Genomic DNA, 230,216 nt, shown 5'->3' with positions numbered 1-230,216 from the left:
GAACGTAAGAGTCGTTGTGTTTCATTTTCGGCTCTAGAGAGAGTGCTTTTTGCATTTTTACGTTACCTGAAAGCCACCGTAGTTCTCCGGCATGCTTGTGAAACTGCACCAACGTCAGCCGCAGAGTGCAAAGCCGTGGTACCGCCAGCCGCCGTCTGACTTCCGCTGCTCCTGAAGTAAAGTTATTATGGTATAGATAGCCTTTGAGCGAGGTGAACAGCGTTACCACGGTTTTGCACTCGGCGGCTCACGTTACCGCAGTCTTGGAAAGGGAGGAGTGAGCGGAGGGGTACTCAGTTGGTTGTAATCTGCAACCACACCACTAGATACCTCCAAATCCTACACACTGCTCCTTTAATTATAACCTTGTTTGTGAATATAGGAATATGCACCACTAAACCACAGTGTGCAGCATTTAGGAGGACAGAAGTCATAGTCAAGTCAGCACACTGACACACTGACAGCTGTTGTTGCCTGTTGGGCTGCAGTTTGCCATGTTATGATTTGAGCATATTGTTTTATGCTAAATGCAGTACCTGTGAGGGTTTCTGGATCAATATCTGTCATTGTTTTGTGTTGTTAATTGATTTCCAATAATAAATATATACATACATTTGTATAAAGCAGCATATTTGTCCACTTCCATGTTGATAAGAGTATTAAATACTTGACAAATCTCCCTTTAAGGTACATTTTGAACAGATACAAATTATTTTGCAATTAACTATGGACAATCATGAGATTAATCGTGATTAAATATTTTATTCAATTGACAGCCCTAGTGAAAGAAATGCTCAGTAAATGCATCTGAAGTTGTGATTAGTGCATGATTGACTCTGCAGTCTTAGATCAAACTTCTAACATAAAGAACATTTCAAAAGCTCTCTGAAACTAAACCAAAACATGTGAGGATGCCTCTCGTCCGTAACCTCCGTTTCAAAGTGTCTGAACCAATTAAAAACGACATATCAACACAATGAATCATAAATCCGTGTTAATGATTGAACAGAGCTGAGACAAAACTGACATAGTGATGAGATTGATCTCAGATCACAGATTAGATAAACACAGACTGCACAGCGCTGCTCAGGAAAGCAACGGGCAAAGGTTTATTCTCTCCAGAACCTTTCACACATTATACTGTACTGGGATTCCTCAAGACACCCCCGGAGGTGTCAGGATGGTGACTTTGAGGAGACAATATGCGGTGGCCAGACCTGTGTACTCTGAGGACAGCTTTGATGAAGACTATGAGAAAACCCCCAGGGTGCGCAAAACCATCCTGGACCATGTGAAAGAGTATCTGACGTAAGTGAACCCGGGTCTTTAGACATTTCTTTAAATCTTCTGCAAAATAAGTCTGAGGGGTTTTGATGAAATTCAAACTTTCAAGTGCAAAAAGCTTTTTTTATTTCTGTTAAATCCAGCTGTGATTCGAAACGTGCCAAGAACGCCGTTCTCTCTCTTCTGCCCATCATCGGCTGGATAAGGATCTACAGAGTCAGAGAGTGGCTGCTGGGAGATGTGGTGTCTGGGATCAGCACTGGAATGGTGGCCATTATGCAAGGTGAGGAGCAGGATGAGATCAAACTTTATTGATCCCACACGGGGGGGGAAATGAAAGAGTCGCAGTAGCTAAAGGAAGTACAAGAACAGATATAGATAAGTAAGCTTAAAGGGACTGTTTGTAACTTTTTAAGCGTATAAATGTCTCTCTCCACCTCTAGACGAGCGTGCGCGCACACTCCACACTGCAGAAGAGTTAGTTTAGCTCTGAGAATATCTAGTGAATGCAGAGTGGACGTTTGTGCAGAAATAACTGCTGCAGCTCCTCCAGACCAACAGAGGTTTCCCGTGTCTTGTGAAGCGACGGGGCTCCGCAGTGAGAAACGTTATCGTCTCTGACCCGGTGCCGGTGTCTATCACTGACGACTTTGGTCAACTTTTGTTGTTTTTAAATGTGCTTTATAAATAAATTTGGATTGGAAAATAAAATAGTGAAAAAGTATTGGTTTATTGGTTAAATTAACAAACAAGTATTAGCTAACTTAATCACTGATTTTTGCTTCTTTTACTAATTTTGCAGACATTTTCTAAAACTTGTTCTCCTAATAGGCCTATATGTACAATTTATGTGGCAGAACAAATAAGCTTTTTGTTTGTTTCATTCGTTTTTTCCAGAGATATTTGACGTGCAAAATGTCTGTTATTATTGAAATCTTCATTCTGTGTTTGTTGTTTTTGCTGCTGTGGTGTCACTCAGGACTGGCCTTCTCTCTGCTGGCCTCGCTGCCTCCGAGCTACGGCCTCTACACGGCTTTCTTCCCCATGCTGACGTACTTCTTCTTCGGTACTTCAAGGCATATATCTGTAGGTATGTCATGCAATGCTGAGTCACTATCGAATATCTTATTTTTTCTCTATAACAAGTAAAAAACATATAGCACTTTGGGACAAACCTCTTTAATTATCACCATTTCATCAAGCATAAACAGATCACTTAAAAAGGCCTGTTTGGAAAAGTTATGGATCTTATCATCTGAGGAGAGGAGAGGAGATAAGATTGGTTGTGATACGGCTTGTCTCCGCACCCCTCGACACCCACCTTTATGCAGGTTCCTTCCCGGTCCTTAGCCTGATGATTGGAGCTGTGGTGACCCGTCTGGTGCCTGACGTCGGACCTCCGGCCAACATAACCGGCTTTGAAGGCCTGAGCATGGACCAGCAGAGAGTCCTGGTGGCCTCTTCTATGACCTTTCTCATGGGGATTTTCCAGGTAGATTTCACTTCATACCATACCATCGGCCTACCATACCATACCATACCGTACCGTACCATACCATACCGTACCGTACCGTACCGTACCGTACCGTACCGTACCGTACCGTACCGTACCGTACCATACCATACCATACCATACTGCATGTGCTAAAGAACTTTCAAACCGAGTTTCCCATGGCTTTTTCCCCATGCAGCTGGCTATGGGTGTCCTGCAGGTGGGCTTCATCGTCATGTACCTGTCCGACACTCTGGTATCCGGCTTCACCACAGCGGCTGCCCTCCACATCGTGGTGTCCCAGCTGAAGTTTGTGTTGGGGTTGAACGTTCCGGGCATCAGCGGTCCACTCTCTATCATATATGTAAGTCCAGGATCTATCCGACAGTTATGTTATTATGGTGTATGCAATTATATATTTGGAACGAGCGGAGATTGCAATTGAACTGTGAAAGTTCAATGAAGAAATGATTGAATGATTGATCTCCAGTAGTTTTAATCTTTAAAAAAGTGCATAATGTTTTTTGTATTTACTGCCAATCTGCTCTCATCTGATGTATCAAAGTACACCGTCGCACACCGTCGACTGAATGAGTTCTGGCTCAAAACCAGTGTCCAAATTACACTTATATGGCCTTTTTATGATTTCTGTATCGTCAAAATTCCAAGACAAGACACACTTGTCTTGGAATTTTACCTTCCTGAGCTGTGATGTAAAACTAAATAATACATTACAGAGTAAAGTGTGTTTGCTTCTTTTGTGCAGACTTTGGAGAAGGTCTTCGTCCAGATCACCTCCACCAACATCTGTGACCTGGTGATGTCCATCGCGATCATGGTGTTGGTGTACATTGTGAAGGAGCTGAACGACAAATACAAAGCCAAGCTGCCTGTTCCCATCCCCATAGAGGTCATCGTGGTGAGGGATGATGCTCCTCTTGCACACAAGTCATGTATACTTTACATTATTACCATTTTCCCCAGGTATAACAGTTTATTTGTTAATTAACACCATCATTGTAACTGGTCGGTGCATTCAAGGAAGCTCTGATACGTGGGATTTGAGAGTTGTTTGTCTCTCCGGTGTCTTCACAGACTATCATAGCTTGTGGGATATCCTACGGCTTCAACTTCGAGACGAGATTTGATGTTGGGGTTGTTGGCAAAATGGTTAGTGGGTAAGTTTCAAGTTCTACACTTCTACTCCTTTAGTTTAAACTTTAGAGGGCCAGTGTGAAGCATTTAGGAGGTCAGAAATGGAATATGATATTAATAAGCATGTTTTCTTTAGTGTATAATCACCTGATAATAAGAATCGTTGCGTTTTTGTTACCTTAGAATGAGCCGTTTATAAGCTCTTCATAAGCTATATATTATATATATATAATATTTCTATCTGTAGTCGAACTTGAAATGCAATAAGCTACTTTTTACTGCTGTTCAGATTCTATAAATGTTCAATTAAACACATTTATCTTTCAGGTACGAGGCTCCCATTGCGCCCAATATAGAAATCTTCCAGGAGGGCGCCGTGGAGGCCTTTCCCATCGCCATAGTAGGGTTTGCTGTCGCCTTCTCTGTGGCCAAAGTCTATTCCATCAAACACGATTACACCATTGATGGGAACCAGGTGAGTTACATTAAACCCCCGTCTATCCTCGTCTGGCTCTGGCAGAAGAAACAGAGTTAATTGGTTACTGATACTAAACGAGTACGGGAATAAGACTCCTCGTAATTTTGGTCATGAAGCTATAAAATCACGGTGAATATTGCTTTTATCTCAAGGATGTGTTTGAGCTTTCATGTGTTGCACGTAAAAAAACAAACAAGGTCAAACAGACTCGTTCTTTCATTGCGAGAGTGGTAACTTTTTTGTTGTTTTTTATAATATTTTTATTCAAGAAAAAGAATATTATTCACAGATATTTAACACAGAGCATTTTCACTTTCTCACACCCCCCAATGCCAAATAAATAAAAAAAATAATAATGTAAATAACCAAGAGCAAAATAAAAAATAAAAAATAAAACAAAAATAAATAAAATAAATAAAATAAATAAAATAAATAAAATAAATAAAATAAATAAAAAATAGAAAAGCCAACAAACACATAATTATCAAAATAAGACATAGATACAGATTAATGAATTTAACATTTTGCATAGGAAAAGATACATGTGCTTTGAAATATAAACACATTTTAGGATGTTCAAGTATTTATAGGCTTATTGTAGTAACTTAACTTTTCAATGCTCCATCCCAGGAGCTCATTGCATTTGGGGTGAGCAACATATTCGGTGCGACCTTCAAGTCGTTTGCAGCCAGCACGGCGCTCTCCAGGACGGCGGTGCAGGAGAGCTCAGGAGGCAAAACGCAGGTCAGGAAGGAAGCCAATCTCACTTGTTTTACTGGGTCATGATGGTTTATTGTAATTTTACAATCTTGGTTTATATGACGTTCTTTTTTCCTCATTGGCATGTTAAAATGAAACATTAACTTTTTTTTTTTTTACAAATGCAGGTTGCTGGGCTGATCTCTGCCATGATGGCGATGATTGTAACCGTGGCACTCGGCTTCCTGCTGGAGCCGCTTCCCAGGGTGAGACTCACCATGCCCCCAAACTGCATGTGATTATCATAAAGTGGGCATGTCTGTAAAGGGGAGACTCGTGGGTACCCATAGAACCCATTTACATTCACTGATCTGGAGGTCAGAGGTCAAGGGACCCCTTTGGACATGGACATGAGAGTTTTTACTTGACATTTTTAGCGTAATTTTGGAGCGTTATTTAACCTTCTTCATGACAAGCTAGCATGAGGTAGTATGAGTAGGGTTGATACCAATAGATTTATCAGGTTTTCTAGTTTCATATGATACTAGTATCTTCAGTCTAGCTTTAAATTTGAGCCCGCTACAACCTCTGAAAGATGGATTGCGTTAATGCGTTTTATGCTCCTTATATGGAGAGATAATTTTAAATTTTTCTGGAGTAAGCTCAGTTGTGATTGTACATCTATAAGTCTAAAAGTTTTTCCTCTAACGTTTGACCTCGCTCCAGTCCGTCCTTGGTGCCTTGGTCATCGTCAACCTGAAGGGCATGCTGATGCAGTTCAGAGAGATCCCGTACCTGTGGAGGAGGGACAAACCAGAATGTGTAGGTGTTTCAAAATGTCTCATAGATCACATCACTGCCAGAACTAAGCTGTACAGTATTTACATGGTCATTTCCTTGTTACTGACCTCCAGGTGTTTGTGTGCAGGTGGTGTGGGTGGGAACGTGTCTGGGTGCCACCCTGCTGGGACTGGATCTCGGTCTGGCGGTGGGCTTGGGGGTGGAGCTGCTCACTGTCGTCTTCAGGACTCAATTGTAATGTCATAAGTTATTTGGTATAAGTTTTGTATTATGGAAACTGACAGTGTGTAGCATTTAGGGCAGGGGTGCCCAAACCTTTTCCCTTGGATAGCAAAAACTGGAGCTCAGTGGAAGGCCACGGGCCAAAAGTCAAAACCTTCTGTATTGTATTGTTAAGATGCAAAATGGTAGTAGGATCCCAAGTTCTGTATTTATTTTATGTCTTTCTAGCCCCCGCTGTTCCGTCTTGGCCAACATCCCGGGGACCGACCTCTACAAAGATCGCAAAGATTACCAGCATGTAAGTATGTTAAACTCGAAGGGCACTCGGAGAGATCAGACCGATTCCAGAGGCCGATTCTATAAGAGAAAAATAATGCATGTATCGACCCCGTGATTCGGATCCGCTTCAAAATGTAACGGGTTCGTCCATCGCACATGCTACACCCTTCCACCAAGTTACATGAAAATCTGGCCTGTCGTTTTTCCGTAATCCTGCTGACAAACAGACAAACAAACCAACAATGATATCCTTCTGAATTTCCTTTGTTTCATCGTGATGCTTCCCTTCTCAGATAGTCGAACCAAGCGGAGTAAAAATCTTCCGGATACCCTCGCCTATCTTCTTCGCCAACGTTGAGTTCTTCAAGGACAAGCTTGTAGAAGCTGTATGTACAACACATCTCCATCTTCTGCTTCAGTTTGTTTTTATCAGATAAATAATGTATGTATGACCATAACGCCAACACGTTGGTCGTTCCAGGTTGGGTTCAACCCTCTGAGGGTTCTGAGGAAGAGGAACAAGGCTCTCGAGAAAATCAAGAAACTGTGGCAGAAAAAGGACGATGACGTTACAAATGTGAGACCTGAATATAGTAGACCTATACTAGAACTTCAATGTGTTCTTCCAACAAGCTTTAAGCCCTCTTTCCTACGTCTGTCAAACAGAAAGCATCAATGGGTTTATACCGCCAGACGACCGATGAGTCTCGCATGAACGCGGAGGAGCTGGATCAGCCCTCCGACCACAGGGGCCTTCCTTTCCAGGTGAACTGGAATGCCGAGCTTCCCGCTGACATCAGCGTTCCAAGAGTGGACCTCCACAGCCTGATCCTGGACTTCTCTGCTGTCTCCTTCCTGGACATCTCCGCTCTGAAGGGACTCAAAACGGTACCAAGTCATTCATGGAGCTCCCACATGGAGAGACGAGGACCATCCACTTCCGGTGGACCACCATGGGACCTTATTTTGGAAAAAATATGTGCGGTAGTCAACGGCAAGAGAGAAATGTATTTTTGATCCCGTTTGAATTACGCACATGATGTTTGTCAATTTAAAAGATAATTTTGCAGGTCAAGAAAGTTGCATTTGCAGTTGTCGTAGTATTATTTAGTTTTGTGTGAAACTGCTCAGTGATTTCTCGTCTCGCACAACATACGTCACCAACACTGGCTAGCTTGTTAACTTAGCTATGGGTCTACCCTCGGGGCCTCTTACCAGTTAGACGTGCCCGGAAAACCTCCAAGCGGAGGCATCCAGGAGGCATCCTGATCAGATTTTATTGACTTGCAAAATTATGTTTTAAATTGACAACATCATGTGTGTGAATCATGGCGCAAATCAAAAAGGATCAAAGAAATATTTGTCTCTCTACGTTGACTACCGTTCATATTTTTTCAGAAATAAGGTCCCATGATGGTCCACTGTAAGAGGCGGAGCTTCTCCTCCCTATATGGAGCCCAATAGATGCTATAGGGAGGCTGAGGAAGTGGACATTCACCGTAAAAGGTGTCACCTCCATCTTTTCATCCAACCAGTCCCCACCGTGGCTGCATCTTTCACCTCTCCGCGTTATTTAAAACTGATTTGCTAAAATAAAACCCTGATGTCCACATGTTGCTGTGTAGACCAAGAAGTAGGCAGTCTCATTGGTATCCTCAAAGTTTAGGGCTGCAACTAATGATTATTACCAATTAATCTACAGTTTATGTTCTCAATGAATCGTTTGGTCTATAAAATGCTCATCATGTTTTTCCAAAAGCCCAAAGATGATGAATCACTCATCAGCTGCATATGTAATTCTATACTTTATATACTAACAGTTTCTCACATAAAACTACTCTCTGTATTCTCCTCAGACACTCAAAGAGTTCATCCGTATTGATGTGGATGTTTACATTGTTTCCTGTGATGGTGAGTTGTAGACTCTTCACATTGTGACGACACATGTACACTGAGCACGAGGTGAATAATACTGCGATACTGTGAAAACCCATAACATGCTCCCCACGTGTTGACAGTGTACATCCTGGAGAAACTACACGGCTGCATGTTCTTCGACAACGAGATTCTGACCTCCATGTTCTTCCCGACCATTCATGACGCCATGCTGCACGTGTTCGAAAAACACAAGGAGGATAAAAGTAGAGGCTGGGTGGTAAGGGAAGCTGTTTATGCTATAAATACTATTCATATCATTGTTTCTGTCCTGGGCATGGATACTTTATATAAATCACTTCTATTGGCCATATAAATGTTCATTATAACCCACAGTACAGAAGTGTTGGACATAGAGAGCGTACTAATGTTTCTTTTCTTTTAGAGCTAAAGACATCAGGGCGGCACTAGAGGAGAGGTCACGGGGTCATTATAATAGAAAGTTTAATTCCCTTGATATAATTAGAAGAGAAGTATAGAGGATTTTAATATGCCTAAATTAAAAGAAATCAATGAAATGAAGTGAAACACAATTCATAATGTAATCTGTGTTTCCCTTTTTATGCATGGAATAACATTGACATTAAAGGCGCAGTGCGTAGGACTAGTAGTGTGGTTCTTTAATGACGTTCATGACGTGTTTTCCGTAGTTGTTTTCAAACGGATTTTACTTACACTCACCAGCCACTTTATTAGGCACACCTGTTCAATTGCTTGTTAACACAAATAGCTAATCAGCCAATCACATGGCAGCAACTCAATGCATTACGTCATCTAGACGTGGTGAAGAGGACTTGCTGAAGTTCAAACCGAGCATCAGAATGGGGAAGAAAGGGGATTTAAGTGACTTTGACAGGGCATGGTTGTTGGTGCCAGACGGGCTGGTCTGAGTATTTTAAAAACTGATCTACTGGGATTTTCAAGCACAACCATCTCTAGGGTTTACAGATAATGGTCCGAGAACATATCCAGCGAGCGGCAGTTGTGTGGACGGAAATGCCTTGTTGATGTCAGAGGTCAGAGGAGAATGGGCAGAGTGGTTGGAGATGATAGAAAGGCAACAGTAACTCAAATAACCACTCGTTACAACCAAGGTATGCAGAATACCATCTCTGAACGCACAACACGTCGAACCTTGAAGCAGATGGACTACAGCAGCAGAAGACCACCCGGTACTAGCAAGGTCTACCTAATAAAGTGGCCGGTGAGTGTAGTTTACATACTTATTTTAAGCCCAACCATTATGGTTTTCTTGCCTAAAGCTAAATGCAGAAGTTTGCGTGGCGTACAAATGACACGCGGAATATCCGTGTAATATCGTGGTATTTATACACCTTCCAGCACCCTTACATGTAGCAGGTAGAGTGTTAAAATTGGTTGTGTTATAGCCAACACAGAGGTCAGAAGGTCAGCGGTTCGATTCCCGGCTCCTCCGGTCACATGTCAAAGTGTCCTTGAGCAAGATACTACATATCAAACATATGTCTTGTACGGTTATAACCTTATTAATATTTAATTAGGATGCTGATCAGAATGTAATAGAAGCAGGAAAAAAACACCTTGGAAACTTCTTGAAACTACATATCTAAGACGGGTGTATGGGGACCAATTATGTCTTCAACCAAAACGTTATGCAACACCAGACTTTTAATGGAGTAGATAAAAGTCTGTGTGAGTCATCCTGTGTATTATAGCCGTTATAATGCTTACTTCAAAAGTTTTACAACCCTGACACGCTGTTTTCTTTTTTCTACAGTTAACAGAAGCCCATCTCTAGAAGAGCAACCGTCTCCACGAACATCTTTCCAAAAAAGACCACATATAATTGCTTTTAATTATACCGTACCATACTGCACTCTCCATACTACAACACAATTAAAAAAAAATGTTTTGCATATTTAGTGACTTTTATTTTGAAATGCTGTGTAGCTATTGAAGTTCATCATGTGATTTTTTATAGGAGATCCAGTGTCTGTTGTCACATGACTTGTTACTACTGTAGTGACCTTTTATATACTGTTCTTTCGATAAATGCAATACATTTTCAAGATTAAACAAAGAATTTGGTGTTAAATGTGTTCATCAAATACATCTTAAATACTCCACAAATGTGACATCTCACTCAGAATATCTGCAAGATTTTTTAAACACAAGCTAAATTTATAGAATAAGATAAACAAAGGCATCCCTGCACTTCACATATTGACATACAGAGCGAGGTTTGAAACCTTTTTCTAAACAAACACTGAAAGTTTGTAAGCGATAAAAGGACTCGAAGAAGACCAACAACTGCCAAAGTATGAGTTCATCCCTGATAAACAGGGAGCGCAAAGTCCTGTCGTGTTAACTACACCAGACAGAATGAAAACATCGCTTTTCTTCAGTAGCCTACTACCCATGTTGTGTGTTAAAGAGGACCTATTATGCTTATTTTCAGATGCGTACTCGTATTTTGGGTTTCTACTAGAACATGTTTACATGCTTTAATGTTCAAAAACACGCTTCAAAAACAAACTAGCTTTGTTTGAGGATGTGCCAAACAAGCTGCTAGGCAGAATGTGTTACTTGGTGACATCACCACGTTACAGAAGAAAAGGCGGGACTTCAAGCGAGTCGTTTCAGGCAGTTCAGGAGCAGTGTTTCTCTGGGGGAGAGGAACTCCCTTTGGTGTGGACTTTGTAATTTTGCAGACCTTTTACAGGCATGAAAAAAAACTATCACACACTAAAGGAAAGAGAAAAAAAATCATAAAAGCATAATAGGTCCTCTTTAAAGCAGCAGTGGGTAGAATTGTAGTTATTTTTATAAAACGGTCACTATATCCTGACAGTAGTGCATGAGCATGTTCCTCCGGTGTCCTCCGGTGTCCTCCGGTGTCCTCCGGTGTTCCTAACGGCATCTACAAGAGTTCACAGACCGGAGGAAAACAACCAATCAGAGCCGAACTCCGATCAAACGGTCAAACTAGGCAGCGCTGATCAACTATGAATCAATATTCTGTTACTGTAATGCCTATTTCTCTCCTCAAATGTTTTCAGAATCATCTTGTAGTGTACTGTTAACCGGTAAAAATTAGAAAGTTTGTGAGCCTTTCTCTCAAAACACTTGAATTACAATATGCTGAAAGGTTTATTATGGATTCTTCTCTGCCCAACGATGCCAAAAACATTCTGCCTACTGCTGCTTTAATTGGACTTTGATTGAAAAGCAAACTGATAAAGACATATGAGAAGAAGAAGTACTACTTCAACCTGGGGGGACATAAGCTTTGACAGAATAACACATTAGGGTTTCTTCCAAAGGGTCTTCTTTCATAAAGCCTGCTTCAATCACCAAAATGTCTTCTGAGAAAGCTTCAAATAAATAACCTCCAAAGCAGTCGAACCAGCAGGTGATCCTTCATCAGTCATCATACCAAACAAAGATGAGATGCACATCTGCCGTTAAAAATTTATTGAGACATAGTTAGCGTCTTTCGATGTACAGTACATATGCGTGAAATCAGCTGACATATATACAGAAATATTTACCATACGCTATTATTAAAAAAAAAAAAAGGGGGCATTGGTGCTCTTCTGCAAGTCTATTGTATGTTCAGTACACTTAACTAAAAGGTGCAGCACATCTGCTTCGGGGCAAATGTCTTATCAAAATGAAAGTCCTAGAACCCTGAGGTCTACTATCACATTATTCAGACAAAGTGGTATGGAACAGAATGACACTGTTGGCAGTTTACTGATAATAAGGCCGGTAGCGGCCCTGGTCTGGGTGGTGCTGTCCAGGCATCGGCGCCTGGGGGAGAGGAGGACCCTGCATTCGTGGAGGTGGGGGTCCTCTCGGAGCGGGCCACATCCCAGGACTGAGCCCTCCTGGCTGGCTGAACGGGGGACTGAGGGTGCCCTGGTCTTCGGGGAACTGCTGCATGGAGTTGGGGTTGTAGTGATGGGGTGGGGGTGCGTTGACAGGCGGGCCACTGTGTTGTGGTGGTGGTCCCGGGGGCGGGTGGTTCATATAGGGGGGCATCTGGTTCATGATGTGCCCCGGTGGAGGAGTGATCGGTGGGGGAGCTGAGGACATGGGAGGAGGAGGGGCCTGGTTGTACACCATGTGTGGCGTACCGGAGGCCTGGGGAGGATGCTGCATGGGGTGGTTGATGGGAGGAGGCGGGGGAGGTGGGGGGCCGAAGTGCTGCTGCGGTGGCGCCATCATGTGGTGAGAGTGGGACACGACAGGTGGCTGACCAGGATAGTCCCCGGGGTGGTGGTGGGGGGGTTGAGCGGGGCCTGGCCCGCCAGAGAGCGGGTCCCGAGAGGAAGAGTCATCTTGGATGGGCACGGTGATGAGGTTGCTGTGCTTACGGGTCGTTACCGTAGCGATGCGGAATGTCTCGGGGCCGACGGCGGGCGGGGGCGGGGCGTCGTGACCTGTGGGCGGCGGCGGCTGACTGTAGGGGTCGTGGCTGCCGTGCTGGAGCGGGTTGGGGAGGTGAACGTGGTTCTTCGGTAAGTGGGGCGGAGGCAGGCGGAAGCGGTCGGGGACATCGGACGACGGGGGCATGTGCACGGAATCCTGTCGGCCGGCGGAGGACTTGGCCGCCCTCATGTGGCGGTGGTTGACGTGGGCCTGCAGGTCGCGCTGGGACAGGTAGGTGCGCTTGCATCCCGGCACAACGCTGCACATGTAGAGGGAACCACGCAGGCTCTGCTCGATGCGCTGCACTGGGTCTGTACAGTTGTACATGGTGAGGCTGGACACAGGGACACAAGTTCAGTGACACAAAGCAGTTAAGTAAATACTTTTGAAACAACTGAGATTCACCACTAAGAATCTCGCACTTATAATTTATGATGTTAAAACTCGGGAGGAGCTGCAATATTCACCACAACTCATTTAAATGGTTCAAATGTCTCACCCGGGGCACATCTTGTCTCCTTTCTTCTCATGAAGCAAAGCACAGTCGTAACAGAAAACATGTTTGCAGGGGATCTGAGGAGTCAGAGGACGGGAGTTACACATGAACATGTTTCTGTGACTGCCTGCAGAGAAAAGGTCAGTTCAACACAATACATACCATTCGTCCATAAAGCTGGATAGGAAGACCACATTTATCACAAAAGTGAATTGGTACGTCATCCCTTTCTCCAATCAAATTTAACTGTAGGTGAAAAAAAGAGGGGAATAAACACAAGTGACTACCATTAAAACACACTCATTTACATTATGAACTGAGTGCAAGACATTAGTAATCAAGTCTTTGTCATATCCGTGTAATATGATTTCTTTGCGTTGTACAGGTGATGTACCTTATAGTCCCAAAACAGTGCCTGGGGGAATCTCCTCTGTGTCGCAAACACATCGCCAGATTTAGCTCCACAATCAAACCTCTCCTCTTGCTTGAAGCCAAAGTTACCTGGAACACACAAGAGACAAATATTAATGATGTGATGCAGAAAAACAGAAGAAAGCCAAGTCTAATTCAATCGTCTCCGAAGTAGTGGCCAAGGGCCTAGATAGGGCTGTGACCAGATGTCAATGTATATCTCTAGAATATCAACGACTAAAATTAAAAGTTATTTCTCTGAGATCACATATCATATACATAACTTGATGTTTTGACATGATCACCTTTAAACAAGGGAGTCTTACTAGGACATACTTCTCCTCTCCAAAGGGAAATTCTGCACCTTTTATGTGGATGTCCAATCAGTGTTGATGGTAAATTTAGTCGATTGAAGCAATAAATTCCTCAGTGCTGCTATATTGACCCAGAAAGATGAGTTTGCAGCTGCAAAATCTGTTGTCCTTCCTGTATCCAGCGGCGTCAGAAGCGTGCGCACAATGAATCCAGGTACATGTAGGCACTGCTGACACGGCTGCACGAGAACTCAACTTTCTGGGTCAATTTAGCACACATTGATGAATTTATTAGGCAACGTGGCAAATATTCCCTTTAGTCTGTAGCACACAACATCAATGTTCAAGTAATACTGCATTTGATGTAACATTTGAGGAGACTATTGCATTGTGTAAGATCTCTGTAGATTATTTGGGTGGCAGTCTTTGGTTTATTATGGTAACGATGGGTGATTCACTGGCACCCTCTGGTGGTGCAAAGGTAAACTGCATAATGTCTATGTACAGTATATACAGTATGCACTCAATGATTTCCTCACAGCTCAGTTACTGTATTACCTCATGTTCACAGGCAAGTTCAGTGACTAAACCGCTTGAGAGGTTATACAATTTTGCAATAAAAAAGGCCAATAAGATCCCACCACCATCCAGGAAAACCTGAACCTGCTATGTTTTGACAACTACATTGCACTTGCAAACGCCAATCTGATCTGCAATTGTTTACATGGCCAGGCTCCTCCAGGCTATCTGCGACACGGTTTGCCTCCTTTGGCCAGACGTCCTTTTCTATAAAAAGCGAGCTAATATATGAAATGCACTGACTATTGGATGCAAAAAAGACCAAAATTGTCAACATTTTAAAATTAAACTGACGGAATTATTAAAAGCCAGTCAATCATGTGGTCAAAGCCAATATGTGTCTGTATGTGTATATACTAGGGCTGTCAATCGACCAAAATATTTTATCGCAATTAATCGCAAATGAATTACATATTTTTTATCTGTTCAAAATGTACCGTAAAGGGAAATTTGTCAAGTATTTAATACTCTTATTGTGGGAGTGGGCAAATATGCTGCTTTATGCAAATGTATGTAAATATGTATTATTGGAAATCAATTAACAACAAAGAACAATGACAGATATTGATCCAGAAACCCTCACAGGTACTGCATTTAGCATAAAACAATATGCTCTAATCATAACATGGCAAACTGCAGCCCAACAGGCAACAACAGCTGTCAGTGTGTCAGTGTGCTGACTTGACTATGACTTGCCCCAAACTGCATGTGATTATCATAAAGTGGGCATGTCTGTAAAGGGGAGACTCGTGGGTACCCATAGAACCCATTCACATTCACTGATCTGGAGGTCAGAGGTCAAGGGACCACTTTGAAAATGGCCATGACAGTTTTTCCTCGCCAAAATGTAGCCTAAGTTTGGAGCGTTATTTAACCCCCTTCACGACAAGCTATTATGACATGGTTGGTACCGATGTATTCTTTAGGTCTTCTAGTTTCATATGATGCCAGTATCTTCACTCTAAAACTGAGCCCGGCTCATTCCTGGCCGATGCCGACATGTAATTTCAAAGCTTTTATAATACCGATGACGTGCAGATATCATCGTCCATCCCTAACACTAACCATACTATCTTAGCTACTGCAGAATAGTGCACTGCAGAATGTGCCTACCGTCTTCTCCAGCCTCGGTTTTAGATGGCCTGCTGCTGGGTCTCTGGGCGCGGGGCGGAGGTTTGCTCCTTAAGGGCTGCTTGGATATCAGTTTGATGGGGATTCGTCTGCGAACATCTGGGCCACCCAAACTCCCAGAACCATCGCTTCCTTGAAGATCGTTGTCTGCTGGGGGAAAAGGTAACATTAGTATACAAAAAAAAAACGCTTTTGAGTCTTACAGTTAAATGATTTCAAATACCAAACAAAATTATACTACATGGGCTCAAAGGACATGCCAACATTTAAAAGGTCCCATATTTTAAAAAGTGACATTTTCTTGGCTTTTATATTATAAAGCAGGTTTAAAATCTATAGAAATACTGTGAAAGTATCGAAACGCTTAATCCACAGAGAAATACACGCAGCCCATACTCAGAAACTGAGCTTTTGAAACAAGCCCGTCAGGATTTCTGTCCATTTGTGATGTCACAAATATACAATATTTAGACCATTTCAAAGTTTTAAACGTAAACATTCCAAATGGGTCCCAGTTTATTTCCTGTTGCAGTGGATGTGAATGACATCAGCTGACGGGAAGTAAACATGGACCCAAGCTGTTTCTGGGCAACGCAATTCCGTTACAATTCCATTGAAATGCACTAAAACGGAGCGTTTCAGACAGAGGTTAAATACAGGTATATTCAAGCAGACAGGATGAGGAAAATAAAGTTTTTTTTAAACATTAAAGCATGTAAACATGTTCTAGTTTAAACCCAAAATACAAGTAAGAACCTGAAAATAAGCATGATATGGGACCTTTAAGTCAGAGGTGCACCTGTTTGATATGATTTTTGTAAAAGATATATATAAAATAAATGAATTTAGAGGCTTTAGAGGGGAAAGATACTGGAAGTCAGGATGTGCAATATGCACTGTGTGATAGAAGCCCACGTCTGTGTCCACAAGGCTTAAAATGACATTATAGATTAGCAATCCCTTATTTTGATTGGGAATGTTATTGTTTGTTATCATTATTATGTAGTCATATTATTTCTTTATATTAATCTTGTCTCTAGGTGGAGGTTTTTTGCCTCTTCTTGCACTGTCTATTATTCATTTATTGTTTTTGTTATGTTATGTAGTCTTAAATTGTGCAAAACAAATAAACAAAATAAACATCTGATAATATATTGTAACTTTCAGGTAACCAGCTAACATTAGACTAATGTTATGAAATCACAATTCATTTATTATTACTATTATATCACTAATAAACTAAGAGGAAAGACTCCTAAACGTCAGTAAACACTGAAAACATGACATTAGTGAGCTCAGCTCTTAGCTAGCTTAGTTAGCATCATGCTAACGTTAGTGATGTAGCATTCTGCAGCTAGCCTGTTACAGCTGCTAATAACAGCATGTAAACACATAGTTTATCATTCAATATAATAGTAGTTAACTGAGTAGACTCGGTTACAGCATTACATGTGAACTTACAGATTCATTTAGAAACTTAAAGTTAACTTTTAGCATGCTAATGTTAGCATGATTATCATGCTAACATTAGCCTGGTTAGCAGGCTTTATCTAGCTGCTCTGGAGGAGAACGTGACGTCGCAGCCAACCCGTCATTACAGAGGATGGTGTGTTGTTATCTGAGGAGTTGATTCCACATCGTTTACAGCGTGTTATAGTGAATAACAGACCCTATAATAAGAGTTTATCTGCCCTCCGCCCTGCTGAGTGATTAGCTTACCGCTCTGGTCCATGATCCAACGAGACAACGCAATGCATTGTGGGAGGGAGGAGGCGAGGAGAAGAGGTGAAGGAAAGAGGAAACTCACACTCTGCTTTTATTTACTCCTCTACTTCATGGTTTTGTTTTGTTTTTGTAAGTTGTAATATTACGAAAATAAAGTCATAACTTTATGAGAAAAAAGTCGCAAATAATACGACTTTATTCTCATAATACTACGACTTTTTTTCTTTTAAACTTGTGACTTTATTATCATAATATTAAGATTTTTTTCTGGTAAACCTATAACTTTACTCTCGTAATTTTATGACTTTATTCTTATAATATTATAACTTTATTCCCGTGATATTATGACTTTATTCTCGTAATATTATGACTTTATTCTCGTAATATTATGACTTTATTCTTGTAATATTATGACTTCATTCTCATAATATTATGACTTTATTCTCGTGATATTATGACTTTATTCTTATAATATTATAACTTTATTCTCGTAATATTATGACTTTATTCCCGTGATATTATGACTTTATTCTTGTAATATTATGACTTTATTCTCGTAATATTATGACTTTATTCCCGTAATATTATGACTTTATTCTCGTAATATTATGACTTTATTCTTGTAATATTATGACTTCATTCTCGTAATATTATGACTTTATTCCCGTGATATTATGACTTTATTCTTGTAATATTATGACTTTATTCTCGTAATATTCTAACTTTATTCTCGTAATATTATGACTTTATTCTTGTAATATTATGACTTTATTCTCGTAATATTATGACTTTATTCCCGTGATATTATGACTTTATTCTTGTAATATTATGACTTTATTCTCATAATATTATGACTTTATTCCCGTGATATTATGACTTTATTCTTGTAATATTATGACTTTATTCTTGTAATATTATGACTTTATTCTCGTAATATTCTAACTTTATTCTCGTAATATTATGACTTTATTCTTGTAATATTATGACTTTATTCTCGTAATATTATGACTTTATTCCCGTGATATTATGACTTTATTCTTGTAATATTATGACTTTATTCTCGTAATATTATGACTTTATTCCCGTGATATTATGACTTTATTCTTGTAATATTATGACTTTATTCTCGTAATATTATAACTTTATTCTCGTAATATTATGACTTTATTCTTGTAATATTATGACTTTATTCTCGTAATATTATGACTTTATTCCCGTGATATTATGACTTTATTCTTGTAATATTATGACTTTATTCTCGTAATATTCTAACTTTATTCTCGTAATATTATGACTTTATTCTTGTAATATTATGACTTTATTCTCGTAATATTATGACTTTATTCCCGTGATATTATGACTTTATTCTTGTAATATTATGACTTTATTCTCGTAATATTATGACTTTATTCCCGTGATATTATGACTTTATTCTTGTAATATTATGACTTTATTCTCGTAATATTATAACTTTATTCTCGTAATATTATGACTTTATTCTTGTAATATTATGACTTTATTCTCGTAATATTATGACTTTATTCCCGTGATATTATGACTTTATTCTTGTAATATTATGACTTTATTCTCGTAATATTATGACTTTATTCCCGTAATATTATGACTTTATTCCCGTAATATTATGATTTTATTCCCGTGATATTATGACTTTATTCTCGTAATATTATGACTTTATTCTTGTAATATTATGACTTTATTCCCGTGATATTATGACTTTATTCTTGTAATATTATGACTTTATTCTCGTAATATTCTAACTTTATTCTCGTAATATTATGACTTTATTCTTGTAATATTATGACTTTATTCTCGTAATATTATGACTTTATTCCCGTGATATTATGACTTTATTCTTGTAATATTATGACTTTATTCTCGTAATATTATGACTTTATTCCCGTGATATTATGACTTTATTCTTGTAATATTATGACTTTATTCTCGTAATATTCTAACTTTATTCTCGTAATATTATGACTTTATTCTTGTAATATTATGACTTTATTCTCGTAATATTATGACTTTATTCCCGTGATATTATGACTTTATTCTTGTAATATTATGACTTTATTCTCGTAATATTATGACTTTATTCCCGTGATATTATGACTTTATTCTTGTAATATTATGACTTTATTCTCGTAATATTCTAACTTTATTCTCGTAATATTATGACTTTATTCTTGTTATATTATGACTTTATTCTCGTAATATTATGACTTTATTCCCGTGATATTATGACTTTATTCTTGTAATATTATGACTTTATTCTCGTAATATTATGACTTTATTCCCGTGATATTATGACTTTATTCTTGTAATATTATGACTTTATTCTCGTAATATTATAACTTTATTCTCGTAATATCATGACTTTATTCTTGTAATATTATGACTTTATTCTCGTAATATTATGACTTTATTCCCGTGATATTATGACTTTATTCTTGTAATATTATGACTTTATTCTCGTAATATTATGACTTTATTCCCGTAATATTATGATTTTATTCCCGTGATATTATGACTTTATTCTCGTAATATTATGACTTTATTCTTGTAATATTATGACTTTATTCCCGTGATATTATGACTTTATTCTTGTAATATTATGACTTTATTCTCGTAATATTCTAACTTTATTCTCGTAATATTATGACTTTATTCTTGTAATATTATGACTTTATTCTCGTAATATTATGACTTTATTCCCGTGATATTATGACTTTATTCTTGTAATATTATGACTTTATTCTCGTAATATTATGACTTTATTCCCGTGATATTATGACTTTATTCTTGTAATATTATGACTTTATTCTCGTAATATTATAACTTTATTCTCGTAATATTATGACTTTATTCTTGTAATATTATGACTTTATTCTCGTAATATTCTAACTTTATTCTCGTAATATTATGACTTTATTCTCATAATATTATGACTTTATTCTCGTAATATTATGACTTTATTCCCGTGATATTATGACTTTATTCTCGTAATATAATGACTTTATTCTTGTAATATTATGACTTTATTCTCGTAATATTATGACTTTATTCTTGTAATATTATGACTTTATTCTCGTAATATTATGACTTTATTCCCGTGATATTATGACTTTATTCTCGTAATATTATGACTTTATTCTTGTAATATTATGACTTTATTCTCGTAATATTATGACTTTATTCTTGTAATATTATGACTTTATTCTTGTAATATTATGACTTTATTCTTGTAATATTATGACTTTATTCTCGTAATATTATGACTTTATTCCCGTGATATTATGACTTTATTCTTGTAATATTATGACTTTATTCTCGTAATATTATGACTTTATTCCCGTAATATTATGACTTTATTCCCGTAATATTATGATTTTATTCCCGTGATATTATGACTTTATTCTCGTAATATTATGACTTTATTCTTGTAATATTATGACTTTATTCCCGTGATATTATGACTTTATTCTTGTAATATTATGACTTTATTCTCGTAATATTCTAACTTTATTCTCGTAATATTATGACTTTATTCTTGTAATATTATGACTTTATTCTCGTAATATTATGACTTTATTCTTGTAATATTATGACTTTATTCCCGTGATATTATGACTTTATTCTTGTAATATTATGACTTTATTCTCGTAATATTATAACTTTATTCTCGTAATATTATGACTTTATTCTTGTAATATTATGACTTTATTCTCGTAATATTATGACTTTATTCCCGTGATATTATGACTTTATTCTTGTAATATTATGACTTTATTCTTGTAATATTATGACTTTATTCTCGTAATATTATGACTTTATTCCCGTGATATTATGACTTTATTCTTGTAATATTATGACTTTATTCTCGTAATATTCTAACTTTATTCTCGTAATATTATGACTTTATTCTTGTAATATTATGATTTTATTCTCGTAATATTATGACTTTATTCCCGTGATATTATGACTTTATTCTTGTAATATTATGACTTTATTCTCGTAATATTATGACTTTATTCCCGTGATATTATGACTTTATTCTTGTAATATTATGACTTTATTCTCGTAATATTCTAACTTTATTCTCGTAATATTATGACTTTATTCTTGTAATATTATGACTTTATTCTCGTGATATTATGACTTTATTCCCGTGATATTATGACTTTATTCTTGTAATATTATGACTTTATTCTCGTAATATTATGACTTTATTCCCGTGATATTATGACTTTATTCTCGTAATATTATGACTTTATTCTTGTAATATTATGACTTTATTCTCGTAATATTATGACTTTATTCCCGTGATATTATGACTTTATTCTTGTAATATTATGACTTTATTCTCGTAATATTATGACTTTATTCCCGTAATATTATGACTTTATTCCCGTAATATTATGATTTTATTCCCGTGATATTATGACTTTATTCTCGTAATATTATGACTTTATTCTTGTAATATTATGACTTTATTCCCGTGATATTATGACTTTATTCTTGTAATATTATGACTTTATTCTCGTAATATTCTAACTTTATTCTCGTAATATTATGACTTTATTCTTGTAATATTATGACTTTATTCTCGTAATATTATGACTTTATTCCCGTGATATTATGACTTTATTCTTGTAATATTATGACTTTATTCTCGTAATATTATGACTTTATTCCCGTGATATTATGACTTTATTCTTGTAATATTATGACTTTATTCTCGTAATATTCTAACTTTATTCTCGTAATATTATGACTTTATTCTTGTAATATTATGACTTTATTCTCGTAATATTATGACTTTATTCCCGTGATATTATGACTTTATTCTTGTAATATTATGACTTTATTCTCGTAATATTATGACTTTATTCCCGTGATATTATGACTTTATTCTTGTAATATTATGACTTTATTCTCGTAATATTCTAACTTTATTCTCGTAATATTATGACTTTATTCTTGTTATATTATGACTTTATTCTCGTAATATTATGACTTTATTCCCGTGATATTATGACTTTATTCTTGTAATATTATGACTTTATTCTCGTAATATTATGACTTTATTCCCGTGATATTATGACTTTATTCTTGTAATATTATGACTTTATTCTCGTAATATTATAACTTTATTCTCGTAATATTATGACTTTATTCTTGTAATATTATGACTTTATTCTCGTAATATTATGACTTTATTCCCGTGATATTATGACTTTATTCTTGTAATATTATGACTTTATTCTCGTAATATTATGACTTTATTCCCGTAATATTATGATTTTATTCCCGTGATATTATGACTTTATTCTCGTAATATTATGACTTTATTCTTGTAATATTATGACTTTATTCCCGTGATATTATGACTTTATTCTTGTAATATTATGACTTTATTCTCGTAATATTCTAACTTTATTCTCGTAATATTATGACTTTATTCTTGTAATATTATGACTTTATTCTCGTAATATTATGACTTTATTCCCGTGATATTATGACTTTATTCTTGTAATATTATGACTTTATTCTCGTAATATTATGACTTTATTCCCGTGATATTATGACTTTATTCTTGTAATATTATGACTTTATTCTCGTAATATTATAACTTTATTCTCGTAATATTATGACTTTATTCTTGTAATATTATGACTTTATTCTCGTAATATTATGACTTTATTCCCGTGATATTATGACTTTATTCTTGTAATATTATGACTTTATTCTCGTAATATTCTAACTTTATTCTCGTAATATTATGACTTTATTCTCATAATATTATGACTTTATTCTCGTAATATTATGACTTTATTCCCGTGATATTATGACTTTATTCTCGTAATATAATGACTTTATTCTTGTAATATTATGACTTTATTCTCGTAATATTATGACTTTATTCTTGTAATATTATGACTTTATTCTCGTAATATTATGACTTTATTCCCGTGATATTATGACTTTATTCTCGTAATATTATGACTTTATTCTTGTAATATTATGACTTTATTCTCGTAATATTATGACTTTATTCTTGTAATATTATGACTTTATTCTTGTAATATTATGACTTTATTCTCGTAATATTATGACTTTATTCCCGTGATATTATGACTTTATTCTTGTAATATTATGACTTTATTCTCGTAATATTCTAACTTTATTCTCGTAATATTATGACTTTATTCTCATAATATTATGACTTTATTCTCGTAATATTATGACTTTATTCCCGTGATATTATGACTTTATTCTCGTAATATTATGACTTTATTCTTGTAATATTATGACTTTATTCTCGTAATATTATGACTTTATTCCCGTAATATTATGACTTTATTCCCGTAATATTATGACTTTATTCCCGTGATATTATGACTTTATTCTCGTAATATTATGACTTTATTCTTGTAATATTATGACTTTATTCTCGTAATATTCTAACTTTATTCTCGTAATATTATGACTTTATTCTTGTAATATTATGACTTTATTCTCGTAATATTATGACTTTATTCCCGTGATATTATGACTTTATTCTTGTAATATTATGACTTTATTCTCGTAATATTATGACTTTATTCCCGTGATATTATGACTTTATTCTTGTAATATTATGACTTTATTCTCGTAATATTATAACTTTATTCTCGTAATATTATGACTTTATTCTTGTAATATTATGACTTTATTCTCGTAATATTATGACTTTATTCCCGTGATATTATGACTTTATTCTTGTAATATTATGACTTTATTCTCGTAATATTATGACTTTATTCCCGTAATATTATGACTTTATTCCCGTAATATTATGATTTTATTCCCGTGATATTATGACTTTATTCTCGTAATATTATGACTTTATTCTCGTAATATTCTAACTTTATTCTCGTAATATTATGACTTTATTCTTGTAATATTATGACTTTATTCTCGTAATATTATGACTTTATTCTTGTAATATTATGACTTTATTCCCGTGATATTATGACTTTATTCTTGTAATATTATGACTTTATTCTCGTAATATTATGACTTTATTCCCGTGATATTATGACTTTATTCTTGTAATATTATGACTTTATTCTCGTAATATTCTAACTTTATTCTCGTAATATTATGACTTTATTCTTGTAATATTATGACTTTATTCTCGTAATATTATGACTTTATTCCCGTGATATTATGACTTTATTCTTGTAATATTATGACTTTATTCTCGTAATATTATGACTTTATTCCCGTGATATTATGACTTTATTCTCGTAATATTATGACTTTATTCTTGTAATATTATGACTTTATTCTCGTAATATTATGACTTTATTCTTGTAATATTATGACTTTATTCTCGTAATATTATGACTTTATTCCCGTGATATTATGACTTTATTCTCGTAATATTATGACTTTATTCTTGTAATATTATGACTTTATTCTCGTAATATTCTAACTTTATCCTCGTAATATTATGACTTTATTCTTGTAATATTATGACTTTATTCTCGTAATATTATGACTTTATTCCCGTGATATTATGACTTTATTCTTGTAATATTATGACTTTATTCTCGTAATATTATGACTTTATTCCCGTGATATTATGACTTTATTCTTGTAATATTATGACTTTATTCTCGTAATATTCTAACTTTATTCTCGTAATATTATGACTTTATTCTTGTAATATTATGATTTTATTCTCGTAATATTATGACTTTATTCCCGTGATATTATGACTTTATTCTTGTAATATTATGACTTTATTCTTGTAATATTATGACTTTATTCTCGTAATATTCTAACTTTATTCTCGTAATATTATGACTTTATTCTTGTAATATTATGACTTTATTCTCGTAATATTATGACTTTATTCCCGTGATATTATGACTTTATTCTTGTAATATTATGACTTTATTCTTGTAATATTATGACTTTATTCTCGTAATATTCTAACTTTATTCTCGTAATATTATGACTTTATTCTTGTAATATTATGACTTTATTCCCGTGATATTATGACTTTATTCTTGTAATATTATGACTTTATTCTCGTAATATTCTAACTTTATTCTCGTAATATTATGACTTTATTCCCGTGATATTATGACTTTATTCTTGTAATATTATGACTTTATTCTTGTAATATTATGACTTTATTCCCGTGATATTATGACTTTATTCTTGTAATATTATGACTTTATTCTCGTAATATTATAACTTTATTCTCGTAATATTATGACTTTATTCTTGTAATATTATGACTTTATTCTCGTAATATTATGACTTTATTCCCGTGATATTATGACTTTATTCTTGTAATATTATGACTTTATTCTCGTAATATTATGACTTTATTCCCGTAATATTATGACTTTATTCCCGTAATATTCAGATTTTATTCCCGTGATATTATGACTTTATTCTCGTAATATTATGACTTTATTCTTGTAATATTATGACTTTATTCCCGTGATATTATGACTTTATTCTTGTAATATTATGACTTTATTCTCGTAATATTCTAACTTTATTCTCGTAATATTATGACTTTATTCTTGTAATATTATGACTTTATTCTCGTAATATTATGACTTTATTCCCGTGATATTATGACTTTATTCTTGTAATATTATGACTTTATTCTCGTAATATTATAACTTTATTCTCGTAATATTATGACTTTATTCTTGTAATATTATGACTTTATTCTCGTAATATTATGACTTTATTCCCGTGATATTATGACTTTATTCTTGTAATATTATGACTTTATTCTCGTAATATTCTAACTTTATTCTCGTAATATTATGACTTTATTCTCGTAATATTATGACTTTATTCTTGTAATATTATGACTTTATTCCCGTAATATTATGACTCTATTCTCGTAATATTATGACTTTATTCTCGTAATATTATGACTTTATTCCCGTAATATTATGACTTTATTCCCGTAATATTATGACTTTATTCCCGTAATATTATTACTCTATTCTCGTAATATTATGACTTTATTCTCGTAATATTATGACTTTATTCTCGTAATATTATGACTTTATTCTCGTAATATTATGACTTTATTCTCGTAATATTATGACTTCATTCTTATAATATTATGACTTTATTCTCATAATATTATGACTTTATTCTCATTATATTATAACTTTATTCTCGTAATATTATAACTTTATTCTCGTAATATTATGACTTTATTCTCGTAATATTATGACTTTATTCTCATAATATTACGACTTTATTCTCATAATATTATGACTTTATTCTCATAATATTACGACTTTATTCTCATAATATTATGACTTTATTCTCATAATATTATGACTTTATTTTCGAAATCCCAGATTTATTCATGGAGGGTTTTTCTTTCTTTAACGGAAGGGTACCAACAATTTTGTCCACGTCTGTATATCTGTCATATATATATATTGTTATAAATATGTCATATATATGTCATATATATGTCATATATATTGTTATATATATATATGACAATATATATATGTCATATATATGTTATATATTGTTATATATATGACAATATATATGATATATATATGACATATATATAACAATATAAATGACATATATTGCTATATATGTCATATATATTGTCATATATATTGTTATATATATGACATATATATTGCTATATATATGACATATATATAACAATATGTATGACAATATATATGACATATATGTATGTCATATATATGTCATATATATGTCATATATAGCAATATATATGACATATATATAACAATATGTATGACAATATATATGACAATATATATGACATATATATTGTCATACATATTGTTATATATATGTCATATATATTGCCATATATGACATATATATGACATACATATATGTCATATATATTGTTATATTTATGTCATAAATATTGTTATATATATTGTCATATATATTGTTATATATATGACATATATATTGCTATATATATGACATATATAACATATATATGACATACATATATGTCATATATATTGTTATATTTATGTCATAAATATTGTTATATATATTGTCATATATATTGTTATATTTATGTCATAAATATTGTTATATATATTGTCATATATATTGTTATATATAGGACATATATATTGTTATATATGTCATATATTGTTATATATATGACAATATATAGACATATATATGATTTTAATTTGATATATAACAACAAAAACAGTGTTGCACTGTGGCATCCTTCAGTCCTCCACATTATCTATATATATTATTATTATATATTATCTATATCAGTATCTATTATGTTTAACTAAATGCATTATTTTATATTATTCATTTTCTGTTAAAGCCCTTATAATTTGATATAGAACAACAATAACAGTGTCTATACAGTGTGTCCTCCTCCAGTCCTCCAGCATGCTCTCTCTCTCTCTCTCTCTCTCTCTCTCTCTCTCTCTCTCTCTCTCTCTCTCTCTCTCTCTCTCTCTCTCTCTCTCTCTCTCTCTCTCTCTCTCTCTCTCTCTCTCTCTGCTGATCTGAGTCTGGAGTCAATGCGCGCTCCCGCTGTAGCTCTGCTGCGCGCTCCCGCTCCCATCTCGCCATTTTGAGTCTAAATAACACTTGGTGAGTTTCTTCTTCTTCTTCTCGAGTTAAACTTTAACACCGCGGTCCACTCTTCCTCTGCGGGAGCACCAACACAGCAACAGCGGGGTACTCTCTATCAACACCGAGTAGTCATGAATACCGAGGAACTGTTTGTTTAACAGACTTTATAAAGACACTAACGTTAGTTCAAGCTAAGCTAAGCTAAGCTAAGCTAAGCTAAGCTAACAGCTAGCCGTCGCAGTCTTCACAACAAATCACTCTGATGCTAAGCTAACCAGGCTAGCTAGCAGGTAGCTCAGTGACTTCAGTGTCTGGACGAAGACTTCACCTAACTGTCTGTAAACACAGACTGGAGGAGGAGCAGTGCAAGGTGAGTGTTTAGAGGTAAACAGCGAGCAGCTAGCTGGCGGGGAACTCTGCTGAAGTTGAGTTGAGGAGTTGTTGGCTAACAGTTAACACGTTAACGAGCTAATGCTGCTAACAGGAGAGGAAAGGAGGAACTACACGTTGAGTTAGAGCACTTTATGTTAACTGAGTGGCTTTAAATACACATTTAGGGTTGATTAAATGAACTAATGTTGGCTCCTGTGTGTTAAGCTTGTTTGATTACATAATAGTTAACATAGTGCATAAGTTTAACAGCTGTAATGTGAGTTGAGTGGACATTAACTTATTTCACAACAGATATAATCCTTCACTTCTTTACATATGTATTATTGTTTTGTTAGAAGTTAGTTAGCTAAGTTGTGTTGTTTAATGCAGCCATTGGGTGCACACATAAAGTTGATTTATACAGTTATTTAAAGATGGATTAAATAGTAAAAAACAAGATATGAACCATTTAAATAGTATTAAATAGGAGCAGTATATATAGTATTGACAATAAACACTATTAACAAAAGTGCACAAGTGGAAAATTATATTGCACAGTGAGAAAAAAATAGCTGTTTGATTACCTAATAGTTAACATAGTCTATAAGTTTAACAGCTGTAATGTGAGTTTAGTGGACATTAACTTATTTCCCCACTGATATAATCCTTCACTTCTTTACATATGTATTATTGTTTTGTAACTGAAGAGTTAGAAGTTAGTTAGCTAAGTTGTGTTGTTTAATGCAGCCATTGGGTGCACACATTAGGTTGATTTATACAGTTAGTTAAGGATGGATTAAAGAGTAAAAAACTAAATATGAACCATTTAAATAGAAGGAAGTATAAAAATAGGAGCAGTACATACAGTATTGACAATAAACAGACTATTAACAAAAGTGCACAAGTGGAAAATGATATTGCACAGTGAGAAAAAATAGCTGTTTGATTATGTAATAGTTAACATAGTCTATAAGTTTAACAGCTGTAATGTGAGTTTAGTGGACATTAACTTATTTCACAACAGACACATTTTTATATATGCATTATTGTTTTGTAACTAGACGAACTAGAAGTTAGTTAGCTAAGTTGTGTTGTTCAGTGCAGCCTTTCTGAGGAGGCCAACAGCAGCTGAGTTTCTGAAAGTGACATTAACACATTAAAACACACCACTTAAGTTCCTTTGTACAGTTACTTATGGATGGATAAAAAGAAAAGGGGACCTGTTTATTTTGTTTATTTGTTTTGCACAATTTAATACTATACAAAATAACAAAAAATAAATATTAGACAGTGCAGGAAGAGGCAAAAAAAACATCGACATTAACTCATTTCTGATATGTTCCTTCCCATCTTTAAATATGTATTATTGTTTTGTAACTGAAGTTAGTTAGCTAAGTTGTGTTGTTCAGTGCAGCCATTCTGAGGAGGCCAACAGCAGCTGAGTTTCTGAAATCAAGTAACATTAACACATTAGATTCATTTATACAGTTAGTTATGGATTAAAAAGCAAAAAACAAGATGCATCAAAAGTGCTAAACAACCAGAGAGGAACTACACGTTGAGTTAGATCACTTGTTTGTTAACTGAGTGCCTTAAAATGAACATTTAGTGTAGATTAAAGAAACTAATGTTGGCTCCTATATGTTTAGCTGTTTGATTACTTAATAGTTCAAGAGTTTTAAGTTTCAAGAGTTTTATTTGCCATTTGCACCCATAAGTACAACTGCTGAGGTCATAATAAATGAATTGTGATGTCACAACATTAGTCTATTGTTAGCTGGTTACCTGAAAGTTACAAGATATTCATCAGATGTTTATGCTTGTTTATTTGTTTTGCACAATTTAAGACTATACAACATAACAAAAAAATAAATGAATAACATACAGTGCAGGAAGAGGCAAAAAAAAAACACTGGGCTTATCTGAAGCCTCCACCTAGACAAGATAATATAAATAAATAATATGACTAGTGATAACAAACAATTAGGACAAGATATATATAATAACAATAAGTGTTAGCTAACTTGTTTGTTAACTGAGTGCCTTAAAATTAACATTTAGTGTTGATTAAAGAAACTAATGTTGGCTCCTATATGTTTAGCTGTTTGATTACTTAATAGTTAACACAGTCCATAAGTTTAACAGCTGTAATGTTAGTTGAGTGGACATTAACTTATTTCCCCACTGATATGTTCCTTCAGATCTGTAGATATTTAGTGACTGTTTTGTCATTTATACAGTTAGCTATGGATGGATTAAAAAGCAAAAAACAAGATGCATCAGCTAACACAGGAGCTAAACAAAGGGTAACAAAATATGAACTATTTAAATAGAAGGAAGTATAAAAATAAGAGCAGTATATACAGTATTGACAATAAACAGACTATTAACAAACTACAAAACACCCTATAGTCAAAGTACCTCCTCATAATCAGTACTCCACCGGTATCTATTATGTTTAACTAAATGAGACCCAGCAAAGAAATAAAGCAAAAATGGAACTTTAACTTCTTACATTTACACAAAAAATACATGTTATGGTTATAATTTAATGCAAATTGAATTGTGCGATTGTTTATTTTGAATAAATTGTTGTGACACAAATTTCTGTATAAGATAAGATCAGATCAGATATTCCTTTATTAGTCCTGCAGTGGGGAAATTTGCAGTGTACAGCAGCAAAGGGGATAGTGCAAAAAACAAGATGCATCAGCTAACACAATAAAAAAAAGAGCTAAACAAAGTGAAACAAAATATGAACCATTTAAACAGAAGGAAGTATACAAATAGGAGCAGTATATATAGTATTGACAATAAACAGACTATTAACAAAATTGCACAAGTACAAAAATGATATTGCACAGTGAGAAAAAATAGCTGTTTGATTACTTAATAGTTAACATAGTCCATAAGTTTAACAACTGTAGTTGAGTGGCATTGACATTAACTTATTTCTGATATGTTCCTGCAGATCTTTGGCAATCGTAACCATACAACATTGTGAGTGGAAAAAAAACAAAAACAGATACATGGACAACATGGGGAAAAGCAATTACAAGACAGCAATTAAATGACCCTTTAAGCGACTTTTGAAACATTTGACAGATGAACAGTTTATTATTGATAGATGTGAAAAGCTACTCCATAATTTGGTTCCCCTAAATCTTATCGAAATCTGACCTCTACTAGTGAGGAATTTAGGAGGATGAAGATCTAGAGATTGACGTGTTGAGTTAGAATGGACCTTAGAATTTGTTTTAAATTGGGTCTTGAGACCTGTGATTAAACGACAACTGTGACGAATTAATCGTGAGGTATGCAATACTGTAAATTAAATCTACGTTGCTTTCTTTTTTTGTTATATCTTGTATTCTTTGATAGTGGTGCCTCCACTGGAGTTGAAGTAAACAGAAATCTGAGCTCCCACCGCAGGTCAGTTGATGTGCACTTCATGCCAAAGCTACTGCAACTCACTTTACATTTCTTTAGCCACACACCAGTGTGTCTCTAATTGTTGTTATATAGTCTTAAAAATGTGTAGGGGACCCCCTTACCTACCAAAATATAATAAAGGATTAATGCAGACTGGATGATTATGTTCACATTACAGAAAAATGTGCCTTAAAGACTGTAAGAATTATAATCTTTAATGGCAGCACCATTGCAGATAGTTTGATCATTTGGTAGCACATGTCAGTAACTATCTAGTACAATATGATAATCACCACCAGTTGCACCTTTAAATTTACATTCAGCAAGTATAGGAGAGTTCACGTAAAAGTGTAGGTGGAATTTCCTTTTGCTTGATTTCACTGTTTTTTAACTTGCCTAATTACAGACTATTGTTGGCTCACAAACATCCACACGTATGCCCTTTATGTGTGCCATTGTTCCTCTTTTCAACGTCTGTAAATGTGCCAGTAGACTGTTTTTGTTGAGGTCGCCTCTGGTGGGTTCTATTTTGGATGTAAAGTCAAGCATTTGCTTTCCTGCTCAGTGTCCACAGGGAGCGTTCAGCGGGTTATTATTGCACTTGTGTACTCTGTAAATGTATGCCAGATGGACGCTGCCGCCGCTGCTGCTGCATGTGCAGGGAAGGGTCCTCCTCAGGAAAAAAAGGAAAAGAAAAAGGAGGAAGCACTTTGTTTTCCCCTTCAGTTTTACTTCCATGATCAACAGTTGATAGCATGTTGCTCAGATATAATTGTTTTTTGTAACCGTGTTAGGTTGTCTAGATTAGCCGCCACGGTAACCACACGAGGAAACTAAACATGCTTGCGTAGTCACAATACCATCAAATAGTTGTTCTCCGTCATTTAAGATGCATTTTCCACTTAACCATCATCTGACTGGGCATTTAAAAGCTTCCGCTGATGAGACACGAGAAGTACATTTTGACCAAGTCTTGATGTAACATAGTCTAATGTTTTGAAGGTAAACTTTCTGATAACATCTGTGTACGCTTGACAGTAAAATGCGATACGGGCCTATAGGCTGTAGCCTCATAACATAGAAGAAGTTCATAAAATAGGTCGTATAAAACCTTTCCTTGTCAGTTTGTCCTGTAGGGAATCTTCATCATTAAAGCCTTCTTACTTGCTAGTGAATATTCCCATTGTGTTGAGTTAATACTTCATTGATGCAGGCATAATCACAGCTGAAGCTTTGAGCTCTTTTGGGTGGTTTGTCAACAGATTTGTCTTTGATATGTTTGCAGTGGTGAAAAAATCTTACTACCACAGTTACTAACAACAGGTAAATCCACATTTTACCATGCATGAGATTACTTATTGTCCCAGCCAGTTAGTTTTGAGATATTAAAACAAAAACAAGAGTGCAGACATGTGAATGAGAGCAAAGTTGACTTTATGTCAAAGAGGAACAAACTCTCCACGTGCTCATTCACATACAGTATTTATCTATCGTCATATCTTGTTGCACTAGTCGATGTAATAACCTCCGCTGTTTTTCGTGTCTTGCAGGTTATGGTGAGCCTCTCAGCGTCTCATCTCCTAAAGAGGCCTGCGTTTTAAGAGGAGACCCATGCTGATAAATGCCAGGCCTCGCCACACTCTCTGTCGTCTGCACAAACACAAATGCCTGCCTGCCCGTGGGGGAGGTCTGATTAAAGATATCCACATTTCATCCACTGGTACGTGTGAGCATTTTTACTTTGTGTCTTTTTTGTAATTGTACAGTCCATACAGACTACATTTACCTGGACAACAATAATGCAGCTGTTGTCCTTATTATTGTGAATAATAGTATTATTCTGATTTAAACTCAATAGATCTATTCAGGTGCTAATATAGGCTTAAATTCTATAGAGCAACAGCTTGATCAGTGACTGAAGATGTCATCTCCACATTACATCACAGCATCACCTTCCCGCGGGCATCAACTTTTAGCAAAATAAGAATGTTGCAGTCCCTGTAAAACTGTGATATAATAGGACCTACTGCAAGTGATAGTGCTGTCTTGTTGTTCCAGCTATTATTGGTTTAATCCTTTAAGGGTGGGCGATTTGGCCAAAATCTTCGATCACAGTATATGCAATTTTATATCATGGTAACTGTAAATTCAATTAGGAAATGGTTTAAAATAACAATACCGTACTTCATCTCATTTGATTATCTTCTTTTTTTTGGGAACAGACAAAAACATCTGCCTCACATGAGACAGACACTTGAGTTAAAAACCAAATACTCAAAACAGTAAAAGTAAAAATTCTTTCTAAATAGAAACTTTTAAGGTTCCTGAGAACAAGAATTTCAAGTGTTACAGGTTTTAAGGTCAACAGGTGCAAATACATACCAGCCTGACTTCAGTCAGTGATATATAAATCACACTAATTTGACTTTCTTTACACGTTTAGTATACCAAAAGAATCCTGCAGGATTTGCTCATCTATCATTTCAAAAAGCTGACATAACAAAATAAACTACTGTGTGCAAAAGTCTGGTAATCATGTACCCAGAGTTCTTCCTCATCTTGGGTTGGCTGGGATGCCTCCTTCTGTTCCTCCTTGCGAGGCAGCTGGATCCGCGATATTGCGAGATCAAGCAAGAATTGCTACAGTGGTGGAAACTGTTTTACCAAATCTCTACCGGTGGATACATTTCTACCGTCGTGTGGTATATACCATCATATCGCCCAACCCTAGCTTACATCTTTGTTTACTTTTCTCTCCCCTGTTTCCCTCCCCACCTACTCCTCCACTCTTCACCCCTTTCTTTTATTGTTCTGGCCACTGCTGGGCCTCTCTGTATTCCCCTCATCCTCCTCTCCCTCTGTGGTGTCGTCCTTAAACCTTCCCTCCCTCCTCGCTCTGCTTTCCTACGGCCCAGGGCTGTGTCCCCCGTCCCAGCGGCCACCATGTTTTGGAAGTTCGACCTGCACACCACCTCCCACATCGACCAGCTGCTGGACAGGGAGGACGTGACGCTGAGAGAGCTGATGGAGGAGGACGACGTCCTGCAGGAGTGCAAAGCCCAGAACCGCCGGCTGCTACTCTTCCTCTCCCAGGACCAGTGCATGCAGGAGCTGGTCAGCCTCATCACCACGGAGCCGCCCGCCGACCTGGAGGAGAGGAGCCGGTTTAAGTGAGTCACCAAAGGCACCAAAGATGATTTCCAATAATAAATATATAAATACATTTGCATAAAGCAGCATATTCATCCACTCCCATACTGATAAGAGAATTAAATACTCGACAAATGTCCCTTTAAGATACATTTTGAACAGATAAAAAAATGTGATTAATTGTGATTAACTATGGAGAATCATAGATCCGATTGACAGCCCTAGTTTAAACACTTTTCAGCTTTTATTTTCATTAACTGGAGTCATGAGGGCAGTATATGCTCAACTCAGTTCTTGTTCTTAGTTCTTATTTAGCTGTTGGCGCAGATAACCAAAACAACTATTGTGGTTGTATTAATTTATTTAATGTCCTTATCATTGTTTCTCTCATTTAAAAAAAAAAAAAAAAGCAATCATACCATACCAAACAGCTCAGATGATCAGAAAACAATCAAGAAATCAATTGCACTGACGACTTCTCATTGTCGTTCCATATTTTTTGTTGTAAGGTTTCCCAACATTGCTTGTGAGCTGCTGACATCAGATGTGTCCATTATAAACGATAAGCTGGGCGCGGACGACTCTCTCCTCGAGGTGCTCTATCACTTCCTGGAGCAAGACCCACCCCTCAACCCGCTACTGGCCAGCTTCTTCAGCAAAACCATCGGCAATCTCATTGCCAGGAAAACCGAACAGGTATAGTGAAAAAGATCGTAGCTTGAGCGAAAAAGGTTTGAGCGTGTAAGTAAGCAATCCAAAACACTGTTAATCTGTTGTACTTTGTTTTATTTTCCAGGTGATTACCTTTCTAAAGAAAAAGGAAGGCTTCATCGGTCTGGTGCTGAAACATATTGACGCCTCTGCCATGATGGACCTGCTGCTTCGCCTCATCAGTTGTGTGGAGCCTGCCCCCTTGAGGCAGGAGGTCCTCCATGTAAGCTCTCTAAATATTTCTTCATGTCCTTCCCATAATTAAAGCCCCCCTCCACTCAGTGTTACTTCCTGTTCTTTCTCAAACAGAGAATGGTGGTGTGGTTAATAGTCGGACGTAATTCATTACCACGGCAACCAGATTGCATCGTTTTTCAACCCAGTTTAGATGAATTTACTGTTTATTGGACCACAAATGAGACGAGAATTAGTGCAACACACTGACTCTCTCTCACTTGCTCTTCTTCTTCAACGTCACCTCCTGGCGAAGCGGCCGTCTGTTCTGCTGCTGCACCGAGGAGCCGCACCGCCGCACGCCGGCCACAGCGCACCGCAGAACAGATAGACATGTTGCCGAGGTCCTCCGTTTGAAATGCAGTTTCGGGACACGGCACTGTGATTCATTTGTTTCTCTAACAGGACTTTTCTTTTGTTCTCTTGAGCTGAAAGTTGTGTGCTCCGATCATCCGGACCTGTTAGAGGCCTTAAAATTAGGTCATTGCGGCTTTCGCGTCCCACTGTGCGCTGTGCTTTTCATGTCAACACGGACGCCTTCGAGGGAAGACTGGCCGAGCAGGTTGGCCTGCACAGACGTCTCTACAACTGTTCATTGAGAGGCCACAGGGACAGTCACATAACATTAAATTCTTGGAAAGAAACATGCAACACACTGGGGAAAGAAGCTGCTTTTTTGCCGCAGGCTGTGGAAGAATATGAGAGATCGCTTTGTAAAAGCTGAAAAAAGGTTTCATGGAATATGGAATATTAAAATTCCCCTGCAAGGAAAAAAGTTATATATATATATATACACATCAGGCTTCAGGTACCAGACTTCCCGAAGACTAAAGCTGCTCTTTTGTACATTATTAATTTACGTAACGTTGCTTATCCACAGAATATTTTGTTTTTACGCCCCCCCTGGCGTTTTGGAGCATACTGCAACGAATAACATGCTGAGCATAAACGCCTCTGTGCATGCTCGTCTACAGAGGCCCGTGCCACGGTGTTGCGCGCTAGTTTTAACAAAGCTTAAAGAAGAGGGCGAGTGAGATAGACAGTCAGTGTGTTGTGTTAATTCTGCTGGTGGGATTTCATGTAATCCACCGCGTTGATTGCACCCGTTCTCAGCACACACAAATGCCATCATGAAAATATACCCACTAAACTAAGGTGGAGGAAACTAGAAATATAATGAAACCCCTCAGTTAACTAATGCAACAAGTTGGGCTAGCTAACTACACCTAACTAGAAAGACAAACTGACAGACAGAGTTATCAAAGTGTCTAACACCATTTATGTTTTTTCTCCCCCTTAGTGGCTGAATGAGGAGAAGTTGGTACAAAGACTCACAGAGCTCATCCATACTGGTAAAGATGAAGAGGTGAGTGTTGTGATGACGCTCTGTGATTGAAGCTATGATTCTGTACAAGCATTATTAACATCATTTAAAAGGAGTTAATCTGTTCATTAGGGTCTTTCAATTCAATGATTTACGTTTCAGAGACAATCAAATGCATCCCAAACGCTTTGCGACATCATCCGCCTTAGTCGAGACCAGGCCAATCAGATGCAGGAGAACATGGAGGCCGACCCACTATTGGCTGTGCTAGAGTCGTAAGTGTGCAATGCCTTTTGGTTAAGAGTTCTAGGAGGAAACATGTGCAGTTTGCTTGTGGTATTTAGAGCAAGTGTGTATTGAAAACATGGCATTTCTGTGGCTGCAGTACACAGAAACAAAATGGCATCGGATTGGCTTTGTTTGATGACTAAGCTAGTCTAACCTTCCGCTCTGCGGTTGGTTAATGGTGTCACATAATTGATAGGTTCTTTTCACGTGTGTGTTTTTTTTTGTGTCTTCTTGGAATCAGTTTGACGGTAGACTTGGTGCGATGTGGAGCTCCTACATGTCCACACAAGCAGGGATTGTAAACACACTGAAACACTCCTATGTCCTTGTTGACTTCAGATTTGAAAAATTTCCAAATCTGGAGCAGAGAGCTTTTCAACAGGTTGTTGTGTGGACAAGGATTTGCCGGCAGAGCTCGTTTGACGACAGTTTTGATTTATGTGGAATTTTGTGTCATTCATAACGCCTCCTCGGTGTACAACATGTCACCCACACCTCAGTATTTACAATAGTAAAGAAATAATGAGCTGGCTTTAAGAGGAGAAAACCTCATTAGCGTGTCAACATCGTCTAGTTTGGGTCTTAAACATTTGCTTAAACCTTTTGTTTCTCAGGCAGGACAGTGTAGCGGGGCTCGTCAAGAACATGTTCGAGGGGGAGAGGAGTGAGGCCTCCATTGTTAACGGAACTCAAGTGCTACTTACCTTACTGGAGACCAGGAGGTCTGGGTGAGTGAACGTGTTTCCTGTCAAGTTTTTTTTATTGTAAATTTTGGGAGCTTAGTCTTCCAGGGTATTTTGAGTAGAGGAAATGCTTCTCTCTTGCTTACATTTACAAATAACACTGACTCAGTTTAGTAGCATTTTCCATAATTTCAAGCCTAGTATCCTCATGTTTTTGTTTTGTTTGTGTCTCCCAGGTTGGAAGGGCTGATGGATCTGTATTCTCAGGGTTATGAAAGGTCTTACACTGTCAACAGCAGTATTTTAAATGCCATTGAGCCCCATTTAAAGGACTTCCAGCAGCTTCTTCTGGATCCCCCCAAGGTAAAGCCACAGAGCAGCGCCATGTCATGAAGCAAAAATACATTCACAGTTTTAGTATTTCATTTCATAGAAGAGATGATCCCACATTCTTAATAGTATTTTTTTCAAGTTGACAGGTTTCACATTTTAGCCTTACTTTTAAGTAGGGATGCACCGATACCGATACCAGTATCGGGTATTAGGTCGGATACTGTGCTCATGTACTCGTACTCGCAAAACGGCTCCGGTACAACGGCACCGATACCACTTTACGGCAGCGTGACGTTAACCTTTTGTCACCATCTTTCGGGTCCTCACGCTCCACCTCCCCGACGGGCCCGGGATCCCACCTCAGCTGGCGCGCGCCGGCCCTCACTTTCATTGCGCCACAGGGTTTTGCTCGCACGTGCGTTAGACTCCTTGGTCCGTGTTTCAAGACGGGCCGGTGGGTTGCCGAAATCGGCGCAGACCCCTGGCGCCTTTTACGTGGGCCGCAGCACGACACGGTTGGGGTGCACTGAGGACAGTTCGCCCCGGTCGACAGTCACACCATCCCTCCCCGGCAAGGAGAGAGGGTGCAGCGAGCCTTTTGTCCACGGTTTGGCGAGGTACGGGCAGGGAGCGCTGTAAGGCTGCGGCCGCTAGCCACCTTCACCCGAGGCTTTCCAAGCCGACCTAGAGCCAGTCACGGCGCACCGCCTCGTATGCGGGACTCCCCAGCCTGCCGTGTGTCGCTCACACCCTCCAGCTGGCTGTTAACGAGGGTCTTTTGGCACAGAGAAGTACTCGTATCAGTACTCGGTATCGGTGGGTACCCAAATGTAAGTACTTGTACTCGGTCTGAATAAAAGTGGTATCGGTGCATCCCTTCTTTTAAGAATACTGCAGTAGCTGATGGTGAATTGGCAGTACACATTTTCATTGTCATGTACAGTTATGGCATTGAAACTCTGGCTTGTTGTTGTATTGCTTTCAAAACAATTATTGTGCTTTTCTCATTCCTTCTACAGAAAAGTGCAATATTGACGACCGTTGGCATTCTAGAGCAGCCACTGGGGAACGCCCGCCTTCACGTGGCCCGGCTGGTGGCCGCCCTGCTGCAGACCAGTGCCCCCAGTATCTGCCAGGAGCTCTGCAATCTCGCCACCATGGACCTACTACTGGTAGGCTTGACTCTGAACACTGAAACTCTGTTAGCTCCTCTCTGTCATTGCACACGTAGCGAGCAAGATGTGTGTTTGAGCCCTCAGGATGCTTTTGTTTGTGAAAGAGTTGCATCAGATTTGCTCAAGGTTGGTCGTGAGGCAGAGGAGCGCTGATTACCTTATCACACCACCTGACCAAAGGGCAATGGGTGGTGCTTATTTGGAGCAGGCTCATATAAGAACATCAAGTTCTGTGTACAGTTCAGCAAACTTCAGGGATTCAAACACTCCACTGTTGCCCTGGTTAACCTTTTCCACTCCCCTCCTCTTTTTCATCGACCCCTTTTTGTCTTTTTTGGGGGGTACAGGGGGTCTTTAGGGGGAGATAGCAGGTCAACAGTAGAGGTCACATAGAAGTGGTGTACATCATCTGAAAGCTGGGAAGGTGTGTCAAGTTGTTCTAGTCATAAATCTGAAATAATAACTTGATTACTGATTACTTAATTGAATAAATTGTGATAGTGTATAAGGGCTTAGAACATTATGATAGAAGTAAATGATGGCCATCCCCATGCTCTATTATGTCTCATAAGTTGTTGCAGCAGTTTTTGGGGTTGATACCATTTGTTACACAGATTTGGTGCTAAATTTAACCATTTTTTATCACTCAAGAATTGATAAAAATGATTAATAATCCTTCCAAAATCCCACATTAAGACACCAAGACCTTGAGGAACACCATAGAAAAAGTCATGCTGTGATTTGGGATCAGAAACTTTTTTGACATTTGGAGATTTCTGCAAGAATTTACATTTTTTGGCGATTGGATGGCGAGCCCTTCTGTTGTGTAAACTGCAGAGCCATGTGGTGTTGCAGTAATTTGCTTAAAAACTGACATGCACTATTGGTACATATTGACTACTGTATGCTGTTAAGGGAGGTGTCCACTCACTGCTTACAGTTCTGTCTTGAATGCACTCTTTTTGCAGCATGTCACTGACTTTGCTTTCCACCTCTCCCTCCCTCTCTCTCTCTGAATAGGATCTGTTCTTCAAATACTCCTGGAATAACTTTTTGCACTTCCAAGTGGAGCTGTGCGTGGCGGCTATCCTAAACCACCCTTCCTCGGATGAGCGGCCCAGCCCCGTCCTCCTGAACCACGACGGGGGGCCTGCAGCGTCCAACCCTGAGTCGCAGGGGGAGGCAGTGGAGACAGGCAGGACCAGCGACCCACAGACCTCCATCCACAATGCCCTCGTAGCACATGTAGGTGGCTCCTGATTCCCGATCAAACAGAGTGCGTTTTTCAGCAACAAAAAGGCAGTGCGGTGCGCCTCGTTTTCGATCAGGACTATGAGCAGCTTCATGTCCTGAACTTGCCAAACAACACCCACAACATTCTCTGCTGTTTTGTTTGCAAGGTCTTTGGTGCTCTTCCTCATTTATCTCCACGCTCCTCTTCATTCTGTGTTTCTGTTGAACCCTCAGCTCTTCCAGAAGTGTTACCTGGTACAGAGGATCCTTGACGCCTGGGAGGAGAACGATAAAATACAGTAAGGATCTCTTTTGCATCCGTTGGCATGGCAATGTGCACACAGAATATATATTACATTTATATAACCACAATAACAAGGGTAATGATGTCATAAAATATGATGACAGACAATGGTAATCACAAGTGTGTACTTGTGAATCTCAGGGGTGAGGGCGGCACCAGGAGAGGCAACATGGGTCATCTGACCAGAATTGCCAACATGGTGGTTCAGAACCTGGAGAAAGGACCAGTACAGGTCCAGATCACTGACCTCATCAAAGGTAACCGTATACTGCAGTAAGCCCGAAACCAGACGAGTCGCCGTTTTAACTGAAAAGTCAGTGAAAATGAATACCCCTCTGCTTTTTTGCAGAGCTGCCAGAAGACTGCAGAGGTCGCTGGGAGAGCTTCGTGGACGAGACCCTGAGAGAGACTAACAGGAGGAACACGGTAGAGCTGGTAAAGATGTCATTCAGTAGCACCTCAGGGTCCTTCTGCGTGGAAAGCTTTACTTTTATCTTCTCCTCTTCTCTCCCAGTTTTAACCGCACCGTGTTCACAGCAGCCAGTTATTCAGGACAGGAACCGAGCAGCCCGGCACAGTGTCAGAGCAGACGTTACCAGCTCCTCTGCAAATTTGTCATTTAATAAATCGAAGAATATCAACAATAAAAGTCGGAAGTGTTGTTTTAATTGATTAAAGGGACTGTTTGTAAGAATTAGAAATTGCTTGTTAACAGCGACACCTGTGGCCGTTAAGTCAACGAAAGTCAGCGTCCTGTTGCTGGCGCTTGTGCTCGCTCTACATAGACATGAATGAGCATCGCTCAAAACAGTGAGGAGACACACGTCAGCTAAAAGCACAATATCACTCTATATTTCAGCTGCTTGGCAGTAATGTTAGATGACCAGACGAAGGTCTCTCCATGAATCAATGCTGATCCTAGTGTTGGCTTTTCCTGCCTCAGCCTCCCGACCGCGGCCGGAGGGAACGGGGGAGACGCCGGAGTTTTGGTCGGAGACGATAACGTTTCTCTCTGCGGAGAGTTTCTCTCTCACTTCACAAGACACGGGAAACCTCTGTTGGTCTGGAGGAGCTGCAGCAGTTATTTCTGCACAAACATCCACTGATCATTCACTAGATATTCTCAGAGCTAAACTAACTCTTCTGCAGTGTGCAGTGAGCAGCATGCACGTGAGAGTGGAGCGAAAGAGCGAGAACGAGCGCGGTGTGTGAGTGAAGGCAGGCAGAGGAGCAGAGTACAGCAGAGACTCCGGCCCTAGAGACCAAAGCTACCGTCTCCCACGCGTGGAATATACATTAGTGAAATCTTATACTTACAGTTAAATTGAAGCGTTACTGACATTACAGAGCTGCCCGTCAACGTCTGTCGTGAACGTTTTTGTCACTACAGCATTGCGTTGTTGGATATTTATGCTGCCGTAATGTCCGGCAGGGCGTACTGTAATATTTCACCGGAAATAGTATGCAATTCACGTACTATTTGTTTCCTACTAAGGTTTCGGGAATGCTAAAATATCTCACATACTGTTTTAGCGTACTAAATAGCGTGTTAGCCCCTTTAGGTAAGGCCCAGTGGTGTACTGTAGGATGACAAAAATCTGAGTTTTATGTTACTGCACTATTTCTTGTATTTGTTTTCTACGTTTTCACAAGTTTTTTTTAAAGTCATTATAAAAACTTAATTTACTGTTGGACACTGTAAAAAGTTGACCAAACCCTCTCCACTGTGTCCCGCAGGTAAGCACCCACAACATGCACTCGTCCAGTGAAGACGACGACATGGAGAGCCCCTTCCCCAACGACCTGTCTCTCCAGCAGGTACGCCACTGTTACTTGTAATAATAATAAGGAAATACCCACATCCATCTCTAGTAAGCTCCTCTGTCCATAATGATGAGTGCCCTTTGACATTCCCAGGCCTTCTCTGACTATCAGATCCAACAGATGACCGCCAACTTTGTGGATCAGTTTGGCTTCAATGACGAGGAGTTCAGCGAGCATGATGAGAACATCAAGTAAGCAGTAAAAGTCTTACACAGCTTGTTGCCCTTTTAAAGGGACAGTTCACCCCAAAATCAGACTTACCTGTTTTATCAATCTAAATCTGATTCAGCAATCACCCTAACATACATACAGGATGTTGGCTAATATCTTCATACTCTCCTTTGTTCTCTTTCCTCAGCGCCACATTTGACAGAATTGCCGAAATAAACTTCAATCTAGATGCTGATGATAATAGTGTAAGTGTTTTGCTGGTGTTTGTGTCGTACTCCGTTAATTAAACTGTCAAACTCAATCTGCTTTTACTGTCAGTGATATTAATATTACAGCTACTACAACAACTGTTGGTATTGTTGTCGCAACAAAACGACTGCCTTCATTAAAATGTGTGTTTGTGCTCATGCAGGCCAATGCGGCTGCTTTTGAAGCCTGCTGTAAAGAGAGGATACGCCAGTTTGATGATGCTGAAGAAGAGGAGGACATTTGGGAGGAGAAGGAGATGAACTATGCAACACAAGCTAAATCCAGAACAAGGTAAACCTGATTATATCTTCTACTTTTTGGCTCCCTCGCTCCAGTATGTAGTAAGTACACCATACACCCTGTTAACCCTTTCATCTCTCCTCTTCTATCCATCGTCACCCTCTGCCAGGTTCGGGGTCTCCCAAACCTCGGAGGAAAGCTCCAGGAGCAGCATGGAGAACGGAGGCAGGGAGCGGGACCACGGATCTGAATCTGATGAGGAGGAGGACTCTGAGCAGAACATATCAGATAATGGTACATCAGAGGACAGCAACTACCAACAGAACACATCAGATAATGGTAGATCAGAGGACAGCAGCTACCAACAGAACACATCAGATAATGGTAAATTACAGGACAGCAGCTACCAACAGAACACACAAAATTCATAGGTTTAAATGACATTTGGCTGTGTTCTCTCTTTGAAAGAGTCTTGTTTGTTGTTGTCTTGTTTCCAGGTCCAGGCCCAGGCTGGACAGCAAATTTCAGGGAATCTGGAGGGACTGCAGCATCCCAGACCCCAGCAGCGTGGGACAGCTCATCGAGGAGTGGAGCAGGGGAGACGCAGGGAAGTGGCTGGGCCAACTTCACTGAGTTCCAGCCTTTCTCCGGGTGAGAGAGCAAACCTGTTGAGACAAAATTAGCAAGTCTGCTAGGATGGTCTTCTAAGAAATAACGGAACTTAGTTTTACTAGGTTATAGGTTTGATTGATTGATGCAACAGGTGTCACTGTTAGGAACTCTCCCAGGGGACCAAGACGTTTTTGAGGAGCTCCCGAACTAAAACAGCGTTTCGACTGGAGGAAACGGGGACTACATTTAGTTGTATTATAGTTCAAAAAAGTCCCTACTCTGGGCGTAGTGTTTGCAAAGGTTCAGGAACATTAGAGGGGAAGCTTTAAGTCGCTGATTGAACACATACACGCAGCTGCTTCAGCTCGTGTACTGCTTCATTCACAAATATAATATAATATCGTATCGCTATTTGGATGAGGGTTAGACCGTTTTCATTGTTAATTAACTTTAAGAGTAGGCTTTGTTGTCGTCATCTCGTCTTGTTTTAAAAAAAGAGTGAGAGAAAGTGACATGAGGGAGTTAGAGTGAATGAAGGAGAGGGAGCGGGGATGAGAGAACAAAGCGGGTGAAGGAGAGAAATATGCGAATAAGAAACGCAGCTTACCTGCTGCAGAAACAGACTCACCTTTTGGAGAAACGCAGCCCGACGTCATGCTGCGGTAGTCAATCATGTAAAAAACAAAACACAAACACTTAACTGCGAGGTGTTTGTGTAACAGCTGACTACATGGTTGCTCGTTGGAGCAACTCTGCAGGGAATCTGGTAACGTGCTTCCTGCAACAAGCTACAGAAGGCTCAGTCCCTCCTTCTTTTCTTGTGTAGCTGCTGTGAAATGAATGAAGCTGCCTTCAAGTGCGATTGAAAATGCAAAGTAAATACTAGGGTTGAAAAAAAAAAGGGAAAATGTCTTTTATTCTATGGTTTTTGGGTTGCTGGAAAAAATATAATAAATAATTCCTGACAATGAAACTGATATATTTGACTTCAGGACATCTCTGACTTCATACATGCTGAAAATCAAACATTTTACTGGATTCATTTAGAGATTTTCCGAAGTAAAAATCCCTAGAAGTGTATGATTCAACTTTTCCCCCATGGTCTAGTGTTAAAAAAGTTAAATAAAATTGCAATAAATTCAAATATCGAATCGCAATACATATCGAATCAGCACCCGAGTATCGTGATAGTATTGAATCGGGAGATAGGCGTATATCGTCCTAGTAAATACAAAGAACAACAGGATGACATCAGCTATGGCTGAAGGACTTCAGCTTCAATACAGGGAGGAAAACAACAAGCTTGAAAAAAAGTAAAGTTTGATGATGTTTAGTGATGATGATGATCCATTGACCGGCTTTGAGTAGCCCATGTCATTTCACACAGTGTAACGTTGTTCATCTATAGACCGATGTGTGCCATCTAACAGCTGCATTGCCTTTTTACCATTTGACGTATTGAACACAGACCAGACAGTCACAGAAATGGGAGATTCTGTAGAAAGTGTTTACACCTTGTTAACACGTGTTTCTTCTTGATCTTCTCCAGTACAGAGACTGAGCCCAGGAGCAGCTCTCCTGTGGACTCGGCCGGCAGTGATGCAGATAAACAAGCCAAACAAAACCACGACAAGGGTGGTGAGTGTTTCCCTTCATCCTTCAGACCTCAGCTGACAACAACCTCCGTCTTAATTGATTTGAAAAACTAATTTTCTCTCTCTCTCTTTTAAGCAGACGTCAGTGCCTCCTCTGATGCTTGGCCGGTGGGAGAAGGGAGGAAGGCTCCCATCGTGGCCTCGGACAGCAGCTCCTCCGGGGGATCCGACAGCGAGGAGGACGACAAAAATGCCGCCGCCGCCGCCGCCGCTGCTGCTGCTCCTCCCGCCGCAGCAGTCGTCGCCGCCTCGGAAACAGCCGGTGCCCCCGGCAACAAGACAGCTGACCTCAAAAGGTTTGCATCTTTTTAGCTGGAAGCTCTGCCGTCACGACGCTGGAGTGGTAGAATCCTCCTCCGTTGACCGGTCCACTCTGCAGCCACACACGAGAAGCTGCTCCGTGTGTCTGTAGAAACGTCTATATTTGAAACATAATTACCACATAGAGGTAATTATAGACTGGATTGGGATTTGAAATTACTGGATTCATTCAGTTTTGCCTTTCTAAGTAAAGTACATCCTGGGAGCTTCTCTGCTACTCCACACAAACTTAAGCTTAAACTGAGATTTGCAAGTTCAGAAGTAAAAGAAGTTTTTAACTCCACAGCTGGCTAGTTACTGGGTAGGAACGGCAGTGTTATTACTTTAACAAATATTGTGAAAAAAATTCAGTTATAGCAATAAAGTGACTTATAAATATACTGTAGGTCAATTTTATTTTTTGGATTAGTCACAATATGTCCCACTTCCATTTTTATCCTCTCAGTTTATAAACACAACATTCATAGTCAGCACTGTCACTCAACTTGTCCATACACTTATGCCCGGTTCAGACTACACGATATCAGCCCGATTATAGCCCGACGCGGCCGTCGTAGGGTGTTGACTCGGATCGGGAACGATAAATGAGTGTCGTGTGCGACAATCGATGGTTTTATCTCGTGTAGTGTGTCATAGTACACGACATCCGACACCGCGTCTGGGACGCCTCACGACGTCCCGACAGAAAGTCTAGCATGTTTTTTTTTTCTTTTTCTTTTTGCTTTCAACGACGTGCTCGATCAGCACAGACGCACACAGCTGTAAACAGAAGCACATGGTTACTTATTATACAGAATGATGTCATCGGACCTTCCCAAGAGCAGCAGGATATTCAATTTAAGTTGTGTCGGAGTAAAAAAACACCGCTGCAGTTGCGTCTTTGCGCATGGAGCATCCCGATGTGCGCCCGCTTTTGTTTCTCCCTGTGCTTCATATTTGTATTGTTTTCCCCCGGAGCCTCGTGGGCCCCTTTACATGGTCGGGCCCGGGGGCTTAGCGCATATTAAGACGCCGGTGCCGGGAGAGTGTGTGTTGTCGGAACAGGGGACCGACGTGTAGTCTGTCACGTGTCGCGGCCGAGTCACAACAAGAATTTATGACTCTCAATCGTCTAATCTGACATAGTGACCATCGTAACCGTCAAAAATATTGTGTAGTCTGATCCTGGCATAAAAAAAGCGAAATTAAGTGCTTCGTTTATTGAGCCCAAAAAATAGAAAATGCTGTTTTCTTTTGCCCTTGCAGTGGGGTCAAAGGTCAGCTATAGAACAAAGAGTGAAGAAATGGTTCAAAGACACTGACTTGAACCTGAAAGTGTGTTGGAGTGGACTAATCGGTAACTGTCTGTTTGTCTGTCTGTCTGTGTCCTGCAGCGAGGAGTGTCCAGTGTCTCTGGAGAAACTCTCTCTGTCAGATCCTCCTAAAGCGTCGGAGCAGCAGCCTGCTGAGGAATCACCCGTAACCACACAGACCGACAGGAAGTACGAGTCTTTGATTACTAATTCTGGAGAAATGTAATGGATGCTGATTTTCTTTGATAGTAAAATTAAAATTTCTTTTAGACTAAAGCTTTTTGCTCACATCACCTAGAAACTTGTGATAAGCATTTATTTTTTGCTATTATCCAGGGCTGTCAAAGTTAACGCAATAAAATTTGTTATAACGCCACTAATTTCTTTAACACATTAACGCAAATTGCAATTTTTTAGGTTGTAGCAGGCTCATATGAAACTAGAAAACCTAACAAATCCATCGGTACCAACCATGTCTTACTAGCTTGTCGCAAAGGAGGTTAAATAACGCTTCAAACTTACGCTCAATTTTGGCGAGGAAAAACTGGCATGTCCATTTCAAAGGGGTCCCTTGACCTCTGACCTCCAAATATGTGAATGTAAATGGGTTCTCTGGGTACCCACGAGTCTCCCCTTTACAGACATGCCCGCTTCATGATAATCACATGTAGTTTGGGGCAAGTCATAGTCAAGTCAGCACACTGACACACTGACAGCTGTTGTTGCCTGTTGGGCTGCAGTTTGACATGTTATGATTGGAGCATATTGTTTTATGCTAAATGCAGTACCTGTGAGGGTTTCTGGATCAATATCTGTCATTGTTCTGTGTTGTTAATTGATTTACAATAATAAATATATACATACATTTACATAAAGCAGCATATTTACCCACTCCCATGTTGATAAGTTGTTGAAAAAAATATCATTGTATAGTATGTCAAAAAAAAAAAAAAAAGTCATAGTATAGTATGTCAAAAAAGTCGAAGTATAGTATGTCAAAAAATATCATTGTATAGTATGTCAAAAAAAAAAAAAAGTCATGGTATAGTATTTCAAAAAAAAAAAAAAGTCATAGTATAGTATTTCAAAAAAAAAAAAAAGTCATAGTATAGTATGTCAAAAAAAAAAAGTCAAAGTATAGTATGTCGGAAAAAAAAAAAAAGTCAAAGTATAGTATGTCGAAATTTTAAAAAAAAAGTCATAGAATAGCATATAAAAGAAAATGTCATAGTGTGTCGAAAAAAAAGTCAGTATAATATGTCTGAAAATAAAAAGTCTTAAAAAAAATCTTATATATGTTGAAAAAAAGTCATAGTATATGTAAAAAAATTCATGGTACAATATGTTGAAAAAAGTCGTAAAAAAATAATTATATAGTTTGTAAAGAAAAGTCATAGTATGTAAAAGTTTATGATAAAAAAGTCATGTCGAAAAAATAAAAAAGTCATAGTATAGTATGTCGAAAAACAAATCTCCCTTTTAAGGCACATTTTGAGCAGCTAAAAAATGTGCGATTAATTTACGATTAATCGTGATTAACTCTGGACAATCATGGATTGGCAGCCCTATATATTATATTTTCTGATGTGATATAGATCAAAAAATGAATCCATTTACAGAAAGGAATCTGTAGGTTAATAGTTGGTTGACTCAAAGAACTGCACCGGAAGTGTAATTGACAGTTTTATTCTGTCAAGAACATGTTTGTCTTTGTGTCACTTAACTCTGCTGACATTGTCTGAGGGCTGAAGCTGGCTCCAGATGGCATTGTGTATCTAATTCAAGCAACTGTCTGTGGTTTTCTCTTTTTAGAAAACTTATTTTGTCTTCCATCAGGGAGAGATGAATGCTCAGGTTGAAGGCGTTGTATAGTTAGTCCTCATTACTGTGTGTTTTCTTCCAGCTAAACCCACATCCAGTCCACGCTCATCCTCTTCAGGCTCTGTGTGTTTATGTGACCGTGTGTTCCTCTGTCCTCTCCAACAGAGAGGAAACGCCACCGCCCCAGCAGGAAGTGTCGGTCAACGGGCCGGTCTGAGCGGCCGAGCGGTTCTGCTAAATCCATCAGCGACGGGCCGGCTTCTCCGCGGACTGTCAAGCCTCCTCCAGAGTGGACTTCCCCTTAAATAACCTCACTGCAACTACAGTGTTTTTTCTTTTTTTTACTGAATCACTCGGCCACGTTATTGGACCCTGGACACTGCCAATCGACACCAATAATGAGGCGGCGGCGGAACATGTAAAAAAAAAAAAAAAAAAGAAAGAAAAAAAAGAAATAAGAAAAACCAACAGACAGAAGAGTGTAAGAGGAATCATCTTCAAAGCCTTTTTTCTGATGTTGCACATAATTAACGTGCGGTTTTAATGTAGCAGCGATCTTTGAAAAACGACAGAATCCGAAGGGGTAAAACATCGTCATCGTTATTTTTTTATGTCCTGAAAAGATTTCTCTCCTACTTGCTGTTGGAATCCCATTGTTAGGGATTTTACATCGTCACCCCTGAATGGATAGCACAGGCTAACTTTTAATGATGCCTCAACAATAAATACCTTCTTTTTTTTTTTGAGAAAACATTTTTTTTTTTTTCTTCAAGCTTAAGAAAAAGCACTTATGCAGCCATTTTACTGTACATTATAGCACAATGTAAGTGTTCTACCCTCATCTCTGCTGGCTGTCTTATCTGTCCTCGCACCCAGATCAAGGTTTTTATCCGTTGTTTCCGTTTTTTTTTGTTTTTTTTCTCTCTTTTTGGTAGCTGTTGATGAAAACATCTCTTGTTGTCGTACATCACCAGGTTTCTGAATGTTCTGAAGTGCTTCAGGAGGGTCGAGGAGGAGGAGGAGGAGGTGGAGGGGCAGGTTGATGAACAGAGCTCTAATAGTATTACTGTCTTTTGCTCATGTGCAATAATGTCAATTAGCCATTTTATTTAAAAAAAAATGAAATTCAACATTTTTTTTTGTCTTTTTAAAAAGAATCTGTAGCGTTGGAGACTCATTTGGTGTAGTTTTGGGGGCAGATAAATTTGGATATAATCTCAACTTGATCGATTTTTTAAAAATTCTTTTTTTTCTCTTTTTAGTGCATGTATTGTTCTCTGTTGACCTAGCTAGTGAGCTAAGACCTTCTGATTGTATTGACCTTTAAGTTCTTATTGCTATCCCCCCTTAAAAATCAACCAAACTTTATCTACCTATATACAAATATTATCTACATTTAAAAAGTAATTTTACAAGCAATCTTGAGATTACTATTGTTGTCTGTTCCTTTTTTCTCGCTCTCTATCTCTCTCTCTCTCTTTCTCTCTCTCCACCAAGCACTTACTCACAGGGCGAGAGTGGCATCTGGTAAGAGTGACGCTGTATGTGTTCTTTTTTTTTTTTTTTTTTTTTTTTTTTTTTTAAAGTTTAATTTTATTTGTCTCTGAGCAGCAGGATTGGAAAGAGGGCAGGTCTGGGTTCTGCAGAGCTCCAGGCCTCTTTGGTGTACTTACTTAAATCATTTGACAGCGATCAGGTTCTACGATCATTGTTAAAAAAAAACAAATTTGAAATTAAAAGTGTCTGGTTGACCACATTAATACCAAAAAGCTTTGCTTTGCCCGTCTGGTTGTTGTCTTTCCACCTCTGCAAAGATCCAGCTGCCTGTACAAGGCGGAATTTGTCCCGCCGCCCCCCAACAGGTGCAACAAATCTGTCAGTAGACGAGGTCTCAGGATCCGCTACAGAGCAGCAGCCCAGGAGCTGGTAGGCAACCACTAAACATACCACTGTGTGTGAGCTGTTTTATGATGAACCGATGCTGTAATGGAAGTTACAGAGGTGCTGTATGTGGTTAGACCAGGGGTCAGCAACCTTTACTAGCAAAAGACATTTTAGGCACAAAAAAAAATCTGTCTGGAGCCGCAAAACATGTGATCATTGTGATGAAGGTAACTCAGTTTATAGTCCAAGTATATAGTATATAAGTCTAATGCAGTGAGGGCCAAAGAGACAATGTAATACGGAGTATCAGGGCCACATTGAGGGAAAAAATACCTGAGATTTACAGAATAAAGTAATATTACGAGAATAAAGTCATAATTTAACGAGAAAAAAAGTTGTAATGTGAGAATAAAGTCATAATTTAACGAGATTAAAAGTTGCAATATGAGAATAAAGTCATAACTTTACGAGAAAAAAACTTATAATATTACGAAAATAAAGTTATAACTTTACGAGAAAAAAGTCATAACTTTAGGAGAAAAAGTCATTACGAGAATAAAGTAATTTAACGAGAAAAAAAGTCGCAATATTATGAGAATTAAGTCGTAACTTACCGAGAAAAAAGTTGAAATATTACGAAAATAAAATCATAACTTTGCAAGAAACAAAGTCGAATATTACGAGAAAATAACATGTAAAATTACTACTTTATAATACTATTACTTTATTCTCATATTACGACTTTTTTTCGTAAATATCAGATTTATTTTTTTCCCTCAATGTGGCCTTAATACTCCGTCGTATCATAGACCTACAACAATGATAAATAAAAATGAAAAAGTAAACAAAAAACAGTTATTAATTTCCATTATTAAAAATCCCCAGGGAGCCACAGGAGAGGAGCTGAAGAGACGCAGGTTGCTGACCTCCTGAGTTAAAGGGATAGTTTGGAGAAAAAGACAGGAGTACCAGCACGGGAGCAAAGCAGCGTACTGCTGTGGACGGCTTCAGTATTTTCAACTAAAAAAGCCACCTAAAAAAATCAGTATCCGTTTAAGTGTACTCTATATTTAGAATATTTTCACTGCAGATCCTCACAGCAAAAAAAAAATGTAGCTTTGACCAAATAAATCTCAAAAGTCAGCCGGTGTTAACAGTGGTGGATCACCTGTTCTTAAAGCGGCTCTTTATCACTATTTTTATATCATCAATGCATGAAATTAATTTGTGTACGTGAAAGGTGGTAAACCCACAGAGAATTATCACCTCGCTGCAGTTTCCCTCAACTCTATGGACTGTTTAAGCATTTTTTATCTCATTTATCTCATACTATGACTTTTTATCTCATATTATACTATGACCTTTTTTTTATCACATATTGTACTATGACTTTTTTTGACATACTATACTATGACTTTTTTTTCACGAAATTTACGACATACTATGACTACGACAAACTGACTTTTTCATGAAATTTTCGACATGCTTTATTATAACTTTTTCATGAAATTTTCGACATCAATTTTTTTCATGAAAATTTTCGACATACTATATGACTTTTTTTCATGAAATTTTCGACATGCTATATTATGACTTTTTCATTAAGTATTCGACATCAATTTTTTTCACGAAAATTTTCGACCTGCTATAAAATGACTCATGAAATTTTCGACATACTATATTCTGACTTTTTCATGAAATTTTGCAACATTAATTTTTTTCATGAAAATTTTCGACCAATTTTTTTCATGACAATTTTCGACATGCTATAAAATGACTCATGATATTTTCGACATACTATATTCTGACTTTTTTTCATGAAATTTTGCGACATCAATTTTTTTCATGAAAATTTTCGACATGCTATATTCTGACTTTTTTCATGAAATTTTCGACATAAATTTTTTTCATGAAAATTTCCGACATGCTATAAAATGACTCATGAAATTTTCGACATACTATATTTTGACTTTTTTTCATGAAATTTTCGACAAGACTTTTTTTCACGAAATTTACGACATACTATGACTTTTTCATGAAATTTTCGACATACTATAAAATGACTTTTTTCATGAAATTTGCGACGTCAATTTTTTTCATGAAAATCTTCAACATGACTTTTTTTTCATGAAATTTACGACATGCTATGACTTTCATGAAATTTTCGACATACTATATTCTGAATTTTTTTCATGAAAATTTTCGACATCAATTTTTTTCATGAAAATTTTGCGACCAATTTTTTTCATGAAAATCTTCAACATGACTTTTTTTTCACGAAATTTACGACATGCTATGACTTTCATGAAATTTTCGACATACTATATTCTGACTTTTTTTCATGAAATTTTGCGACATCAATTTTTTTCATGAAAATTTTGCGACCAATTTTTTTCATGAAAATTTTCGACCAATTTTTTTCATGACAATTTTCGACATGCTATAAAATGACTCATGATATTTTCGACATACTATATTCTGACTTTTTTTCATGAAATTTTGCGACATAAATTTTTTTCATGAAAATTTTCGACATGCTATATTCTGACTTTTTTCATGAAATTTTCGACATCAATTTTTTTCATGAAAATTTCCGACATGCTATAAAATGACTTTCATGAAATTTTCGACATACTATATTCTGACTTTTTTTCATGAAATTTTCGACAAGACTTTTTTTCACGAAATTTACGACATACTATGACTTTTTCATGAAATTTTCGACATACTATAAAATGACTTTTTTCATGAAATTTGCGACGTAAATTTTTTTCATGAAAATCTTCAACATGACTTTTTTCACGAAATTTACGACATACTATATTCTGAATTTTTTTCATGAAAATTTTCGACGTCTTTTTTTCATGAAATTTACGACATGACTTTTTTTTAATGAAATTTTCGACATAAATTTTTTTCATGAACATTTTCGACATACTATACTATGACTTTTTTTTCATGAAATTTGCGACATTACTTTTTTTTCATGAAATTTGCGACATCAATTTTTTTCATGAACATTTTCGACATACTATACTATGACTTTTTTTTCATGAAATTTTCGACATGCTATATTATGACTTTTTTTCATGGAATTTTCGACGTCTTTTTTTCATGAAATTTGCGACATCAATTTTTTTCAGGAACATTTTCGACATACTATACTATGACTTTTTTTTCATGAAATTTTCGACATGCTATATTATGACTTTTTTTCATGAAAATTTTCGACGTCTTTTTTTCATGAAATTTACGACATGACTTTTTTAATGAAATTTTCGACATATATGACTTTTTTTTCATGAAATTTGCGACATATGACTTTTTTTTCATGAAATTTGCAACATCAATTTTTTTCATGAACATTTTCGACATATGACTTTTTTTCATGAAATTTGCGACATATGACTTTTTTTTCATGAAATTTGCGACACCAATTTTTTTCATGAACATTTTCGACACTGACTTTTTTTTCATGAAATTTTCGACATGCTATATTATGACTTTTTTTCATGGAATTTTCGACGTCTTTTTTTCATGAAATTTACGACATGACTTTTTTTTAATGAAATTTTCGACATATATGACTTTTTTTTCATGAAATTTGCGACATATGACTTTTTTTTCATGAAATTTGCGACATCAATTTTTTTCATGAAATTTTCGACATGCTATATTATGACTTTTTTTCATGGAATTTTCGACGTCTTTTTTTCATGAAATTTACGACATGACTTTTTTTTAATGAAATTTTCGACATATATGACTTTTTTCATGAAATTTGCGACATCAATTTTTTTCATGAACATTTTCGACATACTATACTATGACTTTTTTTCATGGAATTTTCGACGTCTTTTTTTCATGAAATTTACGACATGACTTTTTTTTAATGAAATTTTCGACATGACTTTTTTTTCATGAAATTTGCGACATACGACTTTTTTTTCATGAAATTTGCGACATCAATTTTTTCCATGAACATTTTCAACATACTATACTATGACTTTTTTTTCATGAAATTTTCGACATGCTATATTATGACTTTTTTTCATGAAAATTTTCGACGTCTTTTTTTCATGAAATTTACGACATGACTTTTTTAATGAAATTTTCGACATATATGACTTTTTTTTCATGAAATTTGCGACATCAATTTTTTTCATGAACATTTTCGACACTATGACTTTTTTTTCATGAAATTTTCGACATGCTATATTATGACTTTTTTTCATGGAATTTTCGACGTCTTTTTTTCATGAAATTTACGACATGACTTTTTTTTAATGAAATTTTCGACATATATGACTTTTTTCATGAAATTTGCGACATCAATTTTTTTCATGAACATTTTCGACATACTATACTATGACTTTTTTTCATGGAATTTTCGACGTCTTTTTTTCATGAAATTTACGACATGACTTTTTTTTAATGAAATTTTCGACATGACTTTTTTTTCATGAAATTTGCGACATACGACTTTTTTTTCATGAAATTTGCGACATCAATTTTTTCCATGAACATTTTCAACATACTATACTATGACTTTTTTTTCATGAAATTTTCGACATGCTATATTATGACTTTTTTTCATGAAAATTTTCGACGTCTTTTTTTCATGAAATTTACGACATGACTTTTTTAATGAAATTTTCGACATATATGACTTTTTTTTCATGAAATTTGCGACATCAATTTTTTTCATGAACATTTTCGACACTGACTTTTTTTTCATGAAATTTTCGACATGCTATATTATGACTTTTTTTCATGGAATTTTCGACGTCTTTTTTTCATGAAATTTACGACATGACTTTTTTTTAATGAAATTTTCGACATATATGACTTTTTTCATGAAATTTGCGACATCAATTTTTTTCATGAACATTTTCGACATACTATACTATGACTTTTTTTCATGGAATTTTCGACGTCTTTTTTTCATGAAATTTACGACATGACTTTTTTTTAATGAAATTTTCGACATGACTTTTTTTTCATGAAATTTGCGACATACGACTTTTTTTTCATGAAATTTGCGACATCAATTTTTTCCATGAACATTTTCAACATACTATACTATGACTTTTTTTTCATGAAATTTTCGACATGCTATATTATGACTTTTTTTCATGAAAATTTTCGACGTCTTTTTTTCATGAAATTTACGACATGACTTTTTTAATGAAATTTTCGACATATATGACTTTTTTTTCATGAAATTTGCGACATCAATTTTTTTCATGAACATTTTCGACACTATGACTTTTTTTTCATGAAATTTTCGACATGCTATATTATGACTTTTTTTCATGGAATTTTCGACGTCTTTTTTTCATGAAATTTACGACATGACTTTTTTTTAATGAAATTTTCGACATATATGACTTTTTTCATGAAATTTGCGACATCAATTTTTTTCATGAACATTTTCGACATACTATACTATGACTTTTTTTCATGGAATTTTCGACGTCTTTTTTTCATGAAATTTACGACATGACTTTTTTTTAATGAAATTTTCGACATGACTTTTTTTTCATGAAATTTGCGACATACGACTTTTTTTTCATGAAATTTGCGACATCAATTTTTTCCATGAACATTTTCAACATACTATACTATGACTTTTTTTTCATGAAATTTTCGACATGCTATATTATGACTTTTTTTCATGAAAATTTTCGACGTCTTTTTTTCATGAAATTTACGACATGACTTTTTTAATGAAATTTTCGACATATATGACTTTTTTTTCATGAAATTTGCGACATCAATTTTTTTCATGAACATTTTCGACACTATGACTTTTTTTTCATGAAATTTTCGACATGCTATATTATGACTTTTTTTCATGGAATTTTCGACGTCTTTTTTTCATGAAATTTACGACATGACTTTTTTTTAATGAAATTTTCGACATATATGACTTTTTTTTCATGAAATTTGCGACATCAATTTTTTTCATGAAATTTTCGACATGCTATATTATGACTTTTTTTCATGGAATTTTCGACGTCTTTTTTTCATGAAATTTACGACATGACTTTTTTTTAATGAAATTTTCTACATGACTTTTTTCATGAAATTTGCGACATACGACTTTTTTTTCATGAAATTTGCGACATCAATTTTTTCCATGAACATTTTCAACATACTATACTATGACTTTTTTTTCATGAAATTTTCGACATGCTATATTCTGACTTTTTTTCATGAAAATTTTCGACGTCTTTTTTTCATGAAATTTACGACATGACTTTTTTAATGAAATTTTCGACATATATGACTTTTTTTTCATGAAATTTGCGACATCAATTTTTTTCATGAACATTTTCGACACTGACTTTTTTTTCATGAAATTTTCGACATGCTATATTATGACTTTTTTTCATGGAATTTTCGACGTCTTTTTTTCATGAAATTTACGACATGACTTTTTTTTAATGAAATTTTCGACATATATGACTTTTTTTTCATGAAATTTGCGACATGACTTTTTTTTCATGAAATTTGCGACATCAATTTTTTTCATGAAATTTTCGACATGCTATATTATGACTTTTTTTCATGGAATTTTCGACGTCTTTTTTTCATGAAATTTACGACATGACTTTTTTAATGAAATTTTTCGACATACTACTATGACTTTTTTTCATAACATTTTCGACATGCTATATTATGACTTTTTTTCATGGAATTTTCGACATACCATCAATTTTTTTCATGAAATTTTCGACATGCTATAAAATGACTTTTTTCATGAATTTTTCAACATATGACTTTTTTTTCATGAAATTTTCGCCATCAATTTTTTTCATGAAAATTTTCAACATGCTAGACAATGACTTTTTTTAATTAAATTTTCGACATACTATACTATGACTTTTTACAAGTTTCTACTATACTATGATTTTTTTGACATTCTATGAGTTTTTACAACTTTTTATGATATACTGTACTATGATTATTTTGACATAAGATCGCACACCAAAAGAAATGGGCACAAATGGCTGTCTGAAAGGTATAATAAAATTAACCTAAAGTTACTTTAACAATGCTCAGCTGTAATGTGGAGTATTCATAATGTAAGTTGTCACATGCAAAAAATGTTTGGTAAACAGGTATGGTCCTTTTAAAACCAGCTGACAGGAGCTACAAGCTGCTGAACAAGGAGTGAGAATTCAACCCAAGGAACATATAATAACTGGACTCAAAATATACCAGCATGAAGAACATTCCTACTCTAAAATAGCTGATATTTTAGGATGTTCTGTTATTCGAGGTGCCACCTGGTGAAATTAGTCGATATACACACACAACACAGATGAACATTTAAACCCACAGTTTTTATTTGAATTCTAAAAACTATATTGACATGATTGACAACATAACCCGGCTCAGAAAGTCATCTCTAATAAAAAAAAAAGAAGAAAAATAAATAAAAAGTATTATGTCATGTTGTTGTGGTTAATATTAGCTGCTGTAGAGCGTTACCACAGAGAGAGATGAGTGAACTAGAGAGTGTAAAGATGAGCTGAGTCTAACTGGATGCAGACTGCAGTCAGAACACGAGGACACACCGAGTCCTCCCACAGGTCGGGTTCTGGCTGCTGCAGCAACTCCTGCTGTCACTCCGGTCCATCTGTCTCTCAGAGGAAGAATTATTTTAAGATCCACAAGGTCAAATGAAACTTAACGATGTTTGGTCGTGATGTTGGCTGTGTACGTTAGTTTGGATCAGGCAGCTACTGTCAGGGAACGGGGTACCATTAAATATTTAGTGACAAGATGGCAACCAGTCCTACGACAGTGTGTCAGGCCGGGCGGAGTGGGGTGATATTCTGAGAAAAAACTCAGAATTTCTGAGATTAAAGTCATAAATTTATGCGAATTAATTTGAAAAACTCTATATTTTTGGTCGTGTTGTATGCCTGCAGTTGATGACTTAATGAAATTATACTTCACAAAATCACAAACATCCAGTCTTTGAAGAGACATTGCTGTGAATTGGGCCTATTCAGAAGAAAATAACAGTTTTGAGGTTTTTGTCCCGTAAATTAGTTTTTTTTTTTCATGTAAATTTACCTCTTAAATCTCCGAGAATATCAACGTTTTTTCTCGTTTAATTTACCATTTAATTCTCAGTGAATATCAAAGTTTTTTCGTGTAAAATTACCATTTAAATCTCAGAGTTACTGATAATGTGTAACAGGTTGATTGAAACTTTCAACCAGAGTGCACTGAACAACGTTTGTGAACCCACCATATTCCCAAAAACTTACTAAACATAATAAATACATATAGTATGTTTGAAATATGTGATTAATATAAAACTATTTTTGCCTACACCGTGCATTTTAAATGAACTTACCGATATTCTTCAGTTAATTATGGAGGCTGACATACAGCACATTTAGGCTGCCACATCTCGTCGCTGACTATTTAATGGAACACTAAAGGAGGTCCGTTAAGCGAGCAGCAGAACCCGGCACCAGGAGAACTTCATGTGTGGACATTTATTGTGACTGTAACCTCCATCCAGAACATCCCATCGCTGTGGGTGAGCAACACCGTCAAATCCAATCCTCTCCCACTAACACACCGTTTCCACTCTCGCATTAATGGTTGGTATTACGTAAGACAACCGTGTTTACAAAAAAAAAAAAGATTTACTTGTACATTTTTCCAAAAAAAAAAAAAAAAAAGCATTAGTCACATTAATACAGAAATAAACAAATGGCACATTGAATTCCTAATTTAAAAATAAAGTGGTGCTTCAGGAACTTTCTTACTGAGGAGACAAGTTAAATAAATTACTACCATAAACGTTACATACAAATCTGGAGTAGTATATACAAAAAGGAGTTATTAGACACAAAAAAAATCTACAATTTTTAAATTTTTAAGTTCAACAAAGACAGCAGTAGAACCGTATTTTACATAGCAGGGTTAAGAAGTGTGGGTCTGAGTGGTTGTGTGTGTGGAGGTCATGGGGTCGGGGGGGGGCTGATAAACCATTGACATAAAAAAAGTGACTTGATGTTTGAAACCTTCCAGCTAAACGTACTGTTCCTCTAGAACTCTAACGGGTGGAGACTCGTCTATGTACAAGCTTCAACGAGTGACGCTGACGCATCTGAAACAGGAAGAGGGAGTCTGAGCAGCTCCACACGTTTCCATGTTGCAGCATCCGTGAAGGAAAGATTCTGCTATTATTCAACCTGAGTCTTATTTCCATAGTTGTGGCCATTTTCCTCCCATACATATTAAGCTAAATAAAACATTTAAAAATACATTGTACGCAATAAAAATGCACAAAAGTGAAAACAAGGTTATTTTTCTTAGCTCATGGGGTGAGCAGTGTGTGAGCCTCCTGAAGCTTTCCAAATCAACTTGAATTTAATCACACACTCGTCTAAGAGTCCAGACCAAAGTAAACAGGAAGTAGCCTCCTGGATTAGCTTTTGTAGCTAGATAGTTTAGGGATCTACTTCCAGGGCGACCTGCCGGCTGCCTGTTCATTAACCATAACCATACATTAACCATACAGCTGGTTGTATGGAGGACGCAACCTGCCAAAATAAAAAATAAATCAATACATGACTCAATAAACATCATTAAATATAGCAAAAATAATATTAAATATAAATCTAGCCATTAATTAATTGATAAAATGTGACATATTGATATTTCTGTTTTTAATTTGATTCTTTATTTATTTGTATTAATTCCCTTATTTATTTGCTCTTGTTTATTTTCTCTTTTATTTATTTATTTTATTTAAAATTTATTTATTTATTTTTGCATTAATTTTTTAATTATTTAATATAATTTTTTTAATGATATGTATTTATTTATGCATAATTTCCCTTTGCAATTTCCCCCTATATTAATTTCCCCAAACTTATTTATTTCTGTATTCTTCCCTTATGCACATCTTTACACATTTCTTTTAAAATTTATTTATGCATTTGCATAATGAGGCAGAAATGTATAAAGTAAAGAATACATAAATAAATAGGGGAAATAAATAAGAGGTGAAATGCGAAGGGAAAATCATGCATTCATTCATAAATAAATAAATTTAAAAATTAATAAAAAATATAGATGAAATATGTAATATAAAGAAAAATTAAGCAGATGAGTAAATAAATAAGGGAATTAATACAAAGATGGCTACATTAATTTTTAATATTACTTTTGCTACATTTAATGACATGTTTATATATTTATCGAGTAATTTATTTAATTATTTATTCATTTTTGCAGTTCCGTCCTCCATACGGTTGCCCCTGCTTTACCAAATTGGCTTGCAGTTAGCTACGATAGCTAATCTAGTGCGTTTGAAATTATTTCTGTATTTAAAATGACACTGGATATACAGTTTATTACTTCATTGTTTGCTGGAGACAGAAAACGCAACTCCGGCAAATAAGAGACACATGTAGCATGTCCTATAATGGACACAATCATGAGAATAAGACCTGGGCTGAAAAATACCTGAAGTGTCCTTTAACAAACATCCAGTTTCCGCCACTCAGTCGAACGTCCATCTCTAAAAATCTCCCCAAAGCATCCCATAATATCACTCTGTTCATTAGTATCCCTCTTCTTAATCTCCTACCTTCCAGATCTCCTTCTATAGATTGTTTTTTTGTTTTTTTGAAAGATATCACTACAAAATAAATCCCTCCTTTTTCCTTCAGCATCCCTTAATAAATCTGAATGTTAATAGTGGTTGTACTGATGATTAGAAACACACACTCAGGTGGAGAGCAGAGTTTAGCTTAGTGAGTGAGGGGAGGGGGGGGGGTCGTCTACTTTGTAAACACTCTCAGTGAAAAAGTTCACCGACACTCAATATACCTGACGGACTCCGACCGGCTCTCCTGGTTTTTGATCTCCGCGACTGATTCATGGCTTTCACAGTAATATCTCCGTCTCCTGCTGAGGACCGGTGATGATCTCTTTCTGGTACAAATTTGAAGATTTTGGAAAAAAGAAAGAAAAGGAAATCCTTCATGAACCGTTGAGGAGCTCCTTCCTCCTCGCCGTGCAGCTGCCGCAGCGTCACGCTCAACTTCCTGTGAAGCTCCTTCTGGATGTTCCTGCGACGTCAGGCAGTGAGAGCTGTGAGGACTGAGAAGGAAGAGCGTCTCGGCTGTCAGCGTGTCGATCTTTTAGATCCTGTTTCCGGAGCAGTCTGACGGGTCCTGTACGTGCGCGGCTGCAGCTCCTCCGTCATTCCTCCCCCGGGGTGTGTTAAAGGGCGAGCAGGGTTAGTACAGGTGGGTTTACAGGTGGAGGGTCTGGAAACATCTTCATGCTGGTCCGAGCTGCAGGACGCCTTTAAAATCCAGACATCCAGCGCACATAGTGGTCAGACTGTCGGGGGGGTGGGGGAGCTGCAGCTGCTCGCTGAGACGACAGCAAAGTGGTTCTTTTTTTTTTTTGTCTTTTTCCGATTTTTTTTTTATAACAAAAACACTGAAACGTTGTGACGCGAGGTTATTAGTTCAACACTAGCGAACAGAACAGAGCTTTAAGTGGTGAAAGGCCCCTCCCCCCCCCTCCTCCCTCCAGGCGGAGGTGTGTCTGTCCCGTCAGGTGCCGCGACGCCGCCGCCGCTCATTCGTCCTTGGGTTGCATCGCTCCCTAAAAGAGTCCCGCCTCCTCCTCTCTAGGCGTCTGACAGGCAGTTCTGGACGCTGTCCATCCACAGCTGAGCGTTCTGGCTGTCCTGGGCACAGAAGTTGTACACTCGTTTGGTCGTCTTGAGCTGAAAGAAGACGGGAGAGAAATTAACTCCAGATATCTGAACACATCAATACAATCATCACATAAAATAAGGTAAAGAAGCAAACTTTTGCCTTTCTGTATCGTATATAGGGATGCATCGATACCGATACCAGTCGGGTATCGGGTCTGATACTGTGCTCATGTACTCGTACTCGCAAAACGGCTCCGATACAACGCCACCGATACCACTTTACGGTGGTGCGCCCGACCTACTATTAAGTAGGGTCAGATTTCACAATTTGCGTGTTACCTTCTAGACACAACTGTCAACAAACCGGAGACAAGATGTCTTCAAAGCCACCATCGCTGGCAGTTGCATTTAGATAAAATCCGTTATTGACACCGATACATTCGGTTGATTAAAAAAGGACGACGCTTAGCTGCTACATGTACCACAACAATTTAGGTTTCACTTCTATTTATCTGCTGTTGTGACTCCAACGTGCAACGTGACGGGTAACCATCATGGAATGATGTGTGAATAAAGGGAGGTCTCTCCGTTCCTCTCATGCTGATTAGACAAAGTGAAGTGAAGGTGAACTCACATCAAAAAAGGCTTTCTCCTCGATGTTCTTCGGCGCTCCCATGGTAGGCGTTCCTGGAATGATGGACTCCACCTCGCCCAGCTCGATCATCCCTTTGCACTCCTTGTCCTGCCGGGTCTCGTAGTATCTCAGCTGGAGACGGGGATGGATTGTTAAAAACACTAAGAAGGTGAATCCTTTTGAATTTTCAAAGAATGTATGGGCTTTAACATTGAATCCAGTCGGCTCTCCGTCTCACCTGATGTTTGGTCTTGTCCAGCACAAACCACCGTGGTCTCCATGGTTTCAACAACGCCCCTTTCTTATACAGGATGCCTTCAAAACTCCTGATGGGAGAAGGTCAAAACAAACATGAACAGATGTTTGACAAAGCGAAGCCAGTTCAACATACCCTCCTTATCCATACCTGTCTTCTCGTTATCTGGCTTAACTAACCCTAAACACCGAGATCACGCTAAACCGTCCTACGACGCTGGTCATCAACTCAAGTAAAGTAAATCACCGCCAGGGTTTCCCAGTCTGGCTACGAGCGAGTTCACATAAAACGGGAGGTGTTTGCAGTTTATGACCAATCACAAACATGGACAAGTCTACCGTCAGCTCAGCAGAGCAGCAGATTATACAAACTATGTATGTGTGTGTACAGACCTGTTCTCGCTCTCCGTGCTCTGGAACTGGCTGTAGAGCGTGCTGGTGCTGGGCCGACCGGCGACGGGGGTGGAGGTGGCGCTGGCCTCGCAGTCCATAGCCAGGTTGATGGAGGATCCCACGCCGGTCTCCTGCAGGTAGACGCCCTGAGAGCGCCGCTGGTGGCTCAGGTTGGACGACATCAGCAAGGAGCTGGAGAACGACTGCTATGGAGGAAGGAGAGGCGGGGAACGGGTCAGGTGATAAGTCTACTACAGCAGACCCAAGGTCTACATGTGATCATCTCAAGTTGATTTACATATTGAAAACAAATCAACGGCTTGCTGGGAAGTAGGAAGTAGAAAACCTTCAGTATAATTTAAAATGGTCCGTGGTGCTAAAACATGCAAACACCACCGTGTGGTCCTTTAAGTTCTCAACTGCATTCTGCTTTTTCACCACAAGATGTCAGTGGAAAACATCTCCCACCATTCATCTTCAACAAATGTGACATGATTTGATTAATGTGTTTTTAGCTTATATTAACTAGAGTGAATAATACTGGAAACTAAAAAAACCTAATGAATCCATCAGTACCAATTCATTATTAACTGTGCAGTTTATCAGCTATAAAAAATACAAAGAGATCCAAAAAATGAAACCGTTGGTCTCACCTTGCTTTCCAGTTTGGCCTCGGTTCTCTGCACGGTCTTGATTTTGTCCCAAGTGTCCTTCCACTTCTCCGACGTCTGGCCCAGCTCCGCCTCCAGACTCTGCAGGTCCTGCAGCAGCTTGGTGATGGCGTCGGGCACCGCCTTGCTCAGGCTGTCGTAGCACGGCCACACGATGCGCCGCTGAGACTTGGGGCCGCTGTCGGGTTTGTCCAGCGTCTCCTCCGCCACGCGCTCCTGCCGGCCTCTCAGCTCCCAGTCGTAGGACGGACCCTCCGACAGGGTCTCCTCCATGTAGAAGTCCCACACCTTCAGGTTGGAGTTGAAGGTGTACGGCCGCAGAACCTGGAACACACACACAATACTCACTTTAGCTAACTTTATTTCAATGCTTCTTTGAATAACTGAGTTGTATTAAATATTTAGGAGCTTCTTGTCGGGTGCAGCGGTCTCACCTCCTCGTCTTCAGGAGAGAACATGTAGTTGTAGAAGACGGGTGTTTTCTTGTTCAGTCTGTCGATGTAGTCCCACACAGACTTAAACACCTGAGGGCTTTTCCTCTCTCCTTTCTCCTCGTACAGCACTCCTGCAAACACACACACACAAACACACTCTCTATCAGACTCTCTATCTACGACTGAAGACGGAGCAGCGATACAGTTACTCAAAATAAATGACAGAATGTCAGAGAAATGTTCTTACCCAGCTCGATGCGTTCGTAGTCGGAGTCGAGCAGGAAGGTTCGGAAGCGGTTGGACACGTAGTGGTAGGCCAAGAACTTCAGGTAGTACTGACTGAACTCAAACTCCATGGGGAACTGGAGGTGGATCTGAGGGTGGGGAGGAAACACAGGTCAGGGCAGCAGAATATTTACAAGTGTCACAGACAGCGGGGTCACGACTCGGGGGCCACTGAAGCTAAATGAAACCACACTTCCTGCGCGTGATAAGAGGGCAGAACCCACGTCACGGATCGGCAAAACAGGAAATAAAGTCAGACGTACAGGTAAACACACAGAGCATTAGAATTATATATAGTAAGAGGAAAACACATATATATCATTATACACTGCTTCTGGACTCTAACCCAGAGGTCAGCAACATGCGTCTCTTCAGCTCCTCTCCAGCATCTCTGCTGTGAATAAAGGCAGAAACCTCAGTTTTAGCGCTGCTGCAGACTCACCTGGTGGACGCAGTCGAGGAACTGCAGGAAGACGGGGGTGAAGCCGCTGCTCTGGCTGCCCAGCGTCTGCGCTCCGCGGTGGCTGAATCGGTGGCCGAACGACAGCCACTCCTTCTCCACCAGCAGCCGGAAGCCGTCGAAGGTTCGGTAGTACGGATCAGACAGCAGCTGCACCAGGGACACCACCTGCACACACACACACACACACAGCAGCATCGTGTCACACTGAGCCTCGCGCTGAGAATCAGGAGTTAACGTTTCTGGGTGTCGGTCAGACCTGCGTGGTGACGTCCCAGCCGTCCTCCAGGCTGACCATGACTGATGAGCCCGTATCCAGGAGCTCCACCACCAGCACGGACACCTGCAGCACCCTGTGGAGCTGCACACACACACACACACACACACAGGGTCAGTAAGAACAACACTCAGGGGTCGCAGTAAATGTGCTACAGCAGCGAGCACTAACCAGAGCCATCCACTCAGAGTCCTCCAGGCAGCGCAGGAAGCTCATGTTGGGGTCCGTGGTGGAGGTGCTCGGCACGCAGGCCTTCATCAGCTTCTTGAAGCTGTTCTTCACCTGCCGCACGTCGCACACCTCGATGGGAACCACCTCCCACTGCTGGAACGAGTCCTGCTTCCCTCCCTGGACGCAACAACACCGTCTAAGTTAACACTGGGAACTCCCAACCAGGCATACGTACTGGCATACGTACAAAGTGCTTTGTGGAAACGAGGCGTTGACTGTGGTTACCTTGAGCTGGGCCTTGTCTCCGATGATGTAGAGGTAGGCCTTCTGCTGGCGGAGAAACAGCGCCTCGCTCGGCCCCCCATTGGACTGCGGAGAGTCTTTCGCCAGGCGCGTCCCCACATCTGGGTTGTAGGCACTTAGACGCCCGCTGCCCCGGATACTGCCCCATTTACCTGCCACAAACACACACAAAGTAGAGTCTTCAAAGGAACCCCGACATGAGAACACAATCATCAAGGTTCATGTGGCGGTCATTCCCATGTTAGAAAGAGACATTAAAAGATCGGAGTGATCCTTTAAAACACACTGATGTGTGTGTGTGTGTGTGTGTGTGTGTGTGTGTGTGTGTGTGTGTGTGTGTGTGTGTGTGTGTGTGTGTGTGTGCGATGTCCACAGCGACTGACAGCCATGCTGGTAAACAAGGCAGAAAGGATTGAGAGAAGTACCCAGCCCGGTCACATCTAGCTCTGTGACCGCTACGTTAGGCCGAAACAGAGTCGACTCAGATTGCTGCTGACATTCAACAGAGGGAAGAATCAAACAGGAAACAACAGACAGGACGTCAGACAGCAGAGCTGCAGCGGCAGCATGCACTAACAACACACCGTTAGTCCTCAGAGACGGGAGGAACCGCGGCAGACACACGGACGCTACGGTTAAACAGATGGGATTGGTTAGACAGGAGGGGAGGGGGGGCGTGGCCTACTGTACCTCTAGGGGTGTTCCTGGCCTTGCCAGACACTTTGGGCTGAGAGAGGGAGATGACTTTCGCCCTTTGACCCAGAGCTGAGGTCAAACGACAGAGGAGGCCAGTTAACCAACAACGCCACACAATGGAGGATGGTTTCACTCACATACATACACGCACGCACACACACACTAAACATGCATTCATCATCCTCCTCGTCCAGTCCCAGTTTCAGTAACAAATTTAACACTTGAAACACAGGTCACACATTTTGTTTTGAAACCAGGAACTGCAACAGACTGAAACTAACAGAGAAACTACGGGAGGACACTACGGGAGGACACACGGAGGCGTCTCACCTCCTCTGCTGAAGGTTCCAGGAACGTCCTCCTTGGTGCCCATCACCTGCTTCATCAGAGCGCCGATCTTGGGCTGCCTCAACTTGTCTGAGGAGTCTGTTGACGCCACGGTCCCAGAGACAGTAAGACATAGCGTTCCAACAAATCTACCAACAGTCTTCTTGGTAGATTTTTTACACCAAAAGATGCTGTGGCGATTTTACACTACAAAAAATTTAACCGATAACCGACCCTCGTAAACTGATTATTAACCGTTAACCGACAAGATAAGTGCGTCTCACGTTAGCAGCTGTAGTGCTGCTGGAGGCTGCGTGCTCCCCGTAGCCACACACATATGGTGAGACTGTTAGCGCGGTGAAACTTTAGCGAGTTTCCGACAGACCGGTTGTGTATGTGGCGGCGGTGAGTGTGGGGTTTGTCGGTGGCGTTCTAGCTGTGGACGTAGCTGTAGCAGACGGTGTGTGTACAGTTTATTTGTCGGTAAATAAATGCTGCAACTCCTCCGCTCAAGCGAGCTCAAGACCGGAGCCAAATTCGACATCTCCGTAGTTTGTATAAGCACGTTACCGCTGCACTGAATCAAAGATGACTGAGCCAATCAGATTTAAGCAAAAACAGCCCAGTCTGACAGGCAGCGTTCAGCCAAAGTGCCGTCATCGACAATTGCCTAGTTCGCCTATATGGACGCGCCGGCCCCGGCTGTGACGTACAGGCGTAGAGGCAGCTCTGCGTAGGAGTGTGCGTTCAGTCGTACGTCTAGCCTTGCTGTCGACGACATTAAGCTCGTTCTGGCCTCTCACACAGAGAGGCAAACATTTTGGCTGCTCCAAACATCATGAAAAACACTCAGCTCAATTTGTTTTTTTATAAAATCTGAATTTTCCTATTTAGAAAACAAAATCGGGGAAACAGTCTGGAAACAGAAATGTTTTTTTCACACTGTTTTCTTTTTTCCATACTTATCCACACCTGGACATTACTAGTGACATGTCAGTGTGTGTGTGTGTGTGTGTGTTGGTCCACCCACCGGAGGTGCTCATATGCGTGGAGGTGAAGCCGCTGAGTGTGTTCCTGCCGCTGCTCTCGCTGTAAGAAGGCATGGAGCTGATGATGGCCTGCAGGTACTTCTCCTGCTCCAGACTGGTGGAGTCGGCCTGGGAGGGCACTGCACAGGAAAAGGAAACACATGAATGAACCTTTAATGTTTCAGGTACATCTCTCTCTCTCTCTGCAACAACTTATGAGACATTATAGAGCATGGGGATGGACATCATATCTAAGACCATATACAAAATGCAAAGAGGAATGAACTCTTTTTACCTGAAGCCGGGGCGTTGGGGGACTTGAAGAAGCCCACCACCCCCTTCGCGTGGAGGCCTGCAGATCGCAGCAGGACGGCCTTGGTTCGTGAATTCCTCCAGCAAACCACGGGGAAGCGATTCTGCCGGTAGCAGCGGCAGATTCTCTGGATAGTCGTGTCCGGGATGCTCTGAGGTACAATCAGCAGGCCGGGGTAGCTGTGACACACACACACACTGATTAAGCACTGATGAAGAGATGGCCCCTCGTCTCTCTGCGTGTCGTCTTCCAGCGGGGGCTCTCACCTCCTGCAGACGGTGTACATGCGGTTGACGGTGGAAATCCTGAACGGCTCGTTTTTAGAGCGCGTCAGGCTGTTGCTGAGCGTGCCCAGGCCCAGGCGCTGGTAGTCGCGGCAACAGGCGCGCTCCACGACGTTGCTCATGGTCTGTCTGTCGGATGAGCGCATGGTGGAGGAGAGGGTGAGGGAACTCTGTTCTACTTCCTCTGAAACTGTGGAGGCACACAGGACAAAGACATTGAAGACATTTCACCACCTAACATGGTTCTCTACAGGCGAGCTAAATGAAATGTCCTTACCTGAGATTTCATCCTCATCCAGCTCCGACTGGAAGCTGCTCCGGTTCTCCCAGGTGGGAGGGGAATACTTCTTCCTGGTCACGTACTGCCGGCCGATAGTCCTCTTGGCAGTCTTCACCAGGTTTTTGGAAAGTGTCCTGACAAAGACGAGGAGGGAGAGAGTTTTAAAAATACTATCACTGTGCTGATTCTATCCCATTCAAACTCGGCATCCACTTCCTGTTGGGTCTTTTAGCAGCCGACAATGAGCTGATTTGACTCGATGTCCTTCTCTGTGCATAATGGACGGCCATGAATTCAGTGGTGTGTCGCTGGTTTAGCATGCCGCACCGCCACACTCTGGATTCATGTGTCTGAATGGAGGTTTTTTAGCACACACAGACACAAAACAGAGCAGAGATGGAAACAACAGGGCCGATAAAACGGCTGCCACATTTTCCACTGATGAATTATTCAGAGGCTTTTCCCATGCTCCTTTCACTCTACGGAGAAGGACGTGTGTGTGTGTGTGTGTGTGTGTGTGTGTGTGTGTGTGTGTGTGTGTGTGTGTGTGTGTGTGTGTGGTCGGGGGGGTTGGGAGAGGACTGAGAGTTGGTTGCTGAGACTTTGAATAAAGAGGAAACTAAAAGGTACGAGATAAAAACATAAAGTCACATCGTGGCTCGGCCACGGTTTTCATCAATATATTATTTTCATCAAGAAACTCACATTTGAGGCTTCATAACGTCACTAGAAGATTACTCTTAACGCACCTAAACCATAAAGTAATGTGTACATACATATTATAACAGATAGTAAGTGTAAATTGAAAAACCAAGTAGTCAAAAAAACACAGTAGAAAAAATGGTAATAATACAAATAATAAAAAGATATTAAATACAAAGATTTCAAAAAAATAAAAATATATACATATATAATACATAAATAATATTATAATAATAAAGAAATATAAATAAATTAAAATAAAATAAAGTAATATGTACATATAATTACAGACAGTAAGTGTAAATTGAAAAACAAAGTATTCAAAAAAGTGAGGAGAAAAATGGTTATAATAGAAATAATAAAAATATAATATTAAATAAAAAAATAATAATAAAATATATACATATATAATATAATTTAAAATAAATAAATACTACTACTAATAATAATAATAATAATAATAATAATAAAAAAGAAATATAAATAAATAAAACTAAAATAAAGTAATATGTGAATATAATAACTGTTAATTGAAAAACAAAGTATTCAAAAAAAGGGAGGAGAAAAAACGGTAATACAAATATTGATAAATTCTACGTGGACGGTTCCTTACTTGAGCGACTGGTTCTTGTCCTTGGTCTTGTGCTCCACCACCATCTTCCCACACTGACCCACGGTGAAGGCGAAGGTGCCCTGGACGTGCTGAGGATAGCGCAGCTTGTGCATGTGCTTCCTGAAGACCTCGGCCAGGTCTGACGCCACCTCCTCGTCGAACGCAATCTTCATCAGCTACAGACAGAGAGAGAGAAAGAGAGAGAGAGAAGCGGTGAAATCACAGAACAGTCAGCAAAAGGAAAGAGTACTGTAAGAGGGACTGGATGGTTGTGATAGGAGCTGAGAATGTGAGAGTACCTGGAAGGTGCAGGAGCGTAGCTGGAGCCCCTCCTGGACAAACTGGTCCATGGGTATAGTAACTGAGATCCTCTTCTCCTTGGTCAGAGAGGCGATGGGGAACGAGCGAGTCACCACCTGCTCACCCACTGCAGGAGGAAGACAAAGAGCAGGGTTTAGAGGACCCACAGACCTTCTCATGGAAGCTTTCACAGTTGAGTGTGTATCCTCTCTCACCCAGCGGGTCGTTTGGCGTGCCCTTGAAGATGAGCCGGTAGGTGGTGAGGAAGATGGCGCCCTCGGCGGGGAGCAGAGGCGGACCTCCCATCAGCCCCGTGGCCTCCTCGCGGCCGTCGGGGATCAGGTGGACCCGCATGCCGTCCATCACCAGCTCCTCACCGGGCAGCAGCGTCGGCCTCAGCAGCTTGGGCTGCACAGAGACAGGAGGAGAGGTTAATGATGACATTTTAATATTCATGAAGATGTTTTTTAGTCAAATATTTATATGCATTTATTTTATTTTTTATTTATTTATTTTTTATTTATTTATTTTTGCACTTATTTTATTATTTTTGTTTGTTTGCATTTTTGAGTGACTTTAGTGAATCCGAATTAACCCTTTAAAAAAAACAAAGTCACACAATAACACAAACAAACAAAAATAAAAAAATAAATGCAATAATAAATAAATATTTAATAAATAAATAAATAAAAAATAAGTGCACAAGTTAATAAATGCATAAATAAAATAAATGCATATAAACTAAACCGATCGATGCAGCGGTAGACCAGCTAATCCTGTGTTCTGAGAGGTAAAATTACTGTTTTTGTCAATGGAGTCTGGTGGCTTTGAAGACAGTTATATACCAGCTTCAGTTCCCCGTCAGAAAGGGCTGTCTGACAGCGAGGTAAAGCTGTGAAAATATTCTAAATATAGCGTACACTTAAACTGATATTGACTCTTTTAGGTGTCTAAAATCCGTTTAGCTGCTGCCTACGTCCACAGCAGTACATTGCTTTGCTCCTCTCTGTTTCTCCAAACTCCATCTACTGTACACTGACTATGGAGAAGTAAAATAATCCAAAGTATCCCTTTAAGGGGTCACAAGCTGCTCTAAACTGCATGGTGTTCCAGTGGGAAACCCTGTTTAGTTATCTGGGCTCAGCAGGATAACACGACTGCACGATGCTGATACTCGTTACCATTATTCATTCATGAAACGGCAACATGCTGCACTAATTAAACGTGGCACCTGCTGCAACTGTTATATACAATAGTCCTACAGTATACATACACTGTATATTTCATGACCAAACAGCAACCACTCCACTCATCAAAATCTCATGCGTTCAACACAACCATGCTGAGGTTACTGGCTCGATGACCTGAACTGTTTGGGAGGTTTTGGAGCAGAAAATGACAGAGAGGCTGACTGACACAACATGATGTGGATAGCTGGGATCTTGGCAGGGAGGATGTTACAAACAATAAAAGATAAATACACAGAAAGAATAAAATAATAAGGACTGTTTTGAGGATCCAGATCTTTATTACAGGACTCATTTTTAGATTAAGAGGCCTCCGTAGTAGAAGCTGTTGAGCTTTTTCTGAATACCAACAGTATGAAATATGCAGCTGGCTTTGTCCTCTGGACCTTTACATCACTTCCTGTCCCCCCAGTGAGGCCCGGAGAGCTTCCTAAGGAACTCCACCTCTTGATAGGAAATGAATTACAACTTTGTGAACCTGTTTCCTAATCTGTTACGCAACACCTAATGCCACACATGTCACGCTCTCCAGCTGCAATCCCACAGCAGAGAAAGGGCAGTTTCCTTTGCAGGCATTTAAACTGCTGAGAGCTCTTTAGCTGAAAGTAGCAACACAAATGCTTTGTGTGTTTCTGCTCAGCCTACAATCTCATATCCACTCGCTGAACTGATGCCGCCTGCTCACGACATGAGCTTGCATGTTAGAAAAGAACCGGGTGACAGGACATTGTGAGAGCAGGGAAGCAGGGAGGAAAGACACGTTCCACTCAAGTGTTTAGTGAAATGACAAAACATGTCACGTTAAGCTCAGTGCAGCCGCCGTCCCTCTCCGACACACTGCACGCAGGACTACTGCCGTGTTCAGACCGAGAGCGATGCAAATTTTCACCTCGCTTTACTGCCCGGCGTCATTTGTGTTCATACGCTTTAGACGCGCCAGAGAGGAGAAGGAGCTTGTCTCCATAGATACAACACCTTTTTAACCTCTGTTGCTGCTTTGTACATGTTGTTGAAGTCCCACATATGTCAGAAAACCAAAACACCGTCATGTCGAGCTGTATTCACATACAGCGCCGTTGCACTGACTGTATCTAGCAAGTCACACGTCGCTACTGCAGTATGAACTACATAAAAATGCCGATTTGTAAAAAGTCTGAGTTCATGTTTTGTGAGGTCTATGCGCAAGACAACAAGCAAACAACTTTTAAAATGCTTGTTTTCTGAATGGAGTTTGGACCAATCAGTGACTAGGCTATACTAACATTGTAGCTGCTCCATCAACACTCAACGTAACGTCATCATCTAGGCATAAATACGGCAGAGACGTTGTTGAAAACGGATCAAAAGGATGCCGAAATAACTACATCATGATGCCGAATAGTAAAAAGTCGGAATTCATGCTTTGTCAGGTCTGTCCGCAAGATGACAATCAAGCAACTTTTAAATTGCTAGTTTTCTGAATGGAGTTTGGATCGACAGACAGCTACAATATCTTTTTTCCTCCCTTCCTGATTCAACAACGTCAGTGACAACAGGAGGATAATCTCAACGCTGATAGGCATTAACGACACAACGTCGCCCGGTGCGAATTCGCCTCTTTGCATTGACTTTGTATGAAATCGCGCCGCACGAAAAACTTGCTTCGCTCTTGGTCTGAACACAGCATAACAACAGCACCCTTCAGACTGAAGGCACTCAGCTGTGCAGGGCCTCGGGGAGCTGCAGCAGCCAGGCTGAGCTCCACCGAGCCTCACAGAGACCACAACAAAGGAGAGCAATCACCCAGCATGCACTGCTCAAGGCGTGCTGTGAGTCACACGGTTCTGTCTCTGTGCGGACAGACGTACCTGCTGTGACACTGTGAGTCTGAGCTGTAGGGATTGGTGGAGAGGGGAGTGGGCGGAGCTGGCTGGGGTTCTGCGTGGCCTTTGTCCAGGGGGACGTAAAAATAGGAATTGGTTACCTTTTGGATCGGAGGCAGTCTCTTACTCTCCCTGTGGACTGCGTCTAACGTCTCGATGTGCATCTGAACGATATCTGCGCAGAAGGACAAAGATGGAGGATGAAGTGACAGATTTTTGTGGTAACAAAGAGAGATCAGCGATGGTCGTCTTGGTCGCCTCCGTACCTGGTATCATGGTGTGGAGAGCCTTCAGGTGCTCGTTGGTGACGCCGCTCTCGTTACACACTTTGTCTACGAAGCGGTTGATGAAGCGCACCACGGAGTTCGCCACGTCGGAGCTCTCTGCGTCTTCGAAGCCGCTCTCTGTGTCGTAGCTCTCCGCCATGCTGCCTGCAATACTACGAGACAAAGAACAACGGCTGTGAACATTTACGTTTCTATATCTACACAACCAGCTTTAGAGAAGCGCCACAGCAGAAAACAAAGATCCTTGATTCCTTTGTGCGTACCTGTTAGTGACGTACCTGTTAGTGACGTAGCTGTTGCTGACGCTCTCCACGTCTCCGAGGCCGGAGCTCCTCAGCAGACGGTTCTTGCTGGTGTCCAGCGGCAGCAGCAGGTAGCTCATCCTGTTGGCGTAGTGGATTGCCTGGCTGAACACCGTGCTCTCCTCCTTCTGCACGCGCTCCGTCTGCGACTCCTTGCTGAGCGTCGGCCACAGCCGGCTCTGCTCAGACGCCAGCTCCAGGGCGCTGATCTCCCTCCCGTCGCCTGCCCCGTCGTGCTGCTCCTGAGAACCAATCAGGAGGAGGAGATCGTTAGTGATTAATCATCTCAAACGGCTCAGCAGGCTGGGACACTGACTCATTAGACTACTAGCTGTGGTGGCAGATGCACCGAGGACCATCATTCATCATGTTCACTCTGAGTGTGACGGAGATGCTCACATAGTTGTTGTGCTGCTCCCCCTCCTCCGTCTCCAGGTACAGAGCTCTGATGTGGTTCTGAACGTCGCTGTAGAACATGGCCTCCCAGAACTGCATGGTGGTCCACACCATGTGCTCCTGTACGCAGCTGTAGGCAAACTGAGTGATGCCTGCGCCCATTTTCTGTCAGACAAAACAGATGTTTATGAGGGAGACAAGAACTGGAGCACTCATGTTCAGACAAAGACACACCACCAACCCCAAAATCCCCTCACCACGACGAGGGAACACTGGGTTTTTAATGGCTTAATGAGTTCTTTGCTGTGGTTAAGGCTGAATTTGGGAAATGTGGGATGACTTTGGTGATGCTGGATATGAACTTACTCTGCAGAAGGCCGTGACCAGTGGAAGGAGGGCAGCTGCAATACCGTGTTCATCTATATGCGAGCAGTCCTGAACAGAAACAGAGAAGCAATGAATGATGTGACACCTAAAACACAACTACATTTAACATACTGTATATCTTCGGAGGCTAATTATTGGATTATTCGTAACACAGGTAGATCTCGTATGTTAGACCTTCTAAACTACTTCTCCTTCAGCAGCATTAGAGTCCAGCTGAAATTACAGATGTGATTTGTTTTGGCAGTAAAAACTCAAGTCAAAGTTAGTTTTTTTAATTGTCATTTTGTTTTAGCCATGCTAGGATGAATAGTGATGACTTAAGTCATGGGCGGATTATGGGACGGACAGCAAAACGCCCCACCACCTCTCCTACATGCTGTAGGAGCAAGACTCACAGATACTTTATAGTAGTTTCGCCTCTTTTTGTTGTTGCTTTGTGTCTCTTTGTGGTCATTTTGTGTCTGTTTGTAGTTGTTTTGAGTCTCTTTGTAGTTGCTTTGAGTCTTTTTGTAGTTGCTTTGTGTCGATTTGTAGTCATTTTAGTCTATCTGTAGTTGCTTTGTGTCTCTTTGTAGTTGCTTTGTGTCGATTTGTAGTCATTTTAGTCTATCTGTAGTTGCTTTGTGTCTCTTTGTAGTTGCTTTGTGTCTGTTTGTAGTTGTTTTGAGCCTCTTTGTAGTCACTTTGAGTCTCTTTGTAGTTGCTTTGTGTCTCTTTGTGGTCATTTTAAGTGTGTTCCTGGCTGGTACATGACTTTGACATTTTGTAGGGCCCCTGGGCCTGTGACTTTTCCTCTAGCACCACCCTCACTTCAAAACTGCAATTTGTACTTAAATAATACTTTACTACTTAGTAATACTTTGGCTTATAAACCAAATACCTGCAAAACTGACATGACATTCCCATCAGCCTCAGCTATCTTAGCTATCTTATTTATCTTATTTATCTCGATGTTTTCCTGCCATGTTTCACAACAGTTTAGGACAGTTTAGAGCATTTAATTCTAAGTTTCTTTTATACCATACCATGATTCTAATGGTATTCTAGTATTTGCAGGCTCACCTGTAAGGTGCAGTTCATCATTCGGACAATGTAGTCAAACTGCTGGTCATCCAGCACCGCTCGGTTCTGTAGGACGTGCTGATTGAGCTCCTGGGTCAAACAAATCCGGGCTGCCCGACCCTTCAACGCCCGCAGTACAGCCGGCATTAACTGGACAGGAGAGGAGGAGAACAAGCACGACAGCTCAATCACACACAAAAGCAACTGTTTTGTTTCTGCTAAGTAGGTATGCAGCGTGTTTGTGATAGAGTTCACCAAACGTTCTGTAGGGAACTCTCCTCAGTCAGTCTGGTCATGCATCAGGAATGCGTCACTCTTACCTTCTTGGCCTCCAGCATCTTGTTCTCAAAGATGTATGTGATGCAGTTCCTGACCACCTCCAGCCTGCGGGCGCTGTTGGCCATCACGTGGCCGTTCCTGTCCACGGTGTCTCCTGCGGAGACGTGGGGAGAAGTTGATCAGACACTCATTCATCACTGCGGCACAGAACTCAACCCCATTAAACCCACACTGTGAGACAGACTGTCGGGGTGAGGAGTTCGCACAGGAAGTTTGAGGGTGAAAGTGGAGGTATTAAAGTTGGTGTTAACCCAACACCCGCTGCATTTCAACAAACTTTTGTCAAGTGTTTACCACCTTCTGTCTAACCGATGCCATTTTCACACTTTAAAACTGCACGTCTTCTTATTTCAAATGATCCAACACAGTCCCAGTCCTCTCCCCCCCAGCTCACCCAGTGGGGGCCCAGATGGCACCATGCCCTTGACCTCCGCCTTGACCACGGGAGGTGCCGTCTTGAGCTTGGCGGCAGCGTGGTCGATGAAGAGCTGCACCGCCACGTCGTCCAGCGAGGGGAACGGCGTCTGATTCTGTGCACTGTTCTGGCTGTTCTCCGACGGCCGCTGGACTTTGTGCATCGCCACGGCGGGGTAAGGATTCTCCTGCAGGGAGGAGAAAGAATAAAGAAGAGGAAAACTGGTGAGATAAGGAAAACAAAGAAGCGAACTGAACAAAAAAAAGAGCTCTAGGGGACAAGGATATGTCTCATGCTGTTAGTTATTAGAGACAGGGAGGGAAGAGAAACGTTAAGAAAGATACTGGGCCAAAACAGTGAGAGAGTAGAGTCTCTAAAGTGGACTAACAGGAAAACAGCAGAATTAAAGATAAGTAATAAGTATTCAATTTCATTAGAGCACATACGTTTTTGAAGAGCTGCTCAGCCAGCTCCTTGACGTGGTTCATGACTTTGTGTGGACAGGTCTCCTCTTGTCGTATCCGCTCCCCGTGATTGGCCACCAGCTGTGGAAACAGGACAGGCCTTTTCATACCTGAGCCACGTTATGTTCTATATACTACAGTCAAACAGTGACAGACAGCCGTGCACTATGTGCTGCTTTAACGCGGACTCACGTCATCAAACAGGTCGGTGGCTCTGTAAGGAGGCCCTCTCTCTGACACGAAGCCTGCGAACGCCATGCCGTCCAACACCTTCATGAGGAAGTCTTCCTCCGTCAGCGACCTCTGACCGAGGAAGGCAGCCTGTGGAAAACACACGTTACTATTACTGATGTCTTTCTCGTTTCACAGCTAAACAGTTCACTACAAGATGATTCTGAAAACATTGTAGAAGATAAACAGGCATTACAGTAACAGAATATTGATTCATATTTGATCAGCGCTGCCTAGTTTGACCATTTGATCGGAGTTTGTAAGTGATTGACAGCTGCCTCCGTTGAATAAACACCCAATGGGAACGCTCTCTCTCTCTCTGAGACGACCTGTGATTGTCCAAAGTCTCCTGTTTTGGACTTTTTGTAGTCCTACTTCAGCCTCTTAGTGGCTTTTTAACTGATAGTAGTCGCTACAAGTCTAGTTTTCTCTATATCTTTACAATATGCTGAAAGGTTATTATAGAATTTGATGCCTAAAAGATATACCGCCTACTGCCGCAGTCACTCTTTCTCTTAAGAACATACAGATGTTATCATATGCAGTATTGTTTACAGACCTTGTGGAAGCGGATCACTGGTTCTGGGTGAATGCGGATGATGTGTAAACACCAGCGATAGCCATAGAAGAGCCGAGCGAACAGCCACAGGAAGATTCCCCGGATCTCCTTATCCTGAAACACACACATACACACACACACACACAGTCACACACCAAAACTGATGAATAACGGAGTAAGGAACTGAACAGTACACAGAGTCTGAAGAACTTCATGGATCCTGGACCTGCAGATTTCATCCAGTTACATTTTTTGTTTTGCTAGTTAGACATCAGACCTCTAAGAGCAGCAAGAGTGTTCAGACGTTTGACTAAATCTGCCCCCTTTAGACAACAGTTTTAGTCTGGCTGTAACAATAGTTTACTCTGGAGACGTCTCAGATTGCAGTAATTCATCATGCTGTCTATTATAAAGTGTTGCCTCTTGAAGTTAATGCCCAGAATGTGTCATTGTGACTTTACTTCTCACAAGAAAGATAACATAGAGACATAATTAAAAAGTGTCTTACCTGGATCTTGAGTGCGGCGGGTTGGGTGGAGAGCGGGGGAAAGGCCCGATCAGCCATCTCCAGCTCTGGATCCAAAACCTACAACAACAACACATGAAGCCACCATCAGTCACTATCTACAGTACTACACTTATCTCTACTGTAGCTTGTTCCTAGCTGCTGCATCAGTGGAATTCTGGGTAACGGAGTCGACCCTGAGAGAAATCTGGTGACTTCTAGTAGCAGAAACTTACCAGGTACGTCTATCAGATCAGATCTTGACTATGACTTGCCCCCAAACTGCATGTGATTATCATAAAGTGGGCATATCTGTAAAGGGGAGACTCGTGGGTACCCATTGAACCCATTTACATTCACACATCTGGAGGTCAGAGGTCAAGGGACCCGTTTGAATATGGCCAACATATCCAGAAACCATCAACAAATATTGAATAGCCTTCGGTGTCAGGCCATTACATGAAATTCAATCCGGCTGATGTGTAAGGAGAGCTCAGCAGCTAAGCCCTGATTCACGGTTGCTGCCCAACAATCTACAGCATCATCGTTCCCGTAGCCTTCATCCAAACCAGCTGCTGCATTTCCAGGGGAACGTTTTCTACACAATGCAACTGATTAAAGACCCGCTACCCAAACCCCACGATCAGTCATCCAGCTTTGCAGTTATCCTGTCTCTCTCTCTAGTGTCTCTTTCAGGGAGGGAGGTCAGTCATGATTCTCAATACCAAATTCGATACCACGGTAAAAAGTTTAAATTCACTGACATGGTGACATTTCACTGGGTAAAGGCTACCAGAGGTGGGACCAAGTCATTGTTTTGCAAGTCACAAGTAAGTCTCAAGTCTGTGACTCAAGTCCCAACTCAGGTCTCGAGTCCTAAACAGGACATATGCGCTCTTCATCAAATGTAACGTCATTTTAACAGCAGAGTAACTGGATCCAACTGGTGCTTAGTAACATAACGTTAGAGGATGCTGTTGGATTGGTTCTAACTGAGTGGATCTGGGGAGTTACGTGTAAGATAATCAAATACAAGTCCCAGTAACATTCACCGGAAATAAAGAGACCAGAGTTCAATAGATTTAGCAATAAGCAACAAAAGATAGAAATTCAGTTTGTTCAGTTCAGTTTTTCCCCCACGAGTGAATCCTCTTATCGAACACAGAGGATCTCTGCATCTCTGCATCTCGCTGCTGCATGGCGCTGTTGTGTGTGTCTGTGTGTCAAACTCCGACAGAGAGCAGAGGACAGAAGCAACCGCATTTGGCGCTTGGCGGGTGTTAATTTCGAACCTTGTAGGCATCGTATCGTACTCCGGTACTGTAGAAAACGAGTACCGTCACGTTTTTAGAATTTTGGCATCGACTTGGTACCGAAGTGTCGGTTCTCGTGACATCCCTAGTCCGTACACACAGCCCTGCTGGCTGAGGACAAAGTCCCATAACCCAGTGAACTTGTTCCCAGCTCTCATTCCATCAATGCAGAGCAAGGACCACAACACACAAGAGTCTCCAGGTTAGAAGCCATAAAGCACACGGAGCAACCAGTGACACAAACAGCCCAGAACACAAAAACATGTGGGATGATCTCTAAGTTTCACAAGAAAACTATTTTTTTATTAGATCCGATGTATTTTGAGTCATCTCAGGAATTCTCAGTCTCAGCGGCGGCCCCGGTCAGTGTGTCGAGGTTCAGCGTCCGCCTGAGGACACTTTGACACACAGCTGACGGTGGGAGAAAATATGCTGATGTTGGGATTGTACACAATATTTTAGTGGTACAACAGTTCTTAAACTGGGATTACAGATCCCGTCTGCAGACAGAGAGGCTGCATCTTCAGCTTCTATTTTCTTAAAGTAACAAAAACAGGACATTTCTTACGGCGCAAATATTTCAAATACGAGCGAGAGTGCGTGGGAAGAACGTGATCGATTCCCAAACTTTTGGCTCCTCAACAGCATCCAAATACACACTGGAGCAGAGACAGACACAGCAGTGGATGCCAGCTCCAAATAAACACATGCTACCCTCTGCCTCGGTGACATCATCACATCTCCAAGAACTCCAACGCTGTGCAACCAGCACAGAGGGGGAAACTGTTCTCTGGTTTGTGCCAAACTTTTACCAGAAACTCATCAGTTATATTTCATACAGAGAGATAATAATCCTAATAAAGTGAGTCATCATGTTGAAAAACGTGACTGCAATCACAACAGCTGCAAACAAACTGGACTATCAGGAAGGGATGACTCGGCATCATAACACACGTGAGGAGGATTTTCCCGCAACTGACGAGAAGCAATCCACTTCTTATAAACATGGATTGTTTTTGGTTTTTAACTTTAATGGTTTCATGTTTACTGTTTTACAATATTGAGTTTCTGTGAATTAAAATGCAAACACTTCTACAAATGTCTCTGAATATAAAAAGATAAAATGAACTTGCGGTTGTAGAGTACGCCTTCGCCAACCAGTCAAGTGTCAGTTTGCATCCATGTCTGTCCAAAATATCATCACCTCGTCATTTTATCCTGTCAGATATTTGTGGTTAATTGTAATAATTAGCATATGAATTCTTGAGTTATGGCCAAAAATGTTTATTAGAGTCTCAGTAGACAGGTGGTATCAACTTTGCACAATATGGACACTGCAATTTTTCTTCATTTCGACAAAAAGCCAAAGGGATTGTTTCATTGGGTTTTGAATTATTGCAGAAAATAAGCTCTATAGCAAACACACGTTTATGATACTTACACGTTTTGTTCAGCAAGATAATCTCCACTAATGAACACCACTTTTATGATTTTTGAAGTGTGAATGCAATCGCCAGAAGTCAAAAGCTAACGTTAGGCTACAAACAAACTACACCACGGTTGCATGAGCGCAAGTCGGCGTGATGACGTTTCGTCGTCTCATTTAGCCACTTGTTAGCAACCGCCTTATTTAAGACACATAAAGGCTTCACAATTCACCAGTGGGGTATTTACTGACGTATTTTATATCGTAGAACAAAACGTTAAAATCTCTTCATCTTCTTAATTTTTCTTTCATTTCAGGCATCTAACTAAAAACCCATCGACTTCCAGACGAGGGAACCGGTCTGAAGTGCTAAAATGCTAACTCATCTCCAGGTTTTAGGACTCATTCCTGCAGCTCTCTATTGAGACAGTAAGAGAACAACAAATGTCCAGGACATTGACGTGTGGCTTTGGCTTCACGTTTGGGGTTGTTGTCTTGCTGGAAAATAAATGTTCTCTTTATTTTTCTTTTCATTTGTGGAGATTTGTTCTCAATTTGACATTAAAGAGTAGTTTATAGCCATGCTGGTGTAGCAGCATGTCTCTAGGGATGGAAAGGTCAGTCAGTCGGTCGGTCCACTTTGGTCTAGACTGACATATCTCTACTGGATGTTAGCGTACTGATGTGGCTGTGGACTCTCTCGGTCTTCTGGCAATCGGTGTCATAAAATCCTGATCACATAACACTGTTAATTCAATGCAGTAAAAGAATAAAACATGAAGAAGTTAAGGGGAGCGAATACTTTTTATGAGCGCTGTATAATTCTGTAAACAAACAGTGTCATCATCACTAGACCGTTTACGTGTCTGCAGCACGTGCAGATCAGCATGACAGCGAGATCATAGCGCTGCTAGTGATGCTCATTGTCAACATGATGGCACCCTAAAACCTGTCAGGAGTCTATCTGAGACCAGACCCATTATTCCTTATTATGTTCTACACGCAATCAAAACCAGTTTATCCAGTAAATTGATCATAAACTTGAGGGCGACTTCCTGCAGCAGCTCCATTGTGATCCACATACCTGATACAACACGTACCACTGTTTTACAGTATCATCCCACGTTTGTTATCAAAAGGGAAGCAGGATATCATGTAGATATCAATACGATAACGAGGAAGCTGTTTACACACTTCAGAAAGCGTTTCTCAGAATGGGCTGGCACTGGGATACTGGGATACTGGAAGGGGCTGCAGGATGCAGTAAAGTGGTTGATACGAGCTGGTGTTATCTGAAGTGTTTGATATGAACACAATTAGTGCCGTGCAGGAATAGTACCTAGGACATTCTTTACTATGTGTGTGTGTGTGTGTGTGTGTGTGTGTGTGTGTGTGTGTGTGTGAGGGTGATCTAACCACTTAAAATTAAACTAAATCCCAAAATAAAAACACACAAGACTTAACTGAAACTTAAACAATTCAGAGCCCTTTACTTCACTTTTTGCACACTTTATTGAGATGCAATTTTTAAGCGCGGGATAAACTTCTCAAATTCAGGTGTGCAAAGCTTGTAGACACTTACCTAAGAAGACTCAAAGCTGTAACTGCTACCAAAGGGGCTTCTAAAAAGTACTGAATACGTTTTTGAATTTTAATAAATTTGCAAAAATGTCTAAAAACATGTTTTCACTTTGTCGTTATGCGTTATTCAGTGCAAATTGATGGGCAAAAATGGCAATTTTATCCATTTAAAATTAAATCTGCAACACGATAAAATGTGCAAAAAAGTAAAGAATACTCTCTGAAACCACTGAACATGTTTTACTGTATGTGATTTCTAATTTCATTTAGAGAGACGGAGAAGATTTGTAATGTTTTTTATACAGTTTTTCTTTTTTGAATCTTTTACAAACGTCCAAAAGTTGCACTAAACTTAATTAACAAAAAAAAATTTAATAAAACAATTAAAAAACAAATAAATAAACTTAACCTCAACCAACAAAACAAATGTAAAAATTTTTTAAAAAATAAATAAAATAAATAAAATAAATAAAATAAATAAAATAAATAAAATAAAAACTTAACCTGAAAAAGTAATGCAAAGAAAAAAGAATGTAATAAAACAAATAAAAACAATTAAAAAAATAAATAAACTTAACCTCAACCAACAAAAAAAATGTAAAAAATGTAAAAAATGTAAAAAATGTAAAAAATAAATAAAATAAATAAAATAAATAAAATAAATAAAATCAACCTAAAAAAGTAATGCAAAGAAAAAGGAGGAAAACAATCCTTCAAGAGCTTCCTGGCATCTCCACCCATAAAGCACCGCTGGGGAATTTACTGCTTGGTAGAAACCACCCACTGGATGTTAATGAGACTTCCCAGTGCTCACTAGTAGTAGTGTGTGTAATTATTATGGGATGTGTTCAGACAGAGTTTAGGCTGCAGCTCTTACCATGGAGAGCGCGGTCTGGATCTGCTGGAGGAGCGGCTCAGGCAGCAGGGAGATGTGGACACACTCGGGGATGGTCACCGTGCCGCCGTCCAGGTCAGCGATGATCACGTCCAACTGAAAACACACATAAACACACTTTTCATCTCCCGAGACTGTTGATAAAAGCACAGCAGCGTGTAACTGAAAGACAAAACGCAGAGACGAACAAAGTCGTCTCTGTCGACAGCTGCTCATTACAGGACGCTTCGCCATCAAACAACCAAACAGAGTCCCATTTCACTGCAGACGGCGGGAAAGGCTGCCCAAAGGATAACCTCTGACCCCTGACCCTGACGGCTGCTCCTACATTTATAACGGGCATGTTGACTACTGTACAAAACACAGTGTCTCCTTGTGATGCGAGACAATGAATCCATCAGGGCAGCCCGCGGTCGGACGGTTCATTACACTCTCATCAAGCTTTAATAACAGATTATTTCATCCTGAGATCTGGACAGTAATTATTGTCATGTATATGTTGGTATCATTTATCTTGGCAAGGTCTGTAAAGAGTCTCCAGAGATAGGCAGGTTTATTAAAAAAGACAGATGAACCATTGCTTAATGGGTCAGTGAGAGTTTATATGAAACCTTCTCTCCATTGTAATCAAAACTCAGATCATGTCCGAGTAGCTAAGGCGGGTATATGTTAGTATATTACAGGGTTCCTTCATCAAGTTTATTAAACTATGGAACAACACATTCAACTTTGCTTTTATTAAATCACGTTTCTGTCCCACAGCTGAGCAGAGGTGCCGTTGTTGAGACAACACACTCCCTACGTCTCTTTATCTGTATGTGTGAACATGTGATTGTCTCTGTGTGATGCATTTTTCACTCACAACCAATAAAGTTCACTTCATCTTATCCAAACTTACAGCAGCAGAACTTACCAATTCTTGCGTCTCCGAACGAAAGAATGAATTGACGCCGATGATGAAGGGGGTGGGGGTGCTCAGGACCTCTAGGAGTTTCCCCGGCAGGATGGGAACGTAGGTGAAGCTGAAAAGGGGACACAAACAGGAAGAGGTTTAGCACATCTGCAGTCAGCTAAACCCATCCTGCTCTACTCTGCTTTACCTATTAGATATTAGACCAGACGTGACCTGAAATAAAGCAGGAACATCCAGAGAGAGAACTGAAGACCGAGGAGTGGAAACCCACCTGTATTTGAGGGGGAACATGATGGCCAGTAATCCCCGGCAGGCGTCCGTTAGTCTCTGGTAGCTGCTGGACAGGAACAGGATCTTGTGTTCCGTCAGGGCGGCGCAGAACAGATACAACACGTTGACTATACCTGAGGGAGAGGAGAGCACAGACGAGGCATCACAGAGAGAAACCTAATCCATAATCAGATGTTCTACCAGAAGACGTGTTAAACTAATGATGTTAATAAAAGTGTGCTGGGACTCATCACTGAAACAACATTTAGACGTTTTAATTCCTCTATTACTGATCGGCATTGTCTGAAATTAACTTTTTTCACTTCTTGCCACTGTGGCAGGCAAGTATTTGTTTTATCTGCCACTTCTGAAATCTCTGCGCTAAACGAACATTTTAGATCTGATGTTTGATATATTTTACAAATAAACATTATATGCATGGTAAATTCCAGTGTTTCCAGTGAACTACAGTACTGTACTGTACTTATTATGTATCTGCTATTGTCATCTATAGTGGTTATTTGCATAAAAAACTATTCAAATGATTAGGTTTGATTAGGATTATTGTATTTTTTTTATATATATTTGCTTTGATTAAAAACAATCTTGTCATCAGTAGGTTTAATGATGTATTATAAGCTGCTTAGAGCTATTTTATTTTTCTCTCTAATATCTATTTTATATTACTGTGAAATGATCTCCTTTAAAAAACTGGAAAAAAATATTTTACTAGATTACATTTGAACACATCACGATAAAGTTAGAATTCATCTTCGCCCCAATACTCATTTTCATCACCCACTGAGCAGAGCTTGAACACACCATACTGTAACTCAATGGCACCTCCGTTAATGTTAGTAGCTTCGTTATTTAACCAAGCTTTAACCTGCTAACAGCTAACGTTACTAACTCTCCTGCTGCTGATTTCAACACAGATTTGTTGTTTATTATCAGGGAATAATAGGGTGCGTCCCCTCAGGTTTAGTAGCGCCACGCTTTTGAGCGTTTTCTTTTCTCTTAACCAAGACTTCGGTTCTCTATTCCAATCCCTAGCATTTTCCCTGCCTGCCAAAGTGGCCTGACGATTTTACCCGCCACTGCCAGCAATTTGCAGTTCTGGAAATTCTGTAAGATAATACAAAATGTATTCGATAATTTCCAGGTTTGTTTGGGTTTTTTTAACAGCAGAAGTTGGGAAAGGTACTAAACTTCAGGACTAGGCAGTCAGTAAAATATAACACATTTTACACGGTCATAGAAACCCTTCTATCATTACTAAATCTGATTGAAATCATCAGGGTAGAAATCTTCAGCTATAGAATGAGTTTGACTAACTCTGACACCAGGATTCATTCATTGCATTTATCATAATCAACGTTTAACAAAAACATGAGTTAGATTCATCTGGAAAAAATACTATTTGGAAATGTTGCAGGTGTGGAATTAATCCCATATTATAGTCATGAACCATACCGAGCTGTCTGAAGAGCTGGGCCACGGTGCTGCCGCTGACGGGGAGCGCGTCATCGATGGGAGTCTGGATAACTTGCCGGTCGCCAGCACCTAACGTTATAGTCCTCTATAGATTAAGAGAGACAAAAGAGAGGAGAGAAAAGAAGGATTGAGAAAACCAAAGAACGTATGGTGTTTTCTCAGAAAAATCAGGGGGGCTTTTGACAGCGTGGTTTAATCACAGTTGTGCTTGTCCAGTGAGCAGCGTGAGTCAGCGACAGAGAAGAGATGGAGAGATCCCAGAAGCTTAGCAGGTACATCACATATATATAACACAAAGCCATTCAAGCCAATCGGGACATGAATGGAGCCGGGCGGGACTCCATGCCAACGACCTTACTGCAAAAAAAACAACGGCACCACCGTATCAATGAGCCTTTATGGGAGGGAGAAGTCCCAGCGACATGGCAGGTTATCATGCGCAGGCGATTTTCCACAGCAGTCTAATGCGAGTGCAAGTGGAAAGTAGATTGATCAGGGTGGAATCTGTATGGATGATTCATTTAGAGCCGTGAAGCGTGTCCTGGGATAAAAATGAACATCTCCAACATCTCCAACACTTCGTCTGATCTGACTCACAACAAAGTGTCTCTCTTACTGCCTCCTATAAAGTTCCATTACAGATAACCAAATTGACTTTGTAAAAACTGGAAATCTATTGTGCTCCTGACAGAAGTCAAAGCCAATAAATATCGACTTGTGTGTGGGTTTGGATAACAAGCGTATCCGGGAGTGGGAATGGGGATGATTTAGACTGCGAAAATATAAATCAATACAGCACGAGCACGAGTACAACTAAGCAGCACAACATATGAGGTAGTTTGAGGCAAGATCACATGACTACTGGACACAGTGTACCTTGGGGGACATGATTTCTATATATATACATGAAACATTTCATTTGACTTAATGTGTACAAATCAAATTTCAAATTTCCTTATGTCAGCCTGGGCTGCACAATATGGACAAAATAAAAATCCAGATATTTTTCTCAGATAGTCACAATTGCTACGGAAGCCCTGAGATGCAAGTGAGAAAAAAAAAAAATATGGTGATCCATTTCACAAAAAGTTTGATTGGTTTCTGAAAAAGAGCTGAAGTGGTTCAAATGAACCCAGTCGGTACGGCTGTGTGTAGCTGGGAGGGAAACGTGAAGCTTTATTTCATGCTCTCTACAGCAGCAGCAGCAGCAGCAGCAGCAATAGCGTCAGTAACCACAAGGCGAGCTGTTAGCGACTCAAAACTGTGATCCAACATCTGATCATCGGGTGTGTTCAATTCAATGTTTGGCTTTTGAGATTTGATAATAAGGGGCCAAAGGAAGGCTACAGGCTTTGTTACTAAGCTATGGCCTCTAACTCTTAAACTAACTGAAGGTGTTAACCTAAGTCCTCATTTTCAAGCAGTATATAAATATGTAAACCTGTAAGCCTGTGGGCACCGAGGAGCGGAGGCTGCTGTATGAACAGATAGTTAATCACTATGTATTAAATCACAGTTTTATGTCTTCATAGGAGAACTTTGCTGACAAATACTGTACATTAATACACATTAAAATGGCCTTACAGCTGCATACAACTACTACAATTATAGTGTGATACAAGACATTTATTAAATGTTTATCTACTGCTAAATAGAGGGACATAACGTTAGGACACACTTACATAAGCTGTGTTCAGACCGAGAGCTGAAATATTTCAACCTCAAAATTCGCGTGTCACTAAAGCCTGTCAGCGTTGAGACTCCTCCTGTTGTCACTGATGACTGACGTAGCTGTAGCTGTCTGTGGTCACCCAGAGCTACGATAGTACATCATATCTGTACAGAGACCGGACCAAACTCTGTGTATAAATGTATATGTATAAACCACAGACTGTTTATGGTAGAAACAACAACGTCGCTGCCGTATTTATGCCTAGATGACTTTATGTTGGGTGTTGATGGAGCAGCTGCATAGCCTGGCACTGATCCATCCAAACTCCATTCAGAAAACAAGCATTTTAAAAGTTGTTTGCTTGTCGTGTTGTAAACAGACCTCACAAAGCATGAATTCAGACAAATCGACATCATAATGTAGTTATTTCGGCGTTTATTGCCAGCACAATCTGTTTATTTTGGGTTCATACCGCAGTGGTGGTTTGCTAGACACAGCACTGTATATGAATACAGCTCGCCGCCGGGTGACGTTATGAACCCAGACACGACAGCGTTTGGTTTTTCTGACACATCTGGGACTTCCACAACGTGTACAAAGCAGCAACAGTGGTTATTTCTTCCATGGTTGATGGAGGAAAGAGAGTGTTGGTATCTCCTCTCTGGCGCGTCTAGCGTGAATGAACACAAATGATACGAGCAGTACAACTCCAAATGTCGCTTCGCTTTTGGTCTGAACGCAGCATTATACATTTATTTTATCTCATCTCTATCCAGATTATATGAGGAAGAGTTGAGAGGCTTGTACCAGATGTAATATGAAATGAATGATCAGTTGTCGGTCACATATTGAGTCCGTATCAAAGCATTTTGATTGGCTCTCCTGGCTGCAGGAGGTGTGCATGGATTGGCTGATGGGGGAATGGGTGGAGAAAAAGGAAGCTGGGGAAAGGAAGCTCAGAGCTGATTGGTAGCGGAGGGGAGAATGAAGTCAGGCCGGCGTACCAAACTCTCCTCTCTCTCCTCCTGGCCCGGCTACGCAAGCACCCAGCAGACACCCACGCACGCACGCACGCACACACACACACACACACACACACACACACACCCGCAGGATAAGACACAGGTTAGAAACATCAGGAGTGAGGGCACCGAATGCCCAAACTTAACAACAACATGGCAGTAATGTCTCAGCATGGCAACACAAGTAAGCTGCACAAACAATAACGTCGTAAACATGAACAGCAGGATGTAAAAAAAATATGATGAGTAACATTTAGACATGAGAGAAACGCCGTGCAAAACAATGTGTAGCCATCGTTTAGCATTCGGCAGCACAATAACAGCAACGGATGATTCATCATGTCAATCTGCTCTTAACTCAAAATAAACAACAGTACAAATACCTGTCATACTGTATATAGCAGTAATAGAGAGGTCACTAGTGTCTCACACACACACTATGAAGGTACAAAGGAGGACGATTTTCTAAAGCAGAGAATATCTGTTTGGCTTTTCCAACACCATCTGGGTGTTTTTGGTTTAACCCTCTGAGACCCACAACAGACTCGTTTTTGTCTTTTTTAGGGGGGAACAGGAGGTCTTTAGAGGGGGATAGCAGGTCAACAGTAGATGTCACATAGAAGTGGTGTACATCATCTTAAAGCTGGGAACCTGAAGATTAATTTGAGAAACACAGCTCAGCACTTAAAAGTTCCAACGCGTTGTTCCTAAATCAAATCCCGTCAGTCTCCGACCGCCACTTGGCTGTGTGACGGGCAGCATCCAGAGACATGGACTGGAATTCCCTCTGAGACAGATTCACACATATTCCTGTAACAACTCAATCACTGATGGACGGTAAGACAAGCAATTGTCTTTCTTCCATTCTAAATACAAGTCAGCCCACACATATCACTCATATCACTCATATCACAAACACACAAAGGTCAAAGGTCAGGGTCGTGTGCTGTACAAACGGATGGGATTCACCGTGTTGTTCCAGGAAGGATGCATTAGAACAGAACTCGGTGGTTTTTGTCTCTTCTGTGTTAAGGATGCTCTTCCTAACCACAAGGCTACAATGGTGTAATTCACCATTTCTGACATCAGGCCAACAGCCTGAAGTTCACTTCACATCAGGGTTGTGTAAACATACTCAGATAAAAGACCGCAGTGTTGTAACATCCTGCTGATCAACCTGTCTAAGTCGTGCACTTATTTCACAAGCTGCACAGCCGTGCAGCCCTGAACTTCTTTCACCAACACATTATTCACAAATACATAAAATACGAGGCCCACGTAGGCTTTGCAGAAGGTTAGAGGACTGTCTGTCAAAAGCTGTCTGGTGTGCGACAGTGTTGCCATGACGACCTGTCTAATGGCAGAGATGATTTCAGTGTCACGTTGCTGGAGTTATTCTGTTGTGTGTGTTTGGGAGAGTTTGACGTGAACAGACAGACTCTGTGGTAATGACAGACATTTAGTAGCGCTGATAGAGAAGTCCTGTGTGATTAAACAGTGACAGGAATGTGTGTAAGTGTGTGTTACTCTTGTCGTCCTCTTGAGTCGGAGGAACAGGACTGTTTGTGCCGGGATGAATGGAAGCAGTGCAAACTTATATATATGGGTGTTTGTTGGAGTGAGACACGCTGGGAGACCGCCTGTGCACCGATGAGTGTTTGTGTTTTCAGATGTGTGTTAGTGTGTGTGAGGCAAGCCAAGTATTAGCCTCTGCTGTTTGGGTCTGTGTGTGTGTGTGTGTGTGTGTGTGTGTGTGTGTGTGTCAATACTGATTAGATCTGATTCTCTCATTCAGACGCCGTGCTGCCCGGTAGGAAGCCATCTGCCGTCCCATATGGTCACCCAGCAACTGATCTACGACCTGCACAGCGCACGGCTTTGTGTTTCAGAGGGTGAGGAAACAACTTGAAAATAATCTGTGTTCTTAAATTGCTTATTGAAAAAAGGTTTATGACAAATAAGAGAGATGAAAAAAAAGGAATGAAATGATTAACATGATCCCATTTGATCACAAAATCACACAAAACAAGCAGGTCAACAAAATAGCCGAAGCGCCATCAATCACGCATGATTTGAAATGAAGTGCAAGATAAAAAAAAAGAGCACATTCCTTAAAGAAAAAGAACCGACCGGGGTCTGTTTGATCAACAGAATCAATAACACAGAGCTGGTTGTTGATTGGTGAAGCTTGCCGAACGGGAACGTTACCTGGAGACAGGCCAGCAGCCAGTCACAGGCCAGGGCCTGAGGAACCTTGTCTAAACTACAAACTGGGGACTCATCTGTCTGTAACACAGAGGAACCAGTGTACAGTAGGGTGCACACAAAATGACACACATGGGTTAGAAACATCTGGAAGCCACAGTGGGAGGGTTCAACCCATGTGTGTTTGAGGAAAACAGACACTTCCTACTGAATGTGCACCACGGGCATGAACTCGTGTAATGGAGATGTTTAGTTTACTTGCACAAAAAAAAAACTTTTTTCCGGAAGAAAAAAAAAAAAAAAAACATGATTCTTACAAAATAAAAAAAGGGGTGGGAGAAATTATTAGAAAAATGACAAAAAGAAAAGTTATAGAGATGTTCAATACCATTTTTTCCTTCCCGATACGATTCCGATACCTGAATCAGCCAATACAGAGCACCGATCTAATATCAGTGAGTTAAAAACAAAACTAATGTATATACATATATACACCGATCAGCCATAACATCAGGTCAGCGCGGGCACCGTGACCGGTCTGCGGCTACGCAGCCCCGTACGCAACAAACTGCTCCTCACTGTGTGTTCTGACACCTTTCTATCAGAACCAGCATTAACTCTTTCAGCAGTTTGAGCTCCAGTAGCTCTTCTATTGGATCAGACAACACGGGCCAGCCTTCGCTCCACACGTGCATCAATGAGCCTCGGCTCTGACCCTGTCGCCGGTTCACCGGTTCTCCTTTCTTGGACCACTTTTGGTAGGTCCTGACCACTGCAGACCGGGAACATCCCACAAGAGCTGCAGTTCTGGAGATGCTCTGACCCGGTCGTCTAGCCAGCACTATCTGGCCCTTGTCAAAGTTGCTCACATCCTTACGCTGGACCATTTCTTCTGCTTCCAACACAAAGTTCAAAATTCAAAATGTTCACTTGCTGTCTAATATATCCCCCCCACTGCCAGGTGTAACAAGATAATCCATGTTATTCACTTCACCTCTCAGTGGTCTAAATGTTATGACTGATCAGTGTATATATGTATATTAGGTAATTAGTTAATACGTTACAGAAAAATTTGTTTTAACCGCACTTATTTCTTGAGTGAAGATACCGGCATCATATGAAACTAGAAAACCTAAAGAATCCATCGGTAACCATGTCATACTAGCTTGTCGCAAAGGAGGTTAAATAAAGGGTTCTAAGGGGTACCCACAAGTCTCCCCTTTTTATGCCCACTTTATGATAATCACATGCAGTTTGGGGGACGAGTCATAGTCAAGTCAGCACACTGACATTTTGCCAGCTCTGTCTAACGTTACACTCTCTGCTAGCATCTGTGACACGTGTTGTTGCTCCTGTGTAGCGTAAATGAGCTGATAAAGGAAATGATAACATGATATTTTAACGGTGCATAAACTCGCGTGCTCGCCAAATCCCAATCCAGCATTTGAGGCTGTCTATCAGAGGCATTTCAAATATTGGTATCGGTACCGGAAAAACTCTACTGAGGTATTTCACATATCCACTAAGTTTAGTATTGCGTTGGTATCTCAGATATGATAACAAAGAAAACGCAAACATGTTTGTTTTGTTTATCTGATAGTAAATGGAAGGATTGTTGTTTTCTTCCCCGGCCAACACTGCTTGACTAAATGTGATGAATCGGTCTATATCTGTTCAGTGGCATTAATCATCCACAGAAGAGGTTAAGTGTTTCCCAAAGCTTGGAAATGAACGTCTCCCAGTAAGCCCATAACAATGAAAATGAACAGGAATAATAATGATAAACTTAACTCTAAAGTGTGTTTACAGGACGGCTAACTGAGCTGTACAGTATATAATACACTGTCTAACAGGGATGTGCAGTAAAACCAGTCCTATGAAGAAGATTAGTGTCATTTTGAACCGCATGACTCTCTGTAGATAGCAATACATACATCTTTCAATTATGCATGCACAAAGAAATGTACATGTGTATATTCATAGCCCATAGCATACATATACACATGAAGGACCAACCACAGCTAGGCTTCTGTGCTACCGAGCTAACACAGATGCAAGCTTAGCGAAGCCGGCGGTCTGTAGGAGCTGCACTAGCAGGCCGAGCCAAGCTCTGCTTCTCTACACGGCTTACTGCCTGAAGGAGCTGCACCGCTGAGCAAGGCATGTGTAACGTAAGGAGTGTCTACCACCCAGCAGAGACAATGAGAGACTGAAGAACGCTGTCATCATCATCATCCTGGGTCAGCTTCGACGTTTTGCCTCTGTAGTGTACTGTAGTTTGTGTGTGTGAGAGAGATAGAGGTGAATGGTCAGCCGTTACCTGGGAGCCTCCAGCGATGGGGATGACACATGTGAGGAGATTTCCGACCACCGTTTCCAAGGGGACGGTCAGGCCGTCTACATGGACGGTGTAGATCAGACCCAGACAGTTCTGTTCAATCAAGGACACAGAGGTCAAAGGTCAACAAAGGCATGCCACAGAGCCAGGCCCATTTACAGTATTTATATTCATAGTGAAGGATGGTGAGGCTGTAAATGTTATCAAATATAATAAAACTAAATCGTGAAAAATTGATATCCTATTTTTATTAAAGTAAAACTAGAATTATAATACAATTTGTTCATTTTGTATTTGTTTTTTATTTATTCATTTATTTTTGCATTTATTTTGGTACTTATTTTTTACTAACTATATATTTATTTTAAATTGTATGTATTTATTTATGTATTTATTAAAAATACATAAAAAGAAATGTATAAAGAAAAGAATACAGAAATAAATAAGTTCGGGGAAATAAATAAGGGGTAAAATGCAAAGGGACAATTGTGCAGAAGTTAATAAATGCATAAATCCATACATATATTTTAAAAATAAATATAAAATAATTGATCAAATGAATTAAAAGAAATAAATACAGATAAAAAGAAATTCATAAATTAAAAAAATTATAAAAATAAATACATAAATAAGTGAAAGGGAAAATTAAATATGAGAGTGAATAAATAAGGGAATTAATACAAAGATAAATAAATAAAGAAACAAATTAAAACAGAAATATCAATTTATGTCACATTTTATTAATTCAACAATGCTGCATCTATTTTTAATATTATTTTAGCTAAATTTAATGACATATTTATTTACTTAATCGAGTGATTTATTTATTTATTTTGGCGGATTCCGTCCTCCATATCTATGCCTCTGTAAGCGGGCAGAGAGAGATACAGCAGGGAAAAACAGCCTGTAGAGCCGGCATATTTTTCACATTTATCTCGATGAATTACGGGTTCATTTTGACCAAACCAGATTTGGTGATTGTTGGAATAGTGGAAAGGTTAATTAAGAGGGTTTTGGTAGTGTACAATGCACACAAACCCAAACCACATGTTGGTGTCATTTATTTCCCACAACAGATGCAGAAAGAGGAGAGTATTTGGGGCTGTTTGTGCGTGTCGTACCCTGAACACCTCGGTGTAGTCCAGTCGGGACACCAGCACCAGGCTCTTGGGGGCGAAGACCTGAGCTGGTTGGACGAGGGCGAGATCCTCATCCGCCTCGTCCACCTCGCTGGCCTCAGCCTTCTGCAGCTGAACACAGAGAAGCACAGGTGGAACAGCAGTCACGTCAGAGTTACACGCAGGATTTACAATTGACACAATATGGAGGTGTGCAAGTGGTGTAGCGGCAAAGACCACGATGGAGAACCAGGTTCAGTCCCCAGTAGGTGCGTCCTGGTTTTGCATCTAATATTACAAATTGCACTAATTAAACTGAGTGTGTCTCACATGTGGGTTGTCCAGGCCCTCCCAGAAGGTGAAGCAGGCACAGTAGTGACGCTCCGAGTTGATGTCAGTCAAAACCGCTACGAAGAAGGAGGCAGGTTGCCGCTCAGGAACCAGCTGCCAACCACTGGGTTGACAGAACTGAGGAGGAAGAAGAGGAGGAGGTTAGAGAGGTGAAAAGGTGACAGCAGCAGCATTGAGACCAGAGGGGATATTGGGGCAGGGGTTGGAATCAGATGGTGATGGCAATAAACAAAATATGAGTGTACATAATCTGGGTGACATATCAGACAGTCACATGTTGTTACAGCACCTCAGGGTGATTCATCAGGGCAAGGCTGGCATTAACGCAACTAAACAGGTTCTGAAAACTTTCCGTCTACTTTAATAACATGATGAAGCTCCGACTGAACCAAGTGAATAGACGTGAAAGTACAGTTTGCTCTCATTTTTTAATCACAATGGAGTCGGTTTAAAGAATTTATAGTATGTCATTTTCAAATATTTACTCGTACAACATTAAATGTCAGTGGAGCAATCATCAGTCATTGCTGACGGAGGTGAGCAAACAACAAAAAGTCAATATTAGCAGTTTTCTTTGTTAAGATATGACATTTATCATGTTGTGGTTGCCTCACTGTTGGCCTATAACTCTGGCATGTGATAACATGTCACACATTCACCATTCTCTGGGTGCTTTTATCTAAAGTCAAGCCACACTGAAACTGTTTATTAAGCAATTTTTAGTTGCCCGTTTCACGTCTGATTCACAGAGCAGATAAGCTGGTAACCAGCCGACCTTTTTAAGGATAGTTTGGATGTTTTGAAGTGTGGTTGTAAGAGGTATTTCTCCTTGATATTTTTAGATGTCTAAAATCTTTTGCTGTAAAAGCATATCCTGTATATCCCGTATAATAAGTAAATTCTGTAAAACCTGTAATACTTGCAGTGAGTGTCGTGCTCCAGGGAATTGAACCCCTAACCCTGACAGGGTTGCGTGCCTTGTTCTACCCAACTGAGCTACACTGGAGCATGTCCACAAGTGTTGACTTACCAGCTCTATGCCTTGTGGGAACGGGCTGTCCTCCCAGTCTTTCTCAGGAAACCGCTGGAGAATGCGACCTTGACCTTCACCCTCCACTGCAGAGAGACACACACAGAGAGGGACACATACAGAGGTCAGTCCATGTTATTCACATTGTTTGTTGTCTTGTTTGTTTCTTTAAATAAGCTGCTTTGAGTTGTTGTTTTTTTAAACCAGCACACTGACTGCACTTTTCTCTTCTTTTCCTGTTTTATCATTTGTATGTTGGCTCATAAATAAACTATGAATTCATGTTAAAAGAATCTGGATGTTTCGCCACAGAGATTGGACAGAGACTGGACGTGATGCGTGCACTCGCTGGGCCATCTGTTGTTAGTCAGTAAATAGTTAACGTGCACATTAACTACTCATTCAACAAGGAAAAAACACAGCTTCGGATCTGAATGGACCTTTGACAAAGGTACTGTAGTGGTTTCCCCGTGCTTTCAGTCTTCATGGCTTGCTTTTAGTACCAAAGTTACAACTATGAATGTCATTAAACAATAGTACACTATGTCGGAGGCAATAAATAAATCCAGATTGAGTCTGAGAAACATCTATTAGTTAAGTTTAAATGAGTCCATATCTGCCCGTTGAACAGTAGTGTGATGTGTTAAAATGCTGCTGGTTAATGAGGCCATTTCCACTGTTGGCCGGGGCCCGGCCCACCACAGCGGCACAATGACACGACAAAGGGGCGACTTATGTAACCACCACAAGCCCGTCTTTCAGCTTAGTTCCATCTGAAGCCCTGCAGGCTGCTTAATGGCAGCATTCATCCGCACAGAGAATACGCTCATCCTCCCAATACAAAGGATGGAAACGTAGCAGAGAACTGCACAAAATATAAATAATAAATAAAAGGAGAGGTTTCCACCAGCAGTTAGACCAAACCTCGACAGGTTGGTTCTGCCTCAGAGAAAACACCAGAGACGGTCGGGTCTTTACCCGGCTAGGGAACTAGAACAGAAGCGCCGCAGACACACGGAGACAATACACAAACAGAAAGTAGGCCAGCTCCCCAAACACACAGGGAAACGCCGAAGTCATCCTCTCTCCCTTGCGAACCAGGGATATGTGGCCGCTTGTGGGAGAGGCGCTTTGGGATCAAGTCATCAAAGACAAGAGGTTCATTTCCTTTTTGTTCTCAGATCAATGGCCCTCCTCTCTGAGCTGATCTTAACCAACAAAAAGCACTGGAACAAGAATGACACAGATTCGATATGTATTGCAATTCGATATTCCGATTTCTTTTGTTAACTTTTTCAACACTAGCCCATGAGGGGAAAAAGTTGAATCATACACTTCTAGGGACTTTTACTTTGGAAAATATCTAAGTTAATACAGTAAGAATGTTTGATTGTCAGCATGTATGCAGTCAGAGATGTCCTGAAGTTAAATATATCAGTCATCGACAGGATTTATTTATTATATTTTTTATCCGGCAACCCAAAAATCAAAGAATAAAAACATTTCCCTCACAGATTAGTGGTATTTTCTTATTAATTAATAAGGGACATGTAATGTTTTATACTTCTGGTGAATATAATCCAATCAATCTTATTTCCATAGATGTATTTTGTATATACAGTTCCCTTTGTTAACACCTTATTTTGAAAACTAGTCACACGTGTCTACTTCCTCTAACTTCTCCAAGGTGGTCTCTAGCTCTCCCGTCAGCTCCGTTCTCTTTATCCATCCATGGTCAGCTCCATCGGGGCCGTTTCAATGCATTTAACATAAATGTCAGTATAACGGTGCTCTAAAGTTGTAGTGTCGGCCCATTTGACCACGGAGATGAGAGCGACAGCCGGCTCGACCGCACGTTACCGCGATACGATAACGTTTCCTGTCCGTGACAGAGTTAGCATGCAGCTTTAGCCGTGATGTCTAGCTCTGCTTTTCCCGTCAAGTGTTTCCATCCTTTACTGGATGTGTAGTGTTTACCACGCTGGATTTAACATGTGAGGGTGCAGGTCGTATCCACGCGGGCCCTCCACGACGTTTTCTACTTTCTCGTTTCGTCCGGCTGCGGTTTGTTTTGGTTGATACCTAGGTGAATAGATTTTTTCCCCACACTTGTAGACAAACAATATGGATTCAAGATGGACCTGCAACCTCACGATGAAGTCTGTGAGACTATGCACATACCACAACTGTGTGGTGTGTTTGTGGTTGCACAGTGTGTACAATCACAGATTTTCATTCATCAGTGATGTCTAATTTTAATAAAAAGGTGTACATAAACATAAACTATATTTAGAGAGCTGCAAAGTGCTTAATAGACACTTATTAATAAAAATAAATAAATCACAGTCTGCTTGTATAAAGGGACTGATGGACTTTGTTATGACACTTAAAAACATGTGACTCAGCTGGTGAAGAGCACGCTGGTCACCTCCTTAGAGACAGTGCATGTGTCGCCTGGTACGACCTTATGTTATGTTCTGTAACAATATGTTGTCAATGGATGACGAGCTGTAGGTGTGTCTAGAACACACACAGAGAGAGAGAGAGCGAGAGAGAGAGAGAGAGAGAGCGAGAGAGCGAGAGAGCGAGAGAGAGCGAGAGAGAGCGAGAGAGAGAGAGAGAGAGAGAGAGCGAGAGAGCGAGAGAGAGAGAGAGACTGGTGCAGATACACTATATCAGCCAATAGTCAGACAGGGTGGGGATAGTTCAGCCAGTTAAAGCAGGACATCCTGCAGCCGAGGGAGGAGTGTATGAATGAGCCAGAACGAGTCTGCTGGGAGTGACACGCAGCCCGGCCGACCACATACACAGACTAAACACAGCCCTCTCCTTGCACCGGGTATGCTAGATATGAGAAGAGTGTCTCCTCGTCACAAGAGGCTAATTTACACTCTAATCCTGTTATGTCAAGAATAAGCTCATGTATACATAAGGAATCTGTGGAATGTAAACACGACTTAAAGGCTTCCAATTGACTTCACAAAACCAGCAATTACTGGAGAGGAATGAGAAGGCACCGAGCGAGATGGTGACTGTGACATGAGCTAATTATAACCACATCTACTACATCACTTTCAAAACTAAAGACAAAGTTGTTTTCCATTCGTACTTTATGTAACTAAAATCACCAACGTATATTTTTATGACAGTACCAAGCTGCTCAACATGCTCTCTTTAGTGACGGTGTCACAGATTCAGTCTTTTTAACACTTCAGCTGTAACACTTTCTACAGAGAGCTGCAGCCAGGGTGTGAAATTAGCACCCACCACCCGCAAAATGCTGCAAATGCGGTCTAGTGATGGGAATAAAGATGTCACGGTACCAGTAATCTAGTAGTCGATACCAATACCAGAGAATTTCCACGATTCTCGATACCAAATTCGATACCACGGTAAAAACAAAACAACAATAAATCCCATGTAATTCAACACGTACTCTTTTATTAAAAACATTTGAACATTACAAAAAACAGAGGCATGTAGCCTTTAAGTTATAAACAAAAAGAATTGACCCATTTTGTTCATTTTGGCGTATCAGCAGCATGCTATCAATCGATAGTCAGACGACGGACACTACATACTGACCATGAACGCATCTGGTCTGTCAGCTCAGAGTAGCAGGAGGCAGAGGATTTATTGTCGAAGTGAAAAGCAACCGTAGTAATTATGACAACGCCCCTATTTGGCAATATTTCATGTTTAATCTCAATGCTATAAGGGAACCATAACGGTAATGAGGTAGTCGCTAAATAACGGAGCTACTAACGTTAACGGAGGTTCCACTGAGTTACATTATGATGCCTTCAAGCTCTATTCGGTGGGGGAAAAAAATGAGTATTGGGAAAATTATAACGTTATCATGATGTGTTCAAATATAATCTCATAAAATGTAGTATTTGGCGAGAAACTTGAATAAATCCAGTTGTTTGAAAGAGATGTTTTCACAGCAATATAAAATAGATAAGAGAGAATTATGTAAGGGATAATGTAAAGCGAGAGGGGTCTCATCTTCTTTCACAACAATGACCCGCTAGCTATACATTATCCTGCTTATTACACTTCTACTTACTGAAAAAAATCTATATTTTGACACAAAAACAGTCCGCCAGAGTCAGATATCAGAATTGTGCCCATAGCAACGGTCTGTTATACATAGCAACGGTCTGTTATACATAGCAACGGTCTGTTATACATAGCAATGGTCTGTTATACATAGCAACGGTCTGTTATACATAGCACAGCTGTTATAAAGAAATTACAGATCGCAGAACGCTGTGATTGACCAATCACAACCAGACCTGTTTAACTTCCTAACTCTTAGCAGCTTATAATACATAAGTAACTACTAATGCCATGATCTTTATTTAATCAAAGCAAATATTCAAATAAAAATATAATATCTTATTTCAGAATTATTTGAGTGTGTGTCTTTAAGCAAATAACCACTATAGATGACAATAACAAAAGTACAGTACCCTCCCAACCCCGAAAAATAAGGCTTCCCCTGGAAGCTACGGTGTAATTCGAACACTGGAATTATATAATGCTCATCAGATCTAAAATGTTATTCCTTCATTTAGCTTCTGCCAAAAGTGGCAGACAAAAAAAAAAAAAAAAAGTTAATTTCAGACCCTGCCTGCAGCAGCAGGAGAACAAACAGCAGGGAGCTGCAGTAATACCTCCATATCAGCTGCTAGCATCACGACTGGAACCACTCCTGGCATCACGCCGATGTGATCCGGTGTGATGCAAAACTCAGTGATGAGGACACCCTTCTATGCAACCGTGATGCAAATGTTTGCTTTAAACAGAAACCCTTTAACGGGCCGAGTATTTATTCTGGAGGAGTGTTTGTACAGCAGCTACAGAAGCTCCAGCTCAAACAGATGATTTCTACTGAAACACCAGCTTGCATAACGTCTCGTATCTGTTTGGCAAGACATTTAGATGATTGGGTCACACAAGTCAGGTATTCACACAAAGATATAACTAATGGCATATTTAAAAATAGAGGCACTATCTGAAGAACAAACAAGCTGTAGGACATCAAAATCTCAATTTCAAAATGTTACTTGTGACAAAAGCTTCACAGACTTCACAGTGCCGATCCAACACACTGACTGTGAAATGAAACTAAGCAGGTAACTGCGAGCACAGCGGTCATCTCAGCGCTTCTAACTGAGTGTAAAGGATGTTTGTGGTTTTTAAAAAATGTACTTCTCTCTTCAGCTCTTAAAGGAACAAAATATAGGTTGTAACACAGAGTCTCCTATCATCTTCTCTAAAAGCCAAAGCTGCATTTACACCGTCACCACGCACAAATCAGATGCAATTAGGGATGGGTACCTAAACCTGGTATTAAAAGGGCACTGATGCTAAATTATTAAATACCGGAGTATTGATAAGCTCCGACATTGGCGGTTTCTTTTATCAGTACTTTAACGTGTAGGTGTTATTCATCATCAATAGGGATGCACCGATACCGATACCAGTATCGGGTCCGATGCTGTGCTCATGTACTCGTACTCTCAAAACGGCTCCGATACAACGGCACCGATGCCACTTTACGGTGGAGCACCCGACCCCGCGGGGCCGGGATCTCACCTCAGCCGGCGCGCACCGGCCCTCACTAGCCCTCACTTTCATTGCGCCACAGGGTTTTGCTGCACAGACTCCTTGGTCCGTGTTTCAAGACGGGTCAGGTGGGTTGCCGACATCGCCGCAGACCCCTGGCGCCTTTTAAGTGGGCCGAGTCCCACTCTGTCCGGGCGGGGAGCGCTGTAAAGCTGCGGCCGCGAGTCACCTTCGCCCCGAGCCTTTCCAAGCGAACCTAGAGCCGGTCGCGGCGCACCGCCTCGTATGTGGGACTCCCCAGCCTGCCGTGTGTTGCTCACACCCTCCAGCTGGCTGTTAACGAGGGTCTTTTGGCACAGAGACGTACTGGTGTCGGTACTTGGTATCGGCGAGTACCCAAATGTAAGTACTTGTACTCGGTCTGAAAAAAAGTTGTATCGGTGCATCCTTAGTTCTTTTAAAAGTGTTGGTGTAATTCATTATCAATTATAAAAGCTGTGATGAAAATGTTTACTTTAAACAAATACTAGTTAGTTGTTTGTAGATGATTTTGCAACGACTCACTGAAAGATTTCACAGCTAAATTATTAAATAATGAATGCTCATCAGCATTGATAAGCTCCGACATTATCGGTTCTTTTTAACGTGTTGCTGTAATTCATTATCAATTATAAAAGCTGTGATGTAAATGTTTACTTTAAACAAACACTAATTGTTAATTGTTTGTAGATGATTTTGTAACGACTCACTGAAAGAGATAAGCTGCATTCCACAGCGGTACGGTGCAATAGGCCTACCTGCACAATGGCACAATTTCTCAACACTATGCTCAGAAGTGAAGGTCACAGGTCAGCAGATTGAAGTGGACGCTGATGGGAAATCACTGATATCTCTATCAGAAAGTGATACTGTATCTCACAATGTGACAAAACAAAATGTGTTTACATTACACTATCGCTCATGACAGTCTGATAGGATGCAAATGAGCCGCCACATGCAGCAGTGATGCACACACGTATCACATCCTTTCATACTATATGATAATGATTTCAGTTTCAGTGTTTCCTGCAGGTTGGCATTTAGAAGTTGTGACATTTTTTACTCATGTTTTATTCAACAAACGCGGCATCTCATCTTTAATTAAAGCACTTACTTCTCTCACTGTGGTACAGGCTTAAGAGGTCACACAGAATTCATCATCAAACATAATGTTAATAATTAACCGTTTACGCTATCTGTTAAAACGGTTAAAAGAAATGTTAATAATGAATTATAAAGCTGAGAATAACTCGTCACTTTTGGGAAAGAAAGCTGGTCCACCTTAACAGAGTCTGAGCCGACAGGAAGTTGACTCCCGTCTGTAGCTCGCTTGAGCGGAGCGGAGCTGAGGAGTTGTAGCCTCGTAGCATTGATTCACCGACAAACTGTACATACACTGTCTGCTACAGCTACGTTCACGGCTCTAACGCCACCGACAAAACCCACATTCACAAGTTTGTCGGAAACTTGCCAGCAGCGCTACAGCTGCTAACGTAGCACAAACACAGCGGGAGAAAACCGGGTCAACTGTCCAGGATGTAGACGAGGATATTAACTTGATTATTGCGACTATGAGCGCAGGCATTGACGCTTGTGGTTATGAAAGAATCAGTCATAATGTTAGATGAATCTGTGGTTTAACTCCCTGTTTAGTTTACCGTGTCTCGGAACCTGTCTGGTAAGATGCACGGCAGGCCTGAGGAGTTACCGATACAAAACCTCCTCATTTCACTACAGAAACATAAATAAGGTGGCAGCTGGCTGGGATAAGATCGCTAGATTTCAACCTACTCGCTGTTACGCAGGAAAATAGCAAGTACTGCTGACCCGTCTTTGAAGTGGAGTCTTTGGAGCACACAGCTGATACATGGTTTGTTTACATGACGTAACAAAAGTGCATATTTAACGTATCCAGTGTGGACAGATAGCGTCCAATGCTACCCGATAGTCAGACGCTCGCATCCAGTTAGGACACGGTGTTAGACCACCCGCTGCTGTTAACACAGTCATGAGGATATTCAATGCCAAAAGTGCAGGAAGAATTTGTGTTCCTCTTAACCATCAAAGCTAACCACACTTACAGTAATTTCCTTGTAACCACAATCATACGCAGCCCAGGGTAAATGCACAAATGGATTTGGCAAACGTCCACACTGGGTGTGTTTGAGCAGCAGGTGAAACAAAGTCAAACTGCCGTTGAGGCGGTAGTGAGCAGCAGTCTGCAGGCCTGACTGCACAACAGATGTAAGACAACGGTTCACTATCAGTCTGCCGTGTGAGAGGAATGTGAACCCAGTGGAGTGGCCTTGCTGGGATGTGATATCAGCCAGACCTGTTGTTGTTGTTATGCGGCGTTATTGACTGGAAGGATATCAGTTTCATTTTGAGGCGGGCGGGATCATTATCTCTACCACTATGCCATCGCATCTTCTACAACATAACAGTCCTAGATTCTGGACAATGTCTTTTTGGCACCAGTTTGTCTGCGTCTCCTCTTTCTGATTTAGATCATTTCCTCCTTCAGCTCACAACTCAAACTCAGGATATGGCCGTGAACTCTACATGTAGGTTTCGAACAAGTCCGTCTTGCATTTATTTTCTCCTGGACAGCCTATCTATGCATTAGGGATGCACCGGTTGCAGAATTATGGACTGATACCGATGTTTTGTTGTTTAATTTATTGTTATTTATTCCCCCTTTAGTGCAAGGGAAACAAAGACAACTGTCTTCACTCTTAAAGTCATTCAGCCCTTCATTCATATCTTGATTGAGCGCAAATTAAATCGTACAAATTTATGAAAGAGCTTTAATATCACCTATGTTCACATGAAAAAGACTGTTAACAACTACCTACTGAATGAGAGGACTTTATATTTTAGTACTTACAAAGCCCAACAAAAACATTTTGTGAAACATAAATTAAATGACGTTAAATCAGCAGCTAACAACACAACATTTAGTCGGCATAAAATGAATGCATCACAACACAAAAATCGGACACTGCCATCGGTGAATGTCGTCCTATTTGCCGATAGGCCGTTTGCAGTCAACGAAGCAAAAATCGTCCGATACTGATGTTTGGCCGATAAATCGGTGCATCCCGGCGATGCATTTCTTTCGGTCTTTGCACACCAAGTATGTTTTTTTGTACAAAATTGTCTCATATACAACCTCACGGTGTGTCAATCACATTTACACACTGACTCCACATCTATCAAACGGCAAAAGTCATATATTTTCATCATTCAAGTTTTGTTTAGTTATAATATCGTATCGTGAGCCGAGTGAATCGTCACACCCCTAGTAGGCAGGTCTGAAGAAGATGAAAGGTGGGGGGCAGGGGGAAGAAATGTGGGTCACACATAGTGGCTGTGTGTGTCTTCATGTGTGTGTCAGAGCTGGCGATGACTCCTCACACAGATGACTACTAGCAGTGATACTCTGTGACACAGGATGGAAGGAGGCCGCCTGGTCATGTGATCGCTGAATGATGGCAGTCAGAGTTGAAATGTGTGTGTAGCTCAGTGTGTAGCTCAGTGTGTGTTTGTGTGTGTGTGTGTGTGTGTGTGTGTGTGTGTGTGTGTGTGTGTGTGTGTGTGTGTGTGTCATGCTCTTGGTGCTGGACCAGACCACAGCCTCTCACTCGCAGCCTTGCAAACCACAGTGACACGACATCAGGCGGTTTCCACGGCGACTGCAGCAGTCGGGACAAAAGAGCTTCGGGCCTTGTGTGTTTTTCATGCGTCGTCGTCGTGCGCACACATACGTGCAGTAATGTGTGTGTGCACATTTGCAACCAAGTACCAAACAAGGAATGCAATTTGGTCTAAAAGCAAGCTCACTCCTGCATACAGTTCTGAGAGAAAACATTTACTTATAACTAATGAAACAATATCTTACTGATGCAATGTTTTACACTTATCAACATGGGACTGGACAAATATGCTGCTTTTTGCAAATGTATGTATATATTTATTATTGGAAATCAATTAACAACACAAAACAATGACAGATATTGATCCATAAACCCTCACAGGTACTGCATTTAGCATAAAACAATATGCTCAAATCATAACATGGCAAACTGCAGCCCAACAGGCAACAACAGCTGTCAGTGTGTCAGTGTGCTGACTTGACTATGACTTGCCCCAAACTGCATGTGATTATCATAAAGTGGGCATGTCTGTAAAGGGGAGACTCGTGGGTACCCAGAGAACCCATTTACATTCACTGATCTGGAGGTCAGAGGTCAAGGGACCCCTTCGAAAATGGGGTGAATGGCCCTTTTGTCCCATTTACATCTTCAAACTTCATTCTGATCTCAGTTACACATCTGTAAAGTTTTGTGACTGCATCTTACACGAACGCGATACTATCGTGGTGACAAATCTGTCCACAGACGGACAGACAGACAGACAGACAGACATACTGTATAAACACCTGGCCAAGTACTCAAACAAACTGCTTACGTGGTACTTCCTGCTACAGTAGCTGTCTCCAGGACCACATTTTGCCATGATGACTCACACACAGACTCACAAGGTGAAAACAATCCCAGCACCGCTGTCAAGGCTGGTAATAATACTAATGTCCGTGTATCATTTGTTTTAATCTCACGAACAGCTTGCAGCAACATAAGCCCATCACAAGTTAAGTGGGGATCAACGTGCATCGCTGCATTACTGTTCACAGTATTAAGATAACATCTCCAGAAACATTCACGGAGGGTGAAAACACACTAAACCATGACATCATTATATTCAGGCTCTATACCACACCCTCTGACAGCGCTCTGTCCACCCAGTTTGTACTCACTTTCTGCCACACACACATGCAGGACAGTGCTGCTGAGTAATATGAAGTGAGTGTGAGTCACTCTCTGATTAAAAGCAGCACTACGGACTCACGGGCTCAGAGGCAACACACGGATCAGCACATCAGTAAGAAACACTTGACATTTAGAGCCGTCTGAATGTGGTGTCAGATGGCGGTAAAGATGATAATGCTGCATAAATAGATGAGCCGGTACCGTGTTTACAAGCCAACTGTCTGAGTGACGCTGCCATTTAGGAACCAAATGGAAACCGCCGTCGCCTTGGAGACAATGTGGGACATTTTCTTTGTGCAAAAAGCTCTTCAGCAAACTCACATCCTTCCTGCAAAACTCCATCAGCCGAACCCCCAAAAACAAAAACCCAAAGGCTTTCCAGGAGGGGAAATGGCCTCAGAGAGGGACACAGCAGCTACAGTGACTAAACAGTTTTAGGTAGTAGGTCGTTCAAACTGTCACAGACTGATGATTGATAGCATGACTTTTTATTCCTTCTCACTTCTCTCTTTTCGCCTCCGCAGCTACAGGTGGCTGTCTGGAAGTGTGCTCTGCTCTAGTCTGAGCGGGGAAGCCTGCCAAATGCTCACAGAACACCAGGCCATCTACTTTCCAGTCACTCTGGGCAGCGTTTCAGACTAAAGTACATCCAGGATTCAACTTCCACTAAACACAAACAGACCTCGGCTTGTGTAGTCATTCATATCCTGGTCCTAATTATCAGTACTCCAGTAATTCACCGAAGGAGTCACATCTCTTAAAGTTATTAAAATCAAGCTTTTTTTATCTGAAGAAAGTGTTGTCTAGAGACACATCTAAGAAGTTAACAAGACTCTGTCATAACCGAGTACATGGCTGGACCGTATATGGTCAGTATGTGAAGTTGTGGCTAATTGGTCAGTGGTCATGTCTATTGTTTTGTGAACAGTTTTGTTCCACTTATATCTTAATGTTTGATTGAAAGACAACTTATAATGAAGCAAATGACATTCAGTAATAGTAAATGGTAACATTTACTAGTCAGTATATTATACATTTTATACAAGGTGTAACGAAATTAGCATGGCATACAGTATGCAAGGTTAAAAGTATTTCAGTTTTTTATTAAAGCATGTGTATCAAAAGCATTCATCATAAAGTGGTGTGTAACAACATACTTTAACATACAAAGTTTATGTCATCACTGATGTTGTTGCTGCCGTATTTATTCCTAGATGGAGTGTTATTGGAGCAGCTGCATAGCCTGGCAGTGATCCATCCAAACTCCATTCAGAAAACAAGCATTTTAAAACTTGTTTGCTTGTCGTGTTGCGGACAGACCTGACAAAGCTCAAATTCTGACTTTTTACAAATCAACATCATAATGTCGTTGTTTCGGCATAATTTTGATCCGTTTATTGCAATTAAATCACAGCATAGTCTGTTTAATTTGGGTTCATACTGCAGTAGGGACGTGTGGCGTGCTAGATACAGATACAGTATGTGAATACAGCTCGCCGCTGGGTGACGTTATGAACCCAAACACAACGGTGTTTGGTTTTCTGACATATCTGGGACTTCCACAACATGTACAAAGCAGCAACAGTGGTTATTTCTTCCATGGTTGATGGAGGAAATGGAGGAAAGCGTGGCGAAAATTTGCTTCGCGCTTGGTGTGAATGTACGGTAACACGATACGAAGCGCAACATAACGTAACTTAAACGAACATAAACATTAGCACATGTACAACAACAGCACTATGTAATGAGACATTGAACCGCTGACACGCTCCCTAGAAAACGTAAGCACAGAACTTTCTCCGCCTTTTCATTTTGAAAGAGCAACGGCCAATGAGGAAACTCCAACAGTCGGCCGACCAATCCTGCACCTTCATCACTCAGTCAGTGACAGAATTTTGTGTTTGTAGGGACCCTCTGCGGTCCAGCCAAAAAAAAAGAGGTCAGAAAAACGTTGCAGGTCATCTTATGTGAGGTATGCACATTTGCCAGTATGCAAAGAGTGTCCAGCGGCCAAAATGTAACACTGAGGCCGTTGTGATGTCCAAGAGTGACAGGACAAGAGTGACATACATCAGGGGCCGTATCTAGGACTCATCAGTGGATGACCATCACATGATGAGGAAGGCACATGGCCTGCATGCTGACATGATGCTGTCACGGATCAAGTTCAGTCTTGTGGGTCTAAAGGAGCTTTATGTGGACGCGGAGGATGAGGAGGATGGCAGCACGGTAATTAGGTAAATTAAATAATTCACTGTGCACTTCAATATGTCAGAAATACATCATTCAGTCATCTGTAGTTGTGACACACACCCAGCATTTGTGAGCGTTGCATAAAAGGCAAGAGCAGGGGAGGATACAGAGGACGGTACCAGATAACCAGAGCTTTATGGTTGTCTTAATAAACCTGGGAATTCACCCCAGATACACAATGGCATACAGGAAATGTGGTTTTAATGCAAGCAGCTCCTCAAAGAACAAGATGCAAACAAGACTTCCGTGTGTTCCCCCAGAATACTGCCACAGGAAACACGATAGCTGTGGGCTAATGCACTCAATCACAACTTATCTCCTGCCACCCAGACCTCCGTCTCTACCCAGCGATACATTACATCCCCTCTAATCACTTCAACCCAACACTCTTCTTCCTTCCTCTATCACTGCTACCATATTCTAGTAGCACTATGCAGTTGCAAATTAACCCCCGAAACTCTTTCTCATACCGCAGCACCCACGCACATGGCCCGGAAATTACATCTTGTTGCCCGGGCAACCAATAGCTAAGAAACAGACGTGTGCGTGATGTCTCATAACCAGACAGGAACCAGACCGAGTGACGATGAAACAATACAAGTAGACAGCTACTGTAGGTTTGGGCTGAATCTGAAGCTGACTGACTTTATCTGACCTTTTTGAATTCCCAAAATAAATGCTTTAATATTTCCTTTCAACACTGAAGGTGCCAAACGTGAGACATAAAAATAGCCCCTAAAAACACATTACAATCTGTGTTTGCTGCTGGAAATATACTGGCTTCATTCTTCATGCTGCACAGTGTGCCTGCAGTGTCTTACACAGCTTATAGGAACGACTGTAGGTTTTCAAGAGACAACACTTAGGTCTTCTGTTCCCCTTTAAGACTTTTAATCTTAATTTTTAAAGACTTAATAAGTTTTGTAGACATGTGACTTGTGCCCTTTTCAGACAGATCTCTTTAACTGACACATTCAGACAGGTGTCCAATATGTAAATAATGTCCACAGCCTCCGTCCTTTCCATGCTTCCCATTCATTGTCAAGCAGCCATGCAATGCATTCTGATAACGTGGCGACAGATTTGAGAGCCGGAGACGTCCTCATTTGCATAAAGTTCAGTTCTAGGCTACTTTATGCAAATCAGGGGGCGTCCAGCAGTGCGACTTGCCGCCTCTGGAAACACCCTAGAAACTTTTAAACTAAGCATCGTTGATGCTAAATGAAGACAGATTTAGCATGCTCGTATAAAATGTTTTCAGAGACACATTTCGGAGAGCGATTTTCAATATACGAGAGAAGAAAGTTTCCAAAACGAGCCGCCATGCTGGTTCGGGTTAGAAAGCTGGAGCAGCAGCCCACGGAGGGAAAGCGTTCGTCCAATCAGGTGCCGAGTGCCTTGTGTCTAGTGGCAGCCCATCAAGCGTCCAACGCTGGGAAGCGAGGCGATCCCTGTGGACATGTACTGTTACAGTTTTGGTGACAAATTTTAAACTTTAATGTTAATGATTTACCGTTTAACCGTTAACTGACAATAAGAATTTGGACCGATTAATGTTATCAGTTAAATGGTTAAAAGAAATATTCAAAATGAAATAAAAAGCTGAGTAAAACTCAGAGAAGCGGCGAGGAGAAGTGAGCCTGGGCTGAAGTTGTCGCTAGCTGCAGGGCGACCCCCCTTTCGCTGGCAAGCAAGACACGGGAGGTTGGCTCAGATCTTGAGCAGTTGTAGCATTCATTCACCAACAAATAAACTGTACACACACTGCTACTGCTACGTTCACAGCTATTACGTTACTGATAACTTGCATACTAACAACAAGGTGGCTTGTTAACCTTACAGCACCCCTGAATGCAACGCGCTTGTCAGTTAATGATCGGTTAATGAGTGTTGACTATCGGTCAGAAGTAAATTGAAAATCCAGCATCCCTATCCTTAACTAATGACGATCGTGTGCACGAGAGATGCTCGCAACGTTTCTCACATTTCATCAGTTAGTACACCAGTTTGCCACAGACCCAAAATAGCCCACTTTGACGGAGGATTCTGCTACCAGTCAGTCCGCCAGTATAAGATAACTCTCACTTAATTCCTATGTGTTCACACGCTGTATGAAAAGTGTTTTGCTGGATGTACATTTATTATTTTTAAAAACGGATGTGACATGAGAAGAATCTCCTCAACATCACCTCACCCACAGCGGTTTTATTAAACTCATTTCCTGAGTGAATGAAATAAAATAAATAATATTCCTGTGGTCTTAATAAGGCAGAACACAATGTACATTTAATCTCTCTGTGCATAGTTCACCTTGTGCAGCAGCAGCAGCCTTTACATTAGCAGCACGTTCGGACTTGTTCGAAGGTTTACAGATATGCAACCGGCAAGATTGTAATCGTGACATTTACATTCTGCACAACTGACTCAGAGGCTATTTCAGACATGAGACTGACGTGTAAAAAGGGCTATAATGCAGCATGTGGAGTATTTTTTGATGATGTGACGACATTAAAACGGTACACTGTCTGCCTTTTCAAGTACTGTTCGTACTATTTTTGTGAAAGCTTAATATGTTCATCATAAAAGAAAAGCTCAATGGATGATGTAATATTTCTGTCATATCTCTCTCATGAGTAACCGGGAGTGTCCACAATAATCTGAGTAACCTTTAAACAACTCAGGCCTCTTTCAGGGGGGGAGGGGAGGACAGCCAAGACGTGCCGTAAATACAGTACAGTGATAACATCAGACCAGGTCTGGAGGACCCATAACGATCCTTTAATCTGCAGATTCAAACCAATCCCAGGCTACACATGAGATTAGAGCACAGTGGGTGTCTGGGAGGCAGATTTCCTTTTTTTCTGAACGACAGATTTGACCCGGAGGCATTAAGATGAGACTTAAGCTTCTACTGCTTGTCACTCACCCGGTGTTTCTGCTGTATTTATTTAGCCACCGCAGAGAAAATTTAAGCACTTAAAATCCCATTAACATTAGTAACTAAGCCAATAACTTGATTAAAGAGCAATAACATTGCATATGCTAGTGTTCATCCCATGCGTACACATTAAGAGGGTGTTGCAGTGATACCTCAGCCTCACACAGCCAACTCTACTAATCCTAACAACCCCCTATCTTCAAATCAGAAGTGCTCCGGACACGCTGGAATCACCCCGCGGGGATCTGAACGATTGCTTCCCGGAGCACCGACACGCTGACTGAGAGAAACACTGACTCAGCCTTTTGTCCTGAGAGGGGACAGAGACATTCTCTGAATTCCAGGGAAACCATCAAAGCACCAAGGAGCAGGGCATCCCTAACACCCTCACACACACCCTCACACCCTCACACACACACACACACACTTACAACTACAGGAATCACCATGTTTAGATGAATATTTTGGTCTTGTCCTTTATCTAATTTCAACATGGGGTGGGCGATATGACCTAAAATGTATATCACGGTATCTCTTTTGTTTTTTGCGGTGACGATATTACAAAATTAAAAGGGATACCCCACTCAAAACATGATTCTACCTCTTCTCTTTCTATTGGCAATGTAAGGCCACATATCTTAAGAAAGAATACAAATATTTTTTAAAAACATACATGTTTATTGGCTCCAAATAAGATTGGGCGGCTCATCTAGAGATTCGCCCTGTGTCGTCACACACCGTCGTCACACACCGTCGTCGAACACCGGCGTCACACACACACGCTCTGTCTCTCGACCGGACACTCGCTAACGTTACGCCGTGCTCACAAGAGTACGCCAGGCAGACAAACAGCTGACAGCCTCGCAGCTAAACTAAAATGATGTGGTGGAGACTTACTGGGACAATACATGCAGTGTCATAGCTGCTACAGTAACTCTCCCAGACGGGTGAACCAGATGACTCAGTTGTCTGTTGTGCTCAAACACTGCAGCTGGTGATAAATGATGGATTTAACCTGTTTGTGCATCGGCTTATCAATGCAGCTGGACGGCTTGTTAGGCACTAAAACCACAGCACCGCTGCATGAGACGCACTAATCCTGTCGGTTATCGGTTAAAAAAATAAATATATCTAAATAAGCATCCCTGATCGGGTGTTGTATCTCCTTAATCTGTGTGCGCTAAACCAAAATGTGTGTGTTTATCACGGTAATGACAGTATTGCAAAATCCATGTCTTGGCCGCACGTGACGATGACACCGGTATACCGCCCACCCCTACTTCAACTAGGGATGCACTGATACCGATACCAGTATCGGGTCCGATACTGTGCTCATGTACTCATACTTGTACTTGCAAAACGGCACCGATACCACTTACGGCAGCGTGACGTTAACCTCTCGTCACCATCTTTCGGGTCCTCACGCTCCGCCTCCCAGGCGCTGCGGGCGAGACGGGCCGGTGGTGCAGGGTCGAGATCCCATCTCAGCCGGCGCACGCCAACCCTCACTTTCATTGCTCCATGGGGTTTTGCTTGCACCCTCTGACTTGCGCGTGCGTTAGACTCCTTGGTCCGTGTTTCAAGACAGGTCGGGTGGGTTGCAGACATTGCTGCAGACTCCTGGCGCCTTTTACGTGACCGAGCCCCGCCCTGGGGGCACGATGCGGTTGGCCCGGTGACACTTTGGCCACGGCCCCGGCAAGTACCTTCGCCCCGAGCCTTCCCAGGCCGACCTAGAGCCGGTCGCGGCGCACCCCCTCGTATGCGTGACTCCCCAGCCTGCCGTGTGTCGCTCACATCCTCCACCTGGCTGTTACCGAGGGTCTTTTGGCACAGAGAAGTACTAGTATCGGTAATCGGTATCGACGAATACCCAAATGTAAGTGCTTGTACTCGGTCTGAGAAAAAGTGGTACCGGTGCATCCCTAACTTCAACAATAAAAAAAGTGTCCTAAAATGCTTATATAGACAATGTGTTGAAAATGTGTCTCTACATTAAAGTGGATCCGTGTTCCCTTCGTTGAAGACCACCTTAAGAACAGGAAATATGATTCTAATTGCAATGAATCTTTTAAATGTGCACGCTACCTACTTGAACTGTGTATCTCTCAACCTACATCTAGGGCAAAAGACCAAGCCCCCCCCATCCCCGGCGGTGCAGATCACATTTACTTAGCAACAGACACACACACGTAAAGTTGTCCTACACAGCCTCGGATTACGTTTTGATTCTACAGAGTATGACAGAAGAATACGTGTCTGCCGACAGAAGTGGTCCACGGGTCGTGGGTGAGTGAAGAAGCATGTGTGTGAGTGTGTGTGTGTATCTGCATCCCAACCCCCAGCACACACACACTCTCTCCTCTGTATCTGTGTAGTAGGAATGAGGGAATGAGGGAATGAGGGCAGCGTTGGGGCCCTGGGGCCACCGTCTCCCTCATGAATAACAAGTATTCAGCACAGCAGACAGACTTTTGTAATACAGCCACACACAAACACACACACACACACACACACACAAGGACGAGGGCAACATCCCAACAGTGATTTGTTGGAGGTTCTCCCTGACTACAGCATGATAACAGCTGTCTGTAAAGGCTGCAAACGGGGTTTCCTGTTCTTTGAATTGCATAATTATGATTTATAAAAACAGTTTGTAGTTTTTACTGCCATAATAAAGCTGACATATACATATATGCATACACCTGAATTTGGTGCCAGATAGTCGAAAGTTTGGCTGCTCAACTACTCAAATTTAAAACGACCGCAAATCAGCACCTTCACCCCAAAAGAGTCACGAACTGGTCAATATGCGCAAGCGTTAACCGCACAGGGGGAGGCAAACGTTGCCATGGTAACGCAGCAAACACACAGAGACAGCCACAAACATCCAGGCAGCCATCTGAATGGCAGACGGGAGAGGAGCCCACGCCAACACACACACACACACAAGCGTCAGTGCACCACAGCAGCAGCAGCGACCCAGCGTCACTCTGTCCCCCCTATGAAAGGCAGATTGTGAGGGCTATTTCTGGAGGGCCTGAAAGGCTGCAGCCCTGCTCTGGAGCGATGGAGGAAGTGGCTGCCCACAGGCAGGCACTGCTGGCAGCATCACACACACTCCTCTCTCCTCCACTCACTCACTCCGTCTTGCTTTCAACCGGAGAGGTTTCTATTTCCCCTCCTCGTGTAGGCCTTAGCTTGCATTCACACTCTACTGAACGCACCTGTGAGCACGACATGAATTAGACACAGTTTTGTCACGATAACGGAAATCCTGACTAAGAACATCTTGATGGCCGAGGGGTTTAAAGCACCGACCATGAATCACTACGTGATTTGCTGTCGCATGCATAATGCATAGAGTTGTTCTGCTACTGGTATCAGTATGCATCCAATACTACCCAAAATTCGGGATCGGGTTTCGGCGAGTACGCCAGTCTATGCACCGATCCAATACCATCATTTATTAACCTACAAAAAAATCAACTTGTTTAACAGGAAATCAATCAAATCTTTGCCGCTCCAAAACAGCAGCCTTCACTGTGCTGTCGCCCTGGATGTATCAGGGCTGCCACTGGCAACTACTGTTTTAGAGCAGCGAAGAAGAACTGACTGCAGGTAGTTTGTCACGCAACGATAACAAACAACAACAGTGCGGTGCAAGTGGAGAGTGTAATGCAGTGGAGAGTGCATGTCATTCCCTATCTCTCACTTAATTTTCTGTAATTTCTCTACTGTCGACCAATGACATCAAGTATCCTAAAAAAAAAGAAGTCTGTGCGGGTCACATGGTTAACAAGGCAGAAACGTGCTGCCTTCATCATCTGTGCCATCCTGTCTGCTGAAAAAAGACGCGCTGGCGTATATGGACTCGCAGGTGGCGCTGAAGACATGGACAGTATGGCTTGTCCTTTTTGCAGAGAGAATTGGAGGTAAGCTAGCTCCGTTTTGCTATATCTGTTGTGCATTGTTATCTTGATAGCTACGCTCTGATTACTTTAAAAAGAGGAGAAAAATGGCACTGAGGTTTGGGAATCGGCTCGTGGCTCTGCTTCAACTGTGCGAGAGCCTGTGGACGGCCGACCAAAATTTCTGACATGTCAGAAATTCATCCAACTGTCTGACGGCCAGTCAGGAGGAATTAATCAGTCCTCAGCTCAAAATCAAGGCCAGAAACGAGCTAAAATCATACAGTGTATACCAGCTTAACTCAAATCTCAGTCAAACTGATCAATCTGGTGATAAAAAATTTGCTTAACACCCAACTGACAGACAACAATCACTGCTACTGAACGGTTCCAGCCAAGAGTTACAGCACACTGCTTGATGGCTTCTTGTTTTATTTACTGTGGTATCATAGCACCCTTAAACCTTATTCATTGTTAGCAATGTCACAATTCTACAATCATGAGTCATGACAACACTGTACGGCAGCAACAGAGACAACCTGAGATTTTGTAAACACAAACAGCCAGCATGCACGCTCAGTCCGCCCTGGCTGCACCTCTTTGTGTCCTCACTTGCCTCTAATGTTGTGAATTGACTGCAAGCTGTCGGGGTGTGTGTGTGTGTTGTGTGTATGTAGAAGAGGCTGGGCTTCAGTGGAGGATTTGTGTGGCAGAGCTGTCACTCCAGCCTGAAAAACAACCATTCTGCGATGACCAACACTCTCAAAATGCACCGCCAGAGGCACACAGATGGAGCTACAATAGAGCCTGTATGTTTAGCATGTGTGTGTGAATGCAAGCGTCTCCTCACTGTCTTGAATGAGACCGCCTCACACACACACACACACACGCCCCTTTCCTGGTTTTCAGACACACAGGGGGAGACAATCTGGCTTCTCGCTCTAAACACAAGTCTCCCTCAGGTCCTCTCCCAAGCTTCCTGTTTGGGCCTCGGGCTGCAAATCCACTTGGTTGCTGGGCACTCGGCGCAGCAGAGGAATCGCTGTCAAAACACAGCGACATGCTGTGGAGTTTCTCAAGAGACCCCTCGCTAGGAGGACCACACCCCGGCGGCGGCAACTATAAACTCTTCCCGACCCGCGATCAGCCATCTTGGCTCGAAGTAAGATACACTGATAGAACTTAGCATCTAGGTTGAGCACAATGTGAGCAACCTGACACCTTAGAGACAAATGTAGAGGGTGAATGGAAGATTCACGGCTCTGCCCTCCAGGTTAGCATCTGTTAAACGAGCCAAACTGCCAACAACAAGGAACAAGAGCATCTAAAAATCATAGAAAAGTAGGTAAGAAAACAGTTCTGCCTGCAGGATGTTCTGTTAGTAAACACCCACAAGGTTTCTGCTGGTGACGGCGCTCTGAGAGGGGAGGGGGATGAGCGGCGCTGATGTCAGCCCTGAAAACCTGTCAGGGCCCACGCTTGCAAAACATTCCACTGACTGAGTGACAACCGGCAACCACTCACACACACACGTAGACAGGATGTATGAAATATTTAAACACGAGGAAACGCCACTGTGCTTCAGAATTCCTGGTATTCTTATGATCGAGGATTCTTGATTCGTAGCCAAGTGTTTTCTTTAAAGTCATTTAGCAGAACGGCTGGAGAAACATTAAAACACAAAACTAACATCAAAAACTGTCGTACACATGCACAAGAATTTAGAAATCTGTCTTCTACTGCATGTTTTCAAGAGGAACATGCACACATATACTATATCAAAATTGCTCTCCATCTCTTTTTGGAGCTTTGCAATGATGCAATGATGTGTGAGGAATCAGACAAAACTAGAAGAGCATACATCAGACCGGCACATATGCAAAAAGTCAAGGCCGCGCCCCCTTTTGGGGGGAAAGAAAACCAAAGGTCCTATAGACTTCAATGCAATTAGACGCATGTTTGGTAGAAGTTAGGAGATGCGTTTCAACTTCTTCTGGTTACTCTGTAACCGTTTATGAGGGACACAGCATTGTTTTCCGGGTATTGCCGGTCTGATGTATAAGACAGTATCAGAGGTAAAGATTGTGCAGAGGCATATTGATCTAACTGCAGAGGATGAACTTAGGACAGTAATGATGGCACTGATGATAACGATGGGAATAATCTCATTGAAGCTCTTGGAGATGTTTAACACAAGGTAACGTTGCAGTAAACAGTGAGGCGGCAGTAGTGGGGCAACGCCAGTAATCATCATCAGCCCCCTTAAGTGTTTGGTTTTACGAGGCAAAGGGAGCCTTGATCCATTAGAGCCACTGTGGCTTTTAATGTCTGGTTCCCAGATGCTTTTTACAGGCTTGTTCTGCTCTACGTTGCATTCAGAGGCAGGGTAGAACAGGAAGGAGACTTTCTGCAGAGTGTGCAGTGTCCACGTTATAACATCCTGTAGTCAACCCCCTCTGAAAAAAAAAATATATATACAAGGTGCAATAAGTGCATTGAGAAAAGTGACGTGAGTTACTCCAGCATCATCAAGATAAAAGCCTGTTCCATGCCTGCTTTTAGCCACAGAGGGCCTGTCATGTTACAATTTGCCTCTTCTGAATAAATCATAGGCAAAAAAAAATCCACTCTGTAGAAAAGACTACCACGTTACAAGCTGCATGCTTCCATTGGAGAGGCGGTAGGGTTGTCACAAGAACCGATACGACAGTACTCGTTTTCTTCGGTACCGAAGGTAGAGAACCATGCCTGTAATGGTCATTTGGTACTGGAGCGGAGGTACTGGAGATGCGATTCTTACGGATCTAATGGGGGCAGTTTACGCTTACAAGTGTTCTCATCTGCCGTGAAATGAAGGAAGAAGAAGAACGCTGTAACAGCACGCAAAAAAACAACAACACGAGATGTGAAAGATGGCAGCTGCTGCAGCGCTACCTCCGCCTCAAACTCGTAGAGAAAACAAATAGCAAGAGTCGGGTATGGAAGTACTTTGCGTTCGTGGCGGATTTACAAGGAGTAATAATAGATTTGCAAAAAACAGTATGTGGTGCAGTGACGGTGCCGTCGTACTTTTCTTTCCAAAGGAGGAAATACATCGAATTTAGCTAAACACCTCAAAGACAGACATCCAGACAATATTGTTTGTTTTAAATACCTGAAGGCTACATGCCACTGTTCTGTTTTGCAATGTTAATAGACGTTTCTTTTTATTTATTACTTAAAAGGGACTGTTTGTAAGAATAAACACGTTTCTCTCTGCGGAGCCCCGTCACTTCACAAGACACGGGAAACCTCTGTTGGTCTGGAGGAGCTGCAGCAGTTATTTCTGCACAAACGTCCACTGTACATTCACTAGATATTCTCAGAGCTACGAAGTCTTCTGCAGTGTGGAGTGTGCGCGCATGCACGTGAGATGTGGAGCGAGCTGAGTGAAGGGAAGCAGGCAGAGGAGCAGAGTAAAGCAGAGACTCCGGCCCTGGAGACCAAAGCCACGGTCTCCACCGCCAACTTCGACCGCGGCCAACACTGTTTAACAGACGGGCTTCACTAGATACACCCAAGAGGTTTTGGTGCTTCACTGTAGTTTGTGTTGGAGTCTGAGTCTGAACAGCGTAGAAACACGCGAGCGCGTATGGGACACCGACCCGCAATGATTTATACGTGTCAGAAGTTACAAACAGTCCCTTTAAAGGCTACATGCCTCTGTTTTTTGTAATGTTCAAATGTTTTAATAAAGGAGTGCGTGTTGAATTACATGCCTCTTTTTTGTGTTTTTTTTTACAGTGGTATCGAATTGGTATCGAGAATCGCGTAAATTCACTGATATTGGTATCGACCACTAGATTTCTGGTACCGTGACATCCCTACTGTCATGTTACAATTTGCCTCTTCTGAATAAATCATAGGCAAAAAAAATCCACTCTGTAGAAAAAGACTACCACGTTACATGCTTCCATTGGATAGGCGGGTTGAATATTTCATGATTAAACGGGCCATTATACTGCACAGATCTAGGCCAAGGCTCTGGCTGAAGGGAGGAGGGGGGGCTCAGATAACGGTCCAAACCCTCCGTCCCAACAACACAAGAGAACAGGGCTCCGGTCCGAGGGGGCTCAGGGAGGGGCAAAGCCTTCTGGGTTAATCCACACAAAACACAGACAAAGAAAAACAATCAGCAAAGGACAAGCATTGATTTACAGTTTAACAAATAAAGTGTAAGCTGAAATCAGCAGGATTTTAGTGTCCCAAGTTAACTGCACCAGGACCCTGCAGCCACAGCACACTGCTGTCCAGCTCCTGCAGGCGCTGTGTCTCAAGTTTTGCTTTTAAAAATACCACTTTTAAATGGTTACACTAGTAAGATTTTTAAATGACAGAAAACTGGAGAAGATGCAGCTGAATATGTGAATAAATCCAACCAGGAAGGGGCAAAGCCATCTGGGTTAATCCACACAAAACACAGACAAAGAAAAACAATCAGCAAACTCCACTGAGGACAACAAGCATTGGTTTCCAGTTTAAAAAATAAAGTGTAAGCAGAAATCAGCAGGATTTTAGTGTCCCAAGTTAACTGCACCAGGACCCTGCAGCCACAACACACTGCTGTCCAGCTCCAGCAGACTCTGTGTGTCAAGTTTTGCTTTTAAAAGAGCTAGCTAGGACAACAAGCATCGATTTCCAGTTTAAAATAAAGTGAAATCAGCAGGATTTTAGTGTCCCAAGTTAACATGTCCAGGACCAGGACCCTGCAGCCACAACACACTGCTGGTCCAGCTCCTGCAGACTATGTGTGTCAACAAAACACCACTTTTAAATGGTTGCATTAATAACATTTGTAAATGACAGACAACTGGAGGAGATGCAGCCGAAACTGTGAGTCTTAGGTTCTCAGGATTTAAGTGTCCCAAGTTAACTGCACCAGGAACCTGCAGTCACAACACTGCTGTCCAGCTCCAGCAGATTCTGTGTCTCAACTTTTGCATTTAAAAAATACCACTTTTAAATGATTGCACTAGTAACATTTGTGCATGACAGACAACTGGAGAAGATGCAGCTGAAACTGTGAGTCTTAGGTCACCGCCGACGAAGCAGCCAGCAGCCCCCCATCAGAGCTAGCTAGGACAACAAGCATCGATTTCCAGTTTAAAAAATAAAGTATAAGCAGAAATCAGCAGGATTTTAGTGTCCCAAGTTAACTGCACCAGGACCAGGACCCTGCAGCCACTAACCCAGGACCCTGCAGCCACAACACACTGCTGTCCAACTCCAGCTGATCCTGTGTGTCAACAAAATACCAATTTTAAATGGTTGCATTAATAACATTTGCGCATGAGAGACAACTGGAGAAGATGCAGCCCTCCTTCAGAGCCAGCTAGGACAACAAGCATTGATTTCCAGTTTAAAAAATAAAGTGTAAACAGAAATCAGCAGGATTTTAGTGTCCCAAGTTAACAGCTCCAGGACCAGGACCAGGACCAGAACCCTGCAGCCACAAAACACTGCTGTCCAGCTCCAGCAGATCCTGTGTGTCAAGTTTTTTTTTTTTTAAAACACCACTTTTAAATGATTGCACTAGTAACATTTATAAATGACAGACAAGCATTGATTTCCAGTTTAAAAAATAAAGTGTAAGAGTAAATCAGCAGGATTTTAGTGTCCAAAGTTAACTGCACCAGGACCAGGACCCTGCAGCCACAACACTGCTGCTGTCCAGCTCCTGCAGATCCTGTGTGTCAACTTTTGCTTTTAAAAACACCACTTTTAAAAAGGTCATGCATTGATTTCCAATTTAAAAAATAAAGTGTAAGCAGAAATCAGCAGGATTTTAGTGTCCCAAGTTAACTAACCCAGGACCAGGAGCCTGCAGACCAGGACCCTGCAGCCACAACACACTGCTGTCCAGCTCCAGCAGCCTCTGTGTGTCAAGTTTTGCTTTTATAAATACCACTTTTAAATGGTTGCACTAGTAACATTTGTACATGACAGACAACTGGAGAAGCTGCAGCTGAAACTGTGAGTCTTCTTAGGATTTTAGTGTCCCAAGTTAACTGCACCAGGACCAGGACCCTGCAGCCACAACACACTGCTGGTCCAGCTCCAGCAGATCCTGTGTGTCAACAAAACACCACTTTTAAATGCATCAATAACATTTTTAAATGACAGACAACTGGAGAAGATGCATGTGAAACTGTGAATCACAGCCCACCAAGCAGCCTGCAGCCTGCAGCCCCCCTTCAGAGCTAGAAATCAGCAGGATTTTAGTGTCCCAAGTTAACATGTCCAGAACCAGGACCCTGCAGAAACAACACTGCTGTCCAGCTTCAGCAGATCCTGTGTGTCAACAAAATACCACTTTTAAATGGTTGCATTAATAACATTTGTGCATGAGAGACAACTGGAGAAGATGCAGCTGAAACTGTGAGTCTTAGGTTCTCAGGATGTTAGTGTCCCAAGTTAACATGACCAGGACCCTGCAGGACCAGGACCCTGCAGCCACAACACTGCTGCTGTCCAACTACTGCAGACTCTGTGTGTCAACAAAACACCTCTTTTAAATGGTTGCACTAGTAACATTTGTAAATGACAAACAACTGCAGAACATGCAGCTGAAACTGTGAATAAATCAGTCTCTTACCAAGCAGCCTGCAGCCCCCCTTCAGAGCTAGCATCTAGCAAGTTTTGCTTTTTAATACACCACTTTTAAATAGTTGCACTAATAACATTTGTGCATGAGATAGAACTGCAGAAGATGCAGCTGAAACTGTGAATCCCAGCAGCCTGCAGCCCCTTCAGAGCTAGCATCTAGCCAGGCTAACATTAGCATGTAGCTAATAAAGTTAGCTTTAACTTTGCTGTCAACAGATTAAAAACTTTCTTTTTACTAAATACCATAAAACACACCCTGTAGGCTCAGCTAATGAGGTTGTGCATTCAACATGTCCCCTAACAGAGTCATAAAAGCTGCACACTAGTTGTCATGTTAGCTTATTTAAGTCCCACTAATCCCCAGTGAGGCCTGCTCATCCTCGGCCTAGAGTGGAATGCTAACGCCCGGCTGACTGCGCCTAGCCTCGGTCAGTAGTGCTAGCAGCCTGTTAGCTCGGAGGCTAACTGGACCCACCTCGCTTGTCGATGTCGTATCCGACCACCAGGTAGTAGTCCGCGAGCCGGGCCATGCTGAGCTCACGGTGCGGAGTCTGGCTCAGTAAATCCTCTGCTAGTGGTCCGGTTACGTGCTGCCGGTGGTAGACTCATGACGGGAGACTGAAGCATCCTTCCAGCTGCACCCCGCCGCCATACTGTCACAGTCCTCCCGGTGCTCCGGTGCTCCGGTTCTCTGGTCCTCTGGTGCTGCTGACAGCAGAGAGTCTGCGCACTGAGAGGAGCTGCAGGGAGGGGCCGCGGCTCAGAGACGGAGCTGCAGGGAGGGGCTCTCTGAGAGGAGAGGAGAGGAATGCATCAGGGCCACATACAGGGGAAAATATAAATCTGAGATATAGAGAATAGAGTCGTAATATTATAAGAATAAAGTCAAATTTAAAATGAGAATAAAGTCGTTATATCATGAGAATAAAGTCATAAGTTTAAGAGAATAAAGTTAAATATTTACGAGAAAAAAGTCATAATTTTATGAGAATAAAGTCATAATATTACGACTTTATTCTCATAATATTACGACTTTTATTAGAAAAAAGTTGTAATATTATGAGAATAAAGTCAAATTTAAAATGAGAATAAAGTCGTTATATCATGAGAATAAAGTCATAATATTACGACTTTATTCTCATAATATTACGACTTTTATTAGAAAAAAGTTGTAATATTATGAGAATAAAGTCATAATATTATGAGAATAAAGTCATAAGTTTTAGAGAAAAAAGTCGTAATATTATGAAAACAAAGTCAAATTTAAAATGAGAATAAAGTCATGAAATAATGAGAATAAAGTCATAAGTTTAAGAGAAATAAAGTCATAATATTACGACTTTATTCTCATTGTATTACAATTTATATGAGAATAAAGTCTTAATATTACGAGATTAAAGTCAAATATTTACCAGAAAAAAAAATCGAAATAATATGACTTTATTCTCATAATATTACGAATTTTATGCGGAAACAGTCATAACATTATGAGAATAAAGTAAAATGTTTACAAGAAAAAAGTCGTAATTTTACGAGACTAAAGTCATATGTTTACGGAAAAAAAAGTCATAATATTATGACTTTATTCTCATAATATTATGAATTTTATGAGAAAAAAAGTCGTAATATTATGAGAATAAAGTCGTAATATTATGAGAATAAAGTCAAATGTTTACCAGAAAAGAAAATCGTAATATTATAAGAATAAAGTCATAGGTTTACGAGAATAAAGTCATAATATTATGAGAATAAAGTCATAAGTTTAAGAGAATAAAGTTAAATATTTACGAGAAAAAAGTCATAATTTTATGAGAATAAAGTCATAATATTACGACTTTATTCTCATAATATTACGACTTTTATTAGAAAAAAGTTGTAATATTATGAGAATAAAGTCAAATGTTTACCAGAAAAGAAAATCGTAATATTATAAGAATAAAGTCATAGGTTTATGAGAAAAAAGTCATAATATTATGACTTTATTCTCATAATATTACGAATTTTATGAGAAAAAAGTCTTAATATTATGAGAATAAAGTAAAATATTTACGAGAAAAAAGTCATAATATTATGAGAAGAAAGTCATAATATTATAAAGTAGTAATTTTTTAGTAAACACATAAACTTATTTTTTGGTAAGGGTGACCTGGTCATGAACTGATTTATTTGGCCAGGATGAGATGTTTTTGGGTGTAAGTCTGTACAAGCTCAACTGTAATCTATTGTATTGTGTGTCGTAGCCAGGATTTTAACGTAAGATCCATCTCTAATGTGGATCATGTAGCTCCCGCTCAAGTTTATCTTGGGAATTAGTAGACTAAGTGATGTGTCGGAAACATGTAGTCATTTAAAGGCAGACTTCAGGCCAAAACACAGCCATTAACTGAGTACTCGACTTAGCCACGGTGCCAAACCACTGTTGTTAATGGAACATCTTTTTACAGCTTCCAGAAACATAAAATGTCAAAGAGATAGATCTCACCAAACTGCTTGGGGCAGCATTAATCCAAGTTTCTGTCGCTAAACAATTTCCCAAACTCCAATATCCATCTCAGATATTTCCCCGACTGACAATCCGTTCCATTCTGGTTGCAACCTTTAGTAGCAAGCAGAGTATCCTCTGTGAGGAAGATATAAAAATGCAAAGTAAGGCGAGAGAGAAAAGCTTGGCACGATGCTGTGGTGTCACTTTGGATGGACAGATAACGTGTCAGTGGGATGTGAGGAAGACCTGATGGTCCACATCCGTGTGGCCTGTCCTTGGCTGTCAGCGCCGTCGCAGCCCTTCCTGCACTGTGACCTTTGACCTAAAGTGCTTATCACTCCCTGGTTGAAAACAATCCCGAGCATGGGATGTCACATTTTTTCTTTAAGAGCTTTGTTTTCCCAACACTCGGTAACAACTCGTCTTCCCTCTTTTCTCACACGAGTTATCTGAGTAGGCGGAGGACACTCCGACAACCAGAGCTACAGTATGTTATAACAGGACATAACATGCACCGGTTTGTGAGTACTATTTTCAGGGAGTCGTGCTGAGGTCACCGCTGTGGTTTTGATTCTTACAGTTGACGCTAACTGTATCTCAACCTTGGCTTGAATCACACTTGACACGTTGCCAGAGAGACAGACAGCAGGTGAGAAAGAGAGATAGACGTAGAGAAGAGCAGGACAAGGACACATGCAGTAATGAAGTTGTCTTTGCTAGACAAACTCTGCAAATGTCCATCTCATTAGTTACCACTGAAGTTGCCTTTGACTTAACGAAACATGTTGTGCTTTTAGGTGGAAACCTGTACTCTAGTTGTTCCTCTTTTATCAGCAAAGAGGATGACGGAGATATTTCGCATTTCTGTGTTATATTAAGTCAGAGATACTGGAGAAATACACAGTAGACGCTCTGAATGAGAGTACATTTTGTGCAACTGCGGATGTTTTACCAATCTGTGGTCGCCAGCGTCCTTTTCTACGCTGTGGTGTGCTGGGGGGGGCGGGGCAGCACAACTAAGAGGGACACCTCGAGGCTGGACAAGCTGACCAGGCGGGCCGGCTCTGTTGTCGACATGGAGCTCGACTCTATGGTGACGGTGGCAGAGAAAAGAACACTCAACAGACTGCTGGCCATCCTCTGCACGCCGTCATCACCAAACAGAGGAGCTCGTTCAGCGGCAGGCTGCTGCTCTTCAAGTGCTCCACAGACAGACTCAGGAAATCCTTTGTCCCCCGAGATAACAAACTGTACAACACCTCTCTGGGGAAGAGGACGGTCTGCAGGACAGTTAATGCACACAGTGCACTTTAATAGACTGAGCTACTAACTCTCTACCTCAGTTCTCATTATTTTCCATATTTGACATTTCTTAATATCTATATCTCCTATTTTTTATTATCCAGCACTATATCACTTTGTGCACTATATTCACAATTTTAATAGTCCTATATCTCAGTTGTTACCCTGCACTATATTCATTTTTAACAGTTTCTTCATCTCCTGTTATTTTCACATCTGGTATATGTTTTTATACTCTGTATTACTTACTTGTGTCTTTTTACTTTTTTGTGATGCTGGAAACTTGAATATCCCTCGGAATCAATAGTTAGTATCTATCTATCTATCTATCTATCTATCTATCTATCTATCTATCTATCTATCTATCTAAAGCAAAACCAAGACCAGTGGTGGAAAGTTACTGTTACATTAGTACAGAACTCAAGTCAAACTGTCAATGGAAGATAACGTTGTCAGTACGGAGCTAGTAGAGAGACGTTCATAGTAAATGTGAATGCATGTAAGAGCTTTGCTATTTCAGTATTCTGTCATCATCTCATTATCACCTTTATTTCTAGGAATGAAGAAGAAGAAGAAGCAGAAGAAGCAGACAGCAGGCGACTGCGGGTGAGGTCACTGATTCTGTGTTATTTACGCATGCAGCCCAATCAGAGCAGAAACACAGCCACTCTCTGCAGGATGCAGCAGCCATGTGACTTCCTGCAGACTTAACCAACACACAGGAAGTGGCTTGAAGGCCTCTTGCACTGCTGCACATCACCGTTCTTCACGGGGGCTATTCCAGCTGTCGGCTTCCCTTCAGCTCAGGTGAAGCAGAGCAGATGAAAACGCTTCTTCATTAATCAGACCTTACAACAAGTATAGTTTAATTCCCCAGAGCTGAGGCGGTGTTTTCATTTGATGCTGACCTACTCTCAGCATGAATGATAAACCAGATACAAACAAACAGACTCCCCTGTGTGTTTGTATCTCACTGCTGTAACTAGAGCTCCTCTATTTCTGCTAAGTGGTGACAGACTGTGTGTACAGTAAACTGCCGTCAATCCTGATTTGTAACTAACGTGTTTTTACCCATAACACCCGAGGAAGATGAACACAGATAAGGAAATATGACAGTGTCAAACTACAAAAAAGCGATCTTTACCGAGATTTCAAGTCACATATAATGATGCAATGAGAATATTACTAAAAAGGCCGAGATGTTTGTGTCTGCAGGCATTAATACTTTTCAAACGGTCTTAAAAAAATGTCATGTACAAATTTAAATGCCGGCTAAATCACTCTGAAAATAACATTATCTTGCGGTTGTCTAACATAAAATTTAGCACTACACGGTACCGATCACAGCTGTGGAGGCATTGGTATAGTTCTTTGTATGTAAGGCATTAATATATGTATATATTTACATTTATAATCTCTTTTGCTTATGACTTTTTATGGTGCTTCTTGTATTGTAATTTATTATATGTAATGTCTTGTTTTTTTATCTGGACCTTCAGTCTGCATTCAAGTTTTAATTGAATAGAACTGTTGACTCAGTTGTTTGTTAATCTTTTTTTTTTTTATAGTATTTTTATTTAAGAAAAAGAACATTATTCACAGATATTTAACATAGAGCATTTTCAGTTTCTCCCACCCCCACACTGCCTAGACAAAAATAACATTTAATGAAATATCTTCACAGGGAATGATGGTTCAAAATTGAGTAGTAAAATTAAAAAAAAAAAAATGTAAAAAACAGAAAAAAGAAATAAAGAAATAAATACTGGATTTTTTTCTTTGTTTTGTCAGAGCATTTAATTTATTGATTGCTGTCAGAATGTACAGATATTTTCAACAAATATAACATATAAAATGTTCAGTCTATAGGGACATTGGGCAGTGAGGCCGGTGTGATGTTTTAACCACAATACTAAGAAAGTCATTCATTTCTATACGATCTATCCGAGGGCCACGAGGCAGTACAGAGTACACAGAGACAGGAAAGATGGTAGTGGGGGCGTTTCACGTCAACCTGAAAGTTATTCTGGTATAACTGCTGACACAAAGCATGAGTAAGGTTGACACATACACTGTGATCAACACATTATCATTAGGGCCGTCAATTAATTAAAAATATTTAATTGCATTAATCACTTAGTTAATCACAATTAATCGCAAATCACATTTTTTATCTGTTCAAAATGAACCTTAAAGGGAGATTTGTTTAAGTATTTAATCAGAGGTCAAGGGACCCCTTTTAAAAAATGGCCTTGACAGTTTTTCCTCTCCAAAATTTAGCGTAACTTCAAGGATCAATTGTGTTAATGCGTTAAAGAAATTAGTGGCGTTAAAACAAATTTGCGTTAACATGTTATTATCGCGTTAACTTTGACAGCCCTAAATATCATCAGTTGTATCTTTGTTATGCATTCAGGGGATGTTATACTACAGTATTAACCCTGAATCCCACTGTATTGCCAAAAGTATGTCGACACCCATACAATACACCCATATGTGATTGTTGAACATTTGACTCCAACACCACGTGCATTAATGTGCTGCTATAACACCAGATTTAGGAACCGGGCCAAAGAGCAAATGTACTACGGAGTATTAGGGCCACATTGAGGGAAAAAACATCTGAGATTTACAGAATAAAGTCATAATATTACAAGAAAAAAATAAATAGCCCGTAAAATACTATTTTATAATATTATGACTTTATTCTCATAATATTACAAAAAATGTTCTCGTAAACTTCTAACTTTATTCTCAGAATATTACGACTTTTTTTTCTCGTAAACCTATGACTTTATACTTGAAATCTCAGATTAATTTTTTTCTCCTCAATGTGGCCCTAATACTCCGTCGTACCGTCGTACCGTCGTACCGTAGACCTACAACAATGATAAATAAAAATGAATATGTAAACAAAAGAACAGTTATTTATTTTCACTAATTTTTTTAATAAATCCCCAGGGAGCCACTGGAGAGGAGCTGAAGAGACGCAGGTTGCTGACCCCTGGTCTAGTTCATCTCAAAGGTGTTGGATGAGTTGAGGTCAGGGCCAAACCAAACCGGTGAAACTCATGTCTTTATGCAGCTGGCTTTGTCAGCCTTTTTTTCCCACAAACTATTTCCACAGCTCAGTTTTCTTGATTAGGCACTGTGATTTCTGTTATCAGCCACTTCTGTCCTTCGCCGTCATCTTTCCCACACTGAAATCCAATCCCTCATTTGTCCACAAGAACACTGTCCTCGTCAGCTCCCTCCTCCGAGGTCCTCCCTCCTCCTCCCACACACACAGAGAGCAGCCATGCCAAACAAACTTGACTGAGAGGGTTCGGACAGAGACAACAAGCCTTTCAAACAAACCCGGTTGTACACCATCTCAACCAAAGCAGTGTAAATAAAGTTTAGTGAAGCAGCCAAGAGGATGCTAACAGCACGCCGGTGGGAAAATGTCTCCAACTTGATTCTTCATAGGGACTTAACAGTGGCTTGCGCAACAATTACTGATACAGCGGCCTGATATAATGTTTGTTTTTGTTTGTCTTTATGCTGATAAATGATATTTGTTTTGTTTCTGGGAGGTTAAGTCAGGCTGCTCCTCTTGGGAAGCATCATGTGTATTCTGCTGATGTAACATGAGGTTTCACTAGGGGGCAGCAATCATTAGACTACCACACTGTTGCTCCTCCTGATACAAACCTGACCCAGTGAGATTCAGTCCAAAATACCCTCAACAGAGAGCACAACACAGATATTAACATTTAGAAAAGCTGCTATTTATGTGCATTAGCTGTGTCTGTGTCTTATTTGTGCAAGGAGGGAGGAAGAAGTGGAAAGTGTGCTCATAAGGCGTGTTCTATTTTGCGGGAATCACAACTAAATAAACAATTATAATAAGAAAATCTTGCTGAAATGTGAGAATGATTGAAAATGTGGTTTTCAATAATCAGCAGGGAGTACGAAACAGTACAGGACAGAATGATCTGTTAAGATGCAGGGGATGTGATGTCACTGGTTACATGCTGCTTAAGTGAAGACCTGAGGAAACATTGAGTTTTAAGCCTGACAGGTGCTGCGAGGAAGGAACACATGCACTTAGGATAAAGTGTGAGATACATGAGCTGGTAGTTTCCTCAAAGAACATGATCCGCTCTCCCAATGGAGCCACGAGTTCTTTTCAGACCTGCAGGTGTTTTGTGTTTGTATATGAAGCCTCTTCAGCTCAGCCTCTTCAGATCACATTGCCTCCATTTGTTTTGTGTTATAAGTTCACAGCCAGGACAGTCGTATCTTGCCATGCAGATCTGCCTCCAGCCAAATAGACTGGAGGTGAAGAGAATTTAATTTGTGGTGCTCACAACAGAAAAATTACATTTATTATTTACTTATTTAATTCTTATTTATACCATTCTGGCATTTATATTTAACACACTTAAAGGGACTGTATGTAAGTTTCTACACATTTTTTAATAGTTTTTTTTTGCCAATGTGTGAACAGGTTGTAACCTAACTTAAAAAATGAGACCTTCCGCAACTTTCTGGGTTTCCTCTATCAGCCCTATAGACCGCTTTAAATGGGAAAAATGTGGTCTGTTTTTTCCGGGAAAATCTAACGGATGTCACATCACGCGCCAAGATGGTTACGGTCAACAATAAAGATGGTGACGGCCAACAACCAAGATGGCGAAGGCCAAAAAACCAAGATGACGAAGGCCAAAAATCAAGATAGCACCGGCCAAAAACCAAGACGGTGGTGGCCGAAAACCAAGACGGTGACGGCCAACAACCAAGACGGCGACGGCCAAAAACCAAGATGGCAACAGCTGAAAAACCAAGAGGGTGGCGGCCAAAAACCAAGATGGCGATGGCCAAAAAAACAAGATGGCAACGGCCAGCAACAAGGCACAAGCAACATACTTTTTGCCTTTAAGTGAACTTGCATGTGAGAGTTCACTTCAATGTGTCTCGCCCATTCAAAGATTCACATTAAACAAAGACAAGGCAGAGAACGCCACACAATCAAGTCCATCTGCTCTTTGATCACTTGACTACGTCCCTCCAACTTTTCCTTTTTCGGACCAGCTTCAAAAGCCACAGATGGAGGCTGCGCCGCGCTGGCCGGCTCCACAGAGTACGCTCGCTAATTGCCGCCCAAAACAAAAGTGAAACCAGCGGACGATTGAGAGATCAAACCCGGCGGGGACGCCTCTGTTCAGAGCCCAGCGGGTACTGATTCACTGGTTCTCTGTGCCAGAGAGCTCTTATATAAACGGGTCAGAATCAGTGAAGAAGTGACCTGCTTCCATAGCCAAGTCTGAGTGATAAATGAGTTACTATCCGCTGGCCGTGTTGGGAAATATATCATGAATCATTGTGTCATCACAGCTGTGTAGGCTGTAGGTTAAGGTCAATACGCAATATTCAATATGGCCAAAACACATCATGATGTTTCATTGGTATGAAAACAAACACGAAGGCCATGAATTGGTAACATGACCTAAATTGGCCTGTGAAAATAAAAAGGATTCTTTCCTCCCGACCTGGATTAGCGTGGCAGTAACTCTGATGGTATTATAACTACATGAGACGATCAAAGGAAGGCCTGAGCCGAGCCGAGCTGTGAGACGATAGCGGCGGGGGTGAGAAGTTGGCAACTATCACTGACGAATCTGTCTGAGCGAATATCACTCACACGGCGCTTCACGTTACACGCAAGGCAAGGAATCACGTACACATTAGGGCTGAAATCCTGGTGTTTTCAACAATTATACAGCACCAAAACACAGAATTGTGAGGATCTATGGTGTTTAATGCTTTAAAGGAGTTGAATGACTTCTTTTGCTTTGTCTGTTATCAGATTTAGCGCCACAGTTTGGACCTACAATGTGTTATTATTGCATTCAAGTCAAGAGGCTGAGCATCCAATTTTCTAAAAAACAAAACCAAAAACCCAAATCATACTGCTGTTCTGAAGATATTTTCAGAATCCTCAAAGACTTTAGGGCTGTTAAAGTTAACGCGATAATAACGCGTTAACACAAATTTTGTTTTAAGACCACTAATTTCTTTAACGCATTAACGCATTTGATCTTTCGGAGGTTGTCGCAGACTCAGTTTTAAAGCTAGAGTGAAGTAACCGGTATCCAATGAAACTAGAAAACCTACGGAATCCATTGGTACCAATTGGTAACCCAATGACGCTCCAAACTTGCGCTAACTTTTGGCGAGGAAAAACTGCCATGGCCATTTTCTAAAGGGTCTTTTGACCTCTGACCTCAAGATATGTGAATAAAAATGGGTTCCCTCGAGGCTTGAGTTTGCGGGTTATCCCCTAAAACTCAACTAAACGCAGGGCTAAAAGTTGCCAGTGTGAGACGGGGCGTCATTCTATAATGTAAACATTAGTCCCTGGGACATTTAACCCAGGGCTAGTAGAAGTGCAGTGTCAATATTTTTCTATCTAGATGGTTGTCTGTCTGTTCTACATTGAAAAACATGCCTTTACTGTATGTCTACTGCAGTTTTCTGTGTTTATTTAGACGAGGGATGATTTTTGCATCAGCGAGAAGACAAATAACAAACATCCCATCCTTACATTCCTCACAGAGTCTCTGTCGTTGTTTCTCTGGCACATGGATGAGCAGCTTCTTTCCAGAACCCGAAACTCAACCGGCTCCATGTGCTTTCATTGGAAATGAATGTTGCTTAACCACGCTGGAGGCATGATGTGTATGTATGTGGGTGAGTGTGATCAGTCAATACAAGTAGAGAGGAATGAGGGAGTTTGGATGCAGCACAAAAATCCTCCTTAATGAGATGAAATACGCTGAATAGGATTCTTCTGAGTCATTAACCCGAGGTGGGAGGTACGTGTTCAGACCTGTGACATATCCGTTGTAACTCATTTCAAGATACAACTGACAGCATGCAAATTAATTTTTATTAAGACAACTGCTCGGTTTACAGCTACCTGATGAAACATGTATAAATAGTAATACAGTCTGTTTCCTACCAGGAACAGAAAGTCAGTGGTGTGAATGAAGCTGATCGTATCAATGAAGCGTTGCATCATGATGCAACTGTAGGTGTGACCTGATGAAACGTTCTGGGGACTCTCTGAGGATTCCTGGACTTCCTTCTATCTCTGTCACACACTCGGCTGAGACCGGTGATAAGAGATAGGAGGGGGGGGGTCTGGTCGGGAAGACAAACGGCTCAAGAAATTCGTGCAAATTGGGGCTATTTTCCTGAGAATGTGCATGTGTGATTATGATAACGTAAAATACTATATAATTTATAATTATAGTTGTCATCCTGAGCTATCAGCCACACACAGCCTGTAAGAACTTATAGTGTTCCTGTGGTGCTCGATTGTGACTTTCCACTGAGCTTTCATGTATTTTATGGCATTTTACAACTCATATTGCGTCTTTACAATATAGCGTAACGTTGCTAATGGGACATAGAGTGTTGTGCTGCTTAACACAGCAGCTCAGCACTATTTGACATACTTTATAGTCCATATAAGCAGGGACGGCATAAGGCATAGGCCATATATGTGGTCGCCTAGGGCACTTCTGGGGGGCGCTGGTCACCCTCTTAAAATAAATAAATAAATAAATAAAAATAAAAATAAAAATAAAAATAAAAATAAAAATAAATAAATAAATAAAAATAAATAAATAAATAAAGTAAAATATAAATTTTCTGCATTGAGGTAAAACATGGCCGGCTTAAGGCATAGGCCATATAGGCGGTCGCCTAGGGCGCCACCTTCTGGGGGGCACCAGTCGCCCTCTAAAAAAAAAAAAAAAAAAATGACAGTGGCAAGTGAGGTAACAAATTAATGAATAAATAAATAAATACAGAAATAAATAAATACACTTTTCACCCCTGTAACTGACTCAACACTTTTAAGACAACAATATCAGGCACCGATTGTTTATGTATATTATAATAAATATAGTTATTTATACAAATAATAATCTTAATTTTTTTGCTTAAAACCATTGTGATGTCTGATGCGTGTTGCGGTTTACAGGTCTAGGGTTCGGGTTCGGGTTCGGGTTCTGGGGGGGTCCAAAGTTCGCCGTCCCTGTTTGCCCGGCTATGATGCCACTACAATATCTATATAAATATTCCTGACACTGTGAAGTGAGTTTGTTGCTGCTCAGCACTATTTCACAGTAAACTTGACATACTTTATACTTTAAATTACTTTTTTATCATGAAACTTGTAGTTTTTCTGTGATATAATTTGTTAATAAAATCTCTCCAAAGTTTATGAAAGATATTTTTTCAAGTGTTTATGTAGAGCCTTAATTGCCATTAAGTGTTTCCAGTGTTTATCTATGGCCCGGCTGATAATCAGCACCTTTCCCTCTGCACTTTCAGGCAGTGAACTCCTCCCACTCAGTATTTAAACCCACAATGTCACCAGGAGCTCAGCTTCACACTGGAGAACTTGATCTTGACCAACACGTTTAGATTCATGGGAAAAAAAACTCACAATTAAAGCTTCAATCTGATCTACAACTACCAGAAAGGTAAGACTTTACTCTTTACTTATATTATGAGTAGGTTTTATTAGAAGTGTTTGCATAATAGATTGCATTTTTGGACATTTTCAGAAGAATGTAAAATCTTTATTTAATGCATAAGTTTAAAGGGTGTTAAGAAACACATTTTTTTTAGTGCTTTTTAAAAGCTTCTTATTAAGTTGAATGAATGTAATGAGTCATGAGCTGCAGGTTCATTCAACATTTACTACTTTTTCTCCTCAGGTTTGCCAAACTTTGGATTTTCTGAATTCATCTTTTGGGAACATTTTTCTTTCTTTTCTTTTTTTTGGCCTTATTTTTATTTTTTATTCCCACGCCTGGGATTAAACTTCCACCCAGTCAGTGTGGTCTCCTCCTCCTCCCCCAGAGAGAGAGGGTGTAGAGTTGGCCCAGAGATGAAGTCTCTTTTCCCGCTTGCTGTGTGTTGCATCAGCCTGGTTTCCCTCCAGCAGCTGCTGGCTCTGCCTGCGGAGGAGCGTCCCAACAGGAACAGGTATGACCCGGTTTACTGGGGTTACTACTTTACTACGCATCACATACCGGCTTCTCATTGGCTCAATAGGACTCTTTAATATAAACACAACTGGAGCCGCATTACTGTTACATATTCATGCATATTCACTTTGACCTGCTTCAATGGGGGTTAAATCACATTCATTATTAAATAAATTAGCTATAATGGCGCTATTATGTAACACCGCCATTATAACTAATATATTTAATAAAATAGGCATGTTCAACATGGTCATTTAGTTAAATGACGGGTCGGTGTCCTATGCGCGCTCGCGTGTGTCTACGCTGTTCAGACTCAGACTCCAACACAAACTACACGGAAGCACCAAAACCTCTTGGTTGTATCTAGTGAAGCTGTTAAACAGTGTTGGCCGCGGTCGGAGGACGCAGAGAGACCGTAGCTTTGGTCTCCAGGACCGGAGTCTCTGCTGTGCTCTGCTCCTCGGCTCCTCTGCCTGCCTTCACTCACACACCGCGCTCTTTCGCACTCTCTCGCTCCACCTCTCACGTGCATGCTGCTCACTCCACACTGCAGAAGAGTTAGTTTAGCTCTGAGAATATCTAGTGAATGTTCAGTGGACGTTTGTGCAGAAATAACTGCTGCAGCTCCTCCAGACCAACAGAGGTTTCCCGTGTCTTGTGAAGTGACGGGGCTCCGCAGAGAGAAACATTATCGTCTCCGACCAAAACTCCGGCGTCTCCCCCGTTCCCTCCGGCCGCGGTCGGGAGGCTGAGGCAGGACAAGCCAACACTAGGATCAGCATTGATTCATGGAGAGACCTTGGTCTGGTCAGCTAACATTACTGCCAAGCAGCTGAAATATAGAGTGATATTGTGCTTTCAGCTGACGTGTGTCTCCTCACTGTGTTGAGCGATGCTCATTCATGTCTATGTAGAGCGAGCACAAGCGCTCACTTTTACTCTAACTTATTGTTTTAGTTTAATTTTTTGTTCACTTTATCCTGTTGCGTCAAACAGCTACTGAATTGAGCCTCTAGCCGGTGTGATAAATCACATCTAGTGTGTGTAAAAGTGAAAGTGCTGTGCTGTTGTGTCGGGCAGATAGAGGATAACGTGGACTGCAAGGTCGAAGGCACTCCCATGATATAATAAAACACTTTCTCTCTCTCTCTCCTTGAGATAAACTCTGTTGGATTAGATCAGCTGTGGAATACGTGACAGACGATTATTTGCTATTTCATTATTCAAATAAACTATTATTAACTATTCAAAACATTAAAAAAGATCCAAATTGTTCTCATTCTGTAGTTTAACTGTGTTTGTAACAGTAGTAGTCTTGTTATAGGCTTTCACTCTTCCTATTAGTAAAGAACAAAGTAGGTTAAAGTTTAAAGTAACTTGAGGTCATGCAGGTTATGACGTGAGAGGAAATCTACGTTTTACGGCAGATCTACAGTAAATGTGACCCGTATGAATATGCCAAGTCAGTTTATTGGCATCATTGGTGCAGTTAATCTGCGTTCCCTGAACAATTCATTTTCTTCTTCTTCTTCTTCCACGTCTCGATCCCAAGCCGTCACATGAGTAACTGTTCACAGATGTTTTGTTTGGTTTAATCTCCCTGCGTGATTCTGTTTGGGAAAACTCTTATTTATAAACCAGTTTGTTTCACAACCCAGAAATACCAGTACGGACGTTTGTAAAGGATCCTGTTATATAGCGGCACTGGTACTTTTCCACCCTGTAAGTGACAGTCTACCTGTTTTAATGTGTGAGGGAGGCGATCCGCCCGTTGAGTTGGATTGTTGAGGAGCCGAGAGAGGAATGTGGATGAGCTGGTGTGTGAACGCCCCCTTCTGGTGGATGTTGGCTCCACAGCTGCACGGCTCAATGGGAGGGAGGGAGAGTCAGTGATGTGATGTGGGGGCCCGACAAAGACAAGCATGGGGCCCCTGAAGGTCTACTATACCCAGACCATTTTCTATAATCCATCTTGTCTATGAATCACCTTCAAGTTGTGACTTATTTAGCATTTTTCCTTTATTTAATTAGGCACTATAATCCTCCATCATTGCCTCCTTTGTTTGTCATTACCAGCATGGGTATGATATGATGCAGCAGTGAAAGTAGAATATATTCGGCTTATAATTATGCCTCATATCTCACCAGAACATTCACTAATGTCCAGTTTTGTCTGTGGATCCAACATTCATATCGTTTTAATTACGGTTGCACCCTCTTAGCTGACTAATTGGTCGTTTTGATCTTAGATTAGAAATAAGATTTCTTAAGTCGTTTAGTCATTTTTTAATGCTTTTCCATGCTGGATGAAAAACGCAGCCTCATGTTTTCCACCTGCAAAACACGCTCTGTCTGATCAGGGCCTTTGCACTCAAACACGCTGCAAAGACTACAGGCGCCAGCCAACTACTGTGCACGTACGCTCTGTGCCTGCGTGAGAGGAAATAACTCTCCACACCAGCAGGCGGCGGTAGTCCGTATTTGTCATTCAAAAAGGGAAACAGAAAGAGCGAGGACGGTGGATATACAAGCCATTGTTATGTGATACGTACATGAAACAAAGCGGCGTCTGTCGACCATTTTCACACCACTCTCACTCACCACTTAGCTTCATTCCAGATGGCCACGTGGTAGTGAAAATATCTGTGTATTGGAACGATCAGATGAGATGAAGATGATCTGTGTGTGTTCTCTTGACTCTTGATTCGTTTAAGCTGAACAGCCAATCAGAGTGATTTCTCCGCCGCCGATTCAACATAACCTCCAACACGGGCAGACAATAGTCGACGATGCGGGACACACCGTAAAAACTAGGCTGACAGACGCTCACCAACGGCCGACCGTCAGAATGGTGTGGCAGCGTCATTACACATGGACTCAGGCCAGCCTCACCAGGGGGGGTATAATCTCAGTTAAACCCTGACCAACCAGCAGAAATCACTAATACAGCAGTAAGATAACAGTCCTTCACTGCGCCCGTCCTTGTTAAAAGCAACATAGTTGGGGGTTTGAACCCTGACCTTTGTGGTAACGGGCAAATACTTCTTCTACCTCCTTTAGATCAGACTTCTTAAAGTCTGATAAATCATAAATAAATCCCACGACTTCAAATCATGTGCCTGAGGCTGATTGCTGATCACAGAGTTGTTGAGCATGTACACTGACTCAGGGCCTGTGGTTGGGCAGTGTCATCTTTAAGCCCTTTAGCACTGTAACTGATCACAGTCTATACAAATATATTTCACTCTGACAACTCAGTGAGAGATCTCCCTCCCCCCGTCACAAGCCTCCACATTTCTCACTTTGCATATCTCTCATAAATGCCCTGTCTGGTTTTTACTAGGAAAATAAATTCTCCCTCTTGTCTTGCCTCCATAGAGGACGTCCTGTTCTGTTACCATCGCATGCTGACAGCATGATTAAAACAGACATGGCTACATTTTCTTCTGATACTGTTTCTAAGCTCAGATTTCTGTCATTCCTTCGCTGTTCTGTCTTTGTGTACATGTTGTCCCTATATGTCCCGGTGAGGACACGACAAAAACCCACTAAGCCGCTGAAACAATGCCTGACAGGCACTTTTCCAAACAAGGAGAAATTGCATGTTCCTTGGGAACGCATGCGACGCATACCCTTCATTGTCGTCTAGAGTTTTTTTTTGTAAAGGAAAATAGCCGGGTCCGCAGCCAAACAACAAGTTAAATATGGCTTTAGCAGCGAAGCGGCTTTACAATACAGATTCCAGAAGTGGAAAGCGGGTCATTCGCGTCGAGACGCAGGACATGTAAAGCTGATTTGCGGTCGAGCTTGTGTTACAAAGACCCGCTCTGCCTCTGCTCCGTCTGGACCTGGGTACGATATCACAAGGCAGTCTGTGTGTATGTGTTGTGGCGACAAGTTTATTCGAACTTTGTCAAGGCCAAATAAAGTCATGTTTTTCCCCCCAAACGATTTGCTAAATCATTAACCCATTCTTGAGCAGCGTGGGGTCCAACGTAGATACTCTTAACATAATATTTACCTGAGAAATTCACCTCACACAGGGCGGCTTCCTGCTCTGTCGATGTTTGTCGAGTCCCTCTGCACATGCAGTTGGCTTTGGGTCCATCCTCTTGATTTGCTATCTATATTCTGACATGTTTACGCCTTATCAAGGAACAACAAGAACATTACTCTCACTTTATCGTGTATACATTCTCAGAAAACCACTTTTATGCTTGCGGAATGATTGAAACCAGGTTTCCCTCTGCTGTAAATCATCTCAAAAGAGGCCTCTTCTCGTATGTCTTGTAAACAGGAATTTTGGCTCGGACTGCGGAGGTATATGTACGGTATAAACAGTCGTATATAGCTCCGTCGGGGTCTATCTGACTACCCTGGCTGAAACTGCGGAGGGTGAAAGCTGCGACCAAGCAAGAATTCCACTGTGGATTAATAGCTAAGACCTAAATTCCACCCTCCACATCCTTAGAGAGCAGGTTTCTGCTCCACGCAGAAAGCCACACCGCTGTGGAGGCATGAATGTGCATGTATACTATGTATACAGTATATATAAGAGGAGTAGCTTATAGTGGGAGTGTGGATCAAAAGGCTTAAGAAACAAAGGCGGCTTCTGATGGGAGAGGAAACCTGCTGTTGTTTGACGTCATAGCGAGTGTTTTGTCTACATTACAATGACGTGGTTTCAGACCACATGTCTAGTTTTTTAACTTGGCATCCTGTCTATCTGTGTATGCTCAATGTCCACTATTGCTTGCATGAAGTAAATCACATCCCACTGAGGAGGTTATGAAAGCAGAACAAGAACAAGTAAGACCAGTGTTTCGTATGAAATAAATCACCTTTCCTTTATTTTTATCCTGCGTCTTGCTAACAACAATCCCCCCACTGTTACCCATTGGGAGATTACAGATGAATGTGCCATGTTTACTTACTGCTGATTAAATCTGCCATTGGTAAGCTTCTAGACGTCACGACGCCCGCTCCTCATTTGCATAAAGTTGAGGGCTCGTCTACTTTATGCAAATCACGGGTGTCCGACGCGACTCGCCGCCTCTCGAAACTCCCGAGAATCTTTTAAAATAAACGTTGTCGATCCAAAATAAAGACAGATTCAGCAACTGCGTGGCTTATTTCGTGAAATAAGAGAAGAAAGTTTCCAAACGAGCCTCCATACTGGTTCCGGTTTGAAAGCTGGGCGCAGCATTCAACGGCGGGAAAGCGTTCGTCCAATCAGGTTGGGACAGCCTGTGTCTAGCGGCAGCAATGCCGTGAGGTTAATACAGAAGGAAAACCAAACAAGGCAGCACAAAGGGATTGGCTTTGGCCTTTTATCAAAGAATTAGAAATCATCTTCAGTCAAAAGGAATTTTTGTTTAAAGCCCTTAAGCTGCGAGAATGCAAGGCATCGAGAAGCACGGCGGGCTGAACAATTAAAGGCAAAGTAGCTTGAACATCTTTGATCGTCTGCCAATCAACGCTACTAATAGCCAAATTATGAGATCTTGTGAGTCTTATTATGAGTTCTCTCTGTTTAACCTTACGCTCCCAGAAAGTATTCTCTGTGATTGTTGTTGTGCCAGCCACTTCAGATGTCCTTACGAGCCAACTGGTTTTCGGCGATTTGGAGTTGTATGACTGGCAGACCTGTCCTATCTTGTGTAAAGGGTTCGTGTTAGATTTTTGTAGAAAAGTTGTTAAGGAGAGCATCATCTCCAGCCGAAGATCGAAACGTAAACCTTGTTCCCGGTCACTTATTAGTCGGAAGATGTTCAGATAAGACAATTAGCTAAGTGCTCCACATTCACTTGGTACTCTAGAGGTCAAAGCATCGATGTCGTTGATAACAAAGGGACGGCTTTTCTCACGTTACAGTCCGTTCTCTGCAGGGTTTTCAACTTAATCCCGTCCATGGTTATAAACAAAGCTGGATTACCAACCGGACAAAGTGGGCAACTGCACCAGAGTTCCAGTAGTTCTGCTAAAAACTGTTGACAGTGAGGTCTGTGGATTGTCCAGAGCAACTAGGATATTGTTTCCAGAAAGATAAGGCGCTTTTCAGTGCTTGGGCACTTTTAATACCGAGGCCTCCGAGTGGATCAATCCGGTCCTGTTTCTACCTAAGACCGGATGACTTTCTTTTTCTCTTACTGTAATCTTTGAATGCAAAATACATAAAAAGAAGATTACAGTTCTGTCTCGTACAGAAGAATAAAGTCAGAACAGGAATTTGGTGCAGTGCCACCACTGCTGTGAATAGCTTTCCTGTGCAGTCAAATGTGACTCGGCAGACTAGGTGGGTGTAACTTGGTGATGTGGCACCACGGCACACCAGCCTCGTCCTGGAAATAGTGCTTGCCTCCGTCTGCGGCCTGGCGTTGCACAACTATTTATTCAGCCTCTGCTGCTACTGTTGCACAGAAGCAGGTCACCTCCAGACTACCAGAGCTGCCAGCAGAGAGCCAGAGAAGCTTCACGTTTCACAGAGGTATCCCAAACCCACCACACCACCGGTTGTAGCTGGGATGACTCACATCTAAAGCTCTCACCATGAGAAAAAAAGCTGAGTGTACAAGTCAGCATTTCACAAGTGGAACCCACGTTATAATTAGATCAACTGTGGCTTCTGCCTCTCTGAACATGGGAAAATACTGCCAAACCTGATGCAGTGGAAGATTTTTTTTCCCTTGGTCTCAGAAAAGCAAACGGCAGATATATTTGACCCGATGCTGTATTTAAACCTCATTACAAAAAGCTAACATTTAACATTTTCATCCTATTCATCCACCGGCTGGCAGGTACAAGAAGCACTTTTCCTATTTACTCGTCCCCGACCTTCAGCAGCCGTGATGCATGGGCTAACACTCAGGGACTTGAGTCACACTGTGCTGTACAAACACAGCGGTGACAGTCCAGCGAGGATCAGGTCAAGTAGCGAGAAGCGACTGTCTTTGTCAAACAGTGAACAGATGGCGAGTAGGTCGGCGCTGTGTTTGCTGAACGGCCAGTACCCGCTGGTCCACTGCACTGCAGAACCTGTTTTTTTGTAAAGGGTCTGTGCACAAAAAAATCCCCCCCGCCCACACAACATTTTTTCCATTTAACTCTAGTTAAGTAAGGAGACTAAGGAGGAGGAAGGAACTACTTTCTACTGACAAAAATAGTCCCTATGTAAACTGCTTTTAGTTTTTCAAATGTAATTTTTCAAAGCTTTGAGCAACTCAAGTCAAATTCCATTAAGTTCCATTTTATTAGGGAGGTCGTAGAAGTGCCAAAAGCAGTCCCGATACTGATACCGATACCTGGGCTTTGGGTATCGGCCAATACCGTGTACCGAACCGATACCAGTGTTTAATTAATAAGGAAGTGACTGGGATCATTCTTTTACGTGTGAGGCAACATCAGGCTTGACTTAAACATAATTTTCTTAAATTTGTAAAACAAAATTTAACAAATACATATTTTATTTAATTTAATTTATATAAACATAGTTTTTATTTATTATTAAAATAATAAATTGCACACCAGAAACGATGAAAAATCTTATAAATTAACAGAATTTTTATTTATTATTAAAAAAATAATAAATCGTATACCAGAAACTTTATAAATTTTTTTTCTAAATTAACAGAATTTGTATTAATTATTAAAATAATAAATCGTACACCACAAACTTGATCAAAAATCTTCTAAATTAACAGAATTTGTATTTATTATTATTAAGATAATAAATCGTACACTAGAAACTTTATAAAAAAACTTTAAAATTAACAGGAATTACAATTCAAGTGTAATTTTTTTTTAATGCAGCAACACATTGGACAAAATTTAAACAGGAATTAAAATGTCAGTATATAATTTATATAGTATATAAACATAGAATAGAATTGAATAGATCGGCTCTAGTGTCACCGATGCGTTGATACGATCAAGTGAGAAAATATATCATTATGTAATTTGGATGAACTGCCCCTTTAAAGAGTGAAAATATGTCTCTATATGACAAGAGATGTCTCCAGTTTCACTTCACGTATAATGCATAGAAACAAGGCAGAGCAAGGGTTATAAGATCCTGAAACAAATGAATTTGCATCAGATGTGAAACTTGATTCCATCTCTCCACCGAGATTTTATTGTTCTCATCTGGAGCCGATCAGCACCACTGAGACGTCATGGCCGGCCAGGCTAAATCTCCCATAGTTACCGTTTGCTAAAACCCAGCTGGGCATTAAAATGCAGTGAGGTGCAGGTTTTCGATGGTATAATGTGATAAGCGAGGCAGACTCCGAAGCACCTGTTCTTTTAGGTAACATGTGAAAACAAAGCCATTAACTTTTATTGTTGTGCATTAAGAGATGGGCATGGTGTCCACGTGGATGGGTGGGTGGCTGTGCGGAGGCCGGTCACGCTGTGTTCAGACAGCGGGCAGAAATGATTTGTTTATCAAAGCTGCTTTGAGCGGCTAATCGGATTTCTGCAGAATTACCTGCAACATTAGTTGTTATAGTAACAGCGCTGGCAGGTGCATGCATGACTAAAGGTTAATTTAAAAACCTTTTCCATCCTCATTCTGTCCCTGTTCTTTACATAGCTGCAGCAATAATCTAGACATAGAGGTTCATTTGTATTTTTATTAACCACTAGGAATGGCAACGTTGGTCGGTTGACATTTGAGCTCAAAGCACTGCTGTGTCTAACGGCTGGTCCAAACTAAAAGATGCTTCAAATCTTAACAGATGATGAAGATCTTAGAGAGCTCACACATAACGACATAATATGTTAAATTTAACAGTTTTGTTCCTGTTCCAGGACTAACAGATTCATTCAAGGACTACTAGAGTCCTGACTAAAACAATGGAAATCTCGCAAAATCTCTCGCGATCAAACGTGACTTTAGTGTAAACAAACTTTGCGGACGACAGGCAGGAAGAATTAGCAATGTTAGTTTTTACTTTGTACTGAAAATTCACGAAGGATGGATGGATGAAGTCATGGAGACGCGTTATATAAACACTTGCGTTGTTGCCACAAATCAGCACGTTGGTCCTCCATTTCTGAGCTCCATCTCACTACGACTTTATGCTTCTCGTTTAGCATTAGCTCATGCAGTCGCCATGACGACGGTGGTTGTCCTTCAGTCAGCTTGGTTCTCTATTGGCTATCGTTCTTTCCCCGCGTCATCGGCTGTCCTCTGGGTTCCCCACACACAACAGTACATCCGATCGATTTGAAATCGGTGCGGCCAGGATGGGCTTCCGAGCCGTTCGGGGGATGTAAAAAACACTCTTAACATACCTCACACCACAGGAACATCTGGCAAGATAATCTTTAGAACCATCAAACAGTCAGGGCTTGTCTGACTGTCTGTCTGATTTCTGTGTCCTCCTCAGGTCGGACCTCTTCGACAAGCTCATTGACCGGACAGAGGATGAACCCTCAGCGTCAGGAAGCCAGACTCACGACGCCGTCGCCGTCGCCGTCACCGTCCCCTCTCCGGCACCCAGCCGATCCCCGAAATGGCTGCCCCCCTTCCTTAGACACCAACCAGCTTCAGGAGCGACGAGAAAAGCCTCGCCGAGCCTGGCGTCAGCAAGACCCGCTGAGGCTTCAGGAGCGACGAGAAAAGCCTCGCCAAGCCTGGCGTGGGCACGACCCGCTGAGGCTTCGGAGCGGAGGGCGGCGAGAACTCGTCGCCATGCCCACTCGGGATCGCGAGGCGGTCACCACTACAACAACCACCACGCCAAGCTGATGAGAGTGGGTTGCGTCCTGGGAACCTGCCAAGTGCAAAACCTCAGCCACCGGCTCTACCAGCTCATTGGCCAGAGCGGCAGAGAAGACTCGTCGCCCATCAACCCCAGGAGCCCACATAGTTTTGGATGAGTTAGTTGACCCCCAAACACCCCCACAGCAAGTCTATCTATATCCCCATTTATCTCTTAATGTATTACTGGTAGTCGCTGCATTAGAGTTTGATGTAGTTTGTTTATCTATCTTCCCGTAAATGACTGTTGTGCCTCTCTACTTTTTGTGCGGATTGATGGATTTGAAGATTCAAATTCAAGATCATGACTGACTTGAAATCCTCAAATTTCTCCCACCACCCTGAGGACCTTTTGAAGGACGTTCAAGTCTCGTCAAAGTCTTACTGGTTCTCCCTTTTGAACGCTCAAAAGAAGGCCTCCGCTTGACGTCTTAATCCTGTTGATATGCGAATGAAGGCTTGTCCTCGACACCATCCAGCGGCCCGGTCCTGTCTGCCAGCTGACCTCTCCGAGATCTCATTGATCAAACACTTAAGCCCTTAATGTGGATTTCAACCTGCACTGAGCTCTGTCCAAACCGATATATTCCCAAAGACCCCGATGAACCCTTTTACCTCTTTTTTTTTGCCCCGCCTTTGTGTCAACTCCCAAGTCGTTTCACAACTGCATACAATCACGATATGATGATATATCCCAAGAATCTTCCACAAGCTTTCAGTCGAACTGGGAATTCGTCACTCAGCAGGACTTTTGTGTTTCAGGGACCGCAGTTTACGTTTGAAACCAGCCACAGCACCGCTCGGGTTACACTCGAGTTTCAGAGAGTCTGAGGACTAAACCACATAAACTCCACGCGGAAAATGAAAAAGAAAGTCAGCATCCAGAGCCTTGGAAGGAATCTACACAGAAATTCAGGATCAGTTTCAATGTTGCATTACAGTAGCCTGTTCGCCAACGCAGTAGGTAGCAAAGTGAGCCTTGGAGCCACACGGATAAGAGCTCCGTCGCACCCCCGCTGACATTTTCCCCCCGCCGGAGGCCAAGTCTGAAATCTTAGCCTTTTCACGTGATTCATAAGTTGCCCTTAGCGAGTCAGGACTTTGGGTTGACAGCTGTTTAATAAAACTGACCTAATCACTTCAAGCATATGTACCACCACAGCAGGAGAGGAGCGAAGCATGTGGCTTCTACACATATGCACGGCCTTGAAGATATTAAAGGGTCGGTTCACCAAAAAAATAAATCCCCTTAGAAATGTTGCTGAATTATTTTAATGCCATTTTTTAGTGCACAGACAAAATTACATTCACCACCTGTGTATTGCTGTGGAGGTACAAATCTCTAAAAGTTGTCTAACAGTAATGTTGCAGAAGAATTTAGAAACAAAGGTCAACTCTTCCTATAGACCCTTTTTCTGTTAGCAAACATGATGACGTATTTTTGCGGGGCGGATCTCCATCTATTGAACTCTTCGCCGATATTTTAGCTCGCTATAGAGCCTCACAGAGTCACAGTTTGTCATCTCAAATGTATGCAGTATTGATTCTGGCATCCTACAACACAGCAAGAAGACAATTTCCATGTGTAACTTTAGCCTAAACTCTGAGGTGATTCGTGTTCGCCTCCAGTCTTTCCTTTGCCTCCAGATAACACCGTGACGTAATCATGACGTCGACACTAAAAGGGTCTATAGGCAACACTTAACACATCGTAGTATATAGGCCAACATCATTCTTTTGGCAGGATGTAGTATGTTTTGAAAGTAGTCCTGAGACGACTGTTACATTGCGGGTTTTCTTGTGCGAAACCAGAGCGACCAAAATGTTATGTGTGCCCCCAATTTCAAACACAAAATAGCGTATAGCGCCATCATAAAAACCACACAACGCCCTGACATGTCCTTGTGTGAGGAATGTCCGTCTCTGAGATGGTGTGGCGATGGACTGAGAATAACTGAGGTCAAGCTCGACTCATCAAGCATACTCAAATTTGACAGGCCTTAAACCATATGTATAAAAACCCCACATTTATGGCGAGAAATATAATTATACCACATATTATATACATACTTCTAAACTTCTATTCCAAGACTGTACTATATGGTAGCCTGATTCTAACCTGCAGAGAGTGGTTGAGTGTTTCATAGTAGGAATTAGAGCGGTGCAGGGATGACGTGTTTTTGTAGGACAACCAGGAAGTTAGCGTCGCCCTGGTTCCCTCCACAAAAAGCCAATAAGATTGTTCCATTGGGTTTTGGATTAGTGCAGAAAATAAACTCAACGTTTATGATACTTACACGTTTTGTTCTGTAAAATAACCTCCACAAATTAACACCACTTTTATGATTTTTGAGGCGTAACATCTAATTAAAAACCCATTCAAAAAACCTTGTGCTAAAAGTGCTAAAAACTCATTCCTGCACTGCTCTATACAGACCAAGCTGTCGGTCATTTAGATATATCACATTTCATATTTTACCCCTTGTTATTTTGCATATAATTTCACAAACATGAACGTTTTGGTATTCCTTAGTTTGAACTCACCAAATACCTGGCAATACTTGACAAATCGAATGACTTTTACATGTGATCTGCATCATATAATAATGTATTCTTTTATATCTTAATCTGTGTCTTCTGATTTTACTTTCATTTGCCTATTTTTTATATATATATTTATATTTATATATATATATTTAGTCTCTCAGCCCCATCTCGGCTCTCTTTTCTCTTCTGTCTATAATCGTGGAGGTCACAGGGTAATAATAATAATCAGTGGTTCCTTATAGTCTTAAATCTAATCTCTTCAAAGGCTTGCTGAGGTCAAACATGCCATTCTCTCTCTGCTGTAATGGAGCTAATCAATGTCTCGTGACGGATCATTAAAAGGCTTTTCAAACGCTGAAAAAAATCCTGGTGGATCTCTCTGCTTTTTGAAACACACATGAGGTGTTTGTGTGTGTGTGTGTTGAGCTGCTGTACGTAGCCTATCGGGACACTTATCTGCTGTGTTTGATCTGCGCTCCGGACCATTGTGCGCACCAGTCTGTTTTTTAGTTTTTTTGACGCAACGTGTGTTTTTTGTGACGTCAGGAGTTGCGTCACGTCGAGTTGTGTGAGCACGACCGCGAATACCTCCCCCGTAGAAACACCTTTCATGGCTCTTTCTCTGTTGCAAAAGAAGAATGAGTGTAAAATGTCTCTGTTGGTTTTGTTAGATAGCGTGCAGTAGATCCAGGTCGATCTCAGTAAGGGTTTCTTTTTTAGCAGATTTTACTCCTTTAGGGGGGTCACAGGAACGCACTTTAATGCAAACACACGTGTGTCGATAGTTTCTCTGATTCTCACTCATTGTAATGAACTCGTGAAAGTCGGACAAGGCTCGTCTCTTGTAAATGTTGCATTTGAGATTGTGTTTGAAGACGTCAGTGCACTCCGTGTGGCGTCAGGATGACTGTGAACGTCGTGTGCACCTGTGAATATATAGATACATATATGTATATTCAGCCAAACTATTTAAAGAAAGTTATGTATTTAAGTTATCTTTGTATGTTAAATATTTGTATGTCACCAAAGACTATTTATCTCCCCCTTTTTTTCCCCCCACTGCTCCTTAAACATGATCTTATGGTAGTGAAACAAAGTCTTAACTGTAGTTGAAATGTTACTGTTTGTCAATGTCCTTTACTCTGTAAATAAAGAGCTATACTGTAATAATGTAATGGAGTATTTAGAGTGTGTGTGTGTGTGTGTGCATTCCTAAAATATGGAGGACCACAAGAGTCACATGAATATTAATAAAGCATTTAATTGATTAGTAACCAATTGTACAATAAAAATAGCCATTATTAAATTTGTTTACTAATGTATTTATTTATCTATAAATAAATGGACTAAATTCTTTTTTGGTTTATTATTTATTATTGTTAAGTAATTAATTATTTGACATTTTAATGGGCAATTAAAGGAAGAATTATAAGAGGAATTTACAAATATTAATCCATCAATAAATACTTCAAATGGGATTTACAAAAACACACTAAAACAGTCAATAGGTGCATTATTAATTAATTCATTACAATAGGTATGTTAATAAATTCATAAATAAATAATGTAATTAAAAAAATTATTTGAAAATGCAGTTTTAAAAAAAGAAATAAATAACTGGATTCACAAATTGAATTAGACACACATTTATTAATATAAAAGAATAGTTATTAATAAATTAAATGCTTTATTATTATTTCCGTGACTCTTGTGGTCTTCCAAACTAAAAGACAAACATGAAAGAATCACACGAGGCTTTGAAAAACTCTAAATGCATCACAATATTCACAAAAAATGCAAAAATATGTGATTCGAGCATTTAATTGATTAGTAACCAATTGTACAATAAAAATAACCATTATTAAATTTGTTTACAAATGTTTTTATTTATCTATGAATAAATGAACTAAATTACATTTATTATTATTATTATAATTATTATATTTATTATTATTGTTATTATTATTATTATTAGTAATTAGTAATTAATTATTTGACATTTAATTAATTAATGAGCATTTTAAAGAAGAATTATAAGAATAATTTACAAATGAAATATTAAACCATCAATAAATACTTCAAATTAAAATAAAAACTCTAAATGCATCAAAATATTCACAAAAATATGTGATTCAGTATATTTTTTTAAATCATCCCCAGCCTCTTCCGTGTTACTGTGCCCTTGACCTAAACCGTTCTGACCCAAATCATTACAAGTCACTGCATGACAAAACCAACAAATGTAAATGGCGTGGGACAATAGTGAATGAATCATTGAGAAACACATGATCGTGGGCATCAGCAGCCACGTTGGCGGTAAAGGTCGTATGACGGGACGGAGTTAATGAGTGACGGGAGGTTTGGTCAACAGCAGACAAGCTATTGGTTCGTGTGGGGATTAATGTTGAGCCACTTTTATATTTTCAACATAAACACTCTAAAAACTATAAGTACACTATCTATACTTGCTCAGCACCAAACCACACAGTTACAGTTAGACACTAGCTGCAGCATTTAGCAGCTAAAGAGCCAGATATCTCCCTATAGGATATGGTAGGGACCAAGAACTCTTATGAGTCCCACCGACTTTATGGAAGTGTAATTCTAAATCATGGGAGTACCGAGGTTTTAGGCCCTTCTGTGGTTTTTAAAACTAGAACTACACATTCCAAAAAAAGTCAACCAGCATAAATTATGTAGCTGATGTATGTTCAGCCAGCAGAATCTGTGTCACATACCAGCGGACAACCTCTACTTACATCTACAGTTTAGGCTCGTAGTCTGAGACGGAAGTACTCGTGTCAATCTTTAGACCAGCTAAAAAACAGTTACATCCTCCAAGTGGTAAAAAAACAAAGCAGATAAATCACGTTGAGAGGTGAAAGCACAGTTTGTGCCGACACTATCCACTAACGGAAGCGCTGGTCGGGCCAAGTGACTGGAGATAGGTGACTTATTGCAGTGATTTAGTGGAAACTCACAGATATGGTTCATGTTGCCTAATGGAAAAAACTACCCAACAACATTTTACACATGACAGATCTGCACAAACGTGGGAGCAGCGCATTGCTCCACAGCATTCAGAGGAATGCAATCCTGCAGACACTCAGTGTAAATCTGACACTAACTAACTAAGAGGAGGTAGAAGAGATAGAGAGAGAAAGTAGATACAAGCTCTGACTGCTTGTTCGGGAACACCTCGCTACTTCAAGCTGGGAGTTCTTTATCTTTCTGAAAAGAGGAGGAAAAGAGATGTGTGCTGTCCTAAGTCCAGGGCCGCGTTAAGGCATATAGGCTGTCGCCGAGGGTGCCACCTTTTGGGGGGGCTGGAAAAATAATTAAATTAAATTAAATTAAATTAAGAAATAAATAAAATAAATAAAATAAAATAAAGTAAGATTAGATAAAATAAAATAAAATTTAATTAAATAAGATAAAATAAAATAAAATAAAATAAAATAAAATAAAATGCCAGTGGGCGCCCTTCCTCATTTTCTGCACTCACTGAGGTAACAAATGAACAAAAGAAAGAAAGAAAGAAAGAAACATTTCACCCCAGTAACTCTTAAATATATTTGCTTTATGCAAATATATGTATATATTTATTATTGGAAATCAATTAACAACACAAAACAAAGCCAGAAACCCTCATAGGTACTGCATTGAGCATGAAAAATATGCTCCAATCATAAAATGGCATGTGATGAACATAAAGTGGGCATAGATAGATAGATAGATAGTAACTTTATTGAAAATTTAAGCTCCGAACAGGCACGCCCCCCCCCCGACAACAGCGGTACCGGGAGACGAGCGATCGGCTGTGCTACTGCTGGAAAAGAGGGTTGATAAGGTTGATCTGCAAACAAGAGAGTATAAAAAAGCTCTTGCAGAGCTTCAGAGTCGGCTGATAATTCTCCGTGGCTCCATCAAGGTGCTTCGGGGAAACCAGATGATGTCAGTCTGTTTCTATGAATTTCTTCCATTGTGGTTCATTCATCCTCTTTCCTAAAAAGGCCAAACAGCCATCAATAGCTATTTATCTATTAATGGAAAGGACGACCACACTATAGTATATTCACACACTGTCCAGTCATGTGGGTTTGATAAACAGACAGAAGGCAGACACAGTCCTCACCTCACGCACCTGTCCAAAGAGGCCTCTGGATCCACACTGACCCGCTTTCTCTGTCATAACATTTACATTCCAACACACAACACGACTCAGGGCCAACCTTTATGCAACTAGCACTGATATACTTTACCTCCAACACACGGCCAGGCACATACTTCAGACTGAAACACCTGTTAATGTCGGATGTATGTTGTTGGAATGCAGCTGATTGAGAGTGACTCAGGAGAAGTGAAACTGCAAATTGCTTCATCAGACTTTCACCCAGACCACTGTGTCCCTCGCGATTCAAATATATAATCGCATGATTGTCCATAGTTAATCGCAATTAATTGCAAATTAATTGTAAGTTTTTTATCTGTTCAAAATGTACCTTGAAGGGAGATTTGTCAAGTATTTAATACTCTTATCAACATGGGAGTGGACAAATATGCTGCTTTATGCAAATGTATGTATATATTTATTATTGTTTATTATTTTCCTTGTTTAAGGTTAATACTTGTAGAGAGGTCCGAGTATAATTTAATATAATATAATATAATATAATATATTGAACGATGAAATGTCTTTCTCCGTTTTACAGCATTAACTATTATTTAATAAATAATTAGTATAATAATATTAGTTATGATCTGAATTTATTGAAATAATGGTGATGATACAGCAATTGTAAAAAACAAAAATATTCGAATTGTTAACCAAGACATGCCGTCAGTTTTATTGTTTGCAATACAAGACACATATGGTTTTTAATAAATATTGTACTTTTCATGTTTTATACACGGTATCATGTTAGATATGAACATCAATAAGATAACATTAGATAACAATAACGAACGTTAGCTAGCTCTTATCCGAAGTTATGGAGGCAAACGTTTTGTAAAGACGTAACGTGAACTTGAACAGTTGATAATGTGACAGATGCTTAAAGGAAAACATGATATGATAGTACTAGTTTTAATAATAATTGGGCCCACCATATTGAAGGACAGACCGCTGATCCGTGATAAGGAAGCAGAGACGTTAACGTATTTAAAAGTTTCTCACCAAAATCTTCGGGAAAAGAAAAAATCGTAACGTTAACATAACACATTTTTTATCTGTTCAAAATGTACCTTACCAAACCTTTAAAAATGGGTAACAAATATATAGTTTCATTTTGTTAGTCAGTTTTGACACGGATAAACAAGAAAGCAAATTATTTAGCTCAGCATCAGTGTTAATTTTTGCGTAAAAGATATTGGTGGCGTTAAAATGTATTTGTGTTAACGCGTTATCGCATTAACTTTGACAGCCCTAGTTCAAGCAAAATCATGTTTTGTTTTTTTAACTAAACCAAGTAGTTTTGTTTTTGTTTCAATTTACGTTACAATTACGTTTTTAAAAATGTTTAAAAAACTTTTTTACCGTAAAATCACACCCAGAATTCGGACATTCAAATAAAATATAAGTAGTAAATTCAGATTCAGATTCAGACAATTTTATTGATCCCAAGAAGGGCAATTCAATTCACAGCTTACACTGTCACAAACACACAGACAACATCCAGACAAACATCCAAAATGTTACATGTCAATCACAGATCAGTAAAAATGACAAACAGAGGTCGGTGAAGGACAGCAGATAAGTTAATACAAATATATAATATATTATTAATATGTATAATATATCATATTATTATTAAATATATTATATATAAACTAAGACATGTCAAGACAAAAACAATTAAGGTAATTTTTAAAATAATTGTTCATTTATTTTTTGTTCAGCTCCTCACGAGCTGTTTATCTGTTGAATTTGTTGTTGTGGGAGGAAACCAGAGAACCTGGAGTAAACCCACAACAGAGAGGTGAAATTCACAATTCACACTCGGCTGTGAACCGATCCAGTGAGTACTGGAGGTCACAGACCGATGATGCCAACAGGACCACATAATCTGCAAAAAGCCTTCTCCAAGTCCACAAAACACATGTAGACTGGATAGGCGTACTCCCAGGCCCCCTCCGGGATCCTTGCGAGAGTGAAGAGCTGGTCCGTTGTTCCACGGCCGGGACGGAATCCGCATTGTTCCTCTTCGATCCGAGGTTTGACTATCGGTCGAACCCTCCTTTCCAGCACCTTGGAGTAGACTTTACCAGGGAGGCTGAGTAGTGTGATACCCCTGTAATGGCACACACTCTCTGGTCCCCCTTTTTGAACAGGGGAATCACCACCCCGGTCTGCCGCTCCTTAGGCACAGTCACCGACTTCCACGCAATGTTGAAGAGACGTGTCATCCAAGACAGCCCCTCCTTTGCCTCCGTCACGGCAGTGGCTGCTGCTCTTCGGGCCTGTCGGTACCTTGCAACTGCCTCCGGAGTCCTGCGAGATAACACATCCCGGAAGGCCTCCTTCTTCAGTCGGACGGCTTCCCTGACCACCGGTGTCCACCACGGTGTTCGAGGGTATGACACAACTGTCATATTTCAGCTTTTTTTGTGAGAGGTAACCGGAGCACCGGGAGTAAATCCACAACAAAGAGGTGCGATGAGGTGAGAAATCATTTCATCCACATCAATACACCGTTATGGAGAGCACAAAAATGCTGAAACAAAAACATGACAGCACTGTCATGTTTTTGTTTCAGCATTTTTGTGGAAGGAAACCGGAGCCCCCGGAGTAAACCCACAACACAGCTCCTCACATGCTGTTCAGCAGCTGGATTTGTTGTTGTAGGATGTCACGCTCTCGGCTGATGTTCTCTTTCTCCGCGTTCGTCGCTTTGCACTGATCTTGTAAAGTTTCTTGTCTTCTCAACTTTTTATGGAGCATCCGGCTCTCTTGTCGAAGTGAATCATTTTGCTGTCTCATGGCATTTTTTTGCACCTTCAGCAAATGATGTGTGGCCTCCAATACTTTCTCACTTTGGAGTCTGCTGTAGAGCGCCTGGATCTCGTAGTCAACTAAGAGGTTTTGATCACGCACTAATTCATTTTCTTCTGCAAGGATAGCATTCCTGTCTTTCAAAGCGTCTTCCTTTGCAATCGTTTTGTGCAGCTCCTGAAGTTCTTTATGCAGGTTGCCATTTTGGTGAGTTCGAACCTTTTTCTCTGCTTTCATTGATTTATATTTTGCTTGCAAAGCAGTTTTGTTTATGACCTCCTCGTTGAGCTCCTGGATTTCTTCTTGGAGATTCTGATTGAACTCTCTCAAGGCTTCTATCTCGTCTGCCACAGTTTGGCAATCGTCTTCAGGGTCGCCGATACATAGAAGCTTTGAGTAGAGCTTTCCACGTATTTTGAGAAGCTCTGTATTTCTGGTCGAGACGACTTTTTCTTCTGATTTAATGTGCCTGTTTTTCTTCTCCAAGTTTTCTTTGTTCTGGACCTTTCTTGTAATCGCCTGAACTTGTTGTTCGATGTTATCATTTTGTCTGCTCAATAAGTCCATGCTGCTCTTCCTCTCCTTCCACATGACTTCCCGAACTTTCAGTCCGTCATACTTTTTGGTTTGCTCCGTGAGTTGTTGTTTCAGTGCGTCACTTTGTTTTCTGAGGACCACATATGATGCTGTCACCGTGTTATCCATTTCCTGCAAAGACTTTTCATTACGGATGTCTTTGCGCACGTCCTGAATACGTTGTTGGAGTTCGTCGTTTTCCTGGCTAATCGCCTCTTCCTCTGCCCGATGTGCAGCGAAGACTTCATCCAAAGCTTTCATAGTTTGACGATTCTTCTCGAGCTCCTCGAACTCCTCTCTCATTGTGTCATTTTGGAGCCTCATGGCTTCAATTGTGTCCCTCTTTGCATCACACCTTTCCTCCGAAGACAGCCTTTTGTGGAGCTCCTCAATCTCTTGCTGCAGAGCCTCATTTGCTCTCAGGTGCTCTGCTTTGTACAGCGTCAGCGTATTCTTTAGCTCCTGAATTTCTTGTCTCAAGTCTTTCTCAATGGCCTCTTTGGCCAAATTCAGAGCATTGCACTTTGCAATCAAACTTCTTTGAGTTTGGACATTTTCACGGAGCTCCATTAGTTCTTTTTCCTGACTCTCACGGTGTTGCAGGTCATCAGGTGGTTGGTCAACTGCTCCTCCTACTGCATTGTCTTGGTCAGTAGGATCTGTCTGCTCTTGTTGGTCGACTGCTCCTCCTACTGCATTGTCTTGGTCAGTAGGATCAGTCTGCTCTTGTTGGTCAACTGCTCCTCCTACTGCATGGTCTTGGTCAGTAGGATCTGTCTGCTCTTGTTGGTCAACTGCTCCTCCTACTGCATTGTCTTGGTCAGTAGGATCAGTCTGCTCTTGTTGGTCAACTGCTCCTCCTACTGCATGGTCTTGGTCGGTAGGATCTGTCTGCTCTTGTTGGTCAACTGCTCCTCCTACTGCATTGTCTTGGTCAGTAGGATCTGTCTGCTCTTGTTGGTCAACTGCTCCTCCTACTGCATTGTCTTGGTCAGTAGGATCAGTCTGCTCTTGTTGGTCAACTGCTCCTCCTACTGCATTGTCTTGGTCAGTAGGATCTGTCTGCTCTTGTTGGTCAACTGCTCCTCCTACTGCATTGTCTTGGTCAGTAGGATCAGTCTGCTCTTGTTGGTCAACTGCTCCTCCTACTGCATGGTCTTGGTCAGTAGGATCTGTCTGCTCTTGTTGGTCAACTGCTCCTCCTACTGCATTGTCTTGGTCAGTAGGATCTGTCTGCTCTTGTTGGTCGACTGCTCCTCCTACTGCATGGTCTTGGTCAGTAGGATCTGTCTGCTCTTGTTGGTCAACTGCTCCTCCTACTGCATGGTCTTGGTCAGTAGGATCAGTCTGCTCTTGTTGGTCAACTGCTCCTCCTACTGCATGGTCTTGGTCAGTAGGATCTGTCTGCTCTTGTTGATCAACTGCTCCTCCTACTACATTGTCTTGGTCAGTAGTATCTGTCTGCTCTTGGCTTGAAGCCATGCTCTCAATCTCTGTAGATACCGTGGAACCCATTTTCTGCTCTCTTAGAGTGCTGAAAGTACAGTTTTCTTAAGAGTGCTGAAAAAACAGTTTTAAAGTGTGTCCAATATTTGACCTACAGCTGCATTCACGGCTTCACAGCTTCCTTTGAAGCTGATGATGTCTTAAAGTTGTCCTTTAAGACATCATCAACAGTCTGATGATGTCATAAAGTACAGCTTTGACCAATAGTAAGCAATGTTGCCCTAGCAACAGCTTTAGACCATTATACAGTTTTGAACGTAAACATTCTAAATGTGTCTCGGTTGAGTTCCAGTCGCAGTGTATGTGAATGACATCAGCTGACAGGAAGCAAACATGGACCAAAGCTGTTGCCTAGCAACGCTATTTCGCTGAAATGCGCTAAAACGAAGCGTTCCAGGGAGTCCTCTGCAGCTAAAAGTTGAATCATTTACTTTCACTATTACAACTACTACTACTACAACATTAAAATGCATACTCCTAATAATGTCTATACATCACAATAGTAAATCAATTTTGATATTTACATTAATTCAAATGTAAAATAGGTATGCTTTACCAGAGACTTGCTGACCAGGAGATGGGGGAAGGTGGTAATGTCCCTCAGCAGGCAGGCTCGCTGGTGTGTTGGTGGTGGCAGGCAGCCGGGGACCATGGGAGGCACAAGAGGCTGAGGGACCGGCGTTGGAAAGGCCGGAGCTGGTGGCTGGAGCAGCCCCGAGGGGCACTGTTTTTCTGCGGCTGGGGCGGGAGGTGGTGAGGAGCCTGAAATACTCCTCGATGGCCCCCCTCTTGGCACAGGATGCCCTCCCACGGTCAATGATGTCTGGGGTCCGGGCTGTAAGGCGATGGTGGTGCCGCTCCCTAAAGTTTATCCACCACGTCTGGCCAAGCGCGGTCTTAAGTGCGTCCTGGTGGCGGAGGTTGTATATGGCCAGAGCGTGGGCCAGGACCTGAGGCTTCGTCAGTGGAAACCCGTGACTGGCAGAATACAAACAGTATTCTACCAGGGAATATTCAACTGCAGGGGTGAGGAGAGTCCTCTGACCTTGGACGCAGTCAAAGGCCACCCTTCCACTGACTCGGTCACTCAGGCTGGACTTTGGGACCCCAAACATGTGGGCTGCCTGCCGTATACTCCGCCTGCCTGCTTCCACCTCCTGACGGGCCTGTTCCATGGCCTCCTAGGTCCACTTCCTCGTCTTCCTCTCCCTCTTCTGGATCTGCCGGATGTTGGGCATCTGCAAATGCACATTCTTTTTTTGCACAGTCAGATATAAAGGTTTAAAGGCACATTTCATGTCTTGAATAAGGTTGATAAATTCTATAAACTCTCACATTACCACATATAGACATGCATATTTACCACAGGCATAGACGAATATATTTACCTTAGCCACAGCATCATTACAATTTCTACATCCATCTTTTCTTTTTGACATCTTGATGCTCCTGTAAAGGAAATTAAAAACTCTCTCCCACACAGACACACATGTTACCTACCTTCACTTACGTTAGCTGTTTCTTTTTCTCTGTTCTGCTTTTCACTGTCTCTTTCCTGCTTCTTGCTTTTCCTTCTTCTTGCCCTCTTCCTTCTCTCTCTCTGTTCTCTATCTTTTTAGCCAGGAACATAAACCATACGAGAGAAAGTTGAGAGGCAAAAACATTACTTTTTGGTTAATATATATATATATATATACATATATATATATAGAGTATATTTATATATAAATATATATATATTTATATATATATAAATATATATATTTATATATATATATGAAGCGTGCATGGTATTTCAACTTGTGTACATTTCGATTGTTTTTTTTGTTTTTTTGAAGTGATATAAATATATATATGAATATACATACATATATAGATATATATGTATATTTATATATATAAATATATATATTGGAGGTTAATCTATAACTAATATTTCCAATCATAAGCTTTCAACACATGTACAGAGACAGTCAGTCAGTCACTCTCTCTCACACACACAAACATTATTTGCATTATTTATTGGATCATTATGCATACATATACTTCATGTAGCCTGGCTTATGAACAAGAAAAAGCATTTAATTTTTTTATTTTAATTTTATTTATGTCTGCATCATGTTTCAGAGCTAAACACACAAACAAAACAGCCGCTGCCTTCACTAACGCTACGGGATCCTTTGTTCGTCTTTTCCCGCTTTTTTTTCAGACATCCAACATTTCTGCCACTCTTCACTTGACAACAGATGATGTCACACATGATCCTCTATCTTCATTGGCTAGACAAAGCAGGGTAAAGCCAGCTACGAACTGCACTCATAAGCTATCTCATATTAGCAGTACAGTGAAAACACAGACACACTTTTCAGGGGGACAGATCGCCGCCCGAGCGCAACTTAAGTGTTCTTACTGCTTTATCTCATCAAAGTCACTTTCCTGTAGGAATTCAACATGTAAAAGTCCATACATATAGATTAAATTTGACACATAGATACTTGGATATGTATAAGTGATTCTACTTACATTTCAGTTGGGATCTCCGAAGGAAAAGACCGCGAAAAAAACGGAAAATGCGTCACACCGGATAAGTCCGGTTTAGGACAATAGCGGCGAGCGACGTCCGGTTTAGGAAACGGTGACGCTACTTGATGACCTGCAACACCGTGAGAGTCAGGATCAGGAAAAAGAACTAATGGAGCTCCGTGAAAATGTCCAAACTCAAAGAGGTTTGGATGCAAAGTGTAATGATCTGAATTTGCCCAAAGAGGCAATTGAGCAAGACGATGAGACTTTGAGATAAGAAAATCAGGAGCTAAAGAACACGCTGACGCTGTAAAAAGCAGAGCACCTTGCCGTGAGCCAGCAAAATGAGGCTCTGCAGCAAGAGAATGAGGAGCTCTACGAAAGGCTGCCTTTGGAGGAAAGGTGTGATGCAAAGAGGGACACAATTGAAGCCATGAGGCTTCAAAATGACATATTGAGAGAGACGCTCAAGGAGCTCGCGGAGTTCGAGAAGAATCGTTAAACTTCAAAAGCTTTGGTTGAAGTCTTCGATGCACTGACGGCAGAGAAAGAGGCGATTACCCAGAAAACCCCCGATCTCAAACAAAGTATTCAGGACATGTGCAAAGACCTCCCGAACGAAAAGGCTTGGCAGGAAATTAATAACAAGGTGACGGCATCAAAAAAACAACTCGTGGAGATCTTCAAAAAATCGAGCGTAGCGTTAGTTCATGCAGGCCATGATGTCAAGCTCTGCTCATAGCTGATAACAGCTGATCTTAAGCCAGCCCAATCAGCTGATGCATCAGCTGACAGATCAGCTGATTCCTCTCTATGCATTCATTGGTCAATTTCATACAGGGCACCTTATTTAAGCTGCTTCAGCCGGCCTACCGTTGCTGCTTCCTCTACAAGCCGCTCGCAACATGAGAACAACCAGATTTTCCACGTACAAGCTTCAACTTACCCTGCTGCTCGTCATGTCGATTCCGTCCATGATGACTGAGCTATGGAGTCACAACAACAGCATCCGAGGCAGAGGAAGCCATCGGCAAAGAGAGCCCGTTCCCTATCCGCCGGAGCTCGCATCTGATAAGTAGACATTCAAGTTCTGCTCCCAGCATTTCCTAATGGCCAGTGTCCAGGCTCCTACAAGTCCTGGTTGAAAACCACATCACGGCTCCAGTCGGGTCTTCTAATGAAGAGCTTTTGTAATGTTTTGGAAAGCGTCCATGGCAAAACTCCACCAGCAGATCTTCTCAAAACCTGCGCTCCCAAGAAAGCCGCCGAGAAAAGGAAAGAAGTGCCCGAAACTCCGCTGCAGTCCCAGCTACGGCCGCTGAGCCGCCTTCCAAAAGAGCACGAGATCCAGCGGTCCAAGCCCCGGTCCGAGGCCCGGTCCAAGCCCAGCAGTCCGAGCTCCAGCGGCCCGAGCTACAGCCCCGGCAGCCGGCTCCCTGGAGCAGGAGGACAACCCTGTCATGACAGCTCTATCCAGCATCCAGTCGTCACTCGCCAGTATGACTCCAGATCCAAGCTTTGAGTCCATGTCGGCATCTCCAGCAAGCCGGGTTCTTCCAAAACACGGAAGGGCCGTCACCTCTACGCGCGCCGCAGATCGATTACGTCACTCCATCGAGCTTTGATGACGTCACAGTCCCGCGGAGATTTCTGGGAATTGCAGTCCAAATCTCCACCAGGGTCCATTATTCCACCTGCTGCTGCAATTTCGCACAATCTGAGAAGCCAAATCCTTGCAGCCATCCTTCATAAAGGGTGCAAGACTGATGGAGATAGGAAGGAACATCTGTTTTAATCTGAGTCTAATCCCGTCTTCAATGATCCACTATCTGAGATGCCGACCTCAAGCCAGCCAATGAGAGTCATTCTTTGTCACAGATGAGGGGAAGCCCATGTCCCAAGCTTGGTTTGCCTCACACCTTCGCCTCCTCTGCCAATCATGCGAACTGCCACCAGAACGCTGCACTGCGCATTCTCTCCGCATAGGAGACAACAACAGCAGCATTAACAGCTCTTGTCTCCACACTCGAGGCTTGGGGCCGATGGTCATCAACCGCTTATGAGCGTTACCTCCGGCCGGAGGCTCAAGACATCCTCGAAGCTCAAAAGCTATGAGTGCTCAGTAACTTGCTGGCTATATATAGTAAATGTTACGGCATATCTGCTTGACTCTCTCATTTGACTTCTAGCCATATGCCTCAGCTTGCAACCTGTGAAGAATCAAAAGGCTTCACTGTATATGTTTTAGTCTAATTAGCTTTTCATTAAGTTTATGCTGATGCTGCTCTACGCTGCTGTTGCTCTACGCTGCTGTTGCTCCAAGTTGCTACTCTATGCTTCAACCTGCTGCTGCTCCACGCTGCTGCAGCTCACACTACTGCTACTCCACGCTGCTGCAGCTCCACACTACTGCTGCTGCTGCTCCACATTGCTGATGCTGCTCCACACTGCTGCTGCTCCACACTACTGCAGCTCCACGATACTGCTGCTGCTGCAGCTCCACACTACTGCTGCTGCTGCTCCACATTGCTGCTGCTGCTCCACGCTGCTGCAGCTCCACACTACTACTGCTGCTGCTGCTCCACGCTGCTGCTGCTCAACGCTGCTGCTTCACACTGCTGCTGCTCCACACTACTGCAGCTCCACACTACTGCTGCTGCTGCTCCACATTGCTGATGCTGCTCCACGCTGCTGCTGCTCCACGATACTGCTGCTGCTGCTGCTCCACACTGCTGCAGCGCCACACTACTGCTGCTGCTGCTCCACATTGCTGCTGCTGCTCCACGCTGCTGCTGCTCCACGCTGCTGCAGCTCCACACTACTGCTGCTGCTGCTCCACGCTGCTGCTGCTCAACGCTGCTGCTGCTGCTTCACGCTGCTGCTGCTCCACATTGCTGCTGCTGCTCCACGCTGCTGTTGCTCCACATTGCTGCTGCTGCTGCTACTGCTGCTAATGCTGCTCCATGCTGCTGCTCCAAGCTGCTGCTTCACACTGTTGCTGCTGCTGCTTCATGTTGCTTCTGCTGCTGCAGCTCAATGCTGCTGCTCCACGCTGCTGCTGCTGTTTCATGTTGCTGCTGCTGCTTCATGTTGCTTCTGCTGCTGCTGCGGATCCATGATGCTGCCGCAGCTCCATGCTGCTGCTCCACGCCGCTGCTGCTTCATGTTGCTGCTGCTTATGCTGCAGCTCCATGCTGCTGCTTCATGTTGCTGCTGTTTCTGCAGCTCCTGCTCCACGCTGACAGAGGAAACTCAAGAAGAAGAAGGATGCAGGAAGCTGGAAGATGTTGGGAGCTGCATCAGACTCGGGTTCAGTTTCCATGACGGAGGGAATTCTTCAACCGTGTAAAAGATTATAAACAGCTCTGCTGACTCGTATGTTCAGAGAGGAACACATCGGTCTGTAGATGATCACGTTTTCCATGTTACAGCCTTAAATTAACCCTGCAGATCTGTCAGTACTACCAGTTCTGCAAAGAACATTTACTCAAGTACTATACTTAAGTTCAGTTTTGAGGTACTTCCATGTAGGCGCTGGGAAGGCCAGGGAGGTTTTCTTGGAGTGGTCATTTTTTGGGGCTCCCTGCGCTCCCTGCTTTTAGCTTTCCATGTATGCACATGGAAGGGCAAGGAGGTTGCTCTCCTTGCCTCATGTTTTCCACGTATGCGCGTGGAACCACGTATGCACATGGAAGGTTGCAACCTGTGTAGATGCAGGCGAACTGAAGCTTCATGAAGCATCAAAGCTTTCCAGCATATTGGTTCGGAAAAGGGTTAATATCTGGATGCATCATGTGCACGAAACCACCTGGTGGTCAAAGATTATAAAACAGGCAGATATGATCTTAACCATGTGATATACCGTATTTTGCGCCAGTAAAGGCTGTTCAGAATGATTATACATTACAAGGTAATCCATTTATATCCATGTAATATAATGTCCATTTTCTAGTAAGTATATTTTGAGTTAATAACATACATGTATATTAAACTGTAATTGTTTTATGCATCTTATGTGTGTAAACCAAATCTTGGTCAATAATTGTATTGTAGTGTGGCAGGAGGGGTAATATTAGTGTTCTGTGTCACTTCTGGAAAGTGGCATTGGTTTAACCAGTGTACGAGTTTTCACTGGGTGCTCAGCTAGCTCCTCCTGTGGCTCTTCCATGTAAGCGCATGGAAGGCCAGGGAGGTTTGCCTGGTGTGGTAATATTTGGGGTCTCACTGCTGCGCTCCTGCCTTTAGCTTTCCATGTGTGCACATGGAAGAGCAAGGAGGAGTGCTCTCCTTGCCTTATGCTTTCCACGTATGCGCGTGGATGGGCGTAACCTGTGTAGATGCAGATGGCATCACTGTATGTCGTTTGAATCTGCACGGGTTTCACTGGGTGCTCAGCTAGCTCCTCCTGTGGCTCTTCCATGTAAGCGCATGGAAGGCCAGGGAGGATTGCCTGGTATGGTTGTTTTGGGGGTCTTTGCTGCTGCTCTCCCTGCCTTTGGCTTTCCATGTGTGCACATGGAAGGGCAAGGAGGAGTGCTCTCCTTGCCTCATGCTACCACGTAGGCTCGTGGATCCACGTATGCGCGTGGATGGGCAGGGAGGTCCCAGAGCAGAGCCATACCGCCAAATATAATGTATATATATTACTGCAATGTAATAGTGTCTTTGACTAAAGTGGTCCTGACTGAAGTACAACGATCTGAAAGTTCGGAAAGACTTTAGTCGATCAGGCAGAAGACTGAAAACCACTTCCCATCGACATAATAATATGAAATAAAATGCCTCTTTAATAATAATAATGAACAAATGCCTCTTCGTTAATGAACAAATGGTAACAGTAGACGCGGTTTAACGTAACGCAGAGGTAAGCAACCTATACTATCAAAAGAGCCATTTTAGGTCAAATACAATAAAACTAAAAAAAGAATCTGTTTGGAGCCGCAAAACATTTGAGCATTGTATTGAAGGTAACACGGCCTATTGAGTCTAATGCAGTGAGGACCCAGGTGCAAATGAGTGGCAGGACACGGAAGAAACATCTCATGCTGGCTTTTAAGGAAATCCAGTGTGCTTGTTCTGGAAATGTCTTTCAATGACTTTTTTTGTTGTCGAATCTGTCCATGCACGATTAAATTCCTCTATTTTCCTCCTAGACTTTTCTTTTTGGGGATTTAGAATCCATAGCTGGCCTGTTGAGCTACTGAGGTTGAGCAAAATTAAAGGATAAAGGATGACGCATATTTTGGTTGACTGAAATTATTTAAAAAAAATTAATCAGTGTATTTAGGCTACAGATTGTTTCAACTGCAGAATGTAAGAATCACCATAAACCTACAAGAATGATAAATAAAAATGTTAAAAATAACCATTTTTCATTTTTTGGGGGGTTTTTGCCTAAAATGGCTCTTCTGATAGTAAAGGTTGCTGACCCCTGGTCTATATAAAAAGTGCCATGATTGCTTTGATTTGGCTAGATAAATAAAGCTGACTTTAATAATTTAATAATAATAATAATTGATTGAATCCCACCATATTGAAGGACAGACCGCTGATCCGTGATAAGGAAGCAGAGACGTTAACGTATTTAACAGTTTCTCACCAAAATCTTTGGGAAAAGAAAAAATCGTAACGTTAACATAACACATTTTTTATCTGTTCAAAATGTACCTTACCAAACCTTTAAAAATGGGTAACAAATATATAGTTTCATTTTGTTAGTCAGTTTTGACACTGATAAACAAGAAAGCAAATTATTTAGCTCAGCATCAGTGTTAATTTTTGCGTAAAAGATATTGGTGGCGTTAAAATGTATTTGTGTTAACGCGTTATCGCATTAACTTTGACAGCCCTAGTTCAAGCAAAATCATGTTTTGTTTTTTTAACTAAACCAAGTAGTTTTGTTTTTGTTTCAATTTACGTTACAATTACGTTTTTAAAAATGTTTAAAAAACTTTTTTACCGTAAAATCACACCCAGAATTCGGACATTCAAATAAAATATAAGTAGTAAATTCAGATTCAGATTCAGACAATTTTATTGATCCCAAGAAGGGCAATTCAATTCACAGCTTACACTGTCACAAACACACAGACAACATCCAGACAAACATCCAAAATGTTACATGTCAATCACAGATCAGTAAAAATGACAAACAGAGGTCGGTGAAGGACAGCAGATAAGTTAATACAAATATATAATATATTATTAATATGTATAATATATCATATTATTATTAAATATATTATATATAAACTAAGACATGTCAAGACAAAAACAATTAAGGTAATTTTTAAAATAATTGTTCATTTATTTTTTGTTCAGCTCCTCACGAGCTGTTTATCTGTTGAATTTGTTGTTGTGGGAGGAAACCAGAGAACCTGGAGTAAACCCACAACAGAGAGGTGAAATTCACAATTCACACTCGGCTGTGAACCGATCCAGTGAGTGCTGGAGGTCACAGACCGATGATGCCAACAGGACCACATAATCTGCAAAAAGCCTTCTCCAAGTCCACAAAACACATGTAGACTGGATAGGCGTACTCCCAGGCCCCCTCCGGGATCCTTGCGAGAGTGAAGAGCTGGTCCGTTGTTCCACGGCCGGGACGGAATCCGCATTGTTCCTCTTCGATCCGAGGTTCGACTATCGGTCGAACCCTCCTTTCCAGCACCTTGGAGTAGACTTTACCAGGGAGGCTGAGTAGTGTGATACCCCTGTAATGGCACACACTCTCTGGTCCCCCTTTTTGACCAGGGGAATCACCACCCCGGTCTGCCGCTCCTTAGGCACAGTCACCGACTTCCACGCAATGTTGAAGAGACGTGTCATCCAAGACAGCCCCTCCTTTGCCTCCGTCACGGCAGTGGCTGCTGCTCTTCGGGCCTGTCGGTACCTTGCAACTGCCTCCGGAGTCCTGCGAGATAACACATCCCGGAAGGCCTCCTTCTTCAGTCGGACGGCTTCCCTGACCACCGGTGTCCACCACGGTGTTCGAGGGTATGACACAACTGTCATATTTCAGCTTTTTTTGTGAGAGGTAACCGGAGCACCGGGAGTAAATCCACAACAAAGAGGTGCGATGAGGTGAGAAATCATTTCATCCACATCAATACACCGTTATGGAGAGCACAAAAATGCTGAAACAAAAACATGACAGCACTGTCATGTTTTTGTTTCAGCATTTTTGTGGAAGGAAACCGGAGCCCCCGGAGTAAACCCACAACACAGCTCCTCACATGCTGTTCAGCAGCTGGATTTGTTGTTGTAGGATGTCACGCTCTCGGCTGATGTTCTCTTTCTCCGCGTTCGTCGCTTTGCACTGATCTTGTAAAGTTTCTTGTCTTCTCAACTTTTTATGGAGCATCCGGCTCTCTTGTCGAAGTGAATCATTTTGCTGTCTCATGGCATTTTTTTGCACCTTCAGCAAATGATGTGTGGCCTCCAATACTTTCTCACTTTGGAGTCTGCTGTAGAGCGCCTGGATCTCGTAGTCAACTAAGAGGTTTTGATCACGCACTAATTCATTTTCTTCTGCAAGGATAGCATTCCTGTCTTTCAAAGCGTCTTCCTTTGCAATCGTTTTGTGCAGCTCCTGAAGTTCTTTATGCAGGTTGCCATTTTGGTGAGTTCGAACCTTTTTCTCTGCTTTCATTGATTTATATTTTGCTTGCAAAGCAGTTTTGTTTATGACCTCCTCGTTGAGCTCCTGGATTTCTTCTTGGAGATTCTGATTGAACTCTCTCAAGGCTTCTATCTCGTCTGCCACAGTTTGGCAATCGTCTTCAGGGTCGCCGATACATAGAAGCTTTGAGTAGAGCTTTCCACGTATTTTGAGAAGCTCTGTATTTCTGGTCGAGACGACTTTTTCTTCTGATTTAATGTGCCTGTTTTTCTTCTCCAAGTTTTCTTTGTTCTGGACCTTTCTTGTAATCGCCTGAACTTGTTGTTCGATGTTATCATTTTGTCTGCTCAATAAGTCCATGCTGCTCTTCCTCTCCTTCCACATGACTTCCCGAACTTTCAGTCCGTCATACTTTTTGGTTTGCTCCGTGAGTTGTTGTTTCAGTGCGTCACTTTGTTTTCTGAGGACCACATATGATGCTGTCACCGTGTTATCCATTTCCTGCAAAGACTTTTCATTACGGATGTCTTTGCGCACGTCCTGAATACGTTGTTGGAGTTCGTCGTTTACCTGGCTAATCGCCTCTTCCTCTGCCCGATGTGCAGCGAAGACTTCATCCAAAGCTTTCATAGTTTGACGATTCTTCTCGAGCTCCTCGAACTCCTCTCTCATTGTGTCATTTTGGAGCCTCATGGCTTCAATTGTGTCCCTCTTTGCATCACACCTTTCCTCCGAAGACAGCCTTTTGTGGAGCTCCTCAATCTCTTGCTGCAGAGCCTCATTTGCTCTCAGGTGCTCTGCTTTGTACAGCGTCAGCGTATTCTTTAGCTCCTGAATTTCTTGTCTCAAGTCTTTCTCAATGGCCTCTTTGGCCAAATTCAGAGCATTGCACTTTGCAATCAAACCTCTTTGAGTTTGGACATTTTCACGGAGCTCCATTAGTTCTTTTTCCTGACTCTCACGGTGTTGCAGGTCATCAGGTGGTTGGTCAACTGCTCCTCCTACTGCATTGTCTTGGTCAGTAGGATCTGTCTGCTCTTGTTGGTCGACTGCTCCTCCTACTGCATTGTCTTGGTCAGTAGGATCAGTCTGCTCTTGTTGGTCAACTGCTCCTCCTACTGCATTGTCTTGGTCAGTAGGATCAGTCTGCTCTTGTTGGTCAACTGCTCCTCCTACTGCATGGTCTTGGTCAGTAGGATCAGTCTGCTCTTGTTGGTCAACTGCTCCTCCTACTGCATGGTCTTGGTCAGTAGGATCTGTCTGCTCTTGTTGGTCAACTGCTCCTCCTACTGCATTGTCTTGGTCAGTAGGATCTGTCTGCTCTTGTTGGTCGACTGCTCCTCCTACTGCATTGTCTTGGTCAGTAGGATCAGTCTGCTCTTGTTGGTCAACTGCTCCTCCTACTGCATGGTCTTGGTCAGTAGGATCTGTCTGCTCTTGTTGGTCAACTGCTCCTCCTACTGCATTGTCTTGGTCAGTAGGATCAGTCTGCTCTTGTTGGTCAACTGCTCCTCCTACTGCATGGTCTTGGTCAGTAGGATCTGTCTGCTCTTGTTGGTCAACTGCTCCTCCTACTGCATTGTCTTGGTCAGTAGGATCTGTCTGCTCTTGTTGGTCGACTGCTCCTCCTACTGCATGGTCTTGGTCAGTAGGATCTGTCTGCTCTTGTTGGTCAACTGCTCCTCCTACTGCATGGTCTTGGTCAGTAGGATCAGTCTGCTCTTGTTGGTCAACTGCTCCTCCTACTGCATGGTCTTGGTCAGTAGGATCTGTCTGCTCTTGTTGATCAACTGCTCCTCCTACTACATTGTCTTGGTCAGTAGTATCTGTCTGCTCTTGGCTTGAAGCCATGCTCTCAATCTCTGTAGATACCGTGGAACCCATTTTCTGCTCTCTTAGAGTGCTGAAAGTACAGTTTTCTTAAGAGTGCTGAAAAAACAGTTTTAAAGTGTGTCCAATATTTGACCTACAGCTGCATTCACGGCTTCACAGCTTCCTTTGAAGCTGATGATGTCTTAAAGTTGTCCTTTAAGACATCATCAACAGTCTGATGATGTCATAAAGTACAGCTTTGACCAATAGTAAGCAATGTTGCCCTAGCAACAGCTTTAGACCATTATACAGTTTTGAACGTAAACATTCTAAATGTGTCTCGGTTGAGTTCCAGTCGCAGTGTATGTGAATGACATCAGCTGACAGGAAGCAAACATGGACCAAAGCTGTTGCCTAGCAACGCTATTTCGCTGAAATGCGCTAAAACGAAGCGTTCCAGGGAGTCCTCTGCAGCTAAAAGTTGAATCATTTACTTTCACTATTACAACTACTACTACTACAACATTAAAATGCATACTCCTAATAATGTCTATACATCACAATAGTAAATCAATTTTGATATTTACATTAATTCAAATGTAAAATAGGTATGCTTTACCAGAGACTTGCTGACCAGGAGATGGGGGAAGGTGGTAATGTCCCTCAGCAGGCAGGCTCGCTGGTGTGTTGGTGGTGGCAGGCAGCCGGGGACCATGGGAGGCACAAGAGGCTGAGGGACCGGCGTTGGAAAGGCCGGAGCTGGTGGCTGGAGCAGCCCCGAGGGGCACTGTTTTTCTGCGGCTGGGGCGGGAGGTGGTGAGGAGCCTGAAATACTCCTCGATGGCCCCCCTCTTGGCACAGGATGCCCTCCCACGGTCAATGATGTCTGGGGTCCGGGCTGTAAGGCGATGGTGGTGCCGCTCCCTAAAGTTTATCCACCACGTCTGGCCAAGCGCGGTCTTAAGTGCGTCCTGGTGGCGGAGGTTGTATATGGCCAGAGCGTGGGCCAGGACCTGAGGCTTCGTCAGTGGAAACCCGTGACTGGCAGAATACAAACAGTATTCTACCAGGGAATATTCAACTGCAGGGGTGAGGAGAGTCCTCTGACCTTGGACGCAGTCAAAGGCCACCCTTCCACTGACTCGGTCACTCAGGCTGGACTTTGGGACCCCAAACATGTGGGCTGCCTGCCGTATACTCCGCCTGCCTGCTTCCACCTCCTGACGGGCCTGTTCCATGGCCTCCTAGGTCCACTTCCTCGTCTTCCTCTCCCTCTTCTGGATCTGCCGGATGTTGGGCATCTGCAAATGCACATTCTTTTTTTGCACAGTCAGATATAAAGGTTTAAAGGCACATTTCATGTCTTGAATAAGGTTGATAAATTCTATAAACTCTCACATTACCACATATAGACATGCATATTTACCACAGGCATAGACGAATATATTTACCTTAGCCACAGCATCATTACAATTTCTACATCCATCTTTTCTTTTTGACATCTTGATGCTCCTGTAAAGGAAATTAAAAACTCTCTCCCACACAGACACACATGTTACCTACCTTCACTTACGTTAGCTGTTTCTTTTTCTCTGTTCTGCTTTTCACTGTCTCTTTCCTGCTTCTTGCTTTTCCTTCTTCTTGCCCTCTTCCTTCTCTCTCTCTGTTCTCTATCTTTTTAGCCAGGAACATAAACCATACGAGAGAAAGTTGAGAGGCAAAAACATTACTTTTTGGTTAATATATATATATATATATACATATATATATATAGAGTATATTTATATATAAATATATATATATTTATATATATATAAATATATATATTTATATATATATATGAAGCGTGCATGGTATTTCAACTTGTGTACATTTCGATTGTTTTTTTTGTTTTTTTGAAGTGATATAAATATATATATGAATATACATACATATATAGATATATATGTATATTTATATATATAAATATATATATTGGAGGTTAATCTATAACTAATATTTCCAATCATAAGCTTTCAACACATGTACAGAGACAGTCAGTCAGTCACTCTCTCTCACACACACAAACATTATTTGCATTATTTATTGGATCATTATGCATACATATACTTCATGTAGCCTGGCTTATGAACAAGAAAAAGCATTTAATTTTTTTATTTTAATTTTATTTATGTCTGCATCATGTTTCAGAGCTAAACACACAAACAAAACAGCCGCTGCCTTCACTAACGCTACGGGATCCTTTGTTCGTCTTTTCCCGCTTTTTTTTCAGACATCCAACATTTCTGCCACTCTTCACTTGACAACAGATGATGTCACACATGATCCTCTATCTTCATTGGCTAGACAAAGCAGGGTAAAGCCAGCTACGAACTGCACTCATAAGCTATCTCATATTAGCAGTACAGTGAAAACACAGACACACTTTTCAGGGGGACAGATCGCCGCCCGAGCGCAACTTAAGTGTTCTTACTGCTTTATCTCATCAAAGTCACTTTCCTGTAGGAATTCAACATGTAAAAGTCCATACATATAGATTAAATTTGACACATAGATACTTGGATATGTATAAGTGATTCTACTTACATTTCAGTTGGGATCTCCGAAGGAAAAGACCGCGAAAAAAACGGAAAATGCGTCACACCGGATAAGTCCGGTTTAGGACAATAGCGGCGAGCGACGTCCGGTTTAGGAAACGGTGACGCTACTTGATGACCTGCAACACCGTGAGAGTCAGGATCAGGAAAAAGAACTAATGGAGCTCCGTGAAAATGTCCAAACTCAAAGAGGTTTGGATGCAAAGTGTAATGATCTGAATTTGCCCAAAGAGGCAATTGAGCAAGACGATGAGACTTTGAGATAAGAAAATCAGGAGCTAAAGAACACGCTGACGCTGTAAAAAGCAGAGCACCTTGCCGTGAGCCAGCAAAATGAGGCTCTGCAGCAAGAGAATGAGGAGCTCTACGAAAGGCTGCCTTTGGAGGAAAGGTGTGATGCAAAGAGGGACACAATTGAAGCCATGAGGCTTCAAAATGACATATTGAGAGAGACGCTCAAGGAGCTCGCGGAGTTCGAGAAGAATCGTTAAACTTCAAAAGCTTTGGTTGAAGTCTTCGATGCACTGACGGCAGAGAAAGAGGCGATTACCCAGAAAACCCCCGATCTCAAACAAAGTATTCAGGACATGTGCAAAGACCTCCCGAACGAAAAGGCTTGGCAGGAAATTAATAACAAGGTGACGGCATCAAAAAAACAACTCGTGGAGATCTTCAAAAAATCGAGCGTAGCGTTAGTTCATGCAGGCCATGATGTCAAGCTCTGCTCATAGCTGATAACAGCTGATCTTAAGCCAGCCCAATCAGCTGATGCATCAGCTGACAGATCAGCTGATTCCTCTCTATGCATTCATTGGTCAATTTCATACAGGGCACCTTATTTAAGCTGCTTCAGCCGGCCTACCGTTGCTGCTTCCTCTACAAGCCGCTCGCAACATGAGAACAACCAGATTTTCCACGTACAAGCTTCAACTTACCCTGCTGCTCGTCATGTCGATTCCGTCCATGATGACTGAGCTATGGAGTCACAACAACAGCATCCGAGGCAGAGGAAGCCATCGGCAAAGAGAGCCCGTTCCCTATCCGCCGGAGCTCGCATCTGATAAGTAGACATTCAAGTTCTGCTCCCAGCATTTCCTAATGGCCAGTGTCCAGGCTCCTACAAGTCCTGGTTGAAAACCACATCACGGCTCCAGTCGGGTCTTCTAATGAAGAGCTTTTGTAATGTTTTGGAAAGCGTCCATGGCAAAACTCCACCAGCAGATCTTCTCAAAACCTGCGCTCCCAAGAAAGCCGCCGAGAAAAGGAAAGAAGTGCCCGAAACTCCGCTGCAGTCCCAGCTACGGCCGCTGAGCCGCCTTCCAAAAGAGCACGAGATCCAGCGGTCCAAGCCCCGGTCCGAGGCCCGGTCCAAGCCCAGCAGTCCGAGCTCCAGCGGCCCGAGCTACAGCCCCGGCAGCCGGCTCCCTGGAGCAGGAGGACAACCCTGTCATGACAGCTCTATCCAGCATCCAGTCGTCACTCGCCAGTATGACTCCAGATCCAAGCTTTGAGTCCATGTCGGCATCTCCAGCAAGCCGGGTTCTTCCAAAACACGGAAGGGCCGTCACCTCTACGCGCGCCGCAGATCGATTACGTCACTCCATCGAGCTTTGATGACGTCACAGTCCCGCGGAGATTTCTGGGAATTGCAGTCCAAATCTCCACCAGGGTCCATTATTCCACCTGCTGCTGCAATTTCGCACAATCTGAGAAGCCAAATCCTTGCAGCCATCCTTCATAAAGGGTGCAAGACTGATGGAGATAGGAAGGAACATCTGTTTTAATCTGAGTCTAATCCCGTCTTCAATGATCCACTATCTGAGATGCCGACCTCAAGCCAGCCAATGAGAGTCATTCTTTGTCACAGATGAGGGGAAGCCCATGTCCCAAGCTTGGTTTGCCTCACACCTTCGCCTCCTCTGCCAATCATGCGAACTGCCACCAGAACGCTGCACTGCGCATTCTCTCCGCATAGGAGACAACAACAGCAGCATTAACAGCTCTTGTCTCCACACTCGAGGCTTGGGGCCGATGGTCATCAACCGCTTATGAGCGTTACCTCCGGCCGGAGGCTCAAGACATCCTCGAAGCTCAAAAGCTATGAGTGCTCAGTAACTTGCTGGCTATATATAGTAAATGTTACGGCATATCTGCTTGACTCTCTCATTTGACTTCTAGCCATATGCCTCAGCTTGCAACCTGTGAAGAATCAAAAGGCTTCACTGTATATGTTTTAGTCTAATTAGCTTTTCATTAAGTTTATGCTGATGCTGCTCTACGCTGCTGTTGCTCTACGCTGCTGTTGCTCCAAGTTGCTACTCTATGCTTCAACCTGCTGCTGCTCCACGCTGCTGCAGCTCACACTACTGCTACTCCACGCTGCTGCAGCTCCACACTACTGCTGCTGCTGCTCCACATTGCTGATGCTGCTCCACACTGCTGCTGCTCCACACTACTGCAGCTCCACGATACTGCTGCTGCTGCAGCTCCACACTACTGCTGCTGCTGCTCCACATTGCTGCTGCTGCTCCACGCTGCTGCAGCTCCACACTACTACTGCTGCTGCTGCTCCACGCTGCTGCTGCTCAACGCTGCTGCTTCACACTGCTGCTGCTCCACACTACTGCAGCTCCACACTACTGCTGCTGCTGCTCCACATTGCTGATGCTGCTCCACGCTGCTGCTGCTCCACGATACTGCTGCTGCTGCTGCTCCACACTGCTGCAGCGCCACACTACTGCTGCTGCTGCTCCACATTGCTGCTGCTGCTCCACGCTGCTGCTGCTCCACGCTGCTGCAGCTCCACACTACTGCTGCTGCTGCTCCACGCTGCTGCTGCTCAACGCTGCTGCTGCTGCTTCACGCTGCTGCTGCTCCACATTGCTGCTGCTGCTCCACGCTGCTGTTGCTCCACATTGCTGCTGCTGCTGCTACTGCTGCTAATGCTGCTCCATGCTGCTGCTCCAAGCTGCTGCTTCACACTGTTGCTGCTGCTGCTTCATGTTGCTTCTGCTGCTGCAGCTCAATGCTGCTGCTCCACGCTGCTGCTGCTGTTTCATGTTGCTGCTGCTGCTTCATGTTGCTTCTGCTGCTGCTGCGGATCCATGATGCTGCCGCAGCTCCATGCTGCTGCTCCACGCCGCTGCTGCTTCATGTTGCTGCTGCTTATGCTGCAGCTCCATGCTGCTGCTTCATGTTGCTGCTGTTTCTGCAGCTCCTGCTCCACGCTGACAGAGGAAACTCAAGAAGAAGAAGGATGCAGGAAGCTGGAAGATGTTGGGAGCTGCATCAGACTCGGGTTCAGTTTCCATGACGGAGGGAATTCTTCAACCGTGTAAAAGATTATAAACAGCTCTGCTGACTCGTATGTTCAGAGAGGAACACATCGGTCTGTAGATGATCACGTTTTCCATGTTACAGCCTTAAATTAACCCTGCAGATCTGTCAGTACTACCAGTTCTGCAAAGAACATTTACTCAAGTACTATACTTAAGTTCAGTTTTGAGGTACTTCCATGTAGGCGCTGGGAAGGCCAGGGAGGTTTTCTTGGAGTGGTCATTTTTTGGGGCTCCCTGCGCTCCCTGCTTTTAGCTTTCCATGTATGCACATGGAAGGGCAAGGAGGTTGCTCTCCTTGCCTCATGTTTTCCACGTATGCGCGTGGAACCACGTATGCACATGGAAGGTTGCAACCTGTGTAGATGCAGGCGAACTGAAGCTTCATGAAGCATCAAAGCTTTCCAGCATATTGGTTCGGAAAAGGGTTAATATCTGGATGCATCATGTGCACGAAACCACCTGGTGGTCAAAGATTATAAAACAGGCAGATATGATCTTAACCATGTGATATACCGTATTTTGCGCCAGTAAAGGCTGTTCAGAATGATTATACATTACAAGGTAATCCATTTATATCCATGTAATATAATGTCCATTTTCTAGTAAGTATATTTTGAGTTAATAACATACATGTATATTAAACTGTAATTGTTTTATGCATCTTATGTGTGTAAACCAAATCTTGGTCAATAATTGTATTGTAGTGTGGCAGGAGGGGTAATATTAGTGTTCTGTGTCACTTCTGGAAAGTGGCATTGGTTTAACCAGTGTACGAGTTTTCACTGGGTGCTCAGCTAGCTCCTCCTGTGGCTCTTCCATGTAAGCGCATGGAAGGCCAGGGAGGTTTGCCTGGTGTGGTAATATTTGGGGTCTCACTGCTGCGCTCCTGCCTTTAGCTTTCCATGTGTGCACATGGAAGAGCAAGGAGGAGTGCTCTCCTTGCCTTATGCTTTCCACGTATGCGCGTGGATGGGCGTAACCTGTGTAGATGCAGATGGCATCACTGTATGTCGTTTGAATCTGCACGGGTTTCACTGGGTGCTCAGCTAGCTCCTCCTGTGGCTCTTCCATGTAAGCGCATGGAAGGCCAGGGAGGATTGCCTGGTATGGTTGTTTTGGGGGTCTTTGCTGCTGCTCTCCCTGCCTTTGGCTTTCCATGTGTGCACATGGAAGGGCAAGGAGGAGTGCTCTCCTTGCCTCATGCTACCACGTAGGCTCGTGGATCCACGTATGCGCGTGGATGGGCAGGGAGGTCCCAGAGCAGAGCCATACCGCCAAATATAATGTATATATATTACTGCAATGTAATAGTGTCTTTGACTAAAGTGGTCCTGACTGAAGTACAACGATCTGAAAGTTCGGAAAGACTTTAGTCGATCAGGCAGAAGACTGAAAACCACTTCCCATCGACATAATAATATGAAATAAAATGCCTCTTTAATAATAATAATGAACAAATGCCTCTTCGTTAATGAACAAATGGTAACAGTAGACGCGGTTTAACGTAACGCAGAGGTAAGCAACCTATACTATCAAAAGAGCCATTTTAGGTCAAATACAATAAAACTAAAAAAAGAATCTGTTTGGAGCCGCAAAACATTTGAGCATTGTATTGAAGGTAACACGGCCTATTGAGTCTAATGCAGTGAGGACCCAGGTGCAAATGAGTGGCAGGACACGGAAGAAACATCTCATGCTGGCTTTTAAGGAAATCCAGTGTGCTTGTTCTGGAAATGTCTTTCAATGACTTTTTTTGTTGTCGAATCTGTCCATGCACGATTAAATTCCTCTATTTTCCTCCTAGACTTTTCTTTTTGGGGATTTAGAATCCATAGCTGGCCTGTTGAGCTACTGAGGTTGAGCAAAATTAAAGGATAAAGGATGACGCATATTTTGGTTGACTGAAATTATTTAAAAAAAATTAATCAGTGTATTTAGGCTACAGATTGTTTCAACTGCAGAATGTAAGAATCACCATAAACCTACAAGAATGATAAATAAAAATGTTAAAAATAACCATTTTTCATTTTTTGGGGGGTTTTTGCCTAAAATGGCTCTTCTGATAGTAAAGGTTGCTGACCCCTGGTCTATATAAAAAGTGCCATGATTGCTTTGATTTGGCTAGATAAATAAAGCTGACTTTAATAATTTAATAATAATAATAATTGATTGAATCCCACCATATTGAAGGACAGACCGCTGATCCGTGATAAGGAAGCAGAGACGTTAACGTATTTAACAGTTTCTCACCAAAATCTTTGGGAAAAGAAAAAATCGTAACGTTAACATAACACATTTTTTATCTGTTCAAAATGTACCTTACCAAACCTTTAAAAATGGGTAACAAATATATAGTTTCATTTTGTTAGTCAGTTTTGACACTGATAAACAAGAAAGCAAATTATTTAGCTCAGCATCAGTGTTAATTTTTGCGTAAAAGATATTGGTGGCGTTAAAATGTATTTGTGTTAACGCGTTATCGCATTAACTTTGACAGCCCTAGTTCAAGCAAAATCATGTTTTGTTTTTTTAACTAAACCAAGTAGTTTTGTTTTTGTTTCAATTTACGTTACAATTACGTTTTTAAAAATGTTTAAAAAACTTTTTTACCGTAAAATCACACCCAGAATTCGGACATTCAAATAAAATATAAGTAGTAAATTCAGATTCAGATTCAGACAATTTTATTGATCCCAAGAAGGGCAATTCAATTCACAGCTTACACTGTCACAAACACACAGACAACATCCAGACAAACATCCAAAATGTTACATGTCAATCACAGATCAGTAAAAATGACAAACAGAGGTCGGTGAAGGACAGCAGATAAGTTAATACAAATATATAATATATTATTAATATGTATAATATATCATATTATTATTAAATATATTATATATAAACTAAGACATGTCAAGACAAAAACAATTAAGGTAATTTTTAAAATAATTGTTCATTTATTTTTTGTTCAGCTCCTCACGAGCTGTTTATCTGTTGAATTTGTTGTTGTGGGAGGAAACCAGAGAACCTGGAGTAAACCCACAACAGAGAGGTGAAATTCACAATTCACACTCGGCTGTGAACCGATCCAGTGAGTGCTGGAGGTCACAGACCGATGATGCCAACAGGACCACATAATCTGCAAAAAGCCTTCTCCAAGTCCACAAAACACATGTAGACTGGATAGGCGTACTCCCAGGCCCCCTCCGGGATCCTTGCGAGAGTGAAGAGCTGGTCCGTTGTTCCACGGCCGGGACGGAATCCGCATTGTTCCTCTTCGATCCGAGGTTCGACTATCGGTCGAACCCTCCTTTCCAGCACCTTGGAGTAGACTTTACCAGGGAGGCTGAGTAGTGTGATACCCCTGTAATGGCACACACTCTCTGGTCCCCCTTTTTGACCAGGGGAATCACCACCCCGGTCTGCCGCTCCTTAGGCACAGTCACCGACTTCCACGCAATGTTGAAGAGACGTGTCATCCAAGACAGCCCCTCCTTTGCCTCCGTCACGGCAGTGGCTGCTGCTCTTCGGGCCTGTCGGTACCTTGCAACTGCCTCCGGAGTCCTGCGAGATAACACATCCCGGAAGGCCTCCTTCTTCAGTCGGACGGCTTCCCTGACCACCGGTGTCCACCACGGTGTTCGAGGGTATGACACAACTGTCATATTTCAGCTTTTTTTGTGAGAGGTAACCGGAGCACCGGGAGTAAATCCACAACAAAGAGGTGCGATGAGGTGAGAAATCATTTCATCCACATCAATACACCGTTATGGAGAGCACAAAAATGATGAAACAAAAACATGACAGCACTGTCATGTTTTTGTTTCAGCATTTTTGTGGAAGGAAACCGGAGCCCCCGGAGTAAACCCACAACACAGCTCCTCACATGCTGTTCAGCAGCTGGATTTGTTGTTGTAGGATGTCACGCTCTCGGCTGATGTTCTCTTTCTCCGCGTTCGTCGCTTTGCACTGATCTTGTAAAGTTTCTTGTCTTCTCAACTTTTTATGGAGCATCCGGCTCTCTTGTCGAAGTGAATCATTTTGCTGTCTCATGGCATTTTTTTGCACCTTCAGCAAATGATGTGTGGCCTCCAATACTTTCTCACTTTGGAGTCTGCTGTAGAGCGCCTGGATCTCGTAGTCAACTAAGAGGTTTTGATCACGCACTAATTCATTTTCTTCTGCAAGGATAGCATTCCTGTCTTTCAAAGCGTCTTCCTTTGCAATCGTTTTGTGCAGCTCCTGAAGTTCTTTATGCAGGTTGCCATTTTGGTGAGTTCGAACCTTTTTCTCTGCTTTCATTGATTTATATTTTGCTTGCAAAGCAGTTTTGTTTATGACCTCCTCGTTGAGCTCCTGGATTTCTTCTTGGAGATTCTGATTGAACTCTCTCAAGGCTTCTATCTCGTCTGCCACAGTTTGGCAATCGTCTTCAGGGTCGCCGATACATAGAAGCTTTGAGTAGAGCTTTCCACGTATTTTGAGAAGCTCTGTATTTCTGGTCGAGACGACTTTTTCTTCTGATTTAATGTGCCTGTTTTTCTTCTCCAAGTTTTCTTTGTTCTGGACCTTTCTTGTAATCGCCTGAACTTGTTGTTCGATGTTATCATTTTGTCTGCTCAATAAGTCCATGCTGCTCTTCCTCTCCTTCCACATGACTTCCCGAACTTTCAGTCCGTCATACTTTTTGGTTTGCTCCGTGAGTTGTTGTTTCAGTGCGTCACTTTGTTTTCTGAGGACCACATATGATGCTGTCACCGTGTTATCCATTTCCTGCAAAGACTTTTCATTACGGATGTCTTTGCGCACGTCCTGAATACGTTGTTGGAGTTCGTCGTTTACCTGGCTAATCGCCTCTTCCTCTGCCCGATGTGCAGCGAAGACTTCATCCAAAGCTTTCATAGTTTGACGATTCTTCTCGAGCTCCTCGAACTCCTCTCTCATTGTGTCATTTTGGAGCCTCATGGCTTCAATTGTGTCCCTCTTTGCATCACACCTTTCCTCCGAAGACAGCCTTTTGTGGAGCTCCTCAATCTCTTGCTGCAGAGCCTCATTTGCTCTCAGGTGCTCTGCTTTGTACAGCGTCAGCGTATTCTTTAGCTCCTGAATTTCTTGTCTCAAGTCTTTCTCAATGGCCTCTTTGGCCAAATTCAGAGCATTGCACTTTGCAATCAAACCTCTTTGAGTTTGGACATTTTCACGGAGCTCCATTAGTTCTTTTTCCTGACTCTCACGGTGTTGCAGGTCATCAGGTGGTTGGTCAACTGCTCCTCCTACTGCATTGTCTTGGTCAGTAGGATCTGTCTGCTCTTGTTGGTCGACTGCTCCTCCTACTGCATTGTCTTGGTCAGTAGGATCAGTCTGCTCTTGTTGGTCAACTGCTCCTCCTACTGCATTGTCTTGGTCAGTAGGATCAGTCTGCTCTTGTTGGTCAACTGCTCCTCCTACTGCATGGTCTTGGTCAGTAGGATCAGTCTGCTCTTGTTGGTCAACTGCTCCTCCTACTGCATGGTCTTGGTCAGTAGGATCTGTCTGCTCTTGTTGGTCAACTGCTCCTCCTACTGCATTGTCTTGGTCAGTAGGATCTGTCTGCTCTTGTTGGTCGACTGCTCCTCCTACTGCATTGTCTTGGTCAGTAGGATCAGTCTGCTCTTGTTGGTCAACTGCTCCTCCTACTGCATGGTCTTGGTCAGTAGGATCTGTCTGCTCTTGTTGGTCAACTGCTCCTCCTACTGCATTGTCTTGGTCAGTAGGATCAGTCTGCTCTTGTTGGTCAACTGCTCCTCCTACTGCATGGTCTTGGTCAGTAGGATCTGTCTGCTCTTGTTGGTCAACTGCTCCTCCTACTGCATTGTCTTGGTCAGTAGGATCTGTCTGCTCTTGTTGGTCGACTGCTCCTCCTACTGCATGGTCTTGGTCAGTAGGATCTGTCTGCTCTTGTTGGTCAACTGCTCCTCCTACTGCATGGTCTTGGTCAGTAGGATCAGTCTGCTCTTGTTGGTCAACTGCTCCTCCTACTGCATGGTCTTGGTCAGTAGGATCTGTCTGCTCTTGTTGATCAACTGCTCCTCCTACTACATTGTCTTGGTCAGTAGTATCTGTCTGCTCTTGGCTTGAAGCCATGCTCTCAATCTCTGTAGATACCGTGGAACCCATTTTCTGCTCTCTTAGAGTGCTGAAAGTACAGTTTTCTTAAGAGTGCTGAAAAAACAGTTTTAAAGTGTGTCCAATATTTGACCTACAGCTGCATTCACGGCTTCACAGCTTCCTTTGAAGCTGATGATGTCTTAAAGTTGTCCTTTAAGACATCATCAACAGTCTGATGATGTCATAAAGTACAGCTTTGACCAATAGTAAGCAATGTTGCCCTAGCAACAGCTTTAGACCATTATACAGTTTTGAACGTAAACATTCTAAATGTGTCTCGGTTGAGTTCCAGTCGCAGTGTATGTGAATGACATCAGCTGACAGGAAGCAAACATGGACCAAAGCTGTTGCCTAGCAACGCTATTTCGCTGAAATGCGCTAAAACGAAGCGTTCCAGGGAGTCCTCTGCAGCTAAAAGTTGAATCATTTACTTTCACTATTACAACTACTACTACTACAACATTAAAATGCATACTCCTAATAATGTCTATACATCACAATAGTAAATCAATTTTGATATTTACATTAATTCAAATGTAAAATAGGTATGCTTTACCAGAGACTTGCTGACCAGGAGATGGGGGAAGGTGGTAATGTCCCTCAGCAGGCAGGCTCGCTGGTGTGTTGGTGGTGGCAGGCAGCCGGGGACCATGGGAGGCACAAGAGGCTGAGGGACCGGCGTTGGAAAGGCCGGAGCTGGTGGCTGGAGCAGCCCCGAGGGGCACTGTTTTTCTGCGGCTGGGGCGGGAGGTGGTGAGGAGCCTGAAATACTCCTCGATGGCCCCCCTCTTGGCACAGGATGCCCTCCCACGGTCAATGATGTCTGGGGTCCGGGCTGTAAGGCGATGGTGGTGCCGCTCCCTAAAGTTTATCCACCACGTCTGGCCAAGCGCGGTCTTAAGTGCGTCCTGGTGGCGGAGGTTGTATATGGCCAGAGCGTGGGCCAGGACCTGAGGCTTCGTCAGTGGAAACCCGTGACTGGCAGAATACAAACAGTATTCTACCAGGGAATATTCAACTGCAGGGGTGAGGAGAGTCCTCTGACCTTGGACGCAGTCAAAGGCCACCCTTCCACTGACTCGGTCACTCAGGCTGGACTTTGGGACCCCAAACATGTGGGCTGCCTGCCGTATACTCCGCCTGCCTGCTTCCACCTCCTGACGGGCCTGTTCCATGGCCTCCTAGGTCCACTTCCTCGTCTTCCTCTCCCTCTTCTGGATCTGCCGGATGTTGGGCATCTGCAAATGCACATTCTTTTTTTGCACAGTCAGATATAAAGGTTTAAAGGCACATTTCATGTCTTGAATAAGGTTGATAAATTCTATAAACTCTCACATTACCACATATAGACATGCATATTTACCACAGGCATAGACGAATATATTTACCTTAGCCACAGCATCATTACAATTTCTACATCCATCTTTTCTTTTTGACATCTTGATGCTCCTGTAAAGGAAATTAAAAACTCTCTCCCACACAGACACACATGTTACCTACCTTCACTTACGTTAGCTGTTTCTTTTTCTCTGTTCTGCTTTTCACTGTCTCTTTCCTGCTTCTTGCTTTTCCTTCTTCTTGCCCTCTTCCTTCTCTCTCTCTGTTCTCTATCTTTTTAGCCAGGAACATAAACCATACGAGAGAAAGTTGAGAGGCAAAAACATTACTTTTTGGTTAATATATATATATATATATACATATATATATATAGAGTATATTTATATATAAATATATATATATTTATATATATATAAATATATATATTTATATATATATATGAAGCGTGCATGGTATTTCAACTTGTGTACATTTCGATTGTTTTTTTTGTTTTTTTGAAGTGATATAAATATATATATGAATATACATACATATATAGATATATATGTATATTTATATATATAAATATATATATTGGAGGTTAATCTATAACTAATATTTCCAATCATAAGCTTTCAACACATGTACAGAGACAGTCAGTCAGTCACTCTCTCTCACACACACAAACATTATTTGCATTATTTATTGGATCATTATGCATACATATACTTCATGTAGCCTGGCTTATGAACAAGAAAAAGCATTTAATTTTTTTATTTTAATTTTATTTATGTCTGCATCATGTTTCAGAGCTAAACACACAAACAAAACAGCCGCTGCCTTCACTAACGCTACGGGATCCTTTGTTCGTCTTTTCCCGCTTTTTTTTCAGACATCCAACATTTCTGCCACTCTTCACTTGACAACAGATGATGTCACACATGATCCTCTATCTTCATTGGCTAGACAAAGCAGGGTAAAGCCAGCTACGAACTGCACTCATAAGCTATCTCATATTAGCAGTACAGTGAAAACACAGACACACTTTTCAGGGGGACAGATCGCCGCCCGAGCGCAACTTAAGTGTTCTTACTGCTTTATCTCATCAAAGTCACTTTCCTGTAGGAATTCAACATGTAAAAGTCCATACATATAGATTAAATTTGACACATAGATACTTGGATATGTATAAGTGATTCTACTTACATTTCAGTTGGGATCTCCGAAGGAAAAGACCGCGAAAAAAACGGAAAATGCGTCACACCGGATAAGTCCGGTTTAGGACAATAGCGGCGAGCGACGTCCGGTTTAGGAAACGGTGACGCTACTTGATGACCTGCAACACCGTGAGAGTCAGGATCAGGAAAAAGAACTAATGGAGCTCCGTGAAAATGTCCAAACTCAAAGAGGTTTGGATGCAAAGTGTAATGATCTGAATTTGCCCAAAGAGGCAATTGAGCAAGACGATGAGACTTTGAGATAAGAAAATCAGGAGCTAAAGAACACGCTGACGCTGTAAAAAGCAGAGCACCTTGCCGTGAGCCAGCAAAATGAGGCTCTGCAGCAAGAGAATGAGGAGCTCTACGAAAGGCTGCCTTTGGAGGAAAGGTGTGATGCAAAGAGGGACAAAATTGAAGCCATGAGGCTTCAAAATGACATATTGAGAGAGACGCTCAAGGAGCTCGCGGAGTTCGAGAAGAATCGCAAAACTTCAAAAGCTTTGGTTGAAGTCTTCGATGCACTGACGGCAGAGAAAGAGGCGATTACCCAGAAAACCCCCGATCTCAAACAAAGTATTCAGGACATGTGCAAAGACCTCCCGAACGAAAAGGCTTGGCAGGAAATTAATAACAAGGTGACGGCATCAAAAAAACAACTCGTGGAGATCATCAAAAAATCGAGCGTAGCGTTAGTTCATGCAGGCCATGATGTCAAGCTCTGCTCATAGCTGATAACAGCTGATCTTAAGCCAGCCCAATCAGCTGATGCATCAGCTGACAGATCAGCTGATTCCTCTCTATGCATTCATTGGTCAATTTCATACAGGGCACCTTATTTAAGCTGCTTCAGCCGGCCTACCGTTGCTGCTTCCTCTACAAGCCGCTCGCAACATGAGAACAACCAGATTTTCCACGTACAAGCTTCAACTTACCCTGCTGCTCGTCATGTCGATTCCGTCCATGATGACTGAGCTATGGAGTCACAACAACAGCATCCGAGGCAGAGGAAGCCATCGGCAAAGAGAGCCCGTTCCCTATCCGCCGGAGCTCGCATCTGATAAGTAGACATTCAAGTTCTGCTCCCAGCATTTCCTAATGACCAGTGTCCAGGCTCCTACAAGTCCTGGTTGAAAACCACATCACGGCTCCAGTCGGGTCTTCTAATGAAGAGCTTTTGTAATGTTTTGGAAAGCGTCCATGGCAAAACTCCACCAGCAGATCTTCTCAAAACCTGCGCTCCCAAGAAAGCCGCCGAGAAAAGGAAAGAAGTGCCCGAAACTCCGCTGCAGTCCCAGCTACGGCCGCTGAGCCGCCTTCCAAAAGAGCACGAGATCCAGCGGTCCAAGCCCCGGTCCGAGGCCCGGTCCAAGCCCAGCAGTCCGAGCTCCAGCGGCCCGAGCTACAGCCCCGGCAGCCGGCTCCCTGGAGCAGGAGGACAACCCTGTCATGACAGCTCTATCCAGCATCCAGTCGTCACTCGCCAGTATGACTCCAGATCCAAGCTTTGAGTCCATGTCGGCATCTCCAGCAAGCCGGGTTCTTCCAAAACACGGAAGGGCCGTCACCTCTACGCGCGCCGCAGATCGATTACGTCACTCCATCGAGCTTTGATGACGTCACAGTCCCGCGGAGATTTCTGGGAATTGCAGTCCAAATCTCCACCAGGGTCCATTATTCCACCTGCTGCTGCAATTTCGCACAATCTGAGAAGCCAAATCCTTGCAGCCATCCTTCATAAAGGGTGCAAGACTGATGGAGATAGGAAGGAACATCTGTTTTAATCTGAGTCTAATCCCGTCTTCAATGATCCACTATCTGAGATGCCGACCTCAAGCCAGCCAATGAGAGTCATTCTTTGTCACAGATGAGGGGAAGCCCATGTCCCAAGCTTGGTTTGCCTCACACCTTCGCCTCCTCTGCCAATCATGCGAACTGCCACCAGAACGCTGCACTGCGCATTCTCTCCGCATAGGAGACAACAACAGCAGCATTAACAGCTCTTGTCTCCACACTCGAGGCTTGGGGCCGATGGTCATCAACCGCTTATGAGCGTTACCTCCGGCCGGAGGCTCAAGACATCCTCGAAGCTCAAAAGCTATGAGTGCTCAGTAACTTGCTGGCTATATATAGTAAATGTTACGGCATATCTGCTTGACTCTCTCATTTGACTTCTAGCCATATGCCTCAGCTTGCAACCTGTGAAGAATCAAAAGGCTTCACTGTATATGTTTTAGTCTAATTAGCTTTTCATTAAGTTTATGCTGATGCTGCTCTACGCTGCTGTTGCTCTACGCTGCTGTTGCTCCAAGTTGCTACTCTATGCTTCAACCTGCTGCTGCTCCACGCTGCTGCAGCTCACACTACTGCTACTCCACGCTGCTGCAGCTCCACACTACTGCTGCTGCTGCTCCACGTTGCTGATGCTGCTCCACACTGCTGCTGCTCCACACTACTGCAGCTCCACGATACTGCTGCTGCTGCAGCTCCACACTACTGCTGCTGCTGCTCCACATTGCTGCTGCTGCTCCACGCTGCTGCTGCTCCACGCTGCTGCAGCTCCACACTACTGCTGCTGCTGCTCCACGCTGCTGCTGCTCAACGCTGCTGCTGCTGCTTCACACTGCTGCTGCTCCACACTACTGCAGCTCCACACTACTGCTGCTGCTGCTCCACATTGCTGATGCTGCTCCACGCTGTTGCTGCTCCACGATACTGCTGCTGCTGCTGCTCCACACTGCTGCAGCTCCACACTACTGCTGCTGCTGCTCCACATTGCTGCTGCTGCTCCACGCTGCTGCAGCTCCACACTACTGCTGCTGCTGCTCCACGCTGCTGCTGCTCAACGCTGCTGCTGCTGCTTCACGCTGCTGCTGCTCCACATTGCTGCTGCTGCTCCACGCTGCTGTTGCTCCACATTGCTGCTGCTGCTGCTAATGCTGCTCCATGCTGCTGCTCCAAGCTGCTGCTTCACACTGTTGCTGCTGCTGCTTCATGTTGCTTCTGCTGCTGCAGCTCAATGCTGCTGCTCCACGCTGCTGCTGCTGTTTCATGTTGCTGCTGCTGCTTCATGTTGCTTCTGCTGCTGCTGCGGATCCATGATGCTGCCGCAGCTCCATGCTGCTGCTCCACGCCGCTGCTGCTTCATGTTGCTGCTGCTTATGCTGCAGCTCCATGCTGCTGCTTCATGTTGCTGCTGTTTCTGCAGCTCCTGCTCCACGCTGACAGAGGAAACTCAAGAAGAAGAAGGATGCAGGAAGCTGGAAGATGTTGGGAGCTGCATCAGACTCGGGTTCAGTTTCCATGACGGAGGGAATTCTTCAACCGTGTAAAAGATTATAAACAGCTCTGCTGACTCGTATGTTCAGAGAGGAACACATCGGTCTGTAGATGATCACGTTTTCCATGTTACAGCCTTAAATTAACCCTGCAGATCTGTCAGTACTACCAGTTCTGCAAAGAACATTTACTCAAGTACTATACTTAAGTTCAGTTTTGAGGTACTTCCATGTAGGCGCTGGGAAGGCCAGGGAGGTTTTCTTGGAGTGGTCATTTTTTGGGGCTCCCTGCGCTCCCTGCTTTTAGCTTTCCATGTATGCACATGGAAGGGCAAGGAGGTTGCTCTCCTTGCCTCATGTTTTCCACGTATGCGCGTGGAACCACGTATGCACATGGAAGGTTGCAACCTGTGTAGATGCAGGCGAACTGAAGCTTCATGAAGCATCAAAGCTTTCCAGCATATTGGTTCGGAAAAGGGTTAATATCTGGATGTATCATGTGCACGAAACCACCTGGTGGTCAAAGATTATAAAACAGGCAGATATGATCTTAACCATGTGATATACCGTATTTTGCGCCAGTAAAGGCTGTTCAGAATGATTATACATTACAAGGTAATCCATTTATATCCATGTAATATAATGTCCATTTTCTAGTAAGTATATTTTGAGTTAATAACATACATGTATATTAAACTGTAATTGTTTTATGCATCTTATGTGTGTAAACCAAATCTTGGTCAATAATTGTATTGTAGTGTGGCAGGAGGGGTAATATTAGTGTTCTGTGTCACTTCTGGAAAGTGGCATTGGTTTAACCAGTGTACGAGTTTTCACTGGGTGCTCAGCTAGCTCCTCCTGTGGCTCTTCCATGTAAGCGCATGGAAGGCCAGGGAGGTTTGCCTGGTGTGGTAATATTTGGGGTCTCACTGCTGCGCTCCTGCCTTTAGCTTTCCATGTGTGCACATGGAAGAGCAAGGAGGAGTGCTCTCCTTGCCTTATGCTTTCCACGTATGCGCGTGGATGGGCGTAACCTGTGTAGATGCAGATGGCATCACTGTATGTCGTTTGAATCTGCACGGGTTTCACTGGGTGCTCAGCTAGCTCCTCCTGTGGCTCTTCCATGTAAGCGCATGGAAGGCCAGGGAGGATTGCCTGGTATGGTTGTTTTGGGGGTCTTTGCTGCTGCTCTCCCTGCCTTTGGCTTTCCATGTGTGCACATGGAAGGGCAAGGAGGAGTGCTCTCCTTGCCTCATGCTACCACGTAGGCTCGTGGATCCACGTATGCGCGTGGATGGGCAGGGAGGTCCCAGAGCAGAGCCATACCGCCAAATATAATGTATATATATTACTGCAATGTAATAGTGTCTTTGACTAAAGTGGTCCTGACTGAAGTACAACGATCTGAAAGTTCGGAAAGACTTTAGTCGATCAGGCAGAAGACTGAAAACCACTTCCCATCGACATAATAATATGAAATAAAATGCCTCTTTAATAATAATAATGAACAAATGCCTCTTCGTTAATGAACAAATGGTAACAGTAGACGCGGTTTAACGTAACGCAGAGGTAAGCAACCTATACTATCAAAAGAGCCATTTTAGGTCAAATACAATAAAACTAAAAAAAGAATCTGTTTGGAGCCGCAAAACATTTGAGCATTGTATTGAAGGTAACACGGCCTATTGAGTCTAATGCAGTGAGGACCCAGGTGCAAATGAGTGGCAGGACACGGAAGAAACATCTCATGCTGGCTTTTAAGGAAATCCAGTGTGCTTGTTCTGGAAATGTCTTTCAATGACTTTTTTTGTTGTCGAATCTGTCCATGCACGATTAAATTCCTCTATTTTCCTCCTAGACTTTTCTTTTTGGGGATTTAGAATCCATAGCTGGCCTGTTGAGCTACTGAGGTTGAGCAAAATTAAAGGATAAAGGATGACGCATATTTTGGTTGACTGAAATTATTTAAAAAAAATTAATCAGTGTATTTAGGCTACAGATTGTTTCAACTGCAGAATGTAAGAATCACCATAAACCTACAAGAATGATAAATAAAAATGTTAAAAATAACCATTTTTCATTTTTTGGGGGGTTTTTGCCTAAAATGGCTCTTCTGATAGTAAAGGTTGCTGACCCCTGGTCTATATAAAAAGTGCCATGATTGCTTTGATTTGGCTAGATAAATAAAGCTGACTTTAATAATTTAATAATAATAATAATTGATTGAATCCCACCATATTGAAGGACAGACCGCTGATCCGTGATAAGGAAGCAGAGACGTTAACGTATTTAACAGTTTCTCACCAAAATCTTTGGGAAAAGAAAAAATCGTAACGTTAACATAACACATTTTTTATCTGTTCAAAATGTACCTTACCAAACCTTTAAAAATGGGTAACAAATATATAGTTTCATTTTGTTAGTCAGTTTTGACACTGATAAACAAGAAAGCAAATTATTTAGCTCAGCATCAGTGTTAATTTTTGCGTAAAAGATATTGGTGGCGTTAAAATGTATTTGTGTTAACGCGTTATCGCATTAACTTTGACAGCCCTAGTTCAAGCAAAATCATGTTTTGTTTTTTTAACTAAACCAAGTAGTTTTGTTTTTGTTTCAATTTACGTTACAATTACGTTTTTAAAAATGTTTAAAAAACTTTTTTACCGTAAAATCACACCCAGAATTCGGACATTCAAATAAAATATAAGTAGTAAATTCAGATTCAGATTCAGACAATTTTATTGATCCCAAGAAGGGCAATTCAATTCACAGCTTACACTGTCACAAACACACAGACAACATCCAGACAAACATCCAAAATGTTACATGTCAATCACAGATCAGTAAAAATGACAAACAGAGGTCGGTGAAGGACAGCAGATAAGTTAATACAAATATATAATATATTATTAATATGTATAATATATCATATTATTATTAAATATATTATATATAAACTAAGACATGTCAAGACAAAAACAATTAAGGTAATTTTTAAAATAATTGTTCATTTATTTTTTGTTCAGCTCCTCACGAGCTGTTTATCTGTTGAATTTGTTGTTGTGGGAGGAAACCAGAGAACCTGGAGTAAACCCACAACAGAGAGGTGAAATTCACAATTCACACTCGGCTGTGAACCGATCCAGTGAGTGCTGGAGGTCACAGACCGATGATGCCAACAGGACCACATAATCTGCAAAAAGCCTTCTCCAAGTCCACAAAACACATGTAGACTGGATAGGCGTACTCCCAGGCCCCCTCCGGGATCCTTGCGAGAGTGAAGAGCTGGTCCGTTGTTCCACGGCCGGGACGGAATCCGCATTGTTCCTCTTCGATCCGAGGTTCGACTATCGGTCGAACCCTCCTTTCCAGCACCTTGGAGTAGACTTTACCAGGGAGGCTGAGTAGTGTGATACCCCTGTAATGGCACACACTCTCTGGTCCCCCTTTTTGACCAGGGGAATCACCACCCCGGTCTGCCGCTCCTTAGGCACAGTCACCGACTTCCACGCAATGTTGAAGAGACGTGTCATCCAAGACAGCCCCTCCTTTGCCTCCGTCACGGCAGTGGCTGCTGCTCTTCGGGCCTGTCGGTACCTTGCAACTGCCTCCGGAGTCCTGCGAGATAACACATCCCGGAAGGCCTCCTTCTTCAGTCGGACGGCTTCCCTGACCACCGGTGTCCACCACGGTGTTCGAGGGTATGACACAACTGTCATATTTCAGCTTTTTTTGTGAGAGGTAACCGGAGCACCGGGAGTAAATCCACAACAAAGAGGTGCGATGAGGTGAGAAATCATTTCATCCACATCAATACACCGTTATGGAGAGCACAAAAATGCTGAAACAAAAACATGACAGCACTGTCATGTTTTTGTTTCAGCATTTTTGTGGAAGGAAACCGGAGCCCCCGGAGTAAACCCACAACACAGCTCCTCACATGCTGTTCAGCAGCTGGATTTGTTGTTGTAGGATGTCACGCTCTCGGCTGATGTTCTCTTTCTCCGCGTTCGTCGCTTTGCACTGATCTTGTAAAGTTTCTTGTCTTCTCAACTTTTTATGGAGCATCCGGCTCTCTTGTCGAAGTGAATCATTTTGCTGTCTCATGGCATTTTTTTGCACCTTCAGCAAATGATGTGTGGCCTCCAATACTTTCTCACTTTGGAGTCTGCTGTAGAGCGCCTGGATCTCGTAGTCAACTAAGAGGTTTTGATCACGCACTAATTCATTTTCTTCTGCAAGGATAGCATTCCTGTCTTTCAAAGCGTCTTCCTTTGCAATCGTTTTGTGCAGCTCCTGAAGTTCTTTATGCAGGTTGCCATTTTGGTGAGTTCGAACCTTTTTCTCTGCTTTCATTGATTTATATTTTGCTTGCAAAGCAGTTTTGTTTATGACCTCCTCGTTGAGCTCCTGGATTTCTTCTTGGAGATTCTGATTGAACTCTCTCAAGGCTTCTATCTCGTCTGCCACAGTTTGGCAATCGTCTTCAGGGTCGCCGATACATAGAAGCTTTGAGTAGAGCTTTCCACGTATTTTGAGAAGCTCTGTATTTCTGGTCGAGACGACTTTTTCTTCTGATTTAATGTGCCTGTTTTTCTTCTCCAAGTTTTCTTTGTTCTGGACCTTTCTTGTAATCGCCTGAACTTGTTGTTCGATGTTATCATTTTGTCTGCTCAATAAGTCCATGCTGCTCTTCCTCTCCTTCCACATGACTTCCCGAACTTTCAGTCCGTCATACTTTTTGGTTTGCTCCGTGAGTTGTTGTTTCAGTGCGTCACTTTGTTTTCTGAGGACCACATATGATGCTGTCACCGTGTTATCCATTTCCTGCAAAGACTTTTCATTACGGATGTCTTTGCGCACGTCCTGAATACGTTGTTGGAGTTCGTCGTTTACCTGGCTAATCGCCTCTTCCTCTGCCCGATGTGCAGCGAAGACTTCATCCAAAGCTTTCATAGTTTGACGATTCTTCTCGAGCTCCTCGAACTCCTCTCTCATTGTGTCATTTTGGAGCCTCATGGCTTCAATTGTGTCCCTCTTTGCATCACACCTTTCCTCCGAAGACAGCCTTTTGTGGAGCTCCTCAATCTCTTGCTGCAGAGCCTCATTTGCTCTCAGGTGCTCTGCTTTGTACAGCGTCAGCGTATTCTTTAGCTCCTGAATTTCTTGTCTCAAGTCTTTCTCAATGGCCTCTTTGGCCAAATTCAGAGCATTGCACTTTGCAATCAAACTTCTTTGAGTTTGGACATTTTCACGGAGCTCCATTAGTTCTTTTTCCTGACTCTCACGGTGTTGCAGGTCATCAGGTGGTTGGTCAACTGCTCCTCCTACTGCATTGTCTTGGTCAGTAGGATCTGTCTGCTCTTGTTGGTCAACTCCTCCTACTGCATTGTCTTGGTCAGTAGGATCATTGTCTTGGTCATTAGGATCAGTCTGCTCTTGTTGGTCAACTGCTCCTCCTACTGCATTGTCTTGGTCAGTAGGATCAGTCTGCTCTTGTTGGTCAACTGCTCCTCCTACTGCATGGTCTTGGTCGGTAGGATCTGTCTGCTCTTGTTGGTCAACTGCTCCTACTGCATTGTCTTGGTCAGTAGGATCATTGTCTTGGTCAGTAGGATCAGTCTGCTCTTGTTGGTCGACTGCTCCTCCTACTGCATTGTCTTGGTCAGTAGGATCAGTCTGCTCTTGTTGGTCAACTGCTCCTCCTACTGCATGGTCTTGGTCAGTAGGATCTGTCTGCTCTTGTTGGTCAACTGCTCCTCCTACTGCATTGTCTTGGTCAGTAGGATCAGTCTGCTCTTGTTGGTCAACTGCTCCTCCTACTGCATGGTCTTGGTCGGTAGGATCTGTCTGCTCTTGTTGGTCAACTGCTCCTCCTACTGCATTGTCTTGGTCAGTAGGATCTGTCTGCTCTTGTTGGTCAACTGCTCCTCCTACTGCATTGTCTTGGTCAGTAGGATCAGTCTGCTCTTGTTGGTCAACTGCTCCTCCTACTGCATGGTCTTGGTCAGTAGGATCAGTCTGCTCTTGTTGGTCAACTGCTCCTCCTACTGCATGGTCTTGGTCAGTAGGATCTGTCTGCTCTTGTTGGTCAACTGCTCCTCCTACTGCATTGTCTTGGTCAGTAGGATCTGTCTGCTCTTGTTGGTCGACTGCTCCTCCTACTGCATTGTCTTGGTCAGTAGGATCAGTCTGCTCTTGTTGGTCAACTGCTCCTCCTACTGCATTGTCTTGGTCAGTAGGATCTGTCTGCTCTTGTTGGTCGACTGCTCCTCCTACTGCATGGTCTTGGTCAGTAGGATCTGTCTGCTCTTGTTGGTCAACTGCTCCTCCTACTGCATGGTCTTGGTCAGTAGGATCTGTCTGCTCTTGTTGATCAACTGCTCCTCCTACTACATTGTCTTGGTCAGTAGTATCTGTCTGCTCTTGGCTTGAAGCCATGCTCTCAATCTCTGTAGATACCGTGGAACCCATTTTCTGCTCTCTTAGAGTGCTGAAAGTACAGTTTTCTTAAGAGTGCTGAAAAAACAGTTTTAAAGTGTGTCCAATATTTGACCTACAGCTGCATTCACGGCTTCACAGCTTCCTTTGAAGCTGATGATGTCTTAAAGTTGTCCTTTAAGACATCATCAACAGTCTGATGATGTCATAAAGTACAGCTTTGACCAATAGTAAGCAATGTTGCCCTAGCAACAGCTTTAGACCATTATACAGTTTTGAACGTAAACATTCTAAATGTGTCTCGGTTGAGTTCCAGTCGCAGTGTATGTGAATGACATCAGCTGACAGGAAGCAAACATGGACCAAAGCTGTTGCCTAGCAACGCTATTTCGCTGAAATGCGCTAAAACGAAGCGTTCCAGGGAGTCCTCTGCAGCTAAAAGTTGAATCATTTACTTTCACTATTACAACTACTACTACTACAACATTAAAATGCATACTCCTAATAATGTCTATACATCACAATAGTAAATCAATTTTGATATTTACATTAATTCAAATGTAAAATAGGTATGCTTTACCAGAGACTTGCTGACCAGGAGATGGGGGAAGGTGGTAATGTCCCTCAGCAGGCAGGCTCGCTGGTGTGTTGGTGGTGGCAGGCAGCCGGGGACCATGGGAGGCACAAGAGGCTGAGGGACCGGCGTTGGAAAGGCCGGAGCTGGTGGCTGGAGCAGCCCCGAGGGGCACTGTTTTTCTGCGGCTGGGGCGGGAGGTGGTGAGGAGCCTGAAATACTCCTCGATGGCCCCCCTCTTGGCACAGGATGCCCTCCCACGGTCAATGATGTCTGGGGTCCGGGCTGTAAGGCGATGGTGGTGCCGCTCCCTAAAGTTTATCCACCACGTCTGGCCAAGCGCGGTCTTAAGTGCGTCCTGGTGGCGGAGGTTGTATATGGCCAGAGCGTGGGCCAGGACCTGAGGCTTCGTCAGTGGAAACCCGTGACTGGCAGAATACAAACAGTATTCTACCAGGGAATATTCAACTGCAGGGGTGAGGAGAGTCCTCTGACCTTGGACGCAGTCAAAGGCCACCCTTCCACTGACTCGGTCACTCAGGCTGGACTTTGGGACCCCAAACATGTGGGCTGCCTGCCGTATACTCCGCCTGCCTGCTTCCACCTCCTGACGGGCCTGTTCCATGGCCTCCTAGGTCCACTTCCTCGTCTTCCTCTCCCTCTTCTGGATCTGCCGGATGTTGGGCATCTGCAAATGCACATTCTTTTTTTGCACAGTCAGATATAAAGGTTTAAAGGCACATTTCATGTCTTGAATAAGGTTGATAAATTCTATAAACTCTCACATTACCACATATAGACATGCATATTTACCACAGGCATAGACGAATATATTTACCTTAGCCACAGCATCATTACAATTTCTACATCCATCTTTTCTTTTTGACATCTTGATGCTCCTGTAAAGGAAATTAAAAACTCTCTCCCACACAGACACACATGTTACCTACCTTCACTTACGTTAGCTGTTTCTTTTTCTCTGTTCTGCTTTTCACTGTCTCTTTCCTGCTTCTTGCTTTTCCTTCTTCTTGCCCTCTTCCTTCTCTCTCTCTGTTCTCTATCTTTTTAGCCAGGAACATAAACCATACGAGAGAAAGTTGAGAGGCAAAAACATTACTTTTTGGTTAATATATATATATATATATACATATATATATATAGAGTATATTTATATATAAATATATATATATTTATATATATATAAATATATATATTTATATATATATATGAAGCGTGCATGGTATTTCAACTTGTGTACATTTCGATTGTTTTTTTTGTTTTTTTGAAGTGATATAAATATATATATGAATATACATACATATATAGATATATATGTATATTTATATATATAAATATATATATTGGAGGTTAATCTATAACTAATATTTCCAATCATAAGCTTTCAACACATGTACAGAGACAGTCAGTCAGTCACTCTCTCTCACACACACAAACATTATTTGCATTATTTATTGGATCATTATGCATACATATACTTCATGTAGCCTGGCTTATGAACAAGAAAAAGCATTTAATTTTTTTATTTTAATTTTATTTATGTCTGCATCATGTTTCAGAGCTAAACACACAAACAAAACAGCCGCTGCCTTCACTAACGCTACGGGATCCTTTGTTCGTCTTTTCCCGCTTTTTTTTCAGACATCCAACATTTCTGCCACTCTTCACTTGACAACAGATGATGTCACACATGATCCTCTATCTTCATTGGCTAGACAAAGCAGGGTAAAGCCAGCTACGAACTGCACTCATAAGCTATCTCATATTAGCAGTACAGTGAAAACACAGACACACTTTTCAGGGGGACAGATCGCCGCCCGAGCGCAACTTAAGTGTTCTTACTGCTTTATCTCATCAAAGTCACTTTCCTGTAGGAATTCAACATGTAAAAGTCCATACATATAGATTAAATTTGACACATAGATACTTGGATATGTATAAGTGATTCTACTTACATTTCAGTTGGGATCTCCGAAGGAAAAGACCGCGAAAAAAACGGAAAATGCGTCACACCGGATAAGTCCGGTTTAGGACAATAGCGGCGAGCGACGTCCGGTTTAGGAAACGGTGACGCTACTTGATGACCTGCAACACCGTGAGAGTCAGGATCAGGAAAAAGAACTAATGGAGCTCCGTGAAAATGTCCAAACTCAAAGAGGTTTGGATGCAAAGTGTAATGATCTGAATTTGCCCAAAGAGGCAATTGAGCAAGACGATGAGACTTTGAGATAAGAAAATCAGGAGCTAAAGAACACGCTGACGCTGTAAAAAGCAGAGCACCTTGCCGTGAGCCAGCAAAATGAGGCTCTGCAGCAAGAGAATGAGGAGCTCTACGAAAGGCTGCCTTTGGAGGAAAGGTGTGATGCAAAGAGGGACACAATTGAAGCCATGAGGCTTCAAAATGACATATTGAGAGAGACGCTCAAGGAGCTCGCGGAGTTCGAGAAGAATCGTTAAACTTCAAAAGCTTTGGTTGAAGTCTTCGATGCACTGACGGCAGAGAAAGAGGCGATTACCCAGAAAACCCCCGATCTCAAACAAAGTATTCAGGACATGTGCAAAGACCTCCCGAACGAAAAGGCTTGGCAGGAAATTAATAACAAGGTGACGGCATCAAAAAAACAACTCGTGGAGATCTTCAAAAAATCGAGCGTAGCGTTAGTTCATGCAGGCCATGATGTCAAGCTCTGCTCATAGCTGATAACAGCTGATCTTAAGCCAGCCCAATCAGCTGATGCATCAGCTGACAGATCAGCTGATTCCTCTCTATGCATTCATTGGTCAATTTCATACAGGGCACCTTATTTAAGCTGCTTCAGCCGGCCTACCGTTGCTGCTTCCTCTACAAGCCGCTCGCAACATGAGAACAACCAGATTTTCCACGTACAAGCTTCAACTTACCCTGCTGCTCGTCATGTCGATTCCGTCCATGATGACTGAGCTATGGAGTCACAACAACAGCATCCGAGGCAGAGGAAGCCATCGGCAAAGAGAGCCCGTTCCCTATCCGCCGGAGCTCGCATCTGATAAGTAGACATTCAAGTTCTGCTCCCAGCATTTCCTAATGGCCAGTGTCCAGGCTCCTACAAGTCCTGGTTGAAAACCACATCACGGCTCCAGTCGGGTCTTCTAATGAAGAGCTTTTGTAATGTTTTGGAAAGCGTCCATGGCAAAACTCCACCAGCAGATCTTCTCAAAACCTGCGCTCCCAAGAAAGCCGCCGAGAAAAGGAAAGAAGTGCCCGAAACTCCGCTGCAGTCCCAGCTACGGCCGCTGAGCCGCCTTCCAAAAGAGCACGAGATCCAGCGGTCCAAGCCCCGGTCCGAGGCCCGGTCCAAGCCCAGCAGTCCGAGCTCCAGCGGCCCGAGCTACAGCCCCGGCAGCCGGCTCCCTGGAGCAGGAGGACAACCCTGTCATGACAGCTCTATCCAGCATCCAGTCGTCACTCGCCAGTATGACTCCAGATCCAAGCTTTGAGTCCATGTCGGCATCTCCAGCAAGCCGGGTTCTTCCAAAACACGGAAGGGCCGTCACCTCTACGCGCGCCGCAGATCGATTACGTCACTCCATCGAGCTTTGATGACGTCACAGTCCCGCGGAGATTTCTGGGAATTGCAGTCCAAATCTCCACCAGGGTCCATTATTCCACCTGCTGCTGCAATTTCGCACAATCTGAGAAGCCAAATCCTTGCAGCCATCCTTCATAAAGGGTGCAAGACTGATGGAGATAGGAAGGAACATCTGTTTTAATCTGAGTCTAATCCCGTCTTCAATGATCCACTATCTGAGATGCCGACCTCAAGCCAGCCAATGAGAGTCATTCTTTGTCACAGATGAGGGGAAGCCCATGTCCCAAGCTTGGTTTGCCTCACACCTTCGCCTCCTCTGCCAATCATGCGAACTGCCACCAGAACGCTGCACTGCGCATTCTCTCCGCATAGGAGACAACAACAGCAGCATTAACAGCTCTTGTCTCCACACTCGAGGCTTGGGGCCGATGGTCATCAACCGCTTATGAGCGTTACCTCCGGCCGGAGGCTCAAGACATCCTCGAAGCTCAAAAGCTATGAGTGCTCAGTAACTTGCTGGCTATATATAGTAAATGTTACGGCATATCTGCTTGACTCTCTCATTTGACTTCTAGCCATATGCCTCAGCTTGCAACCTGTGAAGAATCAAAAGGCTTCACTGTATATGTTTTAGTCTAATTAGCTTTTCATTAAGTTTATGCTGATGCTGCTCTACGCTGCTGTTGCTCTACGCTGCTGTTGCTCCAAGTTGCTACTCTATGCTTCAACCTGCTGCTGCTCCACGCTGCTGCAGCTCACACTACTGCTACTCCACGCTGCTGCAGCTCCACACTACTGCTGCTGCTGCTCCACATTGCTGATGCTGCTCCACACTGCTGCTGCTCCACACTACTGCAGCTCCACGATACTGCTGCTGCTGCAGCTCCACACTACTGCTGCTGCTGCTCCACATTGCTGCTGCTGCTCCACGCTGCTGCAGCTCCACACTACTACTGCTGCTGCTGCTCCACGCTGCTGCTGCTCAACGCTGCTGCTTCACACTGCTGCTGCTCCACACTACTGCAGCTCCACACTACTGCTGCTGCTGCTCCACATTGCTGATGCTGCTCCACGCTGCTGCTGCTCCACGATACTGCTGCTGCTGCTGCTCCACACTGCTGCAGCGCCACACTACTGCTGCTGCTGCTCCACATTGCTGCTGCTGCTCCACGCTGCTGCTGCTCCACGCTGCTGCAGCTCCACACTACTGCTGCTGCTGCTCCACGCTGCTGCTGCTCAACGCTGCTGCTGCTGCTTCACGCTGCTGCTGCTCCACATTGCTGCTGCTGCTCCACGCTGCTGTTGCTCCACATTGCTGCTGCTGCTGCTACTGCTGCTAATGCTGCTCCATGCTGCTGCTCCAAGCTGCTGCTTCACACTGTTGCTGCTGCTGCTTCATGTTGCTTCTGCTGCTGCAGCTCAATGCTGCTGCTCCACGCTGCTGCTGCTGTTTCATGTTGCTGCTGCTGCTTCATGTTGCTTCTGCTGCTGCTGCGGATCCATGATGCTGCCGCAGCTCCATGCTGCTGCTCCACGCCGCTGCTGCTTCATGTTGCTGCTGCTTATGCTGCAGCTCCATGCTGCTGCTTCATGTTGCTGCTGTTTCTGCAGCTCCTGCTCCACGCTGACAGAGGAAACTCAAGAAGAAGAAGGATGCAGGAAGCTGGAAGATGTTGGGAGCTGCATCAGACTCGGGTTCAGTTTCCATGACGGAGGGAATTCTTCAACCGTGTAAAAGATTATAAACAGCTCTGCTGACTCGTATGTTCAGAGAGGAACACATCGGTCTGTAGATGATCACGTTTTCCATGTTACAGCCTTAAATTAACCCTGCAGATCTGTCAGTACTACCAGTTCTGCAAAGAACATTTACTCAAGTACTATACTTAAGTTCAGTTTTGAGGTACTTCCATGTAGGCGCTGGGAAGGCCAGGGAGGTTTTCTTGGAGTGGTCATTTTTTGGGGCTCCCTGCGCTCCCTGCTTTTAGCTTTCCATGTATGCACATGGAAGGGCAAGGAGGTTGCTCTCCTTGCCTCATGTTTTCCACGTATGCGCGTGGAACCACGTATGCACATGGAAGGTTGCAACCTGTGTAGATGCAGGCGAACTGAAGCTTCATGAAGCATCAAAGCTTTCCAGCATATTGGTTCGGAAAAGGGTTAATATCTGGATGCATCATGTGCACGAAACCACCTGGTGGTCAAAGATTATAAAACAGGCAGATATGATCTTAACCATGTGATATACCGTATTTTGCGCCAGTAAAGGCTGTTCAGAATGATTATACATTACAAGGTAATCCATTTATATCCATGTAATATAATGTCCATTTTCTAGTAAGTATATTTTGAGTTAATAACATACATGTATATTAAACTGTAATTGTTTTATGCATCTTATGTGTGTAAACCAAATCTTGGTCAATAATTGTATTGTAGTGTGGCAGGAGGGGTAATATTAGTGTTCTGTGTCACTTCTGGAAAGTGGCATTGGTTTAACCAGTGTACGAGTTTTCACTGGGTGCTCAGCTAGCTCCTCCTGTGGCTCTTCCATGTAAGCGCATGGAAGGCCAGGGAGGTTTGCCTGGTGTGGTAATATTTGGGGTCTCACTGCTGCGCTCCTGCCTTTAGCTTTCCATGTGTGCACATGGAAGAGCAAGGAGGAGTGCTCTCCTTGCCTTATGCTTTCCACGTATGCGCGTGGATGGGCGTAACCTGTGTAGATGCAGATGGCATCACTGTATGTCGTTTGAATCTGCACGGGTTTCACTGGGTGCTCAGCTAGCTCCTCCTGTGGCTCTTCCATGTAAGCGCATGGAAGGCCAGGGAGGATTGCCTGGTATGGTTGTTTTGGGGGTCTTTGCTGCTGCTCTCCCTGCCTTTGGCTTTCCATGTGTGCACATGGAAGGGCAAGGAGGAGTGCTCTCCTTGCCTCATGCTACCACGTAGGCTCGTGGATCCACGTATGCGCGTGGATGGGCAGGGAGGTCCCAGAGCAGAGCCATACCGCCAAATATAATGTATATATATTACTGCAATGTAATAGTGTCTTTGACTAAAGTGGTCCTGACTGAAGTACAACGATCTGAAAGTTCGGAAAGACTTTAGTCGATCAGGCAGAAGACTGAAAACCACTTCCCATCGACATAATAATATGAAATAAAATGCCTCTTTAATAATAATAATGAACAAATGCCTCTTCGTTAATGAACAAATGGTAACAGTAGACGCGGTTTAACGTAACGCAGAGGTAAGCAACCTATACTATCAAAAGAGCCATTTTAGGTCAAATACAATAAAACTAAAAAAAGAATCTGTTTGGAGCCGCAAAACATTTGAGCATTGTATTGAAGGTAACACGGCCTATTGAGTCTAATGCAGTGAGGACCCAGGTGCAAATGAGTGGCAGGACACGGAAGAAACATCTCATGCTGGCTTTTAAGGAAATCCAGTGTGCTTGTTCTGGAAATGTCTTTCAATGACTTTTTTTGTTGTCGAATCTGTCCATGCACGATTAAATTCCTCTATTTTCCTCCTAGACTTTTCTTTTTGGGGATTTAGAATCCATAGCTGGCCTGTTGAGCTACTGAGGTTGAGCAAAATTAAAGGATAAAGGATGACGCATATTTTGGTTGACTGAAATTATTTAAAAAAAATTAATCAGTGTATTTAGGCTACAGATTGTTTCAACTGCAGAATGTAAGAATCACCATAAACCTACAAGAATGATAAATAAAAATGTTAAAAATAACCATTTTTCATTTTTTGGGGGGTTTTTGCCTAAAATGGCTCTTCTGATAGTAAAGGTTGCTGACCCCTGGTCTATATAAAAAGTGCCATGATTGCTTTGATTTGGCTAGATAAATAAAGCTGACTTTAATAATTTAATAATAATAATAATTGATTGAATCCCACCATATTGAAGGACAGACCGCTGATCCGTGATAAGGAAGCAGAGACGTTAACGTATTTAACAGTTTCTCACCAAAATCTTTGGGAAAAGAAAAAATCGTAACGTTAACATAACACATTTTTTATCTGTTCAAAATGTACCTTACCAAACCTTTAAAAATGGGTAACAAATATATAGTTTCATTTTGTTAGTCAGTTTTGACACTGATAAACAAGAAAGCAAATTATTTAGCTCAGCATCAGTGTTAATTTTTGCGTAAAAGATATTGGTGGCGTTAAAATGTATTTGTGTTAACGCGTTATCGCATTAACTTTGACAGCCCTAGTTCAAGCAAAATCATGTTTTGTTTTTTTAACTAAACCAAGTAGTTTTGTTTTTGTTTCAATTTACGTTACAATTACGTTTTTAAAAATGTTTAAAAAACTTTTTTACCGTAAAATCACACCCAGAATTCGGACATTCAAATAAAATATAAGTAGTAAATTCAGATTCAGATTCAGACAATTTTATTGATCCCAAGAAGGGCAATTCAATTCACAGCTTACACTGTCACAAACACACAGACAACATCCAGACAAACATCCAAAATGTTACATGTCAATCACAGATCAGTAAAAATGACAAACAGAGGTCGGTGAAGGACAGCAGATAAGTTAATACAAATATATAATATATTATTAATATGTATAATATATCATATTATTATTAAATATATTATATATAAACTAAGACATGTCAAGACAAAAACAATTAAGGTAATTTTTAAAATAATTGTTCATTTATTTTTTGTTCAGCTCCTCACGAGCTGTTTATCTGTTGAATTTGTTGTTGTGGGAGGAAACCAGAGAACCTGGAGTAAACCCACAACAGAGAGGTGAAATTCACAATTCACACTCGGCTGTGAACCGATCCAGTGAGTGCTGGAGGTCACAGACCGATGATGCCAACAGGACCACATAATCTGCAAAAAGCCTTCTCCAAGTCCACAAAACACATGTAGACTGGATAGGCGTACTCCCAGGCCCCCTCCGGGATCCTTGCGAGAGTGAAGAGCTGGTCCGTTGTTCCACGGCCGGGACGGAATCCGCATTGTTCCTCTTCGATCCGAGGTTCGACTATCGGTCGAACCCTCCTTTCCAGCACCTTGGAGTAGACTTTACCAGGGAGGCTGAGTAGTGTGATACCCCTGTAATGGCACACACTCTCTGGTCCCCCTTTTTGACCAGGGGAATCACCACCCCGGTCTGCCGCTCCTTAGGCACAGTCACCGACTTCCACGCAATGTTGAAGAGACGTGTCATCCAAGACAGCCCCTCCTTTGCCTCCGTCACGGCAGTGGCTGCTGCTCTTCGGGCCTGTCGGTACCTTGCAACTGCCTCCGGAGTCCTGCGAGATAACACATCCCGGAAGGCCTCCTTCTTCAGTCGGACGGCTTCCCTGACCACCGGTGTCCACCACGGTGTTCGAGGGTATGACACAACTGTCATATTTCAGCTTTTTTTGTGAGAGGTAACCGGAGCACCGGGAGTAAATCCACAACAAAGAGGTGCGATGAGGTGAGAAATCATTTCATCCACATCAATACACCGTTATGGAGAGCACAAAAATGCTGAAACAAAAACATGACAGCACTGTCATGTTTTTGTTTCAGCATTTTTGTGGAAGGAAACCGGAGCCCCCGGAGTAAACCCACAACACAGCTCCTCACATGCTGTTCAGCAGCTGGATTTGTTGTTGTAGGATGTCACGCTCTCGGCTGATGTTCTCTTTCTCCGCGTTCGTCGCTTTGCACTGATCTTGTAAAGTTTCTTGTCTTCTCAACTTTTTATGGAGCATCCGGCTCTCTTGTCGAAGTGAATCATTTTGCTGTCTCATGGCATTTTTTTGCACCTTCAGCAAATGATGTGTGGCCTCCAATACTTTCTCACTTTGGAGTCTGCTGTAGAGCGCCTGGATCTCGTAGTCAACTAAGAGGTTTTGATCACGCACTAATTCATTTTCTTCTGCAAGGATAGCATTCCTGTCTTTCAAAGCGTCTTCCTTTGCAATCGTTTTGTGCAGCTCCTGAAGTTCTTTATGCAGGTTGCCATTTTGGTGAGTTCGAACCTTTTTCTCTGCTTTCATTGATTTATATTTTGCTTGCAAAGCAGTTTTGTTTATGACCTCCTCGTTGAGCTCCTGGATTTCTTCTTGGAGATTCTGATTGAACTCTCTCAAGGCTTCTATCTCGTCTGCCACAGTTTGGCAATCGTCTTCAGGGTCGCCGATACATAGAAGCTTTGAGTAGAGCTTTCCACGTATTTTGAGAAGCTCTGTATTTCTGGTCGAGACGACTTTTTCTTCTGATTTAATGTGCCTGTTTTTCTTCTCCAAGTTTTCTTTGTTCTGGACCTTTCTTGTAATCGCCTGAACTTGTTGTTCGATGTTATCATTTTGTCTGCTCAATAAGTCCATGCTGCTCTTCCTCTCCTTCCACATGACTTCCCGAACTTTCAGTCCGTCATACTTTTTGGTTTGCTCCGTGAGTTGTTGTTTCAGTGCGTCACTTTGTTTTCTGAGGACCACATATGATGCTGTCACCGTGTTATCCATTTCCTGCAAAGACTTTTCATTACGGATGTCTTTGCGCACGTCCTGAATACGTTGTTGGAGTTCGTCGTTTACCTGGCTAATCGCCTCTTCCTCTGCCCGATGTGCAGCGAAGACTTCATCCAAAGCTTTCATAGTTTGACGATTCTTCTCGAGCTCCTCGAACTCCTCTCTCATTGTGTCATTTTGGAGCCTCATGGCTTCAATTGTGTCCCTCTTTGCATCACACCTTTCCTCCGAAGACAGCCTTTTGTGGAGCTCCTCAATCTCTTGCTGCAGAGCCTCATTTGCTCTCAGGTGCTCTGCTTTGTACAGCGTCAGCGTATTCTTTAGCTCCTGAATTTCTTGTCTCAAGTCTTTCTCAATGGCCTCTTTGGCCAAATTCAGAGCATTGCACTTTGCAATCAAACTTCTTTGAGTTTGGACATTTTCACGGAGCTCCATTAGTTCTTTTTCCTGACTCTCACGGTGTTGCAGGTCATCAGGTGGTTGGTCAACTGCTCCTCCTACTGCATTGTCTTGGTCAGTAGGATCTGTCTGCTCTTGTTGGTCAACTCCTCCTACTGCATTGTCTTGGTCAGTAGGATCATTGTCTTGGTCATTAGGATCAGTCTGCTCTTGTTGGTCAACTGCTCCTCCTACTGCATTGTCTTGGTCAGTAGGATCAGTCTGCTCTTGTTGGTCAACTGCTCCTCCTACTGCATGGTCTTGGTCGGTAGGATCTGTCTGCTCTTGTTGGTCAACTGCTCCTACTGCATTGTCTTGGTCAGTAGGATCATTGTCTTGGTCAGTAGGATCAGTCTGCTCTTGTTGGTCGACTGCTCCTCCTACTGCATTGTCTTGGTCAGTAGGATCAGTCTGCTCTTGTTGGTCAACTGCTCCTCCTACTGCATGGTCTTGGTCAGTAGGATCTGTCTGCTCTTGTTGGTCAACTGCTCCTCCTACTGCATTGTCTTGGTCAGTAGGATCAGTCTGCTCTTGTTGGTCAACTGCTCCTCCTACTGCATGGTCTTGGTCGGTAGGATCTGTCTGCTCTTGTTGGTCAACTGCTCCTCCTACTGCATTGTCTTGGTCAGTAGGATCTGTCTGCTCTTGTTGGTCAACTGCTCCTCCTACTGCATTGTCTTGGTCAGTAGGATCAGTCTGCTCTTGTTGGTCAACTGCTCCTCCTACTGCATGGTCTTGGTCAGTAGGATCAGTCTGCTCTTGTTGGTCAACTGCTCCTCCTACTGCATGGTCTTGGTCAGTAGGATCTGTCTGCTCTTGTTGGTCAACTGCTCCTCCTACTGCATTGTCTTGGTCAGTAGGATCTGTCTGCTCTTGTTGGTCGACTGCTCCTCCTACTGCATTGTCTTGGTCAGTAGGATCAGTCTGCTCTTGTTGGTCAACTGCTCCTCCTACTGCATTGTCTTGGTCAGTAGGATCTGTCTGCTCTTGTTGGTCGACTGCTCCTCCTACTGCATGGTCTTGGTCAGTAGGATCTGTCTGCTCTTGTTGGTCAACTGCTCCTCCTACTGCATGGTCTTGGTCAGTAGGATCTGTCTGCTCTTGTTGATCAACTGCTCCTCCTACTACATTGTCTTGGTCAGTAGTATCTGTCTGCTCTTGGCTTGAAGCCATGCTCTCAATCTCTGTAGATACCGTGGAACCCATTTTCTGCTCTCTTAGAGTGCTGAAAGTACAGTTTTCTTAAGAGTGCTGAAAAAACAGTTTTAAAGTGTGTCCAATATTTGACCTACAGCTGCATTCACGGCTTCACAGCTTCCTTTGAAGCTGATGATGTCTTAAAGTTGTCCTTTAAGACATCATCAACAGTCTGATGATGTCATAAAGTACAGCTTTGACCAATAGTAAGCAATGTTGCCCTAGCAACAGCTTTAGACCATTATACAGTTTTGAACGTAAACATTCTAAATGTGTCTCGGTTGAGTTCCAGTCGCAGTGTATGTGAATGACATCAGCTGACAGGAAGCAAACATGGACCAAAGCTGTTGCCTAGCAACGCTATTTCGCTGAAATGCGCTAAAACGAAGCGTTCCAGGGAGTCCTCTGCAGCTAAAAGTTGAATCATTTACTTTCACTATTACAACTACTACTACTACAACATTAAAATGCATACTCCTAATAATGTCTATACATCACAATAGTAAATCAATTTTGATATTTACATTAATTCAAATGTAAAATAGGTATGCTTTACCAGAGACTTGCTGACCAGGAGATGGGGGAAGGTGGTAATGTCCCTCAGCAGGCAGGCTCGCTGGTGTGTTGGTGGTGGCAGGCAGCCGGGGACCATGGGAGGCACAAGAGGCTGAGGGACCGGCGTTGGAAAGGCCGGAGCTGGTGGCTGGAGCAGCCCCGAGGGGCACTGTTTTTCTGCGGCTGGGGCGGGAGGTGGTGAGGAGCCTGAAATACTCCTCGATGGCCCCCCTCTTGGCACAGGATGCCCTCCCACGGTCAATGATGTCTGGGGTCCGGGCTGTAAGGCGATGGTGGTGCCGCTCCCTAAAGTTTATCCACCACGTCTGGCCAAGCGCGGTCTTAAGTGCGTCCTGGTGGCGGAGGTTGTATATGGCCAGAGCGTGGGCCAGGACCTGAGGCTTCGTCAGTGGAAACCCGTGACTGGCAGAATACAAACAGTATTCTACCAGGGAATATTCAACTGCAGGGGTGAGGAGAGTCCTCTGACCTTGGACGCAGTCAAAGGCCACCCTTCCACTGACTCGGTCACTCAGGCTGGACTTTGGGACCCCAAACATGTGGGCTGCCTGCCGTATACTCCGCCTGCCTGCTTCCACCTCCTGACGGGCCTGTTCCATGGCCTCCTAGGTCCACTTCCTCGTCTTCCTCTCCCTCTTCTGGATCTGCCGGATGTTGGGCATCTGCAAATGCACATTCTTTTTTTGCACAGTCAGATATAAAGGTTTAAAGGCACATTTCATGTCTTGAATAAGGTTGATAAATTCTATAAACTCTCACATTACCACATATAGACATGCATATTTACCACAGGCATAGACGAATATATTTACCTTAGCCACAGCATCATTACAATTTCTACATCCATCTTTTCTTTTTGACATCTTGATGCTCCTGTAAAGGAAATTAAAAACTCTCTCCCACACAGACACACATGTTACCTACCTTCACTTACGTTAGCTGTTTCTTTTTCTCTGTTCTGCTTTTCACTGTCTCTTTCCTGCTTCTTGCTTTTCCTTCTTCTTGCCCTCTTCCTTCTCTCTCTCTGTTCTCTATCTTTTTAGCCAGGAACATAAACCATACGAGAGAAAGTTGAGAGGCAAAAACATTACTTTTTGGTTAATATATATATATATATATACATATATATATATAGAGTATATTTATATATAAATATATATATATTTATATATATATAAATATATATATTTATATATATATATGAAGCGTGCATGGTATTTCAACTTGTGTACATTTCGATTGTTTTTTTTGTTTTTTTGAAGTGATATAAATATATATATGAATATACATACATATATAGATATATATGTATATTTATATATATAAATATATATATTGGAGGTTAATCTATAACTAATATTTCCAATCATAAGCTTTCAACACATGTACAGAGACAGTCAGTCAGTCACTCTCTCTCACACACACAAACATTATTTGCATTATTTATTGGATCATTATGCATACATATACTTCATGTAGCCTGGCTTATGAACAAGAAAAAGCATTTAATTTTTTTATTTTAATTTTATTTATGTCTGCATCATGTTTCAGAGCTAAACACACAAACAAAACAGCCGCTGCCTTCACTAACGCTACGGGATCCTTTGTTCGTCTTTTCCCGCTTTTTTTTCAGACATCCAACATTTCTGCCACTCTTCACTTGACAACAGATGATGTCACACATGATCCTCTATCTTCATTGGCTAGACAAAGCAGGGTAAAGCCAGCTACGAACTGCACTCATAAGCTATCTCATATTAGCAGTACAGTGAAAACACAGACACACTTTTCAGGGGGACAGATCGCCGCCCGAGCGCAACTTAAGTGTTCTTACTGCTTTATCTCATCAAAGTCACTTTCCTGTAGGAATTCAACATGTAAAAGTCCATACATATAGATTAAATTTGACACATAGATACTTGGATATGTATAAGTGATTCTACTTACATTTCAGTTGGGATCTCCGAAGGAAAAGACCGCGAAAAAAACGGAAAATGCGTCACACCGGATAAGTCCGGTTTAGGACAATAGCGGCGAGCGACGTCCGGTTTAGGAAACGGTGACGCTACTTGATGACCTGCAACACCGTGAGAGTCAGGATCAGGAAAAAGAACTAATGGAGCTCCGTGAAAATGTCCAAACTCAAAGAGGTTTGGATGCAAAGTGTAATGATCTGAATTTGCCCAAAGAGGCCATTGAGCAAGACGATGAGACTTTGAGATAAGAAAATCAGGAGCTAAAGAACACGCTGACGCTGTAAAAAGCAGAGCACCTTGCCGTGAGCCAGCAAAATGAGGCTCTGCAGCAAGAGAATGAGGAGCTCTACGAAAGGCTGCCTTTGGAGGAAAGGTGTGATGCAAAGAGGGACAAAATTGAAGCCATGAGGCTTCAAAATGACATATTGAGAGAGACGCTCAAGGAGCTCGCGGAGTTCGAGAAGAATCGCAAAACTTCAAAAGCTTTGGTTGAAGTCTTCGATGCACTGACGGCAGAGAAAGAGGCGATTACCCAGAAAACCCCCGATCTCAAACAAAGTATTCAGGACATGTGCAAAGACCTCCCGAACGAAAAGGCTTGGCAGGAAATTAATAACAAGGTGACGGCATCAAAAAAACAACTCGTAGAGATCATCAAAAAATCGAGCGTAGCGTTAGTTCATGCAGGCCATGATGTCAAGCTCTGCTCATAGCTGATAACAGCTGATCTTAAGCCAGCCCAATCAGCTGATGCATCAGCTGACAGATCAGCTGATTCCTCTCTATGCATTCATTGGTCAATTTCATACAGGGCACCTTATTTAAGCTGCTTCAGCCGGCCTACCGTTGCTGCTTCCTCTACAAGCCGCTCGCAACATGAGAACAACCAGATTTTCCACGTACAAGCTTCAACTTACCCTGCTGCTCGTCATGTCGATTCCGTCCATGATGACTGAGCTATGGAGTCACAACAACAGCATCCGAGGCAGAGGAAGCCATCGGCAAAGAGAGCCCGTTCCCTATCCGCCGGAGCTCGCATCTGATAAGTAGACATTCAAGTTCTGCTCCCAGCATTTCCTAATGGCCAGTGTCCAGGCTCCTACAAGTCCTGGTTGAAAACCACATCACGGCTCCAGTCGGGTCTTCTAATGAAGAGCTTTTGTAATGTTTTGGAAAGCGTCCATGGCAAAACTCCACCAGCAGATCTTCTCAAAACCTGCGCTCCCAAGAAAGCCGCCGAGAAAAGGAAAGAAGTGCCCGAAACTCCGCTGCAGTCCCAGCTACGGCCGCTGAGCCGCCTTCCAAAAGAGCACGAGATCCAGCGGTCCAAGCCCCGGTCCGAGGCCCGGTCCAAGCCCAGCAGTCCGAGCTCCAGCGGCCCGAGCTACAGCCCCGGCAGCCGGCTCCCTGGAGCAGGAGGACAACCCTGTCATGACAGCTCTATCCAGCATCCAGTCGTCACTCGCCAGTATGACTCCAGATCCAAGCTTTGAGTCCATGTCGGCATCTCCAGCAAGCCGGGTTCTTCCAAAACACGGAAGGGCCGTCACCTCTACGCGCGCCGCAGATCGATTACGTCACTCCATCGAGCTTTGATGACGTCACAGTCCCGCGGAGATTTCTGGGAATTGCAGTCCAAATCTCCACCAGGGTCCATTATTCCACCTGCTGCTGCAATTTCGCACAATCTGAGAAGCCAAATCCTTGCAGCCATCCTTCATAAAGGGTGCAAGACTGATGGAGATAGGAAGGAACATCTGTTTTAATCTGAGTCTAATCCCGTCTTCAATGATCCACTATCTGAGATGCCGACCTCAAGCCAGCCAATGAGAGTCATTCTTTGTCACAGATGAGGGGAAGCCCATGTCCCAAGCTTGGTTTGCCTCACACCTTCGCCTCCTCTGCCAATCATGCGAACTGCCACCAGAACGCTGCACTGCGCATTCTCTCCGCATAGGAGACAACAACAGCAGCATTAACAGCTCTTGTCTCCACACTCGAGGCTTGGGGCCGATGGTCATCAACCGCTTATGAGCGTTACCTCCGGCCGGAGGCTCAAGACATCCTCGAAGCTCAAAAGCTATGAGTGCTCAGTAACTTGCTGGCTATATATAGTAAATGTTACGGCATATCTGCTTGACTCTCTCATTTGACTTCTAGCCATATGCCTCAGCTTGCAACCTGTGAAGAATCAAAAGGCTTCACTGTATATGTTTTAGTCTAATTAGCTTTTCATTAAGTTTATGCTGATGCTGCTCTACGCTGCTGTTGCTCTACGCTGCTGTTGCTCCAAGTTGCTACTCTATGCTTCAACCTGCTGCTGCTCCACGCTGCTGCAGCTCACACTACTGCTACTCCACGCTGCTGCAGCTCCACACTACTGCTGCTGCTGCTCCACATTGCTGATGCTGCTCCACACTGCTGCTGCTCCACACTACTGCAGCTCCACGATACTGCTGCTGCTGCAGCTCCACACTACTGCTGCTGCTGCTCCACATTGCTGCTGCTGCTCCACGCTGCTGCAGCTCCACACTACTACTGCTGCTGCTGCTCCACGCTGCTGCTGCTCAACGCTGCTGCTTCACACTGCTGCTGCTCCACACTACTGCAGCTCCACACTACTGCTGCTGCTGCTCCACATTGCTGATGCTGCTCCACGCTGCTGCTGCTCCACGATACTGCTGCTGCTGCTGCTCCACACTGCTGCAGCGCCACACTACTGCTGCTGCTGCTCCACATTGCTGCTGCTGCTCCACGCTGCTGCTGCTCCACGCTGCTGCAGCTCCACACTACTGCTGCTGCTGCTCCACGCTGCTGCTGCTCAACGCTGCTGCTGCTGCTTCACACTGCTGCTGCTCCACACTACTGCAGCTCCACACTACTGCTGCTGCTGCTCCACATTGCTGATGCTGCTCCACGCTGTTGCTGCTCCACGATACTGCTGCTGCTGCAGCTCCACACTACTGCTGCTGCTGCTCCACATTGCTGCTGCTGCTCCACGCTGCTGCTGCTCCACGCTGCTGCAGCTCCACACTACTGCTGCTGCTGCTCCACGCTGCTGCTGCTCAACGCTGCTGCTGCTGCTTCACGCTGCTGCTGCTCCACATTGCTGCTGCTGCTCCACGCTGCTGTTGCTCCACATTGCTGCTGCTGCTGCTACTGCTGCTAATGCTGCTCCATGCTGCTGCTCCAAGCTGCTGCTTCACACTGTTGCTGCTGCTGCTTCATGTTGCTTCTGCTGCTGCAGCTCAATGCTGCTGCTCCACGCTGCTGCTGCTGTTTCATGTTGCTGCTGCTGCTTCATGTTGCTTCTGCTGCTGCTGCGGATCCATGATGCTGCCGCAGCTCCATGCTGCTGCTCCACGCCGCTGCTGCTTCATGTTGCTGCTGCTTATGCTGCAGCTCCATGCTGCTGCTTCATGTTGCTGCTGTTTCTGCAGCTCCTGCTCCACGCTGACAGAGGAAACTCAAGAAGAAGAAGGATGCAGGAAGCTGGAAGATGTTGGGAGCTGCATCAGACTCGGGTTCAGTTTCCATGACGGAGGGAATTCTTCAACCGTGTAAAAGATTATAAACAGCTCTGCTGACTCGTATGTTCAGAGAGGAACACATCGGTCTGTAGATGATCACGTTTTCCATGTTACAGCCTTAAATTAACCCTGCAGATCTGTCAGTACTACCAGTTCTGCAAAGAACATTTACTCAAGTACTATACTTAAGTTCAGTTTTGAGGTACTTCCATGTAGGCGCTGGGAAGGCCAGGGAGGTTTTCTTGGAGTGGTCATTTTTTGGGGCTCCCTGCGCTCCCTGCTTTTAGCTTTCCATGTATGCACATGGAAGGGCAAGGAGGTTGCTCTCCTTGCCTCATGTTTTCCACGTATGCGCGTGGAACCACGTATGCACATGGAAGGTTGCAACCTGTGTAGATGCAGGCGAACTGAAGCTTCATGAAGCATCAAAGCTTTCCAGCATATTGGTTCGGAAAAGGGTTAATATCTGGATGCATCATGTGCACGAAACCACCTGGTGGTCAAAGATTATAAAACAGGCAGATATGATCTTAACCATGTGATATACCGTATTTTGCGCCAGTAAAGGCTGTTCAGAATGATTATACATTACAAGGTAATCCATTTATATCCATGTAATATAATGTCCATTTTCTAGTAAGTATATTTTGAGTTAATAACATACATGTATATTAAACTGTAATTGTTTTATGCATCTTATGTGTGTAAACCAAATCTTGGTCAATAATTGTATTGTAGTGTGGCAGGAGGGGTAATATTAGTGTTCTGTGTCACTTCTGGAAAGTGGCATTGGTTTAACCAGTGTACGAGTTTTCACTGGGTGCTCAGCTAGCTCCTCCTGTGGCTCTTCCATGTAAGCGCATGGAAGGCCAGGGAGGTTTGCCTGGTGTGGTAATATTTGGGGTCTCACTGCTGCGCTCCTGCCTTTAGCTTTCCATGTGTGCACATGGAAGAGCAAGGAGGAGTGCTCTCCTTGCCTTATGCTTTCCACGTATGCGCGTGGATGGGCGTAACCTGTGTAGATGCAGATGGCATCACTGTATGTCGTTTGAATCTGCACGGGTTTCACTGGGTGCTCAGCTAGCTCCTCCTGTGGCTCTTCCATGTAAGCGCATGGAAGGCCAGGGAGGATTGCCTGGTATGGTTGTTTTGGGGGTCTTTGCTGCTGCTCTCCCTGCCTTTGGCTTTCCATGTGTGCACATGGAAGGGCAAGGAGGAGTGCTCTCCTTGCCTCATGCTACCACGTAGGCTCGTGGATCCACGTATGCGCGTGGATGGGCAGGGAGGTCCCAGAGCAGAGCCATACCGCCAAATATAATGTATATATATTACTGCAATGTAATAGTGTCTTTGACTAAAGTGGTCCTGACTGAAGTACAACGATCTGAAAGTTCGGAAAGACTTTAGTCGATCAGGCAGAAGACTGAAAACCACTTCCCATCGACATAATAATATGAAATAAAATGCCTCTTTAATAATAATAATGAACAAATGCCTCTTCGTTAATGAACAAATGGTAACAGTAGACGCGGTTTAACGTAACGCAGAGGTAAGCAACCTATACTATCAAAAGAGCCATTTTAGGTCAAATACAATAAAACTAAAAAAAGAATCTGTTTGGAGCCGCAAAACATTTGAGCATTGTATTGAAGGTAACACGGCCTATTGAGTCTAATGCAGTGAGGACCCAGGTGCAAATGAGTGGCAGGACACGGAAGAAACATCTCATGCTGGCTTTTAAGGAAATCCAGTGTGCTTGTTCTGGAAATGTCTTTCAATGACTTTTTTTGTTGTCGAATCTGTCCATGCACGATTAAATTCCTCTATTTTCCTCCTAGACTTTTCTTTTTGGGGATTTAGAATCCATAGCTGGCCTGTTGAGCTACTGAGGTTGAGCAAAATTAAAGGATAAAGGATGACGCATATTTTGGTTGACTGAAATTATTTAAAAAAAATTAATCAGTGTATTTAGGCTACAGATTGTTTCAACTGCAGAATGTAAGAATCACCATAAACCTACAAGAATGATAAATAAAAATGTTAAAAATAACCATTTTTCATTTTTTGGGGGGTTTTTGCCTAAAATGGCTCTTCTGATAGTAAAGGTTGCTGACCCCTGGTCTATATAAAAAGTGCCATGATTGCTTTGATTTGGCTAGATAAATAAAGCTGACTTTAATAATTTAATAATAATAATAATTGATTGAATCCCACCATATTGAAGGACAGACCGCTGATCCGTGATAAGGAAGCAGAGACGTTAACGTATTTAACAGTTTCTCACCAAAATCTTTGGGAAAAGAAAAAATCGTAACGTTAACATAACACATTTTTTATCTGTTCAAAATGTACCTTACCAAACCTTTAAAAATGGGTAACAAATATATAGTTTCATTTTGTTAGTCAGTTTTGACACTGATAAACAAGAAAGCAAATTATTTAGCTCAGCATCAGTGTTAATTTTTGCGTAAAAGATATTGGTGGCGTTAAAATGTATTTGTGTTAACGCGTTATCGCATTAACTTTGACAGCCCTAGTTCAAGCAAAATCATGTTTTGTTTTTTTAACTAAACCAAGTAGTTTTGTTTTTGTTTCAATTTACGTTACAATTACGTTTTTAAAAATGTTTAAAAAACTTTTTTACCGTAAAATCACACCCAGAATTCGGACATTCAAATAAAATATAAGTAGTAAATTCAGATTCAGATTCAGACAATTTTATTGATCCCAAGAAGGGCAATTCAATTCACAGTTTACACTGTCACAAACACACAGACAACATCCAGACAAACATCCAAAATGTTACATGTCAATCACAGATCAGTAAAAATGACAAACAGAGGTCGGTGAAGGACAGCAGATAAGTTAATACAAATATATAATATATTATTAATATGTATAATATATCATATTATTATTAAATATATTATATATAAACTAAGACATGTCAAGACAAAAACAATTAAGGTAATTTTTAAAATAATTGTTCATTTATTTTTTGTTCAGCTCCTCACGAGCTGTTTATCTGTTGAATTTGTTGTTGTGGGAGGAAACCAGAGAACCTGGAGTAAACCCACAACAGAGAGGTGAAATTCACAATTCACACTCGGCTGTGAACCGATCCAGTGAGTGCTGGAGGTCACAGACCGATGATGCCAACAGGACCACATAATCTGCAAAAAGCCTTCTCCAAGTCCACAAAACACATGTAGACTGGATAGGCGTACTCCCAGGCCCCCTCCGGGATCCTTGCGAGAGTGAAGAGCTGGTCCGTTGTTCCACGGCCGGGACGGAATCCGCATTGTTCCTCTTCGATCCGAGGTTCGACTATCGGTCGAACCCTCCTTTCCAGCACCTTGGAGTAGACTTTACCAGGGAGGCTGAGTAGTGTGATACCCCTGTAATGGCACACACTCTCTGGTCCCCCTTTTTGACCAGGGGAATCACCACCCCGGTCTGCCGCTCCTTAGGCACAGTCACCGACTTCCACGCAATGTTGAAGAGACGTGTCATCCAAGACAGCCCCTCCTTTGCCTCCGTCACGGCAGTGGCTGCTGCTCTTCGGGCCTGTCGGTACCTTGCAACTGCCTCCGGAGTCCTGCGAGATAACACATCCCGGAAGGCCTCCTTCTTCAGTCGGACGGCTTCCCTGACCACCGGTGTCCACCACGGTGTTCGAGGGTATGACACAACTGTCATATTTCAGCTTTTTTTGTGAGAGGTAACCGGAGCACCGGGAGTAAATCCACAACAAAGAGGTGCGATGAGGTGAGAAATCATTTCATCCACATCAATACACCGTTATGGAGAGCACAAAAATGCTGAAACAAAAACATGACAGCACTGTCATGTTTTTGTTTCAGCATTTTTGTGGAAGGAAACCGGAGCCCCCGGAGTAAACCCACAACACAGCTCCTCACATGCTGTTCAGCAGCTGGATTTGTTGTTGTAGGATGTCACGCTCTCGGCTGATGTTCTCTTTCTCCGCGTTCGTCGCTTTGCACTGATCTTGTAAAGTTTCTTGTCTTCTCAACTTTTTATGGAGCATCCGGCTCTCTTGTCGAAGTGAATCATTTTGCTGTCTCATGGCATTTTTTTGCACCTTCAGCAAATGATGTGTGGCCTCCAATACTTTCTCACTTTGGAGTCTGCTGTAGAGCGCCTGGATCTCGTAGTCAACTAAGAGGTTTTGATCACGCACTAATTCATTTTCTTCTGCAAGGATAGCATTCCTGTCTTTCAAAGCGTCTTCCTTTGCAATCGTTTTGTGCAGCTCCTGAAGTTCTTTATGCAGGTTGCCATTTTGGTGAGTTCGAACCTTTTTCTCTGCTTTCATTGATTTATATTTTGCTTGCAAAGCAGTTTTGTTTATGACCTCCTCGTTGAGCTCCTGGATTTCTTCTTGGAGATTCTGATTGAACTCTCTCAAGGCTTCTATCTCGTCTGCCACAGTTTGGCAATCGTCTTCAGGGTCGCCGATACATAGAAGCTTTGAGTAGAGCTTTCCACGTATTTTGAGAAGCTCTGTATTTCTGGTCGAGACGACTTTTTCTTCTGATTTAATGTGCCTGTTTTTCTTCTCCAAGTTTTCTTTGTTCTGGACCTTTCTTGTAATCGCCTGAACTTGTTGTTCGATGTTATCATTTTGTCTGCTCAATAAGTCCATGCTGCTCTTCCTCTCCTTCCACATGACTTCCCGAACTTTCAGTCCGTCATACTTTTTGGTTTGCTCCGTGAGTTGTTGTTTCAGTGCGTCACTTTGTTTTCTGAGGACCACATATGATGCTGTCACCGTGTTATCCATTTCCTGCAAAGACTTTTCATTACGGATGTCTTTGCGCACGTCCTGAATACGTTGTTGGAGTTCGTCGTTTACCTGGCTAATCGCCTCTTCCTCTGCCCGATGTGCAGCGAAGACTTCATCCAAAGCTTTCATAGTTTGACGATTCTTCTCGAGCTCCTCGAACTCCTCTCTCATTGTGTCATTTTGGAGCCTCATGGCTTCAATTGTGTCCCTCTTTGCATCACACCTTTCCTCCGAAGACAGCCTTTTGTGGAGCTCCTCAATCTCTTGCTGCAGAGCCTCATTTGCTCTCAGGTGCTCTGCTTTGTACAGCGTCAGCGTATTCTTTAGCTCCTGAATTTCTTGTCTCAAGTCTTTCTCAATGGCCTCTTTGGCCAAATTCAGAGCATTGCACTTTGCAATCAAACCTCTTTGAGTTTGGACATTTTCACGGAGCTCCATTAGTTCTTTTTCCTGACTCTCACGGTGTTGCAGGTCATCAGGTGGTTGGTCAACTGCTCCTCCTACTGCATTGTCTTGGTCAGTAGGATCTGTCTGCTCTTGTTGGTCAACTCCTCCTACTGCATTGTCTTGGTCAGTAGGATCATTGTCTTGGTCATTAGGATCAGTCTGCTCTTGTTGGTCAACTGCTCCTCCTACTGCATTGTCTTGGTCAGTAGGATCAGTCTGCTCTTGTTGGTCAACTGCTCCTCCTACTGCATGGTCTTGGTCGGTAGGATCTGTCTGCTCTTGTTGGTCAACTGCTCCTACTGCATTGTCTTGGTCAGTAGGATCATTGTCTTGGTCAGTAGGATCAGTCTGCTCTTGTTGGTCGACTGCTCCTCCTACTGCATTGTCTTGGTCAGTAGGATCAGTCTGCTCTTGTTGGTCAACTGCTCCTCCTACTGCATGGTCTTGGTCAGTAGGATCTGTCTGCTCTTGTTGGTCAACTGCTCCTCCTACTGCATTGTCTTGGTCAGTAGGATCAGTCTGCTCTTGTTGGTCAACTGCTCCTCCTACTGCATGGTCTTGGTCGGTAGGATCTGTCTGCTCTTGTTGGTCAACTGCTCCTCCTACTGCATTGTCTTGGTCAGTAGGATCTGTCTGCTCTTGTTGGTCAACTGCTCCTCCTACTGCATTGTCTTGGTCAGTAGGATCAGTCTGCTCTTGTTGGTCAACTGCTCCTCCTACTGCATGGTCTTGGTCAGTAGGATCAGTCTGCTCTTGTTGGTCAACTGCTCCTCCTACTGCATGGTCTTGGTCAGTAGGATCTGTCTGCTCTTGTTGGTCAACTGCTCCTCCTACTGCATTGTCTTGGTCAGTAGGATCTGTCTGCTCTTGTTGGTCGACTGCTCCTCCTACTGCATTGTCTTGGTCAGTAGGATCAGTCTGCTCTTGTTGGTCAACTGCTCCTCCTACTGCATTGTCTTGGTCAGTAGGATCTGTCTGCTCTTGTTGGTCGACTGCTCCTCCTACTGCATGGTCTTGGTCAGTAGGATCTGTCTGCTCTTGTTGGTCAACTGCTCCTCCTACTGCATGGTCTTGGTCAGTAGGATCTGTCTGCTCTTGTTGATCAACTGCTCCTCCTACTACATTGTCTTGGTCAGTAGTATCTGTCTGCTCTTGGCTTGAAGCCATGCTCTCAATCTCTGTAGATACCGTGGAACCCATTTTCTGCTCTCTTAGAGTGCTGAAAGTACAGTTTTCTTAAGAGTGCTGAAAAAACAGTTTTAAAGTGTGTCCAATATTTGACCTACAGCTGCATTCACGGCTTCACAGCTTCCTTTGAAGCTGATGATGTCTTAAAGTTGTCCTTTAAGACATCATCAACAGTCTGATGATGTCATAAAGTACAGCTTTGACCAATAGTAAGCAATGTTGCCCTAGCAACAGCTTTAGACCATTATACAGTTTTGAACGTAAACATTCTAAATGTGTCTCGGTTGAGTTCCAGTCGCAGTGTATGTGAATGACATCAGCTGACAGGAAGCAAACATGGACCAAAGCTGTTGCCTAGCAACGCTATTTCGCTGAAATGCGCTAAAACGAAGCGTTCCAGGGAGTCCTCTGCAGCTAAAAGTTGAATCATTTACTTTCACTATTACAACTACTACTACTACAACATTAAAATGCATACTCCTAATAATGTCTATACATCACAATAGTAAATCAATTTTGATATTTACATTAATTCAAATGTAAAATAGGTATGCTTTACCAGAGACTTGCTGACCAGGAGATGGGGGAAGGTGGTAATGTCCCTCAGCAGGCAGGCTCGCTGGTGTGTTGGTGGTGGCAGGCAGCCGGGGACCATGGGAGGCACAAGAGGCTGAGGGACCGGCGTTGGAAAGGCCGGAGCTGGTGGCTGGAGCAGCCCCGAGGGGCACTGTTTTTCTGCGGCTGGGGCGGGAGGTGGTGAGGAGCCTGAAATACTCCTCGATGGCCCCCCTCTTGGCACAGGATGCCCTCCCACGGTCAATGATGTCTGGGGTCCGGGCTGTAAGGCGATGGTGGTGCCGCTCCCTAAAGTTTATCCACCACGTCTGGCCAAGCGCGGTCTTAAGTGCGTCCTGGTGGCGGAGGTTGTATATGGCCAGAGCGTGGGCCAGGACCTGAGGCTTCGTCAGTGGAAACCCGTGACTGGCAGAATACAAACAGTATTCTACCAGGGAATATTCAACTGCAGGGGTGAGGAGAGTCCTCTGACCTTGGACGCAGTCAAAGGCCACCCTTCCACTGACTCGGTCACTCAGGCTGGACTTTGGGACCCCAAACATGTGGGCTGCCTGCCGTATACTCCGCCTGCCTGCTTCCACCTCCTGACGGGCCTGTTCCATGGCCTCCTAGGTCCACTTCCTCGTCTTCCTCTCCCTCTTCTGGATCTGCCGGATGTTGGGCATCTGCAAATGCACATTCTTTTTTTGCACAGTCAGATATAAAGGTTTAAAGGCACATTTCATGTCTTGAATAAGGTTGATAAATTCTATAAACTCTCACATTACCACATATAGACATGCATATTTACCACAGGCATAGACGAATATATTTACCTTAGCCACAGCATCATTACAATTTCTACATCCATCTTTTCTTTTTGACATCTTGATGCTCCTGTAAAGGAAATTAAAAACTCTCTCCCACACAGACACACATGTTACCTACCTTCACTTACGTTAGCTGTTTCTTTTTCTCTGTTCTGCTTTTCACTGTCTCTTTCCTGCTTCTTGCTTTTCCTTCTTCTTGCCCTCTTCCTTCTCTCTCTCTGTTCTCTATCTTTTTAGCCAGGAACATAAACCATACGAGAGAAAGTTGAGAGGCAAAAACATTACTTTTTGGTTAATATATATATATATATATACATATATATATATAGAGTATATTTATATATAAATATATATATATTTATATATATATAAATATATATATTTATATATATATATATATATATTTATATAAATATAAATATATATATATTTATATATATATATGAAGCGTGCATGGTATTTCAACTTGTGTACATTTCGATTGTTTTTTTTGTTTTTTTGAAGTGATATAAATATATATATGAATATATATATATAGATATATATGTATATTTATATATATAAATATATATATTGGAGGTTAATCTATAACTAATATTTCCAATCATAAGCTTTCAACACATGTACAGAGACAGTCAGTCAGTCACTCTCTCTCACACACACAAACATTATTTGCATTATTTATTGGATCATTATGCATACATATACTTCATGTAGCCTGGCTTATGAACAAGAAAAAGCATTTAATTTTTTTATTTTAATTTTATTTATGTCTGCATCATGTTTCAGAGCTAAACACACAAACAAAACAGCCGCTGCCTTCACTAACGCTACGGGATCCTTTGTTCGTCTTTTCCCGCTTTTTTTTCAGACATCCAACATTTCTGCCACTCTTCACTTGACAACAGATGATGTCACACATGATCCTCTATCTTCATTGGCTAGACAAAGCAGGGTAAAGCCAGCTACGAACTGCACTCATAAGCTATCTCATATTAGCAGTACAGTGAAAACACAGACACACTTTTCAGGGGGACAGATCGCCGCCCGAGCGCAACTTAAGTGTTCTTACTGCTTTATCTCATCAAAGTCACTTTCCTGTAGGAATTCAACATGTAAAAGTCCATACATATAGATTAAATTTGACACATAGATACTTGGATATGTATAAGTGATTCTACTTACATTTCAGTTGGGATCTCCGAAGGAAAAGACCGCGAAAAAAACGGAAAATGCGTCACACCGGATAAGTCCGGTTTAGGACAATAGCGGCGAGCGACGTCCGGTTTAGGAAACGGTGACGCTACTTGATGACCTGCAACACCGTGAGAGTCAGGATCAGGAAAAAGAACTAATGGAGCTCCGTGAAAATGTCCAAACTCAAAGAGGTTTGGATGCAAAGTGTAATGATCTGAATTTGCCCAAAGAGGCAATTGAGCAAGACGATGAGACTTTGAGATAAGAAAATCAGGAGCTAAAGAATACGCTGACGCTGTAAAAAGCAGAGCACCTTGCTGCGAGCCAGCAAAATGAGGCTCTGCAGCAAGAGAATGAGGAGCTCTACGAAAGGCTGCCTTTGGAGGAAAGGTGTGATGCAAAGAGGGACAAAATTGAAGCCATGAGGCTTCAAAATGACATATTGAGAGAGACGCTCAAGGAGCTCGCGGAGTTCGAGAAGAATCGCAAAACTTCAAAAGCTTTGGTTGAAGTCTTCGATGCACTGACGGCAGAGAAAGAGGCGCTTATCCAGAAAACTGATCTCAAACAAAGTATTCAGGACATGTGCAAAGACCTCCCGAATGAAAAGGCTTGGCAGGAAATTAATAACAAGGTGACGGCATCAAAAAAACAACTCGTGGAGATCACCAAAAAGTACAACGATCTGAAAGTTCGGAAAGACTTTAGTCGATCAGGCAGAAGACTGAAAACCACTTCCCATCGACATAATAATATGAAATAAAATGCCTCTTTAATAATAATAATGAACAAATGCCTCTTCGTTAATGAACAAATGGTAACAGTAGACGCGGTTTAACGTAACGCAGAGGTAAGCAACCTATACTATCAAAAGAGCCATTTTAGGTCAAATACAATAAAACTAAAAAAAGAATCTGTTTGGAGCCGCAAAACATTTGAGCATTGTATTGAAGGTAACACGGCCTATTGAGTCTAATGCAGTGAGGACCCAGGTGCAAATGAGTGGCAGGACACGGAAGAAACATCTCATGCTGGCTTTTAAGAAAATCCAGTGTGCTTGTTCTGGAAATGTCTTTCAATGACTTTTTTTGTTGTCGAATCTGTCCATGCACGATTAAATTCCTCTATTTTCCTCCTAGACTTTTCTTTTTGGGGATTTAGAATCCATAGCTGGCCTGTTGAGCTACTGAGGTTGAGCAAAATTAAAGGATAAAGGATGACGCATATTTTGGTTGACTGAAATTATTTAAAAAAAATTAATCAGTGTATTTAGGCTACAGATTTTTTCAACTGCAGAATGTAAGAATCACCATAAACCTACAAGAATGATAAATAAAAATGTTAAAAATAACCATTTTTCATTTTTTGGGGGGGTTTTTGCCTAAAATGGCTCTTCTGATAGTAAAGGTTGCTGACCCCTGGTCTATATAAAAAGTGCCATGATTGCTTTGATTTGGCTAGATAAATAAAGCTGACTTGACTTGTAGTTATCTGGTGTCAGATGTTATTTGCTGAGACAGGAATATGGCGGTGAGTCACCAGCTTGAGCAAGAACGTGTTATTGTACCCGAGCAGGGGGGCAGGGACTCCAAAAGAAAATCCTTGAGAAAACCACAGTGCAATCACAAATCCACACAAAGCCTCACACACCTACAGAGAACGTCAGACTAAAGAAATAAGTACAAGCAGAAGTACACAGAGAAAGCAACACACGAGGATTCCTGTTGTCATCTTTCATTTACTTTGAATGTAAACAGAGATCAGCCTGCGGTCGTCCCAATACGCCACCACGGGAGGCAGATGAGTTTGGCTGCTATCAGTTTCGGTCAAACATCATTTACCTTCACGGTTTGAATCTTGGATGTGTGGGTGGAAACAAACATGGCCTCACATTCCCACTGTGGGAACATTTGAGACAGCTCATGTTAGAGAAAACTAGACATGACACTGAAAATTGCATGTTTTGTCAAACATAGTCTGCATGTTCTGAGAGGCTGGGGGGGGGGAGGTAACCGCTGCTTGCTCCACATCTGTGCAGCTGTGCAGTGAGCCCTTTTTGATGCCCTATAGGCGAAATTCGGATTCGGACCCCCAGAACCCCTAACCCATAGCCCTGTAAACACATATCAGAGATCACAATGGTTTTTAAGACTGAAATTAAGATCAGAAATAACTACATTTATTATAATACGAATGAACAAATGGTCCCTAATATTATTGACTTAAAAGTGTTTAGTCAGTTTCACTACAATTTACACTTTTATGAACAGATTAGTGCAGACGGGCAGATGAAAAAGTGTGAGAAAGAGGGGTGAAAAGTGCATTTCTTTCTTTCTGTTTTTTATTTATTTGCCCACTGGCATTGTTATTTATTAATTTTTTAAGGAGAGCGTCCAGCACGTCCCAGAAGACCTACGCCTTAAGCCGGCACTGTGTCACCCAGTGCACCGGCAACAGTGTGGCTCACTGATGTGTTTTTTATAGTTTTTGGACAACAATGGAGCTCTATATGGCTCAGAGGAAGAAGATACTGTATGTCAGGCTTGGATACACACTCAATACTTGTTAGTAGATACATCCATAGCTGGCTTTGGACTAGTTCACTACTGTAAGAAAAATAAAGAAAAGTATCATCAGCGGTATCCTTTAAAGGGACTCTATGTAAGAATCAGAAATGTCTTGTTAACAGCGACACATGTGGCCGTTAAGTCAACGAAAGTCAGCGTCGAAAGCTCTGCGCTCGTGCTCGCTCTACATAGACATGAACGAGCATCGCTCAACACAGTGAGGAGACACACGTCAGCTAAAAGCACAATATCACTCTATATTTCAGCTGCTTGGCAGTAATGTTAGCTGACCAGACCAAGGTCTCTCCATGAATCAATGCTGATCCTAGTGTTGGCTTGTCCTGCCTCAGCCTCCCGACCGCGGCCGGAGGGAACGGGGGAGACGCCGGAGTTTTGGTCGTAGACGATAACGTTTCTCTCTGCGGAGCCCCGTCACTTCACAAGACACGGGAAACCTCTGTTGGTCTGGAGGAGCTGCAGCAGTTATTTCTGCACAAACGTCCACTGTACATTCACTAGATATTCTCAGAGCTAAACTAACTCTTCTGCAGTGTGGAGTGAGCAGCATGCACGTGAGAGGTGGAGAGAGAGAGTGCGAAAGAGCGCGGTGTGTGAGTGAAGGCAGGCAGAGGAGCAGAGTACAGCAAAGGACAGCAGAGACTCCGGCCCTGAAGACCAAAACTACGGTCTCCCCCGCGTCCTCCGACCGCGGCCAACACTGTTTAACAGACGGGCTTCACTAGATTCAACCAAGAGGTTTTGGTGCTTCACTGTAGTTTGTGTTGGAGACTGAATCTGAAGAGCGTAGCCACACGCGAGCGCGCATGAGACACCGACCCGCAATGATTTAATACGTGTAAGAAGTTACAAACAATCCCTTTAAAATGTGTTTCTGTGTCTCTAAACTTCAGAGTGGACAGAGGAAACTAATCTGTGTCAGGTGTGCAGTGATATCACACGATCTGCGTTTTCCAAAAGTGACTACGCCATGCTCCTCACGTAGGCACCCATATCCTAACCAACCTTCACTCCCACATCCTAACCCACTTACACACACAGCCTCTGCTCCTCCTGCCTGGTCCGCCAGCTGTGAGCATACAGTACGTGCAGTCTCACACACACTCTCCTCACCAGCCACTTTTCCCCACATTAGTTATTAACACAACGCTGCCTGGATGGCTGGATTCTCTGCTACAGTATGTCTCTACGGCATGTGAAAACCTGATGAATCCATCGGTACCAACCATGTCATGCTATAGCTTGTCGGGAAGGAGGTTAAATAACGCTCCAAAGTTGGGCTAAATTTTGGCGAGGAAAAACTGTCATGTCCATTTTCAAAGGGGTCCCTTGACCTCTGACCTCCAGATGTGTGAATGTAAATGGATTCTATGGGTACCCACGAGTCTCCCCTTTACAGACATGCCCACTTTATGATAATCACATGCAGTTTGGGGCAAGTCATAGTCAAGTCAGCACACTGACACACTGACAGCTGTTGTTGCCTGTTGGGCTGCATGTTATGAACGAATCTCAAGGTGAAAAAGAAATACACAGGCTGCACGTAGCATCCTCTATACACTCAATTTCCACAGAGTGCACGTTGCGCCACCCTCTGGGAACAATATGCAACTACACTTCTAAATGACATACTGTATGGGTTATTATGGGAGTATTCTGTGTGGAGTTGGTGATGTAAACTGATTCAGTCGGTGGTATCACATTTCTATTAAAATGTGACTTCTCTGTTGATAAAATCCCGATTAAGTTAGCACTGACAGCATGGTTATTAGCTTACAAACATAACTTTTCACCCCATAGCTATTTCATATGGAACAATAAAGACATTCAATATAAGAATAGGACTATTTTCTATCACAACTTGGTTTAATAAAGGAATATTGACAGTTGGCTAAAATGTTTATTATGTTATAAAGAATTTCTTGATAAATTAAAAACTTAAACCAAAAAATTTAAACCAAAGAGGTATGCTGTTGTTATTGATTCTATACCAGAAAATGTCCCAATATAATAACTTGTTTTGTGCTATACAAGGCCGGCCAAAATCTGAATTCTTTCAGCAATAAACTATTGTTTTATTTATATGTTATATACTGTATATATATGTTTATGTATATTCTTTCTTCTTTTTCTATTATTCTTTTACTTTCTCCTTTTTTCTTTTTTTTCCTTATTTATTTTTAAATCTAATTTAGAAAAAAAAAATTCTTCTTGTATTTTTCACAGTTGTGACTACTGTTATTTTGTTATGATATATTCTAAGTTTATTCATGCAATTATCTTACGTCATTGTGTTCTATACTATAAAAAAGGGGGAAAATCAATAAATATATTGTTTAAAAAAAAAAAACTTGTTGTTTTCATATTCTCTGATTTTCAGTACATATTCTCATGTTTTATTCAATATTCTCAGTTTTCCAAAAAATGTCTGGTGGTTAATCAGGATTTCTTGCTGCTCTCATGGGAAGAAAAGAGGTTTAGACATAGTTGCACCGGCAGAGGGCTCCATAGGACTGCAGTAATAAACGTCATCTTCCTGGCCTCTTGGTCTGGTCTGATGCAAAACATGCAACTGCACCATCCTCTCCCTATATGTCTTGTACATTTCTACTGTGAAGTGTCAAATATTATTATATATTTGCTTTTGTAAAGATTTTTTTTGGTAATTTTGTAAAGATTTTTAGGTGCCTTTTAACACCTGGCTAGGCATAACAGATGTAAATAACCTTTGAGGCTAACACTGGCTCATTTACTGTTTGTTCAACAAGCAACAAGATGTCAACAGGGTCATAAGTGTCCTTAGGAGACAGTCCGTCCGTGAGCTTCGGCGTCCCCACAATGTCCACACATTGTTCCATTAAATAGGAATGAGTAATATTTTTCGTCCATAGGCCCAGAGATGATACATAAATGTACAGGGAGGAAAAATCACATGTATATTTATACTTTATACTAGGAGAGAGGAAAAGATAAGTATAAAAAAGGGAATTGAAAAAGAATAAATAAATAGCTAAATAAATAAAATAAAAATAAAAATGAGAGATAAAGTTAGAAAATAGAAATAAAAGAATCCAAAAAATAGAATAGGAATAATAATAAACAAAAATAAATAAAAATGAAATAGACAAAAATAAATATGGAAAAAATAATAATAACAAATAAATAAATAAAATTAAAATAAAGAGAAACAAAGTAAATAGTGATAATAAATCACAACGAAAATAAACAAATAAATACCAACAAAAAAGTTTCTGCCCTTAGTTATAACCTTGCAGTGATGTTTTCTATGTAATAAACCTCTTTAACCTTCTCCCTCCATCGTGTTACTGAGAGGGGCTGCAAAAGTAATCATCTTTAAAAAAAAAAGAAAAGAAAAATAGAAAGTAAAATATCCAACAGTCCAGTAATGATGCTGCCATAGTGACATTCTTTGAGAATATTCTGGCACTATTTGTCATTGTGTAAAGATCACAATGTAAAAACAGCAGAAAGAAACTGTCACGCTGTGGTTGGAGCGAGCTGTTCCGACCATCTTAACAGTATCTCTGACCTGTCTGCTTGTGTGTGTCCCATTACACAGGTGAGAAATAAAAACTCAAGCGCTCCATTAGGTCAACATGCAGGACAGAAGCCGAGTTGTCACAATTGGGAGTCCCCACCCCCCTCCTGTCCTAGTCGGCAGACCTGCTTTCATTCATCTACATTTCACAATCACATTTAGTTCAGCTCAGCAACGACTGCACCAAACCTTTCACCACGACGTGTGTGTGTTTTAGTGTGAGTGGAACTTCAGTCCTTTTTATCTTGTCCTGGAGGACTGTCCCAGCCGAGCCCAGGACCTCCACCAGCAGGCCTGTTTGAAGGATTTGTTTTTTACACACTGCCACAGTTCTGTCTGAACTCCAGACGTTTTTTAAGATGCCGCTGTCACGTTCCCTCTCCATGACGTCCCTGAGCGGGGTGCTGCCGGCCTGGGAGGAAGACGAGCTGCCTGTGGAGGACCTGCTGCTCTTCGAGGTGGCCTGGGAGGTCACCAACAAAGGTCAGATCACAAGCGTAACGATCCTTAAATGTCCGAAAGAAATAAGATGTTTTGAATTGATGCATTTATGCAGTAAACATACAGTAAGTTCAACTACAGAAGGACGTCTTCCAAAGTATTGTAAAATTATACAGTACGTTATAATAATTATAAAAATATTACGATACTTAAAACACATGTGGTGTGTTCATTTCAAGAATATAGTCATACAGCCATCATGAAGTGAAAAAATAAATTGCCTTTGGCAGGAAACTCTACATGATTTCTCTGAAGATTTCTCTGATTGCATAATAACAACTGTAAAATAATTCCATAAAGAGCATTTCATTAAAAAGTAATAAATGAAATACGTCCACTATTGCTTATAACTTTAAACACTTTAACAGTCTGGCAATATTGGTATTATTTTGTGTAAAGCTGTGCCTCTTTATCACCTTGAAGAAGAGCAAATATTTAAATCCAGTGAGCATGGAGACAGAGTCTATTCCCTCTGAAGAGTTAAACATTAACCTGCAGATAAGTGGTGAAAAATGAAAAGCTATCACTTTGGCTGGTTTAGAATGACGATGCTAAAATGTGTCCATAATGAAATCAAAGGCATGAAAACATGAAAACATTTGATAGTGAACAAACTGGATGAATACATTTCTGGACAAGAGGGTTCAAGTTAATGTATTTATCATATGGACAACAGTTACAGCGAGCAGGCGTTGGTAAAGAAAATCTTGGGTCTCAGGTTTCCTTCAACGATGTTCATCAAAGGGACTGTTTGTAACTTCTTACACGTATAAATCATTGCAGGTCGGTGTCCCATGCGCGCTCACGTGTGGCTACGCTGTTCAGACTCAGACTCCAACACAAACTATACGGAAGCACCAAAATCTCTTGGTTGTATCTAGTGAAGCCCGTCTGTTAAACAGTGTTGGCCGCGGTCGGAGGACGCGGAGGAGACCGTAGCTTTGGTCTCCAGGATCGGAGTCTCTGCTGTACTCTGCTCCTCTGCCTGCCTTCACTCACACATCGCACTCGTTCTCACTCTTTCGCTCCACTCTCACGTGCATGCGCGCACACTCCACACTGCAGAAGAGTTAGTGTAGCTCTGAGAATATCTAGTGAATGTTCAGTGGACGTTTGTGCAGAAATAACTGCTGCAGCTCCTCCAGACCAACAGAGGTTTCCTGTGTCTTGTGAAGTGACGGGGCTCCGCAGAGAGAAACGTTATCGTCTCCGACCAAAACTCCGGCGTCTCCCCCGTTCCCTCCGGCCGCGGTCGGGAGGCTGAGGCAGGAAAAGCCAACACTAGGATCAGCATTGATTCATGGAGAGACCTTGGTCTGGTCAGCTAACATTACTGCCAAGCAGCTGAACTATAGAGTGATATTGTGCTTTTAGCTGACGTGTGTCTCCTCACTGTGTTGAGCGATGCTCCTTCATGTCTATGTAGAGCGAGCACAAGCGCGAGCAACAGGACGCTGACTTTCGTTGACTTAACAGCCACAGGTGAAGCCTTTAACAAGACATTTCTGATTTTTACATAGAGCCCCTTTAGCATGCATAAATATAAAATAATTAATATTAATATACATTTGTGGAAGGCAGTATTTCAAATGGATAAGCTGAATGTAAACAGGATGTACTACGTCTATGCATGATGAGAACGTCACCTGTCAGTGGTCTTAATGTTATGGCTGATCGGTGTATACAGCATATATATACATGTATATGTATATATACATATTTAATTTACACAGTTGTGAATATAAATCTATGAGTTCCTCTACTTCCCTGCAGTTAGTACTGTACATGGTCATGTTGTCAAACAGTTCAGAGGTTATTGGCCATTCTGCTGTTTTTTCCGCTCTCTGCTCTTACATAACGCTCGCTGATGCAGTTCAGACGTCATTACGGGCTCACTGATTGTTGATAGTCGTTCTAATCAATATTTGTCTTTTTGTTGCCACGTCAGAGACTGAGAAAAACATTTCCACATGTTCTGGCATCCAATAAATAACCGTTTAGTTTAGTTAACTTGTGTGCCTGTCGCTTGAAATGCCGTAAAAAAAAAATGAGGGATTGCAACCAAGCAAGAAAGCTCATTTTGTCAGACCATGTGACCTTTGAACTTTATAAGTAGGCTGAGGTAGAACAGGGTCCCAAATGTAAAACTGCATGACCTTCATCTTAGTCAATGATAATATTTAAAGAACTGTCTTTCCCGTTCGCTGTATGTGACTTTGCAGTCGGAGGAATCTACACGGTGATC

At 41.8% G+C, this 230,216-nt stretch overlaps 6 protein-coding genes across 46 annotated transcripts in view; 4 read left to right on the top strand and 2 right to left on the bottom strand.

Moving 5' to 3' along the window:
- The first annotated feature begins 940 nt into the window (after positions 1-940).
- On the top strand, positions 941-10,404 carry LOC141762146 (chloride anion exchanger-like). Of its 5 annotated transcripts, none has more exons than XR_012592738.1 (20): positions 941-1,308; positions 1,428-1,567; positions 2,264-2,374; positions 2,616-2,776; positions 2,976-3,140; positions 3,543-3,695; positions 3,872-3,954; positions 4,259-4,406; positions 5,040-5,153; positions 5,297-5,374; positions 5,835-5,930; positions 6,037-6,143; positions 6,360-6,429; positions 6,704-6,796; positions 6,892-6,987; positions 7,077-7,298; positions 8,267-8,321; positions 8,429-8,565; positions 9,440-9,549; positions 10,102-10,404. XR_012592738.1 is itself a non-coding variant. In XM_074626077.1 (19 exons), the coding sequence occupies exons 1-19, from the start codon at positions 1,034-1,036 to the stop codon at positions 10,120-10,122; spliced, it is 2,325 nt and encodes a 774-aa protein (XP_074482178.1). In that variant the 5' UTR covers positions 943-1,033; the 3' UTR covers positions 10,123-10,404. The 5 variants fall into 5 exon arrangements, 2 of the variants coding, with proteins under 2 accessions (XP_074482178.1, XP_074482177.1); XR_012592737.1 differs by having other exon boundaries at positions 943-1,308; positions 6,360-6,433; positions 6,708-6,796; positions 9,285-9,549; XR_012592736.1 differs by having other exon boundaries at positions 945-1,308; positions 9,285-9,549.
- A 1,379-nt stretch (positions 10,405-11,783) lies between these two features.
- cbll1 (Cbl proto-oncogene-like 1, E3 ubiquitin protein ligase) lies at positions 11,784-17,493 on the bottom strand. 2 transcript variants are annotated; one of them, XM_074626084.1, is made up of 6 exons: positions 17,409-17,490; positions 15,672-15,839; positions 13,649-13,755; positions 13,417-13,500; positions 13,258-13,331; positions 11,784-13,092 (listed from the first exon to the last, which is right to left on the bottom strand). In XM_074626084.1, exons 1-6 carry the CDS (start codon positions 17,419-17,421, stop codon positions 12,078-12,080), a joined length of 1,461 nt encoding a protein of 486 aa, XP_074482185.1. In that variant the 5' UTR covers positions 17,422-17,490; the 3' UTR covers positions 11,784-12,077. The 2 variants fall into 2 exon arrangements, with proteins under 2 accessions (XP_074482185.1, XP_074482186.1); XM_074626085.1 differs by having other exon boundaries at positions 11,929-13,092; positions 15,672-15,836; positions 17,409-17,493.
- Positions 17,494-27,966: 10,473 nt separating this feature from the next.
- ppp6r2a (protein phosphatase 6, regulatory subunit 2a) lies at positions 27,967-51,272 on the top strand. Of its 25 annotated transcripts, none has more exons than XM_074626013.1 (25): positions 28,041-28,449; positions 31,833-31,883; positions 33,434-33,603; positions 34,799-35,053; positions 35,543-35,729; positions 35,830-35,967; positions 37,279-37,344; positions 37,465-37,577; positions 38,205-38,318; positions 38,510-38,636; positions 39,626-39,778; positions 40,802-41,026; positions 41,249-41,313; positions 41,460-41,575; positions 41,668-41,753; positions 43,056-43,136; positions 43,236-43,333; positions 43,501-43,558; positions 43,726-43,853; positions 43,972-44,096; positions 44,300-44,453; positions 45,964-46,052; positions 46,146-46,365; positions 47,764-47,871; positions 49,669-49,967. In XM_074626013.1, the coding sequence occupies exons 4-25, from the start codon at positions 34,827-34,829 to the stop codon at positions 49,718-49,720; spliced, it is 2,730 nt and encodes a 909-aa protein (XP_074482114.1). In that variant the 5' UTR covers positions 28,041-28,449; positions 31,833-31,883; positions 33,434-33,603; positions 34,799-34,826; the 3' UTR covers positions 49,721-49,967. The 25 variants fall into 25 exon arrangements, with proteins under 25 accessions (XP_074482116.1, XP_074482118.1, XP_074482097.1 ...); XM_074626002.1 differs by having other exon boundaries at positions 28,055-28,449; positions 41,668-41,744; positions 43,972-44,186; positions 46,149-46,365; XM_074626010.1 differs by having other exon boundaries at positions 28,058-28,097; positions 41,668-41,744; positions 43,972-44,141; positions 46,149-46,365.
- Positions 51,273-62,798: 11,526 nt separating this feature from the next.
- On the bottom strand, positions 62,799-124,140 carry sbf1 (SET binding factor 1). Of its 11 annotated transcripts, none has more exons than XM_074625980.1 (43): positions 123,878-124,126; positions 97,214-97,299; positions 96,163-96,300; positions 95,836-95,964; positions 94,697-94,807; positions 92,380-92,457; positions 90,154-90,183; positions 87,457-87,562; positions 85,985-86,117; positions 85,714-85,822; positions 84,783-84,896; positions 79,589-79,666; positions 79,081-79,194; positions 78,483-78,611; positions 78,273-78,371; positions 77,806-78,013; positions 77,393-77,505; positions 77,073-77,222; positions 75,990-76,058; positions 75,627-75,788; positions 75,204-75,469; positions 74,905-75,077; positions 74,740-74,813; positions 71,745-71,937; positions 71,529-71,656; positions 71,230-71,405; positions 69,912-70,048; positions 69,617-69,824; positions 69,333-69,529; positions 69,040-69,177; positions 68,013-68,108; positions 67,677-67,751; positions 66,969-67,138; positions 66,684-66,860; positions 66,495-66,596; positions 66,218-66,403; positions 65,738-65,864; positions 65,491-65,621; positions 65,039-65,380; positions 64,386-64,591; positions 63,976-64,063; positions 63,738-63,869; positions 62,799-63,172 (listed from the first exon to the last, which is right to left on the bottom strand). In XM_074625980.1, exons 1-43 carry the CDS (start codon positions 123,930-123,932, stop codon positions 63,074-63,076), a joined length of 5,832 nt encoding a protein of 1,943 aa, XP_074482081.1. In that variant the 5' UTR covers positions 123,933-124,126; the 3' UTR covers positions 62,799-63,073. The 11 variants fall into 11 exon arrangements, with proteins under 11 accessions (XP_074482081.1, XP_074482083.1, XP_074482085.1 ...); XM_074625982.1 differs by having other exon boundaries at positions 64,386-64,588; XM_074625984.1 differs by lacking the exon at positions 67,677-67,751.
- Positions 124,141-135,590: 11,450 nt separating this feature from the next.
- adm2a (adrenomedullin 2a) lies at positions 135,591-147,246 on the top strand. Of its 2 annotated transcripts, XM_074625073.1 has the most exons (4): positions 135,591-135,729; positions 135,967-136,237; positions 145,629-145,808; positions 145,866-147,246. In XM_074625073.1, exons 2-4 carry the CDS (start codon positions 136,140-136,142, stop codon positions 146,119-146,121), a joined length of 534 nt encoding a protein of 177 aa, XP_074481174.1. In that variant the 5' UTR covers positions 135,591-135,729; positions 135,967-136,139; the 3' UTR covers positions 146,122-147,246. The 2 variants fall into 2 exon arrangements, with proteins under 2 accessions (XP_074481174.1, XP_074481173.1); XM_074625072.1 differs by having other exon boundaries at positions 145,629-147,246.
- Positions 147,247-227,622: 80,376 nt separating this feature from the next.
- Positions 227,623-230,216, top strand: part of gys2 (glycogen synthase 2) — a 12,414-nt gene continuing 9,820 nt past the window's right edge. The window contains exons 1-2 of the mRNA XM_074625528.1: positions 227,623-227,953; positions 230,194-230,216. The exon at positions 230,194-230,216 is cut by the window's right edge and continues 159 nt beyond it. Of these exons, the coding sequence (XP_074481629.1) occupies positions 227,830-227,953; positions 230,194-230,216 (147 nt within the window). The 5' untranslated portion in view covers positions 227,623-227,829. The remainder of the gene's footprint in view (positions 227,954-230,193) is intronic.

The sequence above is a fragment of the Sebastes fasciatus genome, chromosome 23 (genome assembly GCF_043250625.1).
Source record: "Sebastes fasciatus isolate fSebFas1 chromosome 23, fSebFas1.pri, whole genome shotgun sequence".
Lineage (NCBI taxonomy): Eukaryota > Metazoa > Chordata > Actinopteri > Perciformes > Sebastidae > Sebastes > Sebastes fasciatus.
The sequence above is the reverse complement of the archived record's forward strand: the minus strand, read 5'-3'. Positions and strand labels throughout refer to the sequence as shown.

Bases quoted from the DNA above. Each gene is read 5' to 3' on its own strand.
- LOC141762146 (XM_074626077.1), top strand. From the start codon at position 1,034: ATGAGATTGATCTCAGATCACAGATTAGATAAACACAGACTGCACAGC. The intron at 3,696-3,871 runs GTGAGGGATGAT...GTGTCTTCACAG, and splicing joins TCCCCATAGAGGTCATCGTG to ACTATCATAGCTTGTGGGAT. The intron at 8,566-10,101 runs GTAAGGGAAGCT...TTTTTTCTACAG, and splicing joins ATAAAAGTAGAGGCTGGGTG to TTAACAGAAGCCCATCTCTA.
- cbll1 (XM_074626084.1), bottom strand. The intron at 13,756-15,671 runs GTAGGCACATTC...TGTGTGTTCCAG, and splicing joins AACCGAGGCTGGAGAAGACG to GTAACTTTGGCTTCAAGCAA. The intron at 13,501-13,648 runs GTACATCACCTG...TTTCACCTACAG, and splicing joins CACTGTTTTGGGACTATAAG to TTAAATTTGATTGGAGAAAG.
- ppp6r2a (XM_074625996.1), top strand. From the start codon at position 34,827: ATGTTTTGGAAGTTCGACCTGCACACCACCTCCCACATCGACCAGCTG. The intron at 35,054-35,542 runs GTGAGTCACCAA...TTTTGTTGTAAG, and splicing joins GAGGAGAGGAGCCGGTTTAA to GTTTCCCAACATTGCTTGTG. The intron at 35,730-35,829 runs GTATAGTGAAAA...TTTATTTTCCAG, and splicing joins TTGCCAGGAAAACCGAACAG to GTGATTACCTTTCTAAAGAA.
- sbf1 (XM_074625980.1), bottom strand. From the start codon at position 123,932: ATGGCCCGGCTCGCGGACTACTACCTGGTGGTCGGATACGACATCGAC. The intron at 71,938-74,739 runs GTAACCAATTCC...GTCTCTGTGCAG, and splicing joins GACTGCCTCCGATCCAAAAG to CCCAAGCTGCTGAGGCCGAC. The intron at 71,657-71,744 runs GTGAGAGAGGAT...TTCCTCCTGCAG, and splicing joins CACGCCAAACGACCCGCTGG to TGGGTGAGCAGGTGGTGACT.
- adm2a (XM_074625072.1), top strand. From the start codon at position 136,140: ATGAAGTCTCTTTTCCCGCTTGCTGTGTGTTGCATCAGCCTGGTTTCC. The intron at 136,238-145,628 runs GTATGACCCGGT...TGTCCTCCTCAG, and splicing joins GAGCGTCCCAACAGGAACAG to GTCGGACCTCTTCGACAAGC.